At 42.1% G+C, this 230,512-nt stretch overlaps 8 protein-coding genes, 2 non-coding genes and 1 pseudogene across 35 annotated transcripts; 6 read left to right on the forward strand and 5 right to left on the reverse strand.

Annotated features, from left to right (window-relative positions):
- The first annotated feature begins 10,902 nt into the window (after nucleotides 1-10,902).
- On the forward strand, nucleotides 10,903-14,302 carry MRPS17 (mitochondrial ribosomal protein S17). Of its 5 annotated transcripts, XM_088029111.1 has the most exons (4): nucleotides 10,945-10,962; nucleotides 11,074-11,311; nucleotides 11,542-11,681; nucleotides 13,871-14,302. In XM_088029111.1, exons 3-4 carry the CDS (start codon nucleotides 11,559-11,561, stop codon nucleotides 14,138-14,140), a joined length of 393 nt encoding a protein of 130 aa, XP_087885237.1. In that variant the 5' UTR covers nucleotides 10,945-10,962; nucleotides 11,074-11,311; nucleotides 11,542-11,558; the 3' UTR covers nucleotides 14,141-14,302. The 5 variants fall into 5 exon arrangements, with proteins under 5 accessions (XP_027966123.1, XP_027966125.1, XP_027966126.1 ...); XM_028110322.1 differs by having other exon boundaries at nucleotides 10,903-11,311; XM_028110324.1 differs by having other exon boundaries at nucleotides 10,903-11,235.
- Nucleotides 14,303-17,504: 3,202 nt separating this feature from the next.
- Nucleotides 17,505-49,180, forward strand: NIPSNAP2 (nipsnap homolog 2). Its single transcript, XM_028109839.2, has 10 exons — nucleotides 17,505-17,637; nucleotides 28,387-28,526; nucleotides 28,609-28,654; nucleotides 31,871-31,965; nucleotides 32,300-32,370; nucleotides 33,182-33,322; nucleotides 34,440-34,471; nucleotides 41,688-41,782; nucleotides 46,681-46,764; nucleotides 48,008-49,180. Exons 1-10 carry the CDS (start codon nucleotides 17,546-17,548, stop codon nucleotides 48,070-48,072), a joined length of 861 nt encoding a protein of 286 aa, XP_027965640.1. The 5' UTR covers nucleotides 17,505-17,545; the 3' UTR covers nucleotides 48,073-49,180.
- PSPH (phosphoserine phosphatase) lies at nucleotides 43,975-105,227 on the reverse strand. 21 transcript variants are annotated; one of them, XM_088029115.1, is made up of 12 exons: nucleotides 105,055-105,144; nucleotides 104,727-104,807; nucleotides 104,119-104,178; nucleotides 84,394-84,542; nucleotides 80,902-81,055; nucleotides 76,377-76,574; nucleotides 72,651-72,776; nucleotides 62,078-62,236; nucleotides 60,636-60,770; nucleotides 59,848-59,993; nucleotides 58,082-58,230; nucleotides 55,313-55,790 (listed from the first exon to the last, which is right to left on the reverse strand). In XM_088029115.1, the coding sequence occupies exons 6-12, from the start codon at nucleotides 76,454-76,456 to the stop codon at nucleotides 55,683-55,685; spliced, it is 903 nt and encodes a 300-aa protein (XP_087885241.1). In that variant the 5' UTR covers nucleotides 76,457-76,574; nucleotides 80,902-81,055; nucleotides 84,394-84,542; nucleotides 104,119-104,178; nucleotides 104,727-104,807; nucleotides 105,055-105,144; the 3' UTR covers nucleotides 55,313-55,682. The 21 variants fall into 21 exon arrangements, with proteins under 21 accessions (XP_027965633.1, XP_087885241.1, XP_087885242.1 ...); XM_028109832.2 differs by lacking the exons at nucleotides 104,119-104,178; nucleotides 104,727-104,807 and adding an exon at nucleotides 43,975-44,495 and having other exon boundaries at nucleotides 55,729-55,790; nucleotides 105,034-105,121; XM_088029116.1 differs by lacking the exons at nucleotides 104,119-104,178; nucleotides 104,727-104,807 and having other exon boundaries at nucleotides 105,055-105,141.
- Nucleotides 105,228-105,336: 109 nt separating this feature from the next.
- On the forward strand, nucleotides 105,337-115,238 carry CCT6A (chaperonin containing TCP1 subunit 6A). Its single transcript, XM_028110215.1, has 14 exons — nucleotides 105,337-105,583; nucleotides 106,000-106,063; nucleotides 107,351-107,485; nucleotides 108,476-108,649; nucleotides 109,142-109,245; nucleotides 109,847-109,957; nucleotides 110,235-110,394; nucleotides 110,477-110,559; nucleotides 111,701-111,797; nucleotides 112,118-112,265; nucleotides 112,671-112,804; nucleotides 113,502-113,604; nucleotides 114,498-114,570; nucleotides 114,843-115,238. The coding sequence occupies exons 1-14, from the start codon at nucleotides 105,447-105,449 to the stop codon at nucleotides 114,913-114,915; spliced, it is 1,596 nt and encodes a 531-aa protein (XP_027966016.1). The 5' UTR covers nucleotides 105,337-105,446; the 3' UTR covers nucleotides 114,916-115,238.
- LOC114214581 (small nucleolar RNA SNORA22) lies at nucleotides 108,242-108,375 on the forward strand. Its single transcript, XR_003610456.1, has one exon. It is a non-coding gene; the product is annotated as a small nucleolar RNA SNORA22 (small nucleolar RNA).
- Nucleotides 112,309-112,448, forward strand: LOC114214580 (small nucleolar RNA SNORA15). The gene has a single exon (XR_003610455.1). It is a non-coding gene; the product is annotated as a small nucleolar RNA SNORA15 (small nucleolar RNA).
- Nucleotides 115,239-116,321: 1,083 nt separating the features above from the next.
- On the forward strand, nucleotides 116,322-126,502 carry SUMF2 (sulfatase modifying factor 2). Its single transcript, XM_028109933.2, has 9 exons — nucleotides 116,322-116,415; nucleotides 117,929-118,085; nucleotides 120,610-120,724; nucleotides 121,126-121,170; nucleotides 121,539-121,689; nucleotides 122,511-122,566; nucleotides 124,441-124,525; nucleotides 124,708-124,852; nucleotides 126,263-126,502. Exons 1-9 carry the CDS (start codon nucleotides 116,352-116,354, stop codon nucleotides 126,345-126,347), a joined length of 903 nt encoding a protein of 300 aa, XP_027965734.1. The 5' UTR covers nucleotides 116,322-116,351; the 3' UTR covers nucleotides 126,348-126,502.
- An 856-nt stretch (nucleotides 126,503-127,358) lies between these two features.
- On the reverse strand, nucleotides 127,359-133,445 carry PHKG1 (phosphorylase kinase catalytic subunit gamma 1). The gene is made up of 9 exons (XM_028109935.2): nucleotides 133,362-133,445; nucleotides 132,681-132,859; nucleotides 132,188-132,242; nucleotides 129,629-129,694; nucleotides 129,211-129,374; nucleotides 128,729-128,819; nucleotides 128,438-128,591; nucleotides 128,135-128,260; nucleotides 127,359-127,750 (listed from the first exon to the last, which is right to left on the reverse strand). The coding sequence occupies exons 1-9, from the start codon at nucleotides 133,442-133,444 to the stop codon at nucleotides 127,508-127,510; spliced, it is 1,161 nt and encodes a 386-aa protein (XP_027965736.1). The 5' UTR covers nucleotide 133,445; the 3' UTR covers nucleotides 127,359-127,507.
- Nucleotides 133,446-138,415: 4,970 nt separating this feature from the next.
- Nucleotides 138,416-142,174, reverse strand: CHCHD2 (coiled-coil-helix-coiled-coil-helix domain containing 2). Its single transcript, XM_028109934.2, has 4 exons — nucleotides 142,013-142,174; nucleotides 140,021-140,270; nucleotides 139,378-139,534; nucleotides 138,416-138,727 (listed from the first exon to the last, which is right to left on the reverse strand). The coding sequence occupies exons 1-4, from the start codon at nucleotides 142,060-142,062 to the stop codon at nucleotides 138,717-138,719; spliced, it is 468 nt and encodes a 155-aa protein (XP_027965735.1). The 5' UTR covers nucleotides 142,063-142,174; the 3' UTR covers nucleotides 138,416-138,716.
- A 12,415-nt stretch (nucleotides 142,175-154,589) lies between these two features.
- On the reverse strand, nucleotides 154,590-155,473 carry NUPR2 (nuclear protein 2, transcriptional regulator). Of its 2 annotated transcripts, none has more exons than XM_028110109.2 (2): nucleotides 155,126-155,473; nucleotides 154,590-154,800 (listed from the first exon to the last, which is right to left on the reverse strand). In XM_028110109.2, exon 1 carries the CDS (start codon nucleotides 155,426-155,428, stop codon nucleotides 155,132-155,134), a length of 297 nt encoding a protein of 98 aa, XP_027965910.1. In that variant the 5' UTR covers nucleotides 155,429-155,473; the 3' UTR covers nucleotides 154,590-154,800; nucleotides 155,126-155,131. The 2 variants fall into 2 exon arrangements, with proteins under 2 accessions (XP_027965910.1, XP_027965909.1); XM_028110108.2 differs by having other exon boundaries at nucleotides 154,590-154,810.
- Nucleotides 155,474-189,356: 33,883 nt separating this feature from the next.
- Nucleotides 189,357-190,494, reverse strand: LOC114214285 (E3 ubiquitin-protein ligase RING2-like; annotated as a pseudogene).
- Nucleotides 190,495-230,512: the final 40,018 nt, after the last annotated feature.

Genomic DNA, 230,512 nt, shown 5'->3' on the forward strand with positions numbered 1-230,512 from the left:
GGGATCGAGCCCCACATGGGACTCCCTGCTTGACAGGAAGCCTGCTTCTCCCTCTCCCACTCCCCCTGCTTGTGTCCTCACTCTCACTATGTCTCTCTCTGTCAAATAAATAAATAAAGTAAAGTAAAAAGAAATACAAACAATTATAAGAACATATTATGAGCAACTCTATGCCAGCAAATTAGACAATCTGGAAGAAATGGATGCATTCCTAGAGGCGTCTAAACTACCCAAACTGAACCAGGAAGAAATAGAAAACCTGAACAGACCCATAACCACTAAGGAAATTGGAGCAGTATCAAAAATCACCCAACAAACAAGAGCCCAGGGCCAGATGGCTTCCCAGGGGAATTCTACCAAACATTTAAAGAAGAATTAATACCTATTCTTCTGAAATTGTTCCAAAAAATAGAAAGGGAAGGAAAACTCCCAAACTCATTTTATGAGGCCAGCATTACCTTGATCCCAAAACCAGACAAAGACCCCATCAAAAAGAGAATTATACACCAATATCCCTGATGAACATGGATGCAAAAATTCTCACCAAAATACTAGCCAATAGGATCCAACAGTACATTAAAAGGATTATTCACCATGACCAAATGGGATTTATTCCTGGGATGCAAGAGTGGTTCAACATTCAGAAATCAATCAATGTGATAGAGCACATTAATAAAGGAAAAGACAAGAACCATACGAACCTCTAAATTGATGCAGAAAAAGCATTTGACAAAGTACAACATCCTTTCTTGATCAAAACTTTTCACAGTGTAGGGATTGAAGGTACATACTTCAATATCATAAAAGCCACCTATGAAAAACCCACGGCGAATATCATTCTCAGTGGGGAAACACTGAGAGCTTTCCCCCTAAGGTCAGGAACACGGCAGGGATGTCCACTATCACCACTGCTATTCAACATAGTACTAGAAGTCCTAGCCTCAGCAATCAGACAACAAAAAGAAATAAAAGCATCTGAACTGGCAAAGAAGTCAAACTCTCACTCTTTGCATATGATAGGATACTTTATGTGGAAAACCCAAAAGACTCCACCCCAAAACTGCTAGGGCTCATACAGGAATTCAGTAAAGTGGCAGGATATAAAATCAATCCACAGAAATCAGTGGCATTTCAATACACCAACAACAAGGCAGAAGAAAGAGAAATTAAGGAGTCGATCCCATTTACAATTGCACCCAAAACCATAGATACCTGAATAAATCTAACCAAAGAGGTAAAGAATCTGTACTCAGAAAACTAGAGTACTCATGAAAGAAAGTGAGGAAGACTCAAAGAAATGGAAAAACGTTCCATGCTCATGGATTGGAAGAACAAATATTGTGAAAATGTCTATGCTACCTAGAGCAATCTATACATTTAATGCAATCCCTATCAAAATGCCTACAACTTTTTTCAAAGAAATGGAACAAATAATCCTAAAATTTGTATGGAACCAGAAGACCCTGAAAAGCCAGGGGAATGTTGAAAAAGAAAAGCAAAGCCGGTGGCATCACAGTTCCGGACTTCAAGCTCTATTACAAAGCTCTCATCATCAAGACAGTATGATACTGGCACAAAAACAGACACATAGATCAATGGAACAGAATAGAGAGCCCAGAAATGGACCGTCAACTCTATGGTCAACTAAACTTTGACAAGGCAGGAAAGAATGTCTAATGGAAAAAAGACAGTCTCTTCAACAAATCATGTTGGGAAAATTGGACAGCCACCTGCAGAAGAAGGAAACTGGACCATTTCTTTACACCACACACAAAAATAGACTAAAATGGATGAAAGACCTAAATGTGAGAAAGGAATCCATAAAAAGCCAAAGGAGAACACAGGCAGCAACCTCTTCGACCTCAGCTGCAGCAACTTCTTCCTAGAAACATCACTAAAGGCAAGGCAAGCAAGGGCAAAAATGAACTATTAGGACTTCATCAAGATAAAAAGCTTTTGCACAGCAAAGAAAACAGTCAACAAAACCAAAAGATAACTAAATAAATGGGATAAGATATTTGCAAATGACATATCAGATAAAGGGCTAGCATCCAAAATCTATAAAGAATTTATCAAACTCAACAGCCAAAGAACAAATACCCAATCAAGAAATGGGCAGAAGACATGAACAGACATTTCTTCAAAGAAGACATCCAAATGGCCAACAGACACATGAAAAAGTGCTGAATATCACTCGGCATCAGGAAAATCCAAATCAAAACCTCAATGAGATACCACCTCACACCAGTCAGAACGGCTAAAATTAACAAGTCAGGAAACAACAGATATTGGTGGGGATGTGCAGAAAGGGGAACTCTCCTACACTGTTGGTGGGAATGCAAGCTGATGCAGCCACTCTGGAAAACAGTATGGAGGTTCCTCAAAAAGTTGAAAATAGAGCTACCCTACGACCTAGCAATTGCACTACTGGGTACTTACCACAAAGATATAAATGTAGTGATTCAAAGGGGTATGTGCACCCCTATGTTTATACCAGCAATGTCCAAGATAGCCAAACTATGGAAAGAGCCAAGATGTCCATCGACAGATGAATGGATAAAGAAGATGTGGTATATATATATACATTGGAATATTATGCAGCCATCAAAAAAATGAAATTTTGCCATTTGCAATGACATGGATAGAACTAGAGGGTATTATGTTAATTGAAATAAGTCAATCAGAGAAAGACAATTATCATATGATCTCACCGATATGAGGAATTTGAGAAACAAGACAGAGGATCATAGGGGAAGGGAGGGAAAAATGAAACAAAACAAAACCAGAGAGGGAGACAAACCATAAGAGACTCTTAATCTCAGGAAACAAGCTGAGGGTTGCTGGAGGGGAGGGGGCTGGGAAGGACGGGGTGGCTGGGTATGGACATTGGGGAGGGTATGTGCTATGGCGAGCACTGTAAATTGTATAAGACTGATGAATCACAGACCTATACCCCTGAAACAAATTATACATTTTATGTAAATAAATAAATATATATAAAGGAGAGTTAATACCTATCTTTCTCAAACTATTCCAAAAAAGAGAAAAGGAAGCAAAATCCAAATTCATTCTGTGAGGCCAGCGTTACCCTGATAACAAAACCAGATAAAGTCACCACAAAAAAGAGAACTGCAGGGCAATATCCCAGATGAACATGAAGATAAAAATCCTCAACAAAATACTAGCAAATCAAATCCAACAATACATTAAAAAAAAATCATTCACCATTATCAAGTGGGACTTATTCCTGGGCTACAAGCGTGGTTCAATTATTCACAAATCAACATGATACATCACATTAATAAAAGAAAGGATAAGAACCATATGATCCTCTCAGTAAATGCAGAAAAGGCATTTGACAAAGTACAACATCCATTTATGATAAAAAACCCTCAACGAAATAGATTTAGAGAGAACATACCTCCACATAATAAAGGCCATAGAGGAAAACCCATAGCTACTATCATCCTCAATGGGGAAAAATTGAGAGTTCTTCCTCTACAGTCAAGAACAAGATAGAGATGTCCACTCTCACTGCTGTTATTTAACATAGTACTGGAAGTCCTAGCCACAGCAATCAGACAACAAAAAGAAATAAAAGGCATCCAAGTCAGCAAAGAAGTCAAACTTTCACTATTTGCAGATGACATCATACTCTATAAAAAACCTGAAAGAGGGACACCTGGGTGGCTCAATCGGTTAAGCATCTGCCTTGGGCTCAGGTCATAATCCCAGAGTCCTAGGATCAAGCCCCACATTTAGGTTCTTTGCTCAGTGGGGAGCCTCCTTCTCCCTCTCCCTCTGCTGCTCCCCCTGCTTGTGCTCTCCTGCACATGTTCTCTCTGTCACATAAATAAAATTGAAATGATGGATGGATGGATGGATGGATGGATGGAAGGAAGGAAGGAAGGAAAGAAGGAAGGAAGGAAGAAAACAAACCTGGAAGACTCCACCAAAAACCTGCTAGAATGATAAATGAATTCAGTAAAGTCACAGGATACAAAATCAATGTTCAGAAATCTGTTGCATTTCTATACACCAATAATGAAGCAGCAGAAAGAGAAATTTTTTTAAAAATCCCATTTACAATTGCACCCAAAACAATAAGATACCTAGGAATAAACCTAACCAAAGAGAGTGGAAAGACCTGTACTCTGAAAACTATAAAAACACTGATGAAAGAAAATGAAGATGACACTGAGAAACGGAAAGACATTCCATGCTCATGGATTGGAAGAACAAATATTGTTAAAATATCTGTACCACCCAAAGCAATCTACAGATTTAATGAAATCCCTATCAAAATACCATTAACATTTTTCACAGAACTAGAACAAACAATCCTAAAACCTGTATGGAACCACAAAAGACCCTCAATTGCCAAAGCGACCTTGAAAAAGAAAAGCAAAGCTGGAGGAATCACAATTCCAGACTTCAAGTTACATTACAAAGTTGTAGTGATCAAGACAGTATGGTACTGGCACAAAAATAGACACATAGATCAATGGAACACAATAGAAAATTCCACACGAACCCATAACTATATGGTCAATTAATCTTTGACAAAGAATATCCAATGGGAAAAAGACAGCCTCTTCAATAAATGGTGTTGGGAAACCTGGAGAGCAACATACAAAAGAATGAAACTGGACCACTTTCTTACACCATACACAAAAGTAAATTCAAAATGGATGAAAGACCTAAATGTGAGATCTGAAACCATAAAAATCCTAGAAGAGAACACAGGCAGTAACTTCTTTGACATCAGCCGTAGCAACTTCTTTATAGATATGTCTCCTGAGGCAAAGAAAACAAAAGCAAAAATAAACTTCATCAAAATAAAAAGCTTCTGCACAGCAAAAGAAACAATCAACAAAACTAAAAGGCAACCAATGGAATGGGAGAAGATATTCTCAAATGACATATCTGATGAAGGGTTAGTATCCAAAATACGTAAAGAACTTATAAAGCCCAACATCCAAAAAATGCATAATCCAATTCAAAAATGGGCAGAAGACATGAACAGACATTTTTCCAAAGAAGACATACAGATGGCCAATAGTTACATGAAAAGATGTTCAACATCACTCACCATCAGGGAAATACAGATCAAAACTACAATGAGATATCACCTCCCTCCTGTCAGAATGCTAAAATCAACAACACAAAAAACAACAGGTTTTGGTCAGAATGGAAACTGATGCAGCTATTCTGGAAAACAGTGTGGAATTTCCTCAAAAAGTTAAAAATAGAACTGCCCTATGATCCAGCAATTGCACTACTAGGTATTTACCCAAAGAATACAAAAATACTAATTCAAAGGGATACATGCACCCCAATGTTTACAGCAGCATTATCTGCAATAGCCAAATCATGGAAACAGCCCAAGTGTCCATCAACTGTTGAGTGGATAAAGAAGATGTGAGATATATATATATTTATGAGAAATGAGAAGATGTGATATATATAATATGGCTGAGTAAATATTACTCGGCCATAAAGAAGAATGAAATCTCACCATTCACAATGACACGGATAGAGCTCAAGAGTATAATGCTAAGCAAAATAAATCATTCAGAGAAAGACAAATACCCTATGATTTCTCTCCTATGTGGAATTTAAGAAACAAAACAAATGAGCAAAGAAAAAAGAGAAAGGCTAACCAAGAAACAGACTCTGAACTATAGAGAACAAACTGATGTTTACCAGAAGGGAGGTGGGGAGATGAGTTAAATAAGTGATGGGGATTAAGGACTGTACTTGTGATGAGCACCAGGTGTTATATGGAAGTTTGGAATCACTATATTGTATACCTGAAACGAATGTTACAGTATATGTGAACTAGCTGGAATTTAGATAAGAATTTAAAAAAATAAAATGTGTACAACTTAATCTAATGATGATTCAGAGGTATGAAGCAATTAGCATCCACTTCAGAGATATGATGGAAAATGGAGTGTGGCTGGCTTAATATAATATAAAATGATTGAATCACATAATCATAAAATCAAATCTGTAAAACTATGTGATAAGAAAACCTACATACAGAAGTGATTTTCAAATACTGAAAAGGTTTTATAACTGTGCCAAAAAAATTTAACATACATAATCCTGGATTGTCTAAAAAGGAAATGCCAGATAGAACATAGATATCTAAGGGGGGGTAGAAACAATGACATGTTCTAAATCTGTAAGAAATATACTTTTGCCAGGGATTAAAAAAATAATAGATTATAAATTACATTAATCATCTGAAAAATTCCTGTGCATTTCAAGGCCTTAAAAAGGTACAAATATATACATTTTCAACCTATTAAAAATCTAAATTCTTCAAGACTTTCCAGAAAGAAAGAATTACAAAGAAAAGAAGAGAAACTATAAAGGAGGAAGGGGAAAATGGAGGAAGAGAAAGAAGAAAGGTAAGATAAAAGGAATTTCTCTGTAGTAAAGAAAGACTAGAATCTGAGGATAAAAGGATTCACTATACTTGGCTTATGCAAAAAACTAAGAGACGGTATAATTGGAGCATAGTGGCTAACAGGGCGATGAATGTAAATTGAGTTGGAGAAGTAAACAAAAGACGTTTATGGCAGCTACTTTGCAATACCTAACCCAGCTTCCATTCCCAATCCCCTTTCTCACTTGTCTGCTTCCAACACAGAGGTAAAGATGCCATATACACATCTTCCCAGCCTGTCTTTAAACTGAGGCTTTAGTAGGTGGCCATGTGGCATAGTTCTGGTGAAGCAGACATAAGCAGAAGTTTTTGCTTCCCAGACAAAAAATGGATGGGCTGATGCTCCTTTATGCCATGATACTAAATGTGCTTCCTGGTACTCTACTCCTGCAGCCATGAGGTAACAAGCCAAAGCACTGAGGATAGCAGATAAAAGATAGAAAGTACATGACTCCTTGATGACAGTGTTGAGCCCCACACTAACCCTGGACTGCCAACCTCTAGACATCCTGTTTCATGATGGGACACACCCCTAAGAACTTCTATTTGTTTAACTGACTGATAGGCAGACATTCACCAAAAGCACTCCTAAATGGTACAACCTTGTAGGCCCTATTAAGGAGCTTGAAATTTATTCAAGTGCAATGGGAAGCAGTTAGGGTTTTTATATTTTTTAAAGATTTTATTTATTCATTAGAGAGACAGAGAGAGACAGAGCACAAGCAGGGGGAGGGGCAGAGGGAGAAGCAGACTCCCCGCTGAGCAGGGAGCCTGACACGGGACTCAATCCCAGGACCCCGAGATCATGACCTGAGCAGACGCTTAACCATCTGAGCCCCCCAGGCACCCGGAGTTAGGGTTTTTAAACAAGGAAATGTCATGATCTAATGTGCCTATTCTGACTGCTATGTAGAGAAAAGCAAGAATGGAAGCAAATAATTGAAGGACAGCAATTGCATCTGTCTAGGTCAGAAATGATGGTGGCTTGGATTAGTGGAGATGGAGGGAAATAGATAGACAATAAATATTTGGGAAGTAGAAACGACAATACCCATAAAAGAAGAGAGAAGGAGAGTGTAATCAAGATGTGCCTAACTAATTGAGTGCATGATGATGCCTTTGAGAAAAGGAGGTGGAACGAAGTTGAGGGACAGGAGCTCAGTTGTGGACATGTTAAGGTTATGAGTAAATTTGAGAATCATCAGCATAGAAATGGGTTGATGTCACCTACAATAAGAGTATTAGGAGAGAAGAGGACTCGGGACAAGGCCCTAGAGCATCGCCAGATTTAGAGACTGGCCAGAAACATAGTAGAACTGTGAGGCAAGGGGCACTTGGGTGGCTCAGTTGTTAAGTGTCTGCCTTCAGCTCAGGTCATGGTCCCAGGGTCCTGGGATAGAGCCCCGCATCGGGCTCCCTGCTCCACGGGAAGCCTGCTTCTCCTTCTCACACTCCCCCTGCTTGTGTTCCTTCCCTTGCTTTGTCTCTCTCTGCCAAATAAATAAATAAAATCTTAAAAAAAAAAAAAAACTGTGAGGCAATACTCAGAATTAGAGGGTTATGAGATAAACTTACCGAAATCAGTCTGCCCACCTGTGTAGGTTTTTCCCACCAGCTATGTTCAGGTGCTTATGTGTAAACATGGAGATAGTGAGTGATTATTTTATCTCAAGTTGGAGTTTTACTAGTGTAACAGGATATTAGACTGGGACTCTCTGCCTCAGTTTTGACTGAGGAACCAATACAATAAATATAAAGATACCAAAGTGAGTATGAGATAGATTTTCCTCTTCAATATGTAGATATGATGTAAGAGCAGCTGACAAGTGGAGTGATGAACTGGGAAAGAATAAAATGGAAAAGGAGTATGGCCACTCCCCATACAGGCAGATCTGAGCTGAGAAAGGAAAGAAGAAAACAATCTTTTTCTTTTTTTTAATTTTTTTTTAAGATTTTATTTATTTATTTGAGAAAGAGAGAATGAGAGATAGAGAGCACGAGAGGGAAGAGGGTCAGAGGGAGAAGCAGACTCCCTGCTGAGCAAGGAGCCCGATGTGGGACTCGATCCCGGGACTCCAGGATCATGACCTGAGCCGAAGGCAGTCGCTTAACCAACTGAGCCACCCAGGCGCCCAAGAAGAAAACAATCTTTATATGATTAAATTTGTCCAAGAAGACCCAATATAAGTCTTGCCCAGCCAGACTTCAGACTTTTAAGATACATGCATAGTCTTAAACAGTAGCATACCAGTAGACTGGTACACCTGCCTGAGGAAATAAACTTCCTTTCCCCTACTCTCTTCTAAAAGGCTGCTTTAGGAAACTCTTTCTAGGAAAAACTTTTTTTGAGAAAAATAAATCATGAGTTCATACTGTATTTCCAAATCGATTTTAAGATTGCAAGGCTTTTACTTTGCTTCTTTGATTTTATTGTTATGGACTGAATTGTGTTCCCCCCGACAAAATTCATATGTATGTTGAAGCCCTAACCCCTGATGTGATGGTATTTGAAGACAAGACCTTTAGAAGGTATTTAAGATTAAATGAGGTCAGGGGCACTTGGGTGGCTCAGTTGGTTAGGTGTCTGCCTTCAGTCCAGGTCATGATCCCAGGGTCCTCTGATCGAAGCCCACATCGGCCTCCCTGCTCAGTGGGGAGCCTGCCTCTTCCGCTCCCCCAGCTTGTGTGTGCTCTCTCTCTCTGTCAAATAAATAAATTAAATATTTTTAAAAATTAAAATAAATAAATAAATGAGGTCGTAAGGGTGGGGCCAAATCCAATAAGATTAGCGTTATTGTAAAAAAAAAAAGACACCAGTCTGTCCGCCCTCTCTCTCCCTGTGCACGCATAGACAGAGGAAAGGCCACGTGAGGACATAGCAAGAAAGTGATCATCTGCAAGCCAGGAAAAGAGCCCTCACCAGAAACTGACCCTGACAGCTCCTTGATCTCAGTCTTCCAGCCTCCAGAACCATGAGAAAATAAATTTCTGTTGTTTATGCCACACTTACACACACTCTTACCACCTCTCTGTCCCCTTGCCTCACATGGCCAATTTCCCAATCACTTCTCCAACCCACTTTCTTTCTTTCATTCCCGCTGCTCCAGTTTAGGTTTTCACCATCCCCTGACAAAGCATCTAGCCTCAAATCTCTCCAATCTCTGTTCTCTCCTCCACACTCCTACCACAATGATGTTGAAGACTAGCAAAACTATTCATATCTCTCAAAGGCTTCTCATCATTTAGAACAAAAAGTGAGGACAGGCTCTTAACAAGAAATGTTTCTTAGGTAGAGGCCTATCTCTGACCAACTTAGATCCCGGCCATTCTTTTCCTGACCGTATATGCTGGCAGTATGAGCCTCCTGCTCATCATACTGTCTCTCACAACCCAGCACCCCTGCACATGTTCTCCTTTCTGCCTCAAATGCCCTTCCCACATCCCACCTCCCTCTCCCCTCAAGCTACATAGCCCCTGGTCAAGGGCTATGTATTGATCAAGTCTCCTCTCTCCGCAAAATTATGCATTCCTTTCTCAAGGTTCCCATTACCTACAGTTGTTTTACACTTATTTCTTTACACCTGTCCCTACTAGACTGTGGCCTTTTTGAGAGAGGGAGTCTCCTTTGATTCATCTTTTTGCCTAGCACAGAGTCTAAGAAGTGTTCTATACCTGTTTGCTAAGAAAGAAAGGAGTGTTGGACAGACTGTGCAGGAGAATTCTTATTTTCCCAGTCTTCCCTCACCAGTTGCTAAGATGTTTCGATGGCTAAAGACAATGCACTATACCTGTATTTGGGCCCTCAAATTGTCTGTGCCAGTAGCCTATTGTTTTCTGTTTCTCTCGATTTCCTAATACATTGCCAGTCCTCCCTCTATCTGAGAAGGTGCCATCAAGCAGCCTGCTCATGGCCCATCGAACTCCTTCATAACTGTCACACATAAATATGTGCCAACGCTGGACTTCTCTCCGTCTCGTAGATATTGAGAAATAACACCTAAAATCAAATTGGGCACAAAAACCTACAGAAGTTATCTTTAAAGGAGCTGTGGGGGTAGAATGCTTAAGTCTCATCATTTAGCAGTGTCCGATGTTCCCGTGTTTGATGAATGAATGAGGTTCCTCTGATTTGGAAGGCCTTGTCCAAGCCTGGGAGCTCGGCGGAAGAAAAGGAAACCGAATGGAATAGTTAAATGAAAGGCCGGAATCCTCCACGCTGCAGTGGCTCCGCGCGTGGAGAAAGGGCAAGTACAAGTCTCCCGTTTACCCTCAGTCCGCGGTTCCCTTTAAGGGGGAGTGGGCGGAGTCATGCCTTTACCTACCCACCCACCCAACCCCACCCCCGCCCATGGCTGATGGGACACGCGGCCAATGAGAGGAGCCGTCCTGGGCGGAGCGCCTTGTAAGGACGTGACGTCGCCACGCTCCGGCCGCCCATCCGGACTGCACGCGCCGGGAAAACAGAGGCGGAAGGCGAGCGCGGGTCGAGCCCTGCAGTTGCGGAGGTGAATTCGGAAGAGCGAGACGACACCCCCGTGAGAACCTGGAGGCGAGGCGAGTGGCCTGATCCCAGGGTAGTGCGGGGCGGGAGAGTCAGTGATCCCATTCTACCCCAGGTCCGGCCGGATGGACTCAGCATTGACTGATCAAGAAAGCAGTCCCAAGTGAAGATGTCCTCCAGTGAGGAGGACTCCCCCGGCCGTTCCGCCTAGGCCGTGAGCACGCGAATAGCGGGGCTGGAGCCTTCAGGGACAGGCTCGCCCAGCGGAAGGAAAGAAGTAAGGGACACCAGTAAAGACCCACGTTTATTAGCGCTATTGAGCGCCTTCTAGGTTAAACCCTCAAAGCACTCCTGTGAGTAGATCCTGTTCTTATTCCCGTTTTGCACAGGGGGAAATAGAGGCTTAGATTAAAATGACAACTCTGTAAACAGTATGAAGGTGAAAGGTTGGGTTAGGGGAAATAGTGAAACGTGTAAGCATCTCTAAAGTGATTCCGGAAGGCCAACAAAAACTGTTTCTGAACTTCAGCAGGTCTAGTAACAAAATTCAGCAGCATATTATACTTTGAAATTTGTTTTTCAGGTGACTAAAGCCACATAATGTCAGTAGTTCGTTCATCCGTCCATGCTAAATGGATTGTGGGAAAGGTGATTGGAACAGCAATGCAAAAAACAGCTAAAGTGAGAGTGACCAGGCTTGTTTTGGATCCCTATTTATTAAAGGTGAGGAGTGTCCCTTTTTCAGATGGCATTGATAAATAACAGCATATTATGGGTTCTAAGCAGAGAAACAGTTCCCTGTCAGTACAGATGCACTGAGCATCTGCTGTGAAGCAGACACTGCGCTGATCTGTGGGTATAACAAAGTGAATTGATCATGGTTCATTCTCAAATTCTGGGGACACATAGAGTTAATTTCAACTCAGTCTGATAACTGCTATAGTCATTCTATGTGCAAAGTACTGGGAGCAGTGAGCAGGATACCTGTTTCTTCCCACGTGGCTGAAGGAGAGCATCCTCAGTTACACATTTGGGCTGAATCTCAGAAAGGCTTTTATCCAAAGGACGGGTTTAGGGGAGTCATTCTGGCCATGATGAGTTGTTTATGGAAGCTCTTTTAGCCATTAAAGGGCATGACACTGTGCAGGAACAAGTGGTTTGGCAAGGTCGAGCCCAGAGCTTGACCCTAAGTAGGCATTGACTGTTGCTGAGTGAATGCAAGAACACGGGGAGCTGGAGTGAGAGTGGTCTTGGATGTGGTATTTTTGGATTTCATCCTATAAGCAAATGAAGACAGACTTGGAGACATAGGATGAGAACTGGAGGTAAGGAAGTGGGTTAGAAGGCTATTGCAGAAATCTAGAACTGGATATAAGGACCTGAATAGTCCTTGGAGCAATGGGAATGGAGTGGGAAAAGTAGATTTCAGAAAGAAGAGTCAGAGTCCTTGATTTGTTAGATGTGCAAGGAAGGAAGAGGAAAGTGCCAGGGATGGCTCTGCGTTCCAGGTTGGGCACACAGGAAGGTAGAAATGCTCTTTGCTATCTAGGATCAAAAACACAGGAGCAGAGGTGACAGGGTTTTTTGGGGTTTTTTGTTTGTTTTTTTAAAGATTTTATTTATTTTTGAGAGAGGGGGAGCCCAAGCAGGGGGAGGGGCAGAGAAAAGCAGGCTCCCCGCTGAGCAGGGAGCCCAAAGCGGGACTCAGTCCGGATCATGACCTGAGTCAAAAGCAGACACTTAACCGACTGAGCCACCCAGGCGCCCCCAGAGGTGACAGAGTTGAGGGAAGGGGGCACCAGGTGCGTTAAGGAGCAAAATAAAGTGGTCTTATTGGGGAGGGTATATGCTATGGTGAGCGCTGTGAATTGTACAAGACTTGAATCACAGATCTGTACCTCTGAAACAAATAATGCAATATATGTTAAGAAAAAAAAAAAAACAGGAGGGGAAGAATGAAGGGGAGTAAATTGGAGGGGGAGATGAACCATGAGAGACGATGGACTCTGAAAAACAAACAGGGTTCTAGAGGGGAGGGGGGTGGGGGGATGGGTTAGCCTGGTGATGGGTATTGAGGAGGGCACGTTCTGCGTGGAGCATTGGGTGTTATGCACAAACAATGAATCATGGAACACTGCATCAAAAACTAATGATGTAATGTATGGTGTACATACATTTTATGTATGATGTAACAATAAAAATTTAAAGTATAAATAATAAAAAAATTAAGTGGTCTTTTATTAACAACACAGGAGCAAGCTGAAGAGTGACAGCATGATCATTGGCCTGAGAGTCAGAAGACCTTAGCTTGAATATTGACTGTTGTTTCGTAGCTGCGCCCATTACCTTACTCCAGAGCCTGTTTTCTCATATGTAGAATGAGAATACCTTCTGTAGCAAGGTTGTTTATGACCATCTGTGGCTTGTTTGCAGTACTTCGAGCCACCCATGGAGCTAAGTGTTTTATGTATATTACAACATTTGATTTTCTGGTTAACTTTAGAGATGCAGATATTGGAGCCTCATTTTACATTAGGGAAAAAAAACTGTGCTTGGAATGATGGAAGTGACTTGTTCCAAATCATACAACTAGAAATGAAAGTAGCATGTTTATAGGCTGGAGAGAAGGCTCCACTAGGAAGGAACAGTTTAAATAAGGGTAAAGAAGGATGATGACTGATAGACAAGGATACTGAAGGTAATAGGCTGGAGAGCTCAGGGACATGATCCACTCTAGAATATACTGTTTTCCAGAAATTAAGCAGCTAATTTTTGTATTAGAAGCCTCCTAAGTATATTATCTTTTTTCCCCAAGTCCCAGCTTGTTTTCTGTGCATTACTCTTTCATATTCTATACTGTATTGTCAGATCACAGATGGGAACTACTGATTTGTTCCTCCTTCTTTCAACAGTATTTTAATAAGCGTAAAACCTACTTTGCTCATGATGCTCTTCAGCAGTGCACAGTTGGGGATATTGTGCTTCTCAAAGCTCTACCTGTTCCACGAACAAAGCACGTGAAACATGAACTGGCCGAGATCATTTTCAAAGTTGGACAAGTTATAGATCCAGTGACTGGAAAACCCTGTGCAGGAACTACCTACCTCGAAAGCCCGGTCAGCTTGGAAACCACCTGCCTAACCAAAAATCTGGAAGAACTCAATAGCTCTTCAGCACAGTGAAGGAGGATTGGAAGAAGGAGCCAAAGGGAAAGATCTATAAGTTTGCTTTATGGAAAAAGGAAATTTTTCTAAGTTTCATTACAAAGTGTCCAATTTCTCTTCCAGTATTTATGGAATAGCTAAAAGTAAATGAAGTAAAGGCCTTGTTAAATGCTCATAAAAGTTTCAGGTCATGTTTTCAATTTCCTTTTCATTGAACATACTTTCCTCTTACAGTAAGTGTGCCTAGCAATCCCCTGCATTGTTTTGTAGGCTGTTTTAGAAGGTGTATTTTTTTTTCATTCAAAGGAATCTTGAATTTATTTTAGAATCTTTATTTGAGGAGGAAAAATCTTTTGATATAAAACAGATAAGACTGCATTAAGTGAATATTTATTTTTGGTGGCATATATTCGAAATTAAATTTTTTTCTCTGATTTAACCAGTTACAAATCGAAATAATCAACTGTCTGGGGTCAGACTTTATCAGATTAAAGTCTGTATTATGAATGTTGACACATAGAAAATAAAACTTGAAAATCACTTTTCTTTTATCCTGTATGCTAGCATAGATTAGATAGGACTGAATTCATAAAATCCAATACATTGATGAAGTTTTAGAGCTTCTCACACTGTGCATTTGAGTTGGAGAGTTTCAGTTTTGTTGCTGCTTATTAATAAACTATGAACCTAGATTTTGACCTGAATACACACTGAATTACATATTTCAGTTTCCTGGCTCCTAGAAAGAGACCTGGAGCATGTTTCAACCTCAACTAGTATGTGTATTGTGTAAGCACAGGGTTTCAACAGTAACTGCAAGCACTACCCACCCACTGAAGGCTCAATCTAGTGAGTGAGGTATGCATGGTTTCCTTCATAGCAAACAGAAGCATATGGGTGGGGAAGAAATTAGGATAACTTCCCCGGAAGAGACTCATACATAGTGCTAGACTGAATCTTAAAGGAACAGTCTCCAGGCTAGTAGATGAGGGTTGTGGAAAGGGCATTCCAGGCAGAGGGAAGAGTGTAAAATCCTGAAAGTATGAGAGAAAGGAGCATAACCAAGGGCTTCTGTAAGCTGATGAGGACTGCTGGGACATTTTGGGTTTTTTTGTTTTGTTTTGTTTTGTTTTTTTGCTGGGACATTTTGAACACGAGTGGAGCTCAGGTAAAGAAATAGGCGGAGGGCAACCCTGTCAGGACACCTCTCACTCCTGAGAGCTTTTTCTGTATCCTTGCTTAATAAACTTCTATCGTGTAAAAAAAAAAAAAAAAAAATGGAAATTACACTTAAGTGGTTGTGGGTTGTTTGACATTTTTAAAGAGAATGACATAATTAGATTCACTCTCCTATAAAAGTAAGAGCATCATGTGGAGAATGGGACTGGAAGGGGAAAGATTAGAAGGAAGGAGACAGACTTATTCAAAGACTGGTCCTAAGACCTAAACTGAGCTGGATAAGGAAAGGGGAAAAGGGGTTGGATAGATGATGTTCCAACAAGCAAAAGGGTGTCCAGGTCTCCCACGGGTGAAGCTATATGGAACCCGTTATCCTGGAAGAGACAGGACACCTATACAAGCCATCTCAAAAACCTCAAATATTTAAAATGTTTACATACACTCTATTTTTTGTCTTAAGATACCTTTCTGAATAATCTTGGTGTGAAAATTATGCTCCAGGAATATGCCCAATATTTCTCCTATGGCACTGAGTAACCTAAGCTATACACCTGTGAAATAAGAGTACCTCGCCCAGTAAAAAGCGTTGGGTTAATGGAACTCCGCAGCAAGAGGACAGTGGAGAAAAAAATGCAGAATAAGCGGCCTAATACTAAATAGCACAAAAGCACGGGCAACCCAAGAAATATTTACCAGGTTTACATCTCGAAAATACATTTGAAAGCATTTGTCTCTTGATAAATAACTGAGAAGTTGGGAAACTATGTGAAAAAGTCACAAGGGTACAGTGACACTGGCTTGAAGAGGCTTGCCTTCTGCAGAGGAGGATTCGGACATGTCCTTTCTGCCCTCCCTGAGGAAAGCTCACTTCAGCCTCCCTTTGGGCCTCTCCAGTTTCTTCACAGGCTCACCGAGCATTGGCCAGTTGAGTTCAGGAACCTGCTCAGCCACACAGCCTCTGGCCTCCTGGCCTGCGTCCCTTGGTCTTCTTTTCACTGGCCTCCAAGAAATCTTGTTGCCATTCCTCCATCCACAGGACCCCATTGTGTCCTCCCTGGTGGCTCCTTGATATATTAACATGTTCAAATATTCCCCGGTCAGAAAACTGCACCCTTTAAGCTCCAATGCTTCCTTTGCCTCCAAGAAGCGCAGTTCCTGTCCCCACCCGTCTTATGCAGAGACCGGCCTGGGTAACAGAGACCTCCCAGCTACCCAGTCCCGAGGGCATTTTCCTCTTGGCCTCGGCAGACTCTTGCACTGTCCTTCAAATGCTCCCCTTGCTAGCTGGGGCCTCTACTCTTCCCTGTGCCTCCCCCTTCTCTCACTGTCTAGCTCCCTTTCTGCCTACCTCCTCTTGGTTGCAGTTTTCAAGGTTACACCTGTTGCTCCTTTGTCTTACCCAGGATACATCGCCCATCCTGACCCAGGCCTTTAAGTTGTTTTCTTGGCCGAGATGTCCTCCCTTCCACCGGTCAGCTCCTCTTCCCTTGGGACTGCGCTGTTGTGCCAGCAACTCGGACTCTATCCTCTGCTTCACAGCCACCGCCACTTACTCGATCTCCCGTCTTTGGGTTCGCCACTTACTCGATCTCCCGTCTGAAGAGGTTCCCGTCCCGGGAACCTCTTCATTTCAACACTTGACACGCTCCGCCAATCGTCATTTCACATCCAGCCACACTAGACTGGACCGCCTTGACGGTGGAGACCCGACCAGCGCCCGCCAGTGTTGAAATGAAACGGGAACAATGTAGTCCCGAGACCACGAGATAACTTGAGTATGTTTTCAACCAGAATGTTTTTATTAAAGCGTTGTTTGGATCTGGTTTTGGTTTGAAAAGGCAATATATTTACATGGTACAAAGTTCAAAAGGTATTGGGGGAGAAGCCTGGATTTAACACAGTGTTACTCTTTTCTTGTACAGTAAAGCCTTGCTCGCGTTCCTCTTGCGCACCCTGTTCAGGACGCCCAGCTCCTCTCGCAGGGGATTACTGTCTCCTAGTGCAGTCCTCTCCCGCGTGGCGCGCCCTCCTCACAGCTGCGGGCCTCCCCGCGCGGGGACCGTGCGCCCTACTCCTCCGGGCGGCGGCGCCCGGCGCTGCAGCGGTCGCGCGCCCCGCCCCGCCCCGCCCCGCCCCGCCCCGCCCCAGCCTCGGCGGGCCCGGCCGGGGGAGGGGTCGCGGCGGCGGCGGCGGCGGCGGCGTCAGCGGCGGCCGGGGTGGTGGGAGCCCAGGCGCCAGAGCAAGATGGCGGCGCGAGTACTGCACGCCCGCGGAGCGGCCTCGGCCGGCGGTGTCCTGCGGCGGGCCGCCCCCTGCAGCCTCCAGCCCGCGCTCCGGTGAGCAGCGCCGCCCTTTCCGGGAGCGGCCGGGGAGTGGCCGCCGCGGGGCGGAGGGCGCGGGGTCCCCCGGCGCGGGTCTCCGCCCCGGCCCGGCAGCGCTCCCTCGGGCAGGGCCGCCGGGGCTGCGGGGCGGCGGGTCCGAGGCCGCGGTCGGCCCGGCCGGGGCGGGCGGGAGCCTCGGCAGAGTCGGAGCGCGTTCCGGGCTTGCCGGGCTCAAGGTCACGACGGGGACGGCGCTCGGTGCCAAGGCCACGTCCGCGGGCCGTGCGGGCCCGGCCTGCGGGACCTTGACCCGGCGCCACCCGAGCGGTGGCCGAGGGCGCGCGCGCGGCTGGGGCCCCAGGCCCTGGCCTCGGCCTCCGGCTTCTCGCGGGCGCCCGGAGAAGGCTGTGCGTCCGCGCAAATACTCGATGTCTGCATCTGCAAATGGCAGTAGAGATACTACTTAACCTCTAAGGTGGTGAGGAAGAAATAAAATAACTCATCCGGGGTGAGCCCTCAGGGAAGCGCAGGGGAGTAGTGGGGAAGTCTCAGCACTACGAACAGTCTGACTTGCGTTGAAAAGTAGGTAACGGATCAAGAAGTATTTACAAGTTATCAACACTAAGTAGGCGTTGGGCTCAAGTTTAAACTTCTTCAAAACGCATTGGATTGAATATTCGGTTTAATTCATCCCTTTGACATCCATTCTTGTTTTCCATGTTCAAAAACCAACCTCATACTGACTTACACGTAGATTTGGCTTTCTTGTTTTCTTTACATTGGATAATTTAAACGTTATCTGTTTGTGGTTAAATAGCGAGCCTCTAGAAAATTCACTTGTCACTTAACGAAAGAGTAAAGGGACTGCCTGTTTGTTAAATTCTTTACTATGAGCCAGAGAGTTTATTTAATCTAATCCTAGAAGCAGTCTTAAGTAACAGGATCTGCATTTTACAAACGAGATGGAACCTCAAAGAGGGTGAGACATCTAGCTAGAAAAGACATTTGAACTCAAGTTTATCAGGCCCAGCACCTTTCCTAGGACTGATGCCCAACTTGTATTTCCAAATTTGATGTGTATGTTTCCAAGTTGATTAACAAATCAACCTCCTTTTATTTTTATTCTGTTATTGAGCATCTACTGTGTCTTGTTTTTTTTCCCACACAGGTGATAAGAAACTGAAATTCATATTCTTTCCAAAGAGACAGCTGAGGCTGAAGGTGTTCACCCAACATATTCACCTAAAGTGCTCAAAGTCACAAAGCTAGTAAATTGGAGATTTGGACCAGGGTCTGCCCAGTACCCCCACTTCCTGCTGGGGCCAAATGCTCTTGAAACTGAAGCCCAACCTGTTGGCTCTTGGGATTACTCTCTCAGGCCCCCTGTATCTTTTGACTGCCTCAACTGTAGGAGTTTTTTGGGACTCAGTCTAGACCCAATTAATTCACTGATTCTACACATTTTGAATGTATACGATGTCTTTGAAGTCTTGTGGAACTCAGCATAATAGCCGTGGTCACTATCCCCAGGAAGCCATGGCAGACACAAAAATTCATATAGACTTAAAGATTGAGGTAGGTGGTATGAGAGAAGATCAGGGAACCTACCCCGTGAGATCATGGAAGGCCTCTCCAAGAAGGTGCCATTAAGCTGAGACCTGAAGGGTCAGTGTGCAGGAAAGCCCTGACTGGGAAGGAATAAGGCATACCAGGAATCTCCAGAAAAGCCTAGGAAGATGGAACATAGGAGTGAAGGGAAGACGGGCCAGGTGGCAGGAAGCACGAGCCCCATGATTCCAGGCCTTACAAGCCATTTTAGAGAGTTTGGATTTTATACTGAGAGCCGTGGAAGACATCCTTAAGGGTATACATTCTAGTGTGACATGATCTGATCTATGTCTTTAATTATCAGTCTGATTTTGGAAAGGAGACAGAATCAAGGGTAATAGCCAACTGGGCAGATGCTGGTGCCACTTACTGAAAGTCACTGGTTCCACAGGCATATGAGTGCCCATCATGTGCCAGGCGCTGTTGGGAAATATCAATGAATAAAGTTGTTGCCATCTGGGAGCTTGCTCGTAACTCAGAGGAGGAAGAACAGATACAGGGTGGGGAGAGGGGAATCCAGAGCACTTTTGAACCTGGTAAAATTTGAGATGGCTGTGAGCTATTCAGATGGAAAGGCATTTGGCCTGTTTGATCTATTTGACCCTCAAAGGAGATGTCTGGACTACAGGTTACATTTGGGAGTTGTTGGTATATAGAAATGCCAGATGTTGATAGATCCGTGGGTTTCATTATACTGTTTTGCATTTAATTGAAATTTTTCTTAGTAAAACATTTTTAAAAACCATAGGAATGGAGAAGATTGCTTGAAGAGTGTGGATAGAGAAGGGGCTAAGAAACAGGCCCTGGGGTGTGTCAACATTCACAGGCTAGCCAAATTATGGAAAGAACCCAAATGTCCATCAACTGATGAATGGATAAAGAAGATGGATGGATGATAGATAGATAGATAGATAGATAGATAGATAGATACACATAGACAGTGGAATATTACTTAGGCTTCAAAAAGAATAAAATCTTGCCATTTGCAACAATATGGATAGAAGTAGAGGGTGTTATGCTAAGCAAATTAAGTCAGTCAGAGAAAGATACATAATTTCACTCGTATGTGGAATTTAAGACACACAACAGATGAACATAGGGGAAGGGAAGGAAAAATAAAGTGAGATAACAGAGGCAAACCATAAGAGAATCAAATACAGAGAACAAACAGGGCTGGGGGGTGGGCTAGATGGATGATGGACATTTAGGGGGGCACTTGTTGGGATGAGCACTGGGTGTTATATGTAAGTGATGAGTCAATAAATTCTGTTCCTGAAACCAATACTACACTGTATGTTAACTAGCTTGAATTTGAATTTAAAAAGAAAGAAGGAAGGAAGGAACATTCATTCATTCACAGGCTAGCTGTAGGAAGGAGAGGCAGCAAGGGAGACTGAGAAAGAGGAGCCAGCGAGGTCACTGTTTGTGGCAGTGCCCAAGGGGAGATATTTCAAGGAGGTGATGGTCAACTGTGCCAAATGCTGCTAAAAAGTTAGGATGACAGAAAACTGGATTTGCCAACAGGAGTCTGAGTGACCTTGTAAGAGGGATTTCGGAGGGGAAGGAGGACGCCTTCCCAGGAGACTTACTTGCCAGCACCTCTTAGCTCTGCTCAGTGCCAGGCCTGGAGTTCCCTTTGCTTAGTGGACATTGTCTAGTGTCCTACTGGTCCTTGAGATGCTTTTGTACCCAGAATTTAACTCATCTTCCTCCTACAGAACCTGCTTGTTCCTCCCAGGTTCTCTCCCCAGTAATGGTACATCTTCCATTTAGTGGCCCCAAACCCACCCCGTCTTGCTCTCTCCCAGCTAGCCAGCTGCCAGATCTGTCAGTTCTACCTCCAGCAGGTCTTGACTCTATCTTCTCTCTCACCATTCCCCTACCTCAACTCTTGGCAACACTTGTCTGGAGTCCTATGAAGAGTAAGGACTTGAACCTGTTGGTGAAGGGGACAACTAAAGAATTCCGAGAAAGAATTTTTTCCTATTAGAAAGATCTCTATGACATGAACTTGGACTGGATGCTAATCCCATTTCTTTCCCATCCCACCCCGCCCTACCCTTGCCAAGAAAAACTATAAAAGACATTTTGGGAACAACTGGGGACAGTTTTTGGTGTCTTTTTTTTTTTTTAAGATTTTCTTTATTTGACAGAGGGGGAGTGAGAGCACAAGCAGGGGGAGCGGCAGGCAGAGGGAGAGGGAGAAGCAGGCTCCCCGCTCAGCAGGCTCGATCCCAGGGCCCCAGGATCACGACCTGAGCGAAAGGCAGACGCTTAACCAGCTGAGCCACCCAGGCGCCCCTGGGGACAGTTTAATATATGAAATGGATATTAGATAGAATTATTTTCCTCAGATGTGAAAATCATATCATGGTTTTCTCTCTGTTCTTAGGAGGTGCATCCTGAAGCATTTACGGATAAAGTATAGTGTCTATGCTCTGCCTTCAAACGGTTTGGTAAAAAGAAAAAAGCAAATATATATAGAAAGACTTAAAATGATAAAATGTTCATCATTTTTTCACCTACATGCAGGGTATAGAGGTCTTCATTATACTGTTCCTTCATCTCTTTGCAGTTTTTCTTTTATTTAAAGATTTTATTTATTTGAGAGAGTGTGAGGCACACAAGATTTGGAGAGGGACAGAGAGAGAAGCAGGCTTCCCGTGGAGCAGGGAGCCCGATGCGGGGCTCGATCCCAGGACCCTGGGATCCTGACCTGAGCCGAAGGCAGACACCTAACGACTGAGCCACCCAGGTGCTCCTCTGTGTAGTTTTCAAAAATGAAAAGTTAGGAGATAGCTCTCTGTAGCAGCAGTGTGGAAGACAGGTTTATTGGGGTGGCAGGGGGTTTGGTGGTGAGGAGGGGAGTCACCTAGTGACTACTTTCATGCAAGACTCTTCTTTGGATCAGGCCCTTCAGCCTCCTCTGTCCCCCTCATGTCCTGCTATATTCACATACTCTTGGCTTTGGCAGGTTTGGTTCTGCTTCCTCTCTTGGGCGTCTACCTGACAAGTGTTCCTCATCTTTCAAGTCTTCAGTTCAACAAGTGCTTCTTCAGAGAATTGGTTCATGTCTCCCCCCAGGCCAACTTAGACTCCATTTCCTCTGCCCCCACCGATGTCACAACCACTACCGTATGTGTCCATCGAGGACTTACCTCCCGTTGGGCTGTGATCATGGTTGTCCATCCGCTCTCACCAGCAGACAGCTCTGTGAAGTCAGGGCCGGGTGCACTCATCTTTATAGCCTCAGCCTGGCCCAGTGCTTGGCAGGTGCGATGCGCAATCAGTAGGTATTTGGTGCTCAAATGAATGAAATCCATTTTACCACTGCAGCCTCATCCTGTGGTCTCAGTGTTAAATGTATTTCCCATCTGTGGTTTGCTCCAACTAAATCACAACACTGTCTAGACACCTAGTCAGGGCCCATGTCTTCTGCATTTCACCTCAGGAATATCTTTTGAAGGTATTCCTTCCCTTTCATTCCTACCACCATAATCGTAACCCAAAGTCTTGGGTTACGGGGCTTGGGTCCATTCGTCCATCCAGTGAGTACTGAATGCGTCAGCCAGCAGGAAGCCCAGGAACCGTGCTCCCTGCCTTTGTTGTTGTCCACCCACCACACCGCTGCCAGGCTGCTTTTCACAAACTTGCTAGCATTGCACCACATACAGGATACAGATGGGCATGGTACGCAAGAGCCCAACCCCTCTGCCCCCTTGCCTTCCCGTTCTTTCTCTCACCGTCCTCCCACACCCTGTTCTCCTGCCTTACTGAACTCTTTGCTGCTCCAGAAATATTCCATACGGTTTCACGACTCCATGCCCCTGGACATGTTGTTCCTTTCGACTGGGATTATCGCCTGCCTTGTCCACCAGTCTGTGTTGTCTTCCAAGACAGAGCCAGAATGTCAGCTGCAGTGCCTCTCCTCACAGGCCAAGCCAATGGTTCGTTCCCTTGACCTGCCACAGTGTGCGTGCGCGCGCGCGCGCGCGCGTGTGTGTGTGTGTGTGTGTGTAAGTCTATAGTATCTGAGACCACTCGATGTTTACTGTGTTTTTCCTATGAGACTGAATAGGCGAAGCATCTGGTTCACCTTTATATCCACAGAGCCTGGCACATAGTGCTTATTTTTTTTTTTTAAGATTATTTATTTTAGAGAGAAAGCATGCAGTGGGGAGAGGGAGACAGAGTCTCAAGCAGACTGTGCTCTGATTGGAGCCCACCGCGGGGCTCCGTCTCACCTGAGATCATGACCTGAGCCAAAACCAAGAGTCGGACACTTAACCCCCTGCACCACCCAGGCACTCCATGGCACATAATGCTTATTCTATTTAAAGTCTAATATTCTGTGGGGTGCCTGGCTGGCTCAGTTGGTAGAGCATGCAACTCTTGATCTCTCCAGCCCCCACGTTGGGTGTAGAGATTACTTAAAAATAAAATCTTGGGGAAAACACAATAAAAATAAAGTCAAATATTTTGTAGACTGTACTGCCCCCCACCCCACCCTCTGTAAAGTGCCACGCAGCATATGTATAATGTTATAAAGACTGCTGATTGTGCTGTTTGTCACTCAAAAAAGAACCCCCGCCCGGATCTTATCACCCTGACAGCTGTTGGCATAGCTGCTTCTGCTGTCTTCTGTGATTCGGCTTGGACAGCTAGGTGGACTGGGCACATTAGTCAGCTCTGGTCACCTGACACTGAAAAGATTTCAGCTGTACTGGGGATTGAATGAGATGACATAGACATGCTACCTAATTCAGTGCGTAACAGGAAGTATGTATTTATTAATTTGTAATCCCCTAAAATTGCAAAGGAAGAAAAAAAAATACTTTGGGATCTTTTCCCTTCCAAATTTAGTTTGCCAGTATACCTATATGCCTTTCCTGTAAAGGACTCTCTAAATGTGCACTTTTATAGCTAATTTTAAGTATAATAATAATGTGTGTATATGGAAAATTTGTCAAATAGTCCAGAAGGCTATACAGTGAAAAGGAAAAACTCTACTCCCACCCCAAGCCCAGTCACATTCCCCAGATATCACTACTATTAACAGTTTACTTCGTGTATTTATGGCACAGTTCTGTACCTGCTTTTTCCACATAATTTATTTTCAGAAATATCAACATATCAGTGCATGTAGATCTACTTCATTCTTTTTAATGGTTGCATTCTATTCCAATTTTGGATATTCCAAATTTATTTGACCAGTCCCTGTTAATGGATATCTAAATTGCCTATACCAGGAAAAAACTGGAAACAAAGTGCTAATAAAGGTTCTGTTTATAAAGTATTAAATGTAGAAATTAAATATCTGTATGTACACATGATGCATGTCTACGCATTTCTGGAATTAAAAACTGTTAGTAGTGATTGCTTTCGTGAATATTTGTTACTTTAAATGAAATTCCCTAATGCTGATATTTTTAGAAACTTTCATTGTACCCCTTTCTTAATTCATAATAGTTATTCCTAAGCTCTTACAATTTATTTAACCACCCCCCAAATTTTGAAACACAGTTTCTGTCTAGTGAACTTAAAATCTAAAATAAAAAACAGGAATTATAGTCTTATTAAAAAATCTTAAAACTTTCTACTTTGTATATCACTAATTTTATATGCTTGCCATTGTGCTTCATGATATTATTAAGCAAATATCCCAAAACGTGATATGTTTAAAACACTTAAACAAATTGGCAAAATGTTTTTATTGACATAAATTTTACTGTGGTCATTTGGAGAATTGCCGCCTTCAGAATTTATTTATAAAATCAGAATAAATTGAAAACAGAAACAAACACTATATGGTTTTGGGTTTTGCTAAAAGGCTAATTTATGTATAATTTATTCTTTTAATTTTAAAAGTTTGTTTTTATTGAAAAAGTTTTAAAAATTTAATTTTTTAAACTTTTACCATATGTCAGGTGCTGTCCTAAGTGCTTTAAGCGATTTTACTATGGGGCTAACTATGTCCTTAAAAAATACAAAAGGGGCACCTGGGTGGCTCAGTCGTTAAGCGTCTGCCTTCCACTCAAGTCATGATGCCAGGGTCCTGGGATCGAGCCCTGCATTGGGCTCCTTGCTCAGCGGGAAGCCTGCTTTTCTCTCTCCCACTACACCCCCCCCCGCCCTGCTTGTGTTCCCTCTCTCGCTGTGTCTCTCTCCGTCAAATAAATAAATAAAATCTTAAAAAATATATATACACACAAAAGTAAAAGCAAAGCATAAAGAATATGGTCAATGGTACTATAAGATGTAACACATATGGACATACATGGTAGCTACACTTGGTGAAATAGCATAATGTATAAACTTGGAAACAAGGCGCTAATAAAATTTCTTGTGCATTCAACTTTGTGCACTTGTCTAAATACTGCCTGTAAGACAAAACTCCTAGTACAATTATTGGACTGAAAGGCTTACACAGATTTAATTTTGATGCAGATAATGCTACACTGCCCTCTAGGGAGATTTGGAATCCGACTAGCAAGCGAATGGAACTTAAACGTGCACTTAAAAGTTCATAGTTAAAGTGTAGTTTGTTATATATATATATATATAGTTCAGTCAAATTTATCCTCGCTTTCTAACAGTTTGTATGGTAGAAATTATAGAATGAAAGTGAGAAAATGGTGTGTCGGGGGCGCCTGGGTGACTCAGTCGTTAAGCGTCTGCCTTCGGCTCAGGTCATGATCCTGGGGTCCTGGGATTGAGCCCCGCATCAGGCTCCCTGCTCCGCGGGGAAGCCTGCTTCTCCCTCTCCCACTCCCCCTGCTCGTGTTCCCTCTCTCGCTGTCTCTTTCTCTCTCTGTCGAATAAATAAATAAAATCTTAAAAAAAAAAAAGTGTGTCAATGAAATTTATATTCTTAAATTTGGTGTATATATATATTTATTTGAGAGAGAGAGCCAGAGAGAGAGAGCACAAGCAGAGGGAGCAGCAGAAGGAGAGAGAGAAGCAGCTGTCCACCGAGCAGGGAGCCCAATGCGGGGCTCGATCCCAGGACCCCGAGATCATGACTTGAACCAAAGGCAGACGCTTAACCAACTGAGCCACCCAGGCGCCCCGATATAATTTTTTTAAAGAAAGAATTTGTTTCTTTTTCCCTGTATATTTTCACACTTATTTATTGTGCTAGAGTATACATAACATAAAACTTGCCATTTTAATCATATTTGTGTACAGTTCAGTAGTAACATTAAGTAAATTCACACTGTTCCGCAACTATTACCACCATCTATCTCCAGAACTTTTTCATCTTCCCAAACTCTGTGCCAGGTAAAAAATAACTCCCCGTTCTCCTCTCGCCTTATCTTCTAGCGACCACTATACTACTTTCTTTCTCTGTGAACCTGACTACTCTAGGTTACCGTATATATTTTTTCTGTATCAGAAATTGTTTTGGAGGAGGGAAAAACATAGCAGAAATGGCAAAGATAAATATGTACTCTCTGTGAAAAGATGTTCAAACTCACTCATCATCACGGAAATGCAAATCAAAACCACAATGAGATATCACCTTACACCTGTCAAAATGTCTAGCATCAAAAAGATAAGCAATAACAAGTGTTGGCAAGGATGTGGAGAAAAGGGAACCCTCATGCGCTGATGGTGGGAATGTAAATTGGTTCCGCCATTGTGAAAAACAATATGGAGGGTCCTCAAAAAATTAAAAATAGAAATGCCAAGGGGAGTAGGAGGTTTAAGGCTTGCAGTTATGGAATGAATACATCACAAGGATGAAGGGTACAGCATAAGGAACATAGGGAAAAAGAAAATTACCATACAATCTAGTAATTCCGCTACTGGGTATTTAACCAAAGAAAATGAAAACACTAATTTAAAAAGATACATGCACCCATATGTTTATTGCAGCATTATTTACCATAGCCAAGATAGGGAAGCAACCCAAATGTTTATCAATAGATGAATGAATAAAGAAGATGTGGTATGTATAGATATACATATGTATACACAATGGAATGTTATCCAGCCACAAGAAAAGAATGAGATCATGTGACAACATGGTGGAACTGAAGGGTATTGTGCTAAGTAAAATAAGTCAGAGAAAGACAAATACCATACAATTTCACTTATATGTGGAATCTGAAAAACATAACAAATGAACAAAGAAATAAACTCTTAACTATAGAGAACAAACTGGTAATTACCAAAGAGGACGTGGGTGGAAGGGGGGATGGGCAAAATAGGTGAAAGGAATTAAGAGGTACAAACTTCCAGGGGCACCTGAGTGGCTCAGTTGGTTAAGCGTCCGATTTTGGTTCAAGTCATGATCTCAGGGTCATGAGATCAAGCCCCATGTCGGGCTCTGCACTCAGCACACAGCCTGCTTGGGATTCTCTCTCCCTTTGCCCCCTCCCCACACTCAGTCTCTCTCTCAAATAAATGAATAAAATCTTTAAAAAAGAGGTACAAACTTTCAGTTATAAAATAAGTCACAGGGATGAAAACTACAACATGGGGAATATAGTCAATAATATTGTAGTAATGCTGAATGATGACAGATGGTAACTGCACTTATATAGCTTAATGTATAGAATTGTTGAATCAATATGTTGTATGCCTAAAACTCGTATGCCTGAAACTCATGCCAACTATACTTATAACTTAAAAAAAAAAAAAAAAAAAAACTCTCTTAGGAGAACCACAGGTTACATCTCTTACACTTTACTCCTGCTGTTTAGATTGCATGCTATCATAATGGAGAGTGGACACTTTGTGGTATCCCAGGTTCTGTAACAGTGCCTAGAACAGGTGCTCAAGGTATGTTTGCTGAGTGGATTGATTTTATGAAAACAATGTACTGTGTGACATTATCTAAAGATGCTGAAATCTTGGGCGCCTGGGTGGCTCAGTTGGTTAAGCGACTGCCTTCGGCTCAGGTCATGGTCCCAGGCTCCTGGGATTGAGTCCTGCATCGGGCTCCCTGCTCAGCAGGGAGTCTGCTTCTCCCTCTGACCCTGCCCCCTCTCATGCTCTATCTCATTCTCTCTCTCAAAATAAATAAATAAAATCTTTAAAAAAAAAGAATATATCTAATAAGATAGGTGTAAGATTTTTTAAAAAAAATAAAGATGCTGAAATCTTCATACTGCTCACGGGACTGAAATTTTTATATTTGTTATTCCATAGGAGATTGACGTCCTCCAATAATAGACCTCGAGAAGACAGCTGGTTAAAATCCTTATTTGTCCGGAAAGTTGATCCAAGAAAAGATGCTCACTCTAATCTCCTAGCCAAAAAGGAAACAAGCAGTCTATACAAATTGCAGTGTGAGTGATAGGTTTGCTATCTTCATAGTTGACTTTTTTCCCTTTGTTCGTAAGTTTATCGTTGAATTTTCTTTTGTTTCAGTTCACAATGTTAAACCGGAATGCCTAGAAGCATACAACAAAATTTGGTGTGTATACCAAACTATCCTTTACTTGGGGAAAATTAACAATTTGAATATGTGTTGGTTCAACTAACACTTGATAGCAGAGTGAGATCTTTGATCCCTCTTCTTGAAGCTGAATGTTCAGAGGCTCTTAAGTTGAGCTCTGTGTGGGATTGCCAAAGGCATCTTGATTTTTAGGACTCCCATGGCTAACTCATCATGTAAGCTCTCAGACATTAAAATGTTCTAGACTCTTAAGGTTGGAAGGCACCTTATAAGTCTGTCTAGTCCATCTGCTCATCCGTGCTTGAGTCCTTTCTGCAGACCTTCCTGACTGGTGTGTTTAAGTACATTCATACATTCCATCTCTGGATAGCTTTGCGTGTTAGGAATTAGAACTCACATCCCTGTGATCTCTGTTGTTTCCAGTTTTACCTCTAAGTAAAATTGCCACATCAAAGTCCTGTATGTATTTGAATATAGCCACCATTTCTTCTCAAGTCTTCATTCGCCAGGATTTAAGTCCCTTTGGCAGATTTTCATATGATAATGAGATCCATATGCTTTTACAGAATTTGTAAACTTTATGACCAAAGAGAAAAGTGTATTCGGTCTTAATTAAGCTAACAAATTATATTTTAACGATCAGTTGTGAGCAAACATCATTAAGAAGCATTTTTTTACCTTTCATATCTGCTACTTTCATGAGAAAGCAAATGATTTTGTCATCAGAATCAGCATAATTATCAGATGCAAAAATCTTTTGTTGTTTTATTTTGGGAGGTGATTTATGAAATATAACATTAGCATAGAGTTTCTTAATCACCTCAGCACAGTTCTCTTTATTAAAAAATGTCCTAAAAAAAGCAGATGCTTATTTCTAAATCTTTGTTCATAAAATGAAATTTCCTGTCTGTGCTAATGTTTCCCTGGATTATCTTTCCTGTCCTGTTTGTATCACTTCATCGCCTGTCTCAGATTTTCATTTCCTATCTATTCATATTTCCATTTGGATGTCTTCCTCCCCCTTCAAATTCAACGTGTAGAATCACCTGGCCCTTCCTGCTCCCACATGTGTCAGTCACCATGGTTTTATTTAACCTTTTCCTTAGTTCTTTGCATTTGGTTGCTAAGAGCTGTGCATTCCTCATTTGACTTGCATTTTGGTTCTGTTTCATTTCCTTCTCCATCTCCCTCTCCCAGCCTGTTGAGCCCCATTTCTGAGTAACCTCCTTGCTGACTGCCGTCCTGGCCTCAAGGTTGTACCCGTACGTTACCCCACACCCAGTCCGTTACGTATAAGTTTGTCAAAATGATCTCCCTGAAGTTCTCCTTTTTCCTTCATCATGTTTTTTTCTTTTTTCTGAAACTTTCAGCAGCTCTCTGTTTTCAGTGCATCAAGACTTAACTCCTGCCTGGTTTTTAGGGGCCCCAGTGATGAGGTTCTGCCCAACCCAGCCAGTTCTGGGTACAAGGACTACCTGCCTTACAGCCTTCATTCATGTAAGGAAAGCCAGGGCTTCCAAGAGCAGCTTTGGAGTCCCCAACAAAGAAGATACGACTTTGTATTGGGGAATAACCTAGGCCTCACCGTCAGGCCCCAGCCCCTTTCTGGACCCCACACGGGTCATCCGTACAGATTTTCTTCTACATTGGCTCTCATTCAGGGTTGTTTATGTCATGACAAAAAAGGAAAGCCAGGGGCGCCTGGGTGGCTCAGTTGGTTGGGCGACTGCTTTCGGCTCGGGTCGTGATCCCGGAGTCCTGGGATCGAGTCGATCGAGTCCCACATCGGGCTCCCGGCTCAGCGGGGAGCCTACTTCTCCCTCTGGCCCTCTCCCCTCTCATGCTGTTTCTCTCTCTCTCTCTCTCTCTCTCTCTCTCTCTCTCTCAAATAAATAAATAAATAAAGTCTTTTAAAAAAGAAAAAAAAAGCCATTTCCAATAACTTCACATAATCCATCTTTCCCCACCCCTGATTTCCATCAGTCCCATGTTATTTCTAACATAAATCTTTTTTGACCTGTACAATGATCACACCATGTGTATGGCATTTCAAAAAATACACATGGTGTGGTCATTGTTCAAGGTCATGAAAATGTACAGGTTTTCATTTAGTTAGACATAAGAGCATTCTGAGCTTTTCCCTGTTAACTGCATATACACTCAGTTCTAGTGCCCCAGCCTCTGGTGGTGATCATGAACTTAATTTTCACTCAGTGTCAGCAGATAGTTCGATCAGGTTCCATTTCTGACCCTTGATATCCTTTTGCATTTATTGTTGAATCTGTATTGTACTTTTTCATTGTAATTTTTCTATTCAAAAAGTGTGCAGGTTTTAGCTTTTATTTTGGGATGGCACAGTTCTGTCTCTTCCTTTTGCCTTGCTCTGTACACTAGAATCTGTACCATAGGAAGGTTTCCCTGGAGCCAAGCTCTGGCACGTCTGTGAAATTAATACACGGCCATGACTGTCACAGTTCTGCCGCTAGTGCTGCACAATCTCTGGTAATGAACTTGGGGGTGTGCGACATGGGACTGTATGATCCTTCTCAAGTCCCGTCAGCTGGTTGACTTGAATAGAACCTAATTTAGGCTCCATGCTGAATCTTTAATTTGGGTCCCTCTGCCATGTTGATGCCCTTGGGGACTGTTAGAGCTGGGCTGCTTCCAGACTGTGTTGGGTTCTAGCTCTGTCTTCTTCCCTCCTGCAGCCAGCTTGTTCTCTGCCCCTGCCACCTCTGCCTGCTCATGCCACTTCTGTGGCCCCCTGTCTTAAACATCACTTCCTGCTCTTATTTCTTCTTCCATGCTCTTTTTCTACTCTTCCTGTTTCTCCCCTTTCCATTTTGGGAACGAGCAGAGCTTAGCTCTTAGAAACTTCACCATTCCTAGGTACTTCTTTTTTTTTTTTCCTGAAATAGCAAACAGTAGACCCATGTAGTTCCTGGAATCCTGGGACCTTTGGCTCTTCTTTATCCATTTTTATCACTATACTTGAGTTGTTTACTTTCTTCTAGGTAGTTGGGGTAACAGAAACCTAAGCCTCTGATAAGTGGGATATTAGAGTGCAGTAGAATTCAGCCAAAAGGTTAACTCTGCACGTATTTTTATCACAAATATTTCTGAGGTCAGTTGTCAGAAGAGAGTAGATGGCCTTTTTCCTATTGTTGATCATGTGTTGGACCTGGTATAATCTTGTCAGTTGTTTAATTAGTGTTGCTGTTTCTTCTCTTTAAGTCAAGAGGTGTTGCCAAAGATTCATGAAGATAAGCATTACCCCTGTACTTTGGTGGGGACTTGGAACACGTGGTATGGCGAGCAGGATCAAGCTGGTAGGAAGCAGAAGTCTTTGGAATAAACACTTGTTCCCTAAGCCTTTGCTGTTAACGACTTAAATAATATTCAATTTAATGCTTGTTTTTATAATCAAAGCTTTCCAAGTCTCAGTCTAGTTTTGTGGTTAAAGTAGTTTCTCCAGTAATTCAAAAACTACTTTTTTTTTGTTGTTTTAACATTTGAATCCATTATTGAAACTTTATGGTGTAACTCATATGCCAACACATGGCACATTACAATTTTGTATTAACATTATGTGTATTAGACTATTTTCAAGGTAGGAGTATCGTGAAACTCTAAATGTATGTTTTTTTTCAAAATATATTTCAGTCCACCTCTGGAGGTATGAAGGAGGCTATCCAGCCCTCACAGAGGTCATGAGTAAACTCAAAGAAAATCAGGTAATGATTTTGAAAAATGTTTATTTATTCAGACTAATGATCTAATAAATGATAGTACAGAATTAAATGACTCTTTTCTGTCCTTGTTTTTTTAACGGTAATAAACTTCTTTGTAGTAAAAGTTTTATTATTTGGATTCTTGAAGCTGTATTGAAACATAATTAACCAGTTGTAATACTATTAACATAACAATTCTTATTGTAAAAGTCAGTTGTACTTTGAAACTGCTGAGCTGGTACTTTGATGCCAGTAAATCAGCATGGTAGACACAGTCCGCCCTGGATTACCTAAACGCATATCAGCTTCGGGAACCGCCAACCACATAGTCTCTCCCTGGGGCTGACTTCCATCTCCTCCCCCTCCCTTCAGTAATAGGTGCAGGTCAGGGAAGAGAATTTTAACAGCCATATGTTATTAGGAAAGAAAACCTTTTGTGTAGATTCCCAGTCCAAATATAAGTGGCTTTTGGACCATCTGGTATTTTGTAGTCTCTATGTCACTTCTATTAAAATGTTGTCAGACACCATTAGGAGAACTTAAAAATGTAGGAAATTAAATTTGCTTACATTGTTACTAAAATAATTAGGATGGCCATGAAGTTTGTCATCTAAATCTGGACACTTTTGAGAGTGAAAGTGAGTGCTTATAGTTATTATGTTGGTTCAACAAAATGTAAATCAGGGCTGTCTCGGGCCACCTGGGACCCTTTTTTATGATAGTATTCTATTATAGGAGGAACATAAATGATACTAAAATGGGTTTATATGTAAATATTAGCGGATATCATGAGCACTTTTTTTCCCCCTCTAAGGAATTTGTGGAATTCCGCAAGGCAAGAAGCAACATGCTTCTCTCTAGGAGGAATCAGCTGCTGTTGGAGTTCAGTTTCTGGAATGAGCCTATCCCACGGTCAGGACCTAATATATATGAACTCAGATCTTACCAGCTCCGAGTAAGTACTGAAATATGGGATAATGGCCCTCTCATTCTTCTGTGAGGAGGCGTAAGCACCCCTTAGTGCCAGCAACAAAAGTTGAGTTTACATTTTTTTTTTTTAAAGATTTTATTTATTTATTTGAGAGAGAGAATGAGAGACAGAGAGCACGAGAGGGAAGAGGGTCAGAGGGAGAAGCAGACTCCCTGCTGAGCAGGGAGCCCGATGCGGGACTCGATCCCGAGACTCCAGGATCATGACCTGAGCCGAAGGCAGTCGCTTAACCAACTGAGCCACCCAGGCGCCCTGAGTTTACATTTTGTGATGTGTGTTTGGCATAATATTTTAATCGGTTTGTTTTCTTTTCTGTCCAGTCCCTCTCTTCTTTCCTTTTTTTTTTTAATCTTCTTCGCTCTCATTCCTTCTCTTCTGCTAAGCTCTTTTGTTTTTTATAATCTTCCATATAATGTTTATTATTTGACATTTTCCATGTAGCATTGCTGTTTTTAAGAGGAGAGACCTAACATGCAGGACTAGCTGTAACATGTGGCATTTGCTGTAATTGAACTAGAGCAACTAATAAATGTGAGACTGCGGAATAAATTACACGGCACTGTAAGAGTCAAAGGGAATAATATTTTGTAAGACTTTCATGTTTCCCCACTAAGTGACTACTAGAAAGAAAGCCCCAGATAGCAACATAACAACATTATTAAAAGGAGTACATTGCAGCAGTAGTTCTTAGTAGTCTAAGATTCACCATTATATGGGAAAAAATAGGGATTCAGTTAAATTGAATTTTTTAAAAACTTCACGATAAAGTCTGAATGGATACCAACAATTTAATCATAAGTTCAGTACGTCTGGAGGATGGGCCTAACTATGGTTTTGATAACCATAATTGGATGACTTACTGTAAATATTGCCTTCTTATATGAATTAGAGTAGAATATTACTCCCACTATGGGATAGAAATGAGCATGGTAAATAATATTAATTTGTTTCCTTTTTTATTTGTTACACTTCCCATTATTAAAAGTAATTTTTAAGTTAGTTTTGTCATTTGATATTTTTATACTATTTCCAAATTTCTTCACAGAAGAACTAACAAACCAAAATCCAAATCTCTTTTCAGCCAGGAACTATGATTGAATGGGGCAATTACTGGTGAGTATATTCCCAAATGATGAGTTTGCAATCTTATTAATAGATTATTTTAGGTCATAGTGTTAATTCTAGAAATAAAATCTGGGGATAAAGCTATGACTTGATACTAGACTGCTTTATTTGATGTTTCTATTATGAAATTTTTTGAACATACACAAAACTAGAGAGAATAATACTGTGGATCTCTCCACCTTCCATACCCACTACTTAGCTTCAGACATTACCAGCACATGGCCAACCTTGCTTAGGTCTAACTCTCCCAACCCAGATTATTTGAAGGTAAATCCTGAATAATATGTCATTAAATTGAATTTTTTAAGAATTTCACAATAAAATATGTCATTTCATCCATAAATATTTTATATATATATATATATATTTATATGAGAGGTAAGGATTCTGGGTTTTTTTAAAATAAAACCCCAATGTTGTATTAGGTTATTTCATATTCTTCTTGGATATTACCTTTTTTGGAATGTTGGGGGCTTTTTTGTTGTTTTTTTTTTAAGATTTTATTTATTTATTTGACAGAGACACAGCGAGAGAGGGAACACAAGCAGGGGGAGTGGGAGGGAGAGAAGCAGGCTCCCCATGGAGCAGGGAGCCCGATGCGGGGCTCAATCCCAGGACCCTGGGATCATGACCTGAGCCGAAGGCAGACGCTTAATGACTGAGCCACCCAGGCGCCCCTGAGTGTTGTTTTTGTCATATAAACAGCACCACAGTGACACAGTTGCTTGTTTTTTTCTTCATTTAAGTAGCAAAGTACCAATTTTTCCCCAGACTGATCTATAAATTCACCACAATCCCAGTCAAAACCCCAGAAGGCTTCAGAAATGCAAAGGACCCAAAAGAGCTAAAACCACCTTGAAAAAGAAGAACAAAGTTGAAGGACTCACACTTCTCAATTTCAAAACTGACTACAAAGCTAGAGTAATCAAGACAGTGTGGTACTGCATAAGAACAGGCATACAGATCAATGGAACAGAAGTGCAAGTCCAGAAATAAGCTCACATATATGAGCCATTAGTTTTCAATCCATGCACCAAGTCAATTCAATGGGGACAGACAGTCTTTTCAGCAAAGGTGCTGAAACAACTAGGGATCTTTGCAAAAGGATGAATTTAGACCTCTACCTTACATATATACCAAAATTAGCCATAACAGAGCTTTTAGAAGAAAACATAGGAGAGAATCTTTGTGACCTAGGGCTAAGCAAAGAGTTCTTAGATAAAACACCAAAACCACAGCCCACGAAAGAAAATGATAAATTACGGTTTATCAAAATTAAAAACTTTTATAATTCAAAGGGCATCATTTATTTTTATTTTTTTAAAGGTTGGGTAATTTTTTTTTTAAAGATTTTATTTATTTGTTTATTTGAGAGAGAGAGAGAAACAGCACAAGAGGGGATAGGGTCAGAGGGAGAAGCAGGCTCCCCACTGAGCTGGGAGCCCGATGTGGGACTCGATCCCAGGAGTCTGGGATCATGACCTGAGCCGCCACCCAGGCACCCTCAAAGGGCATCATTTTAAAATAAAAGGCAAATAAGTCATAGACTGGGAGAAAATTTTACAAATCATATCTGATAAAGGACTTGTATCCAGCATGTATTAAAAAATCCTACAACTCAATAATAAGAAGACAAATAACCCAGTTAAAAAATGGACATAACACATGTTGGGGAGGTTGTGAATAAGTTGGGGCCCTCATACATTGCTGGTGAGAATGTAAAATGGTGCAGCCACTTGGGAAAACAGGCAGTTACTCAAAATGTTAAACATGGAATTACCATATGGCCCAGCAGTTCTATTCCAAGGTATATACCCAAGAGAATGAAAGCATGCATCCATCATATAAACTCGTATACAATGATCATAACATTTTTCATAATAACCAAATAGTGGAAACAACCTAAATGCCCATCAGCAGAGGAAAGAATAAATGAGTTGTGGTATATCGACATAATGGAATACTCTCCAGCAATAAAAAGGAGTGAACTACTGATATGTGCAACAAATATTTGCTATGTGAAAGAGTCCAAAGGAGCACATAGTCTATGATTCCATTTGTACGAGATGTCCAGAAAAGTCTAATCTATAGAGACAGGAAGGTGAGTGGTTTCCTGGGGCTGGGGGTGGCAACAGAAAAGGATTATAGGTGGGCACAAGGAATCTTAGCATAATTGGATTGATGATTGCACAAGTCTGTAAATTTACTTAAAAAAAAAGTTCTGTGCATCTAATTGAATTTTATGGTATATAAAATATACCTCAGTGAAGCTGCTAATGACACACCTCACTAAAGAGAATTTATACCATGAATCCAAGGATAATTCAAAATGAGGAAATTGATCAGTATAACACAGTCAAGTGTGTAACCGGTGTCTGGCCTCTGCACCCCAGCACGTTGCCTCCATGCCTCTGTTAGAGTGCTTGTCACCCCAGGGGAGGCCCCACTTTCCAGTTCTGCGACTGTCTACAAGGCCTGGCACATCCTGGGTGGTTGGTAAACACTGAATGGATGGTGGAAACTGGTAGTTACATATGAAGAAAAGGTCAATTGCCAAACCTGTGAACAACCTATGTGTCTGAGGGAAATGGACTATAGTATATTCGTGCAGTAGAATCTTAACACGGTGGTGAAAGTAAAACACGGGGGGCGCCTGGGTGGCTCAGTCATTAAGCGTCTGCCTTCGGCTCAGGTCAGGATCCGAGGGTCCTGGGATCGAGCCCTGCATTGGGCTCCCTGCTCGGCGGGAAGCCTGCTTCTCCCTCTCCCACTCCCCCTGCTTGCGTTCCCTCTCGCTGTCTCTCTCTCTCAAATAATAAATAAAATCTTCAAAAAAAATAAAAATAAAACAGATCGGGTCACGGATAAATATTGAAAACACCAAGATGAGGAGAAAGCTAGTTAGAGAATATGTACAACACGATGTCTTTTAAGTAAATTTTAAAATGATATAACGAGAGTTTATAAACAAGTTTTCTATAAAAAGATATAATTATTGTTCATGGATACGTACACATGAAGTAGAAATAGAAAACCATGGACAGGAAGACTTGTCTTCAAAAGAGAGGTAACTGCTTCCACAAAGTGGTGACTCATGGGGATGGGGGGAGGGGATGAAGATGAGGAATGCAAAGGGAGCTTCATCCGTTTCTGTGGTGGTCATTGCTTTTTGAAAAGATCTGAAATATAAGAAAATGTAAAGTATTGATGTGGTTTTTTTAATATTTATTCATGAGAGACAGAAAGAGAGAGAGGGGCAGAGGCAGAGGGAGAAGCAGGCTCCCCACTGAGCAGGGAGCCCGATGCGGGACTCGATCCCAGGACGCTGGGATCATGACCTGAGCCGAAGGCAGATGCTTAACCATCTGAGCCACCCAGGCATCCAAGTACTGATGTTTTAAAAATCTAGGTGGCCAGAGTGTTTTAATGGGCACAAATTAACAATATAAAAATCATCTTAATACATGTTCAGAAGGCATTTGATAAGATTCAATACCAGTTTTATTTTATTCATGACACGAATTTCTAATAAGAAGCACTTTAAAAATTAGGAATAGAGAATATTTTTTTAAATTTTTTTTAAAGATTTTATTTATTTATTTGAGAGAGAGAGAGCGTTGGGTCAGAGAGAGAAGCAGACTCCCCGCTGAGCAGGGAGCCCGATGCGGGACTCGATCCCGGGACTCCAGGATCATGACCTGAGCCGAAGGCAGTCGCTTAACCAACTGAGCCACCCAGGCGCCCAAGAATAGAGAATATTTTATTTAAATCACGGGTTGGCAAACTTTTCTGTAAAGCACCAGTTAGTAAATATTTTAGGCTTTGTGGACCATTCTGTGTCTAAAACAATTAACTTTGCTGTTTTAGTGTGAAAGCAGCCAAGAATGATTTGTAAATGGATGAGCATGGTTGTGTTCCAACAAAACTTTATTTATGGATGCTGAAATTTGAATGTCATGATTTTCATGTGTCATGAAATATTCTTTTTTTTTTTTTAAGATCTCTTTATTTATTCATTCGAGACACACACAGAGAGAGAGAGAATGAGCGGGGGGAGAAGCACAGGGAGGGGGAGGAGCAGACTGCCCGCTGAGCAGGGAGCCCGACACAGGGCTTGATCCCAGGACCCTGGGATCATGACCCGAGCCGAAGGCAGACACCCAACCATCTGAGCCACCCAGGCGGCCCTGAAATATTTTTCTTTTGATGAGATTTTTTCCAAGCATTTAAAAAGGTAGAAATCATTCTTAGGTTCTGGGCCATGAAAACAAGCTACAGAAGGTGGGATTTAGTCTGAGGGTCTGTTTTGCGAGCCCTGATCTATAAATGATAAAACTTTCCATTTCTTCCATCTTAACAGCTACATTAAACTTAATGGTGAAATGCAAGAAGCATACTCATTAGCATTATCACAAAACACCAACTTTTACAATCATAATTTTATATAGTTTTTGAAAATCCTATTGTGAGAAAAAAAACAAATAGAAGTTATAATAATGTAAAGCCTCAGTAATTAAGAGGGATACAAGAGTAGGTTATTGGCCATTAGATATTAACCCTTTGGTTTCCTTATCTTTAAATGAGAATCTGTGACTTTTTACTTACTTTCAACTTAGATGTGTTCTCGTTTTTCAGTTATGAAATATCTTGCTTTGAACTGTATAATTTCTAAGATCTCTTCTAGCTCCAAAAAACGGTCTGGATTTTTTTTTTTTTTTAAGATTTTATTTTTAAGTAGTCTCTGTACCCAACGTGAGGCTTGAACCCACAACCCGGAGATCAAGAGTCGCATACTCTACCCACTGAGCCAGCCAGGCACCCCTGTGATTCTTATTTCTAATAAATCTTTTCTTTTTGGGTCATCAGAGGTTACATAATGCAAGTTAGATTTTTTTTTTTAACTTGAAAACTAAGACATACCTATTTAATTGGCTACCACTGTTTTATAGGCACCACTTTAATAAGAGACCTTTTTTCGGGAGGGGCCTTATAAATGTAATAATTTAGTTGCCCACAGAATAGGATCATTCATTAGTTCTATTTTTGCACGTTACTATTAAGACTTGCCCACTGTGAACTTCGCAAGGAAGTACTGAGGTTATTCTTAGCTATTTAAACAAGTATTTATAAAGCCAGTTCAGCATTCAATTTATATTTTGGCACATAGGTAACTATTTAAGATGGTGATCTCCTCTTCAGTACATGCTTCTGATTATTACCAGGCTAAGGCAAGTATGTTTTCTTTGCCTACTGTAACTGAGTTAGAAAAATTCATAATGGAATGAATAATCCTGAATATTTATCACTATCAATGAAAGACAGTTTTTCCCTGAGTTAGAGTGCACGTTAAAGTGATTTGCTCAATTTCAATAATTTACCAATCAGATTTGTAATTTTTGTGAAGTTATTGATCACTTAATTCTAACTAGAAGCGTTAAAGATTTTAATATCGTTTGGGGGTAACCCATGGGGGCAATAGCAAGAGATCCCTCCTTCACCACAGAAGAACCTGAAAGCTTGGGTCCCCCTCAGAGTTGAGCTCATGGGGATGAGAGCCGAGATGCATAAATCGATCTTGAGGACTCTGGCTTTATCACTCCCACTCTGGTTGCCCTTGCTCTGATCCTGTGCCCCACCACTGCCTTGAGATGTGCCAGTTCAGTTGCTATGAAGTTTGCCTCCAGGACAAGAATGTACTGGTCAAGCCAACTTGAATCTCTTGTCCCTCAAGAGTTATGTCTCACTGTAAATATTAGTAGATTAGAATCTTTGTTCATATGCCTCCAGCTCCTTTAAGTTAATGAGAATGAATCCATCTTCCTAAGTCCTGTCAATTCTGGTACCTTGATGTGACAGACTTGAGGCCCAAACCCGGGCAGTGTTGATGTAAATACACTGGTGGTCTGTGGTGTGGAGTCTCTGACGGACTCCAGCTATGCTTTCCCAGGTGACCTCCTTGTATCACTTCAAGCCACTTCCTTCATTTTCAAGTTTGATTCTTGAAAGAAAACTGCTTTTGGAAAACATACACATTTTTTAAAAAGATGTTATTTGCGAGAGAAAGCGCGGATGCACACACCCGAGCTGGGGGAGGGGCAGAGAGAGAAAAGCCGACTCCCCGCTGTGTGTGGAGCCTGATGAGGGGCTCGATCCCAGGACCCTGAGACTGTGACCTGAGCCCATATCAAGAGTGGGATGGTTAACCGACTGAGCCACCCAGGTGCCCCTGTACATTTTTTTTAAAACCATTTTAGGATTTCAGATGCATCACTAGATATAAAAATAAAGTGCGTGGTGCAAATAAGAGAGAAGGTGTTTAAGGAGCTGATACCTTTTGCAGTAGGAAATGTTGAAAGTTTAAGACGTGCCATTTTTTAGCCAACTTAATCGCAATTTCATGTTAGACACATAGACACATATATATACACACACATTCTTCCACACATAGGAATGCCATTTGGTATTCATTATCCTGATGGTTTGTTCTGGTAAGAAAAAAAACAAGAAGCAGGGGTTCTTTGTTTCATTTTTTATTAAGTATAGTTGACACACGTGAAATTAGTTTCAGGTGTAGAGCAGTGATTTGACAAGTCTGTACGTTATGCTGTGCTCACCCCAAGTGTGGCTGCCATCTGTCACCACACAACACTATGACAATACCATGAGGCAGCTTCCATTTTGATAGTGATGGTGTATTGCCAGGAAGCTCCACGTTCATGGTTCTTCGGTGTGTTTTCCAGAATTCATGGTCTGCAGGTGCTTTGAAGGTGTGCTCCCTTCATCCCTGTCTTAAACCCCATTCTCCAGGGGTGGTCCCTGTCTCCCTAAGACACAGTAACTTCTGGCATCTTGAGTGGTCTAGCATCCACGTTTCCCTCACTCCCTATCAGCACGTTCTTAGAGAAGCAGTTCTTTTTAAGTTGATGGGTCCTATCCTCAGCCAATTTTCTCGACTATGTATTCTCGAGCACTGATTTTAAGAGTCATTAATTACTGTCTGCTTCCCCCAAAAATGACTTACAGCTACAGAAAAGTACATTTACATCTTATATATGTTATCTACATTAAAATAATTTTCAACTGCATTTGATAGTTAAAAAACAATTTGTCTTCATATCGTACAACTTGCTCTGAGGGCAGACGAAATCGGATTCTTTTCGACATACCTAGTTCAGTATCCGAACATTGTCATTTTTCCTTACAGGGCTCGTGCGATTCGCTTCAGACAGGACGGTAATGAAGCAGTGGGAGGATTCTTCTCTCAGATTGGGCAGCTATATATGGTACATCATCTTTGGGGTATGTATTTTTTCCTTCATTTTTGTGTTACTAGGATTTCAGAGTTCATTACCAAATAAGCTATACTAGGGCAATAAAGCACATCGCAAGTCAGTAACTTTAAACAGCGTAGCAGGGGCGCCTGGGTGGCTCAGTCGGTTAAGCGACTGCCTTCGGCTCAGGTCGTGATCCCGGGGTCCTGGGATCGAGCCCCGCATCGGGCTCCCTGCTCCGCGGGGAGCCTGCTTCTCCCTCTCCCACTCCCCCTGCTTGTGTCCCCTCTCTTGCTCTCTCTCTCTGTCAAATAAATAAATAAAATATTTTTTTTATTTTTTGGGGGGCCTCGATCAGAAGGACTTGGGCCCCCCACAAGCGGCGCAGGGGAAAATAAAATATTTTAAAAAAATAAACACTGTAGCAAATCTAAACATCACAGATAGAAAGTAAGTGCTGGGCTATCTAGAAGGAAAGAGTCAACAGTGAAAGGCCCATAGCCTCGGGGCACGTAAGTAGGCTGGTACGAGAGTAGGGGTAGCGGTGAAAGGAACAAGAGAAGTGAAGCACACAGCCATGGGAGAGAGACGATGATACAGCTGCTGTCCCTTTCTAGACACTTCCCATGGCTCTTCAGAAATTATCCTGCATTTTATCCAGAGAGGCAGCTCCCCACATGTTCACTCACGGCCTGCCTTGTGTCTGATTCCATCGTTCTGGAGGCCCTTCTGTCACCTTTTCCATCCCCACCCACTCCTGTCTGGCACCATCTTTGGTGTCTCTCCGGTCCTGACTCGGGCATGCCCCCTCGCCCCCCAGTGAATGTCTCTCCCCTCCGGAGCCCCCAGAGCCCGGTATCATGTAGGTTGTCACACTGTGGCTATCTGTGTCTGTCTCCCTGCTAGAACAGGAACTGGGTCTGAGTAATAGCTTGGTACATTTTGGGCACATCTGTATATGTTTATTAAAGTTAAAAAAAAATGGACAAACCATGAGAGACGATGGACTCCGAGAAACAAACTGAGGGTTCTAGAGGGGAGGGGGTGGGGGGATGGGTTAGCCTGGTGATGGGTATTAAAGAGGGCACGTTCTGCATGGAGCACTGGGTGTTACGCACAAACAATGAATCATGGAACACTACATCAGAAACTAATGATGTCATGTATGGTGATTAACATAACATAATAAAATTTTTTTTAAAAGTTAAAAAAAAATGAAGGGACTCAGTTAAGTGTCTGACTCTTGATCTCAGCTCAGGTCTTAATCTCAGGGTCATGAGTTCAAGCCCTACATTGGGTTCCACATTGGGTGTGGAGCCTACTTTTTTAAGAAATGAAAAGCATAACTCATTTCCAGACCATATTAATTAACCGACGTATTGGTTTGGCCTATCCAGTCGCACGCAGTGCTGCACCGTCCGCCTGCTGTGTGGGCATGGCAGGCGTACAGAGACTGGTGACGGGTCTGAGAGGGGAAAGCCAACACGAGGGACTTGCCACGAGGCAGTGTGTGTGATCAGTAACATAGGGGTTTATATTCGGGGCACCCCCAGCACTTACGGGGATATAAACTTACACGTAATTGGGGGAAACCAGTAAAAGGTGAATACGATCTAAATGGGTTGGCAGGTAAATGCAGGAAGGAAGGGGCAGAACAGTGATGGGAAAACGGGAGATTATAAAAAATGGTCAGAAAATGAAATCATGCAGACTGGCTAAATGGTAGGAGAGCTGCCGGGGACCTAAGTCTGAATGGGAACCCCTTTCCCCCCCAAATCTTCAGGGTCTGGGGAGGAGACCCCCATCAATCACTGCTTCGACCAGATGCTCAGCTCAGCTGCACACACGGGGTTTCCCTGGCGTGTGAGCAATTGAAGACCCTGCACCAAGGGGCACCCAGTGGCTCCGTCGGTTAAGCGTCCAACTCTTGGTTTCAGCTCAGATCATGATCTCAGGGTCGTGAGATCGAGCCCCGGGTCCAGCTCCGTGCCCAGCAAGGAGTCTGCTTGAGATTCTTTTCCAGTCCCTCTCCCCCCACCCTGCTCTTCCCCCTACTTGTGCTCTCTCTCTCCTTCTCTCTCCCAAAATAAAATAAATAAAATCTCGAAAGAAGGAAGGGAGGGAGGGAGGGAGGGAGGGAAGGGGGGAAGAAGGAAGGAAGGAAGGAAGGAAGGAAGGAAGGAAGGAAAAGTTTTCACATGTAACATTTGGAAACACATCTTTAAAATCTGCCTTTGGAGATTGTGCTAAACATAATTTAACCTTTCTGGGTTTGACATCGTTTTTATTATTATTATTTTTAAATAGTATGTGTTCTGTCTGGAGAATATAAACTGAAAAGTCAGGCCTGTTCCCTTTGCACACTTTCCTCTCCCGCTTGGCGCCTGCACACCTTCCCAGACGTCCTCTGTACACGAGCACAGGGACTGCACTCGTGTCAGGGCTTACAGTGTGTCTGGATGGGAGCTCCCAGGTGAAGGAGGAGACAGGCAGGCACCAGGGCGTCCCAGGCCCTTAACTCTGTCCCGCGGGAAGGGCTTGAGGTTTCACACATCAACAGCAAGATGAGGAGTCCACCAAGATCATCCTCGGAGCGCAGACGCAGAAGCTAGGAACAATGTGGTGCTTCGGCTTTGGAAAGTGGCCAGATTGCAGCTCGTGTCTTTTCTGAGGCCGTGCCTTTCTCTGCCTTCCTTTGTTGTCCCAGTTAAGTGTCCCAAATGTTCACTGCCTGCTTCCTCCTTTATAGGAAAAAGTATTGAGATATGCAGAAATGAATTTTCAGTTGCCTGCCCCAAAAACTTACCCTCACTTTTCCATACTTTTTAGAGAACCACATTGGTCAGGCACCTCCAGTGTGTTGGTTATTTTAAGCATCATTCTCTTTAATCCCTACAACCACAAACCACAATGAGGTACCTGTGACTCATGGATGATAAATAAATCACTTAGAATCCACAGCTGTTGAGTCACTGGACCAGGCTCAGACTTGGGTACGTCTGGCTTCAAAGCAGGCCTTCCTACCAGGTAGCACCTCTCCTTCTACCCTTGCACTTGATGCCACTCCTCCCCCCCCTTCTGCAAGGCCTTGCTCCATCCATTTGCTCTAGCACCACCCCATCTAGGGGCTCCCTCCCCAGTAATATGTATATGCTCAAGTGCCTCCCACCTTCAAAAGCCTCGCTAACAGAAAATAATAACATAAAAGCCTCCCCAAATCCAAATGTCCATTGACGGATGAACAGATAAAACAAAATGTGGTACGTACGCACATTCATCCATAAAAAGGAGCGAAATGCCAGTACATACTACGACATAGATAAGCCTTGAAAACATTAGATTCCACTTATATGGGGTGCCTAGAATAGGCAAATTCATAGAGATAATGCCAAGTAGCGGTTACCAGGGGCTGGGGGTGGGGGCAGGGAGAATGGGGAGTTAGGGTTCAGTGGATAGAGTTTTAATTTGTGATGGTAAAAAGTTTTAGAGATGGATAATAATGAAGGGGACAACTGTGAATGTACTTAATGCCACTGAATTGTACATTTTAAAATGGTTAAAAGTAAATTTTGCTGGGGCGCCTGGGTGGCTCAGTCCGTTAAGCGTCTGGCTTCGGCTCAGGTCATGATCCCAGGGTCCTGGGATCGAGTCCCACGTTGGGCTCCGTGATCAGCGGGGAGCCTGCTTCTCCCTCTGCCTGCCCCGCTCCCCCTGCTTGTGCTCGCTCTTTCTGACAAATAAATAAAATCTTTTAAAAAAATGAAAAATAAAAAATGAAGTTAATTTGGCTGTGCATGTTTTACCATAATAATAAATTTTTAATTACGAAAATTAAAATTTGAAATGAAAAAAATAAGAACACAGCCCTCCCCAACCTGTGTTCCCTGCAAGGGGTCAGCACACAGTGCACCGGCCATGCACCTGACCTCAGTTGGAAGGCTGCTGCTTGTCACGTTAATGCTAACTGTTTTGCTCTGGGTGGTGAGAGGTACAAGATTTGTTTTCCTTCTATTTTTCAGCATCTTCAAAATTGCATGTAATAAATGTATACTCCTTTACTACTTGAGGGAAACCTTAGATGGTTAAACTCCTAGGCCTACGAGGGTAGGTCTTCTCATCAGGGAAAGGAAGTCTTGTGGAGAACAGGTGTGTGTCCCAGAATAGAAACTAGAAGCCCTGATTCTTGTCCTTGTCTTGACTGAGCCCCTGTCAAGATGCCTAGGAGGTAGTTCCCTGGTGAGTACTTGGAAGCAGGTTGCCTAGGCTGGGAATCAGAAACCAAGGCCCCCAGATGAGGTACCTGAATTGCACCACATGACACCGAAGATTCTGATGCCTTTGACCACGCTCTTCTCTCCACCTGGAGCAGCTTTCTCTTCTGTTCCTGTCGACGTTCTTTTCAACCTTCGAGACCCACGTGATCAAATCACACCCTCCAGACAGCCCTCTCGTCCCCTCCGTGCCCTTGTGGGCTTGGTTCTGAAGCATACCCCAGAGCTCAGCAGGGGCTGACCTTGCCTTTACTTGTCCTTCTGCTCTCCACTGCATTGAACACAGCCTGTCCAGCACATCATCGTAGTGCTTGGAAATGTTGAGCAAAATGGAATCGAATATTGCTTACCTGTAGCCTGACGGTTTCTGATTATAAATTTAACGTGTTATTGAAGAAATTCACTTGGTTTGAAAGGTAGGTCTTGGATCCACTGGATTTTCAAATTTAAAGAGTTGTTTATTTTGCTTCTCTCACAAGGCCTAACATAATTTTGCTCAGAGTAACCAGCTCGCAGTGATCTCAGCTTATTGTTAAATCCCCAGAGTGGTCTGTTTGAGAAAACTAGCTGAGCAGCTGACTTGATGGACATACTAGTGGAATGCAGGACATTTTGTTTGGTTTAAGCCTGCTTCTTCTGTGTGGTTCTTTTTCAGCTTACAAGGATCTTCAAACCAGGGAAGATATACGGAATGCAGCATGGCATAAACATGGCTGGGAAGAATTGGTATATTATACAGGTAATACTTTCATAAACATAAAACTTGTCATTCTTCTCATCTTATTGTTTTATGTTCTTTCCCCCTCAAGGCTAATATGTGTTTTGGTTTGTTTTTTGTTGTTGTTAAATAGTATGTTGCTCTAGGATGGTGAACAAGGTTGGGGGGGGGATGGAGAATAGTCAGATTTTTCCTTAATAGTTACCTGCCTTCTTTTCAATAAGGAAATTTCATTCTTTCAAGTATGTGGGGGGGGCACCTGGTGGACTTGGTCAGTGGAGTGTGCAACTCTTGATCTCATAAGGTTGTGAGTTCAAGCCCCACATTGAGTGTAGAGATTATTTAAAAATAAAATCTTAAAAAAAAATAGCAAGTGTGTATATTGTCTGGTACAGTTTTCAGACACTTGTATGTTGGAAATTTTACATCATTACTTTTTTTTTGTACTTTTCTATATTCTCTGAATATTTATTACACAATTTTTTTCTAAGCTTTCCCTTTCTCATCAAAATTATCTAGTCCCAAAAACACTGTAATACAGCAATTAAAAAGTAATTTTGAAAATTAATTCGACATTTTGACTTTGTGTGTGTACACGTGTATGCATGGGCATGTCCATGTATACTATGAAGTCCTGGTGGCTTGATTTTTATAAGAACAATTGGGCTGAATACAACCCAGTAATACTGACCCAGGTAGTAAGCACCAATCATGTTGCTTGTCAGGTACATTTAAGCCAGTATACTACTAAGAAGATCAAAGAGTACTTTGTTCCAGAAAATAAGTATTATCTTGTCTTTTAGGTCAAAACATCATATAATTGTATGTGACTGGTTGCTTATTCTTACATGTTCATTAGCTCCCAGAGGCGTATTTGACTCAGCAGTGAGTTTTACAAGTGCTGGTTATACAGTCACAGGCAGTATGATTTGATTTTATATGACTTTGTTTTAGCTCAGAGTTCTCAACCTTTTGAGAAAGCACCACTTTTCTTACAACATGGACTTTCCTAAGTTCCGACAAATGAAACAGATCTCCAGATAGAATCTGCTTTAATTTTCAAAAACATCTCCCGGGATGTTAACTGATCTACCCTTAGCTCGTATATTTCTGTCCCTGAGATCAGTTCTCTACTTTCCAGTACTCTGTTCTGATTCCAAGCGGCATGTCTTCTGAACATCCTCAGCAACCTGTTTGTTACTGTACATTTACCATAATCTGTTTAGAAAAGAACAAGCACAATAATCTTGATCCTTGTTTTCAGTCCCACTTATTCAGGAAATGGAATCCAGAATCATGATCCCACTGAAGACCTCACCCCTCCAGTAAACAGATTTTAGACGTGCCTACATAAATTTATGTGACAAGTATTTGTCATAAATTAATTTTAATTGTATATCAAGTGAAAAAGAAACACTGAAGTGTAAACTGCTGTATATAGCTTGTGAGAGGCCTCTTTTCTTTAAAATTTACATAATCACAAGAAAGGAAACGATTAGAGTTGGATTGTAACAGTGCTCTGTAGTCCTCTTTGAAACATCCCTGTGTTTGTTGAATACACCTTATACTACCAGCTACCCTTCTCCACCCTCTGGGAAAAGAGGGCCCAAATTAAAATTTGAATCCTCTCCAAATAGGAACCTAACCATGAAAAAAAAGTTAGCCATTTCTTTATAAAAAGCAAATCTGTTTTATAGTTACAGATTTTTAGACAAATTTCTTGTATCAGGAAGAAATATAAATTTTGTCATGTTACTCTAGCAATTTTTCTGAGCCTCAGACTCGGAACAAATTAAGAGCGTACCCAATACCTGAAAATGTTTTACTTCCCTCTCATTTTTAATCAGTTGGCATAGTAAACGACATGTCATTACTAAGCTGGTAGTGGTTGCTAAGGTACCCTTAATCAGTAATTCAGTCTTTACATAGTGTATTGTGATAGCTCGATATGAGGGGAAATAATGGCTTGACCCTGTGTATCATATGTGATTTTGAAATGAACACCTTGAATAGCACTAATTTTTATTTGTAATATTTTTCTATAATAAAACGAGTAGCATTAGGAAAAGAGGTTTTATTTTGTAAACAATCATTTGTGACCTCAGACATCCTGTAGTTAATGTTTTAGTAAGCTCATAGCAGATACTTCAAGATCATGTATGAGGGGTGGTGCATGTTGAGATTTAAGTTGGAATAAAGTGCATACTTTGTCTAGCTCTGTTTGATTTAGTTTTTTTTAACATAGTGTGCCTATTTTGTGACTGTCATCATGTGAAAGTCCCACTGAAGTGAAAAATTATGTCTGACCCCCAAATTAAAGAATTTTTGTGTAAAATAAAGTGTGAATAAATCTCAGAGCAAATGTCAAACTTTTACATGTGAATGGTTTTCTCCAAGAACCTATAAAAATCAATAAAATCCTCTTGATTTTCACATATTACTTGTTTGTAGTCTTTTTTTTTTACTGAACTTGTGCTGAGAATGACCCTGTCCCTCTTGAAAAACAGCTTGTCCCTGCTGAGTGGGCATATGTGAGTCTACAGAGCAAAATATTAAGAAAGCTCCTCAGCGTCCCCCTAGCCGTTTAGCAAAGTGTTGTGTGTTTTTTTTAAATATTTATTTATTTATTTATTTATTTGAGAGAGAGAATGAGATAGAGCATGAGAGGGGGGAGGGTCAGAGGGAGAAGCAGACTCCCTGCTGAGCAGGGAGCCCGATGCGGGACTCGATCCCGGGACTCCAGGATCATGACCCGAGCCGAAGGCAGTCGCTTAACCAACTGAGCCACCCAGGCGCCCTAGCGAAGTGTTTTGAGGACCGGGTGTTTGTACCAGGGCTTGGGGCCTGGGGGACTGGGTCAGCTGGTAGAAGAACAGGCACTTCCAAGTCCAGGCTCTGCTCCTTGACGAGGTACTTCCCGTCTTTGGTGTTCAGTTCCCTGAATCCGTAAAATGGGGAGGTGGAATCCCATGGCATTTAACATCCCTTCAGCTCTGAATCTTTGTAACTTCTTAATGCCACGGGAAGCAGGAGGAGAGAGAAGGGATGGGGAGCTCCAGCACAGAAGACCTGCATTTTAGCAGTTGTACTAATTGGGTGCTCAGAGCACGTTTGTAGGATGTGAATGAAAGAATTATTTATATGAAACTGCTTTCTACACTATATAAAGAAAAATGGTAGAAGTAGTATTACTGGTGAATTAGCTTTACTGGTGATCTAGCTATTCGGAACTGGGAAAAAAAACTGCTAGGAACGGAGGGAATTTTCACTTACAAGTTGTGTGGACTTGAACCCTGCAGAAGTCCGGAATTTTCTATCATTCACTAGGGCGTTAAGGTTCTCCAGAGACACAGAACCAATAGGATATCTAGATGAGATACGCGTAAGAAGAGACAGGAATTGGCTCATGGTTATGGAAGCCAAGAAGTCCCAGAATCTGCCATCTGCCCGCTACAGAACCAAGAAAACCAATGGTACAATTCTGTCCCAAGTCCAAAGGCCTGAGAATCAGGAGAGCTGATGGTTTAACTCCTAGTCCAAGGTCAGAGGCCCAGGAACCAGGAGCTCCAGTATCTGAGAGCAGAAGATGAACACCCCATCTCACGCAGAGAGCCTACATCTGCCCTTCCTTGTTCCACTTGGGCCTACATCTGCCCTTCCTTGTTCCACTTGGGCCACCAATGGATCAGATGCCCCCCTACATCGATGAGGAGGATCTGTATACTCATTCTGTTGAATCAAATGCTAATCCTCCAGGAACACCCTCACAGGCACACCCAGAGATGTTTTAGCAGCTACCTGGACATCCCTTAGGCCGTCAAGTTGACCTATAAAATTAACCCTCACAACTGAGCTCACAGTTGGTGAATGAGTTAGATGAGGCTCTCTAAACTGCATCATCCACCCAACTCCCTATCCAGGGGCCATTCGGTATCTGGTGAGCACCATGATGTCCAGATGCCAAATAGAATATGCAAGAATGAGGTTTTCTTTTAGAAGCTTTGCTTTTCTCTTTTTGTGTTGCTTTCTTAAAGGAGCTTTCTGTTCAGAAAAGCACAGAGCAACAAACTGTAAAATGGAGCTCTTTCAGAATATACCCTACTCTAGGAAGAGGAATTTCTGTCCTAATTAAGTCATTGGATTTCACAAAGCAGCCTGCCTCACGCTAGGCTTTAGTCTTCCTTCAAGTCAACAAATACTGAGTTTCTGTTATGTGCCAAGCATCAGACACAGGGAAGAACATCATGAACAAAACATGATCCCTGCCTTTGTGAAGCTTACAGTCCAGTGAGAAGAGACTGGCAATTAAAATATAAAATACTCTTAAGTTACATGATATGGTAGAAGTTGATACGTGCTCTAGTGGGGGAAGGTAGAACAGGGTAATGGAGATCAGGAATCTAAGGGTGGGCTGTGAGAGGCGGTATGCAGTATTGTCAGTTGGCCTCGCTGAAAAGCTGAGATCTAAGCAAAAACTTGAAGGAGGTGACAAAGTTAGCCAGCATTTGGAAGGGAATCCCACCATGCTGAGGGAATGGCTGCAGCAGAGGCCCTAAGGCAGGGTCATGCCTGGCATGCACTAGAGCGGTGGAGACCAGTGGCTGAAACAGGAGAGGGAGGACTTGGTGGGAGAAGCCAGAGGTCATGGGGCTGGATCAGTAGAGTGTTGGGAGCCCCTGGAGGGACCTTGACTTTTACTCTGAGATGGGATCCACTGGAAGGTATTGAGCAGAGGAAGGGCATGATCTGACTTAACATTTTAAATGGTGGCTTGGACTAGGGGTAGCAGTGGAAGTAGGGAGAATGGTGAAATTCTGATTTTATCTTGACAGCAGAGCCAAGATGATTTCCTGAACGAATGATTGTGGAGTGTGAATGAAAGAAAAAAAGATCAAGTGACCGAAGTCCTGTCCTCCACAACTGGAAGGATGGAAGGCTGTATGTAGGTGGTTAGGTGCAACAGATTTGGGGAAGTGAAGATCAGGAATTGTTTTGCTCGTACTGAGTTTGAGATGGTCTATGCAGATACCCAGGTGGAGATACCAGGTAGGCACGTGTGAATTCTGCAGTTTAGGAGAGCAGTCTCACCTGGAGATAGGCATTTGCGAATTGTCTGCATAGAGAATTTAAAGTCTTATGGGGAGTGCGTGTAGACAGAGAAGACAACCAGGGTAAGGAGGAACCAGGAAGAGAGTGAAAACCCATCAGGGAAAGAGGAAAAAACTCAAGGAAGTGGGATGTCATGAAAGCTAAGTGAGCAAAGTCCGTCAAGGATGAGATCACCCGTGCCAAATGCTGCTGCGAGACTGGGTTAGAGGAGGTCTGAAAACTGACCGCTAACTGAGTAACATGGTGGTCACTCGGTGACTTACAAGAACGTTCTCTCATTATGCTACTTTATCAAATAATCACTATTTTACCAATTCCTGCCCAATCTGTCACATCCTTTTATTAAATGCCCATAGAAGAATGAATTGTATTATTTTGTGCCACTACAAATTTTCATTAGGAATATTCAAAACTTCCAAACTCATTTTCCATTCGTTGGGTGTAAGCCTGGTGAATATTACTTGCACAAGCCCACTCATTTTTTTTTTAAGATTTTATTTATTTATTTGAGAGAGAGAGAATGAGAGATAGAGAGCATGAGAGGGAAGAGGGTCAGAGGGAGAAGCAGACTCCCCGCTCAGCAGGGAGCCGATGTGGGACTCGATCCCGGGACCCCGGGATCATGACCTGAGCCGAAGGCAGTTGCTTAACCAACTGAGCCACCCAGGCGCCCACAAGCCCACTCATTTTTAATTATCATTTATGTGGTATCATCCCTACTTCTTTTCAAAAGCCCTCTAGGACCCACACTTTGCTCTCCTAAAACCAGCATTTGACAGAACGTATTTCTTTCCCCCTTATTCATACCATGGCTGCCTGTGAAAGAGCCTTTCTTCAGTTCTGCATTATATTTATTAAATTGATACCTTCAGTTTCTGGCTGGGACACAGTAGATGTTCAATAATGTGCTTGATGAATGGACAGAAGGAAGGGAGGTGGAAAGTAAATGGAGAAAGGGAAGATAAGAAAAGAGAAAGTATGGAGGGCGCCCGGGTGGCTCAGTTGGTTGGGCGACTGCCTTCGGCTCAGGTCATGATCCTGGAGTCCTGGGATCAAGTCCCATATCTGGCTCCCTGCTCTGCGGGGAGTTTGCTTCTCCCTCTGACCCAACCCCCTCTCATATGCTGTTTCTCTCTCTCTCTCTCTCTCTCTCATTCTCTCTCTCTCAAATAAATAAATAAAATCTTAAAAGAGAAAGTATGGAGACTGTCAGCTCCAACTGACATGAGGCTCTCGGAAAGCTGGGCAGTGTCTTTATTCATACTATTTTTGATGCAAGTTCTAGCGATCCTTGGAAATTAAGATACATGCCCAGGTAAACTCAGTAAAAACAATTCAAAAGGAAAATAATAAACATACATCAAAATATGTTCAGAGGTGGAAACTGATCAGCAAAGTACTGAATGGTCCTCTATTAACTAGTGCTAAAACTAGGACTCTTTGCAGAGTTCAATGACCATTGAAAATGAAACCACTTGAATATTTTGTAAAATAGGTCTTCCAACCTAGGGAATAAAATCTCATCTACTGCATTAATATACATTAACACCTGTGATCACAGTGTTAAGTGTTAGCTTACGGTAGATTCTCCTGGCCCCAGTAAATTAACTCTCCAGCAACGCACACGATGAAGAACGCTGTGGAAATCATTGGCCCGAGCTCCAGCTCTGAAAGTCATTAACTTTTGTGAGCTTGCTGCCGTCTGTTAAAAAGACAGCGGTATCTATGCTGCTGACCTCAGGGTTGTGAGAATCACATGAGGACATGTGAAAACACCTTGGAAATGTGAAAGTAAGCAGTGTGACATGTGGTCAGATCACTGCCCAGGTTTTCTGAACCTGATCATAACAATCCTGAGGGTCACAGAGGCCAAAGCCATTATGCTTGTGCCAACATTTACTGAGGCCGACCACTTGAATCTCTGGAATCCTCTAGAATCCTCCTAGGCTCCTGCCCCAGGTCTGGAACGCTCTGCCCAGCTCTTGGGAGTGACAGCCCAGCGGGCTGCCCCAGGAGTCATGGAGAAACATTTGTCTCCAGGAGAAGAGAGAGAAGAATCCTAACAGCAAACCACAGAAGGGGGCTGGCGTATGAGATAAATGCCATGGGGTTGTCTCTTTTTTTTAAGCAGATAAAAGCTTTGAGGGACTTCCACCGTTTCAATTTAATTTAATTTAATTTAATACCACGAAAACCCTGAATTCTTAACTTTACCGGCTTAAAAGGGTCCTGTTCAGGCCGCTGCGCTGGGGAAGGCCGGCCTTGGAAGCGTTAGGGGCCAAAAGCTCCTGGGTCCTCCGCCCACCGCCCGCGGCTCCCGCCCGCGCGCTGGGTCCCCGGGGGACGGCAGTACGCAGCCCTCCGCGGAGCCGGCCCGCCCGGGGCCTGCCCCAGAGCTCGGCTGGGCTCAAAGTGCCCAAGCCCCGGAACGGCCGGCGGGCGAGCTGCCGGCAAGCACCCTCACCGCCTCGTCGTGTGGGGTCTCATTTAAACGTTGCCCACACCTATGTGACGGCTCTCCGCTCGCAACTCGGATTTGGAAGGAAATCTGATTCATCTGATTTGGTTATTTGGCTACATAATAACCTGATTATTTGACCAAATTTGATTATTTGGTTAAATTATAAGTTTTTCAAGTAATTTCCTATATTCAACCCTTCCGGGCCTTTCTACTTAATTGTCGACTGCATGCCTCTCCCTAGAGCTGTGCTTTATCCTCCCTCATTTTTCTGCCAGGGAGGGTATATGACCGCATACTTTCAAAGCATGTTCTGAAATCTTGGCACCGCACAGAATAAACACAAACCTGGCTTTCAGGTCTTTCCAAGTCCTCTGTTAAGAAAGAATGGTTCATATAGGCTATTAGGAGGTACTTCTTAATTCATTTAAGGCGAAACTCATTTGGGATGAGTAAAATGTGTTCTTAGTTCTTTTACTTCATGTGATTATCAAATGCCCCCTTTTTTTTTTTTAAAAAAGAGTTTGTTTATTTGACAGAGAGAGACACAGCAAGAGAGGGAACGCAAGCAGGGGGAGTGGGGGAGGGAGAAGCAGGCTTCCTGTAGAGCAGGGAGCCTGAGGCGGGGCTCGATCCCAGGACCCTGGGACCATGACCCGAGCCGAAGGCAGACGCTTAACCACTGAGCCACCCAGGCGCCCCTCAAATGCCCATTTTTTAAGGTCACTACTTTTGTCTAAGGCTCCATTTTCTTTTAAAAGCCTTTGTAACAGTCCCAATATGACAAATTCCAAGAGCTAAGAAAGCACCTCCAGCTCTCTGGCCCAGTGTGAGGGTTGGTGGGGGCTGCCCTGTGACCAGCACGATGCCCTGTGATCAGGGTGGGGTCTCCAACTCCTTCGTTCCTTGCCTGGAGGTTGTTTCTACTCAAACACTGAAAGTACTTGAAATATTTGATATTGAAATACATGATAGGCAGAAAGTGACAATGCCACCAATCTGTACTGATATATGGATAAACTTTTATTTACCTACCAAAGGGAAAACCAACATTTACTTAAAGCTGCCTAACCCATATCTCCAATAGGGAAGGTGTTTCATTTACTATCCACCTTTAAAAGGTTTCAAATAAAATATCGCTAGGAAAATACATAAAGAATTCAGATTATAAAACTCTCCAGCTAATTAATGGTCATAATAATGCTGGGATTGCAGTTAAAAAAGAGCAATTTTCCATAGTTTACTTGGAAGTACAGATAATCAGTACCACATCTATACATTAAGTTGTAATAGGCAATTGTAAGCAAACGGTATCAAACTGTAACTTTAAAAAATTAACCTGAAGTTGTTATGAACCGTATAAAAATTGATATTATTCTTCCAGTTCTCCCAAAAGCTCTACAAAATCAGTGATGTACCATTGTGCATTGTCTTTTACTTGTTGTCTGATCACATTTCCTCCAAATCCAATGAAAACATCCTAAGAGGGAAAAAAAAGAGGAAAGAGTTAAAAAAAAAAAAAAAAAGATACAGCAACACCCTGGGGCAGTAAGTGTTATTTGAAAGAATAAACTGTTTGTGTAAAGACAGGTAAAGCCCAGCCTCGAGGGGGTGCCTCCCCAGCTCCCTGGGCCTCCTTGCCTCCTTGCCTCCCCTGTCCCAAGAATGAAGGAGTCAGGGCACCACTGCTGCAAATCCATTCAGGCTGGGGTCATTGCAGGCTTCAAGGAGAAATCAAGCCCCTTTAAAACCAGTAAAATTGCTTACAAAGATAAAATCCCATCAGGTGGTAAATGTCTTTAGTTCTCAACTGGATGCAGGCACAGCCAGGCCAGGCAATCTCAAAGAGGGAAGATGAAAGAGAAGCCTAGGGTGCAGCTGAAGTCCCACTGGGCCTAGAATCAGGGCCAGAGCAGGTATCTCCTGACAGGTGCTCTGGGTGAACCTGACGGACCTCCCTCCCAGGGAGGGTGTGGTTCTGGGCCAAAGGAGATGACAGCCCCACCATCTGCCGGCAGCACTCCACTTTCCATCATTAAAATTATTTAAATGTTACGTCTATGTTGTTTCCTTAATTTCTACCGAGTGATGCCTTCTTTTAAATGGTATTTTCTCTTTTTGATCTTTTAAATGGTATTTTCTCTTTTTCTGCCAGGATAGAGGCACATTATACCTAATTTGGACATTCAAAATTCTTTTACTTGCCTTTTCTCTTCATTTTTGTTTTCAGACGACACAAGGGGGCAAAAGTAACGAGATTCTGACCTTCCAGCTAAATTTAGCCTCCTAACTGAGCTTCCTGCCGCTGTGGCAGCCCTTACTGCATGCACCACCAACTCAGCTGTCCTAACACACTGATGCATTCCTTCTCTGTCCAGAAGCCTTCCAGGGTTCCCCACGACCTAATGGTAACACCCAAGAGCCTGATACATAAAGTCTTCATCAGTTGCTGAAGAGAAAGCCCATTCCTGCCGGGTCTTGCCCCCTGACCGGCCCAGGTCCGTGCCTAGTACATGCCCACTCTGCTCTGCTGCCCCCTCCCTCAGTCCTGCCAGGCCTTCACGCGGTGGCCACTAACCTTCCTCCAGATCACTCATTCCTCTGACCACTTCTGAGGGCTACACACCTGCATGCGCACACTCGCGCTTGGTTCAGTCAGGCCATGTCATCTTCTGATGACTGCTAGGGTCCTCTGGAATTTATAGTTTTGTCATTTCTTGACATCAGGATGAGCAGCTCCCTGACAGAACTAGGCACCGTTTCCTTCCACACACTCCTCATAAAACTAGCCCAGCTTTTGTGACTTAGTCAACCCCAATGTGGGTTGTAAATCATCTCAAGATGTCTCATCTTGAATTGACTCAAGTCAGTTAAAAGGATCCAAAGATTCTTTAACCACTCTGGGTTAATCATTTACAGAGACAACTATTTTTAGATCTCAGGAAACTAATAAAAAGTTCACCACTATATTTTTGGTTCAGTTTTTCTTTAGGATGAGATGATAAGGGCAAAGTCCTACGTGAAAGGGACACATCTGATATTCAGGAACACTTGCTATACAGGCTGTTTCCTGCTAGTCTCAGAAAACAGCATTCATTCAGAAAAACAAAATGCTTTAACACAGGCACATTATCAAACCTCATGAGCCGCTGTTCCCTAACCAGTAACAAGCAGAAGATAATGTATGAAGAAATACTTTATCAAATATAAAAAAGACAGGGGCGCCTGGGTGGCTCAGTCGTTAAGCGTCTGCCTTCAGCTCAGGTCATGATCCCAGCGTCCTGGGATCAAGCCCCACATCAGGCTTCCCACTCAGTGGGAAGCCTGCTTCTCCCCCCACCCCTCCCCACCCCTCCCCAACCCCCCCCCCCCGCTCCTGCACGCTCCCTCTCTCTCTCCCTCACATGCACGTGCATGCTCTCTCTCTCAAATAATGAAATCTTATATATATAAAGACATTAAAATTTTGATTACAGTTGTAAGAGCTGTCTTATTATTTGTGGTATTGTTTGGGGAAGTAAAGCCGAACCTGGAGCACACACCTGGGCTGAGAGGTGGCAGGAAGGGGGTCGTAAAGTTCTAAGTGGTTTTCTTCCTTAGGTTTGCAAAAAGTCGGCTGACATGCTGAGATTGAAGTTGTTTTATTTGTTTTGGTTTTTTTACAGTGATACCTAGAAGTTCTCGTTTAACTGTCACCGATCTTACGGAGTTCTAAATCAGCCATCTAAAACAAAAATACAACCAGAAAAGGCCAGCACACTCGATACATACAGCAGGAGGGCAGGCTTCCATGTCTGTGGCTCCATCTCCAATCATGACTATTTTCTTAAATTGAAATTTTTCCTTTAAAAGTTTAATAACTTTTCCTTTCCCACCAGATTCGGCTGTTGGCTGCATCTCATCAAAACCTGCATATTCACCTTAAAAGAGCAGTTAAAACAGTGTCAGTGATCCACAGAATTATACCAGTAGGGCCAGCTTTGTGCACAGATGATACCCTCACTTAAATGTCACGGAGAAAGCTAAAAATGGCCCTCAGTAAAGTAACACAGCCTGGATTTCCACACCTACTTCCCCGCATAAACAACCTCTGCCTTTAAACTGCAGATCCCTCTTGTTGAGGTTACTCCTTTAGGTCATAAACACCTTGGGGTCAATCGGTTTTATCCTCTAAGCTGTCAGAGTTGTAACTCTCAAACCTCGCTCAGGTGGCAGAACACCATGAAACAATAATATATTGACGTTTTTTAAAAAGTTAATATATAATTTCATCAAAGAGGAGATTCCAACTTATATTTGATGGATTTTCTTTCTTACAGTAATTACCACACTCCCTGTCTACATTTTTTTTAATGATCTGTGCCTGTAGACCCTTCAAAAATGTTCCACCAACACATTTAACATTTTAAAATTAACATTATTTGGTTTTGGGGTGCCTGGGTGGCTCAGTCGGTTGGGCGTCTGCCTTCAGCTCAGGTCATGATCCCAGGGTCTGGGGATCGAGTCCCACATCGGGCCCCCTGCTTGGCAGGAAGCCTGCTTCTCCCTCTCCCTCTGCCTCTGCAGCTCCTCTTGCTTGTGCTCTCTCTCTCATTCTTTCTCTATGTCAAATAAATAAATAAAATCTTAAAACAAAAACAAAAACATTATTTGGTTTTAAGGATGTCAGCCACCCGTTGCCTTAACTAGAGACCTCCTGAGATGGTAGTAACCACAGCCGCAGCTCTGCGATGGTCCAGAGAAGGGCCAGGAGGCACTTCAAACCCAGTGACAGAGCAGTGACTCGCTGCTAACAAACTCTCCCTCCTGGGCCTAAACTGGTTCAAATACATAAGAGCTCTCAAAAAAACTGAAATATAACACATAACAAAATGAGTCATGTGGGTACACGGGAATCAAGTGCAGACGTTTATATTCTGAGAGAGATTAGATGGACACACTAAAGCCAGAAGAGGTGATGGCCTAAGTCTATTTCACAGAACAAAGGATACCAAGAAGCAAAAGACATCAGTCGAGAGAATCCTTCATCTCAGAAAAAAAAAAAAAAAAATAGAGGGTATTATGCTAAGTGAGATAACTCAGTCAGAGAAAGACAATTATCATAGGATTTCACTCATATGTAGAAGTAAAGAAACATAACAGAGGATCATAGGGGAAGGGAGGAAAAAATAAAATAAGACAAAATCAGAGAGGGAGACAAACCATGAGACTCTTAACTCTAGGAAACAAAACTGAGGGTTGCTGGAGGGGCGAGGGGTGGGGGGACGGGGTAACTGGGTGATGGGCATTAAGGAGGGCACGTGATGTGATGAGCACTGGGTGTTCTATGCAATTGATGAATCACTGAACTCTACCTCTGAAACTAATAATACACTATTTTAATTAATTGAATTAAAATAAATTAAATTAAAAAAAAGAATCCTTCATCTCAATATTTAACTCTGAGGCTGCCTTAAGTTGCATTCCAACAGACATTATATAAGATATTGAACAATAAAACTGACAAGAAAGGGAAAATGGTACCATTAAAGTCTTACCATTAAAGTAGAATTTCAGCCTATTGGCAAAAACATTGGTTGACGGGATATTGAGCTTTGAAGCAACGTGCTCTACAATGCTCCTAAAGCCACCAGATATTAGGAAAACCTGAACATTTCGCTCTTGGAGGCGACTTACTAGCTCCCTGCAAAAAAAGAAATATAAAACACCAAAATGATTAATATAAAAGAAAAAACATGAAACATGAATAGGAAACTAAAATACATTTTTTTCTTCTCAAAGCATTTGCCCAAATATATTGGATAGGTATATTGCCTGGTTAATCATAATGTTTTATGTATTTTTTAAAAGATTTTTTTTTAATTTATTTGAGAGAGAGAGCTAGAGAGAGAGAGAGAGCACACAGAGAGGGAGAGGGATAGAAGCAGACTCCCCGCTGAGCGGGGAGCCCAACACAGGGCTTGATCCCAGGCCGCTGGGATCATGACCTGAGCCGAAGGCAGACGCTTAACCACTGAGCCACCCAGGTGCCCCATGTATGTTTTTCTAAATGCACCTAGAAATTAATAGGTGGGGCTGGACTGCTTAGGAAACCATCCCACAACTCTATTCTGCCCATGAATCTAGAAACACAAAATGAAGAGGAAGCTTAGGCTCTCCCTCAGGAGAGATGACTTGGGCAGGGCCAACCACTCAGGACCACACGTAAGAGCTGAAAGGAGCAGGGAGAAGGGAGGGCTAGAGCGATGATGAGAGACTCTCGAGGACATCCCCCCAAATGCAGGTGCTGACAGAGAGACAGTACCCAGACCGGGGCTTCTCTTACCTTATGCCCGGGGTCAGGTGTGGGGGGTGCTCTGCTATGAGCCTTTGCACCTGTTCCCTGGAGGGCTGGATCAGAGCTAAGCGCTCTGTGAGGGCAGCCTTGAAAGGCACTGCCCCACCCATGGCTCGCCGCGTCCTAGGAGGAAGACCCAACCATCAGGCTAGCCATGTCAGATGTCCCTGAAGTCTACACCTTACCTCCCTAGCTCGTCCAACGTCCACCCGTGAGGAAGGGGCTACCTAGAGCCCCACCATACGGCAGACATGCTACAATGCCATGGGAGCAAGGCCTGGTAATAAACTTCCTGAAAATTTGCTTGAGAATCATATTAATATTTTGTGGCCACGTCTTGGTTTTATTTTTTTATTGTTATGTTAATCACCATACGTTACATCATTAGTTTTTGATGTAGTGTTCCATGATTCATTGTTTGTGCATCACACCCAGTGCTCCACGCAGAACGTGCCCTCTTTAATACCCATCACCAGGCTAACCCATCCCCCCACCCCCCTCCCCTCTAGAACCCTCTGTTTGTTTTTCAGAGTCCATCGTCTCTCATGGTTCGTCTCCCCCTCTGACTTACTCCCCTTCATTCTTCCCCTCCTGCTATCTTTTTTTTTTCTTAACATATGTTGCATTATTTGTTTCAGAAGTACAGATCTGTGATTCAACAGTCTTGCACAAATCACAGCGCTCACCATAGCACATACCCTCCCCAGTGTCTATCACCCAGCCACCCCATCCCTCCCACCCCCCACCACTCCAGCAACCCTCAGATTGTTTCCTGAGATTAAGAATTCCTCATATCAGTGAGGTCATATGATACATGTCTTTCTCTGATTGACTTATTTCACTCAGCATAACACCCTCCAGTTCCATCCACGTCGTTGCAAATGGCAAGATCTCATTCCTTTCGATGGCTGCATAATTGTGGCCACGTCTTGCATCAAATGCAGCTGAACATGAAATGGTCCGTGACCTGGTGACTGCAGGCAGCAATGCGGAGGGTAGGAAGGAGGGAAGACTCTCACCCAGGAATAAGCTGAGAGACTCTGAACCAAAACTAGCTTTCTAGCAAACCACTGAGGCCACACATTCAACCGCGACACAAAGCACTGGACGCTTGGTGACCCCCTACCCTGTCATCTTCTTTGGTTAGTTATAGCCATAGTTTCCCTGACTGAGCTAAAAGCATGTCATCCATATTTATTTGTAAGAGGCAACAATTTTTTTTTGTGGTCCTAAGAATTTGTATAAATGGATGACTGGATGATGTACACTAGCGAATTCAGCTCTGAGTGAAGGAAGAAGCTTACTGCCCATGATTTGCAGTCAGGGACTAAAAATCGGGGAGTTGTGGCCCTGGTCCTGCATGTCACCCAAAAGTCACTCTCTTTTGCAATTCTTTATCATTTCATAAAGTGAATAAATACTGTTCCTACATTTCTGACACAGCATCCTCAACTCCACAGAATTTGGCTAGCTCATCAATTCCTTCTTCTCTGATGACAGTGCTATCAACATCAAAGCAGACTGCATCCGCTGAACAGAAAAGTTTCCTCAACTCTGAATGGGAGACCATCCTTGGAAGAATCTTCCTCCTACAACACAAAAAGATAAATATATTTAAAGACCCATCATCATAAAAAGATCCAATTTTGCTTACTAATGCCAATATACTTTGATCCGTGTCTAAGTCAGCATATCCCACATAAACATGGACTCATGGGCTCATTCGTTTTTAACACAAAGTCAGCACCTTCTAAATGTCAGGTTCTGGGGATACAAAGATGAGCAGGACCAAACTCTTCTCTACTGAAGGTACCAACTTATAAATATATTTGATGTTCAACCAATATTCAGCAATTTTTGACCTGACAATTATTGCAATAAGGCAAGTTCTGAAGTGGAAACAGGTATAAGATACTAAAGATATTATGGGCACACAGAGAAAAATGCTTAACCTCGCCTATGAGACAGGGCTTCCAGGGGCATAGAAATTCGAACCGAATCTTGAAGGGTAAGTGGCCTGAGTGGGTTATTAAAGGACAGGGCATCGGTTTGGTGGGTGCTGGGAGTAGGGGGCAGGGAGATGGAGGAAAGAAGAGAGGGTAATGATGGCAGAAAGAAGAGCAGGGGCAAAGGCAAGGAGCAAGAATGATGGATGACATGCTGGAAGCTGCCCAGTGGAGTCCAACTGCCAGGCGGGGCACCAGGGGGGTCCTGGGCCGGGCTGATGAGTTTGGATTTTAACATCTAGGTAATGGAAAACCTTGAAAGGCTTTTCGCCACAGAAGAGAGGTCAGAGCTGAACGGCACATCTGTTAGTCACCAGTGTAGAGGCGGTAATTGAGGGTATGGCCTGAGGAAAGTCACCAGAGAGTGGAGAGAGAGGGGAAAGAAGGGGGCTGAGAACAGAGCCCGCAGGAACAGAAAGGATCAGATCAGGAGCCTGTGAAGGAAAAGGAAAAGGAAGTCAAGACTCACAGGAAGAGGCTGAGAGACCACAGTGCTGCAGAAACTATGGAGGACACAGTTTCAAAAGGAATCGTGTGGGGTTTTTGTTTATTTTTTAAGAAAATCGCTGGACTAGAATCTTGGGGGTAAATGGGATCCTAGAAGTTGCCTAGACCCATCTCTCCTCAAACATGTCACGTACAAGGCCACCCAGATGATGCAAATAACCTATATTTAGAATAGACACTGGCTAAAAACAGACTCGAAGGAGCTGGCCAACACACTTCATAACTGATTTCTAACCAATGCATCTGGCAGAACGATCCAGGTCAAAGTTGACCTGGGGAAAAAAAGACATTTTACGCCAGGGACTGGCAAACTATAGCCAGTAGGCCAAATCAGCCTGTTTTTGTATAGCCTGTGAAGTAAGACTCATTTTTTTAAATTTTTTTTCAAATGGGCTCCAGCCAGTCAGGGTTTGAACTCACAACCCTGAGATCAAGACCTGAGCCGAGATTAACAGTTGGACACTTACTTAAGCAACTGAGCCACCCAGGCACCTCTATATTTCAAATAATTGAAAAAAAATCAATAGAATAAAACTTTGTGACACACGGAAACCGCATGAACTTCAAACTTCAGTGTCCATAACTAAAGTTTCAGTAGAATACTGCCACGTTCACTTGCTTATGTGTCCACAGCTGCTTTCATACAACAGAGGAGATGAGTAGCTGCAACAGAGACTGAAAGGCCTGCAAAGCCTAAAATATTTACCACCTGGCCTTTGACAGAAAAATTGCTGACCCCTGTGTGGAACCCTTACAAAAGAGTGCTCCTAATGGGAAACAGGAGTTTCACAGGAGACCCACTAAAAAAGGGGAAAGAGAAGGCAATTCATGAATCCAATAAGATAATAGAGTATTAAACTCTAAACTAGTATCAGCCTCAATGTAAGTGAAGTTTCCATTAAACAGAGACTCAGCTCCTTTGCTCGTTGCTTCTCTTGCATTCTCTTAATGTTGCAATGACCACGGTCCACCTCTGGTCTTCTCTAACCATACTCACTCCCTTGATGAATTCATCCGGGCCCGCGGCTTGAAATGTCATCTCTAGGACAGGAACTCCCAAATCTGTACCTAGAGCCCAGTCCTCTCTCCCAAACTCTCAACTCAAACCACCTACCTGACCTCCACTCAGGTGCTGGGAAACACCCCAAACTTCGCATGCCTAAAACTGAGTTCCTGATCTTCCTGTCCCGCCGAAACTGCCATTTTTGCACCTTCCTTCTCTCCCTTGATGGCCCATATCCAATCATTCAGGAAACTATGTTGGTTCTACCAACCAAAATCTGACCACTTCTTACCACTGCTATCTCTCTAGCCTGAGTTACCAGTGTTTCTTGCCAAGACTGTACCAAGAGCCTCCTAAAAGGTCTCCCACCCCAGTTTTTGTTCTCAAAAGAACAGCCAAAGTAATCATGGTAAGCGAAAGCCAAATCATTGTCACACTTCTAGCTCAAAATCCTTCAATGGCTCCTCATTTTATTAAGAGTAAAAGCCAAAGTTCTTACAATTACCTGTAAGGTCTGCCCCCTACCCTCATACCACTACCACCACCACACCCTCCCCATTACACCTCTGACCTCATTTCCTACTCATCTCCCCCTGCTCACTCTGCTCCAACCACACTGGTCCTCCTGTTGTCCTGGAAAATGCACAGACCGGGCTTCCCACTCAGCGCCTTTGGTCCAGCTGTGCCCCTGGTGGGAATGCTCTTCACTTGGATACCCACTTGGCCAATCCCTTATCAAGAGTTTGCCCAAACAACATTGTGTGTCAACTATGCTTCATTAAAAAAAAAAAAAAAATGAAATTTTAAAAAACGAGTTTGCCCAAGTATCACCTTTTTCCATGAGCCAACCCTGACCACCCTATTTACGACTGCAACCTCTCCCTCCTTATCCTTAACCCAACTTTACGAATATCCCTCACTATGCCTTACTTTTTCTTTTTTCCATAACATCTATCATCTTCTAACATATGATAAGATACACTTATTATGTTTATTATGTACTATCTGTCCTCATTAGGATGTAAATTTCACAAGCGTAGGATCTTTATCACCTTTGTTCACAGCTGGATCCTTAGGACTGAGAACAGTACCCAGCATATAGTAGGGCTTAATAGTATTTGTTGAATTAAGTGAATGAATAAAGCTCACATGCCATCTTCACTATAAAGTCTCCCCTGATTCTCTGGGGCTGGAAAAAATTTCTCCCCAGAATTTCCACAGTACTTTATGTAGACCTGTCTTCAATATATGAAATTCATAATATTCCTACTTATCTTAAGCTTATTTATGTGCGCGTCACCTCCACGCCTGGATCACAAACTCTTTATACTAAGATCCAAAATTTTCCAAAATACTTATTTTGCGCCTCTTTTGAGCAGATGATTAATTAATTTCTGAAGGCTGAATGAATAAATGAAAGGATATAACTGTGAATTACATACCCACAACTATTTTTTTAACTTTTTATTGTAGAGAATTTCAAATACATACAAAAACAGAAATAATGAATACATGAATTCCATATATGCATCATCCTACTTCAACAATCATAGTAAATCATGCTTCAACAACCCCACTAAAAAGGGTTCTGTACCCCAATTCCAACATGGAGGGATTCCTATATATCTGAGCAATTCTTAGACACCAGCACAGTGTCCCCTATAAGTCAATTCAATTCTGACACTATCTACCCAGATAGCACCAAATTCCACAGGTCAAGGGTTCAGTTCCACAAGACTAGACACCCCCCCCACCACACACACACAGACACACACAGACACACACACACACACACACACACAACTTATGCTCAAGGTATACAGAGGATGTCTTGTTCCTTAAATATGTCATGGTTTTTGAAACCTCTATGCCTTTGCAAATGCTGTTCCCTCTGCCTCAAATCACCTAATCCCTCATACCCAGTGGGCAAATTCCTATTTATTCCTCAAGATGAAGATTAAATAACCTTCCCTATACTACATTATCTCCTTCCTACTCCTTCAGAGAATTAATTAATCACTCCCATTCCTCTCCTTGACTGAAGTATCTTTCATCTCTGTTTCCAGGGCAGGTGTAAAGTAAATGTTTCATAAATTAAATAGAGTTGAATCTAAGAAGTTATTGAGAACTCAGCAAGAATTGAGATTATTGTTCTCAATAAAACTATTCCAACTTAGAGTGCTATCAGCCTAAAATTAAAATCCTTAACCGCAATGACAACTATCGCCAATGAAACAGAACTGACATCATAAATTCTGAAGTTGAAAGAAACCTCAAAGCCATCATCTGGGTCTGGCCCCATGCCCTTCTGCAGGAACGATATTAATGTGTCCATTTCACAGATTAAAGACTAGAGGTATAAGGAAGTTAAATGATCCAAGGTCACACAGCTCCTAAGCACTGGCTAAAAAACTAAAACTTGGATCTCAAATATACAGAGACAACATAAAAGGTGGTGGATAAATTAAGAGGTGGATAAATTGAGAGGTAGATAAATTAAGCAGAACTAAATAAGGTTAAACATTTCATAATAACCTATGTGGACTCAGGAAATGTCAAAGATTTTCATGAAGAATTCAGCCCAGGGTGCCTAGGTGGCTCAGTCAGTTAAGCATCTGCCTTTGGCTCAGGTCATGATCCCAGGGTCCTGGAACTGAGCAGGGAGCCTGCTCTCCCTCTCTCTGTGTCCCTCTCTCCGCTCATTCTCTCTCTCTCTCATAAATACAATCTTAAAGAGAAAAAAAAAAGAATTCAGACCAAAGTTCTGCTAGCTGGGCAACACAATGGGTGATGATTCATTAACAGTGAAAGAAGAAAGTCTGCACATTCTTTGGGAGACCAGCAGATAGAAACGGGTTTCATAAATCGTCAAATTTCCACCAAGCCGGGGAACATCAAGGAGCTTCATATCCCACTTTCTCTGTGGCTCAGTAACCACCCATGTGGCTCTGGTCCAGAGGGAATCGACACAATTCATACCACACGGCTAGGCGGGCTTGCTTAACCCAGCCTAGCAGACAGCAGTCTGTCAGCGGAAAAGCAGTGCTTAGTGCAATGCAACCCCACTGAGCACAGAGAACGAGTCACACGTAAGTGGAGGGAAAGCCAGGAACAGACGAATAACATAAGAAGAGCTCAAATGAGATCAATGGGACACAGGCTAAAGACTGTGCATGAGGCAATACAATGTACCTAAGAATGGGCAATACTCCTGAGAAGGACCGACAGCCTTCTGAAGCTTTACAATTCCTAACAGCAAAGCCAGTCCACACTGGCCCCGTGCCTCGCCGAAGACCTGGGAAGTACAGACCGGGCACCATCTCCAAGAGGTCACCAGGCTCCCTGAGATGACCAGACAAATCATTACTGCTCATGTCTGAAAAGCCAGTGGCTTGAGCCTGTCCCCAACCACTGACAATAGAAATAGCTTCAACCAGACCATCAGCCTCAAATATGAAAGGAAAGACACACCTCCTCAAACAAAGTGAGGACTGATTTCCAGATCCCCAGATGAACACAAGTCCTGACTTAGGACTCCAAAATGCTGATCCCTGCCTCCTGGGGTGCACGGTGGCACCAAAGGCAGAGAAAGGAGGATGTCTGAGACGAAAGTTGCACTGAATTTACTTGGAAGGCTGATTCTGTCTCCACACCCTCCCTAGGAGACAGAGCTGGATTATATAACCTTAACTTTGCCCACAAAATGCTCACATCAGGGGATACGACCTCCACCACGGGGGTTACACAGGTTTCAGCTCCCTGCTCAGACTTCAGACGGCCTCAGCCTCCTTCAGCCTTTCCCAGCCTGCACTGTAAAATGCCCTGCCTCCTGGCTCACTTCGGTTGCCTCATTTTTCAGGTCTCAAATGGGAGCCACTCATAATTCATAGTCAAAATTCTCACGGCTACCGGGGCCGGGGTGGGGGGTGGGGGGGAATCTGCTAAGTTCAGGTGCTTCAAAGTAAACTGTACATTAGAGTTTCACACACACAAAAATCATTGCTAGAGAATGGACTCTGGATCCCTCACATGTGGCCCTGGGAGGGGGACAGGACTAGGGGTGGAAAAAATTCTGGTGGAAGGGGTATGTGCTTTGACATGGCAGCTCCCAGGCCCAGTCCTGACCGCTGAGCCACTGCCCTTCTGTGGGCAGAACAGGTCTCCCACCCGCCCGGCGCCCAGCTGGTCCATCTGGGGGAAAGAGAGCCTCTTCTAAATGTTAAAGAAGCCGGGCGCCTGGGTGGCTCAGTTGGTTGGGCGACTGCCTTCGGCTCAGGTCATGATCCTGGAGTCCGGGGATCGAGTCCCGCATCGGGCTCCCTGCTCGGCGGGGGGTCTGCTTCTCCCTCTGACCCTCCCCCCTCTCATGCTCTCTCTCTCTCTATCTCATTCTCTCTCTCAAATAAATAAATAAAATCTTTAAAAATAAATAAATAAATGTTAAAGAAGCCTCCTCCGACGACTCCTTCTCACCCCCGGCTCCAAAAGTACAAAAGCAAGGGTTCCTTCAGAGCCAGCCTTAGGAGGTCCGATTTTAGGTGAGAGGAAAAACCTCTTCCCCCAAGCTCTCTTTGAACTTCTTCATCTATGTATTTCAGGAGAGGCATCTGAAATTGCCTTCACCAACTTACTCTTTTATTAGGACTAGCCTCTTACCTTCACTCATGTAAGAACAAATACAAGCTGGTACAGAGGCTGTGGAGATTGTGGAGATGAAGCACACCCAAGAGAACAAAACTTACTAGGCTTAGATGGATGTCACCTTGGGTAGGAGGGCTGAGTCTGTTTCAGGTCCTCTGGGCATTGCAACAATGCACAAATGCAGCCAGGGAAGCTTCTGGATCAAAGGAGAGTCAAAGAGCCTCCGGTAACTAGGCCTAGGGTTCCTGGTCAATGCATTTATAGTACATTTTATGATTTAAAAAAAGAACAGCTGTTCTGGGGAACCTGAGATTTTATGGATCCCACATACATTACAGCAGACAATTTTTTTTTAAGACTTTATTTATGTATTCATGAGAGACAGAGAGAGAGAGAGAGAGAGGCAGAGGGAGAAGCAGGCTCCCCTCTGAGCAGGGAGCCCGATGTGGGACGCGATCCCAGGACTCTGGGATCATGACCCGAGCTGAAGGCAGACGCTTAACCAAATCTGAGCCACCCAGGCGCCCATAGCAGACAATTTTATTCAGGTGAAGAGGATACTGATAACTGATAAAGAACAACAACAAAAGACAAATCGGACTCACGTTTCTCCAGTGCCGGATTCCTAGGAAATGACACTCTTCTCTTCCTGCTTCTTTCCTGAATAAAAATGTAGCATAAAGTTCTGACTACAAATTTCTTTACGAGAGATCTTGTGAGTTCTGCAAGAGGAAGAGCCTAGAAGGAGAGGAGGAAACGAACATCAAGGTCCAGACACAAGAGAAGAAAGAGAAACAGTCAAGCTTTCCTCTCCCCGCTGGTAGGGCTGGTATGAAGGGTCAGATGCCAAGTGCCCTAAGACTGCTTCCCTTGCGAAACGCTTGACTTCTGCCTCCTTTCAGCACTGCAGAGGGGTAAACACATTATTTTCTGTGGCTTCGATTCTGTAAAAGCGTCAGGTCTGACAGGAAACCCCCCACAGCTGATTAGCAGAACGCCAAGGAGAGGGAGGGGAGAGGACCTACTGAGAGAACAACATGCAGACACAGAGGAGCTGACTCAGGTGTATCACAGACTCTGCAAAACAGATCCTGCTATCTTCAAAATGAGTACACAAAGTCGCCAACATGCCAAGAACAGTCACAGCAGAGTCCCGTTGCCCAATATCAGGGGAACACAGCCAACAATTTTGAATTAATATCCTCATAATTAAAACTGTAAATAGTAGGTAAAAGTGCCAAAACTCAGAAGAAGAAAAGATAAAAGAAATAATTAAGAAGATGAGGCAAGAAAAAGCAAAGAGATTGGAAAGGAGGGGAACCGTAATGGGAATAAATAATTCAGAGGGTTCAAAATCCAGTCTTTGCATAGCCTTTCTCTCATCCGATTTCTGAGTTAATCTCAAAAGCAAAAACAGGAATGTGGCTTCCATCTTGGCCCAGCCTCCCTCCCTGCTCTAAGGAAAGGCAGTTGCCATGTTGGTAGCTGCCCTATGGTGAGGCCCATCTAGCAGAACTGGAAGGGGCCCCCAGGAAACAGAAAGGAAATGAGGCCCTCAGTCCAACAACCCTCATGGAACTGAATCCTGCCAAGGAGCTAGGCAACAGATCTTCTCCAATAAAGCATTCAGGTAAGTTGACCTTGGCCAACGACCTCTTAAAAGACCCTTAACCGAAACCACCCAACTAAGCTGCTCCCAGATTTTTAACTCAAAGAAACTGTGAAAAAAATAAATGCTTGTTGTTTTAAGCTGCTAAGTTTGGGGGTAATTTGTCATACAGCAATAGACAGCTAGAATAACAGCTTTGAGGTACGCAAAACTTTCTTAAATAAAACCCCAAAAGCATGAACAATAAAAGGAAAACATGATAGAATGGACTTCATCAAAAATAAAAACTTCTGTTCTTCAGAAGATACCATGATGGGGCACATGGGAGGCGCAGTGAGTTAAGCATTTGACTCTTGATTTCAGCTCAGAATCATGACTTAGGGTGGTGAGATCGAGCCCCACGTTGAGCTCCACGCTGGGCATGGAGCCTACTTAAGATTCTCTCTCTCCCTCTGCCTCTGCCCCTCCCCACCTCTCTAAAAAAACAAACAAAAACAAAACAACAAAAGATACCATTATGGAAAAAACAAAAAAAAGAAAGGAAAAGAAAAGACAAGCCATAGAACAGGAGAAGATATTTACAATACACATATTTGACAAAGAACTTCTATCCAGAATAAAGAACTCTTACAACTCAGTAATAACACAAACAACTTATTAAAATATGAGCAAAATATTGGGATAGACATCCCAAAAAAAGAAGATATGAAAATAAACTGAAAAGAAAAATGACTACAATAAAAAAGAGTACCGAACTCTCTGAACCCTCTGAGTTATTTATTCGCATTACAAGTATTGGTGAGGACATGGAACACCTGGAGCTGCCGGGATAGAAAATGGTACGACCATTTTGGAAAACATTTTAGCAGTTTCTTATAAACATTTATGGTAGGGTAGCAATCCCACCCTGGAGGTTTATCCAAGAGCAATCCAAGAGCGCTTTATTTGTGACAGCCCCAAACTAGAATGTCCATCAACAGATAAATGGATGAACAAATGGCAGTATATCCTCACAATGGAATACTACTCAGCAATAGAAAGGAAGGAATTAGAAGTACATGCCAAAACAGGGATAAATACAAAAAACATTATACTGAAAGAAGCCAGACACAAAAGAGTACATACAACATGCTTCCATTTATATGGAACATTAGAAAATACAAACAAATGCTATAATGACAAAAATCAGGTCATTAGGGCTAGGGGTGGGGCGACCTGGCTGCAACAAGACTTTAGGAAATTTTCAGGGGTGATGGAAGTGTTATATTGTGCTGCTGATTATAAGTGTGTATACAATTGTCAAAATTCATCCAAATGTACACTTAAAATGGGTGCATATTATTGCATTAAATTATATATCAAGAAAGCATCAGCTTTGGGGCGCCTGGGTGGCTCAGTCATTAGGCATCCGTCTTCGGCTCCGGTCATGATCCCAGGGTCCTGGGATCGAGCCCCACCTTGGGCTCCCTGCTCGGCAGGAAGACTGCTTCTCCCTCTCCCACTCCGCCTGCTTGTGTTCCCTCTCTCACTGTGTCTCTCTCTGTCAAATAAATAAAATCTTTAAAAAAAAAAATCAGCCTTAAAAAAGTTATTAGGCATGTATCAAATTATCTGAAAACTTAAAACGTCCTGACTACTTTATTTCACCAACATATAAATGACAGCACTATTATTATACTGAAAACCTACCAGGTAGTTGTAATAAAATTTAGAAATCCTGGATTTTATCATTTTCTTCCCTGATCCTCATTCCAATACCAGTCAGTCAAATATTTAAAGAGTAACCACAATGTGCAAGTTGCTTATAAAAAAATATAGTAAATAACTTTTATGAATGAAAGAATATTTTAATTCCCACCTTGAAGTTGTCGCTTTACAACAATATATCTGGTAAGTGCTTACTTAAAATTCTAATTCGGACGGGAAAGAAGATGACAAAGTCAGACAGACACGGCCACTCTAAATTCCCGAGATTTTCCCAATCTTGTACTGATGACTCCCCTATGCAGGATTGCATCATTCATTCATGCTGTTTGGTAACAGGCACCAGTGGGATAAAACAAGGGAAAACCACTCAAAAGTAAATTGATGAAAAGAAAGCCTTGAAATCCCATGAAATTTTTTCCTATCCCGATTAAGAAAAATACACGTAGATTCAGAGCTCTGGATGTGGAAAAGGCAGACTGGTAAACCAGAAAGCTGGGCACCCGGAGAGAGAAACACATGCCCAGACTCACCTGGGTGCTGCTGTTCCTTCCTGGGCCGCCGCCACCGCCTCCCGGGCTCCCGCGGCTCTAACCTTCCGACTGCGGGGGGCCGAGGGCTGGCTCCCACCTTCAGTCGCGGAGATCCGAGGAGGTGACCTGTGCAGACCCGCAGAGCTTTTACCAAGCAGTCAAATGAGATCTGCTGATAGTGCGGTGGATTCTGGTAGGTTTGGCACGTGCTTTTCTAAACTGCGGACTGCACATTCACACTCCACAGAGCGGAGCTGGGCAGAAGCGCCGAGCCCCGCCCCTGGGTGGGGCTCCCTGAGCCCGCCCCTCCGCCCTGCTGGGGCTCCGGGCCCGCCGCCCAAGACTAGCTCCGCGGTGGAGCCCGGAGCCTCACCGCCCCGACTTTGCCGAAGCGCTCCCCGCCCGCACCACTAGGGATGAGGGTAAGAGAGAGAAGCCAGGGACCTCTGTGCTGATTTTGCAATTGACGAAAGCTCCTTAGGGACCTTTTTTGAATCCGCGTTTGACCTGTTCTTCTAGGAATGTAGGTCTCCAAGAGAATTTCAGTAACTACTTATATTGATATTATATGCCAACTATACTTCAGTTTAAAAATATATATTATCAAAAGCAAAACTACTTATATTCGCAACTAAAATGCAGAAAGCCATGAATGACAAAATGAGTATGCAGCCTTTTTCTTTTCTTTTTTCTTATCTTATTTTCTTCTAGGTGTCATTTGCCTAGCTACTTTTAAGTTGACTATAATACATGGGGTGAGCACCTCCAAACATTTACCTTTGGCTCAGCTGCCTGGAGCTGGGCAGCGAGGCCCCGCCCTAAAACCCAACCTGAAACCTCACATGCTAACAGTTCAGCTTCCCTACAAGTGGACATTCCGGCAGGAGGATGCAACTGCTGGAGCAGGACATTTGGTCACCGTATCCCTGCCCTCTGCTACAGAACTTCCCCAAAACACAATTCTATCCGGAAACAGGAGCGCTGCTGCTCTTTAGTCAGGCGTGCCCTTGACGTTCAGCAAGAAAATGGCGGCAGGTTTGGGGCACACCTGGTTTAGTTTCTCCCAGATCGGTCAAAGAGGGTTCTGATTTGAAGAGTGGAGAGGAGGAATTTTGCTGTTTTGAAATAGGAGCTAAAAAATGATACCACGAATGGGGGAGGGCAAAATAAGGGGGTCTAAAGCAAGAATCTAGTCAAGAACCTGTTTATATTTCGTAGTAATTTATAAATAAGTATAATAAAAGAACAAGATGTTAAACACCAAATATTTGTATATAGATGTTATATAAGTATATATGTATATAAATATATAAGTATATAAGTATAAATGGTAATTATTTCTAGGGGGAAAGAAACCCAAGTACAATAATGTGAAAAAGCAATATTAATTTCTGCTATGTTCATATTTCACATACGTTTAATAATTTCAAATAAAATATTTGTACTGAATAAAATCTGTCAGCTATTCATGGTCTCCGTATCACACCTGTACTAACACTTGTGGTCATGAGGTGGCAGTGTTGTAGACACAAACCACATTAAAGACAAAAAAAAAAATGTCCAGAGGAAGCTAATGGGTGGTCACAGATACATGTAAGAATCACAAAGTAATCTTGCCTGACAATCCATAACTACACAAGCAGATTAGAATATGCTTCGTTGTTGTTCTTCTGGAATAATGTCAAATAACACATGTGAGCCAAATACAATGCAGTATAATAACATTAGCAAGTTATTTGCAAAGTTTTAATCATAATTGGTTAGTAAGAAGTAATACAGGTAATACTAGTAGTGTTCCTGAAAAATTTCCTATAGATCACAGTTTTATAAGCTAACATATTGACTGATGATTAACTGTGTCAGGATCATGTACTTTTTATTTTTTTAAAGATTTTATTTATTTATCTGAAAGAGAATGAGAGAGAGAGAGAGCACGAGAGGGGGGAGGGTCAGAGGGAGAAGCTGACTTCCCCACTGAGCAGGGAGCCTGATGCAGGACTCAATCCCGGGACTCCAGGATCATGACCCGAGCTGAAGGCAGTCGCCTAACCAACTGAGCCACCCAGGCGCCCTAGAATCATGTACTTTTAAAAAATTATTCAGTGCTAGGGGCGCCTGGGTGGCTCAGATGGTTAAGCGTCTGCCTTCGGCTAAGGTCGTGATCCCGGGGTCCTGGGATGGAGCCCCACATTGGGCTCCTGGCTCAGTGGGGAGCCTGCTTCTCCCTCTCCCTCTGCCTCTCTCCCTGCTCATGCTTTCTCTCTCTCTCTCTCTCTCTCTATCTCTGTGTCTCAAATGAATAAATAAAATCTTTAAAAAAAAATAAAAAAATAAAAATTATTCAGTGCTAATAAAATAGGCTTCTAAAATATAGTAAGCTGGAACAATCACTCCAGAAAACAATATGATATCATTTAGTAACACTGAACATGCACATTTTCTATGACCCAGCAATTCCACCTCTGGAATGCACTCAGAAGAAACTTTTGCCCATGAGTAGCAGGAGTCACATATAAGAATGTTCACAACAATACTGTATACATATAAATAGTCATTGACCAGAAACTTAAAAGAGAGAGTATCATTTAATATCATAAATGATAACTTACAACATAAAATTCAGGATGGTAGTTATCTCTGGATACAGGAAAGAAAATGAGATTGGGAAGAAATTATAGATTTCTTTAATGGCAGTGAGTATATAGTTTTTTTTAAATCTGTGAGTATATACAAAATATGATACATGTGATACTTGTATATCAATACACGTAAATACCAATATACTGAAATATCATGAATGTTTTAAAAAGAAAAGAAAAATACAACTTAATGTAAACATTGACATTCAAAATAAGTCACACCATGGAAATATGTCCATGATGTGTCCTGTGAGTGAGGCAGACTGCAGAACAATATATATTGGTCAATTCCCATTTCTGAAAGAAGAAAACTCTGTGTATGTCAATAGTAATTCTGGCAAGCAATTAATTCTGGGTAGTAAAAGGAATGAAGAATTTACCTTTCTAATTAATTTGGTTTCATATTGGTTGAGATTAGTTTAAAAACATTTTTTACTTTTGTAATGATTTGTGAATCAGTTAAAACTAAATGCTTTAGGAGTAGGGGGAGGGTGAAATAGGTAAAGGTGGCCAAAAGGTACAAATTTCCAGCTATATAAATAAGTAAGTTACGGGTATATAATTAAAATGAGAAAAACTCAGTTTTTTCCTTCCCATGTAGGAAGCAAAACCCAATTCCTTCCTCCTGTGTTGTCTTTTACTGCTGACACAAAACACTTTACTTCTGTGGAATTTTACCCCATATCAAATAATTCTCTGCAACACCAGCTGTATATCCTATTATCCTGTAATTTAACTCAGTTCTGACACTATCTTCTCAAAGCATAATATCCCACAGGTTAAGGGCTCAGTCCCACAAGACTGCCCGCCTCCACACACACACTTCAGATACCAGTTATAATCTGTGCTTCTGACCAATTGAATATAGATCAGAGGTTCCGGTGACCCCCTCCTTAGGTTTAATTGATTTGCTAGAGTGGCTCACAGAACTCAAGAAATACTTAATTCACCAGCTTACTACAGGATACAGATGGGCAACCAAATGAGATACACACAGGGTGAAGTCTGGGAGAGTCCCAAGTGCAGGAGCTTCAGTCCCCATGAAGTTGGGGTGTATCGCCCTCCCCACGTGGATGTGTTCACCAACCTGGAAGCTCTTTGAATCCCATACTTTTGGGATCTTATGGAGTGTTCATCACATAGGCATGACTGATCTATTAACTCCATTTTCAGCCCGTCTCTCTTCTCAAAAAAATGGGGGGCAGAGTTGAAATTTCCAAGCTTCTAATCATGGACTGGTCTTTCTGGTGACTAGGTCTCATCCAGAAGCCCACCCAGAGTTGCTCTGTTAGGAACAAAAGACGCTCAGTCAGTTGAGCATCTGCCTTCGGCTCAGGTCACGAGCCCGGGGTCCTGGGATTGAGCCCCCGGAGGGCACCCTGCTCGGCGGGGAGTCTGCTTCTCCTTCTCCCTCTGCCTACTGCTCCCCCTGCTTGTGCTCTCTCTCACTCTCTCTCACCCATGAATAAATAAAAAATGTGTTTTTTTTTTAAGATTTTATTTATTTATTTTCTGACAGACAGTGAGAGAGAGAACACAAGCAGGGGGAGTGGGAGAGGGAGAAGCAGGCTTCCCGCCGAGCAGGGGGCCCCCAGAATCCCGGGATCATGACCCAAGCCAAAGGCAGACACTTAGCAACTGAGCCACCCAGGCGCCCCTACATAAAAAATCTTAAGAAAAGAAAAGAACAAAAGACACTCTTCTTACCCAGGAAATTATAAGGGTTTTAGGAACTCTGTGTCAGAAAGAGAAGTCAAAGACCAATATTAAAACAAGAGATGCTTCTGGCATTCTTATCACTTAGGAAATAACAAGAGTTCTGGAGCTCTGTGCCAGGAACCAGGGGCAAACCAATATATATTTTCTATTATTTCACTGTAATATACAACATGGTTGCAGAGTTAATGATACTGTATTGCATATTTGACAGCTGCTAAAAGAGTAGGTCTTGGACACCGGATGGCTCAGTCTGGTTAAGTGTATGCCTTTGGCTCCAGGCATAATCCCAGGGCCCTGGGATCGAGTCCCACATTGGGCTCCCTGCTCAACAGGGATCCGCTTCTCTCTCTACCCGCCCCCCCCCGCTCATGATCTTTCTCTCACTCTCTCTCTCTTTCTCAAATAAATAAACAAAATTTTTAAAAAAGAGTAGATCTTAAAAGTTCTCATCATAAGAAAAAAATTGTAACTAAGTATGGTGACGGATATTAACTAGACTTACTGTGATCGTTTCACCACACATGCAAATATCAAATCATTATGTTGTACACTTGAAACTAATACAAGGTTGTATGTCAACTATACCACAGTAAAAAATAAATAATAAAACAAATTCTAAAATAAATGAATGAATAAATAAATGCCTCAAATCGCTAGTCAAATGATTACGTATCCAAAAAGTTATCTAAAGTTGCTAACTGATCTCAGCCAATTGTGAAATCCTGTAATCCACATTCCCAGCTCTCCTTCAACTTAGGGTGACCACGCATTCCTGATTTGATTAGTGAGATTCATACAGAAACATGCTGAGGAGTTTGCTGGTCAATGTGAAGAGAATAACATCTCTGGCCTACTCCCTTTCTATTTCCTCCAGCCTCTAATATTAACGAGATGAATGGAGGTACAGCAGTCATCTTGCAACCATGAAGAAAGACCAAAAGAATGACAGCAACCCAACTCTGAAATGATTGCACCATGGTTCCCAATACCAGCAGCCACCCATCTTTAGATTTCCTTTTTTTTAAAAAGAAAATCCTATTTGTTTAAGCCAGTGCAGGTGAGCCCTCTGTCATCTGTAGGTGGAAGGCGAAAGGAAGCTGAAGAGAGATTTCAGCTGCTGTCCACTACAGAGTAACAGAGTTTGTCATTTGAATTTTGTCAAAGAAGAGGGGTTTGGTACACATCTTTGGCTTTCCACTACAACCCCAGAAGGACCACAGTTTAGGAGTAAATATTATGTCCCAGAACGGAGTATTTGCTCTAAAACTGAGAGCTAAGGATGAAACTAAGGGACCCAGTCTTCAAAGGGTTTGCTTGAGAGGTCAAGAGGGGACAGTCGGACAGACAAAGGTGCTGGGCTCAGCGAGGGGAGTTTAGCCCGGAGTGGCTGAGCTTCCACAGTGTCTCCCAGATGCTTTGTGAAGCCCTCTCAGGGCCAGCTGCTGACCTAACAAAATATAATATCAAGAGACCACAAGTACAAAGCAATCAACTAGTATTTTAACTTCCTGGTAGAACAAATGCAAGCATTCTTTAGAAAAAGAGTGGAAACTAAGTCCTGAAAATATTCAATCCAAAACATCCAAAATGTCCAATATCCAATCAAAAATTAAGACTTTCTAAGAAACAGGAAAATGTAACTCACAATCAAGGGGGGAAGGCAATCAATATAAAAGACCCCAAGATAACAGAGATGTTACAATTCCCATACAAGATTTTAAAGCAATGAAGCTAAAGCTAAATATATTCAAAGACCTAAAGGAAAAAATTGTCACATTGATTGCCCAGATGAGAAATCTCAGGAGGAAATGGAAGCTTTTTAAATGAAAAATATAGAACTAAAAATTAAACATACTAAATAAAAATTTACTGGATTGATTTAACAGCATATAGAAGACTACAAAGGAAAAGGTTCAGTCAACTTGCAGATACATCAATAAAGAACCAAGGTGGGGGGCGAGGGGGAGGGTACAGAAAAAGAAGAGCAAAGTAAACCCAAAGCAAGCAGAGGAAAGAAATAATAGATATTAGAGCAAAAATGAATGAAATTGAAAACAAAAAATACAGAAAATCTATAAAACCAAAAGCCGGTTCTTTGAAAAGATCAATAAAATTGACAAGCCTCTAGCAATATTGACCAAAAAAAGACACAAATTTCCAGTGTAGGAATGAAAGAGGAGATATCACTGTAGACCTTACAGATACTAAAAGGATAGTAAGGAAATACTCAGAACACATTATATACATAAATTCAACTTTGATGAAATGGACCAATTCCTTTGAAAACCACAAACTACCAAACTCAACCAATAGGAAAAATATATAATCTGGATATTCCTATGTTAATTAAAGAAATTTAATCTGCAGGGTTTTTAAAGAAACTTTTGAAAAAAATTTCCAGGCCAAGATGGTTTCACTGGAGAATTCTATCAAACATTTAAGGAAGAATTAACATCTATTTTACACACTCTCTTCTAGAAAATAAAAAAGGAGGAAATACTTTCCAATTCATTTCATGAGGCCTATATTACTTGATACTTAAAGTAGACAAAGGTAGTACCAAAAAAAGGAAAGAGTGAAGCAACGCAAGGCAAGGCAAGGCAAGGCAAGGAAAAAGGAAAAGAAAGAAAAGAAAGGCATAGATTGGTATCTCAGGAACTGAGGCACAAAAGTTCTCAAAAAAATATTAGCAAATCAAATCCAGCAATGAATAAAAAGAACTATATACCATGACCGAGTGGTATTTATTTCAAATATGCAAGACTGGTTCAACATTAGAACACCAATCAATATAACACACTATATTAACAATATAAAAAAGAAAAAACACATCTTATTAACCAATGCAGAAAAATTACTTGACAAAATTCAACATTAATTCATGATAAAAGCTCTCAGCAAACTAGGCATAGAAGGAAACTTCCTCATTCTGATGAAAGGCATCTACATAAAACCTAGAGATATCCTCATTCTTAATTAAGAAAATCTGAATGCTTTCTCCCTAAGATGGGGAATAAGGCAAAGATATCCACTCTCACCACCATTCCTATTCAACATTATATTACACTAGGCAGTGCAATAAGGCAAGAAAAAGAATAAAACTGTCCTTTTTTTCAAATGACATGATTATCTACATAGAAAATCCCAAGGGATGAAAAAAAAAATCTCCTACAACTAAAAAGATAAGAGGATACATGGTCAACACACAAAAGTCAACATACTAGCAATGAAGAATTTGAAAAAAAAAAACCTAAAAAACAAGACCAATTATAATAGCTTTTTAAAAAGGAAATACTGAGGTATAAATTGAATAAAGTTAATAAAACATGTCCAGAACTGTAGGCTGAAAATTTTTAAATATTGATGAAAAATTTGAAGACCTAAATAGATAGACATGCCATATCCACAAATTGGAATATTCAATACACTAAAGAAATCAACTCTCTTCAAGTTGATCTATAGATTTCTTGCAATTCCAATCAAATCCCCAGCATATTCTTACAGATATAGACAAGCTGATTCTAAGTTTAAATAAATAGGGGGGGGGGGAAAGGCTAGATTACCTGTAACAATTTTGAAGAAAAGGGATAAATTTGAAGGAATCACAATACCTGATTTTAAGATTTATTATAAAGCTACAGTAAGGCATTAGAAAAGGATAGGCACATACATCAAGGGTGCAGAATAGAATCCAGAAACAGACCCAAACAAATATCACCAACTGATTTTTTTACAAAGGTGTTAAGGCAAGTCAGTGGAGAGAGGATATCTTTTTCAATGAATGGTTTTGGAACAATCGGAATTTAATATGCTCAGAAAAAAAAAAAAAAAAGCAAATGAACCTCCATGATCTAAAGTTCACACTTCCTTTAAAAATTAACTCAGATGGGCACCTGGGTGGCTCAGTCGTTAAGCATCTGCCTTCGGCTCAGGTCATGATCCCAGGATCCTGGGATGGAGCCCCACATCGGGCTGCCTGCTCCGCAGGATGGCTGCTTCTCCCTCTCCCACTCTCCCTGCTTGTGTTCCCTCTCTTGCTGTGTGTCTCTGTCAAATAAATAAATTAGATCTTTAAAAAAAAAATTAAAAATTTAAAAAAATTTTTTAAAAATTAATTCAGTATGTACCATAAATCTAAATAAAAACACTGAACTATAAAACTTTTAGTGAAAAAATGTAGGAGAGAATCTTATGACCTGGGGTTAGGCAAGTAGTTCTTAGACAATACTAAAATCCCAATCTAGAGAAGAAAAAAAAAAACATAATAATGGACTTCGTCAATATTAAAAGCTTATGCTCTGTGGTTGTTTAATGAGTAGAGAATTTCAGATCTACAAAATAAAAAATTCTATATGTCTATTACCCACAACAATGTGAATATATTAGCACTACTAAATTATATCTGAAGTTCCAAAAAGAATGATTAAATAAATCATATATTTCATAGTCAATGAAATATGGTCTCATCAATAATGCTGTATAGGATACACGGTCACCCATATCTATGTGTATAGGATACCCCCACTGATAAAGATGTTCATATTTACTAAATGAAAAAGTTGTTACATAAGGACATAGTTAAATTCAATAATACCATCAATCCACTAGATATAATTGACACCTATAGACTATTTCACCCAACAACAGAACATTCTTCTTAAGTTCACATGTAAATTCACCAAGATAGACCACATTCTGCACCATAAAATGTACCTTAACAAATATGAAATAACAGAAATCATACAACATCTGCTTTCAGACCACAGTGAAATTAAACTAGAAATCAATGACAGAAAGATAATTGGAATCCCCAAAAATGTGGCAATTAAACAATACTTCTAAACAACACATGGGTCAAAGAAGAACTCTCAAGAGAATTTTTTTTTAAAGATTTTATTTATTTATTTGAGAGAGAGAGAGAAAGCACAAGAGGGGGGAGCAGGAGAGGGAAAAGCAGATTCCCGCTGAGCAGGGAGCCTGATGCGGGACTCGATCCTGGGACTCCAGGATCATGACCTGAGCCGAAGGCAATTACTTAACCAACTGAGCCACCCAGGCGCCCACTCAAGAGAATTTTTAAAATATTTTTAATTAAATGCAAATGAAAACACAACTGATCAAAATATGTGGGATACAGTAAAAACAGTGCTTAGAGGGAAATTTATAGTATTGAATGCTATATTAGAATAGAAAAATAAGATCTACCTTAAGTTTCTACCTTAAGCTAGGGAAAAAAAGAGCAAATTAGATTGACAGTAAGGAGAAGAAACAAAAATTAGAGCAGAGATCAATGAAATTGAAAACAGGAAATCAATAGAGAAAAGCAACAAAATCAAAAGCTGGTAAAGTTATTAAGACTATAGTCAGGCTAACTAAAAAGAGAGAGAGAGAGGAGACACAAATTACAAATATCAGAAATGAAAGCGGGGACATCAGTATAGATCCCGTGACAACTAAAATGATAATATAGAAATATTATGGGGACACCTGGGTGGCTCAGTTGGTTAAGTGTCCAACTCTTGATTTCGGCTCAGGTCATGATCTCAGGGTTGTGAGATGGAGCCCCAAACAGGGCTCCGCGCTGGGCATGGAGCCTGCCTAGGATTCTCTCTCTCCCTCTCCCTCTCCCTCTGCCCCTCCCCTCCCCTACCCCCACCCACATGCTCTCTCTCTAAAAAAAAAAAAACTAAACTAATGAACACCTCTATAAACACAAATTTGATAACTAGATGAAATTGACCAATTCCTAGAAAAACACATCTAGCAAAACTCACAGGAGAAGACAATTTGAACAGGCCTATATCTATTAAGGAAATTGAATCAATAACTGGTCATTTTCTAAAACCAAAGACCAGGGCCAAATGGGGATAACTGGTCTACCAAACACTCAGAGAAGAAATTATACCAATTCACTGCAATCTCTTTCAGAGGTTAGAAGAAGTGGGAATACTTACTTCCACTCATTCTATGAGGCAAGTATTATTCTAATATCAAAAACAAAGACATTACAAGAAAAGACAACTATGGAACAATATCTCTCATGAACAGATGCAAAATTTCTCAACAAAATATTAGCAAGTCAAACCCAACAACATATAAAAAGAATTATATACCACAACCAAGTGGGATTTATCCAAGGTATACAAGGCTAGTTCAACATTTGAAAATCACATAATGTAATCATCACATCAACAGGCTAAAAAATAAAAATCACATGATCATTTCAACAGATGCAGAAAATACAACAAATAAAATACAAACACAACAATACTCATTCATGATAAAAATTCTCTGTAAACTAGGAATAAAAGAGAACTTCCACAACCTGATAAAGAATAGCTACAAAAAAAAATTTTAAAAGACACCCTACAGTTAACATTACACTTAATGGTGTGAGAAACCAGTTTTCCTATTAAGATCAGGAACAAGGCAAGGATGTTACCACTCACCACTCCTTTTCAACATTGTACTAGAAGTCCTAACTAATGCAATAAAATAGGAAAAGAATATAAAAAGTATACTGATCAGAAAAGGGAGAAATAAAATTGTCTTTGTTTAGAAATGGCATGTTCATCTAATAGAAAATCTGACAAAAATCGACAAAAAAAAATAGTAAGTAGAGCAAGGTTGCTGGATACAAGGTTAATACATAAAAGTCATCTCTTGCCTATATGCTAGCTATGAACAAGGAGAATTTGAAATTTTAAAAAAATGCCATTTACATTAGCACTCCCCAAAATGAAATACTTAGGTATTAGTCTAACAAAATATGTACAAGATCTATATGAGCAGAACTACAAAACTGATATATAAAATCAAACAAGTACTAAATAATGGAGAAATATTCCATGTTCACAAATACGAAGACTCAATATTGTCAACATGTCAGTTCTTCCCAACTTATTTATAGATTCAGTGCAATACCACTCAAAACCCACCATGTTATTTTGTGGGTATAAACTGATTCTAAAGTGTACATGAAGAACCAAAAGACCAGAATAACCAACACAATATTGAAGGAAAAGAACAAAGTAGTAGGACTGCTTTAAGACTTTAAGACTTACTATAAAACTACTAATAACCAAGACAGTATGGCATTGGTGAAAGAGAGACAAATAGATCAGTGAAAAAGAATAGAGAGCCCAGAAATAGACCCATATTAATACAGTCAACTGATCTTCAATGAAGGAGCTAAGGCAATACAATGGAGCAAAGACAGTCTTTTCAACAAATGGTGCTGGAACAACTGGACATCCACATGCAAAAAGTAATGAATCTAGATACAGGCTTTACACCCGTCACAAAAATTAACTCAAAACGGATCACAGACCTAAATGTAAAATGCAAAACTGTAACACTCCTAGAAGATAACATAAGAGGGGTACCTGGGTGGCTCAGTTGGTTAAGCGTCTGCCTTCGGCTCAGGTCATGATCCCAGGGTCCTGGGATGGAGCCCCATGTCGGGCTCCCGGCTCACTGGGGAGCCTGCTTCTCCCTCTCCCTCTGCTGCTCCCCCTGCTTGTGCTCTCTCGCTCTGTCAAATAAATAAATAAAATCTTAAAAAAAAAAAAAGATAACATAAGAGAAAACTTACATGACCTTAAGAAGGGCAATGACTGTTTAGATACAACACCAAAGGCATAATCCATGAAAGAAATACTTAATGCTCATTAAAGCTGAACTTCATTAAAATTAAAAACTTCTACTCTGTGAAAGACAATGTCAACGGAATGAGAAGACAAACCACAGAGTAGGAGAAAATACTTGCAAAAGATATATCAGATAGTTGTTATCCAAAATATACAAAGAAGTCCTAAGAGTCAACAATAAGAAAACAAACAATCCAATTTAAAAATGGGCCAGAAATAAATTTAAAAGTGGGTCAAAGATCTTAACAGATACCTCACCAAAAGAAGATATACAGGTGACAAAAAAGCATATGAAAAGATGCTCCACATCATATATCATCAGGGAAATGCAAACTACAATGAGATACCAGTAAACACCTATTAGAAAAATTCGAACACTTAACAACACCAAATGTGGCAAAGGTGTGGAAACACAGTAAGTTTCATTCATTGCTGGGAGAAATGCAAACGGTACAGCTATTTTATTTTATTTTATTTTATTTTTAAGATTTCATTTATTTATTTGAGAGAGAGAGAATGAGAGATAGGAAGCACGAGAGGGAAGAGGGCCAGAGGGAGAAGCAGACTCCCTGCTGAGCAGGGAGCCCGATATGGGACTCGATCCCGGGACTCCAGGACCATGACCTGAGCTGAAGGCAGTCGCTTAACCAACTGAGCCACCCAGGCGCCCCGGTACAGCTATTTTAGAGGACAGGCAGTTTCTTAAAAAACTAAACATGCTCCTATCATACAATCTAGCAATTGTACTCCCTGGTATTTACCCAAATGAGTTAAAAATTTATGTCCACACAAAAATCTGCACACGGATGTTTATAGCAGCTTTATTCATAATTGCCAAAACTTAGAAGCAACCAAGATGTCCTTCAATAGGTGATTGGGTAGGGGTGCACCTGGCTGGCTGTCAGTAGGCATGAAACTCCTGATCTTGGGGTCAGGAGTTCAAGCCCCACACTGGGTATAGAGCTTACTTTTAAAAAATTAAAATAAATGGGTGAATGGATAAATAAACTGTGTGTAGTACATACAGACAAAATATTAATTACTCAGTGCTAAAAAGAAATGAGGTATTGAGCCTAAAAAAAAGACATGGAGGAAGCTTAAGTGCATATTAATAAGTGAAAGAAGCCAATCTGAAAAGGTTATATACTATATGATTCCAACTATATGACATTCTGGAAAAGGCAAAACAATAGAAAAGGTGAAAAGGTCCGTAGTGCTAGGGTTTGCAGGGGGTGGTATGGGGTAGGAGGATAAATTGAATAGGCAGACCACAGAGGATTTTTAGGACAGTGAAAATACTCTGTGTGACACTATAATGATAGATACATGTCATTACATATTTGTACAAACCCAAAGAATGTACAACACCAAGAGTGAACTCTAATATAAACTATGAACCTGAGTGAACAGGATGCGTAGGCTCATCAATTGTAACAAATGTACCATTCTGGAGAGGGACATTGATAATGGGGGAGGCTATGCATGCATGGGGGCAAAGGGTATATAGAAACTGTACCTTCCTCTCAATTTTATTTACTTTTTTAAAGATTTTATTTATTTATTTGAGAGAGAGAGAATGAGAGAAAGAGCACATGAGAGGGGGGAGGTTCAGAGGGAGAAGCAGACGCCCTGCCGAGCAGGGGGCCTGATGTGGGACTGGATCCAGGGACTCCAGGATCATGACCTGAGCCAAAGGCAGTCGCTTAACCAACTGAGCCACCCAGGCGCCCGCTTCCTCTCAATTTCAATCTGGACCTAAAACTGCTCTAAAAATATAAAGTTTTTAAATATTAAAAAAGTAAGCTATAGTAAATTTAAAACCATTCTGAGTATATATAATAAAGGGAAGTTAAGACAGAGAAATAGTTAGATATTTAATGGAAGAACTAGGAAGCCTAACAGAGTATGGTAAAGCAGCTCAGAGATTAACAATTGCAAGAAGCCATTACCAACTCTGGGGAAGTGGTAGTACTAGGCACAGGATTATCCGATAGAGCTGGAACCGCAGTGACCTGCCCAGCTGAAGCAGGAGCCACAGAGGGAATACACGCACTGCCACCTGAAACATGGGAGAGAAATACCTTGGTTTCTCACTTCCTCTCTTCAGGGCTTTCTCTTGGCCAAACCTAGCGAGAAGCCAGCTGACACAGGCACCTGAGGGGAAACGTATTTTTCCTAGGTGTCAGAGCAGAGCAAAGGAAAAGCAAGGAACAGATATGACAAACGCAGGCCAAAGAACAGCACAGATTATAAGAAGGCCTACAAATAAGAGGAGAAAACTAATTGCAGTAGAAAAATGGGCAAACAACATGAATATGCAATTCACTAAAGGCCAATAAGCAGACAAACAAAAGATCTAATAAACTAGTAAAGAAATTCAAAGAAAAATAATGAGCTACCAATTTTTTCACAGACATACAAGATTGAAAAGGTTGATAAGGACGCAGGAAAATGGGCACTTATTGGTAGTGTGAATATAAATCCACGCAATTTTTTAACTACGAGTTACTTATCCCAAAGAGCTCAATCAATGCATAAATATTTCTCTTTTAGGATGTTCATTAGATAAGCCAAACAATTTATGGTATATACATCTATTGTACAATAGAATACAGCATAGCCATTAAAAAGGATGATAAATCTATATTTATTGACAAAGAACTCTGGACAAATTACTGAATAAAAATGCAGAATACAAAACAATATATACAGTATGAACTTATCCATACAAATCTGTATGTAATTGAAAGATATTTGAAATGTTTACCAAAATGCTGAATGGCTGCCTCTCAATGATTTTCACTCTTCCTTATACTCTTTTGTATTACTTGAATTTCCTACGTGGTTATGCATTATGTATTATGTTTGTCATTAGGGAAAACATAAAGCTATCCTTATAATGGAGAAAAACAGGAAAATTTATATTACAAAGCAATATGATACAACATAAAAAGTACAGCAATTCATGACTGAATCTTCCCTCTCCTCCTAGAAGTTCTACAGAGCACCAGAGAGATGATTGAGGGGGACCTGAAAATCCTGTATTCCATAAAACTAGGAGACGAAAAGCAACTGGAGACTCCAAGACCTGAGTAAGGGCTACCAAGAGCAGCCGAGATTGGGCAGCAACTACATGGGAAGTGGCACTTGGAAGTGTTTAAGGGAACCAGCAGCAGCAGATCCCAGAAAACACCAGAAAGTACATTCCCTGAGGATGAAAAGTTCACATGAAAATGAAAAAGCTTGTTGTTCAAAACACCCAGAGCATACATAGAGATAAGAAGTGAGGTTGAACTGAAGCTACAAGGAACACAGTAGACAGAGAAGGTACAGAGTTTCCAAAAGAAAGTCTTGGAAACCAAATATGGTAAATCTCAGAAAGTAGATAAACAGCTCACCTCAAATGCAGGCACTGTTTCCTGGGTGCAATGACCAGTGACGATGCCAGGGAGCACAGGCATGACACGAGAAGTCTTACTGGGCCCATTTAGAACAAGGAAGCAAAGGAAGAGGGGCTACACAAAAACCGCAAAGAAGAGCCACATGGAACGAGGTGGTCTGACTGCGGAGCTAAAAACTTTGGTACTGTTCAGCCTGGAAAACTACCTTGGCCCCTCTTGCCCTTCCTTCACAGAAGATCCCTGAAAATCGTGTGTCCTAGAAAACACAACTCATTTAAAAATGGATTAAAAATAAAATAAAGGAGAACAAAGTGACAAATACCTTTGTTACGAGTTAAAATTGTGTACCCCCAAAATTCATATGCTTAAGTTCTAACCTCTATTAAGTTCTAACCTAGTTACTTCAGAATGTGAAAACAGTTGGAGAGAAGGTTCTCAAAGAGATGATTAAGTTAAAATGAGGTCTTTAGATAGCACCCTAATCCAATCCAGCTGGGATCCTAATACAAAGAGCAAAGTTGTGGGGCGCCTAGGTGGCTCAGTTGTTAAGCGTCTGCCTTCGGCTCGGGTCATGATCCCAGGGTCCTGGGATCGAGCCCCGCATTGGGCTCCCTGCTCCGCGGGAAGCCTGCTTCTCCCTCTCCCACTCTCCCTGCTTGTGTTCCCTCTCTCGCTGTGTCTCTCTCTGTCAAATAAATAAAATCTTTAAAAAAAAAAATAAAAGAGCAAAGTTGGGATGCATGGAGAAACACCAGAAATGTGAGTACATACAGAACAAAGACTCTATGAGGACACAGTGAGAAAACAGCCATCTACAAGCCAAAGAGAGGCCTTGGAAGAAATCAAACCTGCTGACACCTTGATCTTGGACTTCTAGCTTGCAGAACAGTGAGAAAATAAATTTCTATTGTTTAAGCCACCCAGTCTGTGGTTTCTTGTTATACAAACTAATACAACTTTTCATACAAAATTACTATATAAGAATGGTAGAAAAGGGTAACAAATCTTACCTACAGATAAAAGTACACACCAGAAAACTGTTAGTCACAGAAAGGACAAAAACTAAGATTGATTATACATTCTGTCTTGATATTAAAAACACACTGAGTTGCCTCCATCCAAACAAAACTACAAAGGCAGGAATTCAGGGAAGAGATGACAAGAGAAGAGGAAGACATAAGACAAAACATAAAATCTAGGGAAAAAGTCGAAGGGGGAAAAAGCAAGAAATAAAGATGAAACTAAAAAGAACACAAATAAAAATAGATACTATGAAAAACTCATTTACCAATACAGAGGATAAAAAGGAGCAAACCAGCAAACAATTTATAATGAAAGAGAATTAAGAAAACTATATAAAATGAGAGAATGAAAGAGAAAATGATGTTACAGAAAACAGGCAAGGGAGAGGCAGCAAAAGCACAGCTGAACTTCCCAAGAAAATAACCAAAACATGAGAACAAAATAAGTATTTAAATATACATAAATAGGGGCGCCTGGGTGGCTCAGTCATTAAGCATCTGCCTTCGGCTCAAGTCATGATCCCAGGGTCCTGGGATCGAGCCCCACATCGGGTTTCCTGCTCCGCGGGAAGCCTGCTTCTCCCCCTCCCACTCCCCCTGCTTGTGTTCCCTCTCTCGCTGTTTCTCTATCAAATAAATAAATAAAATGTTTTAAAAAAAACACTTAAAAAAAAGATATATAAATAACAGCTACTGGATTTAAAAATAAGGAGAGACGGTTGAAGAAACCATCATCAGCTTCCTGCTCACCTTGTTGGTGGGAGGCAGGCGCTGAGCTTCCATCAGCTCATTGTCCTCCTTCAGCTCCTCCCCCTCCTGGACCTAGTATCATAGCTCCATGACAAGGCCTTCCTGATCTTTCCAGCATCGGCCGGACATTCATCCCATCAAGATGAACCATAGTGTGGTCCTCACTTCTAAAGGCCATTTGAAAGCAAGAGCCACTGCCCTCGCCAGAGATAATGGTGTCTGAATCAGGCCCAGAGGAATGAAATGGGGGAGTTGTGAAAGATGCAGTCTGGAGATCCATATAGTTCTTGGGGATCTAAAGATCTCTTCAGGACAGGAGTTAAGATGGCAGAAGAATAGGGGGACCCTAAGTTTGTCTCATCCCTCGAATACAGCTAGATAGTTATCAAATCATTCTAAACACCCAAAAAATCTATCTGAAGTCTGAGAAAACAAATGCTGCAAGTCTACTAGTAGAAAAGCGACCACTAATTTGGAAGGTAGGAGGTGTGGAGACTTGAATCCAGTGTGATATAGCTAAGGATATGGTGGCGGAGAGAGAGCCCGCCTAAGGAGACTACCGCAAAGTCTTAGAAGCAGCAGAGCCAACATTGGAACCTGTAGAAGTCTGCTAGAGTGGGGGATGTGCCTGGCTTAAAGGTGCTCTGGTGGTGAAGCAGCGTGGAGTCCCAGGTGTGACTGCAGGGTCTGAGAATCCCCAGGTCCGCAAGAACGGGAGGTGTCTGAGTGCCAAATGGTTCCCAGGCATAGCAGCATGAAAGCCCGCTGAGAACAGAGTCTAGGTGCCAGCTGTTTGCTCTGTGTTGTCATAAACTGCAAACCGCTGCGGGGTCGTGTGACCACTTTCATGGGCCAGGTCCAGCACAAGACAGAAAGGTGGCGAGACTCTCCCTGGGAGGAAGAGTGTGGGTCTGCGCTGCAGGAGTCCCTAAAAGTTAGAGTTTTGGAACTCAGTGCATGCCTGAGATAAAAATGCTCAGACACAGGCAGTGTGAACCCAGAGTTCTGGCAGAAACCAGGTGGACAAGAGCGATTGATTGCTCTCCTGTGAGGGCTCACTGAAGAGTCTAGGATGCAAACTTTGAGCTCTGTGGCTGGAGAGCTGGGCAAGGAGATACTCATCCTGCCCATCGGTGCTGAAAGCCTAGGGAGCCAAACAGCACCACCTAGTGGACCCCAGGCCTGCTTACACAGAGCCCTGCCTCCCGCACATCTCCACTAGGGCAAGTCCACCTGAGACTCAGGGCAACAGCCCCCCCGACCCCGGAAGACCACCACAAACAACTCATTCGCACCGTTTACTGATCATAGAGGGCTGCAAAGCTTCAGCTCTAAGGGAAGACAGTATCTAGCATTCTTTGTATTTTTATTTAGTCTTTTAGTATTACTTTTTCAGTTATTTTCTTACTTTTTCAATTCTTTTTTAATTTTTATTTTATATATATTTTGTAGGTGTATTTTTAGTTTCCTTTCATTGTATTTTATTTTACTTTTACATATATATGTTTTCTTTCTTATTTTGGGATCTAGTTTCTTTTAACAAGCAGACCAAAACACACCCAGGATCTAGTTTTTTTTTTTTCTTTTGTTTTTTGTTTCTGTTGTTATTTTTGTTTTCTTTTCTGGACAAAATGATGAGATGGAGAAATTTACCCCAGAAGAAAGAACAGGAGGTAGTACCTACAGCCAGGGATTTAGTCAGTATGGCTAAGATATACAAACTGGAATTTAAAACAACAATTATAAAGATACCAGCCAGGCTAGAAAAAAGCATAGAAGACACTAGAGAATCCCTTGCTGTAGAGATACAAGAACTAAAATCTAGTCAGGCCAAAAGTAAAATTGCTATAACTGAGATAAAGTCCCAAGTGGAGACCACAAAAACAAAGATGAAAGAAACAGATGAGTGAACCAGTGATATAGAAGAAAAAACTATGGAAAATAATGAAGCTGAAAAGAAGAGGGAAAGAAAACTATTAGATCACAAAGGTAGACCTAGGGAACTTAGTGACTGCATAAAGCAAAATAATATCTGTAATATAGGAGTCCCAGAAGAAGAGTGGGAAAAGAGGGCAGAAGGTTCATTTGAACAAAGTATAGATGAGAACTTCCCTAATCTGGGGAAGGAAAGAGGCATTCAAGTCCAAGAAGCACAGAGAACTCCCCTCAAAATCAAAAATAGGTCAACACCTCAAAATACTATAGTGAAACATGCAAATTACAAAGATAAAATCCTGAAAGCAGTTTGGGACACGAGGTACCGTGCCTACAAAGGTAGGCACACAGGCTGGCAGCCAACCTGTCCACAGAGACCTGGCAGGCCAGGAAGGACTGGCATGATATATACAATGTGCTAAATGGGAAAAATATGCAGCAGCCAAGCATACTTTATCCAGCAAGGCTGGTCACTCAGAAAAAAGGAGAGATAGTTTCCAAGACTAACAGAAACTAAAGGAATTCGTGAACAATAAACCAGCCCTGCAAGAAATACTAAAGGGCATCTTTTGAGCAGAAAGAGAGATCAAAAGTAACAAAGACTGGAAAGGAACAGAGACAATCTACAGGAACAGCAATTTTATAGGTAATACAATGGCACTAAATTAGTATCTTTCAATAATTACTCTGAATGTAAATGGACTAAATCCTCCAATCAAAAGACAAGGGTATCAGAAAGAAAAACGAAAACAAGACACATCAATATGCTGCTTACAAGAAACTCATTTTAGACCCAAAGACACCTCCAGATTCAAAGTGAGGAGGTGGAGAACCATCTATCTGCTAATGGACACCAAAAGAAAGCTGGGGTGGCAATCCTTATATCAAACAAACTAGATTTTAAACCAAGGACTGTAATAAGAGATGAAGAAGGACATTATATCATAATAAAGGGCTCTATCCAACAAGATCTAACAATTATAAATAGTATGCCCCTAACTTGGGAGTGGCCAAATATATAAATCAATTAGTAATGAACTTACAGAGGGTGCCTGGGTGGCTTAATCAGTTAAGCATCTACGTTTGGCTCAGGTCCTGCATCAGGCTTCCTGCTCAGTAGGAAGTCTGCTTCTCCCTCTCCCTCTGCTGCTCTCTCTCTCTGTCAAATAAATAAACTCTTTAAAAAAAAGTTTAAAAAAATAACAAATTTAAAGAAACTCATTGATAATAATACAATAAGAGTAGGGGACTTTAACATCTCACTCACAGCAATGGGCATCTCATCTAAGCAGAAATCAACAAAGAAATGAGGGGTTTGTTTTCTTTTTTGTTTTTTTGTGTGTTTTTTTTAAATTTTTCAAAAAATTTTTAAAGATTTTATTTATTTATTTCAGAGAGAGTGAGCACATGAGAGAGCTACAGAGAGCATGAGCAGGGGGAGGGGCAGAGGGAGAAGCAGACTCCCCACTGAGCAGGAAGCCCAATGTGGGGCTCGATCCCAAGACCCTGGAATCATGACCTGAGCTAAAGGCAGATGCCTAACCAACTGAGCCACCCAGGCACCCTGAAACAACAGCTTTGAATGACACACTGGACCAGATGGACTTAACAGATATATTCAGAACATTTCATCCTAAAGCAGCAGAATACATATTCTCTCCAAGTACACATGGAACATTCTCCAGAAGAGATCACACACTGGGTCACAAATCAGGACTTAACCAGAACAAAAATGTTGAGATCATACCATGAATATTTTCAGACCACAATGCTATGAAACTTGAAGTCAACCACAAGAAATTTGGAAGGACCACAAATACATGGAGGTTAAAGAATATCCTACTAAAGAATGAATGGGTCAAGAAGGAAATTAAAGAATTTAAAAAATACATGGAAGCAAATAAAAATGAAAACATGACAGTTCAAACCCTTTGGGATGCAGCAAAGGCAGTCTTAAGAGGGAAGTATATAGCAATACAGGCCTTCCTCATGAAGCAAGAAAAGTCTCAAATACACAACCTAACCTTACACCCAAAGGAGTGGGGAAAAAACAGCAAATAAAGCCTGAATCCAGCAGGAGAAGAGAAATAATAAAGATTGGAGCAGAACTCAATGATACAGAAATTAAAAACAAAACAAAACAAAACAGTACAACAGGTCAACAAAACTAGGAGCTGGTTCTTTAAAAGAATTAAAAAGATTGTTAAACCCCTAGCCAGACTTATCAAGAAGAAAAGAGAAGGGACCCAAATAAATAAAATCATGAATGAAAGAGGAGAGATCACAACCAACACTGAAGAAATACAAACAATTATAAGAGAATATTATGAGCAATTATATGCCAACAAATCAGGCAATCTGGGGGAAATGGATGCATTCATAGAAACATATAAACTATCAAAACTGAAACAGGAAGAAACAGAAAACCTGAACAGACCCATAACCAGCAAAGAAATTGAATCAGTAATCAAAAATTTCCCAACAAACAAGAGTCCAGGGCTGGATGGCTTCCCAGTAAAATTCTACCAAACATTTAAAGAAGAATTAATATCTATTCTTCTGAAACTGTTCCCAAAAACAGAAATGGAAGGAAAATTTCCAAACTCATTCTATGAGCCTAGCATCAGCTTGATCCCAAAACCAAAGATCCCGCCATAAAGGGGAATTACAGACCAATATCCCTGATGAACACGGATGCAAAACTTCTCAACTAGATACCAGCGAATAGGATCCAAAAGTACATTAAAAGAATTATTCACATGACCAAGTGGGATTTATTCCTGGGCAGCAGGGGTGGTTCAACATCCACAAATCAATCAATGTGATTCACCACATTAATAAAAGAGAAAAGGATAAGAACCATACGATCCTCTCAATAGATGCAGAAAAAGCATTTGACAAAGTACAGCATCCCTTCTTGATAAAAACCCTCTACGATGTAGGGATAGAGGAAACATACCTCAACATCAGAAAAGCCATATATGGGGGCACCTGGGTGGCTCAGTCGTTAAGCGTCTGCCTTCGGCTCAGGTCATGATCCCAGGGTCCTGGGATCGAGCCCCGCATCGGGCTCCCTGCTCGGCGGGAAGCCTGCTTCTCCCTCTCCCACTCCCCCGGCTTGTGTTCCTGCTCTCACTATCTCTCTCTCTCTGTCAAATAAATAAGTAAAATATTTTTAAAAAAGGAAAAGAAAAGAAAAGCCATATATGAAAGACCCGCAGCAAATATCATCCTCAGTGGGGAAAAACTGAGAGCTTTTCCCCTAAGGTCAGGAACATGATAAGGATGTCTACTCAACGAAGAGCAATAAAAAGCATCCAAACTGGCAAAGAAGTAGTCAAACTTCCACTCCTCACAGACAACATGAAATGTAGAAAACCCAAAAGATTCCACCAAAAAAAGTGCTAGAACTGATACAGGAGTTCAGCAAAGTTGAAGGATATAAAATCAATGTACAGAAGTCTGCTGCATTTCTATGCACTAACAATGAAGCAACAGAAAGAAAAATCAAGGAATCAATCCCATTTACAATTGCACCAGAAACCTAGGAATAAACCTAACCAAAGAGGTAAAGGATCTGTACTCTGAAAAATATAGAACACTTATGAAAGAATTTGAGGAAGGCAAAAGAAACGGAAAAACATTCCATGCGCATGGGTTGGAAGAACAAATATTGTTAAAATGTCTATGCTACCCAAAGCAATCTACACATTCAATGCAATCCCTATCAAAATAACACCAGCATTTTTCACAAAGCTGGAACAAATAATTCTAAAATTTGTATGGAACCAGAAAAGACCCCAAATAGCCAAAGGAATGTTGAAAAAGAAAATCAAAACTGGAGGCATCACATTTCCAGACTTCAAGCTGTATTACAAAGCTATAATTATCAAGACAGTATAGTATGGCACAAAAACAGACAGATCAGTGGAACAGAAGAGAGAACCCAGAAATGGATCCTCAACTCTATGGTCAACTAATCTTTGACAAAACAGGAAAGAATATCCAATGGAAAAAAGTCTCTTCAACAAATGGTTTTGGGAAAACTGGGCAGCTATGTGCAGAAGAATGAAACTGGACCACTTTCTTACACCATACACAAAAACATACTCAAAATGGATGAAAGACCTAAATGTGAGACAGGAATCCATCAAAATCCTAGAGGAGAACACAGACAGCAACCTCTTTGACCTCGGCCACAGCAACTTCTTGCTAGACACCTCTCCAGAGATACAGGAATCAAAAGCAAAAATGAACTATTGGGACGTCATCAGGCAAAAAGTTTTTGCACATCAAAGGAAACAACAAAACTAAAAGGCAACCTACAGAATGGGAGAAGATATTCACAAATGACATATCAGATAAACGGTTAATATCCAAAATCTATAAAGAATTCACCAAACTCAACACCCAAAAAACAAAAAAATCCAGTCAAGAAATGGGCAGAAGACATGATCCAAATGGCCAACAGACACATGAAAAAATGCTCAACATTACTCAGCATCAGGGAAATACAAATCAAAACCACAATGAGATACCACCTCACAGAAGTCAGAATGGCTAAAATTAACAACACAAGAAACAACAGAAGGTGGCAAGGGTGAGGAGAAAAGGGAACCCTCTTACACTGTTGGTGGGAAGGCAAACTGATACAGCCACTCTGGAAAACAGTATGGAGGTTCCTCAAGAAGTTAAAAATAGATTGTTTCTCAGAGTCCAATCTATTTTTAACTTCTTGAGGAACCTCCATACTGAAAAACAATCTGAGGGTTTTAGAGGAGAGGGGGGTGGGGGGATGGGTTGGCCTGGGGATGGGTATTAAGGAGGGCACGTTCTGCGTGGAGCACTGGGTGTTATACGAAAACAATGAATCGTGGATCACCACCTCAAAAACTAATGATGTACTGTATGGTGACTAACATAAAAAAACAAAACAAAATAAAATAAAATAAAATAAAAAAGGAGTTAAAAATAGAGCTACCCTACGACACAGTAATTTCACTAATAGGTGTTTGCCCCTAATATTTATAAATAAATAAAAATCTTAAAACATTTTTTTCAGTTTGCATCTAAAAGTGAAACCAAACTGTATGTTGCATTATTGAGGCTCACCTAATGTGATTCAGAAGATTGAAATAGGATGACTAAAGATCTGCTAGTCAAGGGCAAATAAAAGAAAGCAGAAGTAATAATTTTAATAGAAAATAAGGTGGAGGCCAAAAATCGCTAAGAAATACTGCTTACAGTCATAATTCACAAGGAAAAGTTACAAATATCAATTATGTAATAACATTGTATAAATCAATTATGTAATTATGTTGTATAAATATCATACTCATAAAACAAAAATTACCAGTGATATAGGGAGAAATAAACTTACTTTTGCAGTAAAAGAGGTATTTTTAATGAGTACTTAAATTTACAAAAACATTAGCAAGTTTGACCACATATAAATAAAAATGTTTCCACACAACAAAAACACTCCACAAAGTTAAAAGACAAATCTGTTGATTCGAGTGCATAAGGAGTCCAAAGTGGTCAAGTGACAGTCTTAATTTCCAATTCATTGGAATTATTACTGTTAGAAGCATTTCTCCCTTTAGAACTAAGATAGTAGGCTGGTAGAGCATAAGGTTGTATGTAGGGATAGGTAGCAAAAAATTTACTGGGTTACTAGGGATGCCATTCCCACTCCCACCCCATGATTCCTAGACCAGTGAATGCTTGCTATGAGAAAAACAGCACCATATATTGGACATTGATTCAGAGCATATAAGCCTCCTGGAGAACCTTTTCCCCAGTCCCACTAGGTACTGCCTCCTGGCTGGCACTGTGACTGAGTCTGAAAGGCCAGTCTACCATTCTGTCAAACCAGCTACTTCAGGATGGTGGGGAACATTGTAAGACCAGTGAATTCCATGAGAATGGGCCCATTGCCAAGTTTCATTTGCTATAAAGTGAGTCCCTTCACCAGAAGCAATGCTGTGTGGAATACCATGATGGGGGATAAGGCATTCTGAGAGTCCGTGGATGGTAGTTTGGGCAGAAGCACAGTGTGCAAGGAAGGCAAATCCATGTTCAGAGTAAGTGTCAATTCCAATAAAAACTGTTGCCTCTTCAATGACAGAAGTGGTCCAATGTAATCCACCTGCCATCAGGTAGCTGGCTTATCACCCCGAGGAATAGTGTCATATCAGAGACTCAGTGTTGGTCTCCGCTGCTGCCAACTGGACACTTGGCAGTGGCCATAGCCAGGTCAGCCTTGGTGAATGAAAGTCCATGTTGCTGACCCCATCATAACCTCCATCCTGCCACCATGGCCACTTTTAAAATAAACTCAATGGGCAATGACAGTGGTGGCTTGAAGAGGCCAATTGCTATCCACTTATTAAAATCCTCTTCTGCTGAGGTCACCCTTTGGTGAGTGAGAATTTATATGGGACACATATATTCATGTTTTTCACCCATTCAGAAAAGTCAATCTATGCATCTCTTTCCCAGAGTTCCTTGTCCCCAATTTTCTAATCATGTTCCTTCCAAGTCCCTGACCATCCAGCCAAACCACTGGCCACAGCCCATGAACTGGTATATAATCACACAACAGGCCATTTCTCCTTCCAAGCAAAATGAATAATCAGACGAACTGCTTGAAGTTCTGCTCACTGAGAGGATCTCCCTTTATCACTGCCTTTCATGGATGTGCACAGCTGCCCTCTTTTGGGTGGTGCCTGCATGTCTCGCAGAACCATTCGTAAACCAGGACAAAGTTTTCTCTTCCTCTGTCACCTGATCACAGGGAACTTCCTATAAAGCCACAAGTGCAGACTGGGAGAGAGAAGGTAGGATAGCAGGAGTTGGGACCGTGAATATTTGGGCCACTTCTTCATATAATTACTTGTGCTTCCAGGGCCTACTGGGATATTAGTCTAGTTACAGTTCTAGAAGCAAAGAGGGGTGGTGGGGATGGGTTCTGAAGAGAATCAGCAGTATCCTTCAAGGCAACTGCCTTGGGGGAGACCATTACAGTTTCCTAGTGCAATGCGGGGTTTATCTCCTCAGACAGGAGCTATAGAGACAGACTGCTTCTACTGGCAAAGTACAACGGAATTTACAGGCCCAATGTCCCCAGCTTCATCAGGGTATTCTCATACATTCCATTCCAAATATCAGGATCCCATTCCTTCCTCATCGATGCCCTCACTTTTCAATTCGCACTATAATTCAGCTACTAACATGATGAGATTCTGGGTTTGGTTTTCAGCAATCTCAGCTCTGCAGCTACAGGAGTATCTTTCAGGATAGACATAGAAGCTTTCAATCATTTATACAGTGCTTGGGGCTGGGAATCTGAATCCCTGATCTCATCCTTTTTTCTCCCCACTTTGTTCAGTTCCATTAGGAGCAACAGCCAATCTCATTATACTCATTAGTTTGACAACAATGTTTGAAGGTATCACATACATGGTAATCCAGTTCCTTGCCTCTCGTTAAGTGTTTGATTAGGAATATCCAATAGTGATATTTGGCATATTTCTATTTTTATATCATGTCACAGACTTTATCATTACTTCTAGTCTCTTTACTATTGGAAACAGAATCATTAGTGTCTTTAAATCTAATTGGACCAGAGAGCCAATTCTAGGAACACCAGAGCCAATTCAGAGAATTCATCCTTAAGATTCTGTTCCTTTAGAACCACTCTTAGTATCAAAATCTGTATTAGTTAGGATTCTCCAAACAGAACCAACAGGATGTGTATACATCCATATATCCATCTATAGTGAGGGCATTATCTACTGTTGAGAGATTGAAAGAAATTTATTTTAAGGAATTGGCTCATGTGATTGTGGAGGCTTGGTAAATCCAAAACCTGCAGCATAGAGAGAGTTGCAGTTTGCATCCAAAGGCAGTCTGCTGGCAGAGTTCCTTCTTGTTATAGGGAGGTCAGTCTTTATTCTATTAAGGCCTTCAACTGATTGAATGAGGCCCACCCATATTATGTAGAATAACCTGCTTTATTCAAAGTCCACCAATTTAAATGGTTAATCTCTTATCCAAAAAACACCTTCACAAAAGTTTCAGCATAATATTTGACCAAATATCTGGGAACCAACGTGGCCCAGCCAAGCTGACATATAAAATTAACCATCACAAATGGTTCTCTCTGAAGGGAGTTCTGTGAATTTATTTAAAAATCTGTTTTTGCTACTTTTTCTATGATTATCATGTATTATCTTTGTAATAAGTAAATATATATTTTTAATAGTTTTTTTTTTAAAGATTTGCTTTGGGAAGTCTTCCCTAGTAGCATGGCACTCAGAACATACCATTATAGCTGTCTAGTACATCGTATATATTGTGTGTCCTACCGTATGTTTGTCTAATAGACTAGGAAGGCTCTAAAGGAAAGAGCCTTCTCTTTTCATGTGCATGTTTACCCCAAGCACAGTACTCTGCCACAAAGTACACTCAAAGAATGAATGGCCAATAACAGAAAAAATATTACCCCAAATCAATACTATTACTCCACCTACCCATTCTAAACCTGCCCCACTTCTGGGATTTCTCTGACCTCTTCAGACTCCTAGACTACAAATGGTAACCATGTAGTACATGTTTCAAAATTCTGTCAATTTTTCCTCAAGAATGCCTGTAGTCCCTGGCCTTTTGGTATCTGTATGTCCACTGCTTTAATTTGAATATCCCACATATAAAACATGTGTTTTATTAAAAAAGTAATACATACATAGGTCAAAAGAACAGATTTTTCAGAACTAGATAATTCTATACTTCATTTAGGAAAAACAAACATGCAAAATAGCCAGAAAATTTCTGAAGAAAGATTGAAGAGGATCCAGCTCTACCAAATTTTGAAACATATTACAAAACCACAGTAAATAAAATATGGTGTTCCTACTTGTATGGACTTAGCTATGAATACAGTCCAAAGTGGGTCCAGATACATATGAGAACGTAGTATATGCTAATAACTGCATTACATATTAATGGTGGAAAATGTGAATTAACCTGGAAGAAAATAAAACCGGATTCTGTGTGAGCTCTTTCCAAACACCAATAACCAAATTCAGTCCTCAGACATCAACTTCCTCGATTCTCCAACACCAACTGGGTGTCCAGCAACAACTCAGTTCAATTCTAATTCTACCTAGAATTAGCATAGACCCTGCAGTGAAGGGCTCAGTCCCAGACTGCCTCCACTTCAGACACGACTTACAAGTGCCAGGCCTACATGCTACCTCCATTTCTGTCTGACTTGGCTGCAAGTTTGGGGGTTCCCACAATTCCCTCCTCAGGTTTGAAAATTTTTGAGACTTGACTCAGAACTTGGGGAATCACTTCACTTAGGTTTATTTATGAAGGATACAACTCAGGAAGAAACCAAATGGAAGAAATGCACAAGACCAAGTATTAAGGAAGGAGCAGAGCTTCCAAGCCCTCTAGGTACACCGCCCTACCACGGTATCAATGTGTTTACCCACCCCGGTTATTCAATCATTTTTATAACCTATCTGCTGCCCACCTCCACTCCCCCAGAGGATGGGGGAATGGGACTGAGAGTCCCCACCCTCTAATCACTGTGTTTGGTCTTTCTAGTGACCAGTCCCCAACCTGAGGCTATCTAGGGTTCCCACCTCAACTCACATCATTAGCACAGACTCAGGTGTATTCTAAAGGGGATGGTTAGGGATAACAATAGATACTCCCATCACTCAGAAATGGTTAAGGAGTTCTGTGCCAGGAACCAGGGGCAAAGACCAAATACATATTTTCATAATACCACAGATTCTTATTACATTCCTTACTAAAATAAATTTCAAATGAATCAAGGGTTAAAATGAAAACTAAAACCTTAAAAATACAAATGAAAACATGGGAGAACTTTAAGAATACTTTTTAAGAGCATAAGGCCTGTCTTACACAGTATAGCACAAAATCCAAATGCCCATAAAAGGGAAAAAAAAAATACATCTGACTACATGAAAATAATTTTTTAGATTTTTATTTTTTTTATTTTTTAGATTTTTAATTGGAAAAAAGACAAATACAAAATACTGTACAAACAGTATTGAGACAAGTTAATATACACACATACACTTGGGGGACTTAATAAAAATAAGACATTGGATATACTTTGTAAATTTTATATTTTCATGTATATACTTCTGCATCTCCCTTCTGTAGATACATAAATTTGGGGAGGTCCGCAAAAATAAAAATATTCTGAATTTTTTAATATATTAATATTTTGATGCATACCCTCATTTTGGTATAGATACATGGGGAGTGGTTACAAAAATGAGAACATATAATTTATGCCACTTAAAACGTTCTTCCCTCTTATCAAGAACACCTCTTTATGTCATTAAATATGCCTTCATCACCTTCTGCGTGGACTTTTCAACATCCTTCTCTCTGATTGCCCTATCCTTTGTCTTCTCCCTTAGTTCATCCTCCATTCTACCTCCAGAGTAATCTTCATCACTAGTTTGTTGTGTTCCCACTGCTGCCCAGATGTCTTAACCAGGACACGACAGTCAGGAAATGCTACTTCTCCAGATTTGTCTCTTGCAACCTTCTTCCCTCCATCCTAAGTAACCACCTTTCAATGGGCATGCCAGGTCCTTTCACTGTTGCTCTGTCTGGAATCACTCTCCTAAGCCCTCTTCTTCCAAAAAGTATCTATGTATCTTTCAAAATCCTGTTAACTTCATCTCCAAGAAACCTTCCTTGGTGCTCAAAGCTAATACCTTTGTGCTCATTGTACTTCATTTATCTCTTAACTATAACATCCTACACTTTACGGTCATTTACCTGTTTACAAGTTTATCTCCATAACAAGACCATGCGCTTTCTTGAGGATTAGGGATTTTATTTCTTTCTATACCCACTGGATGGGAATGGGGATAAGAATGAGGAGAGGAGAGAAGTGGTCCTTGAAGAGTGGTTCAGGCTGAAGAAAGGCAGGTAGAATGTTCCAAGCACTGAAAAATTCAGAATGACCAAAGCATGAAGTGAGTTTCAGAAAGAGAGAGAGAAAAGGGTTTTAACCCAGAGAGGTAGGCACAAGATGTAGTTGATTCTGGAAGCAAATTAAGGCATTTATATTTCAGTCTAAGGTCTTGAGGATAACAGGGATTATAAGCAGAGCTGTGGCTTATAGATCTACTTTTGATAGATTGCTCCAGTAGTAACATGGGGAATAAGGCAGAGCAATTACTTAGGGCACTATAGTAGTTGTACAAGTAAGAAATCATCATGGCCTAAACCTGAGTGGTGTAAGTGGAGATGGAGAAAAGTAGATATTATCTAGAAAGTGGAACTGTTCAGGGAGTAAGTGGATGTGGGGGGCTGGGGCAAAGGGAGAAGTCAAGGGTGAAACCTAGGTTTTTGGCCCTCTCCTCATATAACACAGCATGACCCTGTTGGTCATTTAACCTTTCTGTGTTGATTTAATCATCTATGACACCGGTTTGATTATACCTGACCTATTAAATTTCAAAGGATTCATATTAGGATCAAATGAAACACTACATGTGAAGGTGCTATCAGAATTATACAGCTAAAAAAAAATTATATGCCTTAATTATACCATATGAATGCAAAAGTGGCAATTACTTCACACCTTCCATGTCAGGCACAATACAAAGCATGTTACACATGCAATCTCATTTAATTTTCTCTAAGATGTCATTTACCCCTATTTTATGTATTAGGAAAGAGTCAAAAAAGTTAAATAACTTCCAAGTTCACCTAGTGGTAAACATTGCAAATCTAGAATTCAAACTCAAATTGTTTGATTCTAGGATTCTTTCTAATATACCACCTTGCCTCATTAGGGTTCATTCCTCAAAATTTTATTCTTTATTGAAATCCCTCCTGAATCAAATGGCGAAACATCTGCTACCACCTCAATTTTTTCAATCATGGATTGAAACGGATCTGCTCCCACAACATGACCTTTTGTGTGAAATTCTCCAAAGACATTCTGAAGTTTTCCCACTCTATACATACATTACCATATAGACAACACTCTTTTGCATCATATAATGAAAACAATTAATTTGCTTGAAAGTGATAACGGAGACCAGTAGAATGATATATGCAAACAGACTGCCTCTACAGGGATCATGTGGATCTTTCTGCTTTGCTGAGACTTTGGTGTGATGTTAGTAGAGATACCTAATTAAAATTCCATTCATTGTGGATTTCTTGCATTAATTTTGATTTTTTAAAAAAATATTGCATTAAAATATTATCAATCTCAATTACTGAGTTTTATGGTGCCCCTTTTAAATTTTGTACCTCAGGAGATCCACTCCCCCTTTCTCTACCTGCAAGCACATGCCTGAAAGTTCCACAATCTTCATCTCTGCTCACGTCTCCCCTTACATCTGTAACAGTAAACAAATATGCATACTTACCAAATAAGGTAAGCACAAGTCTCCTGTGTAATGCTTTACTCAAACATATATGTGCTTTTGATTCTCAAATATACAAAGCCACTTAAAAGCATTATATACCAGGGTATTCTCTGCAACTTCAATAGCAAAAGATTGGGAACAACCTAAATATCAACCAGTGAATGACTAGTTAATTTTGTCACCTTTGAATTCTAACAATTTTTGTTATTATAAAAATGAAATACAAGACGTTACCTTGTACATCTAATGGGGGGGTGAATACGGGATACTAGAAAATAACTGCAGACATCTTTCGGAATTTTGTCTTAAAAAGGAGACCACTACTCAATCATTTCGAGATTTAAAACCTGCCTTGAGGAATGCCTGGGTGGCTCAGGTCACGATCCCAGGGTCCTGGAATCCAGTCCCTCATGGGGTTCCCCGCGCAGCAGGGAGCCTGCTTCTCCCTCTGCCTGTTCTCTCTCTCTGACAAATAAATAAATAAAATTGTTAAAAATAAATAAATAAATAAAACCTGCCTTGAGAGCAGTGTGTCCGGAGCGGGAAGGGTGGACTGACCAGCTTCTCCTCAGCCGCCAACACACCGATCCTGTAGCTTGCTAAAAAGGCATCGAGCACTTTCTACCTTGCATTCATCTTCCCTAAACTTAAAACACCTACACTCTGGGCGAGGAGCCCTTATCAGATTCACTTCTGTATCCCCACAGCACCGAGAACCCCTCCAAGCACACAGTAGATAGTCAAGAAAACGCTGGTGACAGGGAGGAAAGAAGCGAGGGGAGGAAGCAAGGCAAACCGCGCGAGTGGGGGAAAAAGGAAGCCCACCCTACACCTGCGGCCAGAGACCTCCAGGAGAGAGCGACCCGCTCTGCAGTCACGCCCGGACGCGCGCGGCCCACAGGCCCCGCCTCCGTCCTCAGGTCCCCGGTCTGCAAAGCTGGGGCCCGGCGGGCGCCAACACCGGACCGCCGCGAACCCTTACTGCCCCGGAACAGGGCCCTCCTGTGCGCAATGGCGCCTGGGCCGGCTGCGAGGGGCGGGACCGTAGGCGCCGCGACCCAATGAGCGGCGCGGGCCGACCTGCGGCCCAATGGTAGCGGCGCACGGGCACGCTGGGGGCGGGCCGGACGCGCCCGACTTTTCCAGAAGACCCGGGCAGCGAACGCCTCCTGGACACGCTGAGTGGGCTGTGGGCCCTCCGCACGCCGGCTCTTCTCCTCTTCCTGTGCTAGTTAGCTATGGCGGCCGTGAAGACCCTGAACCCCAAGGCCGAGGTGGCCCGAGCCCAGGCTGCGCTGGCGGTGAACATCAGCGCGGCCCGGGGCCTGCAGGACGTGCTGAGGACCAATTTGGGGCCTAAGGGCACCATGAAGATGTAAGGCGGGGCTGGCGGAGAGGGCCGGGTGGGTACCTAGCGCCATCACGGGCCTGGCGCCCCCGGGCCTCTGCGCTCGTCTCTGCGGCCTTACTTACCCGCAGACTCCCGGGTCGCTCCTGTTTCCTGCCCCGGTCGTTTCCTCTTGTAATCGATGCCATCTCTGCGCAGAACAAAGCTGCCCGCGTGCGCGGCTCGCCCCTGCGCCCTGGGACCCTAACTGAGAGTTGGGCAGGCTGTTTCTCTGAAGGGGGGGTGGGGGGTGGGCACTGCACCATTCCTGTTACCGGGTGGGGAGAACCAGCCTCGTGGCCCCAAGGTCCCTAGGATCTGGGTAAAGCCCGATAGTAATGGGACTCTTAATTAGGTCTCCGTTGAAAAAGTCACACTGTGATTCATTTGTGCCCGTTGAACAGGCTTGTTTCTGGTGCTGGAGACATCAAGCTTACTAAAGATGGCAACGTGCTGCTTCATGAAATGGTGAGAGGCTGCTATATTAGGTCGAAAATGTCTTGGTTTTCCGTATTGCATGTGATTCTTAGTAAGATTTTTAATGTTCATTTTCAAGATAGGAGAAATGCGTCAGCTCTCAGCAGGTCTTTCAGACAATGGAGGAAGTAGAAAAGGAATGCTATCAGTGATAGTACTGACTGTACGATGCCTGGAGGAACCTGGAGTCTGATAACTTATTTTTGAATCCTTATTCTTGCCATGTAAAGTCCTTGGTTAAAGGATTGTAGTTATTAAAATTAACTCTATTAAAATCTGAAAAACTAAGCGATTGACATAGTTAGGTAAGCGCAAAATGGTTATACTTTTTCTCTTTTTAAAAGATGGATTTCTGTCTGTTAACATCTCTCTCCACCTCCAACTGAAGGGGAGATAAAACTCTTTGCTTTATTAATGTTAAAAGTCCCACTGACCAAGAGTGTGAGACTGTTGAGAGGAGCAATTGTTTTACTCATCCCTAAGTTTCCAAAATCTAGCACTTAAAATCCAAGAAAAGGAAATGATTTGCCTGTGTTTTGAGTTCAGAATAAGATTTAGGGGTTTTTTTTTGTTTTTGGAGCCCAAGGCTGGGCTTGAACTCAGGACCCTGAGATAAGAGCCAGAAGCTTAACCAACTGAGCCACCCAGGCGTCCCTCTGGCCTAGATTCTTAAAACTGTCAGTGTCCCCAAAAACAAAAGGCTGGGAAGCTGTTCTAGATTACAGGAGAATAAGGAGACTTAAAAACCAAAAGCAGTTCAGGAGCATTTTTTGCATCCTTTGTAATTAAGAATCTTTGGGTGATATAGGAGATACAATATTCTGTTTTTACAGAACCTTTCAGCGATTTAGCATTCACTGATGATCTTTGTTAAAAGATCTTTTTAATTTTTTGTTTAATACAAGTAATACTGGAGGCTGCTGAGGTTTAATTTTAGAAGGAACCTGGTTTATTCTCACAAGAGTCCTAAAGAAGCTTGCATGGATTTGAAATTATTTCTTCCTGTTAACTCTGTCATCTTCAGTAAAACTTAACTGGGCCTCAGATTTCCTCATCAGTAGAGTGGAGATAATCTTCTCAAATCTAAATGTGAAAATGTTTGGGTTACCATAAATGGATGTACAAAATAGTTAATGGTGAGTTTTAAATCAGTATGGCATGTAGTTGAACACTTGGGCAATTTATGCAAATAGATGCACTTAAGGAGACCCTTCACACATTTTAAGGTATACTTAGACTATTTCAACTTAAGTAATTTTCTTCTTTTTTTACTTTCAGCAAATTCAACACCCAACAGCCTCCTTAATAGCCAAAGTAGCAACAGCCCAAGATGACATAACTGGTGATGGTACCACTTCCAATGTTCTAATCATTGGAGAGCTACTGAAACAGGCGGATCTCTACATTTCTGAAGTATACATGATTTTTGTGTTTCCATGGTAGTTTATATAATATAGGAAATTTATATAAATTGAGGTGTTAATAGTAGCAAGGCCATATGGTAGAATGTAAAGAGCAGGGGGCTTAAATCTGGGAACCAGAGCCTATATCCTTGTCTTTTTTTTTTTTAAAGATTTTATTTATTTATTTGAGAGAGAGAATGAAATAGAGCATGAGAGGGGGGAGGGTCCGAGGGAGAAGCAGACTCACTGCTGAGCAGGGAGCCCGATATGGGACTCGATCCCGGGACGCCAGGATCATGACCTGAGCCGAAGGCAGTCGCCCAACCAACTGAGCCATCCAGGCGTCCCTATATCCTTGTCTTAATACAAGTTTATTGTGATCCTGGACAGATTAAGGAACCTTCCTTTGCCTGCAGGGTTTTTTTAATCAAGTTGCATCACATATTACTTATATATGTCTGTCTATAACAGATTGATAGTTGAGATCTAGAAACAGGATATTCAGGACTAGGCATATTTATAAGGAAAGCCATATTTATAAGGAAAGAAATGTAAATTTAAAGAATTACACAACGTTTTTAGCCCTGGGTTAGTTTGAAGGTTAAAGCAAACCTTAGTAGTAATCCAGTGCCAAGAAATTCTTGGGAAGAGAGAAAAAGCGGACGCTTCGTCTCCCTGTTTGTTTTTGTTAGTAAATGATATGAATTGGAAAGATAAATGGTCCTACTGAGTACAGTTTTAGGTTTTGGGCATTATTCCTTGTGGTTTGCACAGTGAACACCCAAGTGTGCTTTATAGTTCCCTTGGCTTTGATTCTGTGCTAGAGTAATGTCTGCTCTTTTCCTCTGCATTGAAAGGATTATTTATCCTTTTAAATGTATTCAAAAAATCAGCACATTATATTAAAGCATATGAAAGATCCAGAGTATTGCTTTAAAAATTTACTTTTTCATCTAATTGAAGAACTCCAGTTGGTGGTTATGTAATTGTATGTTTACAGGGTCTTCATCCCAGAATAATAACAGAAGGATTTGAAGCTGCAAAGGAAAAGGCACTTCAGTTTTTGGAACAAGTCAAAGTAAGCAAAGAAATGGACAGGGAAACACTTATAGATGTGGCCAGAACATCTCTACGTACTAAAGTGCATGCTGAACTTGCTGATGTCTTAACAGAGGTATGTTAAATGTGGTATGTGTCCGGTGTGTGCACCTATACTGAAACCCCTGGCATACTTTCTAGTTGGAATTACAAGGTGCTATCTAAAACTTTCACAGTACCCTACCATGTGAGATAGTTTCTTTTTTTGTGGCAGTGAGCGGCTGATGTATGTGAAATGAGAAAATCAAATAATAGTATACCTGACCATATTATAAAGATATAATTGGAGTTTTCATTAAAGGTTTATAAAAATGAGATTTTTACTGTGGAAAAAACTTCCTGTTACCAATATTTTTAATAGAATAGTTGAGTCTTTATATAATTATGAATTGAGATGTCAGAAATGTAAATGACTTCAATCCTTTACGAGTAATGTATTCTATTACCTCATAGAAAAAGGCGAAGACTGATTCAGATTTTAAAGAAACGTACATTTCTCTGAAGAACAAGCAACATAAGTGTCTGGACTGCAAATCAAATTCATCTAATGGTTCTGCTCTTATTGTAGGCCGTAGTGGACTCCATTTTGGCCATTAAAAAACAAGATGAACCTATTGACCTCTTCATGGTTGAGATCATGGAGATGAAACATAAATCTGAAACTGATACAAGGTAGGTGGTAGAATGCTATGAAATACTTATAAAGTGTGTTTACAAATTTACAGGCACTTCATGTAGTACATATTATTTGGCTGATGTCTTTTTCTTTGAATTTATGTGTATTGCCTAGAATATTTAGTTCGCTCAGTAGTGTTTCCTCCTGAAATGAGGTTACTGTTAGGTGTTTATAATCAGTGTGATTCTGAAAAGCGAGCTATATCAATGATTTATTAAACTGTAGGTTACAAAGCATAGTAGGAGACTGTTGGGGAATTTAGAATATATATTACATTTCAAAGACCTAGTTAAAAAATAATTTTTAAAGGAGGTGATCACATTTGAGAGCCTACCAGTTGCAACTGTTTCTCTGCAGAATTTTCTATACAAGATAAGGATTGTTACTTTTGTTTGAATGGCTTGTTTTTGTACTGTGTTCTGGATATTGCTTTTTCATAATTGAACCTGCCTAGGTTTCACCCAAAAGTCTTTTTCAAAAATTCAAGAAATAAAGTTGTGTGAAAATTATCAATACAGTCTCTCAATTCAGTATTTGAATTTCATTAGTGTATGTTATCTGGAAATCAATAACAACACGACTTATGTGTTTCAACAGCTTAATCAGAGGTCTTGTTTTGGACCATGGGGCACGGCATCCAGATATGAAAAAAAGAGTAGAAGATGCATACATCCTCACATGCAATGTGTCATTGGAATATGAGAAAACGTGAGTTTATAGCCCGTTACAAATAGAGAGGTGGAGGAGCTTGGTATTTTGGGCAAGTCACTTACGAGACTTAAGTTTCCCCACTGTGAGGGCAGTAATGCCTCAGTTGGGTTCGAGTGAATTACAGGAAATAACCTCTGAAAATGTACCGGGGGCAGGATGGGAGCTCAGTGGCTATTTGTTAAATCTCAGGACCTGTTTCTGAGGCTACTGGTTTATCTTCTCAAAAAATAAACATTCTCCCCCACTCCCCTTCTGTAACTTTTTTTTTAAATAGAGAAGTGAATTCTGGCTTTTTTTACAAGAGTGCAGAAGAGAGAGAGAAACTTGTAAAAGCTGAAAGAAAATTCATTGAAGATAGAGTTAAAAAAATAATAGAACTGAAAAAGAAAGTCTGTGGTGATTCAGATAAAGGATTCGTTGTTATTAATCAAAAGGTGAGAATGAAACGAGTCTATATTATCCATTGTTATTTTTAAGGTGACTTCTATTGTAATATAACTTTTGTTTTTGTTATAGGGAATTGACCCCTTTTCCTTAGATGCTCTTGCAAAAGAAGGTATAGTAGCTCTGCGTAGAGCTAAAAGGAGAAATATGGAAAGGTATGGGTAGCATATTACCTTAGTGATGTAAATTTTACTTTTATTTTGCAAGTTAAGTGGGATTACTTCTTTTCCCCCTTTCTTATTAATTGTGTTTTTCCTTTTTTGTTGTGAGTAAAATATACATAATACAAAATTTACCATTTTACTCATTTTTTCAAACGTATGACCTAGTGGCATTAAGTTACATTCCCGTTATTGTGCAACCATCATCATTCATGTCCAGAACTTCATCTTCCCAAACTGAAATTCTCCTCATTAAACAGTAACTTTGTTTCTTTCCCCTGCCCCTGGTAAATACTATTATTCTATTTTGTCTCTATGAATTTGGTACCTCATATAAAGGAATCGTGCAATATTTGTCCTGTTATGTCTGGCTTATTTCACTCAGCATAATGTTTTCAGGAGTTCATCCATGTTGTAACATATTAGAATGAATGTCATTCCTTGTTAACGATGAATAATACTCCATTGTATGGATGTATATCACCTTTTGTTTATCCATTTATCAGTGGACATTTAAGTCTCTCCCTTTTGGCTGTTGTGAATAATGCTGCTGTGAACATTGGTGTATTAGTTTTAAACCATGACATGTATATGTACGTTACCAACCATGTCAAAAGAGCATCAAGGGGTTTCAGAGAACTACTTTTTCCCCAGATCTCACCATGATAAAGAGCTCTTGTTCATCTTAAGATTTCTTAGTAGTATTTGCTGACTTTGAAAGAGTGGGTTAGGGCGCCTGGGTGGCTCAGTTGTTAGGCGTCTGCCTTCGGCTCAGGTCATGATCCCAGGGTTCTGGGACCGAGCCCCATATCAGGCTCCCTGCTCAGCTGGGAGCCTGCTTTTCCCTCTCCCACTCCCCCTGCTGGTGTTCCCTCTCTTGCTGTCTCTCTCTCTCTCTCTCTCTCAAATAAATAAATCTTTAAAAAAAAAAGGGGGGGTGGGTTAAATGTCGAGTTAGGAGAAAAGACTGGTTTTTAGCTGGTTGGTGGTGAATGGGAAGGTTTAAGGTTATTTAAAAAATAACATTTTAGGATTTTAGTATGTTTCTGAAAGGTTGCTTCATGAAAGTTATTAATAATCTCTTTAAACATAACAAAGCTGCATATACATCTCCCAAAACACTTCAATATTTCAGGCTGACTCTTGCTTGCGGTGGAGTAGCTCTAAATTCCTTTGATGACCTAAATCCTGATTGTTTGGGATATGCAGGACTTGTCTATGAATATACATTGGTAAGTGTATTTTCTTTCCGAAGATAATATAATAAATAATGATTTTTGGGTCATGAATTCTTCGGTAGTAAAAATTCAAACTTAGGACCAGATTTTTGCTTTGTTTACATACATTTTGAAGGTTATGTGTAGTAATGATAAGCCATTGATGGGAAAAATTACTTATGCGATTTTTTTTTAAGTGAAGTAATTTGCTTTAATGTGATTGGTGTGTTGTTCCCTTATTAATACGCTACTTACTCTTCTATAAGCCCTCAACTCTTTTCATTCTTTGTACAAACATATCCTGTTTTTGAAAATATTTTCCCTTCTTCGCATAGGGAGAAGAGAAATTCACTTTTATTGAGAAATGTAACAATCCTCGCTCTGTCACATTATTGATCAAAGGACCAAATAAGCACACACTCACTCAAATCAAAGATGCCATAAGAGATGGCTTGAGGGCTGTTAAAAATGCTATTGATGATGGTAAGATCTTTACTGTATTTATATTCTTTGGCTAGTGTGAAAGGCATGGCTGAATACTGTGTTCTTTTTATCAGTAGTTTACACAGCCAGACACCATGCAAAAGTAAAGTCTTCCCTTTAAAATGCCTGTGATGGTATGCTAAGCTTTTTCATAGCATACCATTTTTAAAAGTGGATACAAGTAAATGAATTAATACTAAGAGCTTGCAAGTACTAGTTAAATTGAACATTTTGCTATTTGATGTGTTGCTTATAATGCTTTCAAGTGCAGTATTAACATTGTGGTGGCTATGCTACATTCTCGAGAAATTGTTTTTTATGTTAATGTTTTATGTCTTTCCTTAAAATGATGCTACAGTTTTATGTGTTAGTTCAGCATTTCTCTCCTCCCCTCTCCCCCACCAGGTTGTGTAGTTCCGGGTGCAGGTGCAGTGGAAGTGGCAATGGCAGAAGCCTTGATTAAGTACAAGCCCAGTGTAAAGGGCAGGGCCCAACTGGGAGTTCAAGCGTTTGCTGATGCATTACTCATTATTCCCAAGGTATGACTACTTTAACAGTCAGTGTTCTTACATCAAAATGAGTTAGCTGATGAAAGTATTTGATAATGTGGGGTCTTTTTCATAATGTAGATTTTGAGTAAACAGGTTTTATCAGCTTTCTCCTGAATGTAGGTAGAGCAGGTATCTCATCATCCAAATGTGTTTGGTTCCTCTGGAAGGGAATTGAGTATCTGAAGTTTCAGGTGCAGGAGATAAACCGTTTTTAGAGGGTTTGCAGTGTAGGGGTTATACTAGAGTACAAGCTTGCTTTTTGTTTTTATTCTATTGTGTGCTCATTTGGGGGTATTGCTTATGATCGGTGTGTTGCTGGGCTTGAAGTGGATTAATGAGTAACAAATGCCTATTCTCTGAACATAAATACTGGTCTGTCTTCATTAAGGATTTGTTTGTTTTTTTTTTTTAAGATTTTATTTATCTATTTGAAAGAGACAGCACAAGCAGGGGGAGCTGCAGCCAGAGGGAGGGGGAGAAGCAAGCTCCCCACTGAGCAGGGAGCCCAATGCGGGCTCGACCCCAGGACCGTGGGATCATGACCTGAGCTGAAGCCAGATGCTTAACTGACTTAGCCACCCAGGCACCCCTTTGTTTTTCTTAACTGGGATTATGGTTCATTTATTGTAGATTGACTATCACTTCTTGGGTTCTGTCCTTAAAGGATTAAATTTGTTTGCTTTAGGTACTTGCTCAGAACTCTGGTTTTGACCTTCAGGAAACACTAGTTAAAGTTCAAGCGGAACATTCAGAATCAGGTCAACTTGTGGGTGTGGACTTAAACACAGGTAAGAGAATGCACCTATTAGTAGGGGGAGAACTAGATTCAGGTGAGATGAAGCCCGGAAGAATAAAAAATGGAGACAAACGAATCTTGGAGAGATGTTTTGCAGTTTGACACCAGTGTTATTAGGGAACCCTGAGTTCTAAAAAATTATATAAAAATGGAATGACTAGATACAGTAATTAATGGAATATAGAGTAGACATTTGTATAATTTCAAGGAGTATGGATTTTTGATGTTGCTGAGTAGTAGTAGGTGGTTCAGGTTAATATGGAAGGATTTCATGGGCTGGCTTTACTCAGTCTTTTATTAGGGACTTTAATAAAATACATTAGGTGATCGTATTCTTGGGTGAAAAAAGCCTGAGGATAGCAAATAACGCTGGAAGATGGGCCCCGGTCTTAGTGAAATGATTTAAAGCCCTCATCTTAAATGCAGTGACACAAAATAGACAAGTACAAAGTGGAAGAAAGAGAACTGAGAGAGACACCCATGCAGTATGTGTAAGACCTATTGTTGTCAATAACATCAGTTACATTCAAGTTAGTAGAAAAGGTTTCTGGGATGAGGGAAATGATAAGCCCATTTTGGCCCGATTATAGTTCAAGTGCTTTACTTTAATATGGACAAATGAGAATGTGTCCTGAAAAAGAGAGATGTTCAAACATTTGGTAACCAAATAAAGCATTACTATTACTAAAAGTCTTCTGAGATCAGCCACTTAATCAAAGATACTGTATACAGGAGTCACGGTTTGGAGCAAAATTGGACTAATTGAGGAACTTTGGATAATGAGAATAATCAGTGATGAGCAAATCAAAAAATAGTCTGTTGTCTTAGCATTTTGATCTTATAACCTGCTCTGTGTGATTGTAAGAATACTGGGTTACTTTGCAGGTGAGCCAATGGTAGCAGCCGAAGTAGGCATATGGGATAACTATTGTGTAAAGAAACAGCTTCTCCACTCCTGGTAAGTTTGAGAAAGCCAAAACTAAAATAACCTTTAGGGAATCATCATACTCTTAATTTGGTGTGTTCTGTTTAATTACTTGGGTTTGGGTTTGGTTTTTTGGTTTTGCAAAAATTGTAATCAACTGAAAATATAGAAATAAAACTAGCCTTCCATGTTTTGGAGGGGAAAGGAGAAACTTAATTGGATATAATTTGCAGTTTGTTTGGAACTTGAGTTGAATTAGGGTTCATATCTCAGATCTGAGCCATCTGATTTTCCACTCCTTTCAGCACTGTGATTGCCACCAACATACTCCTGGTTGATGAGATCATGCGAGCTGGAATGTCTTCTCTAAAAGGTTGAATTTAAAGCTTCCCTCGTGTCATCCGAATCATGAAGACTCCACGAGTGATCCTAAGAATATAGCGATGGAATTTTTGTCAAGCCTCAAATAATTTTCAAAAGCATTTTCTTTTCCCATATGAAAAAAAGAGAACACTGACACCTAAAATTCTGAAGTTCTGAAATTAATGTTTTTTTTAATTGCACTTCAATGTACACACATTCAGCAGGCCGTTTTTACCCAATGAAAAGGATGTTTTGCTTTAGCTTCAGTGATATAAAAGTACCGTGTGAGATAAGTGTATGTTATCCACCTTGTTATTAAATGTTCCTTGAAAAACAAATTATAATGGTTTAATAATAATTTCTTCTAATGGATGTATTTTAATTTATCCAATAGGTCCCTCTACTGTTACACTTGTAAGTTTTTATAATATAAATACTTTAACTTAAAATTTTGAAACATCCCTGTTTTAGTATAAATTCCTATGAGTAAAGCTATTGGATCATTGGGACTTCTAATGTTTGCAAAGTAGCTGTGCTAAAATGCTCCCCAGAGGGGTGCCTGGGTGGCTCAGTCGTTAAGCATCTGCCTTCGGCTCGGGTCATGATGCCAGAATCCTGGGATCGAGCCCCGCGTCGGGCTCCCTGCTCGGCAGGAAGCCTGCCTGCTTCTCCCTCTCCCACTCCCCCTGTTTGTGTTCCCTCTTTCACTGTGTCTCTCTGTCAAATAAATAAATAAAAATCAAAAAAAAAATCTCCCCAGAAAAGTTGTAGTGAACAGAAAGATGGGTGAAGTACAGGCAAAGGGAGTTGAATAAGCTCAAAGTATGAAGTGGGGAAAATAGAGGAAGCAGAGGTAGAAAGACCTTTCAAGCATGGGGGCTAAGGGAGAGGATATTTTCAGTGGACCATGTTTTCACACCCTTGCACCTTTGCTTATGCCGAAGTACCCATCCCAGACCCTCCAGTGCCCTTTCTCCCACCTATTTGCACAAAATTGTTTTTATAGTCAGTATATCTCTGCAGTCCTTGACCGTGAAGTTGTGTGTTGCAAAGCTTTGTATTTTTGAGGACTTGGGCGTTGCGTACAATAAGTGCAATAAATGTTAAGCTGAAACCTTTTCTTTGATCTTGAAATGGTATTCCAGCGCCCAAGAGGGGTTTGAATATAAAAGGGAAGGAAATCAGTCAAAATGTTCTGTTCATGGGGAAACAAAGGGGCTTCTGGAATGGCCTGGTCCCTCAACGCTAACCCTAAGAAAATTGCACCTATCTGGCCCCACGTACCTTAAATTCGGGGGATCCAGCTGTAGCCTGGGACCAGCCAAACCCATCGGCCAAAAAAAAAAAACAAAACACTCGGGCAGTGCGCACGCGGTACGGCGGCCGACGTGGTGCACGCGGGGCGCATGCGCAGCAGGGCCCACGGTGTGTGCGCTGCTCGTGTTCCCGGCATGGGCCCCTCGCCGCCGCTGCTGATGTTGCTGTTGCTCCTGTCTGGCCCGTGGTTCGAGCTAGGTCAGTGTGCTGGCCTGACCCTGTGTGCCCCGGGAAACATCAGGAAGGGGGTGGGTCCCCCGCCCTGGTCGGGGAAAGAGACCGTGGCCCCTCCACCCGCTTCCTGGATGGGCTTGGAGCGGACGGAGGCACCTCCCAGAGGCGGCCAACTTGGCGAGGTGGTTAATGGCTCATGTCCTATCTAACTTCTTTTTTACTTTTTTGAACATAAAGTAAAAGAGAATATAAAGATATCCTCTCGCATGTACCCGTCGCGCAACTTAAAACAGTTGCCAGTTTATAGCTAGCTAATCTTGCTGTTTTGGTGTCGCTCCCACTTTCCCATTTCCCTGGGGCCTTTTTGAAATGAATCCAGGCATTACACAATTTTATTTGTAAATACTCAGCTTGAGAAGCCAAAAAGACAAAGAGTCATGAAAAAAATACTGTCCTCTTTCCCTGCCTTAGAAAATTAACAGTTCTCATTAATATCATTAAACGTCGGGTTAGTGTTCAGATTCACCTACTGTTTGTTATAGTTGAGTTAGTGTCAAAATAAAGTTCATACATTGCAATTGTATGTTGTTTCTTAATTCCCTTTTAATCTGAGGTTTCCCTGCTTGCTCCATTTTTTTCTCCCTTGAAGTAGATGAAATCATCAGTGTGAGTGTGTCAGAATGAGAACAAGAGGGCTAAAGATAGAGAAACATGAAAAGACGGTGGACTCTGCTGCCATTAAGGAACTTATGGTACTTAGATATCCTTAAGAAGAAACATAACATTCTGAAGTGTGAAGACAAGTGTGGTGGGTTGGAAATAGCACTGACCTGGAAGTAAAAAGACCTGAATCGAGTCCTTATTCCTTGTTAACTAGCTCTTCTCGTGATTTTGCTTTTGCGGTCTTGGTTTTTTCCTGTTAAATAAGACAGTTGAACTAATGATCCTTTTAGTTCTGATTTTCTGAGGTGTTCAAACAGCAGATATGAAGGATCTCAATCGTTTGCTAATTACTGTGCTCTTGTGCTAGATGCCTGGAATACAGTGGCAAAATAGGTATTCTCTGGAGCATATGATATAATGGTGAAAATCATTAAGAAGTGGGCGGGAAGAGGCAGAGAAACAACAAGAGCAGAAGTATGGATAGAAAGCTGCTGGAAGTATTTCAGGGTCTTAGTGTCTAGATTTACCTAGCTGGGACAAAGAGTTGTGTACAAGAATAGAGCGGTAAGGACAGAAATAAACATTTGTTGAATAATTACCGTCTCACATTTCACACATGTAATTTTAATTTATACAGCCACTCCTTGAAATAGTTAGATGTTGTCTCCATTTTGTGGAGAGAAAGCAAAACTCAGATTAACTAATTGCCTAAGGTCACCCAACAAGTTAAGTGGCAGAACAAGAATTTAAGGCCAAATTTTTAAGCCTACATTTTTTTTCATTACACCATTATGAATATTACATATAATCCAAATATTGCCACTTGTTTTATATATATTCATGTATTACTGATGATGCTTCTTTTTCTCTGCAGGGAATGGGCAGACTACTAACATGATCCAGCTACCAGGTGGGAGATACCAGATGGGAACAAATTCACCAGATGGCAGAGATGGTGAAGGGCCTGCCCGAGAGGTGACAGTAACACCCTTTGCCATTGACATATTTCCTGTCACCAACAAAGATTTCAGGTACATCAGGTGTTCTTCCAGGAGGGGTAGAGGCTCTTTCTAATTTTCATTCCTAATACCTAAAAGGAAAGTAGCTTGTTTACTATAACATATCATCTTTGCAATAGTACAGTGGGATAAGTGTTACCTACATTTTTCAGATGAAGAATCAAGTCTGGAGACTCACTCTCTGTTAGTGGCAGAGCTGGGCCTGGAACTCAAATCCCCTGACTCTTCAGCCAGTGGATTTTCCATTACATTGGGTATAGCATTGAGAAATATGGGCAGAAGTCAAACACTCAACAAAAACCTCTTCCCCAGCAGGGAGGGATTGGGAGAAGGGTCATAGTAGCTGAGAGTCTCATAAATTCCCTTTATATTTACTTAGGGAAATGGCATTAGTTTAGGACAAACATTATGGTTCCAGCTCAGTCTAAGAAGCCATGTTGAGCTGTCTCAGTCTCCTCAAGGCGGTATGTTTTGTATAGGCTAAAGTAGAAAATGATCCAGGAGATATCTGTAATTTACCTTAAATGATACAAGGGGAATATAGAAAGAGGAGTGGGAAAAGGAGGGAACAGAAAGACAAAGCAATGTGGGAAATGACTTAAATGTTACACTGTGGATTTAAAACTCTTTAAAATAAAAAGTTATGGGGAAAAATTGATTCAAGAGACCCAGACTGAAGTAAGCATAAGGATGGTTGGTGTACTTCTCAGGCCCTTTGACTTAGGGATTCCATCTTTAGAGGTTTTCCTTAAGGAAAGAATTAAGGTCTTCCAAAAAACCTTTAGCTAAAAAGATGCCGTTGTAAACAAATATTAACAATATAAGGATCGCTTAAACATACTGTATCAACATCACAGAATACTTAGCAGCCATTAAAATCCTTTTGTCAAAAAGAATTGTGAGATGTTAAGTGAAGAAAGTAGCTTACAAACAATACACAGGGTATGACCGTATTTTTAAAAAGTATGTACATAGAGTGTATATGCATTTAAAAAGAACTGGAAGATGTAACATTGCATTAGGTAACAGATTTTACCCATGTTTTCGTGACTTCCAAATGAAAATAATTCCAGGGAAGCATCCCCCTTTTTTCTTTTTCCCCAGGGAAGCACCTTCTTAAAGCTATTTAAAAATTCTTGCTGGGGGGCAGAACAGGAAAGGATATACACGGCTATGCTATATCTTAGTTGATGCGATAATGGATGATTTCAATTTTTTTCTTTTTATCTACCTGTATTTTCTCATTTTTCTGTAATACAATGTGCACTACTTATATGTGCTTTTTGAAAGAATTTTTATTAAAATTGAAGGAGAAATCACTTTTGATTAGGCTGGTGCTGTATCATGACAACCAGAAATAGCTAGCTAGCTAGATGCACAGTGTGCACTTTTATATATTTCAAGTTATGACATTTTATGATAGAAGTCTTTTATATTTCAAATTATGGCACCTATATATTTATTTATTTTTATGACCTTTTTATGATAGACTTCCAGCAAGCCCCTAAACTTTGCTTAGAACCCATGATTTGTCTCTGCTTCTCTGGTAAAAGATTTTCAAACCGTTCAGATGCTCTGAGGTTGATAAATAGCTATTGCTACCAAATCTGATCACCTCCTCCATTCTCAGTGCCCCTTTGATGGGTGAACAATGTCTTCTCATATCAGAGGGCTGGCACAGATGGGGTACTTTTAGCCCAATAAAAACAATCCATCTTACCCTGGCAGTTTGCTTGCTGAAATTTGCTATACCATAGCAAACTATGTGAACATCCATTCTAAAATTTCAACACATTATTTTTATTTGATTCCATGTTTTTCATCTGTTAGATGGAGATAGTAACACACGTTCTGCCTCCCTCTCGCAATTGTTGTGAGAGTAGGTATGTGAGGAAGACCTTTCAGAAAAGAGACCCAATCCCCACCCTTAAATCTTCTCAACAGCTTTATTCATAATCTCCAAAAACTGGAGATAACCCCGACGACCTGCATGCACCTGGTGAATGGATAAGCAAAATTCGGTACATCCATGCAATAAAATGCTACCCTACAACAAAGAGGGACAAACGACCAATACTGGCAACACATGGACGAATCTCAGAAGCATTATGCTAAGTGAAGCCACACACAAAAGCTACATAATGTATGATTCAGTTTCTGTGAATTTATATTCTGGGCAAGGGAACACTATAGGGACAAAAAACAGATCAGTGGTTGTAGAAGCATGAGGGAATTTTAAGAGGCGTTTGATAGACTTGCTCTGTATCTTGATTGTGATAGTGACTATATGCTTTGTCAAAACTCACAAAACCATGCACTAAAAAGAGTGCCTTTCTATATATGAATTACACATAGAGCAACAGATTTTAAAAGAAAATCTCCTACTCAGGCTTTCATGTTAATTGCTTGTTGTTGATGGAAACTCTGTGATGTGTGGCTTTGAGGAGAAAGATATATGAGGTTTTCCGGAGCAGGAGGGGGTGAGAGTGGGACATGGAACCTTATCAGTTTAACCAAGTGAAATATCTCTTTTCAGGGAGTTTGTAAGGGAAAAAAAGTACCGGACAGAGGCTGAGATGTTCGGGTGGAGTTTTGTCTTTGAGGACTTTGTCTCCGATGAGCTTAGAAACAACGTGACCCATCAGATGGAGGTGAGAGAACCTGGGCTTGCAGCTGAGGGAATGCGAGCGGGTTATGGGCCCACCGGAGCCACCACAGAGAATCCCACCTGAGAGCTGCAGGCAGGGAAGGAGCAAGAGAGATCCTCCGTGGAAGAGTCAGAGGGGCACACACTGAGCTGGTTTCTGCATACTGAGACTCTCTAAGGAACCAGATACATGTAGGGTTCAAGTTACTCCCTGAACTGGCAGGAGAACTGCTTGACATCCCTCTAATAATGGTAGTGAGATGTCCTGCTTTCCGGGGTCCAGAAACAGCCCCACTTGGACCACCTGAGTCCCAGTCTGAAGTGTTTGTTCTGCCTCGTGTGTGTCAGTCAGGAAGGTGCCCTGGCTGGGTCAGAGCATCTTGCAGTCGTACTTCTTTTTTGCAGTCTCTTCTCTGGTGGCTTCCAGTGGAAAGGGCGTTCTGGAGGCAGGTAAGGGTTGGTTCCTCTGCCTCGTTTTCTACCCCTGTTGACTCTTAATCTGGAGGCCTGGCTTCCCTAGAAGACCCCTTGCCTATCTAGAGACACTAAATTTAAAAGGGTGACAGAAATTTCAAGGCAACAGCCAAGCAACCCTGTTTCCTCTGCTCTGAGCTTTTTTCCCATTGCCCATCCCATTTCTCCCTTGGCTCATATTTATGCTCTTTCTGACTCTAGGCCTCTCTTCACTCACCAGGCTATCTCCTCCAACTTCCTTGCTCCATCTAGTGGTAAAAGCTGAACTCAGGCACCCTAAGCCTAGCCTTCCTCAGACTTCTGTGTGCTCCCAGAAGCCTGTCTCACTTCATCCTGGCTGTCAGCCTGCAGGTCCTGGCTCTGGCATCCGAGAGAGACTGGAGCTCCCGGTGGTACACGTGAGCTGGAATGATGCTCGTGCCTTCTGTGCTTGGCGGGGGAAACGGCTGCCCACCGAGGAAGAGTGGGAGTTTGCTGCCCGAGGGGGCTTGAAGGGTATAGAGATGGCGCGGCGACTTCCCTTTATTCTTCTCCCCGTCCTGTCTTGCATGGGGAGCTTTGAAGGGTGGGAAGGGTCCATACTCTCTAGAGCAGTGCTTCTTAAACTGTGTGGTGGAGGGCCAGTCGTTACTGTTTTCAATTCTGATCCATCTCAGACCAGTATTTGTGTAAAATGCCAAAAAAATTAATAACTGGAAAACTGGAATAAAGAAACAGACATAAAATTTCTTGGAGATTCCACCCAGGCATGTTACATTTCAATTAAGATAATCAGAACAACATAGCAGAAGAAAAGAATTACCCAGACTGCTTTTTCCATAGGTGTGAAGGGACTCATACAAACAATGAAGTTTTGCAATCCTAACTGAACAAAAAGTTAGGAGAGGGAAACAGCAACTCCCCATGTTCAACACCTCTGCTACTCTTTAAACACCAGCTATACCAATAGTCAAAATTCTTGTGATAAACGAGGTTCCTTGTTTATTTATCCAATCTAAGTCCAGTTGACAAGTTTCTGAAATCTTACTCTCAATTTCTGTACTTATCTGGACAAGATCTGGTAACAGATACCTTACCAGACTGGCATTAGTCAGAACCACACCTGGGATTGCACTGTCCTGGAGCAGATCAGGAGGCCAGGGGCTCTGAATGCAGGACAGTGAGTGGAAGGGACAGGCATGGGAAATAAAAGTAATCTCTCTTTCCTTTTCTCATCACCTCCTGACTTCCTTTTGGTTCCCTCACTCTCTCTGTCTTTGCCTCTTCCACGACCCTTCTCCTCCCCCTCCCCCACTCTCTCCTTGTTCTCCTGGCAGGTCAGCTTTACCCATGGGGAAACCAGTTCCAGCCAAACCGCACCAACCTGTGGCAGGTAAGACATACATTCCTCACCCCTGTCCCTTCTCAAAGCACTGAATGAAGCCTCCTGAGGCTAAGCATCGAGTTGGACTGTGGGACTGCAGAGGGCTTTGTGTTCTAATGGGACTGGTAAACTGGTAAAGCAAAAGGCAGCGTGGTGGGGCTGCATACTGAAGAGTTGTAGAAGTGAATGGCTGCCTGCGAGTGGTGGGGGTGACTTCACAGAGGAGATGACATCGGAGCTGCTGGAATAGGAGTTTGCCAAGTGAAAAGTGGAGGAAAGGGCGTTCACAGCAGAAGGAGCAACGTGAGTGTCAGCACTGTATTAGGAAAGGGTACTTACTGTGTGTTCAGAGATGGGACAAATTCAGAGAGGTTGGAGCACAGGGAAACGGGAGGTGCAGGAGATGAGGTAGACAGTGGGTTGTAGGTGGATTATGAAGGAGCCAAGATACAGTTTTAGATTTTCCTCTGTAGGCAGTGGGGAGCTGATGAAGGTTTTTAAACAGGGGACTAACAACATAATTTGATTTGGGGAGGGTGCTAGTTGCTAATTTGTGCAGGCCTAAATGAAACAGAGCTGCAGTGGTGGCGGGGTGGGAGGTGTCTCTGAATTTGAGGCTGTGGCAATGGCCCGGGGGATTGTGAACATGTGAACTAAGTAAAAGTGGAATGGGGAAGAAGCCAGATGGGAGAGGCATGCCTGTAACGTAGACGGGGTCTGGTAGTGAAGTGGAAAAGCGGGAGGGAGTTGGACTGAAGCATGAATCTAAGCTTGGGCAACAGGGTGACAGTGCTACCATTATCCAGAACAGATGATACGCATTTGGGGTCAGAGGGATAGAACTCGATGGGGTTAGCATCAGCTTAGTTTAAGGTGCCCTTTGTCATTTATATGCTCAAACATTGAAAATATGAGTCTAGATCTTAGGACAGAGGTCTGGGTCAGAGCAAGTGGTTTGGGAGTCATCAGCATATATCTTAGGCAAGAATGTTATCCCCCAAGGAGACTCTGTAGAGTAAGGGGGGGCACAGCATCAGCATTTCATGGGGGGAAGCATTAAAAAAGAACCCAAGGGGTAAACTGATCTTTTAGATGATCTTGGGGTCAGAGCTTTGCAAAAAGATCTGATTCACTGTGTGATCTCTGATAAATTAACCACTTTGAGCCTCAGTTGTCAGTTTTTTAAAGGGAGAAAATACTTGCCTCACAGCCTTGTAAGGATTAAGAGAGAGAAATGTGGCAGCCTGAACACATAGTAGCTGTTGAGTAAGTAATTACCTCTTCATCTTCCCTTTAGTGAGATCAGCTTCCATAGAGTAGGGGGAGCTGAACCCCAGTTTTATTGAGAAGATTGAACAAATTGCATCAGCAAATATAGGTTCCTTTTTCACGCATTTTGGTGGTAAAGCACAGATGAGAACAGTAGAGTCAGGGCAGACGAGGGAGAGTTAAACCTGTTGGCGGTAGAAGGGAAGAAATGGTACAGGAGAGCACAGGGCAGGCGTCAGTGGTCCTTGAGAAGGCAGGTGGTGCTGAGCAGAGGAGGGGAGGAGGAGCCTTCCCAAGGCACTGAAGCACATGGGGGTCAAGGCAGAGGGGTGGAAGCTGCTGAGAGTGGAGAAAGTGGAAGTGGGATGGGCTTGACATAGATCACTGTGGGCACAGGGAAACCACACATTCCCTAACCCAGCCAGGAGGTGATGGTGGAGGACATGAGGTGACTAGTTTGGGAGCTCAGGATGGCCACCTCAGTTCACTGCCTCATGGCCTTTATCCTACCCCAGATGACACAGCAATATGACCTTGGTTTTCCTCTGGCCAAGTGGGAACATCCACCTTGGAACAGGATGATAAATTTTTTAGCTTAAATTTCTACCCCTTAGGGAAATTTCCCCAAGGATGACAAGGCTGAGGATGGCTTCCATGGAGTCTCCCCAGTGAATGCTTTCCCCCCACAGAATAACTATGGTAAGATTTCCTGTCATGTTGCTGTCAATACTCACAAACTGGTTGGTGGGATCATTCTGCCTGGAAGATGAAGCAGAGAGAAACACCACCAGGGAAGCTTCCCGAAGCCTTTGATACCTAGAGGGCAGGGGATGGGGGATGGTACTGCCCAGCCTGGAACTGACCCACCTCCTGTGCTGCAGGGCTCTATGACCTCCTGGGCAACGTGTGGGAGTGGACAGCATCTCCATACCAGGCTACAGGGCAGGACATGCGTGTCCTTCGGGGGGCATCCTGGATCGACACAGCTGATGGCTCTGCCAATCACCGGGCCCGGGTCACCACCAGGTGAGGAGACTGGTAGCTGGGGGCCAGGGGTCTGGGTCCTGGTGTCCCAGAGCTGGTGTTAATGCTGCTTCCAATCCTCTATCTGCACCCCAAGTTGTGGGGACAGAAGAGAGCATACACAGCATTTGCCATGAGAAGCAAAAGGGCTTCAGGCAACTTGTGCCTTTTCTTGCCAGCTCTCGGTACCCGGAGAGACTGTGTGTCCAGCATCATAAGGGTTTCTCCCCTCGTCCTTGTAACTGGTGGCGGAGGCAGGGCAGTGGAATGGCCACATCAGTATTGGTCATGGAAATACCCTTCAAACTGGAGAGCACATGAAAAATCATTTTTTTTCTTTTTTTTTTTTTTTAAAGATTTTATTTATTTATTTGACAGAGAGAGGGAACACAAGCAGGGGGAGTGGGAGAGGAAGAAGCAGGCTTCCCGCTGAGCAGGGAGCCCGATGTGGGGCTCCATTCCAGGACCCTGGGATCATGACCTGAGCTGAAGGCAGATGCTTAATGACTGAGCCACCCAGGTGCCCCGAAAAACCATTTTCTATAACGATGTCGTTTTACAGTCAAGGAAAAATAGGTTGGCTGAGGTGCTGGGACCCACTCATGTCACACAGATGGTTAATGCTGGCACCTGAATGGTAGGGTCTCAGGCTCCCAAGTCCCCTGCTGGGACTCTCTCGACTTTGCTCATCTGTAGGTTTATTTTGATGCTTTCCCTCTGCCTCCTCCCATTCCTGGGTTCCAGAAGGACTAGAAAGAGACCGCTGTTTCTGTGGCCTCAGGAAGTCAGGTTTGCAGATGTTTCTTGGATACGTTGAGGCCCCTGCTTTCCCTCACCTCCTTTTCTAGGACAAAGTAGTGGAGAAAGTACTGGCCTGGGAACCAGGAAGCTGGGTTTGCCACTGGATCTCTTGTGCCCCTGAAGCAGTGGTTGGCCGTGGCCAAGACATTTGCATATTCCTAGTATCTGATTCTGGGTCTGTAAAAATGGTGAACAAATCCTGCCTGCCAGAGGTGTGGAGAAAAGGCAAATGAAGGAATATATGCGAAAGTCTTTTGAAAAGTATGAAGTACTCATTGGCACTATGGTATTCTCGCTTCTTACTGACAGGTTTTTTTTGGCTGAGTTATTCTAAACTATGAGCAGTTGAAGTTACTAGTCATTGCCTTTCTTGCCTTCCAGAGCAGACTCTCATGACTGCTCGGTCACACTTCCTACACCCTGTCCTAAGTCCCTCCTTATCCCCTTTTCCCCAGGAGTGCCCTCATACTAGGCTTCTTTCTAGACCCTGCCCTCAGTCCTCAGGCACCCTGGACCACAGCAGACCCTAGGAGGTTGAGCATGAAAGTTGGGTAAGGCTCCAGGCCCCTTTCTCAACAATCGTCCATTCTCTTTCCTCTTCTCTGGTGGCAGGATGGGCAACACTCCAGATTCAGCCTCAGACAACCTAGGCTTCCGCTGTGCTTCCAATGCAGGCCGACTGCCTGGGGAGTTGTGAACGGCCATGCAGAGCCAAGAAGAAGAGCCCGTTGTACCCGTGTCACTCCCTGGCCACATTCCAAACACAGCCAAACTTTAGCCTCAGGAATGACTTCCTCCCCCTTCCCCCATCCCTCTGTGGCAGGCATCTCTCACCAGGCCAGAAGAGGACTCTGACCTCAGAGGAGGGGGACCGCTGTCTCTTGAAGAAGGGACCTGACTTATTGATGGTGGCGGGGGAGCTGGGCATTTCTCTTAGAGGTCAGATATTAACCGTATAGGGGCCAGTCCTCAAACAGTTGGGGCAGAGTGCTCTGAAAGGCACTTTGTTAAAAATTTTTAAGTCTGTTCCCTCCCCCTTTCTCAGTGTCTGATGCAGGGATCCGACATTATTTTCTCAAGGCAGAATTTCCCCATTTTTCTTTGTTTTCTCAGCAAACTGCTGTAGAAGGAAAATACTTTCTTCATTAGCCTCATTTGTAGTGTTTCGTATGCCTCTGAAAGAACCTAATTTCTGTTATCGGTATGTAGAATGCAGTAGCGGGGCTCTTTAAAGCACAGTGTGAGTCTTAAAAGGGTCTAGGAGAACCGAATTATGTGCCAGACAAAACTACATTGTGGGAGTCACAAAGTAAATAATACTCCAGAGAGACAAATACCAGAACTTTCCCTTTCTATTGTTAATTATATGAGGGCTTCCACATGCCTGTAAACACATGTCCCTGGAAAAGAACCTGCTCCCATGGTGTCACTGGATGCCGTGAGGTCAGTAAAATCTCTATGATTGTGTATCTCAAACTGTCCTCTCTTTTATCCTCCCCCTGGGACCCTCAGGGATGTACACATGAGTGTCAGGAACTCTGGTCCTCCCCTGAGAAGGACCTGAGATGGTGGTACAGCTGGGAAGTAGAGAAGCAGAAAGGCTCTCAAACCACCTCTGGTTCCCTTTCCATGGGGCCTGGCCCTGAGCACACTTACCAACATGTGATGGGAGCACCCTGCTCTTCTTGTGCAGAGCCTCTGAGAGGGGATAGTGGCCCTAGTTCCAGGGGTCCTGGCCAGGGCCAAGGGCCCCCTCTGGACAGAGGCTTGGACATGATCTTGCTCCTCAACTTACATTTCTGTGGCTTTGCCTCCTTGCCTGCCCCCCACCCTACCTTCCTGCCTGCCAGCCCCTCATTAGTCCTCCTCAGCCAGGGAGAGGAGCACAGCCTTGGGTGTGTTCTCGAAGAGGGCAGCCCGGTTCTGCTGCTGTCCCTTCTTCACCCAGTGGCCATAGATTCGGAAAGCATAGGCATCGATGAGTCGGCGCAGAGGCCGGAGGGCGTAGGGGTCACGGATGACGATCTCCCGGGTCACAGGCTTCACCCGGCGGTACTGGTAGTAGATCCGCACCGAAGCCAGCACCGTTAGAGCGATCACCTGTGGAGAGCCAGAACTGAGGGGCTGCGCCCAACCCCTGCCGGCCTGTCTCCTTACCCCTCTGGTGCCGGGAGTCCCTGAGCTTGTTTGCCATGAAGCCTTGTTTGCCTACTGCTGGGCCCTTCCTCATGTTCCCCCTACCATCCCAACCCCTCCAGCATCTGCAGAGATGTAGGCTGTAGGAGCCAGATGGGTGACATCTGCCTTCTCTGAAGCCAGAAGTTGAGCTGGAAGCATCACAGGGATGGGTGGGGAGGGGAAGGGCAGGTGCTCTGGAAGCCCTGTGGGTGAAAGGAGGAGTCCCTGAGGGAAGGAAGGGGACTTGGGGGCTTGGACGTGAGGAGTCCTGCCCCAGGGCCCTGGCTGGGAGGGGAGCTTCAGTACCTTGAACTTGCCCCGGGGGCTGAAGTGACGCACTTCTTCCACCACATACTGCTGGAAGAAGGGATGTGCTAAGGCCTCTTCTGCTGAATAGCGGCCCTTGGGGTTCACCACCAAGAAGCGGGAAACCTGAGAGAATAAGGAAGGGGAGCTGCAAACACCAAGGCAGGCTCCCCTCCAGCACTTGAAAAGACATAGGGTCTTCCCAGCAGGGTCCTCCGTTCTATAGCACGATACGCCCCCCCCCACCCCTGTTGGGGACTTCCCCTCGCCTGAGTGGAGGAGCCAGCAGGCCTGGCCTCTCACCAAGTCCTTCACAGTGTCTGAATAATCATCCCATTCAGGTGAGCCAAACTGGTAGTTGCCACTCATGATCATCCTCAGCATCAGCATCTGTTTCCGGTGCCAGAAGGGCGGGGAGCCAGCCAGCAGGGTGTACATGATGACCCCTGTGCTCCACCTGGCACCAGGTGGACAGGGAGGAAGGCAGGAGGGCTGGCTGTAGCTCCTGCCATTTCCTCCCCTCCCCAGCCAGGTGCTCCTAGCTATGGGGACATCCCTGTCCCTATGGGTCACTGCCTTCCCCAGCACACTCACATGTCCACCTCCTTCCCATAGCCTGGGTGGTCATCGTTCATGGAGCATTCAATGATCTCAGGGGCCAGGTAACTGGGGGTCCCACAGACCTCTGTAGGAACAGTTACCATCAGGATAGGTCAGCTGGGGGCACTTGGAAGACAAAGGTCCAAAGAAAACAACGGATATGAAAGTGCCACGGTGCTTGGGCTGGGACTCAGATTCTAAAACTGACCAACTTCAGGACCAAGGGCAGGGGCTGAGTGCTGGCTCCTAGGACCACCTGCCAGGGCCTGTCATTTCCTGGCCTGGAACTCAGGCAGTGGGAACCTGGCCCAGCCCTGAGAAGAGGCTTACCTGAAGACACACGTAGCCTGAAACAGTAGGATTTTTATTCGGGGGCGGGGGGAATATTGGGGAAGAAATGTAAGCATTTTCTGTTCCTGGGAGCATGGATGAGAGAGCCTGAGCCCCTGACATGGGTCAAGGCCATGTTACCAGACCTCGAAGCTTCTCTCCTGGCTCCAGCTGGCAGGAAAAACCAAAGTCTGTGAGCTTGATGTTCATGTCATCATCCAAGAGGATATTCTCAGGCTTCAGATCCCGATGCACAATGTTGAGTTCGTGTAAGTTGCGGATAACCTCCAGCAAGGCTCTCATGATCTTTCTGGGGTGGGACAGGCACGTGTTACTCTTATCTCCTCCTCTGCAGGCCAGGTAACAAGCAGGGAGACCAAAGCCCATATCCCTGCCAGACTGCCAGTGAGGGAGGACTCGGGACAGGCTGGAGAAGGCTACAAAAGCCTGCAGGGCACACCCCCAGCCCAGACAAACGCATGCTTTGCCCCCTCCAAGACCCTGGTGGCGGTACCACTCGTACTCCGGGGCAGGGAGTGGTGATGGGGACAGGTGGATCCTTACCTGGTTTCCTTCTCACTCAGAGTGACTTTCTCAGTGAGATAATCAAAGAGCTCCCCTCTCTTCATCCTGTGGGGACAGAGTGTTTGGAGCTGGATTGGTTCCAAGACCACCCCCTCCTTATCCTGCTCCCAGAGACCTATTTCCTTCCTCATATCTCCAGAGAAAAAGTGGGCCACAATGAAGGACCCAGGGCTGTAGGGAAAAGCTGGGGAAGTGAGTGGAGAGGCTATCTGAAGATTAGAAGAGCAGGGGATACTGAAGGGGTGGGATGGCTCCAGTGTTGGGGTCCCCCCATCGGTGGAAGTGACAGCACAGACTGGGATCTGTGAGGGTCAAAATCAGGGCTGGGAGGTGAAAGAGGGACCCAGAGCCACTGGCCCAAGGCCCCAGATCCAGATTTAGAAGGACAGGAGTATCCTGATTTTTCCCAGGAATGAATGGTAGAAGCAATAGTTCAAGTGCTGGGGGAGCAAAACTTGCTTATTTTAGGATTAAGAATTACGGTTCAGTCTTCTCACTTCTTGGGATGACGTAGAAAGAGGTCTCTGCTAGAACATACTCTGGAGGGCAACTCAGGACAGCATTAAAAATAGCTTCCCTAAGCAACTTCTTCAAAGGTTAGGGATATTTGAGCTGTCCCCAAGGGCTCTACAGGACCATGCCACGGAGCGGAGTTGGAACAGCTGTGGCTGGTTAAGTTTTGGGGGTCCTGGAAGAGTCTCCCCTGGTTAAATAGGAAAGGTATGTCCTGCCCTCTCCCACTCACCCCTCCAGGGAAATAGGTGGGATTCCTAAGGCACAAGGGATTTGGCTGGTGGCACAGAGGCAAGAAAACCCTTGAGCTTAGCTGGTGGGGTGGGGAGGGGGTTCTGTTTGAGGAGATAGCCTAGAATTTACAGAGGTGAGCCTCACTTATACAGTACCTGTACTGTGTTCCTAAAAGGCAATGCGTGAATCCAGTTTTTATCATTTTTTTTTTTTTAAGATTTTAGTTATTTGAGGGGCGCCTGGGTGGCTCAGTTGGTTAAGCGACTGCCTTCGGCCCAGGTCGTGATCCTGGAGTTCCAGGATCAAGTCCCGCCTCGGGCTCCCTGCTCAGCAGGGAGTCTGCTTCTCCCTCTGACCCTCCCTCCTCTCATGTGCTCTCTCTCTCTCTCTCATTCTCTCTCTCTCAAATAAATAAATAAAATCTTTAAAAAAAAAAAGATTTTAGTTATTTGAGAGAGAATGAGAGCACAGGAGGGGAGAGGGTCAGGGAGAAGCAGACTCCCCGCTGAGCAGGGAGCCCGATGCAGGACTTGATCCTGGGACCCCAGGATCATGACCCGAGCCGAAGGCAGTCACTTAACCAAACAAGCCACCCAGGCACCCCCAGTTCTTATCATTCTAATTCCATATTAAATACACGAGGAGAATTCACTGTTAGCAGCTGCAGAAAGATTTACCAGGAAGCACTGGGTACTGCCTTCCTGGAGCTGGTAGTTTAATTGAACACACAGACCAAGTTACCTTGTGTCTCCACGTAAAATAACCCTGCACATACTCAGTATGGCCACAGTATGAAACGTTCACAATCAGTATGAACAGTATGAAACAATACAAAATCTACTTGAATAATTTCCTCAAGTAAATCCAGTCCCTAAATTAGCTGTTACATATGGAGAAATCAAGACACCCCCGCGACATGATTCATGCAGCAGAGATTTGCATTCTTTAGTGAGGACTCAGTGGAGTGGGGGAACAAGGAGCTGGAGAGCTCCCTTCTCTGGCAAGCTTTTCTGATAAAAATCATAATAAGTCTGAATGCATTGTTCACAGAACACTTTGTGGTGTTGGAATTCAATGCTGAGAGCCTGGCTGGTGTCATTTTTCCTTTCTTGAGAAAACAGAGGCTCCCAGAGCTAAAAGGCCCACTGGGAGCAGGGCCCTTGCTCTGGCTCTTTCTTCTGCCCTTCTGCTGAGCCTTCTTCAGGTCTTGGCTCTGATCCCTCCCTCACTTCATCTGGGTCTCTGCTCAGGTCGCCTTCTGGAGAACATTCCCTGACCATTCCATTTAAAGAAGTCCCACCTCTCTCTAACCCCTGTTCTGCTTTATGTATCTGTACGTGCACAGTTAATTAGTATGGCTTATTTTATTTTACTGCTTTCTGTTCGCTCTCTCTGAAAATTGTTACATGAAGTCAGGGACCTTATATGTGTGGTTCATTGCTGTCTCCTCCATGTCTAGAATGAGTATTCAGTGACCACCTTTGTCATCATCATTGTAGTTAATAATTTATAGCATTTACATCCTGCCATTCACTGTGCTATTATTACTTCTGTAATACCCATGAGAAAACAGATAAAGAAATCATCTAGCTTCTAAATGGTGGACCCAGGATTCAAGACCTAGCAGCCTAACCCCCAGGGCTGATCTACCTAAAGCATTGGTGATCCTATTTGGCCTCCACAGTGTAGAGAGCTGGCTGTTGGTCTCCAGGAAGCACTGGAAAGGGGACCACAACAGGAGGTTCTCCGACAGGCACTAGGGTGTGGCTGGCTCCGGGGCTCAGTACTTACAGATCAAACACCAAGAAGAAGAAAGTGTTGGTCTCATAAGTGTCCTTCAGCTGTACTGAAATGGAAATGACTAACTTGTAGCAGGAGAGCCTGGGCAGAGAGGCAGCAGGAGTAGAGGGGCAACAGGATTAAAGCTGCTTGGACCCACCTCAACACCTGGAAGCGGTATCAGAATGGCGTTCAAAGGAGGACCCCCAGGGAGGGACCCGCCCGGGGACTTCACTTTCCCATTCCCTGACCTGCAACCAGCCCCAGCCCTGCTTGCAACCCCTTCAGTCTGGCTGGAAGAGGAGGCTTAGAGCTGAATCTCCACAGCGGTGAGCATGGAGCTGGGAACCTCAAGTCTCAGGGCACTGGGCTGGTGGGGCTTTAGGGGACACAAGACACCCTGGTGGTTCTGGCTAGCTGCAGAGTGGGGCCGCACTCCCTGACTTGGGTTATTAGAGCAGAATCATGGTGGAGCACCCTGCTGGGGCCTAGGGCCATGACTCACCAATGTTGGGGAGCCCTGAGACCTTGTGCAGGATGTCCACCTCCTTGAGCGTGGCCTTTCGCAGCTCCCGCACCTCCTCAGAGCTGAAGCTGCCTCCACCAGTGACGTCAATGATCTTCACAGCGTACTCCTGGCATGTGGGCTTGTGGATGCAGCGCCTGACGACGCTGCTAACTCCTCTGGGGGTGCAGAGCACAGGTGGTCCCGGGGGCCCCTGACCCCAGGGAGAACCCCGGGTCCGAGCCCCCACAGCGATGTCCTGCCTCACCACCAACTCCCTGGGAGCTTTGGGGGATGGTAGGATGAAGAAGGCAGATGGAGGGTGATTTGTCTGGAGCTGATGAGTAATAAGCCTGGTCTTAGGACTCTTGACTCCTAGTTCAGTGCTCTTTCTCAGCATCTAAGGCCATAATCTTCCCTCTGACCCCGATCTCTGACACCTGGCACAAAGCTGGGTTTGGACATGCTTGTCAGCAGCACCGGGAGATCTGTGCTGGGAGAGGTCTCTTATCTGGGTGCTTTTATACCCTTCTCTTCTGTCCTGGTCAGGAGGGCAGGACCCCAAACTAAGGGTTTCTCCAAGTGGACAGTGCTTTGGGGATGGAAAAGGGTCAGTGCTCAGGGCCCATGGAACTGGCTGGAGCCTAAGACAGCACTTCCTGGGGAAGGTCTGGGCCTTACCTGCCCAGGATCTCCTTGGGCTCATAGTTCTCATAGAAGCCCTGTGCTGAGTACGAGTCTGGCAGTGCCTCGTCCCGCGTCATGCTCAGCAACTCTGGGGTGATTCTGAGGGGCTCTGAGAGAGAAATAGAAGCTGTCAGCTAAATTCTACCCCTGAAACTAATAATACACTAGGCGTTAACTAAATTGAATTTAAATTAAAAATTTAAAATAAAAAAAAAAGAAGAAGAAGAAGCTGTTAGCCATCCTGATCTAGGTGATGTGCTTTTTGAGGGCTGGAACCCTTTCTTGCTCGTCTTTATCTCCTGGCACAGAGCAGGTCTATTGTGAATGTTCAAAATAAATGTGAATTGAAAAACCCTTTGCAAAGAGTCCACCTGCATCTTCCCACTGGATGTAAACTTTTGTGAACCCCAGGCAACCATGTGGCTCCCCGAATGTTCTCGCTGTAAGCTGCCGCACCCCTAGTAGCAACAGCAGATGGTTGGCCAGGCCTAAGCCCGGGCCAGAGGCAAGAGGTTGGGCCATCAGCCCCCAAGATCAGCTCTGACGAGGCTGGCACACCCTTGCTTTTAGAAAGAACCCCAGAGAAACTTTGCAGAGGACAAATTAAAGGGCTGTTTCCTCTCCTTGAGGAGATGAGGCTGGTCCTGCTTTTCCTCTGCTTGTTCGCTGCACTTGTGGAAAAGATGAGAAGCTTCATGATTTCGTCTTAATAAGGCAGTCCTATAGACGCTCCTAACCACCTGCAGTCCTAACTGTGCTCACCTGAAAACTCCCCTCCTTCCAGGACACACTTCCAGTGCTTCCCACTGTTTCTTACTCATTCTGCCCTTAACCAGGGCTTCCGAAAATCATCTACCAACAGGAAGAGGGGCAGACAGAAAAGGGGCACAAGATGACACTCAGCAGGGCCAAAGCTACCTCTAGGCCCACTCCTACTGCCCTTTCTGGGCCCAAGAAGGCCTGGCCTATCAAAGGGGCCAATTTGCTGACCAGCCAAGTGGGGCTAGCTGTTCCAGGAAGCCTGGTGTCCCTAGTGCTGGTGCCTGGTTACCAGAGGAAGAATTAGAATAACAACAGTCTCCTCTGCCAACAGCCAGTGCCTGGGCTGCTCACAGCCTTCCCAGTCAGCAACCCCAACCGAGCACAGAAATATCTGTTCCTGTTAAAACAAGCCCATTTCCTCGCAAGTCCTTTTTAAGTTCCCAAGATGGGCATCTGTGCCCCCCACTTCCCCAAACTGGGTAGCACACGGTCTCTCCCTTTCCCCAGCCCACTAAAGGCAGAAGATATATCTGGACGCACCCCAGGAAGCCATCCAGGCTGGGGGCTCCATTCCGGGGCATGGCGAGCCTCACAGAACTCTGGATGCACTCACCTCTCCTGGGGTGGGGCGGAGGGCCAGCCCCTTGCTCCAGGCCTAACTTGGGGCCATCTTTGGGCTTCTGTCCATTGCCTCCGCCCACACTCCCCACACCTTTCCCAAGACTCCTTTGGAAAGGGTCCCCAGACAGGAGTAGGTAACCTGGTTCTTTTTGGAACAAAACATCCCTCCCCCAAGCTCAGAGAGTCTGAAAATACAGGGAACCCACTTTCTGTAGGCAAATACCCTGAGGGGGCTTCAAGAGTCAATGGTGTTACTCTGTATCCATCTGCCTTCAGAAGGGAAAGGTGGGTCTAACAGCTCTTGGGGTTTCTGTCTTCTCTGCCGCAGAGCCTCTCCCTCTCTGCCTGTCGCCTGGCTTTTGTCCATCACTGGCCCAGCTACTCACTGTTAGGTCCTCGCAGGCCCTTGAGTGAATGTGACAGGAATCCCAAAGGTCTTAGAGCCCCTTGGGGAGTGGGGACAACTGAGGGCTGAAGCTGGTCCCCCGCGGACTCGTGGCCACAATAGGATATCTTGCTGCTCGTCCTTCGGGCTTTGCTACTTGGTGACGGAAGGCTGACGTACCAGAAATAAATCACAACTGCAAACCTGGGATGCAGGCCAAGGCCCAGCAGGGGCCAAGTCTCACCAGGAGGTGACCTCTGCTGGAGGGTGAGGGAAGCTCAGCAGAGGTGACCAGTCTCCCCTTTGGAGCTCCGTTGGCCTCCGGGCACAGAGGAGACAAAGCCAGCCTTGGTGGGAATGCATTCACTTCTCTGGGAGCCATTTCTGTATGTGCAGAGAGCAGGGCTCTGGAGAAACCCCAGCACTGGCACATCCACAGAGCAGCCCCGGCTGCCATGGGGAACCAGACGTTGGGGCCCACCCAGGAACAGTTTGTGTGGCTGACCTGCAAAGTGCAGACTTTAAGCGTTAGGGAGCATCCCCATTAGGAATCCACCTCTGATCTACCTCCATGATTTCATCCTTAACCCATTTGGTTTTCAGCCTGTGGGCCATTGGGAGGAGCTCCGGGTGCCAGGAAAAGCGTATGAGCTCTGACAGGGTACACCTTCGGGCTGTTTGGGTGAGGGTCCCCATCAGTATGATTAAGAGGTTGACAGAATTGGAAATAATGTATGTGACATGCTGGCACACAGTAGACACTTACTTGTTGCTCTCTTGTTCTAAAGCTACCTTTTTTTTTTTTTAAAGATTTTATTTATTTTTCTGAGAGAGAGAGAAGCACACAAGCAGGGGGAGCGGCAGGGGGAGAAGCAGGCTCCCTGCTGAGCCAGGAGCCCGATGTGGGACTCAATCCCAGGACCCTGAGGTCATGACCTGAGCCAAAGGCCGATGCTTCACCAACTGAGCCACCCAGGTGCTCCTAAAGCTCCCTTTTTTCAAACCCCTAATTCTAATATAACAAATGAAGGGAGCCGTAATACAGTACTTCACACAGAGGCTGAGCCCACAAGCCCCCATTTGATTAGCATTTCACAAAGCACTTGCACATCTTCACTTGCACCCTAAAACTATGGTATTAAGCCCATGGTAAAGAGAATGTGACTTGCTCAAGGTCACTAAATAGGTGAGTAGGAGGGCCCAGACTAACCCCAGGTGTGGGCCCAAGTGCTCTTTCCACTGTTGATGCTGACCACCTATTTCTTCCACTCTGGGGAGATACTTTGCTGGATTGCTGCAGAGACAGGAGTTGCGCATGACTTGGGGTCTATGTATGGTCTCTGCTTGCTGAGATGCAACATCTGGCTCCAATGATGGGAACACTTCCATCTCCTCCTTTCACTCACTGTCACTAAGCTCCCCGATCCCTTTTGTTGTCCTCATGCTAAGCTATAGACTTGACTTCTGCTTTATACTTTCGTTTATAAAATCCCTTCCGACCTCAGGGCAAAAGGCCAATGTATCTAGTGGATTATTCCCTGGGTCTATCTCTGTGTAGCCATGGCTCCTACCAGGGAGAGGCCAGGACAGCCAGACTCTTGCATTTTATTGATGTCAGCAGTTCATTTTCCTTTTACTTTTTACCTTATTTAAATTCAATTATATACTGTATTATTAGTTGCAGAGATAGAATTCAGTGATTCATCAGTTGCATACAACACTCAGTGCTCATTACTTCAAGCGCTCTCCTTAATACCCCATCCCCCCGCCCCCCTCCCCTCCAGCAACCCTCAATTTGTTCCCCATAGTTAAGGGTCTCTTATGGTTTGCCTCCTTGTTTTCATCTTATTTTTCCTTCCCCTCCCCCATGTTCATCTGTTTTGTTTCTAAAATTCCACCTGAGTAAAATCATATGGTATTTCTGACTTATTTCACTTAGCATAATACCCTCTAGTTCCATCCACGTCACTGGAAATGGCAAGATTTCATTCTTTTTGATGGCTGTTTACTTTTTTTTTTAACGTAAACTCTACACTCAATGTGGGGCTTTAACTTACAACCCCAAGATCAAGAGGGACATGCTTTACCCACTAAGCCAGCCAGGTGCCCCATTTTCCCTTGATTCATTGATTCAATACACTATTAGGGTACCCACCATACACCATCACACCTTGGACATAAGGGGCAATAGCACTATGAACTTAGAAGTCCTGAGCTTTCCCAGAAATGGGCAAAGGAGCCCACTGATGAATCCAGAAGGAAATATGGTGGGGGATTTGCCAGGAGTGAACTGTCTGTGGTGATTCAGCAAGGTGGTCTTGGCCCCTTTCAGGAACTCAGTAAGAGTGGAGCCCTCTAGGGGCACCTGGGTGGCTCAGTTGGTTAAGTGTCTGCCTTTGGCTCAGATCATTATCCCAGGGTCCTGGGAGGGAGCCCCACATCAGGCTCTCTGCTCAGTGGGGAGACTGCTCCCTCTTCCTGCCGCTCCCCGACTTGTGCTGTCATTAAAATCTTAAAAGAAAAAAAAAAAGTAGAGCACTCTAAGAACACAGCTGAGAACAGGAGACAGCAACTGAAAAATTTACTCAATAGCACTTTCCTCACCCTGTAGTAACACAAGTCTCTCAAACTTACAGATTGGAAAAGAAATCAGATAGCCTCGGAAACGTCCATTGGAAAGTAGGAAAAGTGCAGAGCACAACGTAGGCTGGAGATAACTTCCAGAAGTGAATATAATTTTGAGTTGTGAAGAAGGGAGCTGGGTTCATTTTTTAAAAATGATGCACCCCAAATTGAGTCCATCTCAAGACAACATGGAGTGGGCAGTCGCAGCTAGCTTGAGTCTTTCAGCAAAGGGAAGCTACAGTGCCTTAACATAGAAGAAAAACTTTGCAGGGGGACTGCCTGTATTGAGAGGCTGGTTTTCATCTCTGACCAATTAACTGGATACAGGAGGGGAATTGACATGTAGTGCTGACCTGGCCAGAGGAACCCACTCACCTAATAGGTCTATTCCCACATTTCCTGTTACTGCTCAGTTTACCAAACACTGGCCTGCCACCTGGAACCTTTTTTAAAGAGCACTATGTTTACTAGTGAGCTACTCCTTACAGAACTACTTTTCTACAAAAGCTCAGGGAGCCCGGCCAGATCATCCAGATGGATGTGAATTTAATACTGAGACTATAAAACGGATATGCTTAAAGACATGTTAAGACAATGGAGTACTTTTACAAAATGCAAATACCGTTATCAATTTATAATCTTACACTTCAAAGACACATTTTGGGAGAAAATCACTTTATTCTAATTCACAAATGAGAACATCACAAAAGGTGATTTAAGGAGGCACACAAATATCTGCCCAATCCCAAATTCAAACCATCTCAATGAACTTCTATACAGTAAGAACAACCTTTTTTATTCCAATTCTGAAGAAAGCTGTATTTAATGATGAAGGAGAAGCTTAACTGGTGGTTTTACACTTTATATATTCACCATTCACCATCAATTATATTTTTATGCTAAATTAACTTGGTTATGAGAGATGATTTTCCTTATCTTCAATTTGAACTTCTTGATTAGGCTAATCCTGCAAACAGAAAAGATCAGTGAGAAGAGAAACAGCTGTATATTCTTAGCAAAGCAGAAGCCCTCCAAATGGTAGGAGGGATGAAAGCCCGAGGTTATCAGTTTCTTGCCTAAATGAAGGCAGGAAAATGAAAACGGAACATTTTAACAGATGGTGAATTCTTAGGTCAGTAAGGGGAAGTTATATAAAAACAAGCTCACTGCCAACATTCCACACAGCCCAAACCTCAGACTTCCACTGAGGGACTGAATACACTTGTCTCTCAAATAATCTGTGAAGAATGCCAAGGACTTATCAGTCTTTATACCCAACCTTGGACTTCAGTGAAAATGGAATATCATTTTTTATTCACAGCTTTAAGGCTGTAACACCCACATCCTGTAACCAGAACAAGACCTGGCACACTAATCTACACCCACTTAAGAATCAGATTCACAACATAACTGGTAAAAGCGTAAGATAGTGACTAGAAATCACTGGACCAGCTCTTTGTTAGAAAAACTAGATTATTTTTAGAATGTAAACAAAATCTCCTCTAACTTGTCAGTTTAATTTACTACACAGACTCCCAAAGTTCTATAGGGCCCAGGAGTATCATGCTGTGAATTGCACAGATGCAGGTTCAATCAGGGATTGATGTTATCACCTACCATTTGCAAATCTGCACTGTTTCAGCACCTCGCTGAAACCTTCACAAAGCTTCAGGTCACCCTGGTTCTGGGCACACTCCAGAAACTGTTTCATCTCATAGTGGCATGGGCCAAACTGCTGCTGCTCCTGGTATGCTGGCTGGGTTTCCTGAGGCTCCTGCAAAGGCGTTAACATTCAGAACCATTAAGAAAGGAAATTAGATTTACGCCTGAACAAAGAACAGTATCCAATGTCTTGAGGTCAACTGGGGAGACGTAACTAGAACTAGATGCAAATTAGTTTCCATCTAATAACATGGAAAGTGAAAATTTTTAAAGGCAGAAAGCAAATCTGTGTCTTTGGGGCGTCTGGGTGGCTCAGTCGTTAAGCATCTGCCTTCAGCTCAGGTCACGCTCCCAGGGTCCTGGGATCGAGCCCCGCATCGGGCTCCCTGCTCGGCGGGAAGCCTGCTTCTCCCTCTCCCACTCCCCCTGCTTGTGTTCCCTCTCTCGCTGTGTCTCTGTCAAATAAATAAATAAAATCTTTAAAAAAATAAAAAAATTAAAAATTAAATTACAGACAGCTCCTATACATAAGAAACTTACAAATAACTAGGTTTTCTCGTAACGCACCACTGAACAGCAACACTGCCCCAAATCTTACCTGGTAAGTGATGTCAGGCCTTGAAGGCTCAGCATTGCCTCCTCCACTGAAGCCCCCAGTGATGGCATGACCTATCGTGTGCCCGACAGCAGAGCCCACAGCCACGCCAGCTGCAGTGGTTGCCATCTGGGCCATGAGCCCTGGCTGCCGGGGCACAGCAGCAGGTGAGCCAACAGCAGCTGGTGGAGCCGCTGCTGGAGGCTGAGCTGCTGGCGCTGGTCTAGGTGCCACTCTCATCTGAGGTGCCCGGCTAAGAAGGAAAAGAACAAAAGTATGAAGTGCCCACTTCCTACCAGGCTTGGAAATCGTCAACCTAAAGAAATGGTACTGTTGAGCAGTTAACACCACAGGTTTGAATTGCATGGGTCCACATTTTTTTTGATAAGTACACTATCAGTATAGTACTCTGTTTATCTTCTCTTCCGATTTCTTAGTAACGTTTTTTCTTTAGCTTACTTTATTGTAAGAATACGGTATTATAGTAATATAACACAAAATACATGTTACTGCGACTGTTCACGTAATCGCTAAGGCTTCTGGTCAACAGTAGCCTTTCACTAACGTGTCCAGTACTGCTTTAAAAAACCTTCACATATGGGGGCGCCTGGGTGGCTTAGGTCACGATCCCTGGGTCCTGGGATGGAGCCCAGCGGGGAGCCTGCTTCTCCTTCTCCCTCTGCCTGCAGCTCCCTCTGCTCGTGCTCTTGTCAAATAAATAAAATCTTAAAAAAATAAAACAAAAATTTTCACATGTTATGTTCCCTCTGGCCATTTTTAGATTGTCTCCTTGGGTGCTCGTTCCCCAAATAAGGCTAAGCCAGAAGTTTATGACTTCACTTCCACCACTTGATTGGCATCACTTTACAAAAATGTGGTTTTCTGTCCTTTGCAGAGAAGCTTCTTTCCGTTAAGTGAACCACTTTCCTACACTCCTAGTATACCATGTGAACACAATCCACCTAACTCCAGAGAAGCAATGTAGTACCATGCTAAACGTCCTAAACTGGTCACTGGAAAACTCGGGTCAGACCTGGCTTTCCTACTTACTGATAGAGTGACCTTGGACAAGTCACTTATTCCGATTCTCGAATTTCCTTATTTCTGGGAAAGAGGAATAACATCTATCCCTAAGGTTACTGGTGTTAAGGTTAAAGTATAATTAGCAGTATATTTTAATATCTTAAGAACTAGAAAAGAGGGACGCCTGGGTGGCTCAGTCGGTTAAGCGTCTCTCAGCTCAGGTCATGATCCCAGGGTCCTAGGATCGAATCCCACATCCGGCTCCTTGCTCAGAGGGGAGCCTGCTTCTGCCTCTGCTACTCCCTCTGCTTGTGCTCTTTCTCTGACAAATAAATAAATAAATTCTTAGGGAAAAAAAAAAAAGAACTAGAAAACGTCATGTACACGTGAGGCTTTACTTTAGTAACTGCGTTCCCAACTGGGCCGAGGCCCTGTAACACTCATTGCTGATGCTCAAAGATTATCCAGTTTACTGAAATGCGATCATTTTCCCGATTATACTACTTTTCTACGACACTGGTTTTTTTCTTTCTCTTTTTTTGGGCTACTTTTGAAGTTTCAGCCGTTTTACACTCAAAAATACCCACTTCTTTCTAGGATATGACCGTTTTAATTTAAAATGAGCTCTAGGAGCGCCGGGCTGGCTGAGTCGGAAGAGGAGCGTGGGAGTCTCGATCTTGGGATCGTGAGTTCCAGCCCCATGCTGGGTGTACAGATTATAAATATGAGCTCTAAAGTATTTTAAGTACTCATGGGCGTTCGAAATTAGAAAGTTTGCCACTAACGGGAAATCTAGCTAAAGCCCATATACAACCAGCCTACGGCTGGCAGAGACTGGCCCACGCCACACCGGCCTTCGGACGCCCCCGCCCGCGGCCTCCACCGGCCTCCGCCAGGCCGCGGCGAGGCCTAGCGTCTCCTCCGTCTGCGTCACGGCGCCGGCAGGGCCCCAAACCCCCGCGGTGGTCTTACCTGGCCGGAGGGGCCATGCGGGAGGTGCGACTCCGACTTCCACGCGGCATGGTAACTTGCAGAGCAGCTCAGGGTCTAGAAATCCGAGATTCGGCCGAGACCCCAGCGCGTTCTGCAGAACGGAAAACGGAGGGCGGGATTGGCCTCAGCTCACGACCAATCAGCGCACAGGCAGAGGCCTCTCGCTCGCCGACGTCTCCCCGGGACCTGAAGGTCACTGGAAGAACAGGACGTCACGGCGGCGCCTGGTCGTACGCGGTTTGCGTCATGAGCTCCGCGCCAGGCTCATTCCGGAGACCGGAAGTGCCTGAAGTTAGCCGCGCGGTTCGTCCTCCCGTCCTTGCCTGAGTCAGAACCGCTTGCTGTTTGCATCCTAGGGCAGGAGGACCTCGTTGCTTCCTTCCAAACGTTTGTATTAACACGGTAGACAAATCCAACCTTGAGAATGAGGCAGATATCTGGCGCGACTGCCACTGGACCTTAGACGAGTTAACTTTCCTCAGCATTACGTTACGTGTTTGGGTAAATATTTTTTGAGGACCAATGTGGGCATATAATACGAACTGAACGAAGGAAACCGAATACTTTAGGCAGAATCGACAGAGCTGGGTTGATTCTATTTGTAACTCTTATCTGGATTCAGGCAACAAAAGTTGAGATTGTAGTAATGCTTTCACATTACTATACATTTTTAGGCCTTTTTCATATGTATCATAGTACCGGCCCATAATTGGGATGGTATTCATTCACTGATAATTAAAAATGTTCTGAATGATTTTCAAGTGCTGGCTAGGTTCTGGAGATAGATACATACCAAATAAAACAAGACTCTACCTTTCTTTTCTTTTTTTTTTTTTTGGGGTCGGAGAGCGCAAGCAGGGGGAGCTCCAGGCAGAGATAGAAGCAGGCAGAGGGAGAAACAGGCTCCCCTCCGGGGCAAGGAGCCAGATGAGGGACTCGATCCCCTGACCCTGGGATCATGACCTGAGCTGAAGGCAAATTTTGCTTAACCCTCTGAGCCACCCAGGCGTCCCAACAAGACTCTACCTTAGTGGAAGTTAAATTCAGGGAGGGGGAGACAGAAACGCCTACATAAATCAGGTAGTGGCGACAGGAAGCAAAAGCAGGATGAGTGAGATGGGGGTTAGAGGCTGGAGAGGCAGGACTCTTTGAAGAGGCAGCATTTGAATAGACTCCTTGAGGAAGCACTGAAAGAACCAAATGTTTATCGAGGTTAAGAGCATGCCAGGCAGAAGGAACAGCAATTGCAAAGGCCCCAAGGGTGTGTGTTTTAGTGACTGCTGGTGTGACATGCTTGTAACAGTACTGTTTTAGAACCTCTACAGTAGGGGAAAGGTTGGCTAGTGGCATTTCATGGTGGGTTTCATGGGAAGGTCCTTGGGATGGGTGGGATTTATGGAGGAGAAAAAGCAGGGGTGTTCCCTCCATTTCTGCTTGGGTGTCAAAGAGGAACTTCCCCCTTCCACCAGAGGTAGCAGAGTTTAACACATTCTTTCCACTAACAGCCGAATGTGTGTGGAACCAAAGGGTAAATAAAGCAAAAACCTTTCATGAAAAACAAAGTTCTATTTTCACAGAACTTAATAAAAGTTTTACAAATGATATGACATTGTACTTGCCCTTGGATAATTCATAAGCAGAGACAGAGCGAAGGAGCCTTATAAAGGATATCATGGCACAAGAAGAGCTTAGAATAAGCATAACTTCGGACAGTTTAGACAAGCATCCAGAACAGCGACAATTTTAATCATACCCGGCTAAGTCATTAATTCCTACACTGAGGAGAGAATATTAGATATTTGTACAAGGTTATTTTGTCATTGTATAGGATTGGAAACAACCTAAATTCCTGTCAGTAGAATACTGATTTTTTTTAAAAAGCCACATCACATAATGTGCAACTATAAAAAGGAATAAAAAAGCTGCTCCAGGCAGCAGCTCTTTCTGCCCACGGGTCCTGTCGCCGTGCTTTAATAAAGCCACCATTTTGCACCAAAGATGTCTCAAGAATTCTTTCTTGGTCGTTGGCTCTGGACCCCTTCCCCCCAAACCTCACCTCTATTCCAAAACCACATCATTTGGCGCCTGAATGTGGGGCTTCTGAGTCTTTTCATCGGGACTCCGAGCTTTGGTGCAAACTTGGTGAGTACTGTACTGTCTCTCTTCCTTTACTTTCATTCCAGGGGCCCTTCAAGGAGTATGGGACACATGAAAGTGTTATTGGAACACTTTCATGCCGATTGCTTAGGCCGCAATCCTCTAGCCCATGGCTGCTCTACGGGGAGGAGAAAGCCTGCCTTTTGGCTGAAAGTTAGTACCCTGGCCAGAATGGTAGCAAGACCCAGAAACTTGGTGCCCTCTCTTTACTGCTGCCCTTATACAAAGTTGTTTGTCCTGGGCATGGGACACCACCTAAGTCACCAGGATAGCGCCAATCTTAAGACTCCTGTGTGAGCTTTCCTCCTGACTGATCTAATGTGATCCCCTTCACATCCCTGGTCTAGCCACTTCTGGCCACAGGACCTCCACTGGGAGCCCGCCGAAGCCAGTACCCGATTGAATTAAAACCCAACCAGGGACTGTTTCCTAGGGAAATTGGCTGTAAGGACTACATGTGTTGGGATGTCACTTAGATCATGGTGGATTTCTATCTTTACTGTTTTCCATCAATGTCCTCTATTTACTAAAGCTATAAAATTCAGTTAAAATGGCAGGTTCTTCAAGCCAAAGTAAAATAAGACATGACCTTCAAGGCACCCATCTGTAGCCTGGGATGCAATGGGGAAATGGGGGGACACTAGCATCCCTCCTACAGGGGCCTTTATCGGCAACGATGGTTATAGCGATTTTGTTTGGGAAATGCCTCGGGTGACTTTGACACCATGAACCTCTGACTTACCCTGGAACGCCACCTGGGAGTCGGGAGTGGAGGGCAGGGGGATTTTCTAGGTAATGGACCTTCTCTTTTCTTCAGTTCCCAAGAACTCTCCCTTGGGGTGCCTTTTAACCCCCTGGAAACAATTCAGATTGCAAAACTTAGGAAAGGACTGAGCTCCTGTAACACTGCATAGCCTCAGCGGGATCTATTAGCTCTCCTCTGCAGGAAATAGGGCGAATAGATCTAGGGTAACTTCATTGCTCATAACTAGCCTTCATTGCTCTACACCAGGACCTCGACCTAAAATGGCCTCTTGCAGAATTTTGCCTGAACATTCTGGCTAGTAACCTCCTCCCCACGCCGACATGTTGTTTGATAATTATCTAAATAAGCCTCCGAATTAACCCAGGTTGCTGGAGGAAACACAGGCCCTTCCTAGCAAAGGGGACTCTGACTCTCTCACTGTTCCTCCTCCTAATAGATGTGGGGGCTTCTCCTTCACTCATTTCCCGGGTTAATGGCTATAACTGGAGCCAACTGTGGTTAGTCTCCCTCGGACGGGAACTTTGAGGGATATTCCCAAGCAGCTGCTGAAACTCCCTTTGTTTCAGGGACATTCCCTGTCTTCTCCGGCCTGACATGGACTGCCTATTCCCCGCTGTTGGCAGGAAAACATGGTGTCTGTGCCTCTGTTGGAGCTGATGAGCTCTGGAACCGGGAACCCTTTCTCTGCCTTCTGGCAGCACTTGGCATCTTCTGTCTCCCCCTCCCCCTTTCTGTTTCCGCACCACCTGGGTGCGGCCTGCATAACTGGCTTCTAGACCATCTTTGGTGCCTCAGGCACCATGGCTCCTTCCCTCGCTATCAAGCAGCAAGAAGAGCACCCCCTGGACCTAACACCGCCCACTCCAGACTTCCCCACCAGCGTCTCAGGTAAAAACTGACAATGGGAAGGAAGGATCCAGGTGGAACATAATTTAGTATTTAAGCTAAGTTAAGTTTGTTGGTTTAAGATAGACCTGTCTTTAAAGTTAGCACTAAATGTGAAACTTTTATTCTATCGAGGTTTGCTGAAGGTCAAATAACCTCGTGTTAGCTCTGTTGCAATTTGTTAGTAAAAAGATGACTAAAATGACGGTTAATTGTCTTATCAAAATTTTCATGGGTAATTGCTTTCAAAGTCTTTGGTAACCTGAAACTAAAGTTTTGCTTGGATGATGAGTGGGATTAAATTCATTGGACATCTAGGTAAAGTGCTAAAGCATTGATTACTGAATGTAGGTTTGCACTTTTGACTTCTTATTGCAAAGAAACTAAGGATATTTGAGTCTCTTGGTAAACATTGTGCTTAATAGATTCATAAAATTGCCGTCTAAAAAGTTTCGGTGAAACAGTTCATAGTTGGTTACTACTTAGTTTTCACTGGAGATGATTTCTAAAAGTGAAAAAGTTCTACTAACTGTAAGACTGATGGAAATAAGGGCACCTGGGTGGCTCAGATGGTTAAGCGTCTGCCTTCGGCTCAGGTCATGATCCTGGGCTCCTGGGATCGAGTCCCGCATCGGGCTCCCCGCTCCTTGGGAGCCTGCTTCTCCCTCTGCCTCTCTCTCTGTCTCTCATGAATAAATAAATGAAATCTTAAAAAAAAAAAAAAAAGACTGATGGAAATAAGAAAAGCAACTCTGTGTAAGAAAGATATAAGTGATGTAGGAGAAAGAATTCTTGAGATGTCTTTGGTGCAAAAAGGTGATTTTATTACAGCATGGGGACAGGACCCATGGGCAGAAAGAGCTGCAATGGAGTCATGAGGAGTGGCCCATTATATACTTTCAAGTTGGGAGGCAGTTAGGGATAGCGTAAATGTCTAAGGAATTTTGGAAGCAAGGTTTCCAGGACCTTGAAGGGGCTAGCTATTGTTGGGAAAATGTCATTTATTACCGTCTAATAAAACCTTAGTCATGAGACCCTTCAGATATATATCGGTCGGCCATATGCTTGGGGGGTTTAGTGATAAAGGAAATTTCTAAAGGAGTTTTTTTTTTTAAGATTTTATTTCATTTATTCCTGAGAGACAGAGAGAGAGAGGCAGAGGGAGAAGCAGGCTCCCAAGGAGCAGGGAGCCCGACACGGGACTCGATCCCAGGACCCCGGGACCATGACCTAAGCCGAAGGCAGACGCTCAACCATCTGAGCCACCCAGGCGCCCTCTAAAGGAATTTTTATATGTTAAAGTAGACTTACAGGATCCTGGGGGTCGGGAGGTCAGGCTAGGACTGTCTTTTGCCCTTAGCAAAATACCAATATCAAGGCAGTTGAGTCCCTAGAGGAATGTCACCCTGCCTGTTTCAAGGACTTCTCAGTGGGTAGTAAGGAAATTTAATAATTTTTCTTCTGCTTTTGTTTCCCACATCATAAGGAATGGAAATGCATTTTTGTTGAAGGTAAAAGAAGGCAATTTTGTCCTAAATGAGACTGGCTGGAAAGAAATGGCTCGGGACAAAATCTGAATGCAAAGTAAAGTTGTAGGTTTGTGATGGGAAATCTTTGGAAAGGAATTTTAGGAGTGGTCAGGACAGCCTAAGATTGAAATGAATGGATTTTAAAAATAACATTGGTATAAGATTGAAAGTCTGCTTTCTCTCTGTTAAAAGGACAAAGTTTTCTTGAATTGTTGGTCTGCTCTTGATAAGAAAATGTAAATAGTTGTTTTCTCTTTGCCTGCCCAGAAAACCCATTTTCTGTGTTTTGCCTTTATCAGGTCTTTGACCATCCCTAATCCTATTAGGCATGTGCTTTAAAACTTTCTAAGGTTTTAACAAACTTCCCCAAGATTTAAATCAGGACCAAAATCTCGACTAATTAGGCTTATTTGTTTGGTATGTTACCTTCTGGTATAAGGTCATTATCACCCAAGTTCTGGCTATTGAAGTGTTAAAAGAAATAACTGAGTTTCCCAGTCAATTGCATCATAATGAATTCTCAGATCATTAACAATGTCCATTTCTGAGTTTTTGTCATTTATAATTGTTCTAATTCTCTTGCAAAATGAGTTTCAATCTTCAAGGAAGTCCATAAAAAGGACTTTTAGGACAAATACAGGTATTCAGTATCTTTAAGATCAAAATTGAAATGGGTAAGAATTCCCAGAACTAACTAAAAAGCTGCATTCAAATTAAACAAGAATTAGTAACACGGGACTAAATGAACTAAAAAGATGATTATAGTTTTGTGACTCTTGTTTGAAATATTGCTGGTTCTCTAATGTTTACTTTTTCACATTAAGCAAACTTTCTCTTAAGATGTCTATGACTTACAGAAACATGATAACGTATTCATTTGTGAACACATTGAAGCATTTAACTTTTCTTTCTACCCGAACCCTTTGAAATTCAAAAAGGTCTCAGTAAGCTTTCTTCCAGTCATAGTCATTTGCATAAGTTCAACACGAATCTGTTCTCCTGGGGCACCTGAGTGGTTCAGATGGTTAAGCATCTGCCTTCAGCTCAGGTCATGATCTCAGGGTCCTGGGATTGAGCCCCCTCATCTGGCTTTTCTCTCTCTCTCTCTCTCCCCTGCTCATATTCTCCCTCTCCCTGTGTCTCAAATGAATCAACAACGACAAAAAAAAAAAAAAAAAAAAGAAAAAAAAATCTGTTCTCCTTGTAATAGGACACCATTGGAAATACTGGTTATTTTACCGAGGCTTTGACTGGAATATCACATTTGAGAGAGACATGCATAGATTCAGATATGACCAAACAGCTTTCAGGAACTAAGGTTGACTTTATGAAACCTGGAGCCATAAAGCCCTTTGGAAATGTTGGCCTGATACCTTGCTAAAGAGTTCCCAGCAGCCTCACTAGGTGAGTAAAGAATATCACCTCCTGGCAGGTGCAGGAGCCTCAGGATACTTTGGGGACCTTGCGAAGAGGAATTCGCCCTACAGGTATCATAAGGCTTGTCTGATGGCAAGCACTTGGCTTGGCTTCTGGCCTGGAGAGGCCACTAAAAGTTCAACCTAGAGATTCCTTATAAAAGTTCCAGGAAAGATTCTAAAAGATCTGTATGATCATTATTCTTGCTGAACGTATGTAAATAATTAGGCTCAGTTTGTTAAAATTGGACTTGTTTTGCAAACAAATTAGTCTTGACTTGGCTATCTCTGGAAATGAGGATTATTTTAGAGGGAAAAATTATGTTTCAATAACCCAACTTTGTGGATGTTAAATCCTAGTTTTGATTGGTCCTTAGATGTTGTTTGCTTTAGCTAGACAACTTGAGGTAAACTTCAGAGAAATTGCCACAATAGCTCACATATAAGCAGTCTTCTTGCTTGTTATTCTGTGGGGCTAAAAACAGGACCCCATGGGCATATGATTATTTCAACAACTGGGAAATGGGGTAGATTCCCCAACAATCGTATAACTCAGCTATCACCTTGACCAATTCTATGTGGCTGGGATGACAAAATCGCTCCTTAAAAGCCAGAGCATATACCCCACTCTATGGGGTTAACAAGGGACTTGTGGAGATAATGGATGACCCTACTTTCTTTATGATTAGATTGGATGATACACTTGGGGATGCCCTTATCTCTTGAGACAAGTCTTCTCCCACTTGCTAGTGATTCCTTGTAATTAGGATATTATTAATGCTGGACCTCAAACAGAGGTGGTCTTGATGGTATCCCTTAGTCATATTTATCCTAAAAGCCACCTCTATTGAGGCACAATGGCAAACAAAGCCTTTAGCCACATATACAACCGTCCTCCTGGTAAAAGGAGCCTTAAAGCTCACTATGGGACAGCCCCTGACTATAATGACTTCTCATCAGGCCCAGAGTGTCTTAGAGACCAAAGGCCACCAATAGATGACGGGAGGCCGACTTATTAAATACCAGGTTATGCTTATAGATATGCCTTAAATAATACTTGAAACCTGTCAGACTTTAAACCCAGCTACCCTTATGCCTGGACCTGGCCATCATACTTCTATACAGCATAACTGTTCAGAGGTTATTGATCTTATTTATTCTAGTCAAACAGATTTAGAAGATTCCCCTCTTGAAAATGCTGATGACAGTTGGTTTACTGATGGCAATAGTTTCAAGGAAAAGGGAATAAGAAAAGCTGGGTATGCTATGGTGCTCACTCGTGCTTGCAATTGCCAAAGCCTTAACAATTAATATTTACACTGACTCCAAATATGCCTTCCTAGTCCTACGTGCTCACAGAGCAATTTTTTAATAAAGATTTTATTTATTTATTTGTGAGAGAGAGATCACAAGAGAGCACACAAAGCAAGCAGGGGGAGCGCTGGGCAGAAGGAGAAGCAGGCTCCCCGCTGAGCAAGGGACCCCCCCCCCTTGAGGGATGATCCCAGAACTCTGGGATCCTGACCTGAGCCGAAGGCAGACGCTTAACCGACTGAGCCACCCAGGCGTCCCCCACGGAGCAATTTGGAAGAAAGGGGGATTATTATCAAGCCGTAACACCCCAATCAAATATGGGTCTGAAATTATTACTCTTAAGGCTGTAAACCTTCCTAAGGAGGTAGCAGTAATTCACCTCAAAGGACAGCAAAGAATATGACCTTAGAATCTAAAGGAAACAATTCACTAGACCGTGCAGCCAAGCGGGCAGCACAAAATAAACATTTAAGGATTTTACCAGTCTTAACTCCAATAAAGTCCATAAGTCCAATCTATCCAGACCAAGAAATGCACAGGACTGGCTTGTTAATAATGAGGGAAAAATCTTTATACCCAAAAATAACCAATGGAAGGTAATACAGGGTTTACACCAGGCTCCCGAGTTGGTTAAAAAAGCCATGGAGGTGGCAAAAACTTTGCTAAGAGAAATTGTCCCTAGATTTGGACTCCCTTGGTCCCTAAAAGTGACAACGGACAGTCTTTTATTACACAAATTCAAAATATCGCCCTCCAAAACTGAATAGTCCTTGATATCTTGACTGCAGTTAAAGGGGCCCGGAATTATATGACTGTGTTCTAAGGGGACCCAATGGCTATGTGGCTCTAACTTGTGGCCATGGCTTCCCCCAGGCGAGATAGGCTGCTGAAGATCACTCTTTAGTAAAATTTATGTAACAACTTCTCATTCCATAGTGATTTCAATCATTCTCAACAAATTCACATATAGGGATGCCTGGGTGGCTCAGTTGGTTAACCATCTGCCTTCGGCTCAGGTCATGATCTCAGGGTCCTGGGATCGAGCCCCGCATTGGGCTCCCTGCCCAGTGGGGAGTCTGCTTCTCCCTCTCCCTCTGCTGCTCCCCCTGCTTGTGTGCTCTTTCTCTCTGTCAAGTAAATAAATAAAACCTTAAAAAAAAAAAAAAACAAATTCACATATAGTAATCAAAATTTGAACAAATAACTCTTGGAGGAATTGTTACATATATGTGATACCAACGTTTGGATGAGTGGACCCCTGATGACTGCAATAAAATTCTAGTCAGGTGGTAGGTACCAGAAGTTTTAAAATTGTGCAAACCTGTTCCAGAAATTCCACATCTAGGAATTCCAGAAACAGTCATGAATGTGTAAAGAAATTAGCTATAAAGATGTTCATTTAACAAGTTGTATAAAATAGGGAAAATCAAAGTGTCCTACAATATAGAATTATATAAGTTATGATTCATACACATGATGAAATGTTATGCAGCCATTTAAAGTATTATGAAAGAATACCTGACATGAAAGTATCTTCACAATATATTAAGTGAAAGAGTAGGTATATATAGTATGTTTATATTCTGAGAAAGTTCATACGTATTTTAAAGACTTGAATTATGTACACTTAAGTAGTGATGTTAACGACTGGATAGTGATTGCTTCCTTTTTTTTTGTTTTTGCTTGTTCATATTTTCCAATTTGTCTAAAATGAACACGCTTTTAGTAATTAAACATACCATAGTGGTTTAAAATAGGTCCACAGATTCTTCGACACTTCTTTCAAAAAGTGGAGCCTGATTCCTCTCCAACATCATGACCCTAAGCTAAAACCACCCTGTTAGCCACTTCTGAATTCTTTACCTCTAGAAACTAAGGTAAGTATCTGTTGCTGTAAGCCACTAGGTTTTGGAGTAATTTATTACACAGCAATAGGTAACTAATACACAATTTCTACAGTTACTATATTTAAACTATAAAATTTTGTATCTAAGGTGAGCAAAATCTCGTTAGAACACCTAGAGTGTTGCTTTAACATGGCTTATGTCTGTCTGGGATTGTGATGAACTGGGAATTGTGTACCAACTGATATTAGCCCTAAGGTCCTTACACTAAGATCCTTACACTCTAAATCTAATTTTTTCCATTGGATAACTAAGACATACTTATGTGAATGCGGTGCCTTGCACATACCAGACAAAAAAGAATGAACCAATGAATGAATTTTTAACTGTTTATCTAAAAATACAAAATACGGGATGCCTGGGTGGCTCAGTCTGTTAAGTGGCTGCCTTCGGCTCAGGTCATGATCTCAGGGTCCTGGGATCAAGTCCCGCATCGGGCTCCCTGCTCAGTGGGCAGTCTGCGTTTCCCTCTCCCTCTGCTTGTGCTCTGTCAAATAAATAAAATCTTAAAAAAAATAAAAATACAAAAATACAAAATACTATATACACAAGTGGTTAGGTGGTGTTTAAATGAAGTTCTATGGATTTCAAAAAGGGATGGAGGGGCGCCTGGGTGGCTGTCGTTAAGTGTCTGCCTTCGGCTCAGGTCGTGATCCCAGGGTCCTGGGATCGAGCCCCGCATCGGGCTCCCTGCTCCTCGGGAAGCCTGCTTCTCCCTCTCCCGCTCCCCCTGCTTGTGTTCCCTCTCTCGCTGTCTCTCTCTCTCTGTCAAATAAATAAATAAAATCTTTTAAAAAAAAGGGGGGGGGGATGGAAATTCACCGTGGGTGAAAGATTCGGAGAGAAAGTGGCACTTAAAATAAGTACAGGTGGAATTTATTTTAGAAAGATTAAAATGGTAAAGGGGAAAAGGGCATGCTAAGTAGGACAGCACAGATTCACATGAAGAAGCAGAATCGAATATGGTGAGGACGGGACAGAAGATCTGTGTCAAGTACCGAGTGTGTTTTTGGAAGTTGTGGTACAAACTTGAAGAAAATCTAATAGATGATTTCCAACACAATGTAAGGAATCTAGGCTTTTTATCCTACAGGGTTAGAGCAGTCCTTGAGGGTTTTTTTTATGTTTAAAATGGTCTTCAGGAAGATTAATCTGGACATGGTATCTCTGAAACACAGCAGGAGAGGAGTAAGGAAAAATCCTGAAGGCCAAGACAGTGGCAGTGGGAAGAACATTACTAACGATGTAAGTGCTGTGCTTTGCTTCAGCAGCACGTATAGTAATCATGTGAGGGCCTATTATATACCAGGCACCAAGAGCTTTACATGTATTATTTTTATTTTTTAAGATTTTTATTTATTTGTCAGAGAGAGAGAGCATAAGCAGGGGGGAGCAGCAGAGGGAGAGAGAGAAGCAGGCTTCCCACCGAGCAGGGAGCCCGAAGCAGGGCTCGATCCCAGGACCCTGGGATCATGACCTGAGCCGAAGGCGGACGCCCAAAGACTGACCCACCCAGGCGCCCCTACATGTATTATTTTATTTACACCTCACAAGAACTCTTGAAATAGGTACAGTATTATACCCACTTTATAAATAAGGGAACAGATAACTTAAGAGTTTAAGCACCTTGCCCAAGTTCATACAGGTGTTTGACTCCTCAACACCAGGACCCCTACTATAGCACATAAAGTAAATGAAGAATATAACAGTTTGACTAGAGAGGAAGAAGGGATTGTGTTCTGTAAACTTAAAAATAGTTGCTATTGATTACCTCTTATGTGCCATGTGCCAGGCCCTTAACTGTGTTGAGGTGATTTATGTATTTAATCTATAATCCATAGTTTGGTACGGTAATCCAGTATCATTCCCATTTTACAAATGAGAAACCAGAAGCTTGGTGTAACTTGAAAGTTGTTACCTCAGTAGTGTGCTGAAAGTCCCAGCGATGAATAATCAGAGTGAGGATTAAAATTCAGGTTGCTCCTTCCAGTACACAGCACTCTTCTCTTCTCAGAAGGACACACCACTGAGAGGCCTAATGGAATGCAGGCTGAAGAGAAAGGACAGCCACCATGACACTGACATTGTGGGTATAATCTTTAGGCCACAGCTCAACCCTTGTCTTTGGACGTGGAGTTTGTGGGTGGTTCTGAACAGAATATTGCATATGATAGAGGAAAACTGTGATGCCGGAAGGAGGGAATGCTTTCAAGTATCTGCTATACCTGGTCGTCTTTGTAACCAGCTGTATGACCTCTGAAAAGTGACTTGAAACTGCCTTTGCCTCAGAATCCCCTCTACAAAATGGGAGATAGCAGCGCCCACCTGAAAGGCTTGTTGTGAGATCAACATTGCAGAGAACCTAGCAAATGTTCGATATACACTATTACAACGGAAAATATTCCTATTCTGGCAAATATTAAACTTGCACACCACATCTATAAAATCTTGTACAGATTCCTATCTTTGTTTCCCCCATTCATCTTCTTTACCCATAAGATGAACTTATTTGTTCATTTGCGGTCTTGAAACGAGTTACCGTAGCAGCTGGAAAAAAAAAAAAAAAAACCACCAGAAGAGTTAAAATGCCGTTCTTACTGCTTTTAATTAAAAACCCTAAAAAGGCATACCCACTTGGACACTTGGATGTTAGTAACAATCAGTAAGGAAAAGATACTGAAGCGGTAAACTTAAGCGATGTCGAAAAGAAGCTATGTTGACCAACATGGATTCTCCCCCTTTCGACCAGTTACAGCTGGAGTCAGAGATAATACTTTTATCAGGGCCTTCGGGTATCCTGCAGAAAACTGACAAAAAAAATAAATTATTCTCTTTAGCCCATGCATAGGCACTGGAAGTAAATTCTTCACTTATATTTCATTTCCTAGCCTCTTCTCCCAACTACAAAATCCAAAAGGTAGCGTTTTACACTATTCTGACTGCAGCCCAGAGATAAGCTGGGCGTTTAGGGGGTCCAGCTATGACTCGCCAACGCGGAGCAGCCTCGGAAGGGGGCGACACTGCCCGCGTGCAGTCGCAGAGGGCCGAGGCGAGAGGCGCCCGGGCGGCCAGGGTGCTGGCGGGGCTTCCCAGGGTTCCGGCCGGTTGCAGCCCGCACGCACCTGCGCTCAGACAAGCCGAGTGCGCGCCCGGGGCTGCAGCTGGCGCTGGCGCCGCTTGCGCTGGCCGTTGAGGAGCTTCTGCGCGATCTTGCGCTCGTGGCCGCCGGGCACTGGCCAGTTGGTGCGCAGTTCCCGCTCGCGCCGCGTCCGACCCTTGCTGCGCCCGGCCCCGCAGGCCGGGAAGTCGCGCAGGTAGTAGTAATCCAGGCTCTCGTAGAGCTCCTCCTCGGAGCTCACGGGCGGCCACCCCTCGGGCGGCTGCGGGTGGAGCTGAGCCCGGGCGCCCAGAAGGACCGCGTCCATCACGCCGTTTCCCCGGGGCCGCGCGCCCGCCCGCTTGCTTCTGGAGGGACCTGCCCCGGGTTTCGATTGGCTCTGCCCGCGGGGGCGGGGCTGACGGGTGACGTCACAGAGCCCGGAAGGAGGCGCACGCCGGGCCCCGGCCCTGCGGTCCCAGGAAGCGTGACCCTTTCCTCTGGCACTTCCTTGTGCGCTGGTGGCGGGAGAGGGGCGTTTGGCAAGATCCGACTGAGCAGTTTGTTTCTTTCGGCCCGAACTGGAAAACTACCCAAGTGCCAGCAACGATGAGGGACAGCTTAAAGAACACGGGCCATGCATTCCTCTGGAGGACTTTTATCGGCAGTATTTTGTTAGGCTGTTTGATGACAGGAGAAAGTGCTCAATAATGATGTAAAGTGAAAAAATCGCTTTGAAGACTATCTCTGGTATCCCAGTAGCGTATTTTTTAAAACATCTACCTATATAAAAGATTGAAAGGGAAGCCATCAAAACTCTAAAAGTACTTCTGGCTGGAAAGGCCATACATACATTAGCTCTTTTTCCTTCCCGCCGTCCCCGTTTTTGGTAAGCAGTATGAATGAATTATGTTAAGCGAGAGATTATAAAGGCCTGCTACAGAGCCTGGAACCGCGCGCAATTTCGCATTATTCGCGGGTGCCCAGGTCCTCCGGTCAGGGGACGCCAAACTTGTTAGCTTGACGCGCCGGCAATTTGGGGTGAGGGCCAGAAGTAGGGAGCGGCGGTGCAGGGGACTTAGCTGTGTCGGGCCCCTGCGGGCTAGCCCGGGGGCGGGGGGGGGGGCGAGAGCAATCAGGCCGGGTGACCGCGCCCGAAAAGGCCGGGTCTCCCCCCCTCGCCGAGGCGGCAGCTGCAGCGCAGGGCGGGAGTCTTTCCGCTCCGTGGCACCCCAGGGTCTGCGGCGACTCCCAGGTCTCATTACCTAGTTACTGTCTCTCCAAACGCTGCTCTCAGGGAGTTACTGCGAAGAAGGCCTTTGGGTGAGGTTTAACTAGCCCAGATAATTCTCTTTTCACAAAAATTGCAGCTATCGTCTCGGGGATTTTCTTTTTAATAGATCAAAAATAATTCCCTACTTAAAAAAAAAAAAAAAAAAAGGCCTTCCCAGATATTCGATCTTGCTTAGTTTGCTGCCGACTTGAGATTTTTTTTTCTTCGGCACTGTGAAGCCCTATCCCTGGTGGGGCGTGCCCTACATACCACGCTCTGAGGGCAATTTTGGTGGTTCCTTAAATGAACAAGTCCCGGGAGAGTGTTTTTAATAAAACACCGAGAGGATTTTCTCTTCCACCCACGTCTTACATTTGCTATTGCGAAAAAGAGAAACTAATATTTATCCTTTTACTATTCTCCCACGCATGATCTTTTTAAAAAAAGTCTCTTAAGCGTTTGTTGTTATGAAAATATTCAGATAACTTAAAAGTGCAAAGAATAGAACAATGAACTCCCGTATCCCATCATACAGATTCAACGATTATCAAGATCCTGTCACATTTGCTTTATATATGTCCCTTTCTGTTTTCCTCTGCTGCAGACCTAATGTCATTTCACCCCTATATTTCTCCATATACAGTTCTACAAAACTAGACTTATTGCAGTGTTATTTTCACATCTGACAAAATCAACCAGTGCTGTTATTAGCTAATACCCAGTCCAGAACATTTCTCTGATTGTCTAAAAGACATCAGAATACAATTCAGAATATACATGAAATCTATACATGAGGCTTGCTTGGAAGTCTCTCATATTCTAGGGCAGTCTCCCTGTCCTTTTCATTTTCCCCTGACATTGACTTGTTGCAGAAACTGGGTCAGTTGTCCTGTAAAATGTCCCACTTTGTGGATTTGTCTGCTTCTTTGTGGTGTCATTTAACTTGTTCCTCTCTCTTCCATATTTCCTGTAAATTGAGGTTGGATCTAGAGGCTTGTTTATACCCAGATTCAATTTTGGGGGCAAGAAAACTTCCTAGGAAGTAAAGTGTGTTGGCATCACACCAGGATATCCACAATAGTTCATTGTCTCAATTTTAGTGTTGCTATTACTGATCAGTGAGCTCAGGTGGTAACAGCCTTTCCTTGAAATTGAAGTTCCACATAAACTTTTATCTAATGATTTCATCTGTAGTTCATTGCTTTATTTGCTATTATGTTCATTTGCTATTATTTCATTATGGGCTATGAAATGCAATCATTCCTTCCACATTTATTTGCTAGAATTCCTTCTCTCATGAACCTAGGCCATTTGGTTACCCTGAAATACATTTTGACGAGAAAGGGAAAACAAATGTTTAATTCCCTTTACTCTTTTTAAAGTTTGTTTGTTTATCTAATCTCTACATCCAATGTGGAGCTTGATTGAACCCATGACCCAGAGATCCAGAGTCACATGGTCTTCCAACTCAGCCAGCCAGGTGCCCCTAATTCCCTTTTAAAGATGGGTTTTCAGGGTTCTAATGGACATGGATCTTTTTAAAACACAATTAATGTGTTCAATCAATTTCATTCATTTTTATTCTTTTTTAATGCTCAAATTGTTCCATCTTTGGCCAGTGGGAGCTCCTTCGTGTGATTCCTATGTTCTATTGGCATTAATCTAGTAGTCTTGGAGAATGCTCTTGCTTTCTGGTAAACCAAGATGTCCATCCAGGCTCATCCTATACATTGTATGCCCCAGACTTGGAATCAGCCATTTCCCCAAGGAGTCCTTGATCTTTTTAGTGTAGAGAATGGATTTAGACACAACAATCTTAAGGCCATGTATTATGTTTTTTGGTCTTTACAAAAGCCCTGTGAAATATTACTGTCCCAATTTTCCAGATGAGGAAACAGTTTAACAACTTCCCCAAGGTTATATAACTAATAAAAAGCAGAGCCAGGCTAAGAGTGAGATCTTCTGATCCCTAGGTAATTGTCTCTTCCATTTTACTATGCCTCTTCATATAAACTCCTTACTTGTCAGTTCACAGATTGCTAAATATTCCTGCCCACTTTGTTTCTGAGATGATACTTAAAAGCAGGTGCCACCATCTGTCTTGCTCTCTTGCCCTAGAACTCCGAATTGGTTCTGATGATACCATTGCAGTAAGATTTTAAAGTGGACTTTGTACCTTATTTAGTGGTTTGACTCCAGATCCAGGGGATAAACAACTAACAGTCATGCTCCAGGAGCAACTTTAATTCCTCATGTTAGCACACACAGTTTATAAAGCTCTCTCTCATCACTTTCTAAAGAATTATGGCAACTACCTCATAAAATAGTGGAAAGAAAAATGGAGATGCAGCCCGGTCATTCGCAAACTCAGAGCTGACTACGGCTTATATTCAACACTTCTTTCTCTTCCCCATTTATTCATGCATTTGCATTACTCATGGATTTGTCTAGCTCCCCTATAAGATTAGAAACACCTTTGCCCCCATCCCCATCTCCAGCTCACAGTAGGTATAAAATATATGCCTATTAAATAAATACATATATATATATGTGTATAAACAACCAAAACCATTAAAAACTATTAATGAAAACGAGTGAAATTTAAATAATTTAAACCTCATTCTTTCATTCAAAATATATTTACTAAACATGTATCATGTGCTAGATACTGTTTTAGACTCTTAGGATAAAGTTCCCTGCTCTCATGCATTTTATTCTAGAAGAGGCAGACCATAAAAAATATGTAATATATGATCTCTCAGTGATAAATGCAATTAAGAAATATGCAGCATGAAGATGTCATGAATGTGATATTTTAGACACAGAAGTTCTTTTTGAGGAGGTGGTATTGGAGCAAAGGGCAAAATGAAGACACCAAAAGTGACATGAGCAAAATAGTAGCCTAGGAAGCCCCAAGCTCTTGTTCCCACACAAGACATTAAAACAAACAAACAAATAAACAAAAACCAAAAAAACCAGAAACTGGCTAAAATAATCCTGTAGGAGTTCTGGTAAACAGTTATAATAAATACCCAATCAAGAAAAAAATCACATTCAAAACAGTAGGAAATTTTATACTGTTTTTACTTGTCCTTGCCCCACACCTTTCATGGCATAGCAATGGTCTTGATCTGAAAGAGGCAGCAGCCCAGTCCCCAATTCCCTCCTTCAAACCAGAGAGAGCAGAGCAGAACTTACTTGGTTTTTTTTTAAAAGATTTTATTTATTTATTTGATGGAGAGACAGAGACAGTGAGAGAGGGAACACAAGCAGGGGGAGTGGGAGAGGGAGAAGCAGGCTTCCCACTGAGCAGGCTTGATCCCAGAACCCTGGATCATGACCTGAGCTGAAGGCAGATGCTTAATGACTGGACCACCCAGGCGCCCCGAGCAGATCTTACTTGTAACAGTCTAACCTGCCTGGTGACTGAGGACTTGTATCTGCTTTGTCTAACCCAAAGCTCAGGTGGAAAAGTGGTGGGCACTGCTCAAGAAAGCTGCAGAGGGACTACAGACCTACAGATGCCTGAGGGAAGAGATTATAGGTGGAGATATATAGTAGACCATCTAGAGCCCCGAGAAACTGGATGAGACTCTGGAAAATTAAGACGTTCAAAAGTAGCCATGTATACAGGGGAATTAGTAAAGCCACACAAGCTGAGGGAAGACACCTACTTGGAAGGGACCTCAAGCTGATCTCAAGGTCTAGAGAAGAGCCAGATAACTAGAGAAGAAATGCTTGAGTGCAATACCAGTCTGCAAAGACTAGGAGAGATGGGTTCTTTCTAATGCCCAATTTTCATTACCAACAGAATTATAAGACATACAAAGAAACAGGAAAACATGACCCATTTAAAGGAAGAAAATAAATTGGCAGAAACCATCCCTGAAAAAGCACAGCATCAGACTTACTAGATAGACTTAAAAAAAACTATCTTTAAATACCCCAAAAGAGCTAAATAAAAACACAAAAAACTAAAGGAAATCATGAATATTATATGTGAACAAAATGAGAATATTAAAAAGGGGTAGGAATTATAAAAAGGAACTAAAAAAATCTTGAGCTAAAAAATACAAGAACAACTTAAAAATAAATTAGATGGGCTCAACAGCAGATGTTGAGCAAGCAAAGAATTAGTGAACTTGAAGATAGGACATATGGAATTATCCAATCTGAGGAGAGAAATGAAGAATCGTGAACAGAGCTAAAGGAACATGTGGGGTATCATCAAATGGATCAATATATGCATTATGGGAGTTCAGAAGGAGACATGAGGAAGAAAGAGGCAGAGATTATTTCGAGAAATAGTGACCAAGCACTTCACAAATTTGAGGAAATATATGGGTCTACAAGTCCAAGAAGCTCAATGACTCCAAATAGGATTAAACCCAAAGAGACTACACCAAAACACATTATAATCACACTATCAAAAGAAAAGACAAAGCAGTGAGAGAAAAGTGATTCATCATGTGCAAGAGATCCTCAATAAAATTTGCAGCCTGGGCATGTGGCTGGCTCAGTCAGTGGAGCATGAGACTCTTGATCTCGGGGTTGTGGGTTCCAGCCCCACATTGGGTGTAGAGATTACTTTAAAATCTTAAAAAAAAAAAAATTGCAGCCAATTTATCAGCAAGAACTTTGGAGGCCCAAAAGGAGTGGAATTATATATTTAAAGTGCTGTAAGAAAAAAAACCCTGCCAACTGAGAACTCTACATCCAGCAAAAATGAGGGAGAAAATAAGACATTCCGAGATGAATAAAATCTAAGGGAGGTTATTACCGTTCAACCTGTCTTCCAATAAATGCTACAGAGAGCCCTATAGGTTAGAGTGAAAAGGTTCTAGACAGTAACTTGTAGCCATATAAAGATTTAAAGATCTCTGTGAATGGTAAATACATGGGCAAAGATAAAACCAGTACTGTTATAATTTTGGTTTGTAACTGCACTTTTTATATTCTACAGGATTTAAGAGACAAGTGCATGGGGATAATTATAAATCTATGTCAATGGGTATATGATACATAAAGATGTAATTTGTGATACCCATAACAGATAGTGTTAGTTGTATCCAGTGCAGTTTTTGATTGTATGTGATTGAAGTCAAGTTGGTATCAATTTGAAATTGTTATAACTTTGATATGCAATCCCATGGTAACCACAAAGAAAATATTTATAGACTACAAAAGGAAAGGAGAAGGGACTCAAAAGTGTCACTACAAAAAAAATTAAACATAAAGGAAAGCCATAATAAAAGAGATGAGGAACAAAAAAAGCTATAATATGTGTAATTTTCTATAATACATACAAAAACAAATAACAAAATGATAAAAGTAAGTACTTCCCTTTCAGCAATTACTTTAAACATATATGGACAAAACTCCCTAATCAAAAGACAAAGATTGGCAAAATAAATTTTTTAAAGATTTTATTTATTTATTTGAGACAGAGAGAGAACGTGAGGGAGGGAGCCCGATCCCAGGACCCCAAGATCATGACCTGAGCCGAAGGCAGATGCTTAACCAACTGAGTCACCCAGTTGCCCCGGCAGAATAGATTCTTTTTTTTAAATAGCCAACTATATCTTATATTTTATTCTATTTTTGAGTTTAAATGCATTTTATTTTTAGACAACCTACATGACATTTTTTTTTCTTGAAAACAATGCCTAAACTCCAAATAAATCAAAGTCAAGTTAATGAAGAGTTTAAGATGACATCAGATGTCTAAGTCCTGGTGTTGTGTGGATGAAGAGCAGCAGCCAGTTATGACAAGTGATACATCCAAAGCAATAGCCAAATTAATTGACATTTTTCCATTTCTAAATCATTCTTAAAGAAAATCATATGTGGAGTCACACCATCCTCACAATAGTCCAGCAGAGCAACCATTCCATCTGGATTCATGTTTTCACCAATAAAACTGGTAGTTTTTGAAATTAGCAAGGATGTGTTTGATTTATTCTGCAGCCCATCATAAAAGTTTTTAGTCTTTTTGGTCTCCATTCTTAAAGTTTGCCTTTGATTGACTTCATGTAATCTTTTATGTACTTCTATCTTTAAAATATATATTTTTTTTATTTAAGAGAGAGAGCAAGACCAGGGAGGAGGGGCAGAGGGAGAGGGAGAAGCAGGCTCCCTGCAGATGCCCCCCAAGATATTAATTTTAGATCTAAGGACACAAATAGGTTGAAAATGAAAGGATGGAAAAAGAAACCAGAAGAAGGGCACCTGGGTGGCTCAGTCAGTTAAGTGTCTGCCTTCAGCTCAGGTCATGATCCCAGGACCCTGGGATCGAGGCCCATGTCAGGCTCTCTGCCCAGAGGGGAGTCTGCTTCTCCCTCTCCCTCTGCCTCTCTCCCCAGCTTGTGCTCTCTCTCTTTCTTAAATAAATAAATAAAATCTTTTTAAAAATGGTAACCAGAAGAGAGCTGGGGTAGCTATACTAATATCAGACAAAAAAGACTTTAAGTCAATAATTGTTACAAGTGACAAAGAAGGACATTTATATTGATAAAAGGATAAATTTACAAGAAGATAGAATAATTGTAAACATACATGTATAAAATACCAGAGATCCAAAGTATATGAAGCAAACAATGAGTTGAAGGAGAAATAAACAGCTTTACCATAATAGCTGGACATATCAATACCCACTTGCAATAATGGATAGAACAAGAAAAAAGATCAATAAGAAAATAGAAGAATTGGGGTGCCTCAGCTGATTAAGGATCTAACTCTTGATTTCAGCTCAGGTCTTGATCTCAGAGTTGTGAGTTCAAGCCCTGCATTGGACTCCACACTGGGCATGGAGTCTACTCAAAAAAAAAAAAAAAAAAAAAGAGAGAGAGAGAGAGAGAGAGACTTGAACAACAATGTAAACCAATTAAACCTAACAGACATCTATAGAACAGTTGAACCAACAACAGCAGAATACACATTTTTCTCAAATGCCCATGGAACATTCTCCAGGATAGACCATATGTTAGGCCACAAAACAAGTCTTAATTGAAATCACACACAATTTCTTTTCTGATTATAGTGGAATGATGCTAGAAAATAATAACAGAAGGAAGACTGGAAAATCTGCAAATATGTTGAAATTAACTATACACTCTTAAACAACTGATGGATCAAAGAAAAAAAATCACAAGGGAAATTGGAAAACACCTTGAGAAAAATGAAAACAGAATAACAATATACCAAAACTTAAGGGATGCAGAAAAAGTAGTGCTAGGGAGGAAATTTATGGCTGTAAACATATACATGAAATAAGAAAGCACTCAAATCAACAACCTAACTTTACATTGTAAAGAACCAGAAAAAGGAGAGCAAATTCTACACCAAGCTAGCAGAAGGAAATGTTAGAGATTGGAGTGGATATAAATAAAAAAGAGAATAGAAAAACAATAGAGAAAATAAGCCAAACCAAAGGTTGGTTCTTGGGAAAAGATCAACAAAGTTAACAAACATTTAGCTAGATTGACTAAGAAAAAAAAGAGAGGACTCAAACCAGTAAAATTAGAAATGAGAGTGGAGACATTTTACCAATCTAAAAGAAATTAAAAAAAAAAAACTATGAGAGTACTATGAACAATTTTACACCAGCAAATTGGATAACCTAGATGAAATGGATAAATCCCTAGAAACACAGACCTATTAAGACTGAATCATGAAGAAATAGAAAAGCTGAATAAATTAATGACTAGTAAGAAGATCCAATCAGTAATCAAACACCTTCCAACAAAGAAAAGTCCTTGACCAGATGGATTCACTGGTGAATTCTACTAATCTTAAGAAGAATCAACATCAGTCCTTCTCAAACTCTTTCCAAAAAACTAAAGAGGAAGGGACATTCCTACTTCATTCTATTAGGTCAGCATTACCCTCCTAAATGGCCAGATAGATACTATAAGAAAACTATAAACCAATATCTTTTATGGACATTGGTGCAAAAATCCTCAACAAAATTTGCTAGTAAAGAAAATTTAGCAGCATATTAACAGGACTCTAGACCAAGACCATGTGGGATTTGTTCCTGGAATGCAAGGATGTTTCAGTGTAAGAAAATCAACAAACTTCCAGTTATAAAATAAATAAGTCATGGAGATGTAATGTCTATCATGGTGACTATGGTTAATAATACTGTGTTGCATATTTGGAAGTTGCTAAGAGAGTAGATCTTAAAAGTTCTCATCACAAGAAAAAATTTTTTTGTAATTATGTATGACGACGGAAGTTAACTAAATTTATTGTGGTGATCATTTCACAGTGTAAACAAATATCAAATTGTTGTGTTTTACACCTAAAACTAATATAATGTCATATGTCAGTTATACTTTAATAAAAAATAAGAAAATTAATGTAATACACCATATTAACAGAATAGAAAAAAATAAACCATATGACCATTTCAGTTGATGCGGAAAAAACATCTGTGAAGATTCATCACTGTTTTATGATAAAAGACTTGGCAAGCTAGGAATAGAAAGAAACTTCCTCAATGTAAAAAAAACCCACAACTAACATCACACTCAATGGTAAAAGACTGAAAACTCCCCCTTCCCCCGCTAAGATCGTGAACAGGACAAGTTTGCCTGCTTTCACCACTTCTATTCAGTACAGTATTGGAAGTTCTAGCCAGAACAATGAGGCAAGAAAAAGAAATAAAAGGCATATATATTGGAAAGGAAGCAGTAAAATTATTCTTTTTTTTATTTTTTTTAAGATTTTATTTATTTATTTGAGAGAGAGAGAGAATGAGAGATAGAAAGCATGAGAGGGAAGAGGGTCAGAGGGAGAGGCAGACTCCCCACTGAGTGGGAAGCCCGATGCGGGACTCGATCCCGGGACTCCAGGATCATGACCTGAGCCGAAGGCAGTCGCTTAACCAACTGAGCCACCCAGGCGCCCAGTAAAATTATTCTTGTTTGCAGATAACATGATCTTATATGTAGAAAAGTCTAAAGAGTCCACACATACACACACAAAAAAACTGTTATAACTAATAAATTCGGCAGAATTACAGAAAGAAAAATCAACATTGATAAATCAGTCACATTTTTCATCAACAGTGAACAACCTGAAAAGAAAATTAAGAAAATTCCATTTATAATAGCATCAAAAAGAATAAAATACTTGGGGACAGATTTGATCAAGGAGGCAGAAGATTTGAACACTGAAAACTACAAAACATAGCTGAAAATTTAAAGTAGTTGTAAATAGGTGTGCCTGGGGGGCTCAGTCAGTAGAACATGTGACTCCTGATCTTGGGGTTGTAGGTTTGAGCCCCACATTGGGTGTAGAGATTACTAAAAATAAAGTCTTAAAAAAATTTTTTTTAAATTAAAGATGTAAAAAAATAGAAAAACAAATTCATGAATTAGAAGACTTCATATTGTTAAGATTTCCATACTACCCAAAGTGATCTGCGGATTCCATGCCATCCCTATCACAACACAATGACCTTTTTTTTTTTTTTCAGAAATAGAAAAAGCCGATCCTGAGGATCCTGAACAGTCAAAACAATCTTGGGGAAAAAAAAATTTGGAGGACTCATACTCCCTGATTTCAAAACAAACTACAATGCTAAAGTAATCAAAACAGTACGGTACTGGAATAAAGGCAGGCATACAGACCAATGGAATAGAAGAGAGAGCCCAGAAATAAGCATATATGGTCAAGTGGTTTTTAGCAGATGGTGCTGGGTAAACAGGATATTCACATGCAAAAGAATGAAGTTGGACCCTTACCTTACATCATATACAAAAATTAACTTAAAGTAAATCAAAGGCCTAAACATGAGACCAGACTTTATAAAACTCTTAGAAGCAAACATAGGGGGAAAGTTCATGACATTGGATTTGGCAATGATTTCTTGGATATGACCCTAAAACACAGGCAACAAAAGAAAAAATAGGTAAGTTGAACTTCATTAAAATTGAAAACTTTTGTGCATCAAAGGGCACTATCAAGAGAGTGAAAAAACAACCTACATAATGGGAGAAAATATTTGCAAACCATGTATCTGAGAAGGGATTCAGATCCAGAATGTATAAAACTCATCATCAACAACAACAAAAACAACCCAGTTTAAAAATGGGCAAAGAACTTGAATATACACTTCTTCATTCTGAACCTTCCTTGACATGTTGATTTCTAGCTCTAGCCTCTGTGGTACTCCAGCAGCTATGATCAGTAGCAAGGGGTCTTGCTGTTTACAGATTTATTGCTTCTTGGTTCCACATTCACTCTTCATTGCTTGCTGTGCAAAAATGGAGCTGGACCCTATAAAAGTAATTTTTCCTTTGTCAGGTAGTACAATGTTAGGCTTTGCCAGCTGTGAGCTCTGGAGAGCAATTGCATGAGGAAGGGGTTTTCCTTCTTATTCTGGTGTATTCCAGCAGGCTCCTGCAGTATGCCTGGATTCCTCAGTGCCCAGCTCTTGCAGTGCAGATGACTTTTCCAGCACCATGGCTCTGCAGCTCATGTAGCTCCTCCAGAACTTGGCTCCTGCAGTAACAGTGGTTAGCAGCACCCAGGAGCCATGTATTGTCTCCCGGACACACCCTTTGTTTGACTTTGTAGCTGGGTGCCTCCAGTGAGACACCTTTCTGTGAAATGACTTTCTTTGGCAGCTCAGAAGGTAGGTTTCCAGCAAATTCTGGAGGGCAAATTTCCAGCAACTACTATTGCACAGCACAAAGCAACTTCTGTGCCATCCAATTACCCACAACCATGTCCTCTCCAGCAAGGTCGGTTCTCAGCCTGGGTGCTCTACCTCAGTGTCAGAGGTGGTCTGTGAACTTTATATCTGCTGATCCTATGTTCTTTAGAGTTCTCTTTACCTTTTTTTTTTTAAGATTTTTATTTATTATTTTGACACAGAGAGAGACAGTGAGAGAAGGAACACAAGCAGGGGGAGTGAGAGAGGGAGAAGCAGCCTTCCTGCGAGCAGGGAGCCCAATGCAGGGCTCAATCCCAGGACCCTGAGATCATGACCTGAGCCGAAGGCAGATGCTCAACGACTGAGCCACCCAAGCGCCCCTACTTTTTTTTTTTAAGTTTTATTTACTTGTTCATGAGAGACAGAGAGAGAGAGGCAGAGGCAGAGGGAGAAGCAGGCTCCCCACGGAACAGGGAGCCCAATGTGGGACTTGATCCCAGGACCCTGGGATCTGAGCCGAAGGCAGACGCTTAACCGACTGAGCCACCCAGGCGCCCCATAGAGTTCTCTTTACTTTTCACCAGCCAAACCCTCATCACTCAAATCCCTTGTTACAGTTAATAATTCTACACATTAAAATTTAGCTGTTAAAATTACCGTGTGGCTTCCATCTCCTAATTTGACCCTGACTGATACAGGATCCCTGCCCAACACAACAAGGAAGAAGGACATACAACTTCTCACCATCATACAACATGCTGTGCTAAACCAGAGTGCTGGGGGCAGCCCGTAAGAAGGTGCCTAGACGGTCGATGATGACTAATGAGAGAATTAAGTTGAAAGGAGTAGATCAGGGCACTCCAAGTTCAACAGTAACACCTCTTGTCTTTCTCCTCATGCTCTCATAATCAATCTCTGAGTTATATCAACTCTGCCTCCCAAGTCTGGTCCATGATTTCCACCCCACTGTTGCTCCTCAGGCCAGGCCACCATCATCTCTGGCTGGTTTATTATGAGAACCCTGTAATTATCCTCCTTTACTTCCAGGCTTGCTCACTTCAGCCTGTTCTTCACACTGACACCAGAGGGATTCTTCTAAAATGCAAATTTGGGTCAAAATGTTCTTTGACCAAAAACTGCTGGTGGCTGCCCATTGCCTTTTGGACAAAATCTGAACTCCTTTTTTGGTCACAAAGCTTAGGAACATCTGGTCTTTGCTCACCTTCCCAGTTTTATCTTGTGCCATCTTCAAACACCCATGCTGTCCAGCCACATGGAATGTCAGTTTCCTTAGGGACCTACACAAGTACTGCTCCCCGTCCAGGAAACCCTCTCCCTACCCCTACCCTTGCCCTTTCACTCTCACCTTTGCTTTCTTAGCTCATCCTTAGCCTCAGTGAGGATATCTACTCTTCTGGGAAGCCTTCCAAACCTGCTCTCTGTGACCTTTTGTTTGTTTTAGTCACGCCCTATACTTCTCTCATCCCTTATCACAGGCTGGCAATGGTCTAACATATATATCTCCTCACTACACTGTAAACTCCATGAAGTCAGAAACTTTTGTTCACCATCATTTCCTGAGCACCTGTCATAGTGCCTGATACATATTAGGTGTTTGATAAATGTTGGGGAACAAAAAGAAGGCACAAGCAAAAGTGACAGGGAGAGTATGCATGAAAGTATGTCACATAAGCAGAGTGTAGGGACATGGGTAGGAGTGGCTGGACTTGAAGGGCAGGCCGTTGGAGGCCAGGTTGGGAAGGGCCCTTTTGTTCGTGTGAAGCAGTTCATACCATACAGCCATCCCACATTGTCTGTTGGTCACTGCACTGCCCTTCCTGTTCATGCATTTGATTTGACCAGGAGAGTTTTAAAAACTTTCAAATGTGAATGCTTTTCAGTTTGCCACAATTCCCACCGGTCCTCATATTAACAGGTGCCCTTTCCTCATTTAAACTGGCTGTCTGCCCCACTGAGATCTGTGTTTGCTATCCCTGCAGATGGGTGGGAGGTAGTCGGAGGAGGGGAAGCATATAAAGGGAAAATTTAAGACACAAGTTCTAGAAAGATAGATGGATCCACCCTCAGTAGGGAGTGTATTTTTTTTTTTTTTAAAGATTTATTTATTTATTTGACAGAGAGAGACACAGTGAGAGAGGGAACACAAGCAGGGGGAGTGGGAGAGGGAGAAGCAGGCTTCCCGCTGCGCAGGGAGCCCGATGCAGGGCTCGATCCCAGGACCCTGGGATCATGACCTGAGCCGAAGGCAGCCGCTTAACGACTGAGCCACCCAGGTGCCCATTAGGGAGTGTATTTTTGAGAGTTTCTTGGGAGAAGTGAATTTATTTTATCAGAAGAGCCCTGGGAGCAAAGATAGACCCAGAAAATCAGAAGAACTGCCCACATTTTGAACATCATATATCTTTAGACTGCTAAGGTGGCCAGTGCTAAGCTGGGTCCACTCTTTCCTGTTTACTTTCTGAAATGAAAACTGCCCTGATGGAATCTGAAGTCAGAGCTGCCGTAGATCAACATTGACTCAGCAGCCTGCCATGTTGCACGGCCTTACGCCAGCAGCTGTGCAGGATACAAAACATAAGGGAGAGCTGGAATATAGCATCTCCTGGGGGACATGACAGCCAGAGACACGCACAGTAACCCAGCGAGACAGTGGCCTGGTGCTTTGGCAGCGCTTTACCTCGGTGAGGCCTCCGCAGTACAGAATGTGCCCCGCAATATTATAGGTCCAGGAACTCGAGTTTTTCATGTTCCCAACATAGGTAGGGAATTAGGGAAAGGTTCTTTCTAAAAGAAACTTCTTGGTTTTTAAGCCAGCTGGTCCATTTCTTAATTTATAAAGGGGGCATTACCCCTGTAGTAGCCTCAAAACTCAGGCCCGCTCTCCAAAGACTCCTGTCCCAATGTAAAGGCTCTTGGAAAACTAAGCTGCTGATCGGAAGGAAGCCATGAACGAGCTCAATGATCAATCTTTATTCAAAACAAAAACAAAAACAAAAACAAAATCAAAAACAAACACACCTCTTTAATGACCAGAAGACCCTCTCCATCAACCAAGGCTGGACAGACTGGGGTGAGTTTTTAAGAATTTAATTCTCCTTTTACAAAACTTCACCTAAGCTCAAGAATCCCTCAAGTACCATCCTGTGCTTTCATGGCCATTCCTCCACTTGTGGTTCTTGCCAAGTGAAAGCAAATGATACCCTATCAAACTGGATGAACCAAAGTTTCCCAGTAGCCGGAATAAAGAAAGATGATGGACAAATGTGTCCCATTTGGCACCCACAGCTGAGGCATGCAGACCTCAACACCTGTGCCCCAGATGCCACCTTTCCCTGCAAGAAGTTCTGGAGTGAGGCTTTTGCTTTGTAAATACCACTGGCAACAGTTTATAGTGGCAAATGAAGTAGTAAATACTTCATGAACAAACTCTGTTCCCAATTCCAGCATAAATTGGATAAGATAATCATTTTCATGAAGATTTCCGTATGTCACAATCCTAATCATATCTTGAAGCGAACGGAACAATTCCATGAAGATAAAGAGTTGATCCTTTCAAGAATTGCCTGTGCGGGCGCCGGGGTAGCTTAGTCATTAAGCGTCTGCCTTCGGGCTCAGGTCATGATCTCAGGGTCCTGGGATCGAGCCCCACATTGGGCTCCCTGCTCGCAGGAAGGCTGCTTCTCCCTCTCCCACTCCCCCTGCTTGTGTTCCCTCTCTCACTGTCTCTCTCTCTCTGTCAAATAAATAAATAAAATCTTAAAAAAAAAAAAAAAAAAGAATTGCCTGTGCACAGTGTTGGTAAAGCATGAGTCCTGATAATATTGAACATACAAAGCCTCCCTTGAATTTAACTTCATTTTTTAAAGGTTTTTATTTGTAAGTAATCTCTACATTCAGTGTGGGGCTCCAAACCACAACCCTGAGATCAAGAGCTGCATGCTCCACCGACTGAGCCAGCCAGGCACCCCTACTAATTTCATTTTGTAATACTTGCTTATTTTGTGGTAATTTTGGGGGTAGTTGTGATTTTAAAAATTAACAGAGTTTATATTTAGAGCTGTTTTAGGCTTATGGAAAACTGATAGGGAAGTACAGAAAGTTTCCACATGCAAACCACTGTTTCCCCTGCATTTGCATCTTGTATTAGTGTCATGCATTTATTACAACTGATGAGCCAATATCAATACGTTATTATTAAATAAAGTCCAATAGTTTACATTAGGGGTCACTCTTTGTGTAGTATAGTCTATGTGTTTTCACAAATGTATGATGACATGTGTCCATCATTACCGTATTGCAGAGAACAGTTTCATTGCCCTAAAAATCCCCCTACTCCACATATTTGTCCTTCCCTCCCGCTAACCTCTGGCAAAACTATATTACTCCTAGGGGTGCCTGTGTGGCTCAGTTGGTTGGGCGACTGCCTGCAGCTCAGGTCTTGATTCTGGGGTCCCGGGATAGAGTCCCGCATCGGGCTCAGCAGAGAGTCTGCTTCTCCCTCTGGCCCTTCCCCCTCTCATGTTCTCTCTCTCTCAAATAAATAAATAAAATCTTAAAAAATATAAAACTCCTAGAAGATAATATAGGTGAAAAACCTAGGTAACCATGGGCTTAGCATTGGCTTTTTAGATACAACACGAAAAACATGGTCCATGAAAGAAAAAAATTGATGTTGGACTTCATTAAAATTGAAAACTCCTGCTCTGTGAAAGACACTGTTGAGAGAATGAAAAAGCACACCACAGACTGGGAGAAAATCTTTGCAAAACTTGATGTTTGATAAAAGACTGGTATCCAAAATATACAAAGAACTTTTAAAACTCAACAATGAGGAAATTAACAGTCTGCTTAAAAGTGGGCAAAAGATCTGAACAGACACCTCACCAAAGAAGATATACAGATGATAAATATGCATACGAAAATATGTTCTAGGAGTGCCTGGCTGTCTCAGTTGGTAGAGCATGAGACTCTTGATCTCAGGGTCATGAGTTTAAGACCCACGTTGGGTGTGGAGTTAAATTAAAAAAAATGAAAATTTGCTCAACATCATATATCATCAGGGAATTGCAAATTAAAACAACAATGACACATGACTGCATGCCTATTAGAATGGCTAAGTTTCAAAACACTGACAACACCAAGTGTTGGTGTGGGTTTGGAGCACCAGGAACTCTCATTCATTGCTGGTGGGAATATAAAATGGTATAGTCATTCTGGAAGACAGCATGGCAGTTTTTTTAATAAAACTAATTGTGGTTTTTTTAAGTTGGAAATCAAACCTATAACTTGTTTGAAGTCAATAGTGCCATAAGCAGATTTTCTCTAAGAGCTAAACAAAACTTAAAAAACAAGTAACAGTGGGGGCACCTGGGTGGCTCAGTCAGTTAAGCATCAGACTCTTGGTTTTAGTAATGCTGTCAGAGTGGTGGGCTCGAGCCCTGAGATGGGCTCTCTGTTCAGCTCAGAGTCTACTTGAGAGTCTCTCTCCCTCTCCTTCTGCCCCTCCCTCCCATGCATGCTCTCTCTCCCTCTCTAAAATTAACAAATAGGGGCGCCTGGGTGGCTCAGTCATTAAGCGTCTGCCTTCAGCTCGGGTCATGATCCCGGGGTCCTGGGATTGAGCCCCACATCGGGCTCCCTGCTCCGCGGGAAGCCTGCTTCTCCCTCTCCCACTCCCCCTGCTTGTGTTCCCTCTCTCGCTGCGTCTCTCTCTCTCAAATAAATAAATAAATAAAATCTTTAAAAATAAAATAAAATTAACAAATAAATAACATTTAAAATAAAAATAAAAGCAAGTAACAATGGAAGACAAAGTTTCTGGCATTGGACCAGTAGTACCAAATAATGCTGTATGAGTGCCTGAATAATAAGCCCATTTTGTAAGAGACAAATTTAAGTACATATTGTAGATTCCCCATAGTTCAGGCAGAATTCAAACTCTACATTTTTTTTAAATTTTATTATGTTATGTTAGTCACCATAGAATACATCATTAGTTTTTGATGTGGTGATCCACGATCCATTGTTTTCGTATAACACCCAGTGCTCCATGCAGTAAGTGCCCTCCTTAATACCCATCACCGGGCTAACCCATCCCCCCTCCCTCCCCTCTAAAACCCTGTTTGTTTCTCAGAATCCATAGTCTCTCATGGTTCATCTCTCCCTCCGATTCCCACCCTTCATTTTTCCCTTCCTTCTCCTAATGTCCTTCATGCGATTCCTTATGTTCCACAAATAAGTGAAACCATATGATAATTGACTTTCTCTGCTTGACTTATTTCACTTAGCATAATCTCCTCCAGTCCCATCCATGTTGATCTAAAGTTGGGTATCCTTTCTGATGGCTGAGTAATACTCCATTGTATATATGGACCACATCTTCTTTATCCATCTGTTGAAGGGCATCTTGGCTCTTTCCATAGTTTGGCTATAGTGGACAAACTCTACATTTTAACAGCTAACTGTTCCTAAATAAACTATTTTTAAAAAGGTATAACCCAAGTGTTTTTTGTTCTTATTTTAATTTAACCAACTCCATCTAAGTTTAATGTGTCTAAGGGCTTAGGTCAGTGGTTTTCAAACTGTGAGCAAAAGGGATCCACAAGGTGAAAACTATTTTGATAACAATGTTAAAGATGTTATCTGCCTCTCACTCTTGTTTTCTCATTAGTGTAGAGTGGAATTTTCTAGAAGCTACGTGAAGTGTGGTAGCACAACAGATAGAATGCTGATATGAAAATCCAGCTGTCTTTTATTAAGCCAGACATAAAAATGCAAAAATGAAAAATGAGTCCACTTTTCCCCCTATTTTTTTTTGTTTTAGAAAATATAGTATTTTAAAAACATATTATTTGGCTAAAATTAACAACACAAGAAACAATAGGAGTTGGCAAGGATGTAGAGAAAAGGGAACCCTCCTACACTGTTGGTGGGAATGCAAACTGGTGCAGCCACTCTGGATAACAGTATGGAGGTTCCTTAAAAAGTTGAAAATAGAGCTACCCTACGACCCAGCAATTGCAGTACTGGGTATTTACCCCAAAGATACAAATGTAGTGATCCGAAGGGGTATGTGCACCCAATGTTTATAGCAGCAATTTCCACAATAGCCAAACTATGGGAAGAGCCCAGATGTCCACTGATAGATGAAAGGATAAAGAAGATGTGGTATATATATACAATGGAATATTATGCAGCCATCAAAAAATTGAAATCTTGCCATTTGGAATGACTTGGATGGAACTAAAGGGTATTATGCTAAGTGAAATAAGTCAGTCAAAGAAAGATAAACATCATATGATTTCACTCATATGTGGAATTTCAGAAAAAATAAAACAAGACGAAACCAGAGAGGGAGACAAAACATAAGGGACTTTTTTAATCAAAGGAAACAAACTGAGGGTTGCTGGAGTGAAGGGGGAGAGGGATAGGTTAACTGGGTGATGAGCATTAAGGAGGGCATGTGATGTAATGAGCACTGGGTGTTATATAAGACTGATGAATCACTGACCTCTACCTCTGAAGCTAATAATACATTATATGTTAATTAATTGAATTTAAATTAAAAATTTCAAATTAAAAATTTAAAAATGAGGAAAAAAAAGAAAGTATGGGGATTCAAGGAATTCAAGGGTAATTTGGATGCTAAGAGACACATAACTCTTTGCTTTGATGTATAATGTCTTTTGGGAATTAAGCTTTGAAGTGTGTGTCTATTAGATAAAATATGATAAATAGCCTGAATGAAGCATCAAGAGGGTACTTCATAAATATCAGATAATAAGTGAATATACTTTTTTAGAACATTTATTTAAATTATCATTAAAATCTAAATCCCAACTAATAATCACCTGCTTACCTGCTTATTAATAAGTATGGTAGCTGCATTTTATCATAAATTGTGATTACACTCTACTGTATAGGTTTTTATGCCTTATTTAGCTAGTATAGTGAGATATTTGTGAGTATAATAAGGTACCTAACCTTAATTTTGAAGGAATTTTACCTAGACTTCAGTTAATTGTGAAAAAAGGTATTTTGTATATACTTTTGATGAAGGCAAGTAGAATTTGCAAGAAAAAACTATTATTATATAATATAAAATTTATCCAAACATTTTAAATAAAGTTAAAAATAGAACTACCCTATGATCCAGCAATTGCACTGCTAGTTATTTGCCCAAAGAATACAAAAATACTAATTTAAAGGGATACATGCACCCCTGTATTTATAGCAGCATTTTTTACAATAGCCGAATTATGGAAAAAGCCCAAATGTCCATCAACTGATGAATGGATAAAGAAGATGTGGTATATACAGTGGAATATTACTCAGCCATACAGAAGAATGAAATCTTGCCATTTGTAATGACATGGATGGAGCTAGAGAGTATTACACTAAGCAAAATAAGTCAGTCAGAGAAAGATACCATATGATTTCAGTCATATGTGGAACTTAAGAAACAAAACAAATGAACATGGCAAGGAGAGGGAGAGAAGAAAACCAAGAAACATATATTTTCATTTCTTTTCTGGAAAGTATCTAGGAGTGATATTGCTGGGTCATAATGTAGATGATATTTAACTTTACGAGAAACTGCCACATTTTCCAAAGTGTTTTACCATTTTACATTTTCCAACAATGTGTGATTGTTTCAGATTCTCCACTTCCTGGCCAACAATTGTTTCAGTTGCTCTACTTCTTTGTCATTGTTTTTAATGTTAGTCATTCTAGTGGGTAGGAAATGGTATCTCGTGGGTTTAATTTGAATTTCCTTTTCAGAAAACATCACCCATCATATTAAATTAATGCTACTCATTTGAATCTTACTTATTTTGTGCAATTATATTTAATTTTAAAATCTGCTTTGGTTTTATACCTGTATAAGCAGCTATAAGAAGAAGGCATTTGTAAGGAAATATTGCCCCAGTGTTCCATGTCTTGCCTTCTCTGAGTCATTGACAGAACAGAGATGTGTTGAGCCATACCAGATTCTTTTCATTGATCATTTCTCTCTTCTCATCCCCAGGACTTGCCAGAAAAGTTCCCTGGGTTATGTCTGTACTTAGTGCCTGTGATTGTTGGAGCACAGATGGCTGTGGGCAAGAGTATGTGAGTGCAAAGGAACTGTGTGCTGCTTGTGGTCTGATTTTTGGCAACTTGACCTACACTTGGGGTCGGTCTCTACAGTGATTTATGTCATTGTAATGGTTTTACTTCTAACTGACATTTTTATCAAATGTATGAATAAATACATAAATACATAAAGAATGGTAGAAAAACAAGAATAAGGCATTTATATCTAGTTTTCTATTTGTATGCATTAAGTATATAAAAATAATATAGGTCAACATTTGAGGGTCATAATTTTTCCTTTACAAGATATGTTTGAACCACTAACCTAGGCCACACATCTCTACTATTCTAGTCTCTGTCCAATTCTCAATAAGTTAATTCAGCTACAGCTTGCTTTATCTACATTTACAACTTGTTTCTAGTCACCTTATTTGGATTCAGGTGTTTCTCAAGCCTCCATTAAAATTTCAAAAAGTGTACTAAGCTAGGTTTTTTTCAAAGATACCTTTCATTGTGTTAATGTTTACTGGTGTAATTCTTAGAAAATAACTTTACTCTTCACATTATGAGGGTCACAACTGAGTGTGTAACAGACTCAAAATAGCTCTAAACAACTCTTTACTAGGTTCTGAAAATAGTGATAATATTAACTTTGGGAGATATATATGGCTTTTAAAATTTGGGCTTGAGGCTAGATGAATAATGTGCTGAAACTTTTTTAAAATTTATTTTTAAAATATAGATATATATAACAGTATTATCAAGAGTTTGGAGGGGCGCCTGGGTGGCTCAGTTGGTTAAGCGACTGCCTTCAGCTCAGGTCATGAGCTGAAGTCCTGGGATTGAGTCCCACGTCGGGCTCCTGGCTAGGCAGGGAGCCTGCTTCTCCCTCTGACCCTCTCCCCTCTCATGCTGTTTTTCTCTCTCTCTCCCAAATAAAATAAAATCTTAAAAAAAAGGAGTTTGGAAAACATGAGAAAATAAACAGAATCACCCTACACTAATGAGAAAACAAGAGTGAGAGGCAGATAACATCTTTAACATTGTTATCAAAATAGTTTTCACCTTGTGGATCCCTTTTGCTCACAGTTTGAAAACCACTGACCTAAGCCCTTAGACACATCTAAACTTAGATGGAGTTGGTCAAATTAAAAAAAGAACAAAAAACACTTGGGTTATACCTTTTTAAAAATAGTTTATTTAGGAACAGTTAGCTGTTAAAATGTAGAGTTTGTCCACTATAGCCAAACTATGGAAAGAGCCAAGATGCCCTTCAACAGATGGATAAAGAAGATGTGGTCCATATATACAATGGAATATTACTCAGCCATCAGAAAGGATAGGGAAGAGGTATAGATTCAGAGAGGAAATGGAATGGGGGTGGAGGGAGCCAAACAGGTAGGGAAAACAGCCTTGGAAAGACCTAGACAGTTAAAATGGTAAACTTTGTTCAGGGTATGGGGAGTTAAGGGTGGCTGGAACATTTTGGAAAGAGAGTAATGATAATCACAATAACATTTAACATAATATTTCATTAATGCTCACACAAACCACAGGCAGGTGCCATAATTATCCCCATTTTACAGATGAGGTGATCAAGACTTAGGGATAATGAGTGATTTGCTCAAGCTCATATAGATACTAAAACAGTCAAATGTAGGGTCTGGTCCAAATTTTGAGTGTGCTTTGTTCATTAGCACCGGGCATCTCATCAGTGAAGAGAGTAGACAGGCCATATGGAGGAGGCACTTAACATGTCATGTTAAGATTGGACTTTTTCTTAGAGACCATAGGGATCCATTAAAGATTTTGGAGTAACAACCAAATGTGGTTGTTAGAAAATAACTTTGGTGGCAGCATGATGATGGATTGGATAGGAAGAGAAAGATGAAGGAAGGAGAAAGGGAGAGAAAGAGGAAGGCAGGAAATTAGCTAGGCACTATTAACTAAGATTTTTATGATTGCCGCACACTGGATTCAGCAATTTCCGTTGCAAGAGCCCAGATGATAACTGTGGAATTGAAGAGAAGGCACCCACAGATTCTTAGAAGGTAGAATCAGTGAGGTTTGTGATGACTGGTTTGATGTGGATGGTGAAAGAGTAAGAAGTTTTGACGAAAAAAACAAATCTGTTTTTGGGTGCATATAATGAATCTATCTGGTGAGCTGCTATCTTGGAGGTGCATAGCATCTATCTGGATAAAACTAGAAGACATCTGGAAATGAGCGTGGTGCTAAAAAGATGGATTTGGAAGCAGATAGGGAGCAAGACATTGAAGCTTTGTCAGGAGATAGTAGAGCAAAATAAAAAAAAATAAAGGGAACACAGTCCAGAAAGCTGAGTATCACCTTCACAGGTGGGCAATGGAGGAGCTGCTAGAAGTGGAGAAATGAGGGGGCTACAGAGAGTGCCCATTCCTTCACCCAGCATGCAGGAACCAGGGGCCCAGGGGGGTCTGAGGTGGTCTGGAATAAGCTGACTAAGCTTGTCTATGAACTGCTATGCATGGCACTGAGGGTGCAAAATGATGAAAGAGATTGTCACATGGAAGGAAAACATTAAATTCCAGGAGAATAAGGTCAACAATCAAGGAAATCATCATCAGGGATGGATAATTCAGAAAACTAGATAAAAAGCTTTTAAAATATTATTGTTGTGGTAAAAAAAATGCGTGACATTAAATTTACCATCTTAACCATTTTTAAGTGTACATACAGTTCAGTAGTGTTAAATATATACAGATCTCTAGAACTTTTTCATCTTGCAAAACTGAAACTCTATACCCATTAGACACTAATTCCTCCTCCCTACTCCCCACCACCTGCTGTTATCTTTCTACTTAATGTTTCTATGATTTTTACTATTTTAGATACTTTATATGAGTGGAGTCATAAAATATTTATACTTTTAATAAACTGACTGGTTTATTTCACTTAGCATATTGTTCTCAAGATTCATCCAGTTATAGCATGTGAAGGAATTTCCTTGTTTTTTAAGCTGCATATTTCATTGTACGTATATACCTCATTTAAAAAATATTTTATTTATTTGAGAGAGAGGGAGAACAGAGAGAGAGAGTGAGAGGGAGAAGCAGGCTCCCCACTGAGCAGAGAGCCCGATGTGGGACTCCACCCCGGGACCTTGGGATCATGACCTGAGCCAAAGGCAGACGCTTAACCGACTCAGTCACCCATACCTCATTTTTTTTTTTGCCCATTCTTCTGTTGATGGACATTAGGGATATATACCCAGAAGTGGAATGCTAGGCCATATGGGATATTCTTCTTCAAACTCTTTGGTCACCTGACCACCTCAGACCCCCCTGGGTCCCTGCACCATTTTTCATTCTCACTAGTGCACAGGGTTCCAACTTCCCTGCATTGTCACCAACACTTACTGTTCCTATTATTTTCACAGTCCCCATCCTAATGTGTGCGAAGTGATATCTCATGGTAGTTCTGATATGCATTTCTTTTATGATAAGTGATGTTGAGCATCTTTTCATATGCTTGTTGGCCATTTGTATTTCTTCTTTGGAGAAATGTCTATTCAAGTCCTTTGGCCCCTTTAAAAATCAAATTATTTTGTTTTTATTGTTGAGTTTTAGAAGGTCCTTATATATTCTGGATATTAATTCCTTATCAGCTGCATGATTTGCAAATATCTTCTCCCATTCTGTAGGTTTCCTCTTCACTCTGTTCATTGTTTCTATTGACGCACAGAAGTTTTTAAGTTTGCTGTATTCCCATTTGTCTGTTTTTGTTTTTGTTGCCTGAGCTCATTCCATCCAGTTGCTCCATTCTGTGGTCTTGTTCAATAGGAAGCATCTGCATTCTAGGCAGAAGGACGGAGGGAAGAGAAAAAGGAGGAGGGAGGGGTATGTGCCATATTTTGAGGAAGGTTCCCTGATGTGTCCAAATCTTATTTGGCCTCGTCTAGCTGCAAGAGAGACTTAGAAATATACTATTTATCGTGGGCAGCCATGTAAAATCAGAGTGTGTTTGATTACTATAGAACAGTGATTTTCAACTATGGCTGCACATTAGAAACATGTAGGAGCTTTAAAAATCCCAAGGCCCACAGAAGTCAGTTGCATTTCTATACACTGACAATGAAGCAACAGAAAGAGAAATCAAGGAATCAATCTCATTTACAATTGTACCAGAAACCATAAGATACCTAGGAATAAACATAACCAAAGGGGTAAAGTATCTGTACTCTGAAAAATATAGAACACTTATGAAAGAATTTGAAGAAGACACAAAGAAATGGAAAAACATTCCAGGCGCATGGGTTGGAAGAACAAATATTGTTAAAATGGCTATACTACCCAAAGCAATCTACACATTCAATGTAATCCCTATCAAAATATCATCAACTTTTTTCACAGAAATGGAACAGAGAATGCTAAAATTTGTATGGAACCAGAAAAGACCCCGAAATAGCCAAAGGAATGTTGAAAAAGAAAACCAAAGCTGGTGACATCACAATTCCGGACTTCAAGCTATATTATAAATCTGTAGTCATTAAGACAGTATGGTACTGGGGCGCCTGGCTGGCTCAGTCATTACGTGTTCGCCTTCAGCTCGGGTCACGATCCCGGGGTCCTGGGATGGAGCCCCACATAGGGCTCCCTGCTTGACGGGAAGCCTGCCTCTCCCTCTTCTACTCCCCCTGCTTGTGTTCCCTCTCTCGCTGCCTCTGTCTGCCAAATAAATAAATAAAATCTTTATTAGAAAAAAAAAAGACAGTATGGTACTGGCACAAAAACAGACCCATAGATCAATGGAACCACATGGAGAACCCAGAAATGGACCCTCAACTCTATGGTCAACTAATGTTCAACAAAGCCGGAAAGAATATCTAATGGAAAAAAGACTGTCTCTTCAACAAATGGTTTTGGGAAAATTGGACAGCCATGTGCAGAAAAATGAAACTGGACCATTTTCTTATACCAACACAAAAAATAAACTCAAAAGGGATGAAAGACCTAAATGTGAGACAGGAATCCAACAAAATCCTAGAGGAGAACACAGGCAGCAGCCTCTTTGACCTCGGCCACAGCAACTTCTTGCTAGACATATCTCCAAAGGCAAGGGAATCAAAAGCAAAAATGAACTATGGGGACTTCATCAAGATAAAAAGCTTTTGCACAGCAAAGGAAACAGTCAACAAAACTAAGAGGCAACCCATGGAATGGGAGAAGATATTTGCAAATGTCTTATCAGATAAAGGGCTAGTATCCAAAACCTATAAAAAACTTACCAAACTCAACACCCGAAAAACAAATAATCCAGTCAAGAAATGGACAGAAGATATGAACAGACATTTCTCCAAACACGGCATACAAATGGCCAACAGACACATGAAAAAGTGCTCAACATCACTCATCATCAGGGAACTACAAATCAAAACCACAGTGAGATACCACCTCACACAGGTCAGAATGGCTAAAATGAACAACTCAGGAAACAACAGATGTTGGCGAGGATGCAGAGAAAGGGGAACCCTCTTACACTGTTGGTGGGAATGCAAACTGGTACAGCCACTCTGAAAAGCAGTATGGAGGTTCCTCAAAAAGTTAAAAATAGAGCTACTCTACCACCCAGCAATTGCACTACTAGGTATTTATCCAAAGGATACAAACATAGGGATTTGAAGGGGCACATGCACCCCAGTGTTTATAGCAGCAATGTCCACAATAGCCAAAGTATGGAAGGAGCCCAGATGTCCATTGACAGATGAATGGATAAAGAAGATATGGTATATATATACAATGGAATATTACTCAGCCATCACAAAGAATGAAATCTTGCCATTTGCAACGATGTGGATGGAACTAGAGGGTATTCTGCTAAGTGAAATAAGTCAGTCAGAGAAAGATAAATATCATATGATTTCACTCATATGTGGAATTTAAGAAACAAAACAGATGAACATAGGGGAAGGGATAAAAAAATAAAATAAGATGAAATCAGAGATAAACCATAAGAGACTCTTAACTATAGGAAACAAACTAAGGGCTGCTGGAGAGGAGGTGGGTGGGGAGCTGGGGTACCTGGGTGATGGGCATTAAGGAGGGCACTTGATGTAATGAGTACTGGGTGTTATATGCAACTGATGAATCACTAAACTCTACCTCTGAACTTAATAATACACTGTATGTTAATTAATTGATTTTAAATAAAAAAATCCCAATGCACAGCCTGCACCGAGACCAAATAAATCAGAATTGCTGGGGATAGGTTACGGGTATTGGTATTTAATGAAACCCCCTAGGAAGTTCCAATGTGCAGGCAAAGGTCGAGAACCTCTGCTTTAGAAAGTTTATCAGGGAGAAGCCAGCAATGTTTGCCCAGCTACTGATTATAGACCTCAGCCCATTGGAGTTGGCTTGAGCCCCATCCAAAATTTAATAAATCTAAATCCAGGGTTGGGAAGGATGGGGCTAGAGAATCTGAATTTGTAAATAAGTTTCTCAGGTGATTTTTGTTTTCTTTCCCATTTGACACATTTGGAAAGATAAAAAGATATTTTCTGTTCTTGATTTGTCTAGATGAGTAGTCCTTTTCTTTCAATGAACAAATGTTCATTGAACACTTACTATATGCCAGAGTCTATTCTAGTTGCTAGAGGTATATCAGTCAAAAAAGAGACAAAGATTCATGTCCCCATGGAGCTTACATCATGGCAGAGGGATGATCAACCAATCTAGTAGATAGGTAAGGTATATTAAAGTTGATAAGTGTTTTTGGGAAAAAAAGAAAAACTTGAGTAGGGTAAGAGAATCATTCATGCAAGACAAAGTCATGGCTTCCCAAAGATGCCTATGTCTTAATGCCTGGGACCTGTGAATATTTTACCTTAAATAGCAAAAGGCACTTTGCAGATATGATTAAGGAGTTAATATGAAGAGATTATCCTGGATTATCTGGGTCAACCCAATGCAATCACAAGGGTCCTATTAAGGGGAAGAGGGAGGGAGGAGAGTCAGAGTTGGAAAAGGAGATATGGATGGCAATGGAAGCAGGGGTGAGAGAGATTTGAAGATGCCACAGTGCTGACTCTGAAGATGGAGGGGCCATGCAGGGGGGCTTCTCGAAGCTGGAAAAGGCAAGGAAACAGATTCTCTCTGGAGCCTCCAGAAGGAATGCAACCCTGTTGACACCTTGATTTTATTCCTATAAGACTTAATTTGGATTTTTGACCTCCAGAAGATAATAAATATGTAAGATAATAAATTTGTGTCATTTTAAGCCACTATATATATGATAATTTGTTACAGCAGCAATTAGAAATTAATAGTGGGAATGGGAACAGAGAACAATATAAAATAGAGTGGGTTGGCCTCAATGAAGCGGACATTGAGCAATGGCTTGCAGGAGGTGAAGGAGCGGCCAAGGGGCTAATTGGGGCAAAAGCATTTCAGGCAGAAGGAACAGAATAAAGGCCCTAAGAGCTGTCTGGTGTGTCTGAGGTTCAGGGAGGTGGCCAGCAGAATAGAGAAAGTGAGGGAGAAGTAGGGGAGGAGGCGAGAAGATTGATAAGCATGGGTCAGTGAAGATCATGTGAGCCATTGGAGGTCATTGCCTGGACTTCGGCTTTTACGTGGAGATGGTAATTACAGGAGGGTTCTGAGCAGAGAAGTGACATAGTCTGTGTTCTGATTTAAAAGGATCCTCTGGCTGCTGAGTTGAAAAGAGACTGCAGGGCGCCTGGGTGGCTCAGTTGGTTAGGCAGCTGCCTTCGCTCAGGTCGTGATCCCGGGGTCCTGGGAACGAGCCATGCGTTGGGCTTCCTGCTCAGCGGGGAGTCTGCTTCTCCCTCTACCCCTCCCCCCCGCTCATTCTCTCTCTCTCTCTCTCTCTCAAATAAAATCTTTAAAAGAAAAGAAAAGGTACTGTAGGAAAATTTTGAGTAGAAGCAGGGAGACCATAGCAGCATCTGGGTGGGACATGACAGTGGTTCTGGCCCGGGTCAGAGAAGTGGTCAGATCCTGGATACTTCTTGAAGATCAACAGGATTTCCTTCCTGAGGGACTAGACATGGGGTGTGAGGAAAGATGGGGCCAAGGTCGAGTTTTAGTCTTGTGAAATTCTTAAATGATTTTTGAAAATAAAACCATCTTTCCCAAGCCCACCAACTACAGGAAGCTAGATTAAAGAAATCTCAGGTCAGATCAGCTCCTCTTTGGCTATGCGCCCTTGTAACACTAAAGCCATGTAATCGGGTTTGTGATGCTAAGGCTAGGAGACCTCCACATAGTTGATTAAATTTATTTCATCATTCTTGATAATCTCATATATATGTGGTTTGGGGGATTCTCTGTTATAACATCTCATTGATTTTTCCCTCTCAGTTCTGATTAATGAGGAAATGAAATTAAGTTGTTTGCATACTTTATCCAAGATTGGTGTCATACTGGCTAAGTCAAATCAATACTTGAGCAAATGTGAAATTACAGCTTCTTTAGCGTGGAACATTCTGGGTATCATTATTGAAGAAGATGTCGATTAAAAAGTAGTCTTTAAAAAACAGCTGCTATCAGGGTGCCTGGGTGGCTCAGTCGATTGAGCATCTCTCAGGGTCCTGTGATGGATCCCAGCTCAGGCTTGGTGGGGCATCTGCTTCTCCCTCTGCCCCTCCCCCCAACTCGTGCACACTCTCTCTCAAATAAAAAAAATCTTAAAAAAAAAAAACAGTTGCTAGGGGCGCGCCTGGGTGGCTCAGTCGTTAAGCGTCTGCCTTCGGCTCAGGTCATGATCCCAGAGTCCTGGGATCGAACCCCACATCGGGCTCTCTGCTCAGCAGGAAGCCTGCTTCTCCCTCTCCCACTCCCCCTGCTTGTGTTCCCTCTCTCACTGTGTCTCTCTCTGTCAAATAAATAAAATCTTAAAAAAAAAAACAACAGCTGCTATCATTTCAATTACTTGCTTATTTAGGCACTTTGAATTTTTTCATTGGAAGGCACAATAAAGAAAGTAGACTACTGACATTTGTAATGGATTTAGCATTCATAATTTGACTCTGCCTGACTGCCTTCCAGAGTTGTAGTTTTGCTACTGAAGTTTCAGAAGCCACTCAGCTAATGACTTAGCTAACCAGCCACCCAGCATTACACCTCAGTGCTCTTTTGTTTTTCTCTACTCCTCCTCAAACTTGGTCACAAGTGATAAAAACTTGCATTGCTTTTTTTTTTAAGATTTTATTTATTTATTTGAGAGAGAGAGCACAGAGGTAGAAGCAAATTCCCTGCTGAGCAGAAAGCCCGACGTGGGACTTGATCCCAGGACCCTGAGATCATGACCTAAGCCAAAGGCAGATGCTTAACAAACTGAGCCACCCAGGAGCCCGCCTTTTTTTTTTTTTTTAGATTTTATTTATTTATTTTATTTGAGAGAGAGAGAGAGAGTGTGTGTGCAAGCATGGGGAGGGGCAGAGGTAGAAAGAGAATCTCAAGCAGAGTCCATGCCAAGGGTGGAGCCCGACTCGGGGCTTGCTCTCACCACCCTGAGATCATGACCTGAGCCAAAACCAAGAGTCAGATGCTTAATCGATTGAGCCACCCATGAGCCCCAAATTTGCTTTGATTTTTTTTAAGATTTTATTTATTTATTTGAGAGAGAGAGAATGAGAGATCGAGAGCACGAGAGGGAAGAGGGTCAGAGGATCATGTCCTGAGCCGAAGGCAGATGCTTAACCAACTGAGTCGCCCAGGCACCCCTGTTCATTCATTGTTGATGGACATTTGGTTTATTTCCACTTTTGGACTACTGTGAAAAATGTTGCTATGAACATTCATGTACAAATTTTTGTGTGGACATATGTTTTCATTTCTCTTTTTTTTTCTTTTTTCAAGATTTTATTTATTTATTTGAGAGAGAGAGAGAATGAGAGAGAGAACACGAGAGGGGGGAGGGTCAGAGGGAGAAGCAGACTCCCTGCTGAGCAGGGAGCCCGAAGCGGGACTTGATCCTGGGACTCCAGGATCATGACCTGAGCCGAAGGCAGTCGCTTAACCAACTGAGCCACCCAGGCGCCCTGTTTTCATTTCTCTTGGGTATAAACCCAGGAGTGCAACTGTTGCATCATATGGTGACTGTATATTTAACCTTTGGAAAAACTGCCAGACTGTTTTCCTAAGTGGTTACACCCCCACCAGCAATGTATCAGGGTTCCAGTTCCTCCACATCTTCACCCAATTATTATTTGTCTTTTTTATTATAGTAATCCTAGCAGTGTGAAGTGATAAAGCATGTTTGTTTGTTTGTTTGTTTGTTTTTTCAATTAATCACAATGGGGGGTGCCGGGGTGGCTCAGTTGGTTCAGCATCTGAATCTTGATCTCAGCTCAGGTCATGGTCTCGGAGTTGTGAGATCAAGCCCAGCATGGGGCTCTGCACTGTACATGGAGAATGCTTGGGCTTTTCTCTCTCCTCCTTCCGCCTCACTCCCCCCACTCATGCTCACTATCTCTCATGCTCTCTTCCTTTAGAAAAAAGACAAAACAAAAAAACAAACTCTCAATCACAATGGGAATTTAGTTATTTAATGCAGCCACTAATCTAATGTCACCAATAAAATCTAAGCAGTTATTTCACAAAACCAGGGTTATAACCAGTAGACATGTGTTAATAATCTATACAGCTTAACATTACACCAGAAAAGGAGTTGAATATGAAATTTCCCTTGATTTTTGGTGGTCATCAAATTTCATGGCACAGATTACCAATAAAATTGTAAAAAACAGATTTTAAATATTTTCAATAAAATGGTAGAAATTTAATGAGCCTTTTAGTTTTCTTTCTTTTTTTTTTGGTTTTGTTTTTTGAAAGATTTTATTTATTTATTTGACAGAGAGAGACACAGTGAGAGAGAGATCACAAGCAGGGGGGGAGGGGTAGAGGGAGAAGCAGGCTTCCCACTGAGCAAGGAGCCTGATGTGGCACTTGATCCCAGGACCCCGGGATCATGACCTGAGCCAAAGGCAGACGCTTAACCGACTGAGCCACCCAGGAGCCCGAGCCTTTTAGTTTTCATATCGGGCTGAAGATTTAAAACATCAAGCTGGCCCCAATCTGTAAACAAATGACAGATAAATATTTACAATGACTGGTCAGTTTATTCAATTATAATAGTACTGGAGGACTACTCACCGCTGGCAAAAAAGCAAACAAAAAAAACACCATTTGGGGTTAATTTCTCAATGCAAACAAGTATGTGTAAATACTGTGATAATATAAACTTGGAATCAAGATGATGATGAAAAATAACACACAAGTCAATTTTATTTCTGATCTGTCTTCATAAAGCCTTCTGGCACCAAACACCCAACACTGTTCCTCAATAAAACTAAATTAAGAAGAGTAAAATGACTCTACTTGCTGACATTCTTCTACAGAATTATCTTTCACTAGGGCAAGGCTCAAGCTGCATTAACTTGCTTCTCTAGAGTGTGATTAGCAGAGCACCAAATTTATAAACTTATAGGACCGCTCAAATGCTGAACACACTTTTCAAACAGAAGCAAACATCCTCCCCGCCCCGTTCCTAGTTCCATGTGTCGTTATTCTTGAAACTTACGTGGTTACCAATAATAGAAGAATTAGGGAAGCTTTGAACATACCTTGTACTTTTTGTCAAGGCTAAAGTGCAAAATATTTCCATATTTTAATAGGAAAAAACATCAAACATACATAATAAAGGAACTGAAGTGACAGTAAAGCTTAAAAAAAAAAAAAGCCTCCTGGGTGGCTCAGTCAGCTAAGAGTCTGCCTTTGGCTCAGGTCATGATCCCAGGGTCCTGGGGTGGAGTCCCACATTGGAATCCCAGCTCAGCTGGAGTCTGCTTCTCCCTCTCCCTCTGTGTGCACACTCACTCTCTCTATCTCTTTCAAATAAATAAATAAAATCTTAAAAAAAATAAATATATACTTGAAGACTACAGAAGACCAATTTAATTTTTCTTTCTTAAGTGAAATCTGTAAGTGAACCAAATTTTCCTAGAACTTGACATTTTGTTTTGTTTTTTTTCCTAAAGATTTTATTTATTTATTTGACAGAGAGAGACACAGTGAGAGAGGGAACACAAGCAGGGGGAGTGGCAGAGGGAGAAGCAGGCTTCCCGCCGAGCAGGGAGCCCAATGCGGGGCTAGATCCCAGGACTCTGGGATCATGACCTGAGCCCAAGGCAGACGCTTAACAACTGAGCCACCCAGGCGCCCCTTGTTTGTTTTCTTTTTCCCAGGATCAGAAATTCCAAAATTTGAGGGAAAAAAATGGAAAAAAAAATAACATTGTGTGACAAATAGACATTAAGTTCATAAAGAATCTTTTTAAAAAATGAGATATTATGGAAGAAAATACCATGAAAATAATAATAATATGAAAATGGCTTTTTAGGCACACTAAATTTGAGCCTTGATCTTCATGAAGATACTATAGCTTATATAGGAAACTATAAATATATAAGACTCCAGAAAAAAAAGTCAAAATACATATTATTTAACATTCTGTAGGCCTAGAAAACTTTTGAGGGGAGGAAAAAGGATAGCCAACCGAATCTTCACTTAAGAATACAGAACTATGGGGCGTCTGGGTGGCTCAGTTGGTTAAGCGACTGCCTTAGACTCAAGTCATGATCCTGGAGTCCCAGGATCGAGTCCCACATCGGGCTCCCTGCTCGACGAGGAGTCTGCTTCTCCCTCTGACCCTCTTCCCTCTTGTGTACTCTATCTCTCATTCTCTCTCTCTCAAATAAATAAATAAAATCTTTAAAAAAAAATACAGAACTATGGGGGTGCCTGGCTGTCCTAGTCGGTAGAGCATGTGACTCTTGATTTCAGGGTTGTGAGTTCAAGCCCCGTGTTGGATGTAGAGATTACCTAAAAATGAAATCTTAAAAAAAAAAAAAAAAGAATACAGAACTATGAAAAATTGCTGGGTCAAAAGGGTACTCCAAATGGAATCATAGTTTGTGAAATCATACAACTTAAATATATTTTTTAAAAGGAAAGAAAAAGTACCAGATAATTACACTTCCTTCCAAAAAGGAAATCTTAAATTAAGGGGAAAATCTTCTAATAGTGTAAATGAGCCTGGCTCAGAAAGCAAACCGAACCATGTATCCAAGATTCTATCCATAAAAGTAAAGACATTACATCTTTAATATTAAGGAAATAGGCTATAAAAAAGTTCATTCTCAGACATGGTTTTAGTAAAAGCTCATTTGTGCTCCTTTGTGGGTGCATAATAAGGTTCCATGGGTTTGTGCACTTTCCAGTATTACTCACCGACCAATTCCAAAGAAAAGGAGCCATTTAATACAGTGAACTGCCCACTGGCTGTTGTTATGTAAACGGTATATTACTGCTTCCCACTGGCTGTGTCGAGGTTCATCTGGTTTGGTTTTCCTTTGCTCCGAAGTTCTTCTGAAGCTGACCTCACAGCCAGATACTTGGATAAGTGATCAACAGCGGCATAATCTTGTCTGTGCACTATCATCTTTTTCTGTGAGTGTGGGATGACGCCTGAATCCTTAGTCAGTTTCACTAGCACCATCCAGTACTGGATCGATTGCCACTGTTGCATTGCTGTTATCAAGCTCACGCCAGGAATCATCAGATGTTTTGGTCCGCTTGGTACTAGGTCCTGTCTCCACCGTCTTCTGCTCCACTCCCGTTTTCAATCTGCTGTTTCTTGCCTCGCTGTAATCTGTAGTCCTTCCTCAATGCTCTCACTGAGTGCTTGCTGATTATCATGCTTGTGGATCCTGGCTAGTACTCTCTCGATGAACTTCATACTGATCACAACTTGGATAAATTTTACTGATGAGTGCATGGAAGTTTGGGTCTGGCCTTAGTGATCTTTCAGAAACTAGCTTTTTCTGACAGGTAGGGCATTCTTTGTTTGTTTTAAAGATTTATTGATTTATTTATTTTAGAGAGAGCATGAGCAGGGAGGGACAGAGGGAGAAGGAGAGAGAGAATCCCAAGCAGACTCCATGCTGAGCGTGGAGCCTGACTTGGGGCTCAATCTCATGACCCTGAGATCAAGACCTGAGCCAAAACCAAGAGTCAGACACTCAGCCAACTGCGCCACCCAGGCGCTCCAGGACAATCTTTATTGCCATTTCCAAGGGCTGTAATAGTGCAATCTGCACAAAAACGATGTAAACACTCCTTTGCAGTCATGGTGTTCTTCAACATATCCAAACAAATTGGGCACATTAATTCACTATGTAGACTTGGAGATGAAATCACAATTTCTAAGCCATCCATTATTGCCTCTTGAGGTGTTCATTGTAATTCATACAAACTGAGTTCCCATGTTCTGCTTATGGTTGAGTTCCATTTGTCTGCATAGTGTGAGACCTCGCAGCTCCTGCTCCAGCCCAGGACTTGCTGGCCACAGCCAGACCCAGATTCAGGTATGAGCCTCCCAGTATCAAAACATATTTCTTAATGAAAAATGGCCTGAAATGAAAGTTAGTGCTAGATCTGGATACTGAAATTTAGGAAAAGCTAAGAGGCATCTACTCATTTTTCAGCCAGAAGACTATTTTATAACTGACTTTCAAATCCTGTATCTACAGGAATCATTAAGAGTCTGAAGGATTTTGCTCACTGAGGGCACATCTACTTTGGCACCAGTCATAGCAGTCACAAAATCCCCATAGCATCAATTTCACTGTCCAAATTACAGAAAAGTACGTACTACTTGAGCGCCACAAAAAATATCACAGCACCATCTAAAAATGGTTTCAGACTGTTTTTAAAGCATTCTCCGGTATAATATTTTAGCACAGCTGAGATATTTGGAGAATCCCTTGGAAGTCTGTGATAAAGGAATGTTTACTCAGCCTAATCATGGAATGTGACCAGTATTTTTCAGTTTACTCAGCCTAATCACTAAATGATTAATAATACAAATCATTTCTATACCTCTAGGTATATGTGTAATTTCGAACATGGCAGATCCTTAAGGCAGAGTGTGAAGAAGGGAGACTGAATATTCTCCCTCTGCTGTGAACAAATCTGCCAGACAGATGAGCTGGAGAAGGTCATTCAACCTCTCCGAGCTACAGTTTCTCATTTGGGTTCAGAATTAAATATCTCTAAGGTTCTTTCCAATGTAAAGAGAATGCTATTTGCTATTCAAAGACCTGGATTTTAGTCCTGGCTTTGCCAGTTATTAGCTGTGTGACCTTGGGCAAATTATAAAACCTCTTTCAACTTCTGACTTCTCACTTGTAAAATGGAGATAATAACACTTCCCAGGTTATTCCGAGGGCCAAATAAACCAATATATGGGATAATACTTTCTAATAAATCATGAGGTAATAAATTAATGCAGAGGTATCAGTTTTTTTTTTTTTAAAGATTTTATTTATTTATTTGAGAGAGAGAGAGAGAGAGAGAAACAGCATGAGAGGGGAGAAGGTCAGAGGGAGAAGCAGGCTCCCCGCTGAGCCGGGAGCCCGATGTGGGACTCGATCCCGGGACTCCGGGATCATGACCTGAGCCGAAGGCAGTCGCTTAACCAACTGAGCCACCCAGGCGCCCTCAGTTTTTATTTTTAAGAGTAGCTGATCATAGGGGTGCCTGGGTTGCTCAGTGGGTTGTCAGTCAGTTGTTTATCTGACTCTTGGTTTTGGCTCAGGTCATGATCTCAGGTGTGTGAAATGGAGCCCCGTGGCGGACTTTGTGTGCTCAATGCAGACCTGCTTGAGATTCTCTCTCTCCCTCTGCCCCTCCCCCTGCTTGTGCTCTCTAAATAAATAAATAAATAAATAAATAAATAAATAAATAAATAAAATCTTTTTAAAAAAGAGTAACTGATCATAAAGCAAAACAAAATAAAACAGTTTTTATTTGTGGTTTTGGTTTCTTCAAAAGTCACGAAAACAGGAAAATTATAAATGTACTTACTGGGCCTTTATAGCAACAGGCACTTAGTTTAAAATATTCATGACTTATAATATATAAAATGCTGCACTCTGGGAATGCTTGGCCATGGTGAAGGAATAGAGCCTATCAGTTCTGATACAGAGGAGCACTGAGCCAACACTAAGGAGCAGTGGGCTTATTGGTTTCCAGCAAAGGCACAAAACACAGCATATCAGGTAGCCATGAAACACTTTGCTTCTTGGGACCTAAAAAAAATCATACTTTTCCCTGGGTGCAATCCCTAAAGATTCAAATTATATACAACAATTTTGATGGACTCTAGAGTGTGTGGGGGAGTGGAGGGAGGGATAACTTTAAGTAAAAAGAAATCTGCTTAACTATTCCATGACCTGAGTAATTTAGGCATGCAATGCATTGAAATGAAGTTGGAAGTCCCAGTACCATGGACTGATATTCTTGGTAATGCATTTTCTTCTACCAAGAGTCTGTAGACTGCTCCATGGGATCCCAGTATTCTTTAGAAGCTGCAGCAGAGCCAGGAGGCAATTCCCAAGGGTTATTAGAGTTTGGATATATGTGTTGGGTGGGATTATATAATATTGTATCTGTCTGGGATATATGATTATTAATTCATTTCAGTTCGTTATTGAGTTATTGACTAATTGATTCAGCCTTTAGTGGGGGCCTACTGTGTGCTAGGCTTTGTGCCAGGAGCTGGAAGCACAAAGTTTAGTAGGACTGGTCTTGATTTCAACTAGCTCACAGTGTGATGCAGGAGAATGATATAAAAACAGATACTGTGCTTATAACTCAAGGTGTTAACTGCATACGTCTGGATTCTACCACTTCTGTTTATTCTTTCTGAGTCTCAGTTTTCTCATCTGTGAAAGGCAAGTAATAACACTTCCCTTACAGTATGTGCATAGTTGTTTGTGTAGATCCTGGTTTCTGATATGTTCTTGTTCCCCTCCCCCACACGGAGAATTGTTTGGTGATGGGAGAAGGCTGTGCTCTCTTTTTGAGGGTCCGATTCCATATAGCTTTTCAGGCTACAAGGAAAAGCTGGGCAACCTAAAGACTGGGAGACTTCTTGTAAGGAATTCTAGTATCCAACCAGCTACTCTCTCTTTCTTGGGGTCTTTATTTCTCTCTCTGATTTCCATCATCAGCCTTTCTTTGGGTTTTGATTGGATCCGTTAGTCACCATCCAATGGAAGACCCACAACTGAAAGACTCAGATAGGAGAAGACTCACCATCCAGTATAAAAGACCCACCAAAGATAAAGACTCTGGCCTAGAGAAGTCTGTCCAGCATAGCTAGACATTTTCTTTTCAAAGGCCAATATGAATAAAGGCTGATATTTTTCTTTCTTTGTAAGTTTTTTTTTCAAGATTTTATTTATTTATTTGACAGAGAGACACAGTGAGAGAGGGAACACAAGCAGGGGGAGTGGGAGAGGGAGATGCAGGCTTCCCACTGAGCAGGGAGCCTGATGCAGGGCTCAATCCTAGGTGACCTGAGTTGAAGACAGACGCTTAACGACTGAGCCACCCAGGCGCCCCTCTTTGTAAGTTTTTATTTTAATTCCATTCAGTATTATATTAGTTGCAGGTATACAATATAGTAATTCAACTCTTCCATACATCACCCTGTGCTACTCACAACAAGTGTACTCCTTAATCTCCATCACCTTTTAACCCGTCCAGCCAGCCACCTACCCTCTGGTAACCCATCAGTTTGTTCTCTATAATTAAGAGCCTCTTTCTTGCCTTTTTTTTTTTAAAGATTTTATTTATTTATTTAATTGACAGAGAGAGAGAGAGAGACAGCGTGAGAGGGAACACAAGCAGGGGGAGTGGGAGAGGGAGAAACAGGCTTCTGGCTGATCAGGGAGCCTGATGCAGGGCTCGATCCCAGGACCCTGGGATCATGACCTGAGCCAAAGGCAGTTGCTTAACCAACTGAGCCACCCAGGCACCCCAAGCCTGTTTCTTGCTTTGTCTCTCTCATAAAGTAAAGGGAAACCTTTACTTGTTTGTTTTGTTTCTTAAATTCCACATATGAGTGAAATCATATGGTATTTGTCTTTCTCTGACTGATTTATTTCGCTTAGCATAATACTCTCTAGCTCCATCCATGTCATTACAAATGACAAGATTTCATTCTTTTGTATGGCTGAGTAATATTCCACTACATATATATACCACATCTTCTTTATGCATTAATCAGCTGATGGACATTTGGGCTCTACATAACTTGGCTATTGTAGATAATGCTGCTATAAACATCAGGGTGCATTTATCCCTTTGAATTAGTATTTTTGTATTTTTTGGGTAAATACCTAGTAGTGCAATTGCTGGATTATAAGGCAGTTCTATTGAGGAACTTTCTGAGGAACCTCCATACTATTTTCCAGAGTGGCTGCATTGCCACATCCTCGCCAATACCTGTTACTTGTGTGTTGATTTTAGCCATGCTGACAGGTGTGAGGTGATACCTCATTGTAGTTTTGATTTGTATTTCCCTGATGATGAGTGATGTTGAGCATCTTTTTGTGTGTCTGTTGGCCATCTGTATGTATTCTTTGGAGAAATGTCTGGTCATGTCTTCTGACAGTTTTTAAACTAGACTATTCATTTTTTGGGTGTAGAGTTGTGCAAGTTCTTTATATATTTTGGATACTAACCCTATAGCAGATATGTCCTTTGCAAATAACTTCTCCCATTCTGTAGGTCGCCTTTAGTTTTGTTGATTGTTTCCTTCACTGTGCAGAAGCTTTTTATTTTGATAAAGTCCCAATAGTTTATTTTGCTTTTATTTCCCTTGCCTCAGAAGACATATCTAGAAAAATGGCTGCAATGGCCGATGTCAAAGAGGTTGCTGACTGTGTTTCCCTCTAGGATTTTAATGGTTTCCTGTCTCACGTTTAGGTATTTAATCCATTTTGAATTTATTTTTATGTATGGTGTAAGAAAGTGATCCAGTTTCATTCTTTCTCATGTTGCAGTCCAATTTTCCCAACACCATTTGTTGAAGAAATTGTCTTTTTCCCATTAGATATTCTTTCCTGCTTTGTGGAAGATTAATTGGCTATATAATTGCAGGTTTATATCTGTATTTTCTGTTTTATTCTATTGATCTGTATGTCCATTTTTGGGCCAGTATCATACCGTTTTGATTCTTACAGCTTTGTAATAGAACTTAAGTCTGGAATTGTGATGCCTCCAGCTTTGCTTTTCTTTTCCAAGGTTGTTTTGGCTATTCAGGGTCTTTTGTGTTTCCATACAAATTTTAGGATTGTTTGTTCTATTTCTGTGAAAAATGCTGTTGGTATTTTGATAGGGGTTGCATTAAATGTGTAGATTGCTTTGGGTAGTAGGGACATTTTAATAATATTTGTTCTTCCAATCCATGAGCATGAAATGTTTTTCCATTTTTTGGTGTCTACTTCAATTTCTTTCATCAGTGTTTTATAGTTTTCAGAGTATGGGTCTTTCATCTCTTTGGTTAGGTTTATTCCTAGGTATCTTATTATTTTGGATGCAATTGCAAAATGAGATTTTCTTAATTTCTTTTATTGGTGTAGAAAAGTGTAACAGATTTGTGTGCATTGATTTTGTATCCTATAACTTAATGAATTCATTTACAGTTCTAACAGTTTTTTGGTGTAGTCTTTGGGTTTTCTATATAGAATAGCATGTCATCTGCAAATAGTGAAATGTTTACTTCTTCCTTACCGATTTGAATGTCCTTTATTTCTTTTTGTGGTCTGATTGCTGTGGCTAGAACTTCTAGTACTACGTTGAATAAAAGTGGTGAGTGGACAGCCTTGTCTTCTTCCTGACCTCAGGGGAAAAGCTCTCAGTTTTCTCCAATTGAGTATGATACCTGTTGTGTGTTTTTCATGTAAGGCCTTTATTATGTTGAGCTATGTTCCCTCTAGACCTATTTCACTGAGGGTTTTTATCATGAATGGATATTGTACTTTGTCAAATGCTTTTTCTGTATGTACTGAAATGATCATATGGTTCTTATCCTTTCTTTTATTGATCCAATGTATCACATTGATTGATTTGTGACTATTGAACCACGCTTGCAATCCAGGAATAAATCCCACTTGATCGTGGTGAATGATGTTTTTAATACATTGTTGGATTCAGTTTGCCAGTATTTCATTGTGAACTTTTGCAACTATATTCATCACAGATATTGGCCTGTAGTTCTCTTTTTTAGTGATGTCTTTATCTGGTTTTGGTATCAGGGTAATGCTGGCCTCATAGAATGTATTTGGAAGTTTTCCTTCCTTTTCTATTTTTTGGGATAGTTTTAGAAGAATAGGTATTAACTCTTTTTTTTTAAGATTTTATTTATTTGACAGAGAGAGAGAAAGAGAGCACAAATAGGCAGAGAGGCAGGCAGAGGGAGAGGGAGAAGCAGGCTCCCCGCTAAGTAGGGAACCTGACACGGGACTCTATCCCAGGGCCCTGGGACCACGACCTGAGCCGAAGGCAGACGCTTAACGACTGAGCCGCCCAGGCGCCCCGGTATTAACTCTTCCTTAAATGTTTGGTAGAATTCCCCTGTGAAGCCATCTGGTCCTGGACTTTTGTTTGTTGGGAGTTTTTTGGTTACTGACTCAATTTCTTTGCTGATTATTGGTCTGTTCAAATTTTCTACTTCTTCCTGTTTCAGTTTTGGTAGTTTATATGTTCCAGGAATTTATTGATTTCTTCTACATTGTCCAATTTGTTGGCATATAATTTTTCACAATATTCTCTCATGATTATGTTTATTTCTGTAGTGTTGGTTGTTATTTCTCCCCTCTCATTTGTGATTTTATTTATTTGAGTTCTTTCTCTTTTTTTCTTGACAAGTCTGACCAGAGGTTTATAAATTTCATTGTTCTTTTAAAAAAAAAAAAACAACTCCTGGCTTCACTCATGTGTTATATGTATATTTTTTAGTTTGTGTATAATTTATTTCTGCTGTAATATTTATTATTTCCTTTAGCTTGTTTTAGGTTTTATTTGTTGTTCTTTTTCTAGCTTCTTTAGATGTAAGGTTAGGTTGTTTATTTGAGATTTTTCTTGCTTGTTGAGGTAAGCCTGTAGTGCTAGAAACTTCCCTCTTAGACCCACTTTTGCTGCATCCCAGAGGTTTTGGACCATTGTGTTTTCATTTTCATTAAGGCTGCTATTTTTCAAAAAGTACAATAAGGGACAGTGTAAATGACTTGTAAGCTTCTGGCTGTAAGACACAGACCTGAGAACGGAACAGTTTGTTGATTTGGGGACATTCACAATAGCTACTCGAAATTGTTCACATAAAATGTGCTTTACATGGTCCCTTATTTTATCCTCACAGCAACCCAATGAGAGTGAGGATTATTACACTTAAGAGACAAGATAACTGAGACTTACAGATCTTAATGAAGTTGTTTCAGTGCAAGAAACAGCATATGCTGGAGTAAGTTCTGTTGGACTTCCAAGCCCCTGTGATGTCGTGGGGGCTTTCCCCTCCGAGACCTAAACGGGAAACCTTTTCTGAAGTCAGTACCTGCACTACTTATATTTCTTATTGCACACTGGTTTATTTTTATCTTTAGGACACTCAGGGAATTGCTTATTTTGCTCCCTTCTTCACAGTGGCTAATGGTTTATGAGGTACAGAGAGATATAAGTATAGATATAAGAGTGTGTGTTGGGGAGTGGTAGACATACAGTTATTCCCTGTGCTCTCCCAGGCAGGCCTGGGAACAGTGACACCTAACAGCCATGAGCATGCCTAATGACCAGATCTTAGCTTCTAAATACTACTCCCCACTAAAAGTAAAACAGAGCTCCTTGAGAAATGACTAATTTCAGACAAGGCTTGGACAGAGAATGTATAAGATGGACCTGGAAATTTTTGTTGTGAAGAGACTGTTCAAGTAAAGATGGGAACATGCCAAAAAGACACAGAAGCGGGGCGCCTGCGTGGCTCAGTCGGTTAAGTGTCCGACTCTTGATTTTGGCTCAGGTCATGATCTCAGGTTGTGAGATCAAGCCCCATCTCAGGCTTCTCACCCAGTGAGGAGCCTGTTTGAGATTCTCTCCTTCTGCCTATCCTCTCACTTGCTCTTAACTCTCCTGCTCTCTCTCTAAAATAAATAAATCTTAAAAAAAAAAAAAAGACAAAGGAGGTAATTTGAAGGAGCTCCCACTTGCCACATCTGGGACAATTTGACCATCAAAGTAAATAATAATAATAACTTGTTAAAACCAATTGAAAAATATAGGCATTCATGATCTAAATAATGAACGAATAAACTCTTCTTCATATAGCAGAATGTAGATTACCAAACACAGAGGGAAACAAGAGGGGCTAGAGATAGGAGAGAGTCCAACAAGTATAGTGGAAGCCAAAAGAAAGAATTGCATTGGGAAGGCAGTGACTATTCCTGACAGGACAAGCAAGGTAAATTCTAGAAAGGATCTGGCAGATCTGGGCCATGGAGGTCACTGGCAAGAACTGACTGGATGGGTTGACGAGGGAATGGGAAGTGAGAAAGCAGAGACAGCAAGCACAGTCAACTCCATGAAGTTTGGCTGTGAAGTGGAGGAAAGAGGGGGATAGCAACAGAGGAACATGCTGAGTTTAGGGAGGGCTTTTTAAAATGGAAGAAACATGAGTAGTTTAAATGCTAATTGGAAGGAACTAAAAAAGGAGGATGGATTAAAGATACAGGAAAGTGAGAAAACATTTGAGGTGAGGTTCCAGAGGTGAGAAGGGGTCCACCAGATGGGGGGTTAACGCTTGCTTTATAGCCTGAGTGAAAAAGATGAAATAAAGGATAGTAGGTAGATTTAGGGGCAAAAAGTTGAGGAAGTTTCTGTCTGATGGTTTCCAAGTTTTTGTGAAATAAGAGATGGAGTTATTGTCTGCAAGTGAGGGGCAGACTCCTGGGGCTAGGGACATGAAGAACACACAAAAGTGTCTGAGGAACAGGGGAGATAAAAAGCTGGCTCGAGACATGCAGACCACTTCTTGGAAGCATCAAGGGTCCAGTGGAGGGTGGCAGTCTTGGAGTTATAGTGGCTCCAACCTTTGTGGTTATGATGGTCTTTCTCCTGTACCTCTCAGACTGAGTCTGCAAACCTGGAAGACCCAGCTTCCTTTTTCTTCCTTCTACCCTCCCTTTCTTCTTTCTTCCTTCCTTTCCTTGGCAGGTAGAAATGATGTATCACGTACTGGTTATCAACTGATTGCCTCTAAGTTCCAAATTCACCCTTCAAGTCCTGCTCGGCAAACATGGAGGTCCGTCCTTTAAATGTTTCCTTTGCCAGCTGATGCAATATGAAACACTGTCAATAGAGGATGCTAGGAGAAACAGTGCAAGAGGAAGGGACTTTTTTTTTTTTTTTTTTTTGGTCTGGTTCTGGTGTACTAATCTCCACAGGTAGAGAGCTTCCCAGCACCAGACTCCTTCAGTGCATGGTGGTTAGCAGCACCTAATGGTCAGCAGGTTTCCCCAGGACTCCACTTGAGTGGTTTTATAGTGGGGCACCTCCAGTGAGATACCTCTTAATTAACAGTTTAATGTAGAACCCTGAAGGATAGGGACACCTGGGTGGCTCAGTTGGTTAAGTGTCTGCCTTCTGCTCAGGTCATGATCCCAGAGTCCTGGGATGGAGTCCCACATCGGGCTCCTTGCTCAGTAGGGAGCCTGCTTCTCCCTCTGCTTGTGCTCTCTCTCTCCCGACAAATAAATAAATAAATAAATAATCTTTAAAAAAATAAAAAAAGAAAGACCCTGAAGGATAGATTTCCAGCAAGTTCCAGAGGGCAGATTTCTAGCAACTCCACCAGGTCTGCACTACAATGACTTCTCTGCCTTCAATAACCCACAACTGTGTCTCCTCCAAAAGGTCTGGATCTCAGGTCTGCAGGGCGGGGAATCCCTCCCTTGGGCACTCTATGTCAGCCCAGGGATAGTAGCTACTCCTTATATCTGCTCGTCTTATATTCTTTAAAGTTCTTTTTACTTTTTACTAGCCAGTCTTTCATTACTCTGATCCTCTGTTATAATAATTCTTTATATTAAACTTTACCTGTTCAAGTTCTGTGTGGTTTATGTCTCCTGATTAGACCCTGACAGACACAGAACTGGTATCAGGAGTCATAGCAGGTGATAGACCCACAAAGATGGGATTTGGTGACGAGTTTGGGCATGCTTTCACCCTTGTGCAGTGCTGAGCTCTTTGTCAGTGGAAAATGGGATGTGGGTAATTTATGACATGAAGTGACATCACACTTAATCAAGCTATCACTTGTTGTTTATTGTGATGAAATGCCAACTGAAATAAATGCCGTGGAGGCTAAGTGGTTGCTGCACTTGACCTTTAAAGCAGTAATGATGACTAGGAAGACTATGGTGTGGGATGGGGGCACTTGAGCACTTACAGAGAGAAAACCCACAATCTCAAATCTTTAACACTTAAGTCATGGTCTTCGAACCCAAGAGTTGCCATGACAGCCTTAAAAGAATTCCTTATTTCTTGTATCCATAGGGTTATTTTTGAAAATTGAATACAAATTTAAGTATGTGGGATGCTGAATTACAAGAATTTACAGTCTCACCAAATGAAAGTAAAAAATTCCCGTGTGAAACTAGGGAATTATGTAAAAGTTGAGGCATCACTTGGTAAAGAATATGATCCTAAAACTTCGAATAGGAACATATATTTGGACCCAGATGAAACTGCAAATCTTTCATGGAACCTGAGAAGCCAAAGGTGAATTATGCATTATTATTAATTTACTGCCTCTCAGCTCAAAGCCATTCTTTATTGCCAGCTCTGCAGAAATAAAGATCGACCCTTTAAATATGCTTCCTTGGCCAGCTGGTATGATGATCAGCTTTGTCAGTAGAGGGTAACAGAGAAGACATTGCAGGAAGTTTCCCTTCTTGCTTCCGATCTGTTCCTGTTGGCCGACTTCTGTGACACAGGCAGTTAGTTTCTCTAGTATCCAGCTCCTGCCCGATGGGTGGCTTCCCTCTCCTGGATGCTCGTTCCTTTCAGTCACATAGGCTAGAAACCTCAGAGTCATATGAAACTTCTCTGTTTCCCTTGCTGTCCTATATATTGATCATCAGGTCAAGTTGATTCTGTCTGCTGAATATTTCTCATCCTCTATTCCCTCTATCTCTATCCTTAGCCCCCTCTCAATTCCCATTCTCACTGCTTCAGTTGAAGCCTCACTTAGAGGATTTGGATAGCTCCAAACCTAGAGCCTCTGCCTGTATTTTCACCTCAAATTAATTCATTCTCCACACTTCAGACAGAGCGATTTTATTAAAATAAAGTCTGATCTTGTTACCCCTGGGTTAAATTCTTCAAATGGCTTCCCATTTTTTACAGCAGTGGTCTCTATACTTTGTTCCTGCACCCCCATCAGTAAAATGTTTTTGGCCATGCAACCACAATGTAGGTACATTAAGTTATATACATGTTCTACTCAAAATTATGAACATAAAATGTATACAAAAAGAGGAATGAAAATGGGCAGTGTAAAAAGAAATGTAAATAGAATTTCTAGTATTTTCTTCCTATGCCTCAATAGTTATTTTTGGAGTCTCCTGGGGAGTGTTTGCTTACTTTAGATACCACTAATTAATTGGTCAAAAGAACTGCTTAGCTGAAATAAGTCAATCAGAGAAAGACATGTATCATATGACCTCACTGATATGAGGAATTCTTAATCTCAGGAAACAAACTAAGGGTTGCTGGAGTGGTGGGGGGTGGGAGGGATGGGGTGGCTGGGTGATAGACATTGGGGAGGGTATGTGCTATGGTGAGCGCTGCGAATTGTGCAAGACTGTTGAATCACAGATCTGTACCTCTGAAACAAATAATACATTATATGTTTTTTTTTTTAAAGATTTTATTTATTTATTTGACAGAGACAGAGATAGCGAGAACAGGAACACAAGCAGGGGGAGTGGGAGAGGGAGAAGCGGGCTTCCCCCCCGAGGAGGGAGACTGATGTGGGACTTGATCCCAGGACCCTGGGATCATGACCTGAGCCGAAGGCAGACGCTTAACGACTGAGCCACCCAGGCGCCCACATTATATGTTAAAAAAAGAAAAAAGAAGATAGTAGGAAGGGAAAAATGAAGGGGGGGAAATCGAAGGGGGAGACAAACCATGAGAGACTATGGACTCTGAGAAACAAACTGAGGGTTCTAGGGGGGAGGGGGTGGGGGGATGGGTTAGCCTGGTGATGGGTATTAAAGAGGGCACGTTCTGCGTGGAGCACTGGGTGTTATACGCAAACAATGAATCATGGAACACTACATCAAAAACTAATGACGTAATGTATGGTGATTAACATAACGTAATAAAATAAAATTTAAAACAAAACAAAAAAACAAAACAAACAAACAAAAAAGAACTGCTTAGCTTAACATACAAAGCCCTCATGATGACTCTTTTTTAACGTTAAAACTGGGCTTAAGACTTATGCCATCTTCTTTACTTTTCTGTTGGAAGTTGGAGACTTCTGTCCATGGTCCCATAGTCCTTTTTTCATATTTTTTTTCCATAGCAGTTTTCATCTGTGGCAGGTTCAGAGTCTCCACCTCAGAAGACTTAGAGGCAGAAATTGGGTGGAGGTGGTTGGGTTTGGAGGGGGTTGTGGCTACCTGACTTGTCCTGACTTGTCCTAAGTCCTGCCTTAGATTATAGTGATTTATCTGGCATGACTTTAGTGAAAGGATGTTGAAGGTGATAAGGGTATTGAAGCTTCCCAGCACCCACCTCTTGGCAAATCCCAGAGATTGGTGCAGGGCTGTCAGGGTCTGTTGATAGAGGACTCATCAGGAAGGAAGAAAACCACAGCACACATGTCTGGTTCAAGAGTGATGGGCCAGGGTCAAGGGAAAAGTAATTCTGAGAGGCCTGCTTAGTCTGTTCCTCTCATCATCCATCATCCTCCAGGCCACAGTCATGTTAGACTTGTTATAGAGGCAGACAGGACCAGACCTTGCCATGGTGAGCCATTTAGGATGTGTAGTGGGATGCCTCTGTAGGGTTTGGAACCAGGGAATTACATGGTCTGATTCATGTTTTATATGCACCACTCTGGCTGTCTTATGGAAACTAAATTGTAGAGGGACAGATGGAAGTAGGGTTAGCTTTGTGTGGATATTGTGGCAGCAATGGGGCCTCAGGTGGGCCATAACCCTGGCAGTCATTGCTACACTGGGCCCCAACAATGCCACGAGTTATAATTAAGTTTGTGCCACATCAGAGGAGATCCACTGGAGTAGCCAAGAACACATGTGACACATGCCCTTGGCAGATCAGGATTTTACAGCAGACGGAGTTCCCAGAAAACAGGTGGGTAGGACAAAACCAATGACATTCTCCTAGGACCATGGTGGTGGCCTCATTTTTCATCTCCAGGCTAGCATTAGCACGGCCTGGGAAGCATGGGTTACACCTTTATTGCTTTGCTTTCATCTGTCATTAAGAATTCACTTTTTAATTGGTACATATATGAATACACAATGAATATATGACTATATGATATGTATATATCTTCACACAAACTTTCAATGTGAAAGAGATATTTGAATACCAAGAAATTGATAAGCTTCCTTGGGCTTTTGAAACCATCCCTAGAACAAATACCAAAGAAGAACAAAATATCATCACTAATGAAAATGGACAGAGAGGACCATGAGTCAATAGTACTTTGCACTTCAACCACCTGCCAACAGAGCATTTCAAAGGGCTGGATATATCTGAATATCATATCCTTCCACATAGATTAGAAGGCTGTGTCATTACTACCTCTCTTAAGACCTAAGTATGACCCTTGTCAGGGTGAAATCAGCAGCTATTTCCCAAATCATAGAGATATTGAATAACAGCTTTGGTCAGGAAATGGGTATTGCATTTGGCTTGTCATGACAAGTTCCTGGCCTGGGCAAATGGAATATTGCAGAAATATGTGTGTGTGAACACTCATGTGCACACAGGTGGGGGTGAGGGTGGGGAGTTGAGCTTGATAAAATCAGCAGGAGGCAGGCCAAGTAGGAGGGACATTGGCTTTGGCATCAGGCAAGATTCTGACTCTGCCTTTACCAGCTGTATGACTCTAGAAAATTAACAAATACCCATAGACCTCAGTTTCCTCTTCTGGAAAATGAATTTATAATTCCTACCTTGATGAGTTACATGTGGATTAGATTAACCAATATGTGCAAAGTATCTAGTATGTAATAGGTGCTGAGCAAATATTATTGCCTGTAACTCTTTCTTAATCATTGCTTAATTTAAAACAATTTAAAATGACTACTGTTTTTGAAAAAATAATTTGTAATTATATAAAATTCAAGTCATATACAAAGGTACAAAGAAGAAAGTAACAAATCATGAAATTTCCTACCACCAAAAGAAAAAAACCAACAACCTGTTTTTAGCATTATGTGATAATCGTTTCATACCTCTTTCTGTGCAAATATGTAATTTAACAGGTAGATAGACAAATAGATTAAAAATAACTTTACAGAGGTGCCTGGGTGGCTCAGTCAGTTGAGCCTCATCTCTTGATTTCAGCCCAGGTCATGATCTCAGGGTCGTGAGGTTGAGCCCAGGATCAGGCTCCGAGCTGATCCCTCTGATCCTACCCCCTGCTCTTTCTCTCTCTCAAATAAATAAATAAATAAAATCTTTTAAAAATAACTTTACGTATTTTACATATATTTTAAATACATATGTTAACTTTAATTTTGCTTGATATAACAGAAGCAAATGAAACTAATGATGGGGGATTTTCTGAACTTCAGATAAATGCTTATGCACAAGTGGTATTTGTTTCTTAAAGATTCATTAAGGTTATATAAAAGATAATGAAAGTATGATGATTCTTTTTAATGTGCAGTTTTCATTTTAGCTCATATGTGCTTTATTTCCCGAGTTGGTGCATGTTTGAGAGTTTCTGCTTAATGATTTTATACATGGATGACATTTTTATGAGTGGAATATTCTAGATTCCCTTCCTTTGCGCTATGACTCTAGTCTTCCTTCGAGCTATGACTTTAGTATCACCTCACACTGGCTGGCTAGCTGAAGATTTTTCTCATGTGAAGGTCATGCTTTCCTGCCCAAAAGCCAGTGGAATGCCTTCTTTATCCTTGAAGTTCAATAGCTTAGCGAGGATTGACTCTGGGTCAGTCATTCTATGTTAATTTTTCCAGGTATATGGTGTGCCCTTTGACTGCTGATTACATTCTTTTATATCTCTGCAAACTTTTCCTGTTTCATTTTTCACATTCTCTACCTCAGGGCCACCAGTTAACAACCTGGATTGCCTCTTTCTTTTTCTTTTTTTTTCAAGATTTTGATTGATTGATTGATTGATTGATTGATTGATTTGACACAGAGAGAGATTGAGCACAAGCAGGGGGAGCAACAGGCAGAGGGAGAAGGAGAAGCAGGTTCCCCACTGAGCAGGGAGCCTGATGCGGGGCTCGATCCCAGGACCCTGGGATCATGACCTGAGCCAAAGGCAGATGTTTAACCAACTGAGCCACCCAGGCGCCCTGGATTGTCTCTTTCTAATTTCCATAATCAATAATTTTTGGTGGGTGCTTTAATCTATTTCTTTTATCCTCTGAATTCACTCTGATTATCTCAAAATTAATTTTTATTTTTGATCATATTGATTCTCTTCCTTGTTTCTAATTGACTAGATTTTTAATGGTGGTATTTTGGTCCTCTCTTTGCTTCCCTGGTTCTATAATCTTCCTTTCATCTCATTTTGTGGTGTTGTTTTCTTGTCCCTGTGCTCTTATTTTCTGATTCATCTATAGTGCAAAGCACTTGTAGGGACATTTTCTTCTAATTTTGGGCTATGTTTTCTTTCCAAACAGGGTCCTAAATGTTGTAGCATCTGTAAGATTAGTCCTCTTGTCTGTCTACATCCTTTGGCTAGGTGATTTCTTCTAACCTTTGACTTTGGATGCTATGTATATGTTAACAACTGGCATATTTATACCTTAAGAGTACACCTATCTCTTGAACTCAAATTAAATTTCAATGGATTCCTTGCTATTTCCACTTGTATATTTAATATGCATCTTAAAAGCCAAATGTCTTATAGAGAACTCTTGGTTTTCATTTCTTGCCTCCCATTCACTTGTTCCTCCCTCAATGTTCTCATCAGAATAAATGGCACCAATACTCACCCCGTGGCTCAAACCAAAGGCCTCAGAGTCATCCTTTTCATGTCCCACATCCAATCCACTACCAAGTCTTGATATTTCTACCTTCCAAATGTGGCCTAGCATTCTGCATGTCTTTCATCTCCACTCCATTGTCATTTTTTTCCTGGACACTGAGTGCAGGATGCTTAGCTGGCCTCCCTTCCTCCACCGTTACCCCCATACAATTGATTTTCCACTCAGGAACCAGGATGTGGTGGTTTAAAACATGTCTGCAAATTCTTTGACACTGTCATCAAGAGATGGAACCTAGTTCCTTTTCCCTTGAACGTGGACTTAGTCACATGCCCGTGACTTCCAAGCCCAGGTCATAAAAGATGATATAGCTTCCACCTGGCTCTCCTGGGATGGTTTCTCTTTCAGTTCATTTGCCATTCCTCAAGAGAGCCCAGCCCACATGGACAGGTTGCATATAGGTGTTCTATCAGACAGCCCTAGCTAAGGTCCCAGCTGACAGCCCACCAGATACTTGAGCCAAGAAACCTTGAGATGACTCCAGCCACAGTCAATATTTACAGGCAACTACATAAGAGACCTGGAGCAAGAGCCACCTCATTGAATCCAATCAGCCTCCAGAATTGTGAGAATAATAATGATAATAATGAGTGTTGCTGTTATTTTATACCACTAAGCTTGGAGCTGTTTGTTATACAGCAATAAATAACTGATACACAGAGTGATTTTCAAATATAAATGATATTATGTTACTCCTCCACTTGACAACATTTAATGGTTTAGAATTGAGTTTAAAATAAAATAAGAAAGAATGAAGGGGAGTAAATCTGAGGGGGAGACAAACCATGAGAGACGATGGACTCTGAAAAACAAACTGAGGGTTCTAGAGGGGGGGGGTGGGGGATGGGTTAGCCTGGTGATGGGTATTAAAGAGGGCACATTCTGCGTGGAGCACTGGGTGTTATGCACAAACAATGAATCATGGAACACTACATCAAAAACTAATGATGTAATGTATGGTGATTAACATAACAATAAAAAATTTAAAGAAAAAAAGATAAGATAAAATAAAATAAAATAAAATAAAATAGAGCAAATCCTAGATCTGGTTCTGCCTGCCATCTCCTAACCCTTTCCTCTTGCTCATTGTCCTCCAGCCACATGGGTTTCTTTTCTGCTCCTATAAATACCAAGTGTTTTCTCTCCACAGAACCTTTGCACATGCTCTTCCCTGCATGAAATGGACTTCCCATGCCATGGCTAGATCTTTCTCCTCTTTCAGGCCTCAGCTCAAGCACCAGCTCTACAGAGTATTTCTCTCTCACCTTGTCTAATCCTCCTTCCCATCACATCACCCTTCTCAGTTCCCTCAGAGCAGAGGGAACTAATCTAATCACATTTAAAAAATTAGCTTGTTATTTGTTTTTTAAATTGCATGTCCTCCTCCCCAAGTTAGAACATAAACACTGTATGGCAGGAGTTTCATCTTGTTCCTTCTCAGAACCTAGCATAGTGGTTGGCACATAGGAAGCATACAGTAAATGTCTTTAGAATGAACGAGTATCAAGGGAAGATTTTGGGATTTGCCACCTTTACATGGAAATCCTACCTACCATTGACACATTTCATCTGATGGTATTTCCTATTTTTGAATCTAAACTAATTAAAAGGGAATAACCTTTTGCTGGTTGTCATCAATCACTTTTATTCATTCATTCACTCATTCATTCATTCATTCATTCATCAAGTACAAAATTCCTTCTCCCAGAAGGTGGGGGTAAACAAACAATAACCACTAAAGATATAATGTAAGGTTAGGATATGATAAGTCTATGAAGAAAAATAAAGCAGGGCAAGGGGATAGAGAGTGAGGGGGCACTGCTTAGATGGAAGGATTAGGAAAGGCCTCTCTGAGGAGGTGAATTGAGGAAAGACTTGAATGAAGTGAGAAACAGAATCACGTAAAGATGTGAGAGTCTTCCAGCATGGAGATCAGTAAGTGCAGAGTCCCTGAGAAAAGAGCATGCCTGGTGTGTTTGAGGAATAGCAGAGAGACCAATGTGGCCGGAGCAGGAGAGAGAGGCAGGAGATGAAGTCTGAAGGGTCATGGGGGCCCGTCAGGAAGAGTTTCTGAGCCCCTAGTAAGGTCTTTGGTTTTTATTCTAAGAATATTGGAATTGTTGGAGGGTTGAGTAACTAGTCTTTGTTTTAAGAACATTCTAGCTGCTTGTTGAGAAATTGGACATGGCGGGACAAGAGAGGGAGCAGGACGATGGTGAAGAGCTACCACATCAATTTCCTTTGATCATTCCAGGCCAAGTTTTGAGCAGGGCCTCGGAGAAAATATGACCCAACCCAGATCCCTTCATCTTCACATTCAGTGCCTGTTGAAGGCCCAGTGAGGTCAGGCTGTGGAGGCTTCTTGGGAAATCACTGGCTTCTCAAACCAGTATCTTCATTCATTCCTTTGATGTTGGAGACAATGGCCTGTGTCTCATCACACAACTGCTGCATCCGATTGCAAACTGAGTGGAGTGTCTTTTAGCTCAGCAGTGTGTGTTTCTCAAGAGTTCACAGAAAGAGAAATCATTGTTGCAGGCTCCCCGCTGAAGTGTATTAGTTATGACTCAAAGCAGCCCTTGGGCAGCAGTGGGTTTCTAAACAATGAATGTTCCCCCTACACCTCTTTTCCCAAGTTTGTCAGTGAAACCCACACTTTGAGAGGGAGAAAGAAATGGGAAAGAGAGAACAAGAAACCAACCAGACTGGTTGGCATAAACACTAAGTTCCTTAAAATTATTTTTTACTTTCTCTAATAACCTTTGAGTTTTTTCTCAGTTTCTTTGTTATGTTTTTTAAAAGTTTCCAAATGGTATTTTAATTGTTTTCCTTCTCAGTAAATTCGAACATTGAGGGTCTATTCTGTCATGGAGTGAAGCAAAAATTATACACTTGGGAAACCATTTGTAAATTATTGGATTATAGAAAGGAAGGGCACAAGACTGGAGACAAGGCAGAGGGGGGTGTCACTATGGCTGTGTCCCTCTGTTCCTTGCCACCTCCTTAGTCTCCTGTCGCCCATCCCTCCCCCCCTCACCCCACCAAGGACTGCTCTCCCAGCGTGCTTGTTAAGTGGCATAGTATGCAAAGTGAGGGATTACCAAATGGGATATCCAAAAGGCATAATTCTTGGCTTCACAGAGTTCATTTTATTTAATTTGTCTACTCATAAAATTCATTAAATGTGCACATTATCTGAGGGCTTCTGAATATCTACACCAGCAGGTGCCTGGGTGGCTCAGTTGGTTAAGCGACTGCCTTTGGCTCAGGTCATGATCCTGGAGTCCTGGGATCGAGTCCCGCATCGGGCTCCCTGCTCAGCAGGGAGTCTGCTTCTCCCTCTGACCCTCCCCCCTCTCATGTGCTCTCTCTCTCTCTCATTCTCGCTCTCAAATAAATAAAATCTTAAAAAAAAAAAAAGTTAGTGTGGGCGCCTGGGTGGCTCAGTTGGTTGAGCGACTGCCTTCGGCTCAGGTCATGATCCTGGAGTCCCGGGATGGAGTCCCGCGTCGGGCTCCCTGCTCGGCAGGGAGTCTGCTTCTCCCTCTGGCCCTCTTCCCTCTCGTGCTCTCTATCTCTCATTCTCTCTCTCAAATAAATAAATAAAATCTTTAAAAAAATATCTACACCAACTGTTAAACACAATGATGTTATTAGAGTATTAAAACAAGCTTCGTATTGCATGGAGCACTGGGTGTTATACGCACACAATGAATCGTGGAACACTACATCAAAAACTAATGATGTACTGTATGGTGATTAACATAACATAAAAAAAAAAGAACCAAAAAAAACAAAAACAAAAACAAGCTTCATTTTGTAACTGTGAAGATAGGCAGCCAGGATGAGTGAGTTGTCCATAAACTGGCACAATCTGGCAGCAATATGGCAGCAATCTGGAGAACACAAGGCCCTCTGCAGGCACTTGGTTAGAGCGTGTGGACTGGCTGCATGGTGGCATGCATTCCTTCTCTTTCACCTGCCAGCTCAGTGACTGATGCCACATGTCATACTGGCCATCTAACCTGGGGACCTGGGAGCCTTCTTTGGCTCTCCTTTCATGCTCCCCACTAGATCTGCTTGTTCTCCAAGTCCTATCTGGTTGTACCTCCAGACCATCTCTCCTGTCCGCCTCCCCTCTCCTTCAGCCCACGGCCACTGTATCAATCTCGCTATCATTTCCGGCCTAGAGTACTCCTACTTAGTGTCTTTTAAACTCCTTCTAATCAAAGAGAGCTCTTTACAAAACAGCTAAATTTAGACACTTAGAATTATCATGCACTGCCTTTTAAGTGATCCACGTAGCATTTCTGTATGTTTAAAATGTTTAAGCAATTCTAATTACCATATGATCCCAAAAGGACACAATTTGACTCTTGAACTCATTGAGTGGTAAGCATCAAATATGCATGGCTTTTTATATGTCAACCACACCTCAATAAAGTGGGGCTAAAAAAAGACACAACTTTAAAGAAAACAAACTGTGTAGGCACCTTTTTCATTAACTTTAATCGTCATTAACGTACTTCAACTGTGATCTCATTAGGACGTAATGAAACTGATCATTTGTAACCTACTGGATTTCCTTAGACCCCAAAGCTAGTGCTAATGCATTTTACCATATCTAGAAGTGGAAAATCATTTTCTCCTTCCACTTTGCTGAAGTTGCTCCCCAGCATATTTAGTTAAGCTTCATTCTGGTTCACCAGAACAAAGGCATCCCTGGCTGTCCTAGAGTGAATGCTTGCATTGTCTGACTTTATTGTGTCCTATTTCTGTGGGGGAAATTCCAGAGGTGCTGGGGGAGCAGATTTTACTAGCTCACAGCTTTCCTTCCTAACTAAATACTTGAGGAACAGGCATGGATTTAAGAATATAAGAGATAAGCCAAAGTAGGGCTTGGAATCCTTTCTTGTGCTAATTATAGAATTGGAAGGGAGAGCAGAGAAGCAAAAACATGGACCTGCCCCCAGCTTTCTTGGGGATTTCCCCAGTTCTCACCCGAGTCCTTTTCTCTCTCCTTCCTCCCCTGTCTTCCTTTCCCCTCCTCTTTTCATATTCTGGGAACCAAAGGGAAAAGATGTTAATCTTATTTCCATGGGCAACATTTTAATGGAGGGGAGTCCAATAAACACTATTTCTGATAAAAATCCCTGCTCAACTTTCAAAAGGTTGCTTTCTTCACACTCCATTTTTTCCTTTCCTTATCTCTTAGCTTCCAATTTCATGAAACATCTCTGGGTACTCCTTTCCTCCTTTGACTCTTGGGTCTTTTCTATGTGCTGTCTTGTTATTTCCATGTTGTTTATTTTGCGTTGGGAATTAGAAGCTAAGTTTCAGGGGCACCTGAGGGACTCAGCTGGATGAGCATCCAACTCTTGGTTTCGGCTCAGGTCATGATCTTGAGAGTCCTGGGATCAAGCCCAAGTCAGGCTCCACGCTCAGTGCAGAGTCTGCTTAAGATTTTTCTCTCTCCCTTTCCCTCTGCCCCTCCCCCATGCTCTCTCTCTAAAATATACAGATAAATCTTAAAACAACAACAACAAAGAGTGGAGCATGTTGGGAAAATGCAGGATGCTTACTGTGAAATTTAAAAAATAATAATAAACAATAAAAGCTAGGTTTAATTTGGGCTGAGAGAAAGTATATAGAAAAGCAGACATTGCGACTAATGAATCACTTTACCTCTGAAGCTTGAAAGAAAGAAGGAAAAGAAAGGAAAAGAAAAGCAGATGAATTACTTCCGTCTCTGCTAGCATAGATATCAAATATCTTTTCAGGTTTCTCCCCTATTTCACCTGTTCCCTGACAGTTGGCCAGTTGTAAAGTCTCATACCGAGTGGGAACAGTCAATGCTCTCCTCCAGTTTGAATGCTTTTTGTTTACTTCAAGACTAAAGTAACTTTCACCCCTACTTGATGAGCCTGGTCTTTATTCACCTAACTAGGAAAAATACATGTGTTCTTTCTGTCACCTTAGGCCTCTGGGGAAGGAGTTTGGAGCAGGGCCAAGCCATCCTAGCCTTTGCCCTCAATTGCACCACAGAGCGGAGAGTCTCTTAGTTCAGGAGTTTGTGCTGCTCAAGAGTTTGCATAAACACGATGTTGAGAAATACCTCTGGCTGGAGTGGGTGCAAAAGGCAAAGGACGAACTGTTCCCCTGAGATGGAGACATTACCAAGTTGGCTTTAGCTGTTCCATATTGGACCCCTAGTGGGAATAGCTGATCTAAGTGTCATTCTTCTCCAACTAATTAGTGAATTACTTAGCCTCTTTGGAACCCAATTTCCTCAACTTCAAAATTAGGGGTGAGACCACATGTTCCCTAAAATCTTTTCATCTCGGCTGTTTTATGAGTTAATTAGTGAGATTTGTTTTGCAATAAGCACCCAACCAAAATAGTTTTGTCGTCCTCAAGGTAGGCCTTATGTGTGTTCCTATAATCTTGTAATCACCCAAAATAAGGGGTGGGTGGTATTCGAGGGAAAGAATCTTCCTTCCTTCCTTCCCTCCTTCATTCCTTCCTTCCTTCCTTCCTTCCTTCCTTCCTTCCTTCCTTCCCTCCTTCCTTCCCCCTTCTTTCCTCCCCCCCAATGACTTCCTTCCCTCCCTCCCTCCTTCCTTCCCCCTTGACTTCCCTTCCTCCCTCCCACCTTCTTTCCATCCTAGCTTTATTGCTTTCTGATAACCTGAATTGTCTTTTGAGACTAGAGTTGACATTTACAAATAGCCATTTGAGCTATAGGTCTTGTGAATAAGTGAGTGGTCAAGCATGAGGCCACAACCTTGGCTACAGCAGTTTCCCAGAGAACATGCTGTGAACTCTGAAATGCTGCCTGCCAGTCATGAGGCCACAGTTCACATTTCTTGCCAAATTCAGAACTCCATATGAAAATTCCATGGAAAAATTTTTTCCAATGGAAAAAAAAATTCCATATCCCTAATGTCAAAAGAGTAAAGCACTAGGGCCTTCTCTTTTGTTTGATCTGTTTATTTTCTTGGATCTGGAATTTTTATTTTATTTATTTATTTTTAAAGATTTTGTTTATTTATTTGACAGAGAGAGACACAGCGAGAGCAGGAACACAAGCAGGGGAGTGGGAGAGGGAGAAGCAGGCTTCCCGCAGAGCAGGGAGCCTGATGCGGGGCTCGATCCCAGGACCCCAGGACCATGACCAGAGCCAAAGGCAGACGCTTAACGACTGAGCCACCCAGGCGCCCTGGATCTGGAATTTTTAACTGCTGACTGGTTTTGGTAATACTAGATACTCCCACTGCGTTTTTTCTTTTGCTGATTCGTCCAGCTGCTTAGAGAGATCTTTTGTGTTTTATGTGTCAAAATATGTAAACTAATAGTTGCAGAAACATTCTACATGTTTCAGGTTACTTTAAAAATTAGACTCCCTCCCAAAATTTTTTTCAGTAGGATCCACACCCAGTGTGGATCCCAATGCAGGGTTTGAACTCACAACCCTGAGATCAAGACCTGAGCTGAGAGCGAAAATTGGACACTTCACTGTGAGCCAAAATTGGACACTTCACTGTGAGCCACCCATGCACCCCTAGACCAAATCTTTTTTTACAATTTACTTTACAGCTTTCATCAAAGCAGTTGACCATCATTTAAAGAGAATAGAATCTTCTGACCTTTCCACCATTCTCACAGGTTGTAGGGTGCCTGCATGGGCATGGATGAATGTTACAGGCAGGCGGTTTCTAGCCCAAGTATAACAAGGATACCATTTCTAACCATATCACTGTGCAGATGTAGAATGATAAGCTATGTGGCAGGGAGCTATATCAGGAATTCAGGCAGCATGTGGATGGCTAGATTTACAGGGCCTTTTCATTTCAGAAAATTTTACATTTCCGTGATTCTGACCCCCTCCTTACCTTCAATATACGTCTATTGCAGGCAGCTTCTGACAAGGTTCCCAGTAATCTTGCCTCTTGGTTTTGACTCCTTCATATAACGCCTTCCTCTTAACTGTGGGTTGGACCTGGTGATTTGCTTCTAAGGGATGGAATGCACAAAGGTGATGAGATATCACTTCCATGACTAGGTTACAAAAGATTGGGACTTCCATCTCACTAGCACGCTGACACCCTCTCTCGCTTTTTCTGCTTGCTCATTCTGATAAAGCAAGCTGCCATATGGATGGCAAGAAACTGAGGGTAGCCTCCTGAATAGAGGCCCTTAGTCCAACAACCAGTGAGGAAGTGAACCTGCCAAAACCACGTAAGGGAGCTTTGAGGCAGATCCTTCTGCAGTCAAGCCTCAGAGAAGACTGCAGCCTTGGCTGACAACTAGATGCAGCCTCGTAAAAACCCTGAGAAAGGGACACAGCTAGGCTGTGGATTTCTGGAAGCCTGGACTCCCGGCTGAGAGAAACTGGGAGGTGATAAGTATTGTCACTTGAAGGCATGAAGATTCTAAGGTTGGGGGCAATTTGTTGTGCAGCAGCAAATAGCCAACACATCATCCAAGGTGGTCAAGAATCCTCACTCTCTTAACATTGTTTCCTCTTCCACAACTCCTTCTTGTATGTCAAGTGTTTCGTTTACAGGTTTAATTTTATGGAAATTTGCTATTAAAGGGGCTGGACTCAGTCGTTTCATAAGTTCCCCTCAGCTGTAAATTTCAGAGTCAAATTCTTTGCTCCCCCCAAAAAAAGAATCATTCACTTTTTCATCCTCATGAAAGAAGGGCGATTGGCCACAGTTGCGGGCGTAAGAACTAAATACCTGGGCAGAGGGCTGCTGGTGTGAGCTGCTTCGAGAGCAGGGCATGCTGCCTGACCCCTGCAAGCTCCCTTCCCCTCCCCCTCCGGGGAAGCGCAGGGTCCTCACGGCCAGCCTCCCACCTGGGTGGGCTCCCCCTCAAACGCTTACCATTTGTTCTTATTGTGGTTCCTGTCTTGTAGCATTACTAGAGACATATCTGTGATGCCTTTCTTGATTCTTTTGAAAGAACATTTGAACTTAGAGTTAAAATGTGCCTGAATCCTCCCTTCTGTTGAGGGCATTGAGACAGGGGCAGGTTAAGTGGCGGCCAAACCCTGGATTTCCTTCCTTCAAATGTATGGTAGGGCATCCTTAACCCTGAAGTAGCTTCACTGGGGAATGAACTTTAGGCCTCCTAAGCTTAGGAAGATGGTGTTGCTACCAGGACTCCCTGGATGGCCTGACTTGGATGTTTCATTCTGCTGCCTAAATTCTCCTGGGGAGGGGCGCCTGGGTGGCTCAGTCATTAAGCGTCTGCCTTCGGCTCAGGTCATGATCCCAGGGTCATGGGATCGAGCCCCGCATTGGGGTCCCTGCTCAGCGGGAAACCTGCTTCTCCCTCTCCCTCTGTCTGCCGCTCTGCCTACTTGTGCTCTCTATCTCTGTTAAATAAATAAATAAAATCATAAAAAAAAATAAATTCTCCAAGGGAGTTTCAAAAGTGATACTGTTGGCTTTAAACTCTTCCCTCTTTCCTTTTCTTCTATTTCCCTTCTTTTCTGTCCCTTTCTCCCTCTCTTCATACCTTCCTATATCACCTGCTATAGGCAAAGCCATTAAAAGAGGTTTTTTCTTTTTTCTTTTTTGCTTTTACAAAAACCAGATTGATGTATCTCAATTAAAAATGTGAACAAACAACACATTCCAGAATTCTTTCTTTCTCAGCCCCAGGCATTCTAAGGAGGCTTGATTTGGAGGTTACAATCTGTGGCCAGAGCCTGGTTGATGGGTTCTCTAGTGTATCGTGGAGGTTGTTGTGGAGTAACGGATTTCCTGGGGCTGCGTCAGCCTGTGGATAGATGGAGGTCACATTGATAGTCATGAATATCCCAAATGTCTCTGGGTCTAACTCTCAACTACTATCATAGGATCATCCTTCTACCATTAAGGGGAGTCTCCTAGGGTGTCTTATTCGTACTCCTGAGAACTGGCAGGTTTGCTGCCCCAGGGCATCCCCCGCTCTGGCCTCCTTGGTTGATGTCCACAGCCCCTTGGTAGGCCTGACCCCTGCTGGGCTAGTGACATCCTTGTAGAAACTTGTATCCCTTCTGAGAGCACAGTGCTCTGAAGCTTCTGGAGTTAAAAAATGTTTAAAAGTGCCAGTATTGGTCAAAGCCTTATGGGCAAGCATCACAATCAACTCAAGCTGATTAGTTTTTTTAAGATTTATTTTTATTTATTTGAGAGAGAGAAGGGGGGAGCAGAGGGAGAGAGAATCCTCAGGCAGACTCCCAGCTAAGCGTGGAGCCCGACTTGGGGCTTGAGGCTGGATCCCAGGACCCTGAGATCATGACCTGAACTGAAATCAAGAGTCGGCAGCTTAACCGACTGCGCCACCCAGGCACCCCAACTCGGGCTAATTTAAAAAGAAAAGGAACTTCTTATTACAACAATATTGGATATTGGATGGTTTTCAAAATTCCTGAATGGCCAGAGAAAACATGATGGGAAGCTCTATAGACAGCAGCAAAGGTCCAGGTCCTATCTGGGGGCTCTTACGGTGAAGAAACCCCTCCCCATGATGCCCTGGCAGGACACCTGGCCTGTCCCCACTGACACTAGAACCCTGTCACTGTCACCTCCAGAAGACACTAGATGGAGATGTGTCTACTGTTCCTGACATAGGCCGGTGGGTCTCCCCATACCCCACCTCCAGCAAAGCTGGGAAAAGCAAGTGTCTAGTGTTTTCAGCTCTTTCAGTGGGAGGTAAGCTCTGCCTCCTTATGTGGGACATTGCCCAGGGTAGGAGCAGTTTAGATCCTGAGTACCTGGGATCTCCCCCTGCCCCACCTGACATTCCAGCCTTCTCTGAGCCACACAGCATTTGTGCACCGAGGTGCATGGTGTGGACCCCAGCGCCCATAGGATCACTTGGGAGAACTGCTCCTTCAGCCTGAGCTGTGGCCCCTCCTCACCTCCTCCAAAACACCTGCTGAAATCTGTTCCTGGAGCAGCCTTCTCACCCAGCCAGGGTAAGCGTTTGCCCACCGTACTGGACATCAAGGAAATCATGGAAACTCTTTCCTAGATACATGGAGCATTTCCGCTATTTTCTGCACAAGCAAGTGGTTGAGGGGATCACAGTTGGTGTGACAGAGTATCCTGGAGGCAGCGGTGGTACTTAAATGTGTCCCGTGTCTGGGCCTAAGTGGCTCCCTTCCTCCCAAGTATCCATCTGCATCTACTGACTTATATAAGGGGGGCCCTGGAAAAATCAGCTTCAACCTTGTTCACAATTTAGAGCTATATGAATTTGTAGGAAGGATTTGTTGGGACCAGTGGAAGCAGACTTATGGAAATTATCAAATTCCTAATGGCACTTGGTGTGGTAGCCAGATGTTTAAGTGGGCCAGGCTAAAGAGGAAAGAGCAGGTGGACCTAGGAAACAGCCTTGGGTCTGATGTCAGAAACCATCCGAGGAGTGTTTTTGCTCCAGGGAGAGTGACCATGTCTGTCAGTTAAGAAAACAGTTTTACTACTCTCCATCAGTTTGGGGCCCAAATAATAGTGTCCCAGCCTCCCCAAGTGAGCTTAGTACTGAGGGAGGGAGTTGTTTGCTTATTTGATTCTGTTATTTGCTTTTCATGGACATTCGTGGCTGGGGGAATCAGCAGGCATTTGCCCCTCAGGGAGAGGGAGAAGCAGACTCCCCGCTGAGCAGGGAGCCTGGCATGGGGCTCAATCCCGGGACCCTGGGATCCTGACCTGAGCCGAAATCAAGAGTTGGTGGCTTAACTGACTGAGCCACCCAGGCGCCCCCCTCACAACCCTATTAAGTAGATATTATTATCATCATCTTCCTTCTACAACTCAGCCTTGGACAGGACATGTGGCAGATTGCATGGTCCAAAGATGGCTGCCACAGCAATATCTCTTAACCCACATGTTATTCTGCAATGTGACTTGGGTCCTCCTACCATTGAAACATGGGGTCTGTTCCCCTCCACTTGAATCTGAGCAGACTTCTGAATCTCTTGTAACCTATAGAATGCAGCAGAAATGAGGCAGTGTGACTTCCAAGGGTCAGAAAGGAGATGCACTTTCTACCTTGTTTACAGAGATACGTATCCTGCAGCCTTGAGCTACCATGGGGCCACCATGCTGTGAGGAAGCTCAAAAGTAACCCACATGCAGTGACCACATAGAGAGGTCCCGAAACTACATGAAGAGGGAGGGAGAGACACCCAGCGAGCCCCAGCTGCTCCATTCCCTGCTGTTCCAGTTCCAACCACTGTCTGATTGCAACCACATGAAAGACACTGAGCCAGCCAAGTCCTTCTGAAACTCCCAACCACAGAAACCATGAGAAATAATAAAATGATTATTGCTGCTTTAAACCATTAAGTTTTGGGATAATTTGTAATGCAGCAACAGATAAGTAACAACTTGCCCACGGCTTGTAAGTGGTGAGGCTGAAATTTGAGCTCTCAGTCTGGCGAACAAAAAGACAACACATACACGAAAGCACTTTTTTTTAGATCTCCAGATATACCTGGGGAGGGAAACTGATTCTTGCATAACCATCTGGTGTTCAAAATTCACAAGATCCAGTTATAATTTTATTGTGACCTTATGTGTACCTACAAATTGATGAGGGCTGAGATATTCAAATTACATAGGAAAGTCAGACCTTTTTTAACAAAATATGTTTGGTTTCTCTCTAGCATGTGAATGGCAAGAGTCAAAACTGCTTCTCTGGGGCGCCTGAGTGGCTTAGTCGGTTGGATGTGGACTCTAAGGTCATGATCTCAGGGTCGTGGGATCCGTGCTCAGCAGAGGAGTCTGGGGATTTTCTCTCTTTTCCTCTCCCTCTGCCCCACCCCTCACCCCCTCCTCCGCCTACTCGCTGGTGCCGGTGCATGCTCTCTCTCTCAAATAAATAAATAAATCTTTAGAAAAATGCTTCTCAAAGACTCACCCTAGAGGGGAGGGGCTGGTTAAAAAATGCAGATTCCCAAGTGCCACCTGAATCTCTGAATCTGAATCTCTTAAAGGTAGTACCCGGAATCTGAATTTTTAGCAACTCTCCAGGGATTCTTTTTTTTTTTTTTTTTAAGATTTTATTTATTTGACAGAGACACAGCGAGAGAGGGAACACAAGCAGGGGGAGTGGGAGAGGGAGAAGCAGGCTTCCCGAGGAGCAGGGAGTCCGATACGGGGCTCGATCCCAGGACACTGGGACCATGACCCGAGCTGAAGGCAGATGCTTAACGACTGAGTCACCCAGGCGCCCCTCTCCAGGGATTCTTAAGCAACATTAGAATTTGAAAACAACTGCTCAATGACCAATATCATTTAACCTAGAGAATATTCAAGGTGGGGCTTACTAATTACCCTCCCCAGGAAAATCAGGCACTCACCAACCTTTCAATAGATGTTATTGCCTGAATTTGCCTGATCATAAGGATCACCTGGAGGCTTGGCAAAAATACACATTCCCAGGCTTCTGCTCTGCTGGGAATCCGGTAAGAAGCAACGCCCAGGAATCCGCATTTTACATTAGGTTGTTAAATGTTCTTTAAGTAACTACACAATTCGACGTGCTTCATGTAGTTATTGGAATACATATCAGTTCAATTTGGGATAGCATTTACCCAATATGATAATCTTCACCTTCAAATAGCAGTTTATTTTAAGCCATTGCTTTTGGAAAAATGTAAGTTCACAGAATGCTGCATTTTTCTTTCCTCCATAGAGACCAAGATTAAGATAACAATAGTCAACATTTATTGATCACCTACGATGTGCCAGGCACCATGTATTTAACCCTCCTCAAACCCTCCGAGGCAGTTACTACTGCCATCCCCATTTTATGGCGGAGGGAGGTTAAGTACCTTTCCAGGTGTGTGCAGCTAGTAAAGAGGTAGACCTGCAACCTTTGCCCTTAACCTACACAACGCAGCCTCTCTGCCCTTATTCTAGAACAATTCCTCTGATGCTCAACATGTGCCTTCATTCAACGTGCTTTTGTGAAATGGATTTCTAATATATAAGAGTTTTATCTTGTGCTGTGTGCAACTCATGGCCAAAAGGTTGCTGGAAGAGGCCTCGTTCCTTCTAAAAAATCTTTTCTGTACCAGCAAGGAAAGATCACCAACAAAATTATTAAAGACAATAAAGCCTTTTGTTAATGATTTTTGAATTATTTATTCTTGGGCTACCTGTGAATTGTTGAGGAGTTCATAGGGTATCTTGGGAAGTCTCTAATTAGGAAGTTTTAAAATAAACAAAATGATAAAATTTCATAGGAGTTGTGTTTGAAGACAACTGCTTTTAACACATGATGCCACTAGGAATTCAGCATCTTGGCAGGGGTTTATTTATTATGTGTTTTGCTTTAAACAGAAAGCACACACATTGATTAGCTCGAAAGTGTCCTTGTCCTCATAGAGTGAGGAAAGGGTATGCAACAAAAGAAAGTGTGGTGTGCAGGGACAGCTGGCATATGTCTTCGCTGCTGGCTGGGATATGGACTGTGGGCAAATTAACTCACCTCTTGAGGGCATATGAGCCTCCTCAGAGAATCTCAGAAATCCTTAGGGAGAGAACCCTGTGAAACCAGGGCTTGCTGCAGTCACACAGATTGACTATTCTTGGTGACAGAATGTGGGAGAATGCAGAGACATTTAGGTAGCCCAGCAGGATGAAAAATGGTCTGGAAATGGCCATGAAGATGGAAAAGATGCCCCAGCCAATCTCCTGCTGGGACTGTGGGGAAGACATTGATTAGGTCACAGCAGGTCTCCAGCGAGAGACTCGGTTTGGTGAGTAAGAGAACCGGAGAACTAGAAGGAAAAGAGTGTGTTTCGGTTACTCTTGCTGCATAATGGATAACCCCTTAGCTTCAGAGGCTTAAAAAACAATGTGTTTTTTTTTTTTTCTTTCATGGTTGTGGGAGTTGACTGGATTCAGCTGGGCTGTTTTCGCTTGGGTTCCTCGTGCTGTTGCTGTGATTGGGGCTGGAGTTACCGCAAAGCCTTCTTCAGTCCCATGTCTGGTGACTAACGTTGGCTGTCAGAGGAGACCTGGGGCTGTGGGCTGGGAGATCTAAATGCAGCCTCTCTGTGCGGCCTGGGCTTCCTCACAGCATGGCGGCCGGGTTCAGAGAGCAAACATCCCGAGAAGACCATGAGGAAGCAGTATCGCCTTTAATGATCTAGCCTCAGAAGGTACAGAGGGTCACTTCTGCCACAGTCACAGACACTCTTGGACTCAAAGGAGCATAGACTCCACCCTGACCAGAGCAGGGTCAACATCACAGTGAAGAAGAACATGTGGCATGGGGAATCTCATTGCAGCCATCTTAGAAAATGCAATCTGCCATAAAGGGTAAGTACAAAATGCAGAGTATTGGATCTTAAGAATTCAGAAATCTGACCATCCAAAAGGATCACAAGGGCCGCTCCTATGGGCAGCTTACACGGAATGGAAGTAAAGGTCATCAGACGTGAGGAAGATACGGGACGATGAGTCAGGGGAATTGCATGGCCATCACATGGCCACTGACATCCTCAGGAAAGCTGAGGACTTGAGAGAGGTATGGTGAAGGCAGAGAGGGCAAACACTATTGTAAAAACTTCTGAGTTTTGCCTTTGGTTCTGGGGGTGGTAAAAAAAAAAAAAAGTAATCCCTGTGGGGAGGACTTCTCTTGTTAGATCATAGCACAGGAGCTAAGAACATGGGAGCTAGACTGCTGGCGCTTGAATCCCAGTTCTACAACTTATTAGCTATGTGATGTTTGGCCTCTCCGAGCCTCGGTTTCCTAATCTGTAAACCATAGAAAACAATAGTTCCTACATCAACAGTTGTTGTCAGGATTAAAGGAGTCAATACAGGTAAAGAACTTACAACAGGAGGACAGGGACATGAGGCCTGGCGGGGGACGTCACAGGCTTCAGGGGTCCTATTGGAGCTCTGGGACCAAGCTTAGGCTATCAGTCAGGATACCTGTGCTGGGGTCCATGGATCTTGGGAGGAAAGGACCTCCATGAAGACCTATCAAAGCGTCCTCAGGCTGCCCCAGCATAGTATGTGAGATAGCAGTGTGCAGATGAAATCTCAGCAGACTTCAGGATTTAACCCTGGGTTCAGCCTACTGCAGACCACAGGGAAATAACTCTTTTCACCTTGATGTAGGAACAAGATCTTGGAACTTAGTTAACTGATAGAGTAGAATGGAAGGGGAGAGGCAGTGAATAATCCACTAGGAACAAGCACAGCATCCAGGTTAAATTGAGAGGTGGTTTCCCAGAGGGAAGCCACATAGGTGGAAAGAGGGAGGGCACTTGAATCAGACAGGCCTGGGTTCTAATTGAAGTTCTACCTCTTTTTTTTTTTTTTTTAACTCCAGTTAGATAGCATACAGTATAATATGAGTTTCAGGTGTACAGTGTAGTGATTCAACACTTCCATACAACACCCGGTGTGAAGCTCTACCTCTTAAGTAATTGAGCAACTTACTTAATCCTCCGAGACTTACTTTTCTCCCGAAAACTGGGGATAATGATACTTGCCCTATACAGATCTTAGGAAGTTTAATTATATCATATCAAGAGGCTGACACAGTGTCCAGCACTTAGATGTGTGCTCAGCCTCTTCACCTGGTGGGTCAGCAGGTCATCTGTATATACAGGATGTATACTGGTCCACTCTTCATCAGTTTTTAAAAATGAGCATTTCCTCTGTACTGATAGTTATGAAATGATATCAGAATCCATTATCCCTTGAGGAACTGGAGGGTGTCATGCTGAGCGAAATAAGTCAATCAGAGAAAGACGTGTATCATGTGACCTCACTGATATGAGGAATTCTTAATCTCAGGAAACAAACTGAGGGTTGCTGGAGTGGTGGGGGGTGGGAGGGATGGGGTGGCTGGGTGATAGACATTGGGGAGGGTATGTGCTATGGTGAGCGCTGTGAAGTGTGCAAGACTGTTGAATCACAGATCTGTACCTCTGAAACAAATAATACAATGTATGTTAAAAAAAAAAAAGAAGAAGAAGAAGATAGCAGGGGGGGAAGAATGAAGGGGGGAAAATTGGAGGGGGAGACGAAACCATGAGAGAGGATGGACTCTGAAAAACAAACTGAGGGTTCTAGAGGGGAGGGGGGTAGGGGGATGGATTAGCCTGGTGATGGCATGTTCTGCATGGAGCACTGGGTGTTATACACAAACAATGAATCATGGAACACTACATCAAAAACTAATGATGTAATGTATGGTGATTAACATAACAATTAAAAAAAAAGAATCCACTATCCCTTGAATGAGAAACTGACACATCCATCCTCTCAATAGGACATTTACTTTGAGTGGTATTTTCCTGAAGGGCCCTGGGAATCCCGGGCTTTCACAGATTCTGCTGTAGAAAGATATCTGACCAGCTGCTTCCAATAGTGACCTACTATATCCTTGCTGTGAACTTCCCCAAACAAAAAATGTAGAGTAGAGCATTCTAACTCAGCAAAGGAGGTTTGGGGTCATGAACGAGCTTATGGAAACATTTTTGGATGGTAGATTAAGCGAACATAGAAAATACAAAAATACTAATACAGAAATATTGGATAAAACGTTCTCAGAAGGGGCACCTGGGTGGCTCAGCCGTTGGGCGTCTGCCTTCGGCTCAGGTCATGATCCCAGGGTCCTGAGATCGAGCCCCGCGTCGGGCTCCCCACTCGGAGAGAGCCTGCTTCTCCGTCTCCTTCTGCTGCTCCCCCTGCTTGTGCTCACTCTCTCTCTGTCAAATAAATTTTTAAAAAAATCTTAATTAAAAAAAAAGTTCTCAGAAAAAAAACTTCACCACATAGCCAAGCTTGGCAGAAGAAAGGCACATCTCTAGGTGTTGATGAAAGATAGACCTTAAAACCAGCACAGGGAGTGGAGATGCAGGGATTTGTAGTGACAGTGGCCCTGAGGGGATGTGGCCGTGGATGCTGGCCCCAGAAGCCAAGGTGATGAGCTAGAGCAGAGATCCCTGCCAGACTGAGTGAAAGGGAATGGGGAGAGAGTCTTTGGGAGCACAGACTGGGAGGTTTCCTGAATGAGGTAGCATTCAGGCTGGTCTCATTCATTCATTCACCCGTTCACCAAGTACTGTGCCAGGCACTGCACCAGCTACTGGGAATAGCAAAGACCAGCCACTGGCCTCACGGAATTTGCAGTTAGTGGAGACAGATGTTAAGTGAGCAATTACAATGCAGAAGCTCTTTATGCACACTTTTTAAACAGCTTTATTGAGATATAATTCACACACCATAAAAATACACCCTTGTAAAGTGGTTTGAGTATATTCATATAGGTATGCTTCCACCACTGCTATCGAATTCCAGAACATTAAATACCTCCCAAAAGAAACTCAATGCCCATTCGCAGTCCCTCCACATTTTCCTTCACCCCAGCCCCTGGTTACCACAAACCTGCTTTCTCTCTCTAGGGGTTTGCCTATTCTAGACATTTCATTTAAAAGGAATCATACAATATATTATAGCTTTTTATGTCTTCTTTACTAAGTATGTTTTCAAAGTTCATCCATGTTGTAGCATATGTCAGTATTTAGTATTTCTGTGGCCGAATAGTAATATTCCATGGTACGCATATACTACATTCTGTTTATGTATTTGTCAGTTACTGGACATTCTTTGGCCATAGGAATAATGCTCCTATGAACACTCCTGTATAAGTTTGTGTGTGGACACATGTTTTCAGTTCTTTTGGATATATACCTAGAAGTGGAAATGCTGGGTTATATGGTAATTCTGTGTTTAACGTTTTGAGGAATTGCCAAATTCTTTTCCAAGTGACTGCACCATTTTACATTCCCCACCAGCAATGTATGAAGTTTCCATCTGTGCATAAATTTTGACGTTTACATTCTTGAATTGGAAATCAATCTCCCAGAGTTGTGCCCAGTGGGGAAGACCTGGGTTCCCCATTAGTACTGCAGAAAGGCTGATGAACAGCTTTGCCTGTCTGGAAGCAGAGGTGCTTCTTCTCTACAACAACAGGGGCTCTCCCCTATGAGCCCCCAACAGGGACAGCCTCACCTAGCTTCTCCCACAACGTAAGCTCTGTGAGGCAAGGGCCATTGCTTATCTTCTCCACTATGGCTCCAACTCTTGCAGTTGTTCCTGCACATAGTAGGTGCTCAATAAATATTTGTGGAATAAATGAATGGATTAGCCTCCTGCTTTGTCTGTGCAGTTACCTCTTCCTGCTTCTGGGAATAGCACTTTTTTGTTCTTTGGGAGGACTGCTCCTTTGTAGAATCTCCTATGGGTGTGTGGGGCTGCCATCTTCAGCACTCTTTCTAGCTACAGGGCCCATGGGTGACCTAAGGCTGGTCAACCTGGAATTCTTCATCAGGATTTTAAAAATTGATTGAAGGGATGATAGGCAGTTCCTTTCTGGTAGGAGAAAACAAAGATGCAAGATGGAGGAAGTACAGTGGTTACTTTTGCTTCTGAATGCACAAAGCTGTCCTGAGAGGACAAAATCAACACATAGAGGTGGGAGATGGGCAGAGAAAGTCCTCATGGGGTTTGAGTCCCTGGCCTGGTGAACTGGGTGTGTGTTACCAGAGTCCTCACTATTACAGATTTTATTTATTTATTTGACAGAGAGATAGAGCCAGAGAGCACAAGGAGGGGGGGATGGCAAAGAGAGAGAGAGAAGTAGGCTCCCCATGCAGGGCTTGACCCCAGGCCCTGGGGACCATGACCTGAGCCGAAGGCAACGCTTAACTGACTGAGCCACCCAGGCGCCCCAGAGTCCTCACTATTACAACAGTGGTGGGAAAGCCTTCCAGAAGAAAGATATGTAAGCTGTGAATAGGTAGAAGTTTGAAATCTCCAAGGTGAGAGGTAGTGGAATGTATGTGAGGAATTCAAAGTCTCTTCTATTGTTCAGCAAAAAAACACCACTAAGAGAGGGAAAAAGCAAGACACAGTGTGGGAGAAGATATCTGCAATACACATATTGACAGAGGATTTGTATCCAGAATATATAAAGAACTTTTATAATCCTATAAGACAATCTATACTGCCAAGGGTTGGTGAGGATGTAGAGTATAAGGAAATCTCATACACTGCTGCTGGGAGTTTAAATTGGTATAACCACTTTGGAAAGCTGTGGGGTAGTCTGGTGGCCCTGGTGGTACCGTGCTCAGATCTTCCTTCAAGACAGCCACCTGCAAGGGGCCAGTCAGCCAATAGCCCCCAGCTGCCATGCCTTTGGATCCACCCCACTGTTCATGCTGACGCCATGCCTTTTCCAGGCTGCTCCAAAGCAGTGACAGTGTGTGGCAAAGGTACTAGTTCCAGGCCATCCTGGCTTGCAGACAGCTCCTGTGATGGATGGTCTGTATGCTGGCTCCCTGCCAGCCTGGCTGAGACTGCAGGACTTTCACAGTGGTCACACTTGCACTGTGGTCTGGAGGTCCTCCGTGGCCACTCTTGCTCCCTCTCTCCTTTATCCTTGGCAGACATTGCTCCCTGTAAATCCCTTGCACATCTAATCCTACCTTGGCATCTGCTTTGTGGAAGACCTGAATTGACAGAGGCAGTATACTAATAGTGTTTGACTCTAATCCCACTCCTGGATGTATTCCCAATAGAAATGAGTGCTTATGTCCACCAAAAAAAGTTTACAGGATGTTCATAGCAACTTAATTCGTAACAGCTAAAACAGGATCAATGTCTATCAACAGTGGAGAGAATGGATAGATAAAATTGTAGTTATGGAGAGGAATAAGACAGGGATGTCCACCATTGTTATTTAACATAGTACTGGAAGTCTTAGCCTAAGCAATCAGACAACAGAAAGAAATAAAAGGTATCTAAATCTGCAAGGGAGAAGTCAAACTTTCACTATTTGCAGACAACATGATACTCTACTTAGAAAACCCGAGAGACTCCACCAAAAAATTGCTAGAACTAATACATGAGTTCAGCAAAGCCGCAGGATATAAAATCAACATACAGAAATCTGTTGCATTCCTGCACACCAATAATGAAGCAGCAGAAAAAGGAATCAAGGAATCAGGATTAATCCTATTTACAATTGCACCTAAAATAATAACATACCTAGGAATAACCTAACCAAAGATTGCAAAAGAACTGTACTCTGAACATTTATGAAAGAAATTGAAGAAGACACAAAGAAATGGAAATACGTTCATGCTCATGGATTGGAAGAACAAACATCGTTAAAATGTCTATATACCCAAAGGAATCTACACATTTAATGCAATTCCTATCAAAATACCACCAGCATTTTTCACAGAGCTACAACAAACAATCCTAAAATTTGTATGGAACCGGAAAAGACCCCAAATAGTCAAAGCAATCCTGAAAAAGAAAAGCAAGCTGGAAGCATCACAATTCCAGACCTCAAGCTATACTACAAAGCTGTAGTCATCAAGACAGTATGGTACTGGCATAAAAACAGACACGTAGAACAATGGAACAAAATAGAAAACCCCGAAATGGATCCATGGCTATATGGTGAATTAATCTTTGACAAAGCAGGAAGGAATATCCAATGGAAGAAAGACAGTCTTTTCAACAAATGGTGCTGGGAAAACTGGACAGCAACATGCAAAAGGATGAAACTGGACCACCTTCCTACACCGTACACGAAAATAAATTCAAAATGGATTAAATACCTAAATGTGAGGCCTGAAACCATAAAATCCTAGAGGAGAACACAGGCAGCAACTTCTTTGATGTCGGCTATAGCAACCTTTTACTAGACACGTCTGTAGAGGCAAAGGAAACAAAAGCAAAAATGAACTATGGGGACTTCATCAAGATAAAAAACTTCTGCACAGTGAAGGAAACAAACAAAACTAAAAGGCAGCCTCCAGAATGGGAGAAAATATTTGCAAATGACGTCTCTGATAAGGGGCTAATATCCAAAATCTAGAAAGAACTTACCAAACTCAACACCCAAAAAACAAATAATCCCATCAAAAAATGGGCAGAAGACATGAATAGGTACTTTTTTCAAAGAAGATATACAGATGGCCAATAGGCACATGAAAAGATGCTCAATATCACTCATCATCAGGGAAATACAAATCAAAACCACAATGAGATATCATCACCTCACACCAGTCAGAATGGCTAAAATTAACAACTCAGGAAACAACATCTGTTGTTTGGAACATCTCTTGGCAAGGATGTGGAGAAAGGGGAACCCTCTTACACTGTTGGTGGGAATGCAAACTGGTGCAGCCACTCTGGAAAACAGTATGTAGGTTCCTCAAAAAGTTAAAGATAGAACTACCGTATGATATAGCAACTGCATTACTAGGTATTTACTCAAAGGACACAAAAATACTGATTCAAAGGGACCCAATGTACCTTGATGTTTATAGCAGCCTTATCACAATAGCCAAATTATGGGAAGAGCCCAAATGTTCATCAACTGATGAATGGATGAAGAAGATGTGGTGTGTATACACACACACACACACACACACACACACACACACACACACACACGCACACACAATGGAGTATTATTCAGCGATTAAGAAGAATGAAATATTGTTATTTGCAATGACGTGGATGGAATTAGAGTGTATTATCCTAAGTGAAATAAGTCAGTAAGAGACACCATATGATTTCACACTATGTGGAATTTAAGAAACAAAACAGATGAACATATGGGAAGGGGTAAAAAAAAAAAAAAGGAGAGAAGGAGGCAAACCATACGAGACTCTTAACTATAGAGAACAAACTGAGGGTTGATGGAGGGAGGTGGTGCGGGGATGGGCTAATTGGATGACGGGTATTAAGGAGGGTACTTGTTATGATGAGCACTGGGTGTTATATATAAGTGATGAATCACTACATTCTATTCTTGAAAACAATATTACACTATATGTTAACTAACTAGAATTTAAATAAGAATTTGAAACAAAAAATAAGATATAAAGTAAAATAGGGGTTATTCATATAATGAACTATAACACAATGAGAGATAACAATAACTATGTACAATAGCATGGATAAACCTCACACACATAATGATGGATGAAAGAAGCCAGATGATCAACAGATCTCACCAAGTCAGGAAAGGAATATAGAAGGAGGGGGGTTGCAGGAGAATGACTTCGCTCAGATTTACGGAAACCACTAGAGAGTTAAGAGTGGTGATCTTTTTGAGGACTGTGGTAGGCAGCCTTTAAGATAACTCCCAGTAATCCCCTCTCCTGGTTTCCATGCTTTTGTGCAATGCGGACTGGACCTAGAGACCAGCATCTTTTTTCCTCCTCTAGCTTTATTAAGAAATAATTGGCGGGTGCCTGGGTGGCTCAGTTGGTTAAGTGACTGCCTTCGGCTCAGGTCATGATCCTGGAGTCCCGGGATCGAGTCCCGCATCGGGCTCCCTGCTCGGCGAGGAGCCTGCTTCTCCCTCTAACCCTACCCCCTCTCATGTACTCTCTCTCTCTCTCATTCTCACTCTCTCAAAATAAATAAATAAATCTTAAAAAAAAAAGAAATAATTGGCATATAACATTGTATAAGTTTAAAGTATACAACATGTGATTTGATATGCATACGTATTGTTAGATGACTACCACAATAAGGTCCGTTAACACATTCATTGCCTCATGTAATTAATTACCTTTTGTATGTGTATGTGGTGAGAATGTTTAAGACTTATTCTCCTAGCAACTTTCAAGCATATAATACAGTATTATTAGCTACATTCACCATGCTGTAACTTCGACCCCCAGAACTTATTCATCTTATAATTGGAAGTTTGTACCCTTTGACCAACATCTTCCCATTTCCCCCACCCTCCAGCCTCTGCCAGTCACCAATCTACTATCTGTTTCTGAGTTTGGCTTTTTTAGACTCCACATACAAGTGAGATTGTAGAGTATTTGTCTTTCTCGGTCTGATTTATTTCGCTTACAGTAGTGTCCTCAAGATTCATCAATGTTGTCTCGAATGATAGGATTTCCTTCAGTTTTATGGCTGAATAATATTCCATTGTATGTACAATACCACATCTTCTTTATCCATTCATCCTTTTTTTTAAAGATTTATTTATTTATTTATTTATTTATGTATTTGAGAGAGAGAGCAGGGGGAGGGGCAGAGGGAGAGAAACTTCAAGCAGACTCCCCGCTGAGCACAGAGCCTGCTGGGGGGCTCAATGGTCCTGGGGC

The sequence above is a fragment of the Eumetopias jubatus genome, unplaced genomic scaffold (genome assembly GCF_037043125.1).
Source record: "Eumetopias jubatus isolate StellerSeaLion01/CBP00866 unplaced genomic scaffold, mEumJub1_p1.0 scaffold_12, whole genome shotgun sequence".
Classification (NCBI taxonomy): domain Eukaryota; kingdom Metazoa; phylum Chordata; class Mammalia; order Carnivora; family Otariidae; genus Eumetopias; species Eumetopias jubatus.

Excerpts from the sequence above, each read along its gene's own strand:
- CCT6A (XM_028110215.1), top strand. The coding sequence starts at position 105,447 with ATGGCGGCCGTGAAGACCCTGAACCCCAAGGCCGAGGTGGCCCGAGCC. Across the intron at positions 110,560-111,700 it reads AAAAGGAGAAATATGGAAAG|GCTGACTCTTGCTTGCGGTG; the intron begins GTATGGGTAGCA and ends TCAATATTTCAG. Across the intron at positions 112,805-113,501 it reads CATTACTCATTATTCCCAAG|GTACTTGCTCAGAACTCTGG; the intron begins GTATGACTACTT and ends TGTTTGCTTTAG.
- NUPR2 (XM_028110109.2), bottom strand. The coding sequence starts at position 155,428 with ATGGACGCGGTCCTTCTGGGCGCCCGGGCTCAGCTCCACCCGCAGCCG.
- CHCHD2 (XM_028109934.2), bottom strand. The coding sequence starts at position 142,062 with ATGCCGCGTGGAAGTCGGAGTCGCACCTCCCGCATGGCCCCTCCGGCC. Across the intron at positions 140,271-142,012 it reads CGCATGGCCCCTCCGGCCAG|CCGGGCACCTCAGATGAGAG; the intron begins GTAAGACCACCG and ends TTTCCTTCTTAG. Across the intron at positions 139,535-140,020 it reads GGCCTGACATCACTTACCAG|GAGCCTCAGGAAACCCAGCC; the intron begins GTAAGATTTGGG and ends ACGCCTTTGCAG.
- NIPSNAP2 (XM_028109839.2), top strand. The coding sequence starts at position 17,546 with ATGGCGGCGCGAGTACTGCACGCCCGCGGAGCGGCCTCGGCCGGCGGT. Across the intron at positions 17,638-28,386 it reads AGCCTCCAGCCCGCGCTCCG|GAGATTGACGTCCTCCAATA; the intron begins GTGAGCAGCGCC and ends GTTATTCCATAG. Across the intron at positions 41,783-46,680 it reads TATGGTACATCATCTTTGGG|CTTACAAGGATCTTCAAACC; the intron begins GTATGTATTTTT and ends GTTCTTTTTCAG.
- MRPS17 (XM_028110322.1), top strand. The coding sequence starts at position 11,559 with ATGTCAGTAGTTCGTTCATCCGTCCATGCTAAATGGATTGTGGGAAAG. Across the intron at positions 11,682-13,870 it reads TGGATCCCTATTTATTAAAG|TATTTTAATAAGCGTAAAAC; the intron begins GTGAGGAGTGTC and ends TTCTTTCAACAG.
- SUMF2 (XM_028109933.2), top strand. The coding sequence starts at position 116,352 with ATGGGCCCCTCGCCGCCGCTGCTGATGTTGCTGTTGCTCCTGTCTGGC. Across the intron at positions 118,086-120,609 it reads GTCACCAACAAAGATTTCAG|GGAGTTTGTAAGGGAAAAAA; the intron begins GTACATCAGGTG and ends ATCTCTTTTCAG. Across the intron at positions 121,690-122,510 it reads TGCCCGAGGGGGCTTGAAGG|GTCAGCTTTACCCATGGGGA; the intron begins GTATAGAGATGG and ends TTCTCCTGGCAG.
- PHKG1 (XM_028109935.2), bottom strand. The coding sequence starts at position 133,444 with ATGACGCGGGACGAGGCACTGCCAGACTCGTACTCAGCACAGGGCTTC. Across the intron at positions 132,860-133,361 it reads CCCAAGGAGATCCTGGGCAG|AGGAGTTAGCAGCGTCGTCA; the intron begins GTAAGGCCCAGA and ends CTGCACCCCCAG. Across the intron at positions 129,695-132,187 it reads TTCTTCTTGGTGTTTGATCT|GATGAAGAGAGGGGAGCTCT; the intron begins GTAAGTACTGAG and ends CTGTCCCCACAG.
- PSPH (XM_088029115.1), bottom strand. The coding sequence starts at position 76,456 with ATGGAGTTAATAGATCAGTCATGCCTATGTGATGAACACTCCATAAGA. Across the intron at positions 62,237-72,650 it reads GAAGGAACAGCAGCACCCAG|GAGGAAGATTCTTCCAAGGA; the intron begins GTGAGTCTGGGC and ends TTTGTGTTGTAG. Across the intron at positions 55,791-58,081 it reads TGGAAGCCTGCCCTCCTGCT|GATGTTTTCATTGGATTTGG; the intron begins GTATGTATCGAG and ends TTTCCCTCTTAG.